A 288,358-nucleotide genomic window follows, 5' to 3' on the forward strand; every position below is an offset into this window, starting at 1 on the left:
AAAAGGAGTTTGTTCTTCTCTGAAAACATAGGAATGTGAAACAAGATCTAAGTGTTCTCTACAGTAGGACTATTAAATGTGGATATGGTAGAAACAGAAGTCCCTGTGGTGCTAACACAGTTGCTTGGCGTTCAGATTTCCTGAAGCTCCTGCGTCGCAGATGCACAGCCCAGATTCTTTGCTCTAACATCTGCGCGTTTTACCTCGCAGGCAGCATCAAGACGTGAACGAATCCCCTAAGTGTGCAGCTGGGGGACTGCCTCCAGCAAGCGAAACGTCAAATTTTGTTCTGGCTTCAGGCGTATGGCTGGATCCGGGAGCCTGCCTGTACTCCCCGCTCGGTGTGAGGACCTCGCTGGTCTGGACTGCCTGCCAAGGTGAGACCCACGTTGCAGTAGATGCCTGGGGGCTGGGAGGTCCCTGGAGCTGGTCCCACCACCCCACACGGGAGCGAGGCAGCTGGGGCAGCCCCAGCCCTGGGCATCCGGCTCCTCTGCAAGGCTGGGCCGGGCAGTCGTGGGTCAGTGTCGGCAGGGCCCGTGGCCAGGTTGGGACTCAGCTGTGATGCAGAGAGGCGGCAGCTCGGGTGGGGGCCAAACAGCAGGAGCTCAGCTGAAGGCAGCTCCTGCGGCAAGGGGGCTCAGCTCCACAGAGCTGCCTGGGAGCCCAGCCAAACCTCCAGGAGGGGCGATGCCCCTGAGCCCTTGCAGTAGAACAGACACCGCCTTCCATGGAAAAAACGAATGTTCCCCGAAATCCCCAGTCTGTAAAACGAGAGGCAAGAACGCTGCTACGTGTGTTGCACGTGGCTGCTAAGGCGCAGCCTGTGACTTCCCAACGCCGGGTCCCGTGCGAGGGGTCGTGGCAGGCTGTGGAGGGGAATTTTTAGAGCGTGCTGTGCTCCCCTGGGCTCTGCCTGGCGCTCGTCCCCTTGCCTGTGCAAGCTGGAGAGCTTGTGCTGGGACAGAAAATAAGACGGCAACGGTGAGCTGGTTCACTGATAGCACAGCAAAGAGCCTCCCTCTCCATCTTGGGGAGGATGAAGGAGTCTTAAACATGTGCAGAGGACATGAGATTATTTTTATATGTTAGGGAGGATGACTGGTTCATGCCTGAGCCTCGCACCTTCCTTCAAATCGTGCTTCTATAGTAAGTACAATAGTAGATACGAGGGGAGAAGAGGAACCGTTTTATGACTGGCTGCTAATCTGAGTAGTAAAGAACACTTTTACTGTAAAACATAAACCACCCTAGGTCAGCTGGAGACTGTCCAATAATTTTAGAACTATACGCTTAGTTCCTATTACTCTTTGGAGGTGTTATAAGACATAAACCTATACATATTAAAGCAGTACCGGTGTGTATTACACTTCCATAGGCCTGAGGCAGGGTATCACCACAAATGTTGTAAGTAATTTCGCTGAAGCCCAGAAAAAATGATGGTAGTATGTATTGCCTGAATAACATTGGTTTGTATCAGGCCCCAAACTTACTTAATGCAAATATGGATGTGTAAGTTAACAAGTAGCAACCTCTGTAACCTAAGAAGTAACTTAGATCTCTGAGACTGAGATGGATCCAGTCTCTCTTAAATAGGGAAGTATTGATGTTTTGGCTTTATTTACTGTAATTGCTAAAGATAAAATTTTGCTTCAGTGTTTTTAATAGCCTTTATAGGTATTTGAGTGCAACTGTCCAGTGCCTCTGCTGGATAAGCTTATGTTACTGGTAACAGCAGACAAAGCAAATAGATCTGTAAAAATCTCAGCAAAGCAGAGAGTCATTTCATAGATGTAAAGATTGCTATCAAGAGCTTCTATATGCCCTAAATTAACCATTTTTAAGAACTAGGTGACAGCTTCAGCTGCACTAAAGGAAGTGCTTTTGGTAATGCAGAATTTTTCTTTAGAAATGATATGAAAGTACTAACAGCGCATCCGTACCAGCATATATGTATTTCTAAAGAGCGGTGGGTATGTGTGTGGCATATTGGCAAGGATAATGTGCTACAAAATGGATAGTATAGGCATGGACATTATGGAAATAGTCACTATATTCTATTCAAATCTAGGGCAGGATTTTCATAATGTTTTAATACGCTATAATAGAGCACATTTACAATAGCTATAGAAATTGGCAGGAAAAGGGATGCAGTATATGTTTCTAAGTAATGTTATTGGCTCTAAAGCTGTCTTTAAAGCCTTTTTTTTATGTCCTGACACCGCAGTACACTTTTTGGCTCTGGTCTGTGGCCCTGTTTGAGGCTGCTACCGCTAGCTACGGCTTAGGACGAGCTCGGTGAGGACGGCCTCGCAGCACCTCGTCGTTCTGACCCTGAACTCGCTGGGGCCAGGCCTCGCCTCTGGAAACATTCGTGCCCGTGAAACTACTGGGAATTAATCACATCCTCTTTTTCCTCTGCCATAGCCCTCTGGTAACAAAATGCTCTGCTCAACTTATCTGCCATGGCTTGATCTTCCTCAGATGACTGTTTCTTACTTGGGTCTGGACCAACGTTCCTTAAAAGTAAATTATGACCATGTTAATTTATTTCAGGAATTAAATTAAAGACTAGAGCTAAATTTGCTTATTTTCCAAAGGAAGACACATGCACATAACACTTTAGCCTCATTTTTCAGAGAAAAAATAGGATCTTCACCCAAGGTTCCGCTCTTAAGCTTGACTGAAGTGCAGAGATTCTCATTCAGTCCAGCTATACCCAAGGCAAAGTGGACCAAGGTTGCTGTCATACGAAGCTTTCTTTAAAGCATCTGTTTTATTATTAATATACTTTTAACAGCATCTCTTCTATTGTTTTACAGACTGACTGCAACTTAAGTTAATGCTGAGGACATTAAAAGCTTGCCTTTTGAATTTTTAACAAGAATAAAAATATACACAGAGCATGGACTCTGTTGAACTATCTAGATCTCACGTGAAAACAAGCTAATATTGTTTCACACTTTGGTTTAAATATTTTATTGGAAGTCATAGATGCTTCTGATTTTTTTTATATGTATATATATAAAAAACAAATATACAAAAATATACATTTATATTATATACAATATATATAAAATAAATATATAGAAAAATAAAAAAATATATTTTCTTTCTTTCTTTTTGTGACGACTGTTCCCTAACTTAAGTACTTTAAATGCCAGTTAAATGATCTTTTATGGGCTCCCAATAAACTGAGACCAACCTTTCACCTAGGTGAAAGATTCTGGGAAAACGAAACATGGAAAAGAACTGATTTCAATTATTATCAACCCCCCCGCCCCAACCTCCCAAAACTGGAGGGAAACAGAAAGAGAAGACTGAAAGATAAAGAGAAGTAAAGTAGCCTTCATAGACACTGTATGTTGGAGAAAACTGCAATGAATCAGTGGAGTAAAAACATTCAGGAAATTCTGGATGGATTCTCAGCTGTTTGAGATGTTTGGGCATTCTTGACCGGGCTGATCAATGCGCTGTGACTGATCTGTAGTCGTGGCAAGCACAGAAAACTCAGCTTATCCTGTAGCGTGAGTTTGACTTTTAGCTCTTTTATGTGACTTCATATCGTGGTACAGAGGTGCAGTTTAGGAAAAAAACCTTCAGCTCTTTTGGTAAAAGCATGACTGAGAACTTGTAATTCATTGATTTCTTGTTTTCCCTGCTTCAATTTTGCCTGTTAAATTCTTATAGGTATAAATAGTTTGGCTTGACAGAACAGCAGCTTTGACTCACTGAAATGAGCCATAGAGTCAAAAGCACTTTTGAAAATTTAAATCTGTTTAAAACATTGTATGTATTGAGAGTACATTATAGTTTATGAAAACTCCTTGGGATGATTTGCTTTTAAATTGTAATTAATAATGATTTTATGTATTTTATATATGCTCTAAAGAAACTGTTATGCAACTTCTTCTCTTTTTCTCCTGTGACCAACTGTAGAGATTTAGAGCATTTGACATGTGAGATCGTATTGGAAATTTCTGATCTTGCCCTCCTTCCTTTTCGGTCCATGCTCCTGGTCCTGAACTGGCCATGCAGAACTACAGAGAGGTCTAACGCTGGAGACTCGGAGGACTGTACCACCTCTTAGTCTACTTTCTGGAACAGACGAGGAAAAATGTTTTCTGTCAGTGGAGATCTTATGGTTCAATCTGGAGGACTCCAGCTGCCCAGATTTGGGACCTTCTGCGATGTGCTGTGCCTCAGTTCCCCTTCGCAGACACCAGAGGGCACGGCTGGTGCTTTCTGGTGTCTCACCCCATCCTGTGCCTGGAGTTCATGTGCCAACCTGGGATCTGGGAAGCATGCCTGCAGTTCCCAACTCAAGAGATGGCTAGACTGGTCTAATATTCCCCTAAAGGCATGTACCAGATGGCATCTGCATAAGTCAGAGAAGCATTTTTTTACTAGTTAATGTCTAATGCAGAAGTACCATATCCTTCACTATCCCATTGAAAAAAAGCTGTAAATTCATGCACCTAGGACCTGCTCCCGTAAGTTACAGGTATAAAGCTATGCCACACCTTACATGTTCATATAATTATGAAGTAGACAAAGGCAGTGAACAAAAGTTGAGTGTTCTGCATTTTGACAATCTAATTTTTTTCTCTGCATGTTAGAACACAAGATAGATCGAGGAACCTGAAACAGCAGAGCCCCTGATTCAGTGATCTTGTTCAGTAAATGTATCCTCTAAGAAATAGATTATTCCGTTCAGAAATCAGAATCGTTATGCAGCTCAGCACAGGATGACTTTTGAGACAATGCAAAGTTTTACAGAGAAATACTATTTCTGACTATTGCAGTGAAACACAGAGTTACCATCAGAAATGAGCTTGCTTTTCTTCTTTTTCCCCTCTCGTTCTAGTTTGGCTGTAAAGAGCCATGTTCAGAGATCACAGATTGTTTTACACCACTCATGAATCAAGCCAAAAGAGAAGAAGAGCTTCTGAAGCTGGGACCTGAGGCAGCTTCCAAGAGTGAGTCATAGTCACTCAGGCGTCCTCTCTCTGCATCTTCTGGGAATCACAGAGTCAAAAAGGCTTGTCAGAGACACCAGCCCTACCGGGAAGCCCTACTCAGAGAGAAGAAATGACAGAGATCGGGGATGATCAACCAACAGCAATGCAGAGAGCTGCAGAAGTAACAGTCCGAGCCGTGAATGCTTATCTGAGAAGAGAAGGTAACTATTATTCACCCATTTGTTGTCATAATTAAGCAAAATGCCTAGAAATACAGAAGAGAGAAATCAATAGGCACATGTCAGCTGTGCTCAGCTTCATCCTGGGAAATGAATGAACGCGTTGTGTTACAGCAGAGTGGTGAGGCGAGAGGAGTGCTAGGACTTTAGAGGGCACACAGAAAGCCTTCCTATTTCTGGTGAGGGATCAGAAGCAGCTACTACCTCTTAGTATAATCTGGTGCAATCTAATGCAGTTTGCTTCTTGCTACCAGCTACCCACTAACGTGGTCTCATTGCTTTACATCCCTGAAGACTGAATAATTGTGTTTTTCTTTATTTTTTTTTTTACACTACACTAGGAATCCCAATAGCTTTCATGCACTTTCCCTTTATGATAAGTTTGTATCTGTGCCAAGCAATTTGTGATATCATTCGTAAGGGTGGATGCTGTCCAGAATGCGCTACACTAATGCCTCATCCAAAGAATACCAGTAGTACAGCGACTTCCTTTTAATTAATTATGATGTCAGCCTTGTGAGGGAGGCCAGCTCCAAGCCGGTGAGCTGAACCTCTGGGTTTCTGATCCAGGAAAGAGAATCACGCCATGCACAGACCAGCAGTATTTGGTATAATTATAAAAATTTCCATGACTTTGTTCTCTCAAGATAGAAACCTGATCAGCACTTATGGGAACTTTTATTTCTTACTGTTAGGAGGTCTGGTCTCCACAAGATGATAGGAATGCTGCGTACACGAAGCCTGTGAATATGTCATCAGAAAACCAGTTCTGCTGAATTAGAATAAAATTGTCCCAAATGATTTGTAAGTATTGAAAGGGAATGGGGTATAGGAAGAGGGAAAATTAACAGAGCATTTGGAGATGGTGTTTATTTCTCAGAGTTTAGGTGCAGCCTATAAAAAAAAATTAAAAAAATTCAGAAATAGGGTCCATCAGTATCCCTGAAATTTGTATGAGAATCCCACCGGCTTCAGTAAAACTTTGTATCTGCTCCTGTGTGACTGAAATTAAGTTCTGACCCTGCAAAAGTCAGTGAAATTTTTCTTATCAGTTTCAGAGAAGTCAAAATTTCCTCCATAAAGTGCAATCAGGCATGTTGATTCTGTGGTTTCACATGCTGCAAGCCTCATCTCTCTTCAGTCTATTGGGAGGAGTCGTAGGTGACTTTATCACATGTTTCTATAGAGATATAGCCTTCATTCATGTGGTGGAATACTGCTCTCAGGAAATAATGCATTTACTTGCAAAAAGGCCTAAAAACAAACAAACTAGCTCATGCATCTGGGTAGAGCAGCCCACCTGTTTCTGTGTTTGTTAGCTGACTCTGAACCTGGCTATAGCTTTTTGGCACCTGACCTGGCACTGTATTTTGCTATGCTGCTGAGCACTCTGAGTGCAGGAGTTGGGACCTCTGAGTCTCTGGGTTCAGCTTGGGAATGCTTACTATCCTGTGGACTCCTTTCTTCTGGGAGCCATCCCATGGGCCCCACTGGTTTTGCTCCTGTCACCCAGTGTGCAGCATCCTGACCAAAGGTTACACAGGTGAGCTCCCAGGAGTGCCTTCAGCTCAGTGCTTTAAGTAGTTGCCTTGCAGTATAGGGGACAACATCCATAGTATTCCTTCAAACTTGCAGAAAATGCAATTGAGTGACCAACACTACTGCATATTTTTCTGATACTTGTGTCTTGTTATGATCCCCACATTCCCCTCCAGTATGAGGTAACACGTACCCAGGGTCAGAGGATGGAATGAAAGATGTACAAAATCTAGGTTTGTTCCAAGGGAAACCTTTTGTATTCCCACTCATCCTTGCCTACGGGTCTTTGAACGGCATATAGCCAACCTTTTCTTTCAGAAATCCTGCAGCAATATTTGTTCCCACTTCCAGATGCAACTTTTCTTCAGAGATTGTCTCTATTTGGAGACTGAAGTGAAGACAAAAGTCTTCTGCCAAGATCACTGCCTTCATGCAGAATCTCCCTCAGATTGCAGTATATCTTGTTTTGCTTGTATGCGAAGAAAAATAATTTCTGAAGACTGTGTGTATTGCTACTCCCTGATGACAACTGCCTTAAACGCATAATTAAGACATACAGGATACCATCCTTGAGGTTCGTTAAACTGTTTATAATATAGTATAGTTTAGAAAATATACTATGTATGAAGTGTCTGGTGTTCTATTTCAGTAAAATAAGGTGTTTTAACTAAACAGAACCAGTAAGTGAAAAATCTTTGCCTCCAGATTAGCTAGATTTGCCCCTCTGTTTCCTCAGTTGTATGCTATTGCATCTGCTTGTTTTCAGAGGAGTTACCATGACATGAAAGTAAGATAATTCACTGCTGAGTCAGGCCTGTTGTCTTACTGTATCTTTTGTGATGAGAAGAGGTTTTAGCACCATGATTGCCAGACAAAGAGGTACTGACGCTGTCGATAAAGATAGCTGTGAAGGCTCAGCCTAGCCTGACTTATTGCAGTGCCTCAGGCCTCTATTAAGAACATTCCAGTGTTACTCTTTCCTTTACAGATGGCATACTATTCTTATTATTTGCTTTGTTTTCCTTTCAGCAGAGGTCAAAACACCCATGTATCTCCCTATTACTTTGCATTTCTCAATGTTTGTCACACACTGCAGTCAAAAAGCATGCAAAACCTCAAAAGAATCCACCCTCCTTGTATTGAGATTCAGCCTAAAGGTCAAATGGTCAATTATGTGCCTGCAACAGCCCACTGGGCAATTTTCCAGGTAGATACATCCACTTTCACAGTTTTGGAAATCGAGCAGAGTCAACGTACGCCATGCAAAGACAGGGCTAAGGGATGCTATAGGAGGTAAGAATCCATCCTCTATAAGGGCAGACACCCAAGAAATGGCACAGGAAGGGGGCGGACTTGAGGGAGGTATGGATTGCTCCTTGATTTTCTCCTTGCTCCAGGGAGAAAGTAAATTTTTAATTGCAGGAAAAGTTCTGATATTTGCCTCATTTAACAAAATGGCAAGTCTCTCAGCTTTTGATCAGACCCAAGCCTGTATTTACATAATCACAGAAATGACTTGAAAAGGTGCTGTTAGGACACAGGTTTGGGAATTAGGACATTGGATATTATGATTCTGGGCACCAGTAGGATAGAAGGTTAGGACATTGTCATGCCAGTGCAAGTTTATTCCCTACAGCAGATTTTCTAGTTCTTTATTTAAGGTAGTTTTAGATGTGCCAAGTATTGGTGTTTCTGGCATTTTTCCTCCTGGGAGACTGTTCCACAGTCTGGTAATTGTTACTCTGAGGGAAATGGTCTACATCTTTACCCCTCCCTGTCCTTGCCAATTGAATGCTCACTAGTAATGCACTCGAGCCAGCTCTGTGTTCAGGTCTCCTTACAGGTCCTCAGAGATGCTCTTGATTTTATGAAGTCTCCCTCTGCTTAGCTTCAAGTAGGAGGCACTTCCAAGCATTTTTTCCTCAGAATATGTTCTACCCACAATTTTCCATGTCCTCTTGAGTGGCGGTCAAACAGCCTGCTCAGTTTCCAGTGTGAATTGTGCTCAGGACGTGCATTTCGTTGTGTAAATGCATGGGGTGATTCCACAAAACCTGTATTTTAGGAGATGAAAGAAACTCCATCTGCATTTAATAAGGAAAAAGCTGCTTTTTGCATTGTTGTAGAAGTTTTTAATCAATGTCTTTGTGCACCTCTGTGAATTCTCAGGAATCATCCCGGATATTCAAGAACAGGAAGTTAATTCAAAAAACAAGAACAGTCAAAACACATTTTCATGCATGCTGCTTTGCTTGCAGAAGTGTGTGATTTTTGTTTTGTCAGCTTTAAAGTATTTGCATTCTTGTGCTTGTGGTCTGCATTTCTAGGTCACCAGAACTAACACGCTAGTGTTAGTGTGTTGATCTTCGATAATTTTTACAAAATACCAGCCAGACCAGTGTCTTTTCAGATAGTGCTCTCATACTAATTATCTCAATGCCACAAGTATATTATCTAGGCTTAGAGTACAAAGCTTTATATGTTTGGGAAGAAAAATCTAATGGGTGTATCTTACTATAAGCAAATGTGTTTTATGTATTTATTTACCATAATAATTATTATTAACTGAATTAAACTCATTTTGATATGCCATGATTTATATATGATCTGTACTATAGAACAGTACTGTGTACTTTTATTCCTCATGAATCTCAGCTCACCTTTAAAACTTACTACAAATTTTGAAAATCCAGGTACAACTGAGGAAGGAAGGTCAACAATTTCTTATAAAATCAGATCAAAAAAAAGAACAACAGCAAGTGTCAGGCAGTTCTACAAGAGTTTAAACCATCATGCAATAAAAAGAGATCTGCTTCTTTTGGTAAACATATCACCATAATAATCACGTTCTTAGTATTTTCTTTCCTGTTTTTCTGAATGGTGACACTTCTTTCCACATGTGGTTGTGTCTATGTTGGCCTTCAAGACAACTAGGCTCCTGAACGGCCATCTCCAGATAAGAGCTCTACAGACAGTGATCTGAAGAGATCTTCTGGCATTCACCTATACTGAATGTGTTGTGCAAACTTAGCCCCTGATTCTTGTCAGTCTTCTCAACATGCAAAATAGTTACCCTGAAGCTGCAGTGAACTTTTGGGTGCCCACATTTATCAAACTACAGTAATTACCATCCATGTATGTCAGCCCTTTGACCCCCACTCTGCGGTCAATTAATAAATTGACAATCTGTTAGGCTGTTTCACACTGGAATTGAGTAAGGATGACAAGGAGAGAGCCCTACATCAGTGGTTTCCTTTCAAAGTACACTTAAATACCATCAAATCCACAATCAATGGCAACACACATACATGTTTAACAAAGCTTTTAACCTTTTAACCATCAGGCCATCTGCCTTTCAAGAAATATTGCTCTTGGTTCAAACACCAAAGCAAGGGATTATCTACATTATACAAGCTCTTTTGGCTTGAATGTGTGGTAGTGGGAGGCCCTGGGAATCTCTTCTACTGTCCTTCCCCATCTCCCTCAAGAAAAAAAGATTTATAGAGACTACCATGCAAGGGCCATCCCCCAAAAGAGGAAAGATGCATCCAAGACAAAAGCTGATAAACAGTGATGAAAGGGAAAACTATAAACTGGCTGTCAGTGACTCCTCTCAAACCTCCCCAGCAGAGATAATATAGTTATATGCAACATGAAGTAGGATGTGAGACCCTCTTCCTCAAAGCAGAGATGGGGTAATCACTGATGGTTTTGACCATAAGCACTCTATCCTCTTAGCCTTGTCACTGGAACAACAGCAGCAAGGCCAGGGACACTGGTTCAGGATCTGGGCAGGCTTAGCAACTGTAGACGCCAAAAGTCAGAGAGACAGTACATCCAACTGTAAGTAACCATATCTATGTTAAAGGGCAAAACCAGTACATAAATTGGGTTTGTCCATGTGTGAACCATGATAACAGAAAGTTATTCTCAGATATAAAATACTTGGGGAATTCCCGTCTGATGTTGGTGCACAAAAGTCTGAGGAGGCGCAGTCCTGCGCCAGGAAGAACGCTACCCTAGAGGGATCTAGTTCTGAGTATAGGAGGTGCTATAAGAAAATGCTACACTACGAGAATTCATAGGTTTTGAAAAGTGGCAACGAGGGGGCAGGAAAGGATCGCTGTGTTGGGCAAACAAGTCAAACAAGAGCATAGTGGACTACAAGAATGTGAGCTTCAGGGCTAGATGCTGGACATGGATTCCAGAATTAGCTTTGCTTCCTGAGGATATGCTATATCTTCAGCCTTGGATCAAGAAAGGGTGGAGGGTTTGAGTAGCTGGGCTTCATCAGGAAAACGTCCAATAAACTACTTCAAAAGCATCAGAGCTCCAAAGATGAGGTATCAAAGGTAACAACTGGACTTAATTCAAAGAAGAATCTTGGGAAACAAGGACATCTACTGTTGTTGAACAGTTATGTACTTGGCAAACCAATTTCATTATATGTAGACAAGCTAAAGAGACAATCTTCTGCTTGAATAATGATGAAGATAAATCTCCTGGCCAATGAATTTAACCCTTTAGGTAAACAACCTGTATTGGAATATGATGCGCCTGAAACTCAGTATTTTCTCCACTGCATTTCTGGAGAGTGCTCTTCCAAGCTTTTTTATACTTCATTGACAAAAATAAAAGACAGCCAAGGCTTGTAATTAAGAAAAGCTCTTTGGCTGGACAGTATGATCAAGAAGTCAAGGTAGCATTGTCTGTAGTGCTCATATCCTCTAAATATTTACGGGAACATCAGCAGAGATTTTCCCAGTGGAGCATTCAGAGGCAGGAATCCCTCCAGGACTAGCATCCACTTAAATGCGTGTAGCTAGAATAAAGACTTCCACACCTAGATAGTCACCTGAAGATCCCTTGCAGTCAGTAGAGAAACAGACACTTTCAGGGCATGATTCATCTGACCTATTTAGAGTCTACTGTAGGCTGAGATGTGTCATGCACTGCAACTGCCCATTTCTCCCTATTAAATATGAAAGGAAGATAGAGTGATTCTGTAAATGTCTGAATCCCACTGCTAAAGCCTGCCTCTGCTGCTAAGGAAAATGTATCTGCTTCGGGGGATCATGACTCTGAGGGTGAGGTCTTCAAAACCAGATTAGAAAGGGCACAGTTAGGAAAGGCTACTATTTGATTTCTATAGCTTTTAACACTCTGGGCCTTCTTTCAGCCTCTTTTCTAGGTGCAGGATGAAATTTCTAACAAAATTGGAGAAGTCCTGAGCCAGAGGCAAGATAAAGAGGTGCACCCAGTGTTACCTGTGAGGAGTAAGCTAGGCATGTGTAATGCAGACTTCATCTCTTAGAGCCAGGAAGGCAATGTGTCTGCAGTGGATGTCCCCCTGTCCCTGTCACAAGGTGAGATTGCCTCCTACTATTCCATTTTCTGATTTTTCAGCTGGGACTGAGTAAAATTCCTGAAATAGCTGGAGAGATAAAAAGCTGTGTGTCCAGCAGGCACATAAGAGCTGTTGATATTATATCACTGGTATTGGTACTGGCAGTTACTACAAAAGTTCACCCAAATATTGGTATTTACCCAAAAAGTTTGGGAGAAAGGCTATGACGCATGAGTGGGATACGACACCTGATAGTAAAGGTTCAGAGGGAAAAGCCATTAACCTCTGACAGGAACAGATCCCCAAGAGTGTTGCCCATGTAAACGACAAATAAAAGCACAAGGGGCTGAAGAGAGAAAGTGCTTTGTAAATGCTTTATGTTGGCACTCTGAACAGGAAGTCCTGAATTTCCTTCACAACTTCCCACAATTAGAAAGGCTACTATAACTGGCAGGCTCCGTTGGGAATGAGGGAAACATCATAAGAAGCAAGGATCCAGCCAAAGAGCTGGAGTAGCTGAGTCACTCGGTGGAAAACAGTGCTTGGAAGGGCAAGTGGGGCTGGCTCATGGCATGTTCTCAGGTATCTGCTGAGTGCCAGTGGACAGAAGAAGAGTGTACCATCACCGCTGGCTTATGTGAAATTATAGCCTAACCCAAAGAGCAATGAACTCGAGAAGGGATTCATAGTGGATGGGATTTGGACGATTCCAAATCTGGATGATTTTAGGTTTTTGAAGTGTTAGCATAAACTATGGCAAAAGAAAGCAAATCTTAGTCTTCAGTTTGCATTGATAGAAATGAACTAAAGAACAACCACTCCTTTACTTCTTTCTCTCCCCTTTTCTCTGTAATTCTTGGATGAAATGTTCAAGTGAAAAATGTACCTAGTGAAAGTTAAGGCAGCAACATACCATGTGGAAAAAAACATGCAACAGGGAAGAGAACATAACGAAATGTTTTTAGTGTAAATTCTCACTAATGAAAATGTTCATATATCTAAAAAAAGATAATCCCTGAAGAAAACCCTGAAGAAAATTCTGCTGATAGTACATATAAACTTTTGCTACATTATCAGTTCAGGCTGACACAAGGCCAAGGTAGAAAGTACAACTCATACAACATTTAACTCCTGAGGACTAAGCTGTATAGGATAGATAAGCTTCAGTTAAGGCAATGGGAACATTTTACTGACTTCAGCTTCAGGACTTACGTTGTGAGTTCACCTTAAATGAATGTGAATACTGTAACAGTCAACAGCCACTACTGCTAGCACAGAACGCATGTGATCTGCTCCATGCAATAAGCACTTCTGCTTTGGGAAGGTAGCTGTAAACTGCATTAACCAGAGGTTTAGAAAAGGTGCCAAAAAGATTTAGATTGGTTTATGTTAACACTTTCAAAACATAAATACCTCAGACTGTGGACTTTTATGTCATTCTCTGTAAATAGAAGGGTAACTATCAGCTCTTACATTGATCCAGATGTTGCCAAGCCATAAGGCAACATCTTTGACTTGAACTTCAGAAAACTAACTCCGAGTGGTGCCTTTGTCTTAGCTGGACACTGACAGGGTGAAGAAGCAAGGTTATCTGAATCTGACGAAAAGGATAAAGAAATGAGTGTCAAATTACTGATGGTGGTGCAGCTTAAAATGTCTCTTGCTCTATGTGGTTGCTGTGGGAACCAGAGTGGAAGTACCATAGAAACCTGCAGAAACCTTATGTAAGAGAATCCCTTATGCCCTGTGACCAAATCTGGGGTTTGTTGAAAGGGAAGGGATCGAGAGGAGATGTAGAAAATATCTCTGTGCCTCTGTTAATGAATTCAGAACATCTTGCTGGCTATCAAAGGCTGTTGAGCCACAGAAAATGATCAGCAAGGGTGCATGGTCTTATCCATAGCTAGGGGACAGAGAGAGGAGTGGAAAAGATACTAATCAAAGGAATATGCATAGCTTCCGTTCAAGTCTAAATCATGAAATCAAACTTCAAAGGGATCAGGAAAACCTCCAGATGATGGCAGAGTGGCTTAGAGACAAGTGGAGAGTGACAAGGAAGTTTATCAGCATCAAGAGATGATTTCATAAGCAGGGGACAAGAGAGTCATTTATTTTGAAAGCAGGCTGTTTTAGTGTTCTGTAAGAGAAGCTAGCAGGTCTTTTATAACAATTGGCCTGTTTTCCACTTGCTCAGTCTTAAAAATAGTGAATATCAGCTTTTTTTATAACAGATAGAAGCTGTCCAAGTACTTGCACAACATCAGTAAACAAAAGAATACGACAAAAAAGACCAAAAGAAAAAAAATGAAGAATGCCCCCATACACTTGATTTTAAAATGGAAGAGGATGAGGTTTACCAAGCAATTCACAGAATAGCTTGGTGGAGGAATGTTGTCTTTACCCCCATTTACAGCCACAGTAAGGACCATCAGGATTTCTCAGTCCTAAATCAATCAGTCGGAAACAATTAATATTTGACCTTCTGGGTCTCTGCTAGTTTGACTGTTTATTTCTTCTTATGCCTCCTATCTATGCCATTGTGAGGAGAGGCCTGTTCAGAGATCAGCAGTAGTGTTGGAACTGAGTTACTATGTCCTGCTTATGCGATCAGCAATAAACACAACCATATATGCACTATTTTTCCATTGGAGAAACAGGCCATGCAATGATCTGTGACCTCGGTTTGAGTGAGGCACTAGGATGGCCATGACAAGTGTCCATGCACCATAAATTAAATGACTTCTACCCTGAGCAACAACTTACAGAGCTTTCTTTCTCCAGGTCACTGTATGGCATATGGCTTAGATGGATAAGGAATCAGAATTCACGTCCACCTCCCACCTGAAATGACTGCGGCCCCATCACGATGTCTCATACACATTTGTCGTAGGTTGCCCATGGAGGAGAGTAAATAACAGTAGTAGTAATTAACTCATGAAGTCAACTCAAATGGACTTGCAATGTTGCTATAGTTAAGTTTCCAGATGATTTCTGATCCTTTTAACTAGTGTGCTAGAGATATGTTTTGTGTAGTTATTTTACCGATTATTATAAAGGAGGATTCTGAATACCATTAGCACGCTGTGGCCAATATATCCTTACTATTTGTGTTGTTTCTTAAACTGGGGGAAAATTGGCAACTGCTTTTCAGATATTTATTATATTTGCACTTTCCACCTGTTGAACCTACGTAATCAAAAAGACAAGCAGGTCTTCCATAGCATGTGTGTGCAAACAGGCATACAGAAAATCAGCTGGGTGAGCTGAGGAGAAATGGTTTCTGCAAACTAGGTAAGTCTATCTATTTGATATAAACTTAACTTGAATGAATACCATTTGACAAAACCAGCAAAGCTGAGTATTAGAGACAGCTTTGGGATTCCTGTCCCTGGTGTTTCTTTGGTCAACACACCACTTGCATTTGCTATCCGATGGTGTCCAGGAGGAGGTAGCTGGATAGAGGTAGCATCAACAAGCTGCCCTGCTTAGCTGGCTGCAGGCAGACTCAGAAGAGTGGTGGATAACAAGCTGAAGCAGTAGTAGGAGTTTTTTGCCTTAGAACCCTGCTGTGGAGCCCTGACAGCCAGAGAACTCCCTTGGACTTTAGCAGAGGAGAGTTGTCTTCCTTTCAATCATTACTTTTACTGCTCTTCTCCAAAAATACTGGCTTTTGTTATAAATGAGGAGGATCCTTCCCTCCACCCCATGCGTGATGAGAAGAGAGAGCTCTTGTAGGACACTGTAAACAAACGTAACGGTGCACTACCAGGAGCTCTGGGACTAAGACCTCTGGCTATCAGATAGGAACAGATTATGGGCCAAGAGGCTGAATTACGTGCCTTATTTTTATGAGACAGCTGGGGACACCAGTGAAACCCCACACCTTTGAAACCTTGTGGGGATATGAAAAATGACACGCTGTAGCCTCCCCCTGGAACGGTGATTGCTCTGGTGAGGAGGTTCCAGGAAGACACCTCAGGCAACATCCGATCGGATGGATTAGATCCATAGACCATTAGATCCTAGGGCCCTTATTTAATTCCTTTTCTTATCAGAAAGATGGTAGGTGCAGCTAACTTTTCTTTCCCCCTTTCTTAGTCTTCTCCCTTTCTCAAAATACAGAAGTGTGCTAATTTTCTTGAGCACAAGGTGGCAGGATTAAGCTTCACTTTAAAGTCAAAAAGCGCAGACCACAGTTTGAAACAGGTAAGATAGAAATGCTGTCATTATTCAGGAGTGCAAAATCAGCTATGATCAAGTAGCTAGATAAAGCTGCAAATAGGTGGAATACAATAGCCAGGCTAGGATATTACGACAGTGCCTTGTTTTTGGAGAAAATTTTGAAAATAGCTATGTGGAAGCTGATTTTTATCATTGAGGGAAAAGATGTAGGAGCTTAGGGAGGAGGGACAGGTACACCTCAGAATAGTTATTAGCCCAGTAGATGTTGGCAATGCAAGTCCAAATGCTTGCTCTGGGTCTGGTGCAACCATGTTTCTCTCTGACCACAGTTCTAGTCTGAATGCCAGGAAATCCTCCTGTGGAAAGTTTAATTGAAATCAGGACATCTCTCTGGGGGAAAAAAAAGGTTTCTCATAAAATCAGGAGTTCCCATGAACTCCAGATCCAAGCTCTCCGTCCTCTAAGAGCTAAGAATCCCAAAACTGCAAGCAAAATGTAAGCAGTTTATTCCTAAGCAGCTTTGCTGCGGGTGCGTAGGAGGGCTGCTCATTCGGTACTCACTCCTTCGGCGGGTATAGGACACGCCAGTGCACGCACAGATCACGTGGACCTTACCTTTCCCCAGGCTCTGCGATACAGTTCCCTATTCTGACACCTAAATAACACCACTCTCATAGAGATTCCTTCAGCTTTCCGCTCTTCCCGCTTTTTCAGAAACCCATGTTTGCACCTTTTCAGATATCTAGTGTAACTTCTGTGCAATGATACAATTTTTTCTTTATGTATGGTACATGAGTGAAAGCTTCAGAGTGATCAAACTCAATTTTAAGAAGGTAATTTCAAGAAAACACTTCTAGTGTTTCAGCATCTGCAGGTTTTGCTTCTAATATATTAAGATGAATGTGCTCTAATAACTTTATCCGTGGCGGTTAAATAATGGGAAAAGAAATGTGTAGTGTAAGGAAACAGAACCTCTGGGAGGTCATTTATTTGTTTTCCCCTACCTGAGGCAAAATCAGCTCCACTTCACTTGGCGAGATGTTCCTCTCACCTGTGCTCAAAAGCCGCTCTTGCTCCAGATTCGAGTGCTCTCCAAGGTGGTCTATTTGTCATGCTGAACTGCCCTTATCATACAGAAGTTTTCACAGTGTTTAACATGAATCTTCCTTGCTGCAAATCAAGTCCATTATTTCTTGTCCTATCTGGTAGACAGGGAAAAAAATTTATTACCTGTCCTTTCACCCAGCCTTTTACATATTTCAGGAGTGTTGTTACACCTCCCTTCAATCTTCTGTGCACTGAACAAAGCCAGCTCGTTCAATTTTGGCTCAGAGCTCATATTTTCTAGACCCTGAGCACACTCTAGAGCTTTGTTGTACTTTCACATCTTTCACATGCTCTAGTTTTACCACCTTGAGGATGATGTTTGTTATTGCGACATTGCCAGAAGGCTACTTGTCTAGCGGGTTAACTGTGGCTCCCCTTTAGGTAATAGCTCATAGGAAGTATCGAAGCAATTCTTTCCTGCTTTGTCTAACCTTTGAGGAAAAAATTAAAAGATGGTGTTGCCTTTATAAACAACACTCAGTGAGGCAGCAATAAAGTCACAGTTCTTCACAGCAATTCTCTGTATTGCTAGCTGTTTGTAAATCGGGAATTAAAAGACTCCAAGTGTCTAGCTGCGCCTATTCGAAAAGCCCCTGCTTCCCTCAGCACAGCAGGCCAGCAGCGGCGTTTCTTGGCGAAGCTTTCGTTTTGTCCTCCCTGTTGGGCCTACCTGTCCATACCTGCAGGTTATTATTCCCCCAATCTGTTTGGACAAAATGCTAAATTTAGGGGGAAATACATTTTTAACAGAATTTGGCATTTCACCAGCATGTTTCCACACCCAGTCATTTTTGGCATTGTCACCGTGCAGCTCATAGGAGGAAGGTCCAACCTTTTTACGAAATGACTACCACGCAACTCAGCAACGCTCCTGTGAAAAGTTCCTTAGAGGTGTGGAAAATCCAGAGAGACATTTTCTGTAACAGGTGACAAACCACTTTTCGGTGCCTGCTCTAGCGTTATTTAACACATCTGCACCTTGACATCGTTCAAGGTCTCACAGAACTTCACTCTTCCAACACTTCTGAATTATCTAATTAGCTGGTTTTGAATGATCTAATTATCTAACCGTGTGGCTTTACCTGAAACCTCCTTGACATTTCTAGAATCGAAGACAACAGAGACATAAAATGTCTGTGAGTCAATAAGGTCCAGTTTGTGCCTACACAGGTGTATACCAATGTGAGCTTATCATCATAAAATCACTAGGAATAGTACGATGAACATTTTTTGCCTTAAAGAACTGATGTCTTGGTGCTCATCCAAGAGAGAGAAGGGGGGAATTACGCATATTTATCAAAGTTGTAAGTAGATTTGGCTGGAGAGCAATAATTCAGGTATTGCAGCAACTTTCCAGGTTTCAAACTTTTATTTCTGTCCTGCCTTAGAGATCTTTTCCAAAGCTTTTGGAAAATGGAATCATGTTGCAGTTTATGCTATTAATCTTTCTGTCTCTCTTTTCTCTTAAACACCTTCCCCCAAATCCTTTAAAAATCCCAACTTGTTTTGCATCTAGAAAATTGTCCCATAAAATTTAAACATTACTGGTCATACTCTTATATTTCTCTTTAGACAAAAATGATATTTTAATTTAAAAACTTTTACTGCCTTTTTTCCCCAGTATTGCATTGCTTGTAGACAAAAATGTCTTTGTAGTTGAATAATAATTTTTATGGTCTTTTCATGTTCTTATGCTGCATCATACCACTTTGTTATTCCTCAGGACTCCCATGATATTCCTCGTGTTTTATTTAGAAATGACATAATGCAGAACTTGGCAAGCAGGAGGCATATTCTGAGTAGAAGAAATGTATTTATATAACGATTTTGCTTAAATTTAGAAGAAATTTGATTTTAAGTAGGACAACATGATTGACAATATTTTCAATTATGTCTTTTTATCTAATCTTCAGTCATTGCCTTTCAGGGAGGCACAAATCGGTGTTATGGCTAGGTACGGCTGTGAGTTTCTCAGCAAGATGCACTCTGAGAGCCCGAGCAACCCTGCCTGCGCGTCAAGCCCGTGAACGCGCCCTGCGAGGACTGGGTTTCTCCGAAGCCTGAGCGGGTGCAAGAAGAAGGGAGCGTTCATTCAGTTAACAAGCGCCTCGTCCGACTGATCCCCGGGCACTCTCTAAACACTATACGCACTACTTGTTCCATGCGTGAGGAGCACAAGCTCCGCAGCCTTTCTTGCCTTGCCTCTCCAGGGAAACCCTGATGAACCCGTCTCAAAACGTCCACCCCAGGCAACCAGAGAGGAAAGGCCCTTCCGGGGACCGCGGGGCCAGCGCACGGCCTCCCCGCCGGGCCCCGCTTCCCAGGCCGGCCCCCCTGGGGCCCGCGCGCCGCGGCGACGGGCGGCCCTGCTCACACCTGCTCCTCACGGCGCTCGGCGAGGGCCCCGCGGCGGCGGTGCAGGGCGGCGGCGGGACGCGCGGTGGCGCCTGAGGAGCGCGCAGCGCCGCGCACTGCGGGAACCCCGCGCCCCGGCGCAGGGCGGCCGCCCCCGCGGGCAGCGGCGCCCCGGGCCGGGCCGGGCCGGACCAGACCGGACCGGACCGGACCGGCGGCTCGGGGGCGGCGGGGCCCGGCTGCGCCGCGGGGCGGGGGCTGCCGGGCGCGTGTGCTGCGCCGGGGCGCAGCCTGCCCATTGGTGTCTGCTGCGGCAGCAGGCACCCTCCTCCCTCCTCCCGCCGCCCCCCTCCCTGCCTCCCGCCTCCCTCGTTGCTTTTGTCTTTTTTTTTTCTTTTTTTTTTTTTTTTTTTTTTGGATTTCAGGCTCATTTTGTGGAGTTTCTGCCCCTCTCTGCGTCAGCCCCACGTCACTTTGCCGGCAGCCCCTGGGCTTGGGCTGGAGCGGGCGCCGGGGCTGCTTTATTATCAGCTGGAGGGAGGAGGAGACGGTGCGTAGGGCGGCGAGCACGGCGCCCCGAGCCCCGCCGCCGCCGGCTGCGCCCTCCCCTCCCCTCCCCTCCCCTCCGCGGGCCGCGGAGCCCCCGCAGGTAGGAGCGCCGCGCCGCTCCGCTCCGCGCCCCGCCGCCACCTGCCCCGCGCCCCGCGGGGCCGGGGCCGCCGCGGGCAGGTGCCCCCGCTCGCCGCCGCCCTCCGCTCCGCGCCGCTCCGCGCCGCGCCGCCCCGCCGAGCCCCGCGGGCGCGCAGAGCCGCCGGGCGACGCGGCGCGCCCATGTGAGCCCCGGCCGCCCGCCGCGCGAGGCTGCGCACCCGCGGCGGCCGCAGCGGGCGGCGGAGGCGGCGGCCGTCGGGGCGGCGCGGAGCGGCGCGGAGCCGGCGGGGCGGCATGGGGTGCTGGCGGCGGCGGCGGCCGGGGCCCGGCCTGGCCCGGCTCTGGGGCTGGTGCTGCCTGGTGCTGGGCTGCTGGCGCGGCGCGCTGGCCTGCCCCGCGTCCTGCCGCTGCAGCTCCTGGCGGATCTGGTGCGCGGAGCCGGCGCCGGGCATCGTCTCCTTCCCCGTGCCGCAGCGGAGCGCCGAGGGCGACAATGTCACCGAGATGTGAGTACGGCCCGGCCGCCCCCCTCCCCCGCGCCCGCCCCCGACGCGGCCTGCGGCGGCCGGGGGCGGCGGGACCGGGCCGGAGCCGCGGGGGCGGCGGGGACGGGGCGCGGGGCGCGGGGGCGGCGGGCGGGCGGGCGGGCGGGCGGCGGCCAAGTCGCCTGCGCCGCGGCGCACTTGCCGGGCGCGCAGATGCGCTAGCTGGGCGCCCGGCGGGACCCGGTTTGGGCTCGGCTCCCCGAGATGCAGCCCCGAGAGCCCGCAGATGATGCGTCGTAATCGCCCGCGAGGCGATTTCCCGGGGACGGCGAGGAGGGCGAGGCGGGCGGCGCGCACTTCGCTCGCGGGCCGGCGGGTACCGCGCGGAAAGAGCCGCGCACGGCGGCAGCGCGCCGCCGCCCCGCTCCGCTCCGCTCCGCCGCCGCTGCCGCGGGCATCCGCGCCGCCCAGACCCCGGCTGCGCGTCGGCGGCAAACGGGGCAGGATTCTTCTTCTTTTCCCCCCCACTTTCCCTCCGTTTATTCCGGAGAGCTCTGGTGGCAGTTTTCCCCCTCTCGCCGCTTCTGTATGCCCTTCTTCTTAAAGGAAAAGGGGTGCAGCCCATCCCGGTGGAAGGGAGAGCGAGCCAGCTCCTCTTCCCCGGCCATCAGCGTGCGAGCCGGCTCCGCTCGCGTAAGGTGCCTGGAAGGAGCAGCTACCGAGCCTGCGGGGGAATTAGCCTGGCGCTGCCTGTCAGCCGCCGCTGAGCATTAGGCATCCCTCATTAACAGTGAGGAAGGGGCAAGAAGTTGTGTCTTTTCGCCCTACCCGCGTGTCATCTCCATCCCTGCTTGCCTGCAGCCGATTTCGGTGAGGGAGTTCTGTAGCTTTCTGCGTCCAACCCTGCATCCTCTGAGAGCCCTGCACTCTGACAGCGACATATTTTTTTGCCTGAGAAGAGCTGCAAAGACTCCTGCTGAGCAAAAATTTTGGATACTGGACGTGTAGATGACAGATTGGGAGTGGGGGGGAAAGCCCTCTAAAGCTGTTTTGTCCATCTCCATCTTTCCCAGACCCTGCTGTTTCTGGATTGTTTCCCATGACATTTTTAATATAAAAGATACCAGAATATTTTCCCCCAAATCTCTACAGATTTCTCAGTGTTTCCCTTCTCTTTCTTCCTCCTCTTCTTCAGTTTCTTTTAGAAACAATGTAGAAATGCCATGAAATTTGGTGTGACTTTAGATTAATTCTAGCCTTTGGGCTACCTTTCTGCAGTTTGTTCTAGTCAGTTTGCTGCATTTCCCCGTGGATGTGTAATATATGGGAGGGAGCTGGAGACGTTCATTTCTGCTACTCATATACGGCCTACCTTCAGTAGGTTTTCAGGACCTAAGAGAACGAAACAATCTTTCTGAGTTGTTACAGCAGTTACCATTTCAGATGTTTGTTTAATATTCTGTGGATTGCTTCATTAAAAAAAAAATTGCTTCGAGCCATGCATCACTGCTCGTATTTATAGGCTTTGCTAGCCTTATTATCCAGGACTTTCAATTTGGAGGTAACTCAGCAATTTCCCCTTAGAATTTAAACTCCGTTTAAAAGGCCAGAGAAAAAATGCATGCATAAATATGTATGCCAGCCATGATCAACTTAAAACATGTCTAGTCATTTTGCCTTGATTCTTTTGATTTTTATTCTTCCCTGTATTTTTTTCAGCATCGCTGCCTATGTTCACAGTTCTTTCCAGTTTTTACTGTATCATTCTGTGACACTGCATGTTGTTGTGTCTGGTGGTCTAAAAATACTTTTGAGTCATGGATTTCTCAGGAGAAGCTATTGCACATATTTAAGATGGTCTTTCTTAACATACTTCAGCATAAAACATGAACAGCCCTTTAATTAATTTGTAGGCATAAATTAAAAATTGGCCTCCTGTAGCTGTCGTGTTATTTCATTGTGGGAAGTCAGCAAACAATAAATGCGTAAGGAGGCTGGTCTAATACGGTGGATACAGAATGTGAAAATGCATCTTTGTCAGCACTGCACATCTTTCTTTATTTTAGGTATGAAACCAGTTTGAGAGGCCGTAGCATTGCGTTTTGCTTAGGAAGCTTCAGGCCTGATTTTTCTGTTATGTGCTCTGTAGTTGCAGGAGCACAATTCCATTGATCTCCGGTGGAATTACTCCGGGTATAAATGAGAGTGAGAAGAGCGTAGGACACTTAATTTCTAGTAATCTATTCCTGCGTATTTCCTGAATGCCTTTTGAGACCGGCGCCTCATTTATTGCTTCTGCCCTGCTCTTGGTTGGAGTGGATCCTGCAACCCTAGGCACAACTTCCAATGACTCCCTGGGCATTTGGCCAAGACTTTCACCTGGGAAGAAGGCCATTTGCACTAGGCGTTTTGCTGGTGGGATAACAGCACGGCTAGGTCAGGCTGGTGAAACCGGTGCTGGTGCAAAGGGTTGGCTGCCGGCCAGGTGGATGGCGCTGAGCAGGCAGGGTGCGAGGGGAGGAGGACGGGCCGCAAGGGCCTTCCTCCCGCTCCGGAGGGGTGGGAAGGACGGCTGGGTGTTGGCAGGAGCAACAGCGCTGCCATCCCACGCGTCGGACCCTCTCGACCACTTGGTACCGAGACATCTTTTTCCACCCGTAGGTAAATGGCATTTTTGAGCTTAACCCCGGCCCTCCTGAACGGCCCAGGTGTTATTTTATTCCTGGTGGGTCCCCGTCCCGACGGGCTGAAAGGAGCAGAAAGCCCTCCGGAGCGCTGTGCGTCAGGCCCGCGAGGCCCGGCTGCTGAAACTTGGTGTGGGAGGGCACAGGAATGTTTCTGCCTGGTGCTTTCCTTACTCATCGTCCTCGCTCTTTCCTTCCCTCGTGGTTTTTGCACGTTTGTGTGTTTGGAGATCCTCAGCCTCTAATAAAATGGGATTTTTGTCCCCTTGCTTAGGGTACCGACATGGGCTGCACTTGATCTGGAAGGCGTGTGCCTGTGCTAAGATTGCTTATCATAACAGAGCTTGATCACACTAACTTTGTAGCGCTGAGGTTATTAGAGAGAAGCCGATCTCCAAAGTGAGGCCCTGAATTAAAATCATGATATCAGCCATTGGCGAGCTGAAGCTCACAGTCAGAGCAAGACTGGTGAGGGCAACATGAACGTACAGATGTTGTTAAATCCATACCCTGTAGGCACAATGGTGCATAAGCATTTCATAGCAAGATCACTTGAGCAAAATCTTAATAGGATAGTAAATAAGCCACTTAAATTTTTCCAGGATTTTTTCTAGAAGGACTGATCTAACAATTTTCTCTTAAATAAAATGTACTGTTCGTACCTCCCAGGGTATGTGACTGTTCATAGTTCTTGCTATTGAAGTATCTTCTTGCAGTGCAAGTATGTTGGTGGCCTAGTTTAGCAGCTCTAATATCAAGTCATTAATATGTTGACTTATGATTATTCAGGTGAATGAGGTTTGAAATTAATTGGCGTGCTTCAGGAAGAACTGCCTGCCAACAAAATAGGAGGTGACTTTTTAGCTCTTCCCTTGTAAAGGAGAGAGGTGATTGTGTATTGCGTACGTTTCAAAACCACAAAGTAAATTTCTAATGCAGTTATATAAAGCACTCTAGAATTGTTAATAAATAAGACAGGATAAGTAATTTATAGAGTAAATTATTTAACAAGTCATGTGAGCTTGTGCTAAAAAAAAAAAGGCACGTTTAAAATCATATGAAGCTCGGTGATGTTAGTATTTTGGGTCTCTCTCATTCTAGATTTCTAGACTCTGTTGTAGATTAAATATAATATAAAGCTGTCTACAAGGCTTCTCGATCCCCATCCCCTTCCTCCTGAAAGCTACTCTGGGCAGTGTAGGACAGCACGGTTTGGCTGGATTTAGAGGTTATTTCTGGTGATTTGGAATGATACAATAAAGTAGGAGGCATCAGGCTGCAAATTATTAACGGGAATTTGGACAGTTGTGATACAATAGCTCCTTTTAGGAATCTTTTTTCTTAATCTTCCTTTAAAGATCTTGGTAGTTGGCTAAGGTACGTTGAAAGTAAGCATTATGAAAATCAGTCTTGTAACTTCCAGGCTTTGAAAACCCCTCAAATATCCATTTGATGCATGACGGTTTCTTTTTGCTCCCAGGTAACCTTTTGCATCCCTTGCTGTAGTCCATGTCCTTGCAGTGGGTGAGGACTGATGGGGTCCCTGGGGGCCCTCGGAGGTCCTGGAGGAGGGCAGCACCCTTCAGGAGGTGCTCAGCCTTGTGCTGGGTTGGGCTTGCAAAACACCGCCTCTGATTTTCTCTCTCTATTCACCCAAGAATTTTAAGAGAGATTTGGGGTTTATACATGAAACTGAAGCCCATTTGTATGAATCTGAGGCTTTGGTCTCGAATATGTTGTTTTTAAGAAACTTCTTCTCCCTTCCATACTAGTGAGAAAGCCGAAGGCCCAGGAGTCGACCCTCTGATAACTTTAGCATGGCATTTCCAGATTTTTCAGGTTCTCTTTTTTATTATGCTGAAAGTGTAAGGGAGGAAGCAGCTTAACAAGATTCTGGATTTTAAACCATTGCATAACCAAAACTTGAAAAAACCAAATAATTGTTTTATGTCTCCATTTTGAGTTATGTTTTAAAGAAAGGGGGCAGGGGGAACCCTGCTCGTTTCGGACCGCAGTTCTCTCGCTCTCCAGTGTTCATCACCTCTCAGTGCAGCAGTATCTAGCAGTGTGTCAGCAAAGGTAGCTAGCAGAGTTTCTTTGCCTGAGCTGGATGAGAGTGGTAGGTAATGAAGCAAAATAAATGATGAAAGCAGAGCAGAGAACTTTAAAAACCCTCTCAATACCTTAGTGATGGTAGATGTATATTTAGCTTGTTATGTTTGGAAAAACCTCTCTTTGAAAACTGTTCTTTAATAAGTGAAGCACTGATTGTATTAATTTATCATTTATGTGCATTTGAAATGGAGAAATAAATTCAAAGAGGCCTGAAAGCAATATGCCTGTACTGCCTGGGATATGGATACTGTTACTGAATGATGTTTACATTTGCTAAGATCTACTTATACGAATGTATGAGGGCACATAGTTCCTATTGAAATCAAATATATTGGGGATGCACCTTAATTCCTTTTTGATCGCGAGCCTAAGTTTTCAGAAACTGCATAAAGCAAGCCAAACTAACCCCCCTGGCATATGTATAGGGAGATCTTGTGTCTTATATAGCTACTATTAGCCATAGCATTGCAGAGTCATAATGCACTTATGGGAAAGGAGCTATGCCATGGCAATTTTATTGTGAATATGCATTTTTTTTTATTTTCCTGGAAGGAAAATGACCTGCATTGAGTGATGATTATCGACAACAGTTATAGCTGAAACTGTTAAATATGTTTAATACCAATTCAGCTGCTCTTGTTTCTGACTTGTGTTGTCATCGATAGGATAAATCCTTGAAGATCAGATTTCAGGTCAATATGCTTTGGTTCTAGCCAAGGTCTGAAGAAACAAGACTTTTTTACAGAACTAAGAGAAAGTAGAACAAGGCAGACACAAGGCCCAAGGCATTTGTAAAGGCAGTCTGAGCTATCGTAATCTCTGAATGGTGTGACGTGAACCAGCCTTTTGCTAAGCCTCCTGGTCCTGTTCCAGCAAGGTACTTTGAGATGCCTTTTATTTTAAGGGGAAGCCGAGGCTCATATTCTGGCCTTGTTAAAGTTGGTGGCAAAACTTCAACGGAATTAGCATTTTACACGTATAGGGGAGTTTAGAGAACACATGCTACAGATTAAAAAAACTTTGATCCGAAGCATTTTCCTGCCTTTTTTAAGTTTGGAAGAGCAGGGATAGTTTTGAGGACTGTTAGTCCGTAATTTCGTCTGTGTTTGGCTTGGAGCTTTTCTTGGATCCCAAACATTTTCCTACTGTGTGAAGAGTAAGTGTGTTGAGGCAACAGGAAGTTGAGACTGAGTATTTTACAGGGGTTTTACAAAGCTTTAGGTAATTTCCATATTTAATTGAACCTGCATAGTAGTTCCATGTGCAAAACAGTGACAGAGGCAGTCACTATAGAAACTCATACTAGATTCATAGAGGATATGTGGTTCAGAATACACATTTGTCTGACATATAAATAAAAGAAGGACAGTGCGTTAATCAAAGTTAGTCCATTGCTGAAACAGAAAAGCAATGATAACACTTCTAAGCTTCTTATGGAAGAATCTGTTAATAGGGCTGTAATTAGGGCTGGGCAAGTTATTTTTTTTTCTTCTTGGTCTGGCAGTTAAGACAAAAGAAATCTTTTGGTGTAAGATTTTAAATGAAGTAATTTTTACCTTTTTTAGTTCTGAACCATACATATAAAAATAATTAGGGCAATATCAAGCAGATAGCCTGTGTAACATGGATATTCCACATTACGCAGTCAGATGCTGTATTCCATATGATGAACATATAGGATGTGACTTTTCCCATACTTCTGTAACAACTGTCTGACTCTCTAAATGCCAGACAGCACAGTGAGCATATGTGGATAAATCACATATATATACTGTGCACATCAGACTTAATGGGCATGCATGGAGGGACTTTTTGCAGCACATGCTGTGAGTGTCATGTGCTGGACTTGCTAACCATGGCCAGGACTGTCCCAGGCCACAGTGATTAAAATCTGGCGAGTCCCTACGAGCTGCGTTAGCTCAGCTGGCTACGCTCCTGCCTACAACGGAGAGCCCACTTCTTCCAGGGAGTGATTCAGAAGGCCAAAATTAGATTTCCCCCGCGAATTATCCGGTGGAGGCGTCCCCCTGACTCTTGTTGCAGACGACACGAGAAACCTCGGGGGCTGCGTGTGTGGAGGTGAGTGGGAAGAGCAGGGGCTCCCCGCTAGCGAGCAGCATCGTGCCGGGGAGTGAGATGTTCGTGTGGTCCCAAGCAAAACATTTCGGCAGAGTATGTCGAGGGCCGTTCTCCTTGAATCGGAGCGTGGGTATGAACCAAGGTCTTGCATGTCAGCATCTTAACTACCGTCCTGTATGGCGTACAGATGTGGATTTGCCTTGATTCTTGCTGTCAGAGTTGCCTTGCTTGGCGTGGATTATTTAAATATGCTTTTGAGTCAGGGAGCAGGACTGTCTGTTTAGCTAAGTGACCATGATGCTTATTTGTGTAGTGAGACAACTGGGTCCTGTTCCTGCTCCGCTGGATGTGCAATTACAGCAAAAATGAGAACAGCATGAGCAGGTAAGGCTGAGCGTGCCTGCCTCAGATTGCTTTATAGGAGGGTACCTTTCGAGAGGCTGGGATCACATTCCTTTAGGAAGAGGAAAGAATTGAACCTGGCACTCTTGGATAACAGTGGGACATTATTCCCAGCATTTCCTCCAAATCTGTTCCAATTCCTCCAATTCTCCCACTAGACGCAGACACGTCTTTTTCTTTTTTTTTTTTTTTTTTTTTTTCTTTTTTCTGCTGAACCTATGTGCTGAATATGGGTCTAGTTCAGGAAGACGAAGTTGCTTCTTTTGCACAGGGAGGTGAATCATCTATCGCTTATTAATTTCCTATTCTCCCTTCCAGTCTTGCCTCTTCCTAATTTTTAAAGACTGGTTTTGCAATACAATATGCATACACTGATCTTCACATTGTAAAGACATATACCAAACTCTTCTACTAGCAGCAGTTATATTGATTCATATGTGACTAACTGTGTAGTGTACTTAAGCACGTGCTGAAGTATTTTTGAGTTTAGGGTGATAGCAATGTAAGCATCTTTTAAATACTGCATATGCTACATGCATTTATATATGTATATGAAAGACCAAACTTTTCAGGTTAGGTGTTTTGAAAATGTTTTGAATTGGCACAAATCCACATGTGGCATAAAGACACCAAAGTAGAATAATAAACAGGTTATCTTGAAGTAGTTTTGCTCTTTACAATTGGTATCTGAAGTGGGAGGTTTAGGAGAGAGCAGCCCTATCTTGTGTGATTGCAGGCGAATGCCTCACCCATCCTGAGAGCTGGGGAGAGGTGTGTAAATTAGTGCAATGCTGGAAGGTGTGCACGAGTGTGGAGTGGTTGTGAAAACCATGAGGATAAATGGGCTGGAGGATGACAAAAATTTTACTCTATTCATAAGTAATGGCAGAGATGAGCTGTAAAAGATAAATGATGAACACCATGAAAGTAATGGGGGGTAAGGAGAAGGCGGCTTTTGCAGAAATGATGATTTGAAGACCATCATAGAAAAAAGATGTCAGCTTGTGAAAGAGGTATATGTAGGTTGAGAACATAGTTTGAAGGGAGAATGGTAGAGAAGATGGTCAAAGATTTTAAATGATGTTAAAAATGCAAAATTAACACTTTCGAAAAAGTAGGTTTTCCTGAAGCATAGCAATACAGAAGTCCCTGAATGGGTCCTAAGTGAAGTTGATCTCACTTTAGAAAAAGTAATGTGTATAGGGCAAGCAACAGAGCAAACAGAAATACAAACAAAAATCTGAAAGAAAGAACCTTTGACTGTGTGTACCATTGCAAGAGAGAATTTCCCAGAAATTTAATTGGCCAAGTGCAGGAACATGGAAAGTCACAGAAGCAGTGGCGGTGGTGTGGCACTCGACATGAGCATTACAAATGCTCAAGTTACTGACAAACGTGCAGGAAGTGTAATAAACACACCACTACACTTACTACAAGCAGTTTCTCACATGTGCTGCATATTTCGGTAAAGAACAGGATTCCTCAAGTGAAGAGGAAGTCCTTTCTTTAGGAATAATAATGGAAGAAGCTATAAATTCAAAAGATTGGCCAATTAAAATGAGTAGAATTGGCATGTACAGGACAGAAAATGGAATGAAAATAAATGTGGTAACAGAAAGTGAAATAGGGAACTGCACAGAGCACATAAATGTGGAAGAGTAAAGAGTGCCTGTGAAATGCTTTAACAGAGAGGCAATTTTACTGCTGTTGAAATGCTCCCTGGAAAATATATCAGTTAAATATAAATGGTAAAATAGGTGTTGACATACAGAAGGTGGTGACCTGTTTTGGGCCTAGAAGGGTGAGGTAAACATCAAGAGGATCAGTGTCATAGAAATTCGGAAAGACAAGCTATTGCCCTTTTGGAACGTTTCAGTAACATAATGTGAAGATGTATTTGTGTATGTCTTCCATTAAAAGACAAGATATGGCTTGAAGAAGATGCAGATCTGTGGTCAGGGCTACACAAAATGTTTCACAGGCCTTGAGAAAGAGGCTAGAGAATGAATTGTGAACCATGGCAGCAGATGGTATCATTTGAAGAATAGAAAAACATCTACAAATTGGGTTCTCTATTTAATAATTGCAGAGAAAAAAGGATGGCGATTATGACCATATGTAGACTCTCAAGACTTAAATAAAAACAGAAGAAAGAACATTTTTGCTGGCTTATGAAAAGGAGAATGTTGTTTGAGATGTCGGGAGTCAAATTATTCAGCAAATTTAATGCATTAACAGGATATGGATGGATTTTCCTGGATAGATGGCTTCAAGCTTTGCAGTTTTGCTCCATCATTTGGAAGTACTACCTTTTGAACTGTATTTGGCTGGAGGTGTATTGCATGCAGTGAAATAGCCAAAGGAAAGTGTAGCAGGTATGGACATATGTCTTGATGATCCAGTGAATATCAGAAAAGCCGGAACAGAGTATTTGACATTCCAAGAACTAGTAATTTTCAACTGCATAAAGCCAAATATTAATATTAGACAGTGGAAATAATATACCTGGGAGGAAGACTGACCTCAACAGGAATTTCTTCTGTTGAATCAAAGAGTCAGAGAATACTGAACGTGTCAAAACTTGAAGATAGAAAAAGGACTTAAAATGTTGAAAGACATACTGAATTATGTCAGCAAGTGCTTATCTAACTCTGAAGGTTGCACAGGTCACTTAAGACATCCGTTCCACAAAGTGCCTGCGTGAGTAGAGGTGCCAGGAAGAACAGAATCCAAAGATTTTGACATCAACCAAGTTGCTTCAATGTTTTGATTCACTGAAAGACCTAAAAAGATCTGTCTAAAGGAGGGTTAGGCACAAGCTAACTGCGCTACTATGGCAGTGATGTTTTGCCAGTCTCGTTTGCATCAAGGCCGGTGACAGCTACAGGAGTGGTCTGTGCAAGTGCTGAGAAAGAGAGAGATTGTGTTACAAGTCTTTGAAAAATCACCACACTAAATGATTCTATAGGAGAAAGAAGTGTCACATACTTTTGTTAACATCTATCTGTTCCTTCAAGATGCCTTTTCTTCCTAGCAAGCCAAATTTAAAGAAAAAAGTGTTCGTTTGCTCTTATGTCCACTCTCTGTCAAAGACTAATAAACAGCCACTTTCCTTGCTTTCCTTCTGTGAATATATTTAATGTGTCATTTTTTTAGTGGGTATAGATTAGAAAGGAGTATGGGAATTTAAGCCCCTTCCTGCCAGTCTGCAGAGGTGATTTCATATGCAGTGGGTGAAATGTTTTTTGTGGACAGCTGAAGCATAGGACCAGTCATTAAGATGCACCTTTAGAAATAAATGTTTTTGATAGATTTGATAATTCTGATTTGATAATTCTTGTGGACCGTTTTCAAGTAATATCAACAGTCCTGCCAGCAGCCCTCTGGAGAAATGCTAAAAATTTGTATCTCGCTAAAGTGTCAAACTTACAGACTGCATGAAGCTCAGGGGAGAGAACAGGACTCTGAATAGAGATCCTCATGTAGGAAATAGGTAAATAAGCTTTGCGTTTGTTTTGAGAAAAGTAATTCTGAAGGTGGAATTTGTCAAAGGCATGAATCCCAAATCTGGAGAGCTGCATGAAATGTCTCGAGTGTTAGCTTGATTTGGTAGTCTGCTATTTGAAGAGAACAAAACAAACACCTTGAAGCCAAAGCAGAGGTAAAGTTAGCCCAGGGGTGCATTATGTTTCATTTTCCCTGTCTCTAAATATAGTAACTCTTCTCTTAAACTCTGCATTGCAGTCATATTCATTTATTTGTACTTTTGCCTTAACATTTGCGTGCTGTAAGGAGCGAACTAAGGTTGGCTGGCAGGGCACAGGCTTTCCATTTTCCAGGGAGTTGCAGTTTTTAGCAAGAGCGTGGATCGGCCCTTGCCATGCCAAAGCAAGCTTGGGGTCGCCACGAAATTCCAGTGTCCTGCCACATTAAGCCGGTGGGTTGGCGCGGCTGGTTTAGGATGTTGGCTTTGGAGAAGCAATTCCCGATGGCAACTGCATGCTACTAATTGGATACTACTAATTGGATAATCATAGTATCTTGGCACGGAGCAGAACGTCTGAGTCCCGCTGTCTCCTGGCAGTTGAAACGGTCGCAGATCAAGATGAGGGAATCCTTGAAACTAACTCCGATGTGTGACCTTGGCCATGACATACTTAGTTCCAGATAGCCCTGAACAGTGCATTATCTGAATGTGGGATATGTGTAGCGAAGAATATGCTCAAAAAATTTGTGTGCCTGTGGCTGCGAAGAAACATCCCAGTGTTAATTCTGTCAGCCTTAGAGCTGCTCTACTGGAATATGGAAAGCTCCCTCCTGTAATCCTCTGACTCATGATTAAATCCTCTAAATGAGAGGCAAAAAACCTAAAGAAGGATGACTTAAGGAGCCTGTGATAGTGGTCATCAGTTTTTCATTGTTTGTGAAGGACAAAATGATTCATAGGGTTTTTTTTTTTTTTTTCAAGTTCAGGACTTGCTGTGAATTTGTCAGGAGATGCCAGACAGCCAAAGAGTCGAGCACCTGTTTATGCGACTGCTCAATTCTAGGTAGGTCCACAGTGGACTTACTGGAGACTGGCTCTTTTCTGAGATATGGAGTATTCTTTTAGTGGTAGAAGTTTTGTTTCTCAAGATTGGCCTTCTGAAATCTGGTACTGATCATGCAAGATGAAGACAGCAAAATAAAATAAATTGGAATAGGACTGAGCCTGTATATCTGTAAAGAACTTGCTGCTGGTATAGATATATTATGCTCATTAGCCTGCTGTTAGATATTTTACAGATATTCTGTCTTAGGGGGAGCTTGGTCCTACGTACAAAGATTTCTTGCTTGAGTGAAGGTTATATCATTGGTCCCTACATCTGTCTGAAACCTGGCATTCCTGATATGCAACGTTGTATAGCTCTGTGCTTCACTTTCAAACTATGTGAGTTCACACCCCTTGAGCTTTATTTTAAGTTTGGTTTCAGTGGGACTGCAAATGAAACCCATTTGAATCTGCCAACTTTCATCAAGTACTGTGTCAAGCCTGCAAATTTTGCATGATTTTGATGCATAACCATAAATCAGCCCAGGTGTGCTGAAAATGTCCATAAGCTTTAGCATACCTTTTGATGAACTTGGTCTAACACTTGAGTTTGTTAGAAAATACAGCACCAGGGAACTTTTCAGTTTTTAAATTGTGGATGTTACATACAGCCCTCACAGTAGTGTAGACTAGGGACATACTTGACCTGTCATGAAATGGTAATTCATCTACTGATAGTTCAATGTCTGGAGTGTGCTGCCTTTTCCCCTAAAGATCTGGTGAAAAAATAACTTGGAGTAAAATGTTTTCCCAAAGTTCAGAAACATTTCACCAGGGAATGTTTATTAATTTTCAAAACTTTTTCCCCAGCTGTATGAACCAGGACTAAACATATAATTGATTTATTTTTTGGAGTGTTAAGAAAATATGTTTCCTATAAAGGGAGTTTTCTGGCAACAGAAATACTTCTGGAGCTGCATTACAGTGTTATGTGCTTGCCTCCATGTCGTTAAGACTAGTGTGCGGCTGGTTTCGCAGCGTGTCCTTATAGCTCCAAATGGAGTAGTATACCCTAATGTACATTAATCTAGAGAAAATAGAGTAAATCAAATAAGTTAGGGAGGCGTATTTCTGCTGACCAAATGTTTCCATTTCAAGAGAAAGAATATGGACATGCCAGATTTGAAAGTTAGAGAGAAATCTTTTTTTGAGCTATTTAAGCACTGTTTAAAAGTGCAGAACCTGCCTTCTCTTCCTGCCCTCATAATTCAGCAATTACTTCTGACTTAATCCAGTCCCTTACATGTGTAATGAGCAGAAATATAGACCACCCTGTTAAAAAGAAGTTATTTGGAAAAGTTAAGACTTTTACCACAGTATTTTAAAATACCCTTTCCAGAATGTTACGGAAGTGGTAAAATAGGAGTATGTGGCATTATTCAATAGTTAAATTGTTGAAGTGTGCTGAGATGTGCATGTTATTGTAGGTTGCAGTGTGCAGTTGGTAGGTGTACAATTCTGAATGCCGTTGTCAGAATTAATCAGTAATTTACGATGGGGAAATAAAATTAACGGTCTAAAACCAAATATTGCTTACTGATGACTCACTGAAGGAGAGCCAGAATGCTGTAGTGTAATCAAGTGAGCAGTGTTGTAGATGGGTGAAAGTTTGGTTTAGAGGCAGTAATTGGCATTTGTGAGATGATATGTGTGATCGGGTTGGATAATGTCCTGCTAGATTTCGGCTGTGCTGCACTTTGCTGTGGTGTGCGGTGGGAGCTTCCAGGCTTCTCAGGTGACTTCAGCCAGCCATGAGTCTGGATGTTTTTCTTCTGTGCTACAATAAAAAGCGTTCAATTAAAGAACAGGGTGGATACTCTTAAGGGCAGGCAGGCAAATTACATTTCTCAACATCACCCACTGCAAGTTGGAGCTTTTAGAGTATTAATGTTTGATGATAAGTAACATCAAGGTACAGTAGTCGTGAGGAAGGTAAAAATAGTCCGCAGTTAGAGAAGAGGTTTTATTTCAAACGTCCCTCTGAATTAAACAAGAGAACAACTTCACCCTGAAGTGTACAGCAGCAGTCATCGCACTTCTCTGTTTCTCACTGCTGTAAAATGGTTGCAAAGACTTAACCTAAAAAAGACTTGGTGAGCAAGTAAGGAAGTGTAAGAGGACCTGACCCGCTTGTGGTAAATGACATGTGTCTGCTCCTGCTGCAGGGATTTCCCACTGTGTGAAATTTGCTTTACTGTCCAGCCCAATGCAAAAGGGGTAGTATACAAATGTAATGCATAGTAGTTACTATTTTGAGTTAACTGTAGTCGCACTTAGCCAGAATTTCTTCAGGGTCCCTACAGCCATGGGAAGTCCATGGTTTCTTTTAGTTAGAGTAGTCATAAATCATTCACCAGAAAGCCTAGCACCAGCACAGAATAAAGAGTGGAACTTCTTCTCCCCTTTTTAAGGGATGCAATAAGAGAAAGACAGGAGAGAAAAGACTGTGAATTTACATTGCTGCTTCATCCCAAATTTTGTCCCTTTGTTTTATTCTTTAATGGACCAACAGCACTGACTGCTATAGGCTGTGTTCATACTCAGTCTGGCGTAAATTGTGGTAGCTCTGGTGACTTTGGTAGAGCCGAGCTGCTGTACATAGGGTGAGGTTTACCACAGAATGTAAATACACTGTGATGTTTCTACGCTGCGCTGTAAGTTATGTCAGAGTTCTGTAGCTTCTGGTAGTGGGAGGTTCTGGTTAAATGTTTTTATGATTAAAATTACAATGTCAGATCTGGATGTGTCGTAAGTGTGTTTGATTAAGTGATGGGGCTGGATTATGGCAGTGCATGCCAGAGCTCTCTTGATGACTTAATCTTCAGCTAGGAAAAATCAGTTGGTCACTTTCTTCCCCTCTTCCGCTTTTCTGATTCCCTTCTCCCTTTCTGTTCCTCTGTCCATTTTCCTTGATTCCTGCTCTTCTACATTTCCCAGTCTCTTTTTGGTCTCACCAGGGTGCTCATTGGTTGACCACTGAGGACAGAGTGAGGAGGTATCTTTGATACCTCTTGCATAACTTTATTTTAGCATGATGAGGTCCAAGCGGTAGATGAGATGAAACTTAATTCTTCTTCAGGGTAGATTCAAAGGCAGTAAGATCATCTTCTTACAGAACTCTCAAATGGAAGGGTTGATAGACTAGTTCATAGTTTTTACTTGGCAAAAGGAATAAATTAACCAACGAACAAACAAAAAATGGATTAATAAGTCCCAAAGGATTAAATCACATTGATTTTAAAAAAAACCACGGAAGGGCAGAAAATATGTAGGAAATTATTACCCTGTAATGGGTACACCATGCTAATCTTTTCCTAAGAAGCCCTGAAGAGCAGTCACTGTCATATGATGCTGTGATAATGTGTTTTGTCCAGTGTCACGTGTTGTCTTTTTACTGTCGTTCTTTTTCTCAAGGGACAATGAGTCCCATTAGGAGAAACTTTCTGCTTTTCCTGGCACTTGGCAAGCCCGTACCTCAAGTCAGCCTTGCAGCTTGGAGGGAAGCCCAGCCCAGCTCATGCGATTCTCAAGCTTCTCTTGGGCCGTAGGCACACAAAGGAGCTCTCTAAAACACCCATTTAAGTAGATTTGTTGCCTTTGGGAAAGTGATATATCTTCTTCCTCTCCAATTCATCAAAGTTCCATTTAAATACACAAAACGCTTAAAATGAAAACAAGTTTTATTGTAGCAAAAGAAAGACTTCTTCTGTTTAGGGAAACTTACTGTATTGTGGCTTTGATTCATTCTGAGTTTTTATAAAAATACAGGTGAATCTCAGTTTAAGTTTTGTCTGTGACTGGATTATCTTTTGAAATGCATGGACTCTTTGACAAGGTAATTTCCTACACCAGGCTTACTTTTCTGCTCAGAACGTCTGTCAATTGCTGTTTCCTCCAATTCTTCCTTCCTAGACAGCATGCTTTGCGCTGTGAAACTTTTTTCTGGCTGCAGAAGAGGTAACAGGTTCTCTATCATCCCATGTATATTATCTGTACAACATTCTAATTCCTGATCTGAGGGATGTCTTTGGTCATTCGTAGATCTCGCATGATAGCAATACGAACAGCTAGCTAGCATTCTCGCATCTTCTCAAGGTTCAGCCTATGGCAGGCATTCATGGTATGTGAGAGGACTCATAGTGCTTTGGTCTCTTACGACAGCTCCTGTTCTCTTTATTTCCACTTGGGTATGTACTATAATGAAGCGTAGCCTCCCTTCCCTCTGTTCTCCTATTGCTTCAAATAAAACTGCAACTACTTTGGGACAGGGAGAAAATCAGTTTATGAGTGATTAAATTAACAGCAACATGAGGGAAATAAGGCCAGGGCACCCCCCAAAACTCAGCTGTTCCTCCTGCAGCCCCACTCTGCAAAGTACCAGTTAAATGACGGGGGGGACATTAAGAGGTGCTCTTGCTCTGCAGATGCTCCAGTTAGATTTCAGTGTTCATTGCAGCAGGTCAGCAGCCACCACCAGCTTTCAGACCTTACTGCTGACCTCTGAACAGTCAAAGCTATGGAAGCAGCACTTTCATACTTTGTTTTCTGTTTTGTGTTTTCAACAGTTACATTGCAAACCAGAGGAAGTTAGAAAGTATCAATGACAATGAAGTTGGATTTTATGTTGGACTTAAAAATCTGTGAGTATATGGGATAATTATTTTGTAGTGTTACTATTCTTTTATTCCTCCTGCAGAAGCAGATACAGACCTCATCAGAGAGTAGGCCTAACTTTGTGCGTTAGAGAAGACAGCTGTGGGGCTTGCAGTTAAGCCTAGTTGAGACTTTATACACGTTCTTATTTTAATCATTATAATTATTATAATTCCATTGTATTTTAAATGAACAAGGCTAACAGCTTTTTGTTTTTTCACAGGACTGTGGTGGATTCAGGTTTACGGTTTGTGTCCCGTCAGGCATTTGTGAAAAACGTCAACCTACAATACATGTGAGTAAACATCATTTCTGTCTTTTAAGTCAAAACTGCCCAAACCTTGTTAAATCCCTTCTCTTTCTCCCTGTTTCCTTAATATAAAGTGTTTTAACAATAGAAACTTGGAATGGCCTCTTGTCATTAGTGGACTTGAAATAGGACATGTGCGATAAGGATTTGGCAGATCATAAGAACATAACGTGAGATGGCAAAAAGGTCATTTATCTCCTTATCTCTGGATGAAGGACAGCTCTAACAGTGGTGTCTGGCTGTCTCTCCTTTACTAAGGAGTATATCTTCTGACTGAGTGAGTTGGTACTACGAGTATGAAGCCCATACTGTGTGCATCACAGGCGCTGACATGGGTTTGATGTTGCACTAGCTGTAGTCTGATTCAATGGACTGAGCATGTTTTAGTAGCTAGAGTGCATGCCTGGAGCACATCTTTTAGTGTCATTTTAGCAGTTTGTATGCCCTGAGACTGTGCCGCGATGACGTCTTGTAAGTGAGGATCATCATCAGATTTGCTTCAGAAGCTCACTCCTGATCTGAATTAAAAGGCTGACATAGATGCACCCAATAGCAAAATATAAAAATGAGGTAACTTTTCCACCCACCTGCAATTTGCAGTTCATGAACTTCAGGAGACAGAGTTGTTGCCTGTGCAGCTTCTTTTCCTTTAGTGAAAGTGTTGCCTTTAGTGAAGGCCGAATTGACCGGAGTTCTTCATAAAAGTAGAGAAAAATGATCAGTTGAGTATCCCTGAAGGACTGGAGTGCTTTTCAGTGGGACAGACACTCCTGCCACTTACTTGGAAAATTGTGTCTCAGTTCTACAACCGTGGCTTTTGTTAAAGTCCTAGTGAGATCAAGGAGACGTAAGCCCAAGCCTCAGGCTTTATAAGGTGCCTCAATGCTTTACTGTAATATGGAAGCATTGCTGAATTGGGCTCAGGACTGATTGCTTTGTTAATCAAATGGACTCCCTCTCTGCACATCTGTTTTCCAAGGATTAGAAATTAATTTATGTGAAGAAGTGGACATGAGTATCTGAATTTGCCTACATGGTAATTGCTCTCCTTCATATGGAGCAAACACTGGAGGAGTATGAACCAGACCTTGCCAACCTATGAGGGTTACATATTACTTCATATGGTCATTAATAAAGTAAATTGCTTTTACTATAATCAATTGGAGACTAGGAGAAGTATCTTCTAGAGTGTGTTTGTGTGTCTATCTGTGTGACAATTGGTCAGTGAATTATGATGGTACAAGATGAAATTCCATCAAGACAAGTGCATATGCACTCCCTATGGAAATGCACAGTGAAAAATTATTGGCTATGTGGCACAATTGCAGAGAAAGATTTAGTAGCTGTAGTGGGAGAGAATCTCAGCATGATGCAGCAGAACAAAGCAAATTCAATCTGGGATCAAAAGGAATTTTCTGTTACAATTTTGCATCTTGTCACCATTACCTTAGCTGCTGGGAAGGCATCTATCAGAATACTGTGTGCAGATTAGGACACTGAATCTACTCATGTAGAAAGATATTACAGAGAAGAGCAACAGAGCTATAAGGAGTTTGTAAAGCAAATTGTTCAAGAAAACACTGAGAAGGCTGAGTTAGTTCAGTCTAGGAAAGAGAAGACTGAAAAGGAATATACATCTACAGATTTTTTAAAGGGAGAGCAGTTATGGAGAGGAGAGCCAGTTTTCTCCATGACACAAAGATGGGATGAGAAATAATCAGTTTAATTTTCATCAAGGAAGATAGATACTTGGGACAGCTTAGCAGCTGTATGGGCAGGTAGACATTCCAAAAAGTAACCTGAGGGAGTTGGTGGGATCTTCTTTGTAGGCTTTTTTGCCTGGTTTCTTAAGGAAATGGGGCTCATGCTGTCACGAAGTCTCTCTGTCCCCAGTGGTTGTTTCTGACCAAAACTGATGTAGGTGAAGAGGTTTTGTGAAAATTGGCCTTTGGGCAGAACAGAGAGACCCTATAAATGTTTCCACTTAGGGGGAAAATACCATTGTGCGCTTACATCCTTTGGGCACTAGAGAATCCATGTGGACATGATGTCTTTAAAATACCTCAGCCACAGGAAAAGTTTCTACTAGAGCTCACAGTCAAAGGTGGAACACACATCTGTTGGTAGGCAGGCTTTATCGGAACTTGAGTTCGTGAAGCTACTTGTTAGAAACAAATTAGGCTGATTGACCTCTGCCAGGTTGATGTATATGCAATCCTGATTCAGCAGAGGGGACTATCAGAGGGATCTGGTACTGTGATTTCTTTGGTGGGGAATTAGTAGTGTTAGCAGATGCAGGATAAGCTGAGATAAGACTGAAAATAAAAAGCGGCAGTAACTGCCCGCTCTGTGTACATACGACAAAGCAGATAGCGTGGAGACGTTTTTTGCCTTGGCTGATCTGTTATCCCTGAAAAAAATGCATTTGTTTCTTTTATCTTGGAAGTCTTGATGCATGCTAAAATGTTTCTGAAAGCCTCAGTGAATCAATGCTTGTTGTCATCAGCGATAAAACTCCTGTTGACTGCATTGGGAATGAAATGCAGTCCCTGTTGTGGTTGGGACAGAGAAAACTATTAAAAGCTGAAATCGTTTCACTTTGCCAGAGTGACCTCTGAGTACAGCTCTTTGAGAAGTCTTGCGTTTTATTTTAAAACAACAGTCTGTCATTGTTTCAAAAAGAAAATGTAAACGCCGCTTTTCTGAAGACTGATGCAACTGTATGAGCTTTCATTTTGCTAGTGATACTCTTATAGTTTTCTCACATGAAAAGTCTTTTGATGTAGTTAAGAAGCTTTATTATAAGAATATAGCATTTGTTTTCTGAATTATAAAAGAATATCAGATTGTAAGGAGCTTATTAACACACAATCCCTTATGCCCTTTCTTTGTCATTACCTTCTTTTCTTGGCCAAACTTCTGTAGCCCAAGTATCTTTTGAGTTGATGTATGGTGATAAGAATTGAGTAATAATATAAACAATAGAAAGAGAAATGCTCTAATAGATATCACTTAAATGTAATTAATAGCCTTGCTCATCTAATTCTGGTATTCTCATTGACCTTAGACTCAAATTAGTCAACAGTCACATTTAACAAGCTATTAAACAGTCCTAGTTTAGTAGTGCTGTAATTTATAAGCTCATCTGCTGCTAACAATAATTTTAACGGGTCTGTTTAATACACGTGCATGGTATTCTGTCAATACCTTTAAACACAGGAATAAATTTCACAGTAAGCGTGTATTTCCCAAAACATTAAAAAATAGCTATTGTCATGTGCCAAGCTGTATATTAATTGCATCGCTGAATCATAGGGTTGCATACGCTGTGTACTTACAGATCTGAATGTTAGAACGTGTTTGTACCTCTAGGACTGATCAGGTTTAAAAGCAGCCAAATTTAACCATTTGAGACCCAACTGCAGATTTTTCCCTTGCATGCACACAGGCAACACGGGGCTAGCTCTGGCTGTAGGCAGAGCAGGCAGTTGCCTGTGGAGGGAGACTGAGCGTAGCAAAATGGCATTGCCATTTCTTCACCTCTTCCCCCACCCTGGTAGAGCAGCATGGTGGCGTTGCAATGTAGATGTGAATACTTAGGTGGCTCTTCTGGCCACGCTTGCACTCCCTGCGTTGCCACAGCTATGTTCGTAGCTGTGCTAGCTTGAAGTAGGCTTGATATTCATGTGTAAAACACAGTCTTGCTTTGACTGCATTCTGGTCCTACCTTTTGGTATAGTGCTGGAGCCAGGCTGTCTACTCTAGACTTTTTTAAAAAGGCTTTTGAACACCACATAGATCTTCTTTGGGTTCCTCACCACTGTGTGTGTGTGTGTAATAGAATTGGGGAACTAATTTATATTCTCTTTCCATGCAAGCATAAATGTGGTCCTCACCTACTCTTACTAAGCCTGTCAGTATTTTTTCCACTTAACACGGATTAAAGAGAGCAAAGCAGGCATCTCTATAATCAATACAAAGCGCTCAGCTTATGAAAAATATATATAACAGTAAATTTACTGACAAAATATGGTCTAAGATGATAAATCTATAACAATGGGCTGAAAAATTTCAGTTGAATTACTTGTCAACTTGAAAAACCTTAAGGCTGTGAACTACATGGAAGAAGAGACTACAGTCCTAAGGTACTAAATGTGTCAATCCATGACCAAGGATATAGGCAAAGAATATTTTTTGTTACTGTTTTTAAATGCTTTTTACTTCCTTCATCTGGCATGTATCTGACACAACTGGTAAAAATCTGAAAAGACAATTAAACCTATTAAGTTACTTTTGTTTTTTCAAAACCAGATGCATTAAAAATAAAATAATATTTCTTTATTCTTTTTATAGTTTCACTTAAATTAATAGTCCCAGTTCTTCACTGGCTTGTGCAGTCATTTATACCTGCATGAAGTGTTCAGAAAATACCATACCCACTGACTTTTTGGGCAGTTAAGTCCTGTTGTTTATGAATTTAAACAAGTAAAGGCTATTCTTATGCCTAGGGGATTGCAATAATCCTCCAGAAGCAATGAGTGGCCTGAGGCTAAATGACAAGAAGATACAGTTATGGCAACACCTAACTGTTTCACAGTCCACTGTCCAGTAAGGTTTATAGCTCTGATTGAAGCAGCTCAGCTCCTCATGGAGAATGGGATGAGTTAGATGACCATGAGTAAGTTGAGCAAGGAAACATAGCCAGCCAGGTGGAAATTCCTAAGAAAAATGGGGCTTCAGACCTGCCCATTAGATAGATGGGCTATTATGTCCACTTCAGGTTACCAACAACAAACCCTGTCCCAGAGTCAATCTTTTCTTAAGAAAAAAGAGAGAAACGCCATCTTATAGGATGGCTGGGGATCTTGCATGAGATGCTTGAAGCCCATTTTCTGATCTATATTCTGATGTTCTAGTATTTAGAAATTGGGCTGGGATGTTTCAAACCCACTTGATTTGACCTAGTCTGGAATCAGAGCTCAAGTCTGCGCCTTCTCCATTAGGGTGCCAGGGAGTGTTACAGTAAATGAAATGGCTTTGGCTGGACAGAAGTCGTCCTGAGCAAGCCATTGTCTGAAGGTTAGAGAGTCCTCCTGGTATGGAAGAGCGGAGTCCTCTGGTGTGTGGAAACCAAGCACCAAATCTTGTCCTCTTGACCGGGAATATGCTTCCTACCACTAGACCAGTGAGTGGCAGGGGCACCTAGCTGCAGGAAGGGCCCACTGTAGGTCTCGTTGTCTTTGGGATTCCCCCACATGGGATTTTGTCACTGGGCAGGGAAGAGAAGCAGGTACCTGCCTCATTTGGGAATGCCATGGAGGCATTTGCATGTGAGGCTCGGCATTGTCAGGGCTGCAGAGGTTTTTCCGCATGACTAGTGAGAGTTGCCTGAGGAGGGGTGAGATTTCATGTGCTGGAAAGAAGAACCCAATTCCATGTGAGGGTTTAAATTTTTTCTTTCAACCTCCCAGCCTGTGGGGAAAAGATTATAGGTACTTAATGTACTGTTTTTTACTTAATCACAACTTCTGTCCTACGTGCAAATTTTGATATATCTGGTCAGGGTCCGGATGACCAGTTTCTACCTGCATCTACCATAGGGCAGCTCAGTTGACGTGCCTAATGAAACAGTCGTTTGCACATTTCATTCTCACGCATTAGGACCAGTCAGCTTGCAAACTTGAGGCCGTCGTTTGCTAGAAGGAATCAACAAAGAGCTATAGTAAATAAAATCTCATAAAGATTCCATTCTGAATGTTTATAAATGATCCTATTTGCATTGTTGTAATTTCTCTGAAAACTATCTTGTACTCAGAGATCAAGGGCTGAAAGTTTGGGAAGTAAACGCTGTGCTCTTTAATCAGGAGGGGGGAAAAAAAAGATTTAATCCTTCATATAAATGCAATGTAACTTTAACTATGGAGCCCCTATGGCGCCTCTGTAATACCATGTAAAACTCCTGGTATTTTGGCTTATTTTGTTGATTTGCACTGTGTTGTTGGCAGTTTTACAGTTTGCTGCTCTTGCTATCTTTAATTTATGGACTGATAAGACTATAGAAGAACAGCATTATTTTGATTTGGGGTGGAGAAAAATATTTTGTAAGCCTGGGAGGGTGATAATTTCTGATTCAGATGAGCATTTCTTTGCATAATGGGGGAGGACCTTTCACTTAATTACCACTGGAAACCATAAGTGCTTAATTGACATAAAAAAGCCCAATACAGGCATTTTACAGTTTTCCTTTTGATCTTTCATGTGGGTGCATATTGCACATGCAGTTTGAAAAGAAAGCTAAAAGGCCGTGATATGGATATGTGCTAGCATGTGAGAAGGACTTACGTGAGTATGGAGCTTGGTGCAGCATCAAAGGAAGGGATACACCCATTTCACTTATGAATAAATTGAGCATGTAATTAACACCTGGACTTTACAGAATACTTCTGAAATACAATTAAATCTGCTGCTTTTCCACAATGAACAGAAGTGCTAAAAGTGAAGATACTGACCCTTGCCTAGTTTGATTTTGAGGAATGTATTTAACTTCATGCACAGGCTGGATTCAAACCCTTGATACCCTTCAAACCATGAAAAGAGGCTGGGCACCATTATGTACCACTGAAGTCACAGGAATAAGAGCTTTTTAGAGTTGGTTTGGGTGGTTCTTCTTTTTTTTTTCTTTTTTTTTTTTTTTTTTTCCAGACACAAATTGTATTTTGAGTGTAAGAAGAAACAATCCTAATTAATAATTATCTGTTTTCCCTTAGCAACTTATCCAGAAACAAGCTCTCAAGTTTGTCCAAGAAGCCTTTTCGCCATCTGGGGTTGTCTGATCTGTAAGTTGCCGCTTCTTAAAATAATGTTTATTTGTGGCCTGAAATGGAAGAACAAGACTATGAAGTTTGCTCTGTTAAAATTAGATGTCCATCAAAGATCAGGAATGAAATTCTGATCCAAAGGAGGCAGCAAAGATGTTGCCAGTGTCCTAAGTATACTGAGATTTTCATTCCAGGCCTTCAGGAAAGATCAAGTGTATTTTAACACGAATTTATAGGTCAAAGTAGCTGCTTCTCTCCAGCTTTAAAGTATGTTATTATAAGATCATTTCACACAAAACTACTGATGTTTATATTAAGTATTTGAGTTAGTAAAAATACAGCCATCTACAGCTCTTCAAATGAAGTCTCTATGTCATATTCTTATATTGGCCTCACAGCTGCTATGCTTGTGGTTGGCTATGGAATAATATTTTTGTTTTCTCAAATTCTTTGAGTTGTTCTGTGCTGTATATAATCATTTGGTGATGAAGCATGTGTAAACATGCACTTGTTGATTGTTTCAATACTATGTTTTTATTATGTGCTCTTTCAAGCAGAATTTATGTATTGGTATTCATTCCAAAGTTATGTAATCAGAAGGTAAAAGCAGGAGAGAAGAGGCTGTAGCATGCCTGTGTGGCAGATATTGTTGTATTGTATTTATCTGGGGGACTCATAGAAAAGGTAGAGTTTGTGAATGACTTGGCCATGGAGGGGGTATTGGCACAAATAATAAAGGCAGAAGTTGGCTTTTGTGTAAGGCTCTGATTACTGGTCCTTTATCCTACTTCTCTTCTATCCGACTTCTCTTAGAAGGGTTTTTAAGGCCTGGAGCTGTGTTTCCGTGTTAAAAATATAGGAGGAGAAGTGGTCTTCTTGTGCAGCCTTTGCTAACAAGGGAGCCCACGAGAGCTTCGGGATGGTTGTGTTGGGGGCAGAGGGAGGCTTAACTCCAGGAGCCCAGGGCAGGATCGGGGCAGCCCAGGAGGGTGCCTTGCAGTCTCGGATTTCTGCTGCACGTTCTTTCTTTAGCACGTGAGAAATGAAGTGAACATGTCCCTGTGCTGCAGAAAGAGGTTTTGCCCCTTAGATATGTTTTGTTGATAATTAAGTTGATATAATCACTTTCTTTACAGCCAAGGGAACATCACTCACTGGAATTTTCTTTTATAATTTGGCGAACGCTTCACGCTGATGAAAAGACTAGCTGCGGTCAGAGCACTCCCATTGCTGTATTCCCCACGTAGGTCTGTTGCTTCTGAAGTCCCAGTTTCTTCATATGTAATTTTTAGTCCATGCCAAAAAGCTAGTATGTACTTGGCTGTAACTACTATGTTTTGTAGTTGTTAGGACCTCAAAAAAACAGGGTTATAGGACTTAGACTGGTGCACAGCCTGAATTGTTTGGGCTTTTCCTAATGTTTCAAAGCAGCTAGTGGAGAAATGGGGTCATCTTAGCCCCCGTGGGCTGCAGAAATGTAAGAGTGGGTATGCTCTAGCTTAAGAGGTGTGTTAAAAAGGAAGTGACTGCAGTTTTAAAGGCATATTCTGCTCTCAGTTGTGTTGGTGCTTCTTTGGAATTAGTCTGCTGCCTTTAACAGATTTATTCCAAAGTACAGATCAAGGTATTCTTGAACCTCTCCATCTCAGGTGAGCAGTTTCTTTTAGGTTGTGGTTGAAGTGGGTGCTTATGAAATTTTGAAGGAGAACCAAGTCAAATCTGTACATACGTGTTCACTGAGGTGATGTAAGAAATTGCCAGTCTTTTTGAAGAAGTTGGTTTGCTCCTGGCCAGAAAGACAGAAAAAAGGACTTGGGACAGAGAATGACAGAATCGAGCATTGTATGTATGTTACAGAAATCATGGGAATGAGTTTTGACAGAGTAGGGAAATAGTGCTTATTGACAAAACATCTGGCTGATGTGAAGTAGGAGAGAATATATTTGCGTGGTTAAAATGAGAGTTAAGCAATGGGCATTCAGTGTCGTGGGAGCAGAAGCAGAGGAAGTGGATACTGGGAGTGACCCAGACATGGGAAAAGGGATGTTGTGAGGATTAAACCCATTGCCTCTATGCCTCAAATACTAATGTGTTATGGGGGCCAAGTTAAGAAGGAGATAGATAGGATGCAAAATTGAGATTGGATATTGTGGGCTTGGGAAAGAGTGGGAGGGTAGGGATAAAGTTGGGCAAACAAGCATTGCAATAAAGTGAGATAAATAGAAGTGGGGGAAGTGGGGAAAAGAAAGTGGGGGGGAAAGATGGAGCCTGAAGGGTGGAAAAGCAGGGATAAAAGCAGTATCAGTTGAACAATAAAACTATTGTTGTATTGATAAGTGGCTAATACTTAGATGGAAAATCAGGAAGAGGAGGGTAGGAAGAGTATTGGAGGAGGAATCTGAGAGGAGAATGAAGCCATAAATAGCTTCTGAGGAGCTTGCTCTAAATCAAGTAAATATTCAGTTGGTAGCTCCCTTTTAAATCAAAACATAAATGGATGAAAAGTTCAGGGTAGGCTGAGGTAGGAGATATTCTCCAGATACAGAGATACAGTACAGAACAGATACAGTAGAGAAGGAGATATCACTTTGAAAGGCATCCTCTTTGAGAACCGACTGTAGGTACAGCTGTAAAATTACAGCAAACAAGATAAAAACATGTAATTTCCTTCTACTAGGTCAGATTCTTGCTTTCATGCAAGTGTATGCGGAGGGCTATCATGCCTCTATCCAGAATCCTGTCTACGATGTGCCTGGCTCCTGGTGGGTTCGATACAAATTAAAACTGTGGAAGAAAAAAAGATTGCTCAACCACTTGCCGAGGGAGATTTTGCTTTTAAAGAGAAGTTATATGATGCAACAGAAACTGGAAAGTAAAACTTGCTGTTTGGAAAATGCATGTTGTAGCTTTTGACCCACCAGACCCTGATGTTCATACTCTTTTGCACAAGCAGTTCTTGTCCAGGCAGTAGTGGTGTGACAGTCCAGCAGATGACTTCTGTGAATACAAATTACTCCTTAAGAGAGCTGCATAAATGATTTCTGCAGCTTTGTACTCACAAAGAATTAGGGGAGCTTTTGGGGGAACAGGTTACATCTCCGAGAAGCTGAATTTTTCCCAATTATTTGCACACTTCGAATCCTCAGGAGTCAGCCTCCAGCATTTACGAGAACAGAATTTGTGAGCAACTCGGATTTAGTTTCCGTACATCAAAAGACACGTGTGAAATTTTGCTGAGAATAATTGCTCTCCTTATAATGAGATGTCTCAAGCAATCACTCACTCAGGCTTTACTGGACCTCGTTTATGTTTTAAAAGAAAAAATGAGATACTAGACATTTCTTAGGTAGATATCGGGATGTTTCTGTTCCTATTTCTCTTGGACTATATTTCTTTACATTGATGTGTAGTTGTATTAAATTTTAAAACTAGAATTGGGTAGGTTTGCTAACCTGTGATTTAAATTCCATACAGTGCACTATATAGCTAAATCGTACTACACGTTTCTGTTTCAGGGCCATTCTTTAAGTTATTGTCTCTTAGTTAGGGGTTTTACTGTGAGATTTTCCAGAGTGATATAGATGATTAATCTTTAAGGTTATGTAAAATCCTTTTTTATGACTGGAGTTTGTTAGAGTTTGTCTCTAATAAATGGCTGTTTGGCTCTGTAAAGAGTTTGCCACCTAACAGTAATAAACCTTTTCTGGAATGGTCTTTCTAAGGTAGCTGACCAGAGTCTAGCACAGAGGAGAGGAAATTCTGATCTCTGTTTAACTGCTATGAAACAAAGTGGATTTTAGTGGAAAGCCCAGTTCACCAGGTGCTCCTGGTTTACACCAGTGAGTTGGACATAGGAGTTGAGCCTGCTGTGTGCTCTGTGTGATCTGCGGTGGGCTGGAATTTTAGCTGGAGCAAACAGGGCTTCATTCTCTACAGCGGATCTGTATCTACTCGCAGCTTGCTCTGTGCTGAGGTCTTTGATCTATACTTTTTTTTAACTAAAGAGTTCAACTTTTAGTCTCACCTGTTTGAGTGCTTTGAAGGCCTCCCTCCCCGATTTTTTCTACATATGTGATGTATGCTGCATTCTAAAAAAAAAAAAGAAAAGAAAAAAAATTTGTTTTTTACTGTAGGATATTGGTGGATAATCCATTCAAGTGTTCCTGTGAAATTATGTGGATCAAGAAATTTCAAGAGACCAAGTTCTACACAGAAACTCAGGATTTGTATTGCATAGATGACAACAACAAGAGGACAGCTTTGCTGGATATGAAGGTCCCAAACTGCGGTAATACTCTTTTAACTTAAAGTTATTCCTGAGTTATTGTGAGACAGGAAAAGTAAACAGGCTTTTCTACTAGTTACCTATCAAGATGGCAACAGTGCTGCTAAGGAAAAAGGTTTCAGGGGAAATATTAATCATTCACTGATCTTTCATGCCACATGGAATAATTTCAGGAGCTTCATATAACGCTTTTTTTACTTTTACTGTTACTGAAGTGCAAGAAAACAGAACATCGATTATAGATAACACAAAAGAATTGTATAAAATGTGTACCTTCCTTAAATGAAACAGTAGTCCTTCTGAGCTGAACAGACACAAAATTTTATCTCCTTGAAATTTTTTTTTCAGCTATCTGAGCTTAATGAAATCTTTATTTTCCTTCAAAAATACAAACCTTACTGCTAAGAGTATGGAAGGAAAATTCAGAAAAACTGTGCCTACTGAAGAAGTTAGCACATAGCTCTCTGTTTTTCACACAGATAAAACTCTACGGAGTCCACTTGTATACTCTGCGCAAAAGAGGCGTAGCAAGCGTAGGTCTGCAGTGTTTTGCGGTAGTAGTGTATGGATTTGGAGATGGTGGAAAAGTGATGTAAGGATAGGCCATCCCCTTGCTTCTTTTGTATACCATTTTGCTTCCTGTAAGTGGTCTTGGCTGAGCTGGTGGCAGGCTTTACCTGTGAGGGGAAGAGATTCCTCCTCCTCTGAGGACGAGGGGCAGAGCCCGGCCATTTCAGATATGACATGAACCCTGCTGAAGCCCGGAGTTTCCTCTGCGGAGCGGAGGGCCTGGGTGCTCGGACAAGAAGGAAGGAGCAGGATTTTCTCACGGAGCAGTGATTTGCATTGGGAAAGCTGTATGCGAAGGTGAATGGCAAGAGGAACAAACAAATTCTGCCTTTCTTCCTTCCACCACGCCCCATGAGTGCCCTGAGTCGATGTCTCTGCAGCCGACCAGCTGCTCTGGCTGAAGGGACTAGAAGGCAGATTCATCTGCTGTGTGTAGAAAGGTCTCCTGGCAGGTTGCGATCAATTGGCACAGAACAGAGGAACGCCAGAGTAATTTCTTGTGAAGTCCTTGTCTAGCATGTCTAGGAAGTACCAGGTAGCAAGGATTTTTCTTTGAAAATTCTCAGCGTTAAATACGCGGACTTCACCCTGTAACACATTATTTCTCTCTCCTGAATCCTTGAGCGTCTGCAGCACCAGCAGGCTTGTTTCTGACCCCTTGGTGCTGTGTGGGTGCAGGTGTGTATGTATGTGCACCTCTCACAGGCAAACCGCAACTCAAATCCCTGGCATGAGAAGGGAAGGTGGCACTTCCACCTCAATGAGGAGGAGGACAGGGGCCCTTGGCTGTGAGCGTATGTGGCTGGAGTACCAGTGTGTGGAATTTACATACGGGAAACATGGCTTTTGCTGAAGAACTGTATGAATATCAGCACAGGCCTGCAGATTTTTCCCACATTTGGTTTAATGTTAATTTACATGATCCAAATATAACTGGACTTTATGCACATTTGTGTTTCTCTCTCTCTCTCTCTCTTTTCCTTCCTCTTTTTCTCTCTCCAAGTGAATTTTTCTCCTTAATTTACGTTTTTGGGGATGAATCAATATGAGACATAGTTTTTTAACATTGTTTTTCAGAAGAGATAGGTGGCAACACAGGCATTTCTTAGGGACAGAATAGGGAGTCATTGGTGAAAACAAACGATAATCTTGATGAGTATGGCTTGTGTTCTGGAAGATATCTAAAAGATCCATTGCATGGCTGTTGCTTTCAGCATTTCTGGTAGATATATTTCTCTATTTAAAAGCACAAGACTTAATTTCCAGAAAACCCACTGGATAATTTGGTTTGTTTCATTTCTAGCACAGTTTGAGAGGCTAGTAAGTATACCTGAATAGAAGAATTTGGCTTTTGCCATCATGGCATTTTTTTTTTTCTGTGAACTTCATATTCATTTTAGTTACTTTCGATGTCAAGAGGTTTGGGGCATGCAAGCCTTTGTGAATTTTGTTAATGAAACATTTCTAACTTTCTCTACTGATGAAATGGTTTGTCCCATCTCTCTGGTTTGTTGAATTTTTTGATTTAGGAACTGAGCAAGCAAACATGCTCTTTTTTCTTGCAGGTGTTATTAATTACTTCATAATATTATAGTAAGTGGCCTGAACAGTATGTGGTAAAAGTCTTGGTAATAGGACACCTCTCTACTGTGCGCTGTTAATAAATCTCTTGCTGGGGAGTTAGAAGAGGCCACTGTGGTTTCTTCGTCGTAAGGCTCTGGTTTGCAGATAATTGATGTCAAAATTAGCAAGGTTCTGTGGTACTTTACTTATTGTTTATATGGTGGAAATGTTCATTAATCTGCTGATTAAAGGCTAGTTGCAATCTAGATGCCAACAACTTTGGGATTTCTTATCCTGAGGCTTAAAATTAGGTATGTTCAATCACTAAAAGATCCTTTCGACCTACGATATTAAAAGTGTCAATCAATTGTTATGATGTTTGCAGCATTACTTTTTCAACCACATTTGAAATGTACTTGTGTATGATGAAAACTGTTGGATTTTTTTTCAATTTTAAAGTCACAATTACCATGTCAAAGGTTTTGAAGGTGCATCCACTACTGTAGTATGAGAAGAGCCTTCTCTGCAGAGAAATTGTGTTTAGTTTCACAATATTTGCTGGTTGTCCACACAACATGCTGTAGGCTACCTTGACCTTCCTCTCTTTTGTTTCTGGCTGGCAAATAGCATTAGAAAATCTAGAAAGAGAAGTGAATACTTTGTTCTCATTTCTACTTCTGTAAGTGATGGTTGCAATTGCCTCTGGCATCTTAAGTTACTGGAAATGAGGATGCTCTGTGCGTGGGTAAGGTCACTTGTAAGTCAGTCTGGCAGAGCTCACCTGGAGCTCATTGAATCCTGCAGAGGCAGGGTGAGATTTTCAGGAAGTTGGGACTGGTTATTAAGTTGTTCCTTCTGGTACGGATTTGATCACTCAGCTCTTAGTGTTGAGCTCATTGGTGTTGAAGGCGTCTTTTTCATTTGGTTTGTTTGGGAGTAGTCTAGCTTCTATGGTTGTCTGTGCAGTCCTGCGTGGATGTTTCAGTAACACAGTTTTGCCTTATATGGCCAATAGAGTTAATCAGAGATGCTGTTTTGTATATGCGGGTGTGGTGCTTGATCAGACTTTCAATTTTGCTTATCCTTGCGGCCTTGTATGCTTATCTATCATATATGGTTTCTGCAGATGTTGTCTGTCTTGTCATTGGTCATATATGCAAGCTAGAGTTTACTGTCCAGAGTGGCAAAAAGTACATGAGACTAATTTGTTATACATGTAACAAATCCATATGGAGATTGGCTATTTGTTTACATATGCAGCCAGTCAGATAGTGGGACCCTTGTCTGACCAAGGGGCTGTGGATTTTTATGAATGCAAACTTTTTTTCTCTCTTCACTTGTGCATTAATGCTGCGGAGGGTGGGCTTTGCTCTTGGTGCTGCTTCTTGTATAACTGACAGTATTTTGGAAGTCATTGATGTCTTTGTACAGTTATGAGCTGAAGATGCATGTTGTCCGTTTCTTGCTTTACTTGTAAGCCACAACATTTTTGTAGGCAACTGTCCAGCTGATTCTAAAGAGACTGGACTGGATCTGGCTTTATTTTGGTCTGCATTTCTGGTGATAGATTTTTGTCCAAGGGGTAAACAAGGAGATAGAAATATCAAATTGGAGGCAGGTGGTTACAAATTCTAACGGGGAGAAAACCAAGTTTAGATTGACATGTTTACTTCTCCGAATTTATAAAAAGATTTGTAGTATTAGTGAGTCAATAAAATAAGTGTTAGATCTTAGACAATCCCAGTACAGCACAGTATAAAACCACAAGCAAAGGCATAATCCAGTGGGTGTTGACATCTTTTTCCATTATCAGGTAGACTTCACAGATAAGACTATCAAAAGGAGAACGCTCCAGGCAGAATGAAGTGGCTTTAAAAAAAGCCATAAACATTTTCTGTATTTACCTTTCAGAATATTCATGGGCTCTCTAGCCTGTATTGTTTGTTTTGGCTCGAGAACTAGATATGTGCATGATGTATGGCGGCAAACTGTTCTTATTTTCTCTGTAAGAGTTTTAATTCTTATCTGTGATCATGAGCTGCTTGAAAAATGTTTTTTATGGGAGTTTTGACAGTAGTAAGAGTTTATATTGCAGCTCTGAAGTTGAGTTAGAGTTTTCCCAACTCAATTAAAACAGTTTTCATTTTTCCAGGTTTTAAACGAAAATAACTAGTAATTTGTAGATATTTGAACAAGCAATAGTAATCTTATTTTCAAAGGCACACACATAACTTCTTTGTGTGCATGCATCCTTTGATGTGCTGATGAAGTGGCCAGTAACTTCCATACAGATGTCTAGACATATGCAGTGCAAATCAGGGCTTGTGGATGATGATGGCTGAGTATACGCTGTGTATGTGAAAGCCTCATATTTTAAGAAAAAGCAGAATTTCATTTTATAATTATGATTTGATCTCTGCATTAACTTGAAATGAAACAGGTTTATAATACAAACCAGGTTAGTCATATAAAGAAGGATGACCATATTTAAGAGAAAGAAAGGTGTCTTGATCATTCCAGCATTTCTGAACTCAATGAGCTGTGCAGGTTTGCTGAGCTGCTCTGCGCCTGACTTGGCCATCTGTGTAAGTGGGAGTAATCGTACCGATCTACTGAGGGAAAAGTGCTGTATGTCTGTTAGCAGTGGGTATTCTTGTTCTGCCCTTGCAATAGCACTAGCTCAAGACTCATGACTAGATAACTATATTTCTAATAGTCTAAAGAAATGACATTTTTACTTAAAAAGTGGAGACAATTCATGAAGGTATCCTTTCAGCAGTATGCAAACTTGATATCAGGGCTGAAACCTATTCATTTTACTAGTTTATCTAGTCTTCTCTTACCCCAGAATGTTCCTGTTTAAGGATCCCGTGTTTCTGCTGTTGTAATATTTGACAGGACAGTATTATTTTCAGTGTTTCCCAGACACACATGAAATTTTCCAGATAAAACGAGGAACTGCAACTACACTACATGCAGTTACTGAATAAGAAGCTGTGTGTTAGAGGTTTGCATAAGTTAGTTTAAGTCTCACTAACCTGCATTACAAAGCTCTCAGTCTAGCTCTCAGTTCACCTGTTAAGCTTGTGGCTGCCGTATTCAGCCTAACTGCACTGAATGTATCTGGTTTTCTTCTGAGGGCTGATATGGATAAACTGAAGCTTAAATAATAATTGAGAACAATTTCTCCAAGTGTAATTCAATTTCGTTAATCATGTAGGGAACTTGAGAGAGAGCATGGCAGGGTACCTTTAGGAGGTTTTTTAGCAAGGGAAGTGGTGATAAGGTTGGTAGCTGCTATAGAAATTTATAATGTGAAAACTGTTGTGGACAGACTAAAGGTAATACTCATGTCAGTTACAAGGATTGAGGTGCTGCAAGATCCTTTCTTACTCAGTTTCTTTCTACTGGAACCAGGGTCAGGCCCAGGAAACTTAAGAGAATAGCATGGGCAGAAGTTAAGCAGCTAATGCAGCTGGGAGAAGAAACTTTGGATGTATAAGCCCTTCTGCTCCGAAATGTAAGCAGCAACCTTCAAAGCTTACATACAGGTTGACCACAGAAGATGGGTCGTCACCAAGTGAATTCATTCTAGCGCACAGTAGTTGGCGGGTTTTGCCTGCATAGCTTTCATGATGGCATAATAAGCACTGGATGAAGTACATCCGAGTCTGGGATAGATAGACGTTAGGAGCGGTGCATTTTGACAGTTCTGCTGAGGTTGCAGTATTTAGTGTTGTATTTGTGAAGAAGAGTTAACAAGGTTTATGTCCGTTGCTCTGGTGCACAGGCTCCATTTGCTTCTAATGATGATTTTAGTGTGGTAGGGAGTGATGGAGTGTTTAAGGTGAAGTAAGGGTGGACTGGCTCTGGAAAAACATACGTAGAATCATCGTATTCTAGTAGAGGCTGTACTTGTTTGTTTATTTTCTGTATAGGTTCCTGGCTGGATATGACCATCAGGTGCATCATGGTTGGAGGCAGACTTCTTTTAATATTTTAGCAGATTTGTGTGGCTCACAGTGAGCTGCCACATCATTTGTTCTGCTTCCCTGCAGACTGATGTTCTTCTGTGGACCACCAAGGTGGGTGTCACGAGTTAGCAGATCCAGAGGGTAAGCAAATGAGAGTTGGACTTTAAAGAAGGTACACTGAAGCAGCAAGCACATCTTGCATGAAGTTGTTTGAAATTAGCTTGTTCCGAGTGCCTTGAACTGCTCATTAGGAAAATGTAGAGGGCATGGGAAAGTCCTAAACTCTGGGCTGAGGGACTCTCCTCAGGGCTTTGGCAAGGAGCCCTTACATTCGGACTCAGACTTTCTCCCAGTGGTAGGCTTTTTTTTTTTTTTTTGGTGCCTTTTTTTTCAAAGGACATAACAAGACTTGCTCTTTTTTTGTTTTGAAGTGTAGAGGCTAGAGGAGGAGGTTTTGTCATCATTCTGTGGATTCAGATTCAATTCAGGAATCTTTGGGCTCCAAGAACAAAGGAGATGTACATAGAGATGGTAATTTTGTATTTGGGCACCTTGTTTCTGCTAAATTGGCATTTTTGTTGTGTAACACTTTTTTATTTTCACTCAAAATGGTTTTGGTTGTTATCTTGGAATAACCTCTGTGAAGAGACTTTGGCAACTATTCTATGTGTTCTATGTGTTCTATGTATTCTATGGGCCTTTAAATAAGGGCAGAAATTTGACTCTGTTGTTGAGATGCAAGAGGATATGGAAACAATGATTTATGTTTGATTTATGTTTTGCATGTACCCTTTTGGGGTATCCTGTTTATAGTGCTCTAAAGATGCAGCCACGCTGATTTTTGGCCCTGTAGTTATGCAGACTTTGATGGAAACGTGCCCACTTACCCCGTGGCTAAAATCTGGCTCAGAGCTTGTTGGCTGCGGGCACTTGCTAAGTGAAACACAGGAGGTGAATCGCATTTCCAACAGCTCCTAGATTTATAACTGGCATTACTGAAAACTTTCTTGCTTTGTTTTTTGTTTTTTTTTAAAGCCATGCAAGCCCATAGGAAAAGCCTTTTGGAATTTGTGAACATTCCTGTATTTTCAAACAAAGTCAGAATATTAGCAGTAGGATGCAGGAAAACACCACTTTTCTTATATCTGTCTCACATTGATATAAACCTGTTTAGAAACCAGTAAGATCTCTGAAATTTGAGGATCCATTTGCACATTTCTTAATAAATCGCATGGTCAGTCATCCTGTTTTCAGGCTCCAGAGAGTACAACTAGTGGGTGTTACCAAGCTGTACTGTAGTGCTGTAATTAGTTGTATGTTTTCTCCCTGCTTGGAGAGAAAAAGCAAAACCAGAGAAGGTAACAACCTTGGACAATATTTAAACCTTATGTGAGGCAACCAGCCTGAATTTGGGCCACTATACCTTATGAATTACAGAGGATATTTATAAATCAGTGGTTCTGATAGTCTGCCTTTACATGGTTCACATGGTTCAGTTTAATAGATGGTTTCTGGCCACAGTGTTAATTTAATCATTCTGGGTCTGAGATATTTATTAAAAAGATGGTTAAGGTTTTCAGGTAGGGATTAAAATAACCTTATTGAAAGTCAGATGCAGTTGGCTTGTTATGAGGGAAAAAATCTGTCTTTTTTTTTTCTTGAAGATGGCCTGTTCTTGTCACAGAACAAGTTGACCTGCAAAAATGTCCCCAGCAAAAATGACATGTCATGGGCCACAGTGAAGACCATTTAGTGCCACTGTATCATGGCTGGACTCCTGGGAGGTAGTCAGCAGGTCTCTGTGGAGTATATTCCTGTGAGAATCAGGGGCTTAGTTTGCAAAGTGTGGTGTAAATGAACGCGATGTTGGATTCATAGTATCCTCTCAAGTCATCATTTCTTTATCATGTCATTACTTAGGTATTAGTGAAGCTAATTGATCATACTGAGAAAATTTTGTGATAAAGGCTTTTGAGCAGCTTAACGTGTCTCATGATTGAACAGATAAAAGCTGAAGATGGAAAATCATTCTGGAAATTAGATAATTGTTATTTTTTTTTATATCTGTGAAGATAGTTAACCACTGAAAAAAACTTTGAGTGTAATGGTGGAGTCCTTTTTCCTCATTTAAAACCCTCTTTTGCTAAAAGTTGCTGTACTATGTTGTCTAGAACATTAGCTTGGTGCTGAGAGTTTGGTTACAGACTACAAAGTTTGTATTAATATTCAGTTATTTCTTAATTAGGTCATATCCTTCCTTTGATGGATATAGTAATAGTTTGGCTCTACTGTGGGCCAGTATCACTTTTGTGTAGAAAGTAGTAAGTAGCAGCAGGAGGACTTGGAATGAGCCGTCTTGGAATTTAGACACATGCTTTTTATTAATCTCCATTGACAGTTGTATAGCCAAATCCTGCAGTAGCCTTTGAAAATTTCCGCTGAAGTATTTGGTTTTGTCGTTGTTGAAGTCCCAGCTGGGTACTGTGAAGATATGAGTCATTCACTAGCGATGCTGGACAGTTCCACGGTAGTGTGGCCTCGGGCCATCAGTTTACACTGTGAGGTCTGGGAGAGTAAAGAAACCCCAAAGCTGAAGGAGAGTTTGTTACTGCTAATGCCTGACATAATATTTAGATAGACTAATTTGACATAAATGTACTGTCCACCTGTCCCTGTCCCCTGGCCTCTGTTGTGCCCATTTGTGCATGGGGTGAATGGAAGTGACTGCTTATTCCTATCCAGAGCTGCCTATTCCCTGGATGAAATTTTATCAGTTTGAACATGGAAATGAATTTTCTCTGTGCAATGAAATAACATAGCCATTATACACCTATACACAACAAAACATGTTGGTTTTAGTGTATACTTGTTATGCATCTACTGTATCATATAACTCTCTGCATTACAGCTTAAAATTCATAGTAGCAAATTCTGTCCTCTCTTTTCTGAGAAGAGACTGAAAAGCCTTGGATAGATTATTAAGAGAAAAGAGGACATGAGAGAAATAAAACAGAATGGTCTTAAGAAGGTCATTCAAAAACTCTTTTCCCTGTCCTCAGGAAACAGCACTCTGTGAGTTTGAATTTTAGAGACAAATTTCAGAACTGATAAAAGGAAATGCTTGCACACAGCCTGGACAAGATGCATGTGAAACTCATTGCTCCAGAAAGTTGCTGGGGCCAAGAACATAGCAAACTTAAAAAATAATTTGGATGCTAACGGATATTACTGATAACCAGAATTATAATAATAAATAACCAGAATTATTATAATAAATGCTATCAAAGTTTGAAAGAGATATTACATTTCATGCTTTGGGGCATAGGCTAATCTCTGTCTGACAGATATCAGGATGAGACTTGTGGCAAGATGATGTCATGTCTACCTTGTGTGGGTTTCATATGCTACAGTCTAAACTTACCATGCTGGCAGTATACAAAACTATGTGAAAATGTTGTCTAATTGCTTAGATCAACTACTATGTACAAAATCCTATAAAATGTGCATCCCTACCCATAGAAGAGGTAATCATCTCAAACATCATTTTTAAACAAATTAAGTCAGGAATAAATGCAAAGGGGTTAGGAATCTTTGTGATTGTGTAGGTGTCAAAATGGTATTGACTTTCTAAATGGTCTCGCACTACACTGGACACATGTCCTGAGCATATATTTCTGTTAGGGTGCATTGGTTTTTTTAATATGCAATTAATTGCGAGTTGTGATTACAGGTTTTGCTGCTTGGTCTTATTGCCTTACTCCTAAGTCTAGTATATCACCTCTTCTAGATACAAGGTCTTATGCTAACATCCTTTTTTCCAAGCAGAGCTGCCCCTCAACTAGGGCATGTTCTGCTGTGGAGCAGTTTGGGTACCACTCGAAGCAAAAGCCAAAATGGCCTTGCATTAAAGTTCATTAGCTCAAAATATCCAACCAGAAAAAATGAATCCCAAAGCAATTCTTTGATGTGTTTCCTAACTGCCTCTTACAACTGTGAAAGGGAATAAAACAAAATACACATTTGGTAGTAATGTGATGATTATGTTATATTACTACTTTTTTGCTGCAAGAATTTCTGTGAGATCTTGCAACTGGTTTCTAGGGTAACTCTAGGACCCTCTAGAATAATAAGCACCATTATTTTATAACCTTCTGGCAGGGTACAAGCAAAATGTAGCCATTGCCCTCAGAGAAATTCAGCTTCAATTGTCCGTCCTGTAAATAAGCACACTGCAGAAAGAAGTTGTCTCAGAACTATTAAGTTCTGTAATGGCTATAATAGTAATGGCTATTAAAGGAGGGCTCCATGGAACCAAAGTTGTTTTTATTTTTGCTCACATGAGAGGTTTCATGTGAAATGATGTGTTAACAGGCACTGTGCGGACTTTCACAGTGAAACACTCATCTGTCATACAGACCTTGTCCCAGGTGAACAGTGCCAGGGAGAAGAGGAAAGTTTTAATCTCTTTCCAAGTTCAGGTCTGGCAGCAGCGTTTGGACTGGTTTTTAGAGGTGGTATGGAAGGGTAACTTTATAAAGCAAAGGATCTCATTACCCCTCTCCCTGTCCCCTAACCAGGATAATTAATATCCAAATGTTCCCTAAGATTAGTTTTATTTCCCGCCCAGCTCACTGACAGGCAGTACTGAGATCTGAATTCACAGCGGGCGAGAGCAGATGGCTACCTTCGCTAACAGATTACTGCATCAAGGCATACAAACTGTGCAGCTTTGTCTCAATATACTTCAACATATGATTTATAAAGTGAGCATAATAGAAGAAATCTATGATGCCTGTAATAAGAATCACATTACAGCACTGCTTAAAGCACTAGGAGAATTGCCGAAGCAGTTACTGTATACTTGTGCTGATTTTCAAATCTTATTAGGTAAGAAAGCATTGCCTGGAAAATAATTTGTCTTCTCTTTGCTATTGCTTGCTTTCATTTCATTTTTATTGAACTAATTAAACTTAGACATTTCCAATACATATAGTTTCTACTGAACTTCTAGCAAGCATATTAATGTGTTACATTAATAGTGTTAATTCACACTAGTCAGATGGTTAATTGTAAATTGGGACTTTTTTTATAAGAAAAAAAATCCCTCTGCTAAACTTCTATACCTGCAAGTCCATGATGAAACTGCTGTACTCTAATGGGGGGAAAAAAGGGGGCGGGGGAGGAGAAAGAGAAGCCTTGTTTCAGGAAAAGAAAAGTCACGGCAAAATAATACATACATATCCAGCATAGCAGATAAGCTCTGCTGTTTGAGATGATAAATTGCAAGAAAAGCATGCCTAGAATTGTTGATGAGAAATTCCTTCTAACTGAGGGCAAGGCTGCTTGCAATGTTCAGCAGCTCCAAACAATGGCACAGTATCTCTTCAGGGAGATCTGATATTTCCAGCGTGTTGCATGATTATTTGCCATGTAAATAAATACGACGTGAGGTCTTGTGTGCCTGAAATCTATCAGCGTTACTGGCATTATTTTTGAAGAGGGTCAGCTCCAAAGGAGCCTACAGCTTGTTGGCTCTTTGGAAGCACTCGGCGCACTGGACCTGTTACTCTTCTGGAGGCGCCCATTGCTTTGGGCGCTGAAGAAGGGGATACACAGTGGCTTATAGCTCCGTGAGATGGAGGGGGAGTCCTGGCTCTTGCACAGGCTGGTGAGTGACACCATCTCCCAGCTTTTGTGCCTTACTGAGGGCAGTAGGTAACTCTGCCCCAGGGTAGCAGCCCCTTGCCGTCACTGATGCCCTCTGTCCTTTCTCTCTCGCATGCCCTCCTGCTGCCGTTGCCTTGAGGATGTCGGTGCTGCCCTGCGCTCTGTGGCCTGTAGGAGAGGGAGGGCTGCAATCTCCTAGGCGAGACCGTGGGCTAGTGGGATTTTCCTGTTAGCATAGTGGAGAACAGTGGGAATACCAGAGTGGCAGTTAGTCACTGGAAGATAGAGATTTCATTGCAACTGCTACAAAGATGACAGATTAGGATACAATTTCATGTTTTAAAGAATTATTATTTTTTTTTAAAGAAGGCAAAAACAATTAGGATTACTTCCATTTGCGCACCTGAAACATTCCCCTGTATAATTAGCTTAATGTATTTCCACATACTGTAATGTTTTCTTAGGATGCGAAGTGGAGAAGCCACAAGAAAATGTTATGCAGCAGCTTAATGTACTTGTACTTACATGTTTCCACAGATGTTGTTTGTACTCCCTGCCTGAACAGTAACTGACCACACCGAATTTCTGATTAAGCAATATTATTGATTGCATTCATACATTTCCCATAGAACTTGAGTGACGTCTATTTCTGGCTAACGCAAACCTACATTTTTCTCTTTTCTCTTTATTTTTTGCTTTTATCATAGACTTGCCCTCGGCCAACTTAAGCAGTTACAACATCACTGTTGTGGAAGGCAAGAGCATCACGTTGTATTGTGATACTGCTGGAGGGCCACCTCCTAATGTGTCCTGGGTGCTCACTAATCTCGTCTCAAACCATGAGGTAGGTTTCATGTTCAAATGGGCGGCAATTCAGGCAAGAGACATCTGCCAAAGGATGGAGTAAAGCCTCGTCTCCAGCTTTACTAAACTTTTTATCAAAAATGCAAAGGACGTTCATTTGTAAATGAGAGTGCTGTGATTTCATGGAAATAATTAGCAAATCAAGATACTGATTTCTTATTATTCCAAGTGATTTCTTATTATCCCAACTACCTGAATAGACACAGTAAGTCTAATCTATTCTAATCATAAGAAAAGCTGTGGGTCTCTAATTTTATTATATTTTTCAGGCCAAAAGCTTGATGTGCTGAAACTTTGGTTGTAAATATTAAATACTTTGTGGTTTGTTTTATTTTCCTTCAACAAAACATGGTGATGACAGAAAGCCTCAAAAGTCAAAGTTTTACTAAAAGAAATGGCAAAGTTTTCTTATGAAACTTGAAAATGTTGCTGCAATAAAGCCATCCAGAGGGTGGGAATTTTTGTTTCCTCAGATCCCAGTATTTGGTGTCCATGAGACTCTGTGCGAGTGGAGTTTCTTTCTGATGGAGGTGGTGATAAGGAGAAGCATTCAAGCAGGTCTTCAGCATGCAGCTGCTGGTTTCTTAAGTTGTCATTATTTACAGTGTGCAGAATGCCCATTATTTCCAATTTCATGGCCTGGGCTCCTCTGCGTTCTTGAGGGTACAAACTGCCTACAGCTTTTGGCTCTGTACAAAGCGTGTGATGTGTACTTTGAAAACTGTTCCTGCAGTGCAGAAGAGACAGGACCTCTGAGGTCTCTTAATCTTTGCACGTTCTGCATGGAGATCATTACATTAGGCCTATGAAGAGTTTGACTAACATGTCTTTCAACTGTCATAAATAAGAGCTCTGCAGAGTTCCAGTTTTATTTCTGAATTTCTCTCTAATCTGTAAAACTACCCAAAGGCACCAGTCGTCGTCAAGAACAAGAAATTAAAACAGTTTGGGGAACCTATGCCAAGTCGTGCTTTTTCTTTTTCTTTTTCTCTCTCTTTTTTTTTTTTTTTTTTTTTTTTGAGTTATGAGCCAACACAAATGTGGGATACTGTTCAAAAAGTGAGATCACCTCATTTTTTAACTCTCCTATCTTTGAAATGCCATGTTTGGTTTGTTTCAAGTTTTCCAGAAATATTCTCTCCTGGCATAACTTTGTGAGATTTCAGAGGGGCTTATAATATAGGCTAGCTACAACCTTAACCATGGAGCACAGTAGTCTTTTCAGTAGCAGAAGAGAAAGTGCCTTTTAAAGTTCAATTGCCATTCACAACTATCCTTCCCTTTCTGCAAGTGTTGTTTTTTATTTTCTTTTTCTCACTTCCATATCTCTGCTTCTGCCTCCCTTTTCTTCACCTCCTCTGCTGCTTTTGCCTGTTTTTCCTCTTTCCTGATTTACAAGGAGAAATATTAGCAAAAGCTAAAATTCAACACCAGCCCTGTGAAGTTAATTGCATGCTTGGCTTGTATGCTGGTGTCTAATTCTGTTGATGCTGGTTAGACTTTTCTTGCAGTCTGTTTCAGCGCTGATCCTGCGATTGAGCCCCGAGCTCTAACTCTTGCTCCGATGAGTGCTCGCCTCTGAGAGTTATGTCCAAGGGGAAACGTGCTTTGGGGTGTTGGCTTTTCCACTCCGCGGGGTCTCACTGAAATCAATGGGACACTTGACTTGAGTTGAGTTAAGATGTCATCTCAATGTTTAAAATCCTGGTCCTGCAATGCCATGTGCAGGAGTGGTCCCACCTATCCCCATAGGCTGCCTCTGGAAGTCACTGTGGTTTTACAGGTGCAGCATATTGTTTGCTTGCTTTCTGTGCAGTATCAAGCATACATGTACACTAAAAAAAGTACGCCCAAAAGGAGTTTTTTAAATGATGTTCCTCGTTGTTTATTTTCTAAACGTGTTTTGGTTCCTTTCCTCTCTAAGAAAATAATCTAACATTTTATGAAAGAATTTAAGTATGGAAACAGTGATTGTATATCATTTGAAGGACCTGATTTAAGAAAGCAGAGGCTGTAACAATCAGCTTTGACACAGTTGTCAAGGTGTAGTAGAGCTCAGAAGGCAGCAGTAGAAGAGGTGTCAAGCTACGCATAAAGGAAAGAGATAAAAGGAAGAGTAAAGCAAGGATCAAGCAGAGTATAGAAGGGAAGAAGAAGATTAAGGAGAGCTGAGATAGACCATAGAAATCAGTCATGAAATGGAAGAGGGGGCGAGCAAGGGAATGGGTACAGAGAAAACAATTTGTGTGGAGGGGAAGAGGTGTTAAAAGAAGGGAGAAACTAGAAGTGACAGGATGAAAGAATGGATGAGGATAGTGCTGCAGCAGAACAACTCTTTTGGGGCTTTAAATCGCCTGCTGCTGATGGTTACAATTGGTTCTGTAGGTGTTTTGCATCTGTTTGGTAAGACACCAAAGTAACACTTTGATTAATTGCAGGCTGATACAGCTAAAAGGAAATGAAACTGGAAAATGCCATTGAACTGTGGCCAATGGTGCGCTCTCCCTTGTTTCTTTACGCCACAGTTGATGCATACTTATTTTTCTGATCATTTGTAGAGTGACACAAGTAAGAATCCTGCCTCGCTAACCATAAAAAACGTTTCATCCATGGACAGCGGACAGTGGATTTCTTGTGTAGCGGAGAACATCGTGGGAGAGGACCAGGCGTCTGCCGAGCTCACGGTGTTCTGTACGTAAGCAGGGCTGCACACGCCTCCCGAGGCCAAACCACGTTGGCACCAACTGTTTTGGGTATAAATATTTCTTGGGTGCAGACATTGTTGAAAGGAAAACTCCCTGAAAGCATGTGAACTATCTATTGCAGTTACTGCTGGGAATAACCCAACCAGCAGTTGTTATTTTTATCTTTTTCTGCTCTGAGTACTTCTGCAAAAATTATGTATCTAAATGCTTTATCTTCCAGTTTGAACAATCTGTAAGTAAACGTCTGAAACCCAAAATATTCAGTGGCACTGTCAGTGTGAAAAGGTTTGTAATGGTGTGCAGATGCATACATGCTATCTTATGAATCTAAGATTCGTGAACACCTCAAAAGGGTCATAGAAATTATTTATATTAGATTACATTATTTCAAGTTTTTTTTTTAATCTAAAGCAACAACTGCTTTGTTCCAAAAAAAATAGCACGCTTGCAACATTTGTTCTGCCAGATGTAAATTTATTTGTCATAGCTTTGAATAATGTACTAATTCATCAGGGCTAAGGAGGGGGGAAGGGCGTGTTGTGTAGAGGCATTGGCGTCTTAGCTCTGAGGTTGCAGCCTGAATTCATTTTATGTGAAATAGACAGGATGTTTTCACAAGTTGCAAGCCTCTGTTTAATTGAAGATGGGAATGGAACGCTTTGTAGATGGAAAACTTTGTTCAGCATGTGCTCATGACAGAGTAAACTAGCAAAATTACTATAGATGCGCTTCAAATGTCTTGTAGGTTGAAATTGGATATGTAATAGCTATGGGAAGGGACATAAACTAGAAATGTTTGAACAGTGTAAATGAGATTCTCAGATTGGCACTGTTATGATTGATAAAAGGGAGTATAACTAGATGAAATTGGATGCAGTTAAGACTGAGTATCAAGGAAAATTTTCCAACAATGAAATAACATGCAAGGTGTTGGAACAGCCTCCTGAGTAGAAGCCTGTAAACTTGAGGCATTCAGCAGGTTTGAACAAAGAAAACGTATCGTAGAAAGTGGTCCTTCCCTCATGGAAGAATCCAGGGAATGAAATCATCTGCTCTGGCTTTGATTCTGTGAAGAAAATCATCTGAAAGTTTGGATTCCTAGCTGAATATATTTGCAGTGCTACTTGCTTTTGGCCAGCTTTTAACTATTTTTAATACTGTTTTGTTCCTTCAGCACTCCTCTGCGCCATTTTTAGTACAGTGAAGCTAAAAGCTCTCTCTCCCTTCTCTGCGATCCAGTAACTGAATTTTCCACACCTTGCAGAGTCTGAGTAGCTCAGTGCGGGTTCGGTTTTTGTCTGAAACTAGTTTATTTTGTTTTTTTCTGAAGAATGGCTTCATTTCCATTCTGAGCATAGTATCCTAGGCAGAGCAGGCAGGCTTCCTGTGTGAGTATCCTCCAGATAGGTATAATGCCTACAACAAGCTGATGAATGACAAATATTTTCCCTGATAACTTGACGGTGGGAAAAAATAAGCCACGTTCAGGATATTCTGATGTTCTTCACTCTTTTTTCCAATATAGTTGCACCAAATATCACATTTATTGAATCTCCAACCCCGGACCACCACTGGTGCATTCCATTCACTGTGAAAGGGAACCCTAAACCCACATTGCAGTGGTTCTATGAAGGGGCTATACTGAATGAGTCTGAATACATCTGTACTAAAATACATGTTATCAATCAAAGTGAATACCACGGCTGCCTTCAGCTGGACAACCCTACCCATCTGAACAATGGTGCTTATACCTTACTGGCAAAGAACGAGTATGGAGAGGACGAAAAACGCGTTGATGCTCATTTCATGTCAGTGCCTGGAGATGGTGAGTATAACGTTTTTATGTTGGCAATTGCAAATTGATGAGAATGTGGGGACAGTGCTCCTGGCCAGCTTACCTGTTTTGAAGGAAGCTTTACCTATGTACTTCTTCTTTGAACTTAAAGTTGTCAGGATTTGTTGTAAAATAATGTTTTTCTTTAACGTTTTCTTGTTTATTGCTCCTCAAGGGAGGTTGTGTTAGTGCTCCATAAATCCTCCCTTTGAGTAACCATTATCAGCACCAGCTAAGGCTGTGCTGTGCATTACTATTTCTGAAGTGCTTTCTCTAGCCTGAGTTCTAATCCTGGGAAGCACAGAGTGCCAATTCAGTCAATCTGCAAGTTTTCTGTACCGCGTATGAGTGCAGCTAGGCAGTGTATCCAAGGACACAGGGAGTACGCCTACAAAGGATGTAGTGCCTTGTTGCAAAATCGATAATGTAGTCTGCCAGTCCGTGCTAATACATTGTTTAGGACACCAGAGGGAGCTGGAGAGAAAACAAGTAACCCAGAGGCAGGATAGACAAGGTCTCAGGTCCTTACGGGCAACTCGACATCTAATTCCCAATCATTTCAATGGAGGTTGGGCACCTGCGTGCCTAGGAATATTCATGCTGAAGATGGTTCCTGTTAAATGTTTGCATCTTACACTGCTCTAAAGGCTCCAGGTCAGTTCTCCTAAATGCCATGTGAGCTGCCTCAAGGTGGACTTACTCACTGAACTGCAGGGACTGCTCTAAGTGGTTGATGTTCATTGTGGTTTGGTCCTTCCTCACGTCTTCAAAGCCATATGTGAAGTGACTGTAAGAGTAACAAGACATACATGTAAGTGTACTGTTATATGTGGAAAAAACCTTGAGTGGACCTTGCACAGCAGGACTGGAAATATAGGCATATTTTTTTGTACGTACTTGGAGAGTCATAACTGAAAATATGTGTGTACCTTTGGCTTTTTAACCATGGCTTAGAAATAGCCTGCCTCTTTTTTGAAACAGCAGTGTGCAGTGATAATGTTATGTGATAGAAAAAATGTGGATATTTAAATTCTCTCTCCTACATTGCAGGCTATAGGCAATAAAAATACAGCCTGTATTTAATATTTGTACCTATCAACTCAGTCTGCTACAGGGAATGAGATGGCAGTTCTTTTCCTTTCCCACCCTTAGAAGAAGAAGGTGAAGAGCTGATACAAGCAGGCTCTATTTACTCCTGCTGTTCTTTGTAGCTCCTCTCCTGCTTTTCCTCTAGAGTCCTTCCTTAAATAGAATCATTACAGAAACATGCCATGGCTTCAACTACTGGCATCCTCTAATACTGCATTATAACAGTTGAGTAAAATGGTTCACCTCATACATTTTGTATACAAGTTCTCTTACCCTCTGATTAGTTATTATGAACCTGGCTTCATTTTCTTATCAGAATAACAATTCCTCTAATACACTTATATGAATATGATTTTATTCTTTCATTCAAATTCCTTTTACTGTTCCCTTTTCCCTTTATGCTTCTCCCCTGTAGGTTGAAAATTTCTCAGTTGTGGCCTTTTAAATTGTTAAAAAGAACAGAAGGTATCCTCCCAGTTAGAAAGACAGCATTATTTATTCGTTGCTTCATTTTTATAATTGTAAGCAATTTAAATATCCAAGATAATCTATGCTGTGTTCTTTAAGCATTTCTCAAGCTCTGAGGTGGATTAAGCTTCACAAAAACTCTATAGAGGAAACTAGAATACATACAGAGAAGATGTAACTGTATTAGAAATCAGTTGATGTGTAGTGGATTGCACCAAACCAGTCTTAAAAATTAATGACAGGGGAAATTGCTTATCTAGTTAGACTCCTCAATATTGTTTTTATTAGTAGGGCTTTTTCCTATAGGGCTTATGACATTGAGCTTTAGAATATTCCACAACATCGTTGCCTCCTCCACTGAAGCTGTCGTAAAAGCAAATATTAAAAAACTAGAATCCTCCATGCATTGCATTACTGTTCTTTTTTTGTTCTTTTTTTTTTTTTTCTCTACTACTACTATTTAAAGCACTGCCAGGATTTTTCAAACCTTTAAAAGGCCTTTTCAGCCCTGTCGTTACTGTGTAGTTTCTTCTTTTGGCCCACGTATCATACAATGAAGCATAAAGATTAGGCCTACGCCCTGGTGTTATGTTCATTTCCATGCCTTCATGACTGAATTAAATACCAGCCCTGATGTTTCATGGGGTGGGGTATCCTCACTGAGCTTTGAACCAATTCTGTGGTTATTACATCACTCACGGGTAAATGCACTGGAAAAAAAGAAAAGCAAATTTAAAAGCCCTTCCCCTATAGACTCTATGTTTATTTAGGATGAAGTCAACAAAGGCTGAAGCATGTTGTTTTATTACTCCACCTTCAAAGCTGTTTCAAACACAATAATGACAAGATTTGTGCTAGGATGCTTCCAGCATGCTACTCGCAGAATGTTTTTTGCTGGACTAAGGATGCAGGCATAAAGGGGAGGAAGGCATGTACGGCAGTGGGATTTGGATCAAGTTAATGATATCACAGTTAATGTAAATTAAAACTTGGTTTTAAAATATGAAGGTCCGGGAGAATAAATTTTACATTCTGTTAGTGAGTTTTTTTTTTTTTTTAACTAGTCTTAATCTGCTAAACTTGATGGATTCCGGTGTAACTGTTCTTGCTGAGAATGATTTGACTATTACAGCCTACAATGCAGTGAACAGTAAGCAAGAAACACTGGTGTTTTATTCCGGGGATTGTTTCCATAAATGATCTGTAACAGCTAACGAGCACTGGAGAGATTGTTAATAATAATAACTATTTATAGGTAAGCTTGTTCATCTACCAGCCTTCTGCTCTAAAATTCAGCTGAAGGAATTCAAGTCACGTAGTATCTTGTCAAGGTAAAAGAATATGTGAAATATGCCTTAGAAGTAGCATCTTGCTAGTGTGGCATAATAACATGGGGCTGTTTTACAGAAGTATTTTTTTGGCTTGAGTCTTTTGCTGCTGCTTTATTCTGAAAATGTCAACTTTGTAAAGGAAGAATTAAGCACATCAAATGTAGTTGATGCAGTTTATAAAGATGATTGGATAGGATATGTCTATAACAGTTTATTTGCACAACAACCTGTCCTAATGGAGACCAAAACAACAATGTTGCTCTTTGTTTACATTAAAAATAATCGCATATAAACATGCAGAATTACTGTGGTGAGGTTTCATGTTAAAATAGCTTCAACAAATGTTTTGATGATTGAGTAGATATGTTTTTGTGTAGGGAACACTGTATAGAAACTTGGGTTTGGTTCAGCTTTTTGATTTTTTTATTTAATGTGAAGTATTTAGTTATATAAAAGATTTTTGAATAGAGTAGATGACTTCCTAGTACATATGCTCCTGGCAGAGATTAGGGGTTAAACTAATCCGATTAGTTTATCCCAATTCCGGTAAAGAATAACAATAATGTTGCCATCTAATTCCGGAGTGAAGGTCTAGGAAGATTTTTTTTTCTTTCTTTAGATCATGAGAAGTAGGACTCATAAAGAAGGTAAATTGGAAATATATTCTTTCATCAGTTGAATGTTTTATATTGGAAAAACTGAATCTATGAACATTTATGGACAGACAAGCCTGGTCAGAAGTTGCTTGAGAACAGATAGGAGTACATGCTCATGTCATTTGTTATTTATTTCTACAGATGGACATGGCCATTCTCATGGGGTCTTCTTAACCTATATTTCTGGGTCTTATATCTTCAGGTGTATTTAAAATGAACCTAATTATCTGCTGTCTTTCTGCAAATAGGTTGCAACTCCTCCTTTGTATTTTCAACACAGATTCTCACACTGTTGACTTAAGCAGAAACAAGTGTGTTCTGGTCATACTTCACGGTGGCTTTATGCCAGTGTAATGCTGCTGATATGGAATTACTGTATGATGCTATGAACAGAATTATGTTTTTTGAAGTTTGATTCATCTCTAGAGGTTTAAACTATCTGTTAATTTTATTTACAAAACAACAAAAAGAACGAGTAAATATATGGAAAAGATAATTAGGTGCCTACTATATGAGGCGAGCTGTGAATACGTCATAGACCATGATGATTGAATATGTGGAAATATAGCACAAGTATCGAAGCATGATTAGACTAATAGTATACTACTTTCAGTGGGCATTCTGTGCATTATACTTGCATATGTGCTCAGCCTTACACATGTGCAGTAATTAGAAAAAGCTGCACCCTGGAACTAGTAACATCCTGAAAAATATAGACTAGATGAGTATCTGCTTGAATAATGGCTGGATTCTCTAGTGTCTTTGCCTATGGGAGATCTTGCTCTTTCAAAAAGAGTTGTGTCTGTGGATCAGCTGGGCAGCTGGTTTCCTGGGAGCATCCTCTAACAGAGTAAATGAAGTGCTGCTTAGTCCATTGCTACCTCCAGCCTTTAAATCTGCCAGCTGCTGCTGGTTCCAAACCCATTTGCCCAGTGATTTAATTGCAAAATTTTTTGACCAGGTAAAAGCTAGTGATTGTAACTCCCACCAAGGCCTGCTTCCACCTAATGTCAGAGAGAATTTAACATTGGTTTTCAACAAGAATAGTTCCTGCTGCGCTTATTCCAGATATGCATTAACATTGCAGAGCAGAATTTTTTCCATTTGAGAAATATGCTTGCTTTTACGAGAGCTAATGCCCTGTGCATTAGCTGTTTCACATGAAGCAAAGCATTAATGGTTAGAATTGCTCTAAAATAATTGTAAGAGTAATCTGATAAACAGCTAGAACAATATTTTGATGTTGCTTTGTGTTTGCATAGGTATTGACCATTGTTACTGCAAATAACATGTGAACTCTTAAAAAAAATTCCTGAAGAAACTCTTACTGTTCCAGCATTTGCAATCTATTTACAAAGGCTTTTTTTTTTCTTTCTTTTTTTTTTTCTCTTCTCCATGTACAGGTAGTGGCCCAATTGTGGATCCAGACGTTTATGGTATATATTTGATTTTCTTTTTCTTTTCTTTTAACAATAGAAATGAAGGAACTCAAACCACTAAAAGATTGAATGTCAGGCTCAGTTAAACTGAAATGGCACATATTATAACACAATTCTAAAAGGTACTTTGTATTGTTGGTTCTTTTCCTGCCTTATATAATTTAAGATAAATGAGGGCAATGTGACGTTTTACTTTGCTGCTTTTGATTCAGGTTAGGAGAAGCATAAATCCATTGCTACCGATAGTTACAATTGGTCCTGTAGGATAACAGCCGTCTGATGCAGCTCATGGACATGAGATTTTCTGAACCTTTCAGAAGCATTTCTTGAAGGAATGAGAGTTCATGATTTCTCCTTATATAACTCAATTTATTTTTCCAGGGATGATTCCATACTTGTTTTGCCTCCAAAAATATTCCCCTAAATCCCCTGTAAAAATGAGGTTGGCACAAGTGAGTTTTCCTGTAGGCAATTTATTTTTCTCTGTCTGCTCTTTTGTACCTTCCCTTAATCTCTCTTGCATAAGCAGAACATCAAGTCAGTGATATCTGAGTGTCTGCCAGAAGATTTGATGACACAGTGTTCACGTTATTTTTTTTGTTGGGCAAAATGTTTTAGGCTGTACCTAGCAAAAGCCAGTGTGCGCTATCATAGAAGCTGCAAACTGAGAAACAGCCGGCTAGTTTCACATAATGCTTCTGGTGTACTTCTGCTCAGCATGAAAGTCCATCCTCACCAACACATCCAAAACACCCTTTAGCTTCCAGCAGAAGCTGGATCCTATTCGGAGTACTTGTATTTGGATGAAATGGCACATGACTCAAGCTTCTTTAAGCTGGTTTAAATGTTATTGCTTTGATTCCATTCCATGTCATTAAACTTTAGCAAATGTGCAATTGAAGCATCAATTTGGCTTTAAATGCTTAGGAAATAGCTTCCCCTCCCTCTTTTTCCAAATTCTTTTTATTTGGGAGGGGGAAGGGGAGAGGAAAGGGGGCGATGGTTTGCACGGTTTCCTACATGTGTTGTGTTGTGTAAGTTGTATACATGAAGATCTTGATTCTGCGATGTTTACCCAGGTCCTGATGCATGCGTATGACTTTAACTGTGTGAGCACTGTGATTTGGTTGACTTTGGTGGATTCTGTGGAAACGTGTGCTTTGGGGTGTGCAAGTGAATCAGAGCCTGGAAGATCCGGTCCTGATTAAAACAGCATTCCTTTTTATTTCTAGTTTTGCTTTCTACTTTTTGAAATTGCTGCCTTTGATCTTTGTTTCAGTGACTCAGTGCTTGCTTTGTGAAGCACTTTGTAGTCCGGAGCGCTTCCTTAATTATTCCAAATTCACAAGTCTAGTTAGTGAGACAGGAATAAATAAGACTGGCTAAAAAGTCAAGAAACCGCCGTACTCACGTCTCTGGAGAGCCACCGCTTGCACGGCCCTGTGCGGGAGCCGCCCTGGGACTCGCTCTCCCCGGGGACAGGCAATTCCTCGTGGCTTTGCTTCAGACGCATCATCTCCGCGCTCATCTGTTTACCCCCAAAATTAGACTCCGTGGGAAGGAGGATGTAAAGGCTTCTCTCACCCTGTTCTTCCCTTCAACACATATCTTTTGGCCTCCTGTGCTAGCCAGAGTACATGTTTGCAGCGTGAAGAGTGCAGACAGCTGCAGAGGACTTGATCTTGAAGCATGCTGGGCAGCAGCTGGATGTTTTCAGGTGCCCCTGGTGCAGTCGGTGGGAGTTGCGAGCTGGTTGTGCTCTGCAGGGGTCACGGCGCTGCCGGCAGCGTGGGCCGGGCTGGTCCTGGCCGCCAGGGCCTGTCCCCCTGCTGTGGGGTGCAGGGCCCCGGAGGCGGCCGGGGCAGCCCCAGGCCCGGGGGGCGTCAGGCACTGCCGCGGGGATGGGGTGAGGGCCAGGCAGGGCTGTGGCGGGGCTGGAGCCAGCACCGCTGCGGTGTCGCGGGGCAGCGACGGGTGGCCCGGTGGGGCCAAGATGGCGGCCGCAGGGAGGCCGGGGGCAGGCGGGGCAGGTCAGGCCGGTGGCGCCCTGGGCCTGGACAGCAGGGCTGGACCTTGACAAAGGGGGGGTGTTTTTCCCCACCTGAACACAGGCGGGAGGAAGGTGGAAGGTGACCTGGCAGGGCTAATAACAAGCTGATAATGAAGTAAATTGGAGCAGGGCCTAAAGGGGAGGCCTTTTGCCCCAGCAGACCAGGGTGACTGGCCTTGCGGCTCGCTTGTTGCCAGTAGCGGATGGCGGAGGAGCAGCCCCTGCCTGCCCCGGGGCAGAGGCCTGCAGCGGGTCTGCGCTGTGCTGCAGCGAGCCAGGACCAGGGCTCCGCCATCAGCGCCCCTGTGGGCGGTGCGGGGTCTGGCCTCCCCTGTCCTGTGCCTCGTGTGAGGTAATTCCCAAATGTTTTCCGTGAAATGCTTTACAAAGTGCTGCGGGAAACAGGAGGGCGGGTGAGCTGACAATGAGATGCTAAGCCAGCTTCATTGGCGCTTCAGTTCATGCTTTTTCCGTGCCGCTTTTTCTGATGTGGCTATAAACAAGGAGGGAGGCGGTATGCTGCATGAAACCGCCCTCCCAGGAGCGTTGCGCAAAACGGCTCCCTGTGACCGTGCTTTTTGTCTGCTGCTTTGCACCCCGTTTATAGAACAGCTGCAAAATACCACCCCGCTTGAGCTGCGGTTTATCTCGGCTGGCATCGGCGTGTGTGGCTGCGCGAGGTACACGGCAGCGGGGATCGAGCCCTGCAGCGACAGCAGCCCCGCGCGGTGTGAGTCAGGAGGCGTGATCCTGTCTGTGCCCGCGTGCTGCGCTCGGGGTTTCGTAACAAAATGAGCAGGCGTTCGGTTAATTGAGATTTGCCCCTTTTTGGCTGGATGGTGGTTGTGCACGCTTCCCTTGCCTGGCTCACCCAATTTCAGGAGGCTTTGAAACTCTGGCACTGCTTCAAATGCAAATTGTTCACGGTTATAGGGTGGGAAATGGCAGTGCAGCACCGATGTACCCAAGTGGCCTACTTTATCCCTTTCACATTTTAATACAATACTGTATTCAGAGGATTCACAGCCCCAGACTTGAAATACTTTGGGTCGTTCTCATGAGTCCTTCAGTGTATGCTTTCCAGTATCTTAGGGCAGAAAGGAATATAAGCACAGCTGCAAATACAGTTCATCAGCTTTTGCCCCCCATTGTCTGCAGGTTAAAATTAAGAGCAATAAATTTTCCTCTTAAAAGCTGATATTACAGAGATAAGCTCTTAATATTTATTTTATCTATTGGTCCTATTATATGGTCAAAGCTATCATAGTGAAGACATTGCCAGCAGATTGTAAAGAAAGCCCAGTCTTATAGCCTGAGATACTTGTTATAAACTGGATTTTTTTCACTGATCCAGAGTCTGGATGCTGCCTGTAGGTGAATAAAACCAAACTCTCCTTTCCTGTGGCAAAACTTGTAGTCATAGCAGTGGATGGTCTGTGCAGCTCCCTGTCCAGGCTGCCTGTGCAAATGAGGAATGGGATTGATTTTGCAAGAAGTAAGGATTGCAACTTTGTAAGAAGTAAGGATTTTAGCTTTGCTGCAGAGGAAACTGTAAACAAAGGGGTGCAATGCTGAGATGGAGAATTTAAGTGGTAAAAGGCCAGGAACTTAAATCTGCTTTCCCATGAAAGCTCCACAGACTTAATATATATTATAACTTGAAAAAATCCTGTCCGTTGGCATATATGGTGTCGACCCAGAATAGGCTACATGAGTTGGTTGGACAACCTGACTGGACCGACTGTAGCATTGGCAGCAGAGGTAGCTGTGTAGATTCAAATAGCAAAGAAATCTGCAGCCTGATGAGTGCTGTGCAGAGAGACAGTGTGTTTGTGCATGCATGAAGATCAAGGCCGGTGCAGCTTGTTGCTGACGTTTCCAGCTGAGCTCTCCAAAATGGCCTTGGGAGCTGAAGAAGATAAACTTCACCAAGGCGCAGCCAGGCCCTCCCTCCCTCCCCTTGCCAGGTGGCAGCTCGGGGGTCACAAGAGTTCCTGCCTCTGCAGTTTGTGTGAGCTTTGGCTCTGCATTTTACTTTTTCATATTCACAATTTCATCTATAGGCTTGGGGCACTGATTTTAATCAAAATATAGATAAAGAAATACACAATTAATTGCAAATTTAAATTACAGTGCTGGAGGTGCATTTGTAGTAAATGCAGTTATTGTCCGTGTTTGTTTTCTTTCATCTACACCCACATTGTGGTCATAAAACTGGAACATTTTATGTGTATTTCTAGATGTAATCATAAAATACTTTTAGCCTTTTTGTTTTAATGCATGGATTAAAGTTCATACGTGTATTATTTAATTCTTGTTACCTTGTTTGAATAATTCTGAGAGAAAATCATGGACTGCACGTATCTGTGTTTCATTTTTAAATAATTATAAATAATTAAGCCATGTTTATTCTTTTGATGGAATTGTCCTGAATTCACCCCTGCAGACCTATAAGTAGTATTGTTTCAATAAATCAAATGTCTTTGGACCATCTCAGGCACTTAGCTTTTTTCAGGTTTACCTGTATGACAGTTCAGCATGTTAGACTGTAATCTCTATGTGCACAACAGTATTTCTGCTTATGTTTAACCTAAGAAAAACATCTATTTCCCATTTGATGGTAATAAACTAGCTGAAAGGCTGTGTGCCCAGTTATCCTCTGCTAAACAGAAAGTCCCCAAGCTAATTTCTAAGACTGTCCTATATTTGGCTGAATACAAGGCAAGGAAAGTTCAGTGTAGAGGGCAGTCTTTCATTTTTAATGGGAAGTCAGAATCGCATAAAAATAGCTTTATGGATGGAGTTCTTATTTAACTCTAGTTTTTCTAATATATGTTATGGTGTAGATTCCTTTTCTATAATGCTGCAGAGAGAAGCAGCTTCTTTTTTCAAGTCTGTCAATCACACCCCATTTATTCACAATTACCTGCCACAAGGATCCCCCAAAATGTATTGGGTACAATAGAAAAAACATATCATTTTCAAAGAACTCAGAATGCTAAGAGGTGTGACTAGTGTGATGGTATTATAGAAATGAAATTAAAAAGATTACTCTTTCCCCTCTAAGGTTACGAAATTATAAAAGCAACCTTTTTTCCTTTCCTAAGAGTATGAAACCACGCCTAATGATCTTGGAGACACAACAAATAACAGTAATCAAATCACTTCTACGGATGTTTCCAACAAAGAGAATGAAGATAGCATCACTGTAAGTATATACATTGTTTCCTGATCTGTAATCTTGGCAGACTTTCTGACTATACAGCTAATGAAACTGCAGAGATTGTAATGGGACCCTAACATACCAGAACAGGAGAGCCATTACTGGGTTGTTATCCAAGCTTAAGAGAGGGAGAGGAGAAAAAAAAAAGAGATGCACCTCTTCCCTCCTCCCCCCATGTGTTTTGAAAGAGTAGATCACTTTTCATTCCAAGTAAAATTGTTAGTTTGTTTCATGCCTTTCTGAGCAACTAACTGTAATTTGCTAGTCCAAGGCTTTGCTTCTAGTTTTAGCCAAGGAGAGCAACTCTTTATTTACAAAATGAAGAAATTCAAGGTAATTTAAAGACTGTTGCCTGAGTTCTGATCCCAGAACTCAGCTGCTGCTGACGAAGGGGACATGCTGTAATGAGCTTCCAAATTCTAACTGTATGTGTTAACATGTGATTTCATGTATATTTTGATAAGATAATTTGTAGCACATCTTAGTAGAGGCAACTGAATTGGTGGGTCTGTTTCTTTGGTGCCTCACTTTTTATGCTGTCCTAGACTCCTATGCCAAATTATTGGAAACTGGTAGTGGGTGGCTGGTCTTGTTGGTTTTGCTGCCTCCCTGCTCCAGGCATCGATGCTGCCGCAAGGTGACAGGCAGTGGAGTGTGTGTGCATTTGTGAACCGGGGGGTGAATTGTGTGTTAGGAAAGAATAGAAGAGGAGGGTATGCAGGCTAGATATTGTTTCAGTACATATGGCTGGATGTGATGAAGGAGGAATCTGTTTTGTTCAGGCTGGGAGAAAGCCTAACCCATGGCCCTCCCCAGTGTTGGTAGTTGGGGAGTGAAAAGTTGTAAGGGTAAGGGCAGATGGCAGAGTTCCTAAAACTTCTCTTTTGTTCTGTTTCTGTCCATTAAGTGCAGTGGGGCCAAAGCTCTGACAGCTTCCAGTCCCCCACCTTGACACTGGTTGCTTCATGGAGATAGACTGTGCTAAAAGATCAGGATCCTAGACAGTCTCATTTCTTCTGATAGGAGAATCACAGAATGGCTGAGGTTGGAAGGCACCTCTGGAGATCATCTAGGCCAACCCCCATTCTCAAAGCAAGGTCGCTTAACGCAGGTTGCACAAGGACCATGTCCAGTTGGGTTTTGAGCATCTCCAAAGATGGAGACTCCACAGCGTCTCTGGCCAACCCGTGCCAGTGTTCAGTCACCTTCACATTAAAAAAGTGTTTTCTTGTAAGCTTTTTTAATGTGTTTTCTTATAACATGCCACTCCACTGGAAGGAAAAGGAGTGATGGGCATTCCCTCCCACATGCCTTGAATGTGTAGGATGTTGAGAAAAGTGGTTCTCAGAGGTATCTGAATCCCTGTTCTCGACAGGGTGGAAGAAACCTCAACAGGTGGCTTCCTTCTGTACTCTGTGATCTGAGTTCAAATGTTTCCTGTTTCAAATGAATCTCTTTACCTAATTGGGTTAATCTGAATTTATGTTGAATGATTGAAGATAGTTCATTAGAACAAAATAAGTAGATCTGTTTTTGTTCTTTCTTCTAGGTTTATGTTGTGGTGGGAATTGCAGCACTGGTGTGCACTGGCTTAGTGATAATGCTAATTATTCTGAAGTTTGGAAGACACTCTAAGTTTGGGATGAAAGGTAAGCAGGGTTGTTTTTTTTATATCTTCTACAATTGTTCTGAGTTGTACAGACATTTACCGTGGGCTTTTGCATATGAAGAGTATAGATGAAGGACCATCACATTTTCTGTTTCTTTTATTTGTCGGGTAAGTAAGGGCAGAAACAGATATAGATAGGAATACAGAATTTTGGTTCAAACTGTTCTACTTCTGTTTTTTTCTTATCACAGATCCCATTTCTCTCCCTTCCACTGCACAGCCCATTGGGAAACTTCCTGGAGTAAAACGTTAGTTGAGTCAGTGTACAGACATAGAGGATAAGAAATGAAGTTCATTCTAATAGGAGTTTGATTATAAATATTTGACTGTTCGAGAATCTGTGCTGTATGCAAGAGGTACTTCAGACTATACTGTAAATGCAACCTTGGGGTAACACATTCAAAGCTAAGCAACAGCAAGAGGAGAAGATGTATTTGCAGTGTGTCCTGTCACACTGATGCTTTTTGATGGATGCATTTTCTAGAGCTTCTGTGTGTGTCTTGGGAAGTGGCAGCTGCAGAGAGTGGCAAATGCTGTTGTTCCTGCGGAAGAGGAAATCTCAGCTCTTTCGTTTATTTATTTATTTATTTTACAGACAGATGGAGGTACATATAACACAGAGGTGCCTGTAACAGCTCCAGTAAACTAATATTGTACTGATCTCGTCAGTCCGTGTCTAGAGATGTGGGTGGAATTGTATTAAAAAAAATACATACACACAAAATAAACGCTTGTTACCTTGCTGAGAGGCCTAGAAGGTCCTTTTGCTGTGTACTAAAGGAGATGAGCTTTTGTTCTTAAGATGTGTAGCTGAGGGTCTGTGGAGAGAGTGGTAACTAGTCTTTTGGTAGGTTCCTGTTAACCTTATGTCTATCCTCTCACTCGCGCTTGTGATGTAGTATCACAGAAGCTTTTCTCCCCCATGGCTGTATATTTTGGTGAATCTGACTTGTCCTTGACAGTGGTCTTTTCAGAGATATCTAATCTGTATTTGGTATTTGTGTATTTTTTTTAATAGAGGAGAGTTCCTAGAACAGATACAATTTGAGCAGAGCGGAAATGTAGATCGTGCATACTAGCTTGCTGGGATGGTAACCTCCTTTTCTTTCACCTTCTGATGAGCAGTCTCTGGTCTTTGGGGTAGCATAAAAAAGAAGGGCGTTGTGAAAAGCCCAGAGAAACAACATGGAGCCTGTGGGATAGAGCTGCAGTTTTTGGCCAAAGACTAGAAGAAACTCCTTAGAACTGAACAGAAGTTCAGGGTAAATTTTCTTTGTGCATCAGCCAGCTGAAGGAAATGGAAGCCAAATAAGAACAATAATGGGAAATGCCTGAGGTTTGGGCTTTAAAGCTGAATGCTTGTTAGGCTTTTCAAAATTTCCATTATAGTTATCAACATAACATTATTGGAGGAACTAGGAAGTAAACTCTACCCTGAAAGAGAATGGGTAAAATTGTATTTTTGAATGGTAGTGTAGTAAGCTGCCTTCCAGGGAACTCCTTACTTAGTGGTGGTTCTCGAGTATCTTTGAGTAGAACTTTTTTGACAAAAATAATGGTCTTGCATAATCAGTAATTTTTACTTTAGTAATTTTCTGTTGCAGAATTGTCCATCTAGATCGTATTTGAGTAAGGACGCATTTTGGGGGGAATGGCTGGCCAAAATTAAGGCAGCAGCCACATGTATGGAGTTTATTTTATTCTGCTAATTTGACCAGTGTGGTTAGAAGAGCAATAAAATGAGTTCACTGTTCAGATATACTCCTTCGAAGACTAATCACTGGCATGGTATGTGTGATAATGGTGAAATGTCACTGTGAGCTATAGAGAAAATCCAAACGTTGCATTAGAAAGGAATGACGTTCAATTATCCCTTAAAGTGAACCTCAAACTTCTCTGAAGTTTGCATTCACACCTGAGCTTCACAATATGGGTCTATCTATGGATCCAAAGTCCCAGAAACACTTTCTCAGTTTATCACCATCAGTAGTGTTTAATTTGTATTAAGGCAATATTTCAAGACCTGAGATTAGAACACCGTATCGATATGCAATACCCAGAGTGTTAATAACAAATTGCCTGCTCTGAAGAGCCTGTAACATAAGCATATATTGAAGATAAACAACCTGAGATATTTGAGCATGAAGAAAATAAGGCAACAGTGAAGAGAAATTTCTTACAGTCAGAAGTATAATACGTTTAAAATACGTATTTTTGGAAATTGTGGATAAAAGGATCAAACCAGCTACCTGTGAATTCTGTGAGTGGTTTGTCATTGAGTTCAGTGAGAGCAAAACTAGCATCCAACTTAAGATGCAGACATTATTTTATAATTTGTGCTCTAGTAGGGAAATGGGAAGTAATAAAATATCCAAAATGCCATGGAAAATATTTATAAAACAAGGTAAAATCTTCCTTTTTTCAAATATTCCCAAAAGTGTGAATGAATATTTTGCATTCATAAGAAGGAGCTTCCTGAGTTACATGGGGCAGAGATGCACAAAAGGCTGTGCTCCATTTTTCTGTTATCTTGTGAAAACACAATACAGTCACCTCAGACTCCACATCATTAGACATTTCCCCCCTCCACCCCCCCAAAAATTAGCTTAGAAAAGAACAAAGCAGTTACTCAGTGATAACTGGAGCAGTAAAACTGGTGATCAGTGGTATTGTTCATGTTACCAGGTACTAATAGGAGAAAACACTCCCCTGAAAATCAGAAAATGAAATGTGTAAACAGGCAGTCAGCACTGTGTCCCGTATAGGTGATATCTTTGTAAGGGATGAAGTTTTCATCCTTCTGGGTTCACAGCAGGCATCTGCAGCGTCTTTAAGACATTGTTTTATACTTCTTATTGTTTAATGCCAATGTATCCCATTTTCTGCATGGACGGGGATCATCTGTCCCCTTCTTGCCCTGTTTCCTTGCTGAGTCCCTCCTCACTTAATGAGCTAGTGCATGGTTGGAGGTTGGGACTGTAGCTAGTCTCCCCAGAGAGGTGCGGAGCGGCTGCTTGTGCCCTGAGCTATGCTGCGTCCGAGCAGCCGTACCTAGAAGTACTTGCATGTGCTGAACAGCCACAGATACTGTAGCAGAGGTCACATTCCCCCCTTTGCTAGAAGAGACTCAGAATAGCATTTACTATGAAAAAAAATTCTTCTTTCTACTCGGTGGATAAACTTTCATGTTGTGCTAGACTTCCAGATAGCATTGCAAAATTCACCAAAGTAGCTGGTAAAACCTAATTCTCTCTCTTTCTCTGCTTGTGTATACCTTAAGCACCTTCTTATACAGGGTCTGTTGGTAACAGCTTTGTGTGAAAAGCTCCTTTTGGCTCCTTGAGGAGGTGAGGTTTTTAGACCCTTGGAAGAGGCTGCAGCATAAATGGCAAAAATTTCTGTTAATTTCTTAAATATATTAAGATCTGTGGGTTGCTCTTATGAAATGCTTTGGCTTGCTTGCTTGCTGGAGGATGTGAAAGTGCTTGTGGTGGGAATTCACTGAAGGCTGCCAAGATATCTTATCATTTTGTGTATGTCTGACTCCATCTATCCAGCATATGAAACTGGAAAATAGCAAGGGAACTGGAGCAGAGAGGGCAGGAGTAGGTTCATGAACTCCCTGAGAGGATTTGTGGAAGAATAATTCTGGTCCTGTTTTATTCCACGTCCTCTGTTGAAAAATGAGTGTAAATAAATAACGGGTTGCAAAATACCCAGCTTATTAGTTCGCAAATGTTTGTTAACATATGAACATGTCACTAAGCATGGACTGAAGTGCAGAGGAAACTGATGGAAGATAATACAGCATAATTCAGTTAGGGGATGAGAACATTTTTGCTAATTTGAACTGAAGTAAATTTTGCCACAGGGTGCCTGTATCCAGGCAATAAAGCAGTATCTTTAGTGCTCCTTACTTGTTAGGAACTCTGTGGAAGTGGATCGAAAAAGATCAGACTACTATTGCAACTGTAGAGATAAGCTGAGCTTTTTTCTGAAGGTTTTTCCAAATCCAGAAAGGAAGGAGAATCCACCCATTCCCAAACCAGCCTGTTCTCTCTTAAGAAAGTAACAAATAGAATCTGACAGAAATAGAGGGAAACAGATGTGTACTTAGTCCCTTTGGGGTTAGAGCGTTTTTTTTTTTTTTTTTTTTTGAACGTTTGTGTGAAGCTTCTGTCAGTGCTTTGAGCTTTGTGCGATAGTCCAAAGGTAAGAGAACAAACTGAGTCTGAAAGTCCCATCATAGCTGGGCAGTGCCAGCGGTCTTCTCATGTCTGTGGGTTTGGGTGTCCCGTTTTGGAAGGTGCGTCCCCTTCCTGGAGCTCTCTGAACTATCTACCGTGCCCTACACAGAAATCCTGACAGCAAATTATTTGCTCTTTTTGTGAGGTTTCAAGGCTGTGCTCTTCTGGGTACAGAAATTTGTCTTGCTTTGTCCATATAATTGGATGGTGTGGGTTGATTTAATAAAGCTATGTTCATTTTAGGACAAACAACCCCAAAATACTGCCTTTCCTTCAAGCCCTTGTTATTTGCATGTCACATCTTTTGAATATAAATTTATAACTTGGACTATCAGTCAGATGTTATGCTTTATCACAAAGTTGATTAAAAGTTATGAACAAACCCATGGGTTTTCTCTGCAAAAGTCAAAACAACGTATTTCCTCCGACTTCATGACAGCTTTTTTTTCTTGCAAGCAATTTGCATAACTTTTGTATTAGACTATGATCCTCCTTTGAATTTATTAATAAAAAAATGTTGGTTATTCCAAACATAAGCACATGCCGTAGTCATGGAATATTTTTTTCTTCTTTGTGTGTCATTCACTATTGTTTTTGCTTGTAAACTCTTGTTATGTTCTGAGCTTCAATCAAAAAAACAGTACAGGAGAGGACAGCTTGGAACCTGTCTTCTGCTGAGGCATTTCACACTTGTCTTCAGGGTATTTTGGTTTGAGTAAGAAGTACCGTACAACTGTATAATAAAAGTCACCTTAATCAGCAGTGTTGTCATTCTGCACTTCTGATAACAGCTTCTGACACAATGTATCCATTATGACTTAAAGTCTTTAACCCTCATTTACCTGAGTGTATCCATTATGACTTAAAGTCTTTAACCCACATTTACCTGAGTGATCATATTTATATGACTTTAAATAATAGTACTGTTCGGAGTAGAGTGCTCTGTTATTCTGACTAAATATGACAATTTGTTGAGGTCTTTGCATATTCTTTTGGATGTAACTTCACTGCCAGTAGGAGAAATCTTGTTTCTCTCATGTTTGTCTATGAGTAAATGACAAATGGTCATGGTATTCTCTGTTTTAATAAGTTTTATTTAACTCTACGTTTGTTGAGGGAGAAGAGAATGATTGCAAGAGGTTTCAAAACAAACCCTGTGTCTTGCACACTGGTTTGCTTTTTGGAGCACCAGATTACTCTAAGCAAGTGGCTTGACGTACTGAAAATGGGAAAAGGGAGAGATGCTCGATTTATTATTATTTAACTCATGCATTATTGCATGTTTTGCTTAAGCAATTGGATTGCTTATGGACTAGAAGTGAAATATGATTAAAATGGAAGAGCTTTTGCTAATTTTAGTTCTAAACCAGATGCAAAATAAGAGCTTTGTATCTTTAGCAAAGACCTGCAATTTGGCAAATGTGATCTAATGTTCAAACTGGTTATAAATCTGTAATGAGCTCTCAGTGAGGGCTTCCTGGTTATTTTGTGCCTTGCTTGCCAGGTAACTAAGAGGAGCTATGCTCAAAATGTGGGATCAGTTTGTAGCTCTGGAACATGCTTGTGTTTCGTCTTGTCACTGAAATCCTGAACTTGTTGATTTCTCTGTTTGTACCTATAGAAGTAATTTGGTACCGTGTTTTACCTTCCATACTGCAGATTCTGTGGGCGTCAATCCTTTAATGTCTTTAGAGCATTTCATTATTTAGTCAATGAGTAGAATGTAAAAGAGGGATTAATTTGTGTGATTCAGTGGTTGTAAGATAAGATGTAGGGGAAAAAAAATGCTCAAATCCACGGTATATTTGGTGATGAGACATGTAAAGGCAATGATATTGCTCATCTGAAGCAGTCACCAGAAGTTATTTTTATTGTTTGACATTAGCATTCCAATCCTTGCAGTCATGGGCAGATCACGCAAATTGTCCGTCTCTGGTGCATCACTTGGATTATGGGAACAGTAATATTTATGTATCACATGGACATTTGGAAGATAAATTTGTTAATGCTTATAAGTACCTTACTTTGAAGAGGCAAATCACTATAAGTAGTTCAAAGAATGAGAGCTTTTATGAACTGATCCATGAAAGTCATTCTGTGTGAAGGATTTTACAAAGATCTTAAAATATTTAAGCCACTATTCTCTTGCATTACAATAAAGAAAAGATGTATCTCTTAAAATATTGCTCTGTAGCTACGTCACCCTATCAGAACATTTGACCCTGTGCTCTTTCTGCATCCATGCAGACTGGACATAGGAGGCAATGCAAGGAAGGGAGAATGGGAAGTAGGAGAGAATGTGGGTCATGAGAATTAGATGTTTGCCTACAAACAGAATAAAACAGAGCAGGCACAAAAAGAGACTGGAAAAAGTATATAAAGAAGAGTATATAAAAGTATATAAAATATAAATATATAAAAGTATATAAAGAAGAGGAGCAAATAAAACAAAGTAAGTCTTTTTTTTTTTTTATTTTTATTTTTTGAGTGGCCCCAGTTCTCCTGCACATGAAGTGCTATTTACCACAAAGTAAACACGCGCCTAGTGTAGGTGGCCATTTGAGAAATCTTGAGACCAGATGATACTTGAAAACTAGATGCTAAAAAACAGAGCAGTTCTTCGACAACATAGGCGGAAACACAAACAGTAGATAAACAGAAAGTATTCCTGGTAGAAGTTAGGTCCTTTGTGTGATCTCCACCTAGCAAAAAAGCTAATTTGGAAGGGGCTGCTGTGTAGTCCTAAATACTGGCAAAGGCCTGGGCCTGATTGTGAAGACAGGGAAATACCAAAGGTTACAGGTGAGCACATGCTATTTGCAATACAGTGACATCTTTTTCATTAAGATTATTTGATTCAGGTATGTGAGTCTCAGTTGAATAACACCACTGGGGTTACAAATATGTGTTGTTTAGGACCATGTTCCACTGCTGCATCCCATACTGAATGCTTTTACAATATCTGTCAGATTTTATGCAATTTTCTTCCATTTGCATTCCTCAGCTTTCAAACACTGACGAAGGATTCCTTCTGTGATTGAGTTGCATTGATTTCTGGTTCAGTGTCTGAGTAGTCTGAATTTTTTTTTTTTCTTTTCTGAACTTGGGAATCCCTGTGCTTGTCCTGGACAGAAGATAATATGATTACTGTGGTTCATAATGTTCTGTTTTTCAATGCCTGGCCATATTTGCTACTTATCAATTCTGTTAGCAGATGCTGAGACCTTAGTACAGTTAGAGTGTACTCCCCCCCCCCCCCCCCCCGCACCCTTCTTCTTGAGTAAAAGTGTTCAGTATTGAATTTTGCACAAGGGGGAAAGATTCACCATGGGCCCAGAGACTGGCTTGCGTAGATCACTGCAGTGTAAGGATCTCATGATTCTCTCCTCTCGGCTCCTGTCATTTTGCTTCCTGCAGTGGAGCTGTGTCTTTTAAAGCATCATGGAAGAAATCAGAAAAATTTCAGACCAATTTAAGTATATTTCAGACAAGTGTGTGTGTGTCTAGAAAAGCTCCACAAACAAAACCACTCAGAGATTGAATATGATTTTAAAGTTTTCTGGTGCTTATTTGCGCTTTCCCCAAATGAGGCAAATTGCTTGTTCTTTCTTGTCCAACTTTGAAAAAATGCACAAGAGTAGGCTTTTATCAACAGTTTCATTTAAATGTATCTGAAAATGCCTTTGTTTTCTCGGTATGTGCATTCTCATAACATTACACACCTTCGATCTGGATATTTGGGAAAAATAACAAAAAGGTTTTTTTGAGAAATTTATGGTGCTTCATTTTTCTGAATGAACAAGAGATCTTGTAAAGCCATCGTTGTTGTAGCAGTGCTGTTGCTGTTTAGGAAGAAATCAGGAAGTACAGAAGTTCACAGGATTTAAGAATAATGAAGACAAAAGGTAGCCAAGCTGCTTGAATATCTAGTAAAAAGAAAACTTTAGGTTTGTTTCAATTCTGGGCAAAACTTCAAATCAGATTGTTTGTTTTATTTGAATGAATAGGTCCTTTTTATATGTCCTTTTCGCACGCACCAGTGCATGTCTATCATCTCCCAGGATTGCTACAATGTGGAGGGGGAGCAGCTTTGTATTTTAGCTGTCGCCGCAGCCTCACCCCAGCAACCTGTGAATTCCCCAAAGCATTTTCTTTACGGTTAGCTGAACGCACCTTGTCCAAGTGACTCATATCTGTTCTCAGTTGTTCTCTTCCTGGAGATGTTGTGGCTCCCTGCTGCTTCCTCAGCCGTGTGACATAAGTCTGCCTCTCTGCTTCGCACAGACACAGTTTAGCCTTTCATGTTTATTTACTTAAAATATTAGGGCTATCCTCTGTCCTCAGCCTGGATGATAATCCAGCCTGAAGATCAGGCTAATACAGTATAAATAATACCTTTTTCTTTCAGAAATTAATTGTGAGGCAAAATGAGAAGGGTCTTAATATTTCCAAGAAGTTTTTAGCGCTGCCCTCAAAGCCCACTTTCTCCTACCTCCTGTTCTGTATGCTGCCTAAAACTCAGAATTACCTTTTTAAACCAGTGTCTCTCAGCCTCTCTTCTTTTTGTCCTCTGCCTTGTTCTGCCCCATTTAACACTGTTTGCTTTCCAGTATCAGAAATCAGGAAGAACTGACACTTCCAATATGGAAATGGGAAATCAGATCTAGCAAAATGAGAAAAATCAGATTTTTTTTCTTTGAGATTAAAAAAAAAGGGGGGGATGGGTTGGGAATCTTCTATTTATTTATTTATTTATTTATTTATTTTATTTTTTCCTGCTTCCTCAAAAAAAAAGTGGGGAGGGAGAAGAAGAAAAACAGCACAACAGGGTCCTTTATCATGAAGAGAAATGGACCTAGTAACTATTTAGTAACTATTATTTAACCTGGATTAATTTTATTCTTAATGTTAAAAGTTAGTGCCACTGTTATTTATTACACTGCCTGGTTTAGGGGAATGCCCTGGGGCACCAATTGGAGTAACGCAACCATATAAGACGTTAAAGAGTCCTTTACATGTCCCTGACAGAATACAAAGTATTTCTCCTGAAGCTTTACTTCTTCCTGGCAGTATGGCCAGCTAGTCTGACTGTGGTCCTCCTCTCTCCATCAGTCCCTTTCCTTCTTGTCCACTCTGAGCATCACATGTAGAACAACACAGAGCTAGCACCTCTGAGAACTCAGAATTGGTCATTTTCTCTCAAAATGGCTTAGTGCATCTCCTTCATGGAGTACCAAAAGGGAAGAAGATTGGCCATGGTTGTGGCACTTAGCACGGCTGTGCTCAATCTCCACACTGCCATAACTTTCCACAGTCCAAAATCACAGGTCTTTCACTTGTTCTGTGCTTCAGTTTCCCCATCATTGGAAAGGAAATATAGCATTTTGCTTTCTGTTAATTGCTTAATCTTATATAACTGCTACAGTTGTGAAGCACTCCGATGCTGTGGTGTGCAGTGTAAACCATATTAATGGTACAGCTAGTTGCAAATTTGGAATTCAGATAGGCTATATAGAAGTGTCTGCAGAGAGTATATGAAAACCTGTGCCGCTTAGAGGAACTCGTTTGTAATGCTAGTGAGGAATGGCAATGTTCATGGATCTGACACTTGTCCCTGGATCTGACAAGGCCAGCTGCAACATGGAGCTGTACTCTATCTGGCCTTTTAAAGTAGGAGAAATTTTAACTTTGGTTCTGGTCAGAAGACATTGCCACTAATTGGAATTTGGAGAGAAATACTTCTAAAATCGGTGATTTGAATTACTAGAGCCCTCTCTTTCACTGGGGAGTGCTCAGACATCTGGACTGGCAGCTGTGGTTGCAAGCTATAATAGCCAAGGGCTTCCAAGAAAGTATTGTGGTCTAGTCCCTCTGTGTTTGTGCCCTTTCAATAACTTCTATTTTTGTGATTTGTAGCAAGAGGCAGCAGCAGGAATGTATCTCCGAGAGATATTCCCTTTTCCACGCTAATGTCTGAACTAGAACATCTTAAATTCCTTTAATATATTTGGAGAGGCCTGTTGTGATGCTCTAAATGTTCCCACTGTTAATCCATCCTTTTGCTATGTTACGTGGAGATGTATTCTAAAAGCAGCCCGTATTTTAAACGTCTTCAGCTGGCTCTGATCCAGTTGTTCATCTGTTGAATGTGTCTTGTGCTGTAGCTATTTGAGGGTTAAATTAAAACATGCAGTCAACTTCTTAGTTGGTGGTAGCCACAAACACAGTATTTCTGCGCAGTGTCACCCTCTTGGGGGTTTCCCAAAAGCTCTCACAGCTCTCTGTCACTTTGGAGAACAGTAAATAGTCTCTCCTGCTGCATTTCCCTCTTTCTGTGCTTCGGAGTGCCATCTTGCTGGCTAGGCAGGCCATGTAGCTACTTCTCATGGTGTCTGAAACTTGGGCATTGTGGCTCAACTTGCACTGGCCTCTCCTTGTGTGCTCTGGGAAAATATTAATATGGGTTATTCTGCTGCCATCAGAAGAAATCATGCAATGTGCCGTGGGTACTGTACACCCCAAGGGTGCCTCAAATGCAGGCAGAGCAGGTTGTGAGACAGGTGAACAGCACAGAGCCTGTTCCCTGCCCGCTCCCCACTGGCTACGAGTCTGAGTGATCCAGCTGTTCAGCACAAAGCCCTCACTTCTGGCTCATGAAGTCTGAGGTGTGCAGCTCAGAGAGGCCGTGAGTACTCTGGATAAATGTCTCCATGCACTTGCTCTGTGCTTATGCGAATCCTCAGGCATGGACTTTCGGCCACTGTCAGAGACAGGGCACTGGGTGGTCACTTGGCTGGGCTGGTGTGGCTCTTCTTGCGTTCTTAGTTATGCCTGGTGCACACAGGAAGGTTGGCAAGGGGGACGAACTTTCCTTCTCTCTTTGTCACTTACAGCACCCTGTTCTTGTGAAGAAGAGTATAAAATAAATATCCCTGGCTTTATTTTAGCAAAGCAATTGTTTGGACTTTCTTAGGGTAAAATTCTTCCTTAATTGACCAGATGATCTGGCACGATTGTAGAGGAGCTGGAAGACACTTCTCCTTTAGCTGCTTGGAAGAACAGCCTATACTTTTGCCTCATACCTGAGGTATGCTACAGGATGTATAACAGGAGGAGTGCGATAGCAAACCTGCAGAGGAACTGAGAAGCATTCATTCTTTCAAGTTGTCCAACTGTCCTGAGGCCTTTGAGAGGCCTGCGATAGTTTGAATCCCTGATTTTCCTCTTTGTTCCTTAGCTAAGCCCAGAGCCTGTGTGATCCTCTAGGACCCACAGTGTCTGGAAGAATCTGTGCTGTTGGCGTGCAGTTGCTCAGTTCAGGCCTAAAGATCCCAGGTTTGGATCACAGGCATTCACCGTTCCCGAGAAAAGGGCAGGGCTGCCCCATTCTGCCTTCCCATCCCTTCCCCCTGTGGCAGCCATCCAGAGCACACCGGTGTCACCCCTGGCAGCTCCGGGCCAACAGTCTTACCCTCAAGGTGCCGAAGGGAGAGGAATTCCTACTATGTGTTTGCAGTCTTTCAAGCAATTGGCTGTGACCCATCTGTGTACTTTGAAAAATATTCATTCCACAATATGCATTCATTATTAATTACAATGACATCGCCTAGCATTTAAGTGCTTAGATACTGCAATGATGGCAACTTTAGCAAACCACGATTTGTTCCCAGAAGCCAAGATGACGCTTTTTCTAAGTACAGCCTATGCTTCTACAAACAGATGCTCTTGATTGCATGAAAAGCACAAAGATGAGCATTGTTTTCACTGGCTGCTACGTGTACAAAAATGATGTTTGTGCACACTATTGTGTATACCAGCTGGCCTTGGAACAGTGATCTGTTTGCCACTGAGCTCCCATTTTTTGTGCACACAAAATTCATGCCTGTCACTTATTACTTACCTTTTAACTACAAGGTATATAGCATCTGAGTGTTTCCCAGCTGCTCCTAACCCAGAAGTTTATTGAAATTTTAGATATTTTAAAGTTAGATACTTCATTTTTTTCAACCCATTCCATTGCAGTTTACTACTGATACCCTTTCTCCTCTGGTGTAATCCTGAATCTGCATCCAGGGCAACGAGCAATGTTATGGAAATACTTAATTTTAAATATATCCTTTCAGATTGACAGCTGGGTCACTGGTTTGTTCTACTTCAGGGTGTGGGGGGAGGGAAAAGGAGAATCTTGTATATAGGAGAGACTTCAGAATACAGTGCTTATTACTGTTACGTAGTTAAAGAACTGTCTTGTTAATGTTTAAAACTGAAGTAGCGTCCTTGGTAAGTGGGGGGGGGGGGGGGTTTGGAGAAGGGGCAGAGGAAATGGGCTGTATAGAATGGATGATTGGTATCTAAAGATGTTGGTATGCTGATGGCATCCTTCATTTAAAAAAAAAAGAAAAAGAAAAAAGAAAAAGGTCAGTGAGCCTGACTCTTATTTACACAATGGCCTCTTTATACTACCCTGCCAGTAAATGAGTGTAGATGGGAACTGGACTCATTTAGATTGATGGGAGTTAACATTTCTTTGGGGAAAGAAGTGCAGCAGGGAAAGTTCCTGCGGTTGGCTGTGTCAGCTTCCATATGCATCTAGGAAAGTATCTTTATAGTAACATGGGAAACTAAATCCTCCCAGAGAATAGGTGAAACTTAATCTTGGCCTTTAGCTTCTCAATTAACCTTGGCACTGTAACACATCGAGCTCTGGATGAGGGAGGCATCTTAGAGTGGCTCTTAAATAGCTCCTTAAATAGGGGATGAAATATCAACTTTTTGCTGGCGTACTGGTTCCAGCCAACGTGGCAGAACTTATGAGGGAAGTACAGAAAAGAGCCCCAGCTAATAAGCTCTCTGCTGAGCCTGCTTTGGGCAAGGTATGAACCATGGCCAATTTTCTTAGGTGAGTCTTAGCTACAAAAGGTTAGTGGAGGAGGGAGCTAAAGAACTGAATTTTCAGACTGTGGCCTTGCCTACACTTCAGATGTACCTGACTACATTGGCTGATGTGCAGAAAACATAAAAGGTATGGCAAAATGTATTTTGCTGGTGTCAGTGAGAAAAATTCAGGTGTCTAATGGTAGGTATGAACACAGGTTTTAGGCTGAACTGAAACATTTTTACACAAATCTTGTGTATGTGCACCGAGAAGTTCGTGTACTTGGACACTCATGTGTGCTTATGTGTTCCTGGTTTGGTGTATAGCTTGTCAGCTATGTGCAGATAAACATCATCTCAAACGTGGCACAAGATACTTTTCTGCTTTAACAGAACTTTATGCTGTATAAATGGTTTTTATTTGTCCAGTGTGTTCATAGTTTAGTTACTAAGACAAGTGTGTCAATTTTTGAAGTACTTCATGGGTTCGTTGCTTATGATTCACCTTTTAGGATGTGGTTGTAGCTCTGAGACATTTCTGTCATTTAATCTCACTGAAAAGTTTGGCTAGCCATGCAAAACACATCTAAAATGCTAAAGCTGAAAAAATAGACAAAATGAATTGGAATGAATGTTGCATGATTTTGCATGATTCTTGCAGCCAAACTGAACAGATTTGTTCTTGCCTTTTTGCAAAAGAATATTTTGTAGGTCCTCGTGTGGATTAGTCTGTCTTCAGAAGTAGTACAGGTGGATGGAGATTCCTTCTACTAGCATCACTCTGATCCTTAGCCTGAAAGGAAAATTACATTTTCTTTTCTTCTTTCTGAGACTGACTGTCAGGATTCAAAGATCAAATCGTAAAGAACAACATTGTGGCAGTTTGGGTTTGTCAGATAGGTCTAAACCATGAGTCATGCAAAACTCATGGCATTGAAGGTGAATGATAAGTTACTTAAGGATGATATGAAATGTAGTTGTGGGTCAGGTCTACACTGAGTAAGGTCTTGGATCCCGACCAGGAATATTTTAGCTAGAGGGTTGATAGTCCAAGAATAAGAGCAGGTGAACCTCCTGCAATTCATTCAGTTAGCTTAATGAGAAATATGGCTAATAGTTTGAGACAGATGGGATTTTTTTTTCCTTTTTCTCCTTTTTTTTTTTTTTTTCCTTTTAAGGCAAGATCAAAGCCTGCCTTCATCATGGGGGGAAGTTTCAGGGCTAAGTGAGAAGTGATGGAGAGGGGTGAGGGAGGGGATGAGAGCAAAGGTAAGGGAAACTAAGAGAGGAGATCCCTGGGGATGTGAGAAGTCTAGATGAGGTGAGTAGGTAGGAAATTTCTTAAACTGTCATAGGGGAAAAAAGGAAAAGATTGCTAGGATCAAAGGCACAGTATTCAATTAAGATGGGCAAGGGGGGACTACCTTCTGTCAGCTGGGAGGATGGCAGAGGTGGAGGAAGTGCAAGTTCTTGTCCTGGGTTTGCTGCTTGGGACAGCGAGGGAGAGCCGAACCTGGCTTTGCAAGGGTGGACCCTGCCATGTCAGAGAGGGGCAAAGGAAACACGGGGTAAACGAGTGAAACAAGGAGAGGATTGCCAACCCTATCCAGTGAGAGGAAGGGACAAGACAGTGGCGGAGGGAGGACTGAGAGCAAAGGAGAGTATCAGCCCTGATGAACTGGAGGTAACAGTGTCTGTGCACTCACCTATCTTTAGCTGTGCCGCTCAGTGTGTCCATGTACTCATGAATTCCTGCACACCTGTGATCCGTTTTAAAAACAAAATAACAACAACAACAAACATTTAAACTGCAGCTTGGGATGAACTGAGTCTGGACCACTGGCACTGAAAATCAGACAGGCAGGGCCAAGAGATGAGCTTCTTGTGCTGCAACCGGGTGAGGAAGTTTATTCTGCAAAGCTCTGTGAACAGCACTGTGGCAGTCAGCCTGGCCCCTAGCCAGGACACCTCTGTTGGCAAAGTTTTACTTAATCTGACCTGTGCTATTCACGTGTGGTCACAAGACTGGATGTGAACACATCAAAGAACAATACAGAAACAAATGTGAACAGCAGTCACCCTTTCTCCTAATAGTGAAACTTGGATGCTTCAAGGAATATGGGGACTTTCTGTCTATGCAATATGTACCGTTAAAGTCAGGACTGAAGTGAAAAATGAGGGCTCTCACCCTCCCATGTGCAAATAATTGTATGCACAGAAACAGCTGATTAGAATTGTGGATCAGCTCCATTAAATCAGAAGAAAGGCAAGTTGTGTCACAGTGATTGGCACTGCAGGGTTCAGCCAGCAGTGAAAGCAGGCTTCTCCCTGGATTTGGCTGCAGCATCCTACCGCTTTTTCAGCACTGGAAGTGCCACTGATGGAAACAGGAGCTCCAGGTCAGTGCAGAGTAAGCAGTGTGATCAACAAGGTGGATATGATACTTGCAGCGTGTATGGAAGAGCAGAATTGCTCCTGGTCTGTAAATTTAGGTACCACACTTCTACCTCACCAGTATTACAGACCTATGTATAGGATTGTATGCAGCTTGCTTTTTAAAAACCATTACAGATCTTCTTTGACTTTAAGTGGCTGTAGAAGGGATAACAAGGATTGTAAAACTTTTTACAGAAGAATGCTCCACTGCATTTTATTCCTCCTTGATTTTATATAAAGTCTTTACAGGAGCCATGGGACTGAGCAAAACTGTACAACCAGGAGTGGGAAGGTTTGTGGTGTCTTTGAAATGTAAAGGGAACAAGATATTTTAATAATGGAGTTTTGATTTGGGATCTGCTTTTTCTGTCTTTACCATAAACAATTAATTTTCAGTTCTTACAGACCAGTGGTTACTGAATTAATCACTGTCCAGTTCATGATAATGAATCATCTTGTTGTTCATTACCATTATCTTACAGATCAGACAAACGTAGGTGGAAAATATAAACTGGACAAGAACATTATGAAAGAGTCTTCTCTGTCCTTATAGCACCATATAACTTCTGATGTAAAACTGTCCATCCCCAGAATCTCACCAAATTTATTGTATGCTAAAACTGCAGTTCTGACCTAACATTTAAGATGCATTGGTTTCTGGGTTTGTTATAGTGTAGGTTTTCAAATTTTCTGTGATTTGTAGTCTGTAACCCACAGTTCTCCCTGACTTAAATGAGTGTCCTTATCATTCCTCAGTTTGCTTGTTCCTTACCTGTGATCTTTTAATCTTTTTTTTAGGTGTTTTTTTCACTAGGGTACAAACATGTAAATCTCCATGATAAGCAGAACTGTTACATTTCAGAATTTAGGCCAGAAGGGATTGTCTTTTTTTTTTTTTTTTTTACTGAGATTTTACAGTATAGAATTTTTAATGACTTGTATGCTTCACTTCAAGATCATGGTTAGTGTTTCATCTTACTATGTGAATTCATGAATCATTAAGTATAGAAGTGGCAGCATTGCTCTAGTGGTTTTTGATATCCAGTTACTATAGAAAGCACCTGAATTTGATACCGCTGGTAGTAATTCTCACCTTTGTCAATGTTACTACATTGTCCGTGAAAAAGAGGGTATAAGAAGTGTCAGTTTCTTAAAGCAGTGGTTTCTAAGGAAGATTTCTAATCTCTAGAAAGTAGAAATGTTGGTAATGAAGAGGAATGTAGAAGGGAAAGTTAAATCAAACAGATGCTTTTAAAATGGACCGTTTCTTATGTGTGTGAACATACAGTCACAGTCTTGGTACCACTGAGCCCTCATTTGTGCAGATATCCCCTAGAGACTTCATCTAATGCATTGCTGTGTGGCAGTGTGGGCAGAAGTTATTGCATTTATTCTCTCCTGCAGCAGATGGTGAACTGAACAATCTTTTCATATTTGTACCTTGCTGGTATACCTTTCTCAGTTGAACAGTATCTCTCTGGGAGGAAATGTCTGCAGTCAGTGGTGTTTGGCTGTTTGATGAACTTGTTTATTCTAGTTCTCTTGGTTTGATCACATTAAAGAAAAAAAAATCTTGGCTTAATTTGTCCAGTCTTTTAACATAGTTGATTTGTTTAGTAAAGGCTTTTTGAAATCAGAAAAGCAGTTCTGTAACCTAAATTATTACTTCTTTATAGAAGTAAGTTAATAGCTGAAGAGTGATTTGCAGTAAGATGAGCCAAGATGGAAAGAGGATGCTTTCTTTGTATTGCAGTAAGTAGCATTAATAGCTGGGCCTACTTAAAGGAAAGCTATTGGAGATAATTTCTAGGAAAGGAGACTTTAGAAGAAAAATTAAGAATTTATTGAGGAGGGAAAACTCAGCTAGAAGGAGGATGAAGTGAAATGCAAGATAAATTAGAAGAAAATTATCATACACCTTCCCGCATCACATCTAATGGTTGTCTTTCTGCTCCCCACTCTACCCTTCCACATCCCTTTACTACTTGAGTGACACAGAACAGGGGTTACTTGGATTTCTCCTGCTGTATAAATTACCATTGTTCACATAATTTTATATCATTCCATTCTGTGAAGAGCTTTTTTTTTAAAAAAAAAAAAAAAAGAAGGAAAAACTTGCCAAAAGGATGTTTGTGATGAAAAGTGTGTTCAAAGGCCTTTTAGCCATAGAAAAGATCCAAAGAGTTGAAAATGCTATTTTATCTAGTGGGTACTAATGAAAGCCTAGGTAGTGGCACAGGCAATCAATAGCACCCTTTGGTTGCTCACAGTAATAAACATAGTATATAGACAGTCTGAAGTACACAAAACCAGACACCTTTTGAGTTGCTTCCTAGGTGTACTTCTTGTTGTCTTGAGTGAATTTGTGGTTTCTTTTTATGAATAGTTTGTAAACATGTTACTTTTGAGGAGGCCTGAAGAACGAGTCACTTGGATACTCATAAAATTGGAATTAGGAGCATGCTATGGGAGTTCATTAATGATTCAGGATGGTTGGTTTCAGTTTCCCCTCCTTCCTTTCACAAGACAAAATCCAATCAATACTTCTCTTTCAAGGTCATAACTGATGCTTGATGTCTGTCCTTCTCATAACCCTTCCTCCCCACCATATAAGTATTTTGGAGGATTTAATTACTTGTTTAATAGAGGTTGTCATCAATAACTTTTAGTGTAGTCAGGCTCAGACATAAAGGCATATTATTACAGGACGGGGCTCGGCCCTGATCCAAGTACATGGGAGCTGTGCTGATGAATGGCTTTGGGTCACACTGGCTGGCGGTCATGAAAGGGGCTTTTCCCCTCCCTTCCCATCCCCAGTAATCCTGTGGTTGTAATGTGGACCGGAAAGCATGTTCTGATTTGAAATAATTGTAGAACGCCTCTCTGAGATACTGATTTTGTGAAGCTTGTGAAATTGGGCTGAGTTTGAGAAAATGGAGTTTCTCTCTGTGGGAGAAAGGGTGTTTTCACTGCACGGGTGATGGTCTTTCTTACTGTATTTTTGGCATTTTGTTTTCTAGAACAGCGAATGAAAGGTATACACAAAAAATAGTTATTTTTTTTTCTTGTTTGGAAACTGGTTCAGCCTAGACTAAGTAAACTTGTCCCATGCAGAATAACTAACCTCACTTCCTGAAGTTATATTGTAAATCCTAAGGGGAGTCCCAGATTCAGTATTTTAATTGCAGGAAAAGAAACAATGTTCCACTAATGGGAGTGGAAACCTTTCTCCCTGTAAAATAGCTTTCCTGTTTCAAGAAATAACATAAGCAGTCACCCACAAATACAGAAGACTATCTTAATTATACTTTTGTTTGGAATCTCATTAGAGTATTCTCTCAGACAAGCATTTCCTTTCTGAGCAGGCTACTAAAATACAGGTTAGGTAGTTTGATGAGAGGTAAAGGAGGCTTTTCTCTCCTTACACAGTTCAGTTTTCATGTAGGCATCACATCGCTAAACAGGATCTGCTTTTAAAAATCTAAATTCTGTAGTTTAAAAGTGATATTTAAGAACTGTTGACTTGGGTGGAGTGAGCTGGATGTATTTGTAGTAGCTGAAAAAGCTGTTCTGACACAATTTTCATGTTGGCTGAAGAATAGCAAATAAAATTTAAGGCGTTGTCTCTTCCTTCCCTTGGTCCGTAGGAAAATCCAGACAGTGTAAAAGTCTGCAGTCGTGACAGAATTCTGAGTTATCTTAATCATTTCAGGAGCAGATTCCTGGAGGTCAGCTTTATTGTAGAACATTATGAACACAGTTAATCATGCCTGTTGAACACAATGGATCCAAATTTGCTGTGGGTCATAATCCTTAATCTGTCAAAGAATGTGCACAGTTCACTTTACTTATTCTACAGATGTTATATTTAATATGGCTCAAATCAGTTTTATACGTACTGTATTGATTTTATGCTGTTCATAAAATGCTGGTAATAGAAAATCTATTTCTATTGCTTTTCTGTGTGGGACCAGGACCTTAATGTTAATATGATTTCCAAGGAAAAAGCTGTTCAGTGACTCAATTTTGTGAAGTCCATTGGAGGGGATTTTTATTTATATATGTGTGTATATGTGTAGCTACACAAATTTTGGAGCAATATAATTTAAGTACGTAAGTGAAATTGAGCCCTGCTATTTGGCTGGGGTTTGCTTTTACCTATTTTCAGATGTTTGGACCTACACTGAATTCATAAGGAATGTCCAGGTTTATTGGCTACAGATCTGTTGTCTTTGCCTGTGAAGAACAAATAACTGCTTGAAGAAGTTACAGTTTTGTTTATAGCTTTCCAGTTTGCACTTAATAAGTTCATATTTTCCAATTGTGAAGAATATTTAGCACTGGTATCGAAGAAATTGGGATAGAGAGGCTTGAATTTGCAAGTCTTTTATTTATAGTCACTGTGACTCCTCATGCTGAACTACCCCAGTCTAAAGGAGAAGGGGAGACCTGTTGTTACGCTGCACTGGTACCTCCTGCGTTGTGGGAGCAACAAGGGAACACCAGGGCCTCTGACACAACGTATGGCCACTTGGAGAAATTATAGGCAATACAGGCTGGTTAAAGGCTGATTCTAGTACTGGGAGTAAGGAGTTAGAGGCAGGTGCTGAATGAGCTGCTTTGATGTTAGGTCTTCTGAGGATTTTTTAATGCAGTGAATTACTGACTTCCCTGATAATGAGTGGGGTTTTTGTTCTGTATATGATCCCCAACAAAAGCAAAAACCCCAAACAAACCCCACAAACCCCAAGCAAAAAAAATGCTCTGTGCAATATAACCGAGGATTGACCCTTGACTTCTGCAGGAGCTGTCTGAACATAAGGCTCGTTTTTGGAAGCCAAGGATATATACCAAGAAGAATTTGGCCAGTTAATGGAGACTTTCTCTTCAGTACTAATTATAAAGCATGATACTACAATTGTTTCCTAAATGTTATTAAGCTGTGCTGGCTTTCTGTGTCTCTAAAACACATGTACAGGATGTGTCTAGTCAAATCCAGTCCAGAAAATATCAGTTAAGAGTGACAGCCATCCTCATAGTATAGCTTCATAACTGTGAAAAGTGTGAACTGGGAACAGTCTAGAAGTACCACGATAGATGATTTCTGTCCTGCAAACTAGGATGGAAGATAAAGCAATTGGTAAAGAAATGTAAATGTAAAAAAAGAGTAGACTTGACAATTGCAAACCAAACCCTTGACATTGCATTAATGATAATGCATTCCATTCCAGTTCATGGTGAAGTAAAAGGAGTTGGTCTGGTAGATCAAATATGGCTTTCATTGCAAGACTGCGATAATGAAGGTGAGATGATAAAGCTATTCAGACTCCTAACCTATAAAAAACAATGATTATATTGTTTTTATATCTACTCAGTGAATTTGTGGAATTATTTCCTCTTAGAACTAATGTCATTCTAACATACTACACTTATTTTCAGTTTTATTTCCAGGATATATTTTTATATGTGTGTATGTGTATGCAGTATATATGTATGTATATACATATATATCAATCATGTATTTGTGTATATACATACACATACAAACCCTTTTCTTGGTAAATAAAATACATATGCAGTCAAAATTGTGAAAAATTAATGATGCATTTTAGGTTCCCTTACGAATCTGGGAAATTCTTTTTGGGCAAATGTCAGGGGTTTGAACAGAGCTTGAAAAAGATGATATTCTATTGAAATATTTGTTGAATTGGGATGGACTAAATAATACTATGAGAATGAAACTTGCTGCATTGTTTTGCTCTGAGAAATCCATTGTTAAGCAGGATTTGCTTACACCAAATGGATTCTTACCAAGCCCAGCTCTGTATCTGGGGAGAAATCCCAAATATCATGTTTAGACTAGTTTCTTTAGACTAGTGTGTTTGCGTTGGGAAGGGATATTCTTTGTTCGCTAACGTGTTCTCAGTCATCATCTTTTCCAGTCCAGACAGGATGAAAATCACGAGAGCTCTCAAATACTTGTTGATTAATATGTTTTTCAGAGAGAATGTCAAAAATTACTTTCTGCTCTATTAATATTGTTTTATGGAACCAAGTGTAAATAATTAGAACTGGTCAAATACCAGGCTTTTCTGTCATTCATTAACAAAACGAGTACAATTATTTTGAAACCCTTTTTAACAAGTCGCTTTAGTAGCATAGAGTTCACATAACTGACTCACTCCTTCCGTTCCATTGCACTTTAAGTAATCAGAAATAATTCAATTCTGTATTGTCTGTTAAGTGTTCTCCCTGCAGAATAGACATAATGTGTGGTTTGCAAATACTGTATCATTTCACTTGCTTCTGGGGCAAAGCAGCTAGCCGCATTTGAAACTGTGTGTATACCAATAAAGCAAAGGCGGCTCGGGTATGTTCTCTGGCCCTGAGGGGAAGGTATGGATTTTGCGCATGTGTTTAAAACTCTCTTCTCCCTCTTCCCTCAGATAGGATGGCCTCATCCATATTGTGTATGGTGAATAATCATAACCCATGCTGTCCTTTGAACCTTATCAGGACACTGTCTGGGAGAGTGCTATTTAGCTTAGCCCAGAATGGTACCGTGGTTAATGTAGATAAAATAGTTGTGGATTAAAAAAAAAAGGAAAATCTATGTCTTTGCTCAAGCCATGACGAGGCATGTGGTTGTGGCTATTTATTCACTGGAAACGCAAGGGGATTTATCATGACTGTGAAGGCTGAGGACTCTGGGTTTCTGAAGCAGTGCCTTGGGCGTGGGGGGATGGATTGTCACCAAGTAAAGCATCAGTCCCTCTTACTTTCATCACTGTAAGCATTTTTTGACCTTAATAGGGCTAGAAGACCATTTTTTTCCATGGAAATGGGGAAATTCAGGAGGCATAGCTCAGCAATATGGCAGGAATAACTGAGCAATGGCTCCATTCCTTTCCTGATTCTGCCCCTACAAAGCTATTTTATGGAAATATCTTTGGGATTGCATTTCAAAGCTTGGTTCACACGTGTGGAAAGAGGGAAAGAATATTTCTGTTGCTTTTCATACAGCTCAGAAAGTTATGTTCGGGGTGCATCAATGGTGGCAGACAAATAGGATCCAAATAGGATGTATAGTATACAGTTTGCCAAAACACGTGGATGAGGAACCCAACATCTTCAGCTGCAGGAACACAGTTGCAAATAAGAAAACAGCCTTACTGAGTTACTTGCTAATAGCCTCCCCTGGCAGTTATGGCAGTAAGCAGCTGAACATGGTATCCATTATAGACTCATGTCTCTAATTTATTTCATATTAATTAAGATTCTAATTACATTGTATCATTTAGTAAAACTGTTTACTTTCTCCCATAAGAAAGTTGTTTAGTCTTCAGACAGGGCTCTTTGGATGTAATTTAGATACAGTTAGCCTGTTAAATATAATATGTGTTTAGTTCTGGCAAAAAGGTGCAGTAAAAGGTAACATTTTTAAATATAAAGAGTGGGAGCTTCCTTTTTTCCCAAGACTTGTTTGCAATACCTTTGTCCTTCTCCATTCCTTACTGTACCGTGTGAAGAGCACTCCTTTGAACGGAGATCCATTTTGTGCCCATGTGTCTATAAAACTGGGAACAGAACAAAGCAAATCAGTGCGAGCCTGGAGTAGGTGCACATCGCTTTCACTTTGGCTCCACAGGGTTGTGCTTCAGGAGACTTGGACTGCTTTATTTAGTTCCAAGCTGTACAATATTTTCCCTCAAAAATCTTTTCCATATCCTGTGTTTGGGAGGAATCACAGGGGTGTTCACAGCCAAGCAGTGTCTTCAGTGTGATTCCAAGTGACTGCAGTGCTTGGGAAGAGAAGAAAGTCCCTGGAGCCTTTGAAGAGGTGTAGGACCTGCGTATATATACCTCAGGCTGCCTGCAGAATGTATGCTAGATGTTGGGATGGTTTTTTAGGGGTATAAGTCCTGACCATGAGCTCCATGAAGAGATATCCTGTGCCTCATCCTTCTCCCTCAAAGCCCATGTGGTGTTGTGGAGAAGGACTCATTTGGATGTGGTTCAGTGAAAGACAACTAAGTTTGTCTCTTCCCTATGATGTGACAGTAGGATTTATGGTAAGAGGTAACAGTTTTTTGGGAGGTATTCTGTTTTTTTGATATGGAACCTATTTGCCATGTTTGGGCTAGCTGAGATTTGATGCTTGCTTGCTTGCTCTCAGTCTAATATCCTAATCATTGACTATACTACTTCTCAGTAGAATTTATCCAGCACAGATCAGCTTTTTTAAGGAAGATCATTAATGATTTTTTTTAAGGAAGCCTTAAGCTGAATTGCCGTAAAGGAAGGTGGTTGAGATTAATGAAATAAAAAGAATAGAATTGTTTTACTAGATGCAGTCAGTGATTAGCATATGTGTCTTGTAAGAAGTGCTTGGGCTTCACAGATCCAAGGTAAAATGTCATTGAAAGGAAGCTGGAGAACTGTTCAGTAACAACTATGAGGCCTGTAATGATCAAAGGAATGGATATTATTGTAGGGCAATAGTTAGCAGAATAATCTCATTATAAATTAATATATATGATGCAGTTCCATGACTCTTCTTATTATACTAGAAGAAGAAACATTATTTATCTAATTTCTATGTATAGCTTGGCTTGCCAGTTCAAGTCAAAAAGGCCATATATGGAATATCTATTGATCTTTGGAATTAAACAAGCTAAATTCTTGGTAGAGTTGGCTTTCAGTATTCAGGTAGAGAGAGACAGACTAGTTTCCAAGTTGACAATGAATCTATTTTTCAAAGAGTTGAGACATAATTATGCTATGTCCTTCATGTGCTCTGATCTTCTTTTTTGTGGCTGTAAACTGACACTTGTCAAAAGTGCATCCGTGTAGTATCATTTTTGTATTTTACATGCATTCTGATGAGTGTATTAAACACAAATGCTAGGGATGTTGTAAGGTAAACAGCTTTTTTCTTTTTTTTATTTTTTTTTAACTGCTTTGACTTTTCAAGGACTTGCAGGAAGCTTTGAGAAATGTTCCTTGAAATACTGATTGATCTCTTAGGCATGCAGTGTTTCATGCAAAAGAAGTGTGGAATAACCTGTGGATGTCTAGGTTTTAAAATGTGTGTACAGATAGTAACTGTTACACCCTTTTCTGTGAGCTGGGCTTCCTACTGAGGTGTGTTTTCTGTGGTTCTGTGGGGAGCTGCCGTTTCTGCAAAATCTCTTGTTTCTGAGTCTGACCAGTTGCTTATTCACAGTGTCTCTTTTTTCTTTAACCTGTCCCTGAATTAGGAGCTGCGCAAAATATACCCATTGACTGGCTCTGAGAGCTGGTGGTTTGAGCTTAAGGTTTTAATGTCCTTGACTCTCACTAATCAATAGCAAGCAGAGCAAGTACAGCATCAGCAGCAATATTGTAAAAGGAAACGTCTGTTGGATATTGTGCTGGAAGACAAGAGGGTAATGACTCTCCTTGAGAAAGATACAATATATTCTCCTTAAGAATGCTGAGCACAAATGTTTCGTTTTCTGCTGCCTGCTTGGAAAATGATCACATCTTCCAAAGTATCGTACTAGGAAATAAAATAAATAACCCAAATCAGACCAAGGAAAAACAGATTAAGATATTAAATGTTCATTGTTGGCAGCGTAGAGGACTGTTAGTCCAAAATATTTTTGGTCTCTGAAATGCTGAGTAGACAGGTCAAGTTTTACTATCTCATGGTCCTAACTCATTTTACACTGAGAACAGCTTTATAGGGTCCTTTACTAAAGTACATATAATTCTGTTTGACCCCCTTCCTAGTTTTATGAACTTGTGGATCAATGAACCAAACCATTAAATAGATTGAATGCTGCTTGCAACAGTAATGTTAATGGCTCCAATTTTATTAAGCCCATTTGGAAATCTCATACAGGTGTCAGCGTCCATAAAATGATAAACTGTGTATCCATACCTGTGGAGCATAAATTTAAACAGTAGAGGAAATACTAGTAATATTGGAAGAGAACTCTTTTTAAAATACTGCAATATTTTGAAGAATTACAAAGGAAAGCATAAACTCTAGGTTTTGATTTACTGTAATTAGTCCTCAGGTTAATATATTGTATTGTGTACTGTCTTCTGGGTGTTTTAAGTAGCTAGAACAAGTAAGAGGGTCAAGACTTCATCTTCATGTGCAAGAAGATGGGGTGGATTTTTAACCTTTTCTGGTCTTAGTTTCTACAATTACTAAGTAAATTCAGTCACTGGAAAATCTGATCTGGAAAGAAAACCTAATGTGAAATTCAGATCTGGATTCTTCTGGGAATTCCTGGCCTGTAATAAGGTAGAGTGTGTCCAGGTCTCTGTGTTTAGCTCTTAGGTTTTCATTTCTTTGTTTTCTGTCCAAGCTTCTATCTTTAGGTAAAAAATAATATATATTTTTGTCATTAGAGTTTTTAATGACGTGAATGAAAAAACTATCATAGAGCCTCATGAGATGTAAGGAATGTTTTCTTTAAAAAAAGTCGCATTTAATGTTTAGGTTGCAAAGGTGCTCTGATCCATGCAGAATCCTGAAGAAAAAGGATAGTTTTCTTCAGACAGCTTTATCTTCTGCAGCTGTGTAGGCACTGCTCTAATGAAACAGGACATTATTCTTTTTGTGCAATAAACATTCTCCAGAAACCTATCCAGGAGCCTCTCCTTGCTTTTCAATAAAAATGAGGTGACATTTTGTCCTCATTTTGCCACAGCATTAGCGTGCACTGCTGTTTGAAGCAGTGGCTCAGGTCCAAGAAGCAAACTAGGAATGAATTATTTCATTTAATTTTCTACTTAAAATCAGAAACTGACAAATTTGATAAGAATATCTTTTTAGGTAATGCAGCTACATCTTTCTTCTCTTTACTTTCCTCCCTTCCACTCAGCAGTGTGAGCTCCATATAAATCACTGTTCATTTAAAAGGGCTTACAGATGCATGTCTTGTTATGCTTGATTGCCTCCAAGCTGGAAAAAGTAAAAATGTAAGCTGATTTTTGTTTCAAAATACTCTGTGTGGATCAAAGCACCAAGTAACACTCTGTTTAGGATAAACCATATGCACGTGGTGAAGAGAGAAAGCATAACGAGGTGTAACATCTTAGGAACTCTTAATTGCACAGCATTTATTTTGCTTGTGCTTTCTCTTGAATACTTGCGTTTACATACATGATCTCTGAATTTATGCAAATCTTCAGATATTTAGAAACATATTTGGAGAGCAGAATGTGAGTATATGAAACCTAAGTTCTCAATTCAGTGAAGTCATCATTACAGGAATCTTTTATTTGGTCTGGCAAGGTTCAGATCAGGTTTGAAATGACCAGGAGTGTTCACTTTGAGACCTCTAATTTATGTAGAAGTCGTGGGAATATATTGTTTTGTATACTGTTGGATTAAAAAGGATCTCGGACAACTGAAGTTTATCTTCTTGCTTTGCAATACAGTTCAGAAGACAACCATGTCATAAGAGTTTCCATGCTGAATGACTTAAGTGGAGGCTCGCAGGGGCATGGGCTGTGAGCAGGGGCATGGGCTGTGAGCAGGGGCATGGGCTGTGAGCAGGGGCATGCTGGAGGTTGGCTGGGACTGGTGGAAATTGAGCCCGTGGGTGTGTGACTATGCCCATACCAGAGATGCTTCCGGCTCTGGCAATGAAATGCGTTAGGTCTTACGGTTCCATGAAGTACTCCGACTCTGAGTGCCAGTACAAGGAGAAAAAAATTAACTTCACCTATGAGAAGGATGGTATTTAAGATGGGCTCTTCTTTCAGAAAGAGTTCAGTATGTATATTTACTGGTTTTTTTTTTTTTCCTATTTTGCTTTTCTTTCTGTGAACCATGTGCCTATTAAAAATAATACAATAAACAGGTTCAAAGGAGTTGGTCTTAAAGGCATTTTATCCAGCTACTACTGACAATAAAACCTTAGGAAGTGACAGATCATCTGCTGTGTGAGGTACAGATCTGCAAAGCTCATGAGATAGCCAGCGCTGGTACTTCCAGAAAGTCAACTGTAGGATTGAAAAAAGAAAAAAAAACAACCCCTCCCCCCCCAAACCTCACTGCTGACTCAAATGGTTCTGTATTAATAGCACAATTCATATTATACCTGTGTAGCATTCTGTCTTTGGGAGGGGGCAGCATTTGTATGCAAATTTGATGCCCCCAAAATAATGTATTGCAAAATGGTTATAATATTTATTTTAAGACTAATAATGAATCCAGTATTCAGTTTAAAACACTCTGAATGAGGAGCTGATACTGGAACTAAAGTATCAGCATGTTATATTTTAAACTACTTTGTATGTTCTTTATTGTCTTGGAGACATTTGCATCTGAGAGAGACAGATACATAATGTTCCCTTAAAGGATGAATGAAGTTTTGTCATTCCTTGTACAGGGAAGATGGATGGCTTTTTTTTCTCCTCCACTTTTGTTTCAAGTTTTTTATTTTTATTCTTTAGAGTACTTTCTTTTGCAAGCGTGAGTGGCAGCTTACATAACAGCAGGGTTTTTTTTTTTTTTTTTTTTTTTTTTTTAAACTAATACTAAACTCAGAATCCAGTGCCCCAGCAGCAGCTTGAGCCAAAACAGATTTTTGCCCCAACCCACCTAACAAACTCCTTTCGAACTCTGAGAAACAAGTCAACAGCTTGGCAGCTAGGACATGACAAATCATCTTCTTGCTACCCACTGCCCATAATATTTTGCCTTTTAATTTAATATCAATTACTCCAAATAGTCAGAGAGTTAGTGTACAAATTAAATCCAGATTGCCTGATGCTTAGTGGGTTTGTAGCGTAAAAAAAAAAATCCTTGGAATAATTTTTTAAAAAACATTCCTATTCAGTGTCTGTCAGTGTCACTTTTTATTTCAGCCCTTTTTCTTTGCTCCATTTCACCTTCCCCCTGTCAGAGCCTTTCCCCCCACTATATTTGTATTTGTGCCCTTTTCTTTTTTGCATACTTCACCTGGTCGCTTTCTGTGTTTCAGTGAATAAAGTTAATACCTTTTTTATTTTGTTTTCTACACCAAAGTGGAAGCCTGAAAATTCATTTCAGTCTTCGCAGAATGCTTCATTAAACCCCAAATAAGCCTTTTTTGTCACAGAATACATACGAAAAGCAAAAGAAATTAGAGCCAGGTGTATAAAATTGGAGGAATACACCTCTTTCCTAGAGAGAGTAATGGTTCAGGCATTCAGAAGGTCTCTAACACCTTGGATACGTGTCCTATCCACTCCTAACTACTTGGGCGTTTAGTGGAAGTGCAGCAGCTCCTCTGTCTGTTTGTAAATTGGCCTTTAAGGATTGGATTCCACTGGAAAGTGTTCATTGAAATTTGATTTGAAATTTGCAGATTTTGAAGTAGAGTTTAACTACATTTATGGTAAATTAACCGGTTGCTGAAAATGTTGCACTGATTGCACTGTTTCTGGCTGGGGAAAAAAAATAAGTTACTGCTATGAGGAATGCCCTGTCACTTTTGGCCCTGTGTTACAGCTGAATAGCTATGATTGGATTTTTGTACCCGTGAGCACTTTAAGTAATGTGTGAATCTGATTTAGACTGTTAAACCTTTTCCTGTTAAAAGATGCATTTATGGTGATTAATTCTTGTGCCTTCAATAGGACTTGCAGGACTCCTCTGTGGGCTTGTTGACTCTTGTAGGCTTTTCAGGTCAGGGTCCTAGGTCTGGTTCTTCTTCTGTACTGGTTTTGGACACTGCAGTTGACTACCAGAGTTAACTAATATACCTGCTGATGTAACTAAGAGTATAAGCAGATCTATGGTCTACTTGTATTTTGCATAATGCTGGATACTGAGTGGTAGTTCATCAATTAATAACTTATCAAATGAAAATTCAGAAGTGACTTTAAACACAGCATTCTGGTTTCACAGTGGTTGCACCGGAACAGGTAAGACACAAACTCCCTGACCAGAAAGCTTTCACTTGCAATAACTTTCCTTAGTGTTAAAAGTGTGGTGTAGATACCTGTGTTTGTGAAGAAAAAAAGTGTGTGTGTTTGCGTGTGTATATATACATATAAAACAGATAATTACTTCACACACACATAGTCATATGTACGCACGTGGGTATTTATGTACATATTTACACATACACGCACACATACCCCCCATATTTATACATAGATAAGTATGACTCACAGATTTAACGAAGCAAAAACCCACAGAGTGAGTCTGAATGGCCTAGAAAATTTGAAGGAAAGGTAGCAGCCATGCAGTAGCTTTAAATGCTAGACTACCAAAAACCTGATGATAATTTTCTTTTTCCCTCTAACCCCCAACTTCCAAATGTCCTTCATAGAATTGAGATAATGATTAAGGACAGCCACTTAATGAAAATACTGCAGGAAGGCCTGGAAAAGCCTGTCACCTTTGTACAACCTGTGGAAACAGATCCTCAACTCTGTTGGATAGTTTGCAGCATGCGTAGATGATCATAAACGTCAAAACATTTTACAAGTGTGCATTTTTCTTAACATTATAGTAGACTTTTAGGGCTGTGATGTTAATACTCCATGTGAGAACCTGGATTTTCAGTGATAAGGTTTTGAATTCTCCCGCTGGGAATTTCATGTTCCTGCAATGTGGCAAAGCTATATTAATTCAATTTAAGATCTCAGCATATACGAGAGGAAGCAGTAGAACTAGCAAGGGCAAGAATGATTTAAGCTGCAGTAAGAGCACAGATTCCAAAAATAATGTAGTATTCCTTACAAGTTCTGAAGATACTCATCACTACATGTGGATATGACCTTACGAAACTCATCTACTCAATGTCAGTCTGTGTTAGAGCCTTTACCTCCAGTAAAAACAGTCCCTGTGCAGAAGCCTGGCAGTTCTGAAATGATACACGCTTGCATTGATACTGTGTTTTTGTCTGTGAATTAGCCAAGTCTTTGTTTTTGTTGGCGTCTTACTCTAAATCCTATCAATTGTTTCAGAGAAAAGGAATTTTGCCCACACCCATCTGGAAATGTGCAGTGGCTCAAAGCTAGCATGTTCAGTTTCTGAATGTGCCATCACCTACTTCCAAGGTGGAAGTACTAGAAGTGCCTCAAGGTTAAAACCACCAAGAAAAGGCAATGTAAATGAATTAGTCATTGTTACTTAATTACTTTCAGTCAAATTCAACTTCTCTTGAAACTGGTAGCAAAACTCCTGTTGACTTGAGGCAAATCAAGATTTGGCCCTGCATCTTGGGTTGGTTAGAGTGATGTGGAATGTAGATAAGCTTTCAGCTCTCTACAAGCTTTCTCAACTTAGTGAAGCAAGGTTAAAACAAACAAACAGAACTGCTGATGAAGTTTATCTTTGCAGGAAAATAGTGCAACTCACATGTTTGTGGTTTTGTTTTGTTTTTTTTTTTCCAAATGTTGTTAGAACAAGTAATGGTGACTGTCAACAATGATGTACATAATAACTCAACTGCATCAGATAACAACAGACTGGGTAAGGTAATGCTGTTCTAGGAAGTATTTATGATTTAGAGTCAGATAGTTGGATTTAATGCAGGGCCAGACATAGTTTTCTTTAAAGCCGTTAGCCTTAAACAGCTAGGTAACATCCAAGGGATAGGTTCATGTGTTTTCCTCTTCATCTGGGAACAAAACATGACCTGGGGCTTTTACGTGTGTTTTAATGTGTCATTACCTTTCAGTTGCTGATTTTTAAGTTCCTGTTGATATTTGGAAACAATCAATTAATTATAAGGTAATTAACTAGTATTTCCCCCAGTTCTACTTTTTTTCTGCCCTTGCAAAGTCATTCGATGACATTAAGGGCAGCAAACTGTTTGAAGCAGGCAGAGGGGTTATGCACGCAGATCTAAGGCGTGAAACGGCGATTGCAGAGGAAGCTGGTGTTGTATTTACCATAATTGAGTGGTACAGCTGAGTTCCCTCTGTTTTGTGGATGCAACAGGCCAAGGAGAGAGCTTGATTGTGCGCTCAGGCTTGTTCCCTGTAGGCTTTTGCACAAGGCAGCATGCCTGGCTGCTGTTCTCCTGCCCATGCAAAATATAGCCCCTGGTTAGAGAATACTAGATATATTTATTGCATTACAGCTCAATATGAATATTTTCATGTGTTAAAGAGGAGTGACATGCCTTATGCATTTTTAGTTCATTAATGAAAACTTTGGCCACAAGATAGATCTAATGTTGTCTTTTTCATAAAATCATGTATACTTTTTATTTAACATTTTATGTATGCTTAAAATGCACTTTATGTTTATATGTTTGATTGTCAAGTATTCATTTGTGTTTGGTCCTTTGTATTATTTTTTCTTTGAATTTTTTTTAAGCATGATTTCTCATATTTCATTTTGTTTCTTTTAGGTTTTGTTTTATTTCATAAGATCCCACTGGATGGGTAAATGAAATAAGGAAAAGATGAGAGAGGGGCTGTTGAGCTTGTATGTGGAAGCTGTGTGCTGCACGCTAGGGAGTGGACAGTGTTCTTACCCAGTGAAGTGCCACCTCCTCTGGACTTCTGTTAGACATTGGTTGTGTTTGGAGAATTCTAGAAGTACACTCAAATCAGTAGCTGTTTTTGCAAGAGCAGGGCAAAGCCAGCCCTGAGGCAGCTATAAAACTCAAGAAAGTCCGGAAATAAGCTATCACACTCTTTTCTACCGCCTTGTTCTGACTGTGTCTGCAAAATGACATTGAGATGAAATTACATCATGTTGTTTCCTCTGTCAATTTTTTTTCCTGTTTGAACTTAACTGGAAAAATGTTGGTTTTTATAAATAATATTTATCAAAGGTGAACTGCAAAGTTGCTTTTATTTTATTCAATTACTGTCTGCAAAACTCTTCCACATAGGCTTAATTGAGTGTGTGTGTAATCCCACTTGTTTCAGAGAGAATGCGCACATACTTTAATTCTTGTGTATTTTCAGGATCTGGCCTTAAGTCCTAAAGCAGTAAATTGCAGACTTGACCATGCAAATCTTATTTATGTATGTGGTTCCACTGACTTTACAAGGAAGATTATGGAGCATATGAACTGTACGCATAAAGGGGGCAAGACTGCATTGGTGCTTTTGAGTTTTGAACCAGTGCCATTGCTTCAGTGCCACACATTCAGTTAGACCATGCTTATTCAATGTAGTCCTTAAGTGTGGTAAGTGTACAAATCTTCAGTAGGCTGGAATGCTGAGTCTGAGCCAAGAGCAAGAATAAACTCTACTCTTGGTCCTTCAGACTATATACTTACAGGCACACTTAACTGCTCAGAGAAGAGGACTATAATGAGTAAAGCTAAGCAAAGGTATAAGCATTGTGCAAGAGCAGGGACTACTTTTAGACATTAGGTTAGAGATTCATTTTTGCACTTTAGCTATCAGGTCCGGAGTTTATAACTTGATCTTTTTAATTTAGGAAATTGTTACAAGAAAGACAAAGTTTGAATTTTTTTTTTTTTTTTGTTTAACTGAAAATTAGTTACAAAGGCTGGTGGCAAAAGACTGAGATAAACCCGTGTCTTTTTATGAATTTAGATTACCTTTCTGAGATTTGGTTTGATTCTAATTCTTTACAATAACATTTAGTAAAAAGAAGAAGAGATAGTACTGCTTTGTCCCTTCAGTGGTTTCTTTTCATTGTTTTTGCTTTTCAATTTCAGCCATTTTCACTCTTCCGCTGAAGCATTCTCTCTTTCTTGCTACAGTCTTTTTCAGTGTGCACCATCCTTCTCTTTCTAAAGTACTGTATATTGTGTCTTTGTTTTTTCCTGTCCTTTTTTGTTCTTTCTCCATAAACTTACTCTCTCTTTGCCTTTTGAGAAAACTAGTCCCTGACTCTTTTCCTTACGTTCTCTGCGGTCTCTCTCACATCCAAGTTTTTTCTTCCTGCTGTGCTGAAGTTTTGGGGAATCTCCTTATTCGTCAAGAAACATGTCCACATTTGCATTCTTCTGGGCCTATGTAGTGAGATATGTCTTTTCTATGTCACTGGTTAGGGAAGGGGAACTGCAATTGGTAGAGTGTTTTCTTCCCTTCTTCCAAAATCTGTCCCAAAGATGTGTTCTTCTCCTCGCATTAAAGAAGAGGGCAGAGCTGGAAGTCTAGCAGTGGCTGAGGAATCGTGGTATCTTTGGTCACCCTGTACATACTGTGGCGATTTGGGGAGGGCTGGCAGCAATTAAGGATATCAGTCATAGTCTCTGTTTGAAGTAGATGTCAACAAGTGTTCTGCTGTTCCTCAGGAAAATATTAAGAATGTCTGCCTTTTTTCCTCCCGAAGTCTATGTGGAAATGGTCTTATTTTTATTTTATAGAAATACTAACTTTTTCTCCTGCTTACTGATTCACTTTTAACTTTCTTTTAATTATTTTTTTCTCAGACTTCTTGCTTATCTCCCTCCCATTTAAGTGATATTGAGCTGATTCTAAATCAATAATGTATCATTTATATAATATATATATCAATATTTGAACTAAAGTCAGTGGAGTTGCATTAAGCATAAACTGGATAAAGAGCAGAGCTTGACCCAGTAGCCCAAATTCCAGGCGTAAGTTATGCTGGGACAAAGTCAGCATATTTCAGTTATATAGTCACAATTAATTGCCAGATAAATGAGGTGAGAATCCAATCCCTTTCCTTTTGGCAGGGAAAAGACAAACTTGCAGAGTTGGAATTTGGCAGGTGATTTTTGAAGTATTTCATTTTTTAAAAGATAGTTCTGTCTGCTTCATAGTATTTATGTGTACACAACTGTGCACAGTTTTTGATTTGGGATTTTACACTTTGTTTTCTTTGATAACTTATTTTGTAGCACTTTGCAGTTCATCTTTAAGGTATAGAAGTAGATTTGACCTTCAAATATTTCAACATGTACTGACACAGTATTTTGGATTTTATGTAATCATGGAGGTAACTTTAATAAACCACAACTGATTTATGCACCACTGAAATATATATATTTATATATATATATATAGTAGAATATCCTTCTTACATATTTTGTACTATATCTTTTATATTAGTCACTCAGTGCACTATTACTTGATGCAGATATTCACAGAACCTTATGGATTACAGCATGTGATTTGTTACTAATTATGTCTTAACGCAGATGTTTAATGCTCGATGGAAAAAGACGACACACTCCTAAAATGTTTTCTTTTCAGTATGTGGACAGAGCCTCTTAAAGCTAAGGGGAGCTAAACTTTTAATGTGGAAATTGTAGTGCCCGCTAGCTCCTGTTTTTCAGCTTGATTGTAAGTGAGGTTGCTTGTAACTGTGGAGGTTCTGATCTGCCCGAATGGTGTTGGTTTACAAAGGGCCCAGCTGATTACCAAATTCCTGACCTCCTTAAAATAAAGCGAGACTCAAACTAAGAATGGTGCAGGAACCATTAACATGGCAAAAGTTGCTGAATGTCCAGGATTTGATACTAAAAAGCTTTTATATTGTTTCACTCAGCAATAAAAAAGTCTATGAAACGTTTAAAGGCAGAGGTCTTTTGCTGGTGGTGTTGTTTTTAAGTTTGCCAGACGTGAAACTAAAATAAAAACGTGTTTCAAGTATTCTCCTAGAAGGGGTTTATTTATGCTACAATTGACTTTACATCGAAGTTCAATATACCCAGAGAACAACTGAGATTGGCAGTCGGGCAGTTTGACAGGCAGGTGAGTTGGGTGACTTGAGTGGAAGAGCCCTGGGGGTGAGTGTTGGTGTGAGCCAGGGTGTATTCAGGTCTCTTAAATAAACCTGTTCCTGCCAAATTCAGTGGAAGCTCGACCACGGGCCAGGTCTGCGTGGCAGGTGGCATCATTGCCACGAGGCAGGCCAGCGGTCCGTGCCGCCCTGGCTGCGGGCTCTTCTCGCAGGAAGGCCTTGGGGCCGACGTCTTTTCTGGCAAGAGCCTTGGGAGCTCACTGCAGGGGCAGATGGAGGCTGCTGTGGCACATTTGCACAGCAACAGGGGCGTCCCAGTACCTCACCCCGCACAAGGGACTCCCCAAGCTTTTCCCTCACCCCAGCACCAGCTGGATCTCTCCCATACAGCAGTGAAGAAAACCATTCGTTTCAGCAGGAGCAAGAGCCTTGGGGCAGTAGACGTTGCCAAGAAAATCTGTGGACAACTAGTTGGAAACAATTCCACTTCAGATATTTCTTGTAGGACTTGTTCTTTGCTTTTTGACTGTGAGTGGAAGCACTAAAAAAAACCCCAAACATTTCTTTCCTATGGTGCAGACACTCTCTAAAAACAGTTTTTCAAAGATTAAAAGGCTTACGGAAATTTGCCATATAGGAATGACATATGCTTCCTACTGGCTCTGCCCACGACAGCATTCATGCAGCAGTCCGGTTTGTAAGAGGCCCTTCACCCAGCCATCCGTGACATGCTGACTGTTAATTGTCAGCATGAAGGTCAGTGCTTGATTGCAGCTGTTCAGATATTTAAAAGCTTGCAAATGGTTTGTAAAGTTGGAGACCGTTATCAAACAAATAAAGAATGCTTCCTTTCTGGCACCTTTTTTTATTCAGACCTCCTTTTTCTGTTGCATATTTAATATTTGCAATAATTTGAAAGTTACTTGTAATTTGGGGGAGCTAAGTATTTTATTCAAGTTCATTTCAAGAAAAAACCTAAAAGCTTCTCTGAAACTTCTTCCTTTTTTAGTACTTTCTTCTTTTTCCCGAGTCTCCTAGCTTCTTCTCTTTTTTCAAAATTTCAGTTGTTTTATCTTCCTTTCTCTTCTGCTCTTGAGAAGGTCTAACATCCTCCTCCTTGATGTGCTGTACGCTCTCTTTCTTGTAGAGTACAAATGTGCATTTTAAAGATTTTACCCAGGTCTGTGAATACCCTTTGGAAGGGCTTTGCCATGGTTCTGGGGTGGCATAACACTACCAATTCCAGTGTATAACGCAGGCCCACATGGTGCCGGATTTAGCCATCTGATCTTTGCAGCAAGAGCTCATGGACGGTCCGAAGTGCTGCAAAGCGTAAATACAGCCCTTGTAGGGAGCAGGGAGAACATTGGCACTATGTATCTCACATGTTTCACTGCCCATCTCATTGTCCTGCTTCTGTGGAAATGTGTATGCCCACATTTTGGAGGTGACTTCTATTTGTTCTGGTTTCCTTTTCTGCATTCAGATATGATCTGCTATGAAAACAGAAGTGGATTCACTAAGTGGAAGTAGATACAGCTGTTTAGTTATACAAGTGTGTAAGTTGAATGATCAGATTTGTAGAGAAGAGGTTGCAGTCTTTTAATCAAACCTCAAAGTTAACTGGAAGGTATTCATATTTGTACATTAGTAATCTTTGTTTCAGAAATTTAGCCATTCATCAAAAAAGATAGTTTGGAGGAGTGCACATCAGGGTCTATATTTCTTTGATATGGACATGCAATGTCCTTTTAATGTTAATAACAGCTGATAGCATCCGTCTGGGTTTAAATATATTTTTGCAGCTGCAAGGAGTAAGTGTGGTGGATAAGCACGTGTCCTGGCCTGGAGCAGAGTCACAGGCAAGGCCGAGCCAAACCGCTTTCCTTTCAAAGAGAGCAATCCCCTGTAGTCCCGAGAGGCAGCAACTCACAGCAGTGTTACTAAGCACATTGCGGCTCGATTTTAAATAAAAGACTCCTCTCTTCAGATACGCATTTTAACTGAGGCTTCTTTCCTTCGCTGGAATGACAATAACTACCATGGAGGATTTCAGGGAATTATCTGATCTTCAAGAAAGTAGCGGATGAAGCCATGGCATTTTTGTGATGGTTTTGATTTTTTTCCTTGATGTGAGCAGTGTAGGGCTTATTCCCTGGGCACGTCCACAAAACAGAAAAAGAAATCCTGATCTCTTCCTCCAGAATATTTTTAGCACAGCTATTGCATTGATATTACTGGGTTTACTAGTGCTGGAACGGAGGTGAGCTGCCATGCCACTAAGCAAACCTGAGACAACAGGCTTTGGTAAATGGGCTTGAAATGTCTTCCTCTGCCATTCAGAGCCCTGCCTTCTTTTGCTGTTTCTCAGCTTAGCTTCAGCTTAAAAACTCAGAGAGGGACAGTCTGTTGGTGTCAAAGTATAGAACTTAAATTTTGTATTAACGTCTGTTTTTTTCACATGTTGAAAAAATACTCGAAATGATAGCATGAAAATTCATTCTAACGTAACACCCCTAAAAAAAGTGAGGAAAAAGAAAAGGATGCACTGTAATCCATCAGCAAGCTGTGTATCTTAGCTCTCTCTGCCCCCCCCAACTTTTCCTGTTGAAACTGTTTTATATTTCTTGTAAATAGTCAACAATCATAGTTTTTGTTTTCAAATACTGCCTTAACAGTTTGGACAATCTGTACTTACAAACAAGTGTACTTGATGAACCTATTTTTAACAGGACAATAAAGTCTTATAATTCATTATCATTGTGTCTTTCACTCTCTGTAAATCGCTCACATCTGGTGTTTCATTAGTAATGTGTAGTATATTGGAAAATATGTCCATCTTAGAGTACTTCACCTGCTATCCATTGTTATAAATGTGTCTATTGTTGCTTTTATTTAATGTTAAGCAGTTAGACTCAACTCCTCGATTATATTCTGATAGCATCTTGAATGCTTTATCCTCTTTAACTGCCCCTTGGCTCCCCCCGTCCCCCCCGCCCCACCCCCCAATCTTTCAGGGATAAATTTTCTATTTAATTTAACTTAATGTGTTTAATGTGTACATTCAATCAGGCATGTGTGTATCCCAATCGAATGACTACTTACTGAACTCTTGCCCATGAGACAGCAAGTTTTTCATTTCAGGGCATGCTTCATCTCCTCAAAACTTTAAGTAGAAAAGGGTTGCTAGTTGAATGCTAGAGGAGGTTATGTTAGTTTTCCAAACTGTTTTGAGGAAACATCAATGCTGTGATTTGAGAATGTGTTTTGTTTTAGGACTTTTGTTTGCTGGGCTGGACCATCTGAGTTGTTTGAAGAACCTAATGAAATTATCAGTGTCGAAATAGTCATGTTGCAGCTCAAGCCTAAGTTTTTCCCCTTTTTTGCTTTTTGCTAGGGCATGCCTTATTTTCCCATGGATTTGATTGCTGTATTTGGAATTTAGCAGATGTGGATATTGCATTATATGTTCTCTTTCTTCTTTTTTCTCTTCTGAGAGAACAGAACATCTCTGAGGACTTAAGCAAATCTGCTTTATATGCCCATTGGGAACTTCTAATTTTTCATATATTTGGCACAGTTGTGATGTCACATAGCATATTTTGCACAGATGCTTTTTTATATCCCAGGTAAAATGTGCCATTGACAATAATTTCTGAAGATCTTCAGCTTATAAAAGAAACAAGCTTGATATAGGGGTTCAGCTTTCAAGAGAAGCTTTCAACTTAAGATAAATTATAATATTGATTAAAAGTTATCTATCAGCTTAAAGAAAGTATTCAAGAAATATAAAATATTCATGGAAATGCATTACGAAGTAGAAGATTGAAAATGGGAAGTATAGGATATTTTTGGAGAGCTGGGAGTGTTTGGTATTGAATACTTTAATATGGGATTTGCAGTCTGAACAGGAGTTCAAGGCAAGTTGTTTAGGAAGAAAAAAAAAAAGAAACTGAGTAGACACACTGCCCATGCAATTAGGAAGCAAACAGTATCAAAAGTGATGTAGAGATTTAAAATGTTCTTCATTTGAATATTCCAAATCAGTGTAAAAAGCAATAAAGGGTTCATTTTTGAATAAATATGAATTGAAACTTAAGTATTCCAGGAAGCATTCCTGTAACAGTAAAACCTTTATTTCTTTCCTTTTTAAAGAGGGGGATATATACAAATAGCATGGGTATTTGTCTCTTGAGAAACTGTGTTTGGTATTTCCATCCATTTTCTTCATTAACATATTGCAAGAATAAAAAGTTAATTTCATAGGTTACTTTATGATTCAGTTCCTATTTTAAATGTAAAATGAATTTAAGTATCACCTTTCAGATAAAGCAATTCATGTTTCTTCCTATATTATGTTTGTAATCAGGTTCTAAAACAAAACCACAAGGCACAAAATCAGCAGGTCTTTGGATATTGCAGTTTCATGAGGACAGTTGCAAAAAGTCACAAAATTCTGATTACTGACATTCAGATAATTCTGATGAAAGACCTTGTTGGCAATGTATTTTAACTGTAAAAAGCAAATATAGTCTGCAGGTTTCTAAATAAAGTGTTTTGTAGGTAGTTTGTTGAAGTGGATGGATATATTAGATATAAATGGTAATGTTTAGTTTGGCTTCCAAGTTACTATGCAGAGCTCTAGGACTCTCATCATCAGAGAAGAGTTAGCAGTGAAGGAGCCAGAATATCATTAAGGTCTGTGAACAGATAATGGAGTTTCAGCTAAAATAATCACTGCAAAACAAAATTGCAATTCAGAGTCCATGACAACAGAAGAAAGCAGATAAGAGCGGAAAGGTGTACTTGAAAGACTACGGGAAATGAATTTGGATTAGAGTTCTTGTTTGGTGCATAAGTTGAGACTGCCTTTGGCATGAATGGCTTGCTCTGCTAATTGAAAAACAGTACCTTAAAATCAATTTGTTTGTTCCCTTTATGCCATTTGCTTATCTACTGCAGTTTGAGAATTCACAGTTTATTCCCCCAGTCCTTATGATGCCACTATTGTGCCTTGACTTTTCATCGTGGCAGACTTCAGGTATCGTTCCCTGTATACGTGACAAGTGTAATCAGTAAAATCCCCAATGATAGCTTGGAGTACATTAGAATATAAATTTGGCAGTGTCTTTTTTGTACCTGTATTTGCTTTTGTGGCCTGCAAGGGCCGTGCTATTTACACATCCAAAACAAGCGGAGGATTCAGCAAGACGTTCTAGCAATGATACCTTCCCGAGAGAGCTGATAAGCAAAATGGAAATATGTGAATGTGTACTGGAACTACGTATTGATGACACCACAGATGGTATTTCCTCCATAACTCTTTTAATAGCTAGTATTAGATATAAGAAGGAAGAGAACAGATACTAGTGAAACTCTTTGAGGCTAGATGGGCAACTAACTATTGCAGCTGCTTGATGACTAGTGTCATCCTGCTGAAGAGTCACCCCCCTTTCCCATGGAAGGGTTTTAGCACAGTTGCACTGTGCATAGCATTGAAGTCAATGTTGACTCAGTTTTGATGCTTCATCCCTATCTCAGGGGACACAGTCAAATAAAACAGCTAGTACTATATAAAACTTTGCCTAAGGGCTGCGTAGTTCTTCAGTTCAGTGTCGGGCAGCTGAGTTTTCATAATGTTTTTACTCTGGTAGAAATCCTGGGATAGCCCTTGTTGTCTAAAACAGAGTTGTTCTTGCTGTTCCTAATGTGTGCTACAAAAGGTGTTTGGTTTTGTTTTGTTTTGTTTTCCTGTTTCCTGGTGAGGCCTTGCCTGAGGCTGAGGTCAGAGTGCATCAGGTCACACCAGGTCCAGAGCAATGGTCTATATGGCTAACCACATCTGAAATTCACGGTGGAATTGTAGCCAATGAATGCATAGGGTCATAGAAAGAAGGGACACTTTGCTTCACCTCTATTAAATGTCTTAAGACTCATGAGAAAATCCCAGGGCTTCATGTACCCATACAGATAACTATGAACATTAGAACAGTATGTACAGTCTTGATAAGTCTATATTTTGCAGGATAAAAACATTTACATGAGACTCCAGTTTCATTCAGAATTTAAAAATCGGTATGTGTTTCTCTAAATATGAGGGACAAAATTAAAAGTCTGAGAGAAAAACAATTTTGTTTTCTTCATGGTTGACCCTACTCTGATTTTTCTGTTAATATCAGGTGATTACATGGCAGCAAAAGGAAGACGGTTCCTCTCTTAGTTATATCTTTTATAACCCAGAAATAATTTCTTGGCATTCTGGGATACTGACTCTGTGCAGTAATAGAGGTGTCTGCCTGTCTTGGCAAAATCTGTCTTCTGGGTAGCAAGTAGCCCAAAGATGTCTCAGGTCCTGATGGGGTTTATAAAGGCTTCTGCCATATAAGCATTAACTCTATTATTACTAAATATTCAATATGCATGATGCCTTTTAAATAAAGCCTAAGTCATGGACTCTGCATTAGTTTTCTTAAGAGAATGTGTATCAAAATCAGGTAAGTTCACTGTGAATTACCTGAATGTTTCCTTCCTGAAGTAACCTCTAAGCGTGTGAGGTATGGTTTTTGAAGCAGAATGCTTTGAGGCCAGCTTCCTGCTTGCAGTGTATTATTAAAAGATATCCTTTCCAATACATCACCATTGGTTTTCCCTTGAGAGTTAGCATAGTCTCTTTCCAGGTAAAGAATCACTTTTTATCACTCTTAATTATTGTGCTTTTTTAAAAAAAGTGTGAAGGGCCATGCGCCCCTTGAAGAGGATGGGAAAGATTTATCATAACTGTTTTTCTTTTCTAAAGAGAGCACCAACTTCCCATTGCCTGCTGCTTCATACTTTGTTGAGTCCAAAGTCTCCATACACTGAGATGCAGGTGAAGTCGTTACCTCTAGTTTGGAGGTGATGGCATTGGGTCTAAGAGATCGTGCTCCTAACTATAGAGCTCCAGCATTTTCTTTTGCTCCTAGGTTCTGGTCTGAACTTTGGCCAAGCTGCAAGCGCCTGTAACCACTGATGATTTGTAGGTAGCCCACATGCTAGCAGTTTGATCAGTGATTGCCGGGGGACAGATACTCGTGCCAGGAAAGGGCAGCCTTTGGCAGACGGAGTAGGGAGGCTGAGGATTGATGGCACAGAGACTGACTTATCCTGTCATCAGTCTAATTACAAAGGATTTGATCTTCTCTAGGAGGAGAGAGGAAATTCAGAAAGACTTCAGAGGGCTCCCTTCCCCTCCACCATTTGGAGGCACACAGGCCTTGTTTCAGGTGCCATAAATCAGGCTACTGTAAGATTTATTTGTTTAATACAGGATATAAATGTAACTTTAACTCACTGTTCGTAAAGAATTCCATCTGCGTGTTGCAGGATGCAGGGAGCCTGTGCAGATGCTTGCCTGGCTCGCGCGGCTACACCACAGCCCTGGCTCTGACCCCAGATACAGCGCAGCGCTGTATCCCCCGTAAAATAAATCAGGTGCGTTTATTCATCTGAGATTTTTGTCATCACTGCAGTTACTGACACAAGAAATCATGCTTGCGTGTGTGGTCCTGCCTGAAGTCACATCTTTCTCTTACTGCAGTAATTTTCTCTGCTTCAGAAGCCTAGTGAGGGCTGTTTGTGTACAACATTAAGTTGTCCCTGAATAATATGTAGCTGCTTTTATTTAGCAACCTGAAACTTTTTGTTGGTGCTACCTACAGATCAGAACTGCATCTGCACAACTCATGCGCAGTCTGATTCTCCTGTATCTTTCTCTTACACTGCATTTATGTTTGTGCCACGTGGCAGTAAAATGCTAACAGATCATCTGTCCAGCGGTGAATGTCTTCATGGGATGCAGAACCACGAGGAGTTCAAACCAATAGAGACTGAGAAGGGTGTGAGGCAGATCCTTTAACCAATTCACATCAGACTAACTTAAATATTTTCCATTCCTAAGTTCTGCTTCTCCCAGCTATTCAGGAATGGTAAATCTTAAAGCTTAAAATTCACTCTCTGTGAACATTTGTAGGAGTAAACAGCCTAGGTCTTGCCAGACATTTAACACAAAAAGGAAATGCCAACAAAATGAAGCAATGTAATTTTAATTTCAAAACTGTAAGGTTTTTGTGGCGTTTGATCCATAATAGCCAGATTCTGTATAAGATTTGTATTTATCTGTAGTTTCACTTTTTCTATGAAACAATCTTTTAGGAGATTATGTAGGTGTAAAATTGCGCTATATATTACAGTTTTAGTCATGTGTTACTAACAGTGAATAAAGTAATTTCATTTTTTACTACTAGTATTGAATGAGTTTATATATGATATATACTTTCAAACTTGCTTTTGAACCCAGTTTAATGAGTTTAATTCAATAGGGCTAATTTCTTTTAAATTCAGGGCCTCAATTTTCTGACGTCTGAACCATTATTTAATAGTATATTGATCTTTATTTTGCAAGTGATGGTGCTTCCTAAGTATATGTCTTTAATTAAACATTTTAAGACAAAGCCCTGGGTGTGAATATTAGTTAATTTTTTTTTCCCCAAGCAATAATTGCTTGGCCATTTGAAATGAAATTGGTGCCAGATGGCATTAGTGGTGATATAAAATGTCAGAAAACTGTTGTAATCTTATTCTTGAAATGAATTTTCTTTTTAAAAATGACATCTGTAATGAGTTCCTACGTTATTCTGACTTCCTCACGAAAATTTAAATGGATGAGTTAACATCTTACAAGCTGCTTTGTAGCTCAGGATTTAATTTTTCCATCATTGTGCACACTGCTTGGATAATTGAGCTGTTATAAGTTGTCGTATCTTCATTCCTTGGGTTTTGCTACCACATCACGAGAACGTGGGGGAATTGGCTGGTAAAGTAAGAATTTTTGGTACTGTCTTCTCAAACCAAACTCTAAAACCTCTGGGAAGATGTGCTGGAGAACAAAAACATCCAAACCACTCGGTCGATGAACTGTGTGTTTTTTAAATGCGTTTTTGTGTCCCCCAAAGGAGGTGTGATAACCTGAGCTGGGCAGAGGGAGCAGCACGACCGAGGGCTCTGCGGCAGCGTGGGTCCCCTCCTTGCGGAGCCCGGGGACCTCCCGGCTCCTCTGCTTGCCTGTCAGGCCCTGCCGCCCGCACAGAAGCCCAGGGAGGTGGTTGCGCGGTCGCTGCTTCCCACCAGCTCTCTCCCAAGGTGCCTTATAGGGGCAGAGCCCTCCAAAGGCAGCGTGTTCCCAGGCACACTCCCGGTGCTGTACGGCACGGATATTGTGGATGGCTTTGGCGGGTTTTTGCAATGATGAGGATGTGGCACTGCCGCCGAGCAGGGCAGTTTTGCAAGGATCCAGGCTTGCTGCTTTGCTCCTCCCCTGCTTCTCTCTGGGCCCTGAGGAGGAGGAGGAGGAGGGAAGGGCAGCAGTGCGGGAGGAGCTGGGCTCCCCGGGCTCCCAGCGCAGCGATGAGAGCGCTCCAGCACGCCGCCTGGCCCCCGTGCATCCGTCCCTCCGCTGCAAGCCCCTGTGACCGCATCCGTGAAAGGTGAAAGATCAGACTCTTGCTGGTTTTAATAGCCCCAGCAGCTCTGTTATGACAGCCTAGCTAGGTTGCTTTTACATCCCTGGTAGCAGACAGCAAACTGTCCTGTCTTTAATCCTCTCCCTGGCAAAACTCCCACTGACTTCAGTAGGAATTTTGCTTGAGCATGACCAGAGTCGGAATTTCAGGTTTTGGTCCTATATTAATTTCTCAGTGAGAAAGAGAAATGGATTTTATAGATTTTCAGTTAACCATTAGGAAGACATGAAACTGTCACTCTCTATAATATAGTGATACAAATATGGGCAATTACCTTTTTGGCATTGCCTCTTGGGAATGATACAGATCTATTACTTTAACCCATTCCTAACATAATTCATATGCAACCATATATTAACGATACTGCCTTTCAGTGGCAGAACTAAGTACCACAGCAGGACAAGACTTCATTTGCCCAAAAGGATGTCATCATTCTTAATACAAAGGCAGTGGTCCTGATTTCCCTGTCATTCATAGGGAATATGCACCATTGTGAACTTAATAAATTACTCTCAGTTGACATTCAGATGAAGAGAATTACATTATTGCTCTTTCACTTTTTCCATGCATAGAATTTCATGCTTCATATTTGATTTCACTCTTTTACCCCATCCCCATGTTTGATTTTATTTGCATTTTTGATGAACTAGCTAGTTGGGGCTTAGCATATTACTTTGGCTTAAAAAAAGAAAAAAAGCCCTGAAAATCCTTATCTTATAAAATGAGTAAGCTGTAGAAAAATCATCAGAGAAAATGTGTCTTTTCTAAAGACTGTGAGAATGAAGAATTTTCAGTTTATTGAAATTGTATAAATGTGTTCACCCCAGAGTAGTAAATACTAACTGACTGTGTTCCTGCACTGAAGTCTGATACTTGGATGTGTAATAGTGATGTGCATGAAGTAAGGGTGTGCATTTCTCGTGCATGTGGGAAGTGCATGTGTCTGCCTTTTGCAGTCTAGTCCTCTGAGACCTGTTTGTATGCGACTGCTGCAGGCTTCAATTTTGAATCCAGTCCAGTGCAAAAGAGGATTGTGGCTATGTACAGTTTGTTTTGTCTTGCAGTCTCCAAAGACAAGAAGATTGTTTTTGCAGATCAACTCGGAGATATACTAATTAGGAAAGTTTATACAGTCTTCTACTTCAGTCAGTGCTAATGTTCTGCATGTGATCACTAGATTCAAATACAAAGCCATTATATTCTGCACTGTAATATTTGCCTCTAATGGCCATGAATAAGGCTGTATAAGCAGCTTCTTTTAGCAGTTCCTTTTTGAGAGTATTTGGATTCCCATGTAAATATGTTCCGATAAATCTGTTGCTAAGAAACAGACGACTGAATTTGTGGTAAAAGAGGAAGTGACACTGAGTACAAATGACTGTCACCCTAAAATACCTGAGAGTAAGTAGTACTAATGCTATTTTATGGTAACATATAAATTAGAGCATCACAGGAGGCCATGCTCAGAGTTGTGACCTGAATGTACTAAGTGTTGTGTAAGGTGACAGGAAGCTGCAGTTCATGTCTCCAAAGAGTTAAGATAATCCAGAGAGATGTTAGAAGAAGAGAAGGTCGTCAAAACAGGAGAAGCGGTCAAGAGAGAAGTGATTTAGGAGGGGGAGGCAAAACTCTTCAAAAAGGAAGAGGTGAGAAAATGAGCAGAGGGCACACATCAGAAAAAAAGTCAGTGGAGAAATCTTGTAAAAAGTCTCTGGCAATGTAGAAGTTATTTATGGAAATATTTCATGCAGCATCTTGAAGAGACATTGCTTTATGTAGAGCCCTGCAGAACAGAAACAATGATGCTTCCACTATTTCAGCAAAACTTCCTTATTAAGTTTTGTAACCAGTTTTATTATAAATGCATCCATTTTCAAATCTGCTGTAGCAAAACTGCCAGATCTTGGTTTGTAGTGTAGCTGCCTCCAGGATAACTGACCTACCTGGTGTGGTGCAGGCAGCTTTCTGCGTAGGCCACAGAGACAATTTCAAGCGAAGCTGGCAGAGGAGAGGTGGCAGGAGGGAATCTCAAGGAGATGAGGCATCATGTGGCAGGGAGGAGGAGGTGGCTGTGAACAGCAGGAGAAGACCAACATCTAGGGATGAGTCAGCCAACTTGTAGAGCTAATCCCATAGTCTGTGAGTGATGCTGCTGGGACAGACTGAAATTTGAAGTGATGCCTTTCTATCCATGGGTGCCCTTTGCTGTAGTAATTTTTAACATCTGTATTTGAGGAGGGTTTTGAGTATTTGAGTCTTCATTGCTTTAGGAATTGTGCTTGAGGAAAAGGTGTGTTGTTCTGAGGCAATTCCATGTCTTTAATCTGAAGCTGTATTGGCAGGGATGTTCTTCCAAGCAGTCCATTCAGCTTGCTTCCTTCTCCCAAGCTGAATTGTTTTTTAAACAATGTCCCGACAGATCTAGTTGAGCATAATCCTAAAAAGATACAACAACATTAAAGCAAAGCAATTGCTTTACTGTTCTTTACGATTTCTTATAGATGCACAAAATCCACTGGATGCTAGAGTGAGCGTGTTGGTAAGGCTGCTCTGTGTCAGAGAGCAATGGGATATTCTCCTGAATAGGATATTTCTCCTGAATTTCCAGTGGCATGTAATTGCCGAGCACCAAAAACGTTTCCAGAAAACTGTCTTTTGCAGGGCGGTGAGGATTTCTGGCCAGGGTCTAGGGCTCTGTTTGGAGGCCGAAGAGGGATGTGTTGCTGCTGAATGCTCTAGGGATAGAAGCTGTAAAGAAAGCCACTGAAATGGCTACTGTGATAGAGACACAAAAAGAATCAGTTTCACTATTGGTAGCAATGTAAATTGGGGTAAAATGTCAGGTGTTGAGACTCTGGAAGAAAAGTGGCTGTCCCTTGCTTTATGCTCAAAGAGGGCCAGTTTTAGAGAGCTTCTCCTATGTATTCAAGCCTCCTGCTGTTCCAGGAGCCCTCTTTGAAGGGCTGGATCGTGCCTCCTGACCACATGCGAAATTTGGGCTGTCAGGACCCAAAGCTGGTGAACCCAGGGGGACAGCAGAGTACTTGGCTGGGAATGGTTGGTGGACTGTTAGTTCATCAGCTTCCCATGTCTTCCTTTTCAGGTGTAAGTGTCTTGGGATTTTGTCTTCAGAGCATGTCTTCAAGGATGGGGAATGCTTGGAGATGAAGAGGAGCTGGGCTGGGACTCAGTGCAAGTCTAAGAAATCTTTAATTGGGCTGCAGGATCATCTCAGTAAGAGCTGAGTAAATAGTGATACCACATTTCTGTAGATATTGCTTATAATTTGAGTTGATTGTGTGTAACCATTTAATTTTGTTTCTGTGCAGATTGTCTTGTTTAGGTTAGCTAGTGTGGATGTTAATGAAAAATTAATTGAAAGCTATTACGTAGGCATGTTTGTTGGAAGGAAATTGAGAGGTATATTTCAATGTGATACAGTGTTGATTTTATAAATCATGCAGTCTTTGGGGGCTATAGATATCTATCACTCAGAAAATGAAAAATAGCACAGGACTTTGTGGTATAGTGCTATGTGGCTAACACTTCCACTAATAAAAGCTGTTCAGAAGCAATTGAGATGAAGGAGGGAAAAAGTACAAGTAATTGTATGTGAAGAATGCAGTTAAGTAAGTTGCATTCTAATAGCAATAATCTGGTATGGACTGTGGATTCGTATATTCCTGATGCGTGTCTCAGCTCACTGAAGCTCTTTTGCTATTGAAGCCTGCAAAAGTAACCTTCTAATGCAGTGTATTGTATGTAGGTTATACTATTTGTATATATATATTTGTATATGTGTATATGTGTGTGTGTGTATATATGTATACATATATATATACTTGTATGTAGTATTTATACTATATATTTATTCAGCTGTAGGCCATATTCAGTTCTGAACAGACATAAATCAACATCTGAAGCGACCAAAGTATTTGAAGTAAGACTCCTCAAAGTCTTACTGTTTTTCTGGTATCATGGAAAATTAGGGCTGGAAGAGGACTTGGGAGATTCCTTGTGCTAAGCTGGTATCAACTAAACCTGTATCTTTCCTGGCAGATATTTGTCTAACTTGTCTTCAAGATCTCCAGAAGTGGAGATTTCTGTATCTTTTATGAACAATTCCATTGCCTGAGGAAGTTTTCCTAACATTTTGCCTCAATCTTTCTTGATGCAATTTTGTGTGACTTCTCATTGCTCTCCAGCATAGACATGAAATAGAGGTTGTTCCCTTCATATGCAGCGGTCTGGATATGTATTTAGAGGCTATTTGTCATATACTTCCTTAGACATCTCTTTTTTAGGATAAAAGAATTCCTAATTCTTGCAGTTTTTCCTCAAAATTTGTATTTTCTAGGTCTCTGACAATTCTTATGACTTTTCGTGCCATGTTCTCAGTTGATTTTCTTGGATGGGAGAGGCCTGTAAATAGTGCCTCTGAACTTGAAGAAATAAATTGTAAAAGATTTAAAGGGGGGAAATAGTTTCATTAGCAATGTGTTTGGGTTTTTTCGAACAAGTTAAGTTAAATAACAGGGAGCATTTCTCCACATTCTAACCCTATCTACCTATCTAGCATATCTTCTAACCATCTCTCTCTAAACAGAATTTGCAAGATTATCCCAGTTGACAACTTCATATAGCTTTGTTCTTCTCTCAGATAAAGTCTAACTGTCTAGACAGCATGGGGAAACTTCTACTGCCTCTCTGTGTATTGAATTTATCTTGTAGACAATTGAGGAACTCATTCTATACAGGTACTTGCTCACGTACCCCTCGTACCCAACCTGAGGAATGGGAATGTTAACCCTTAAATTATTTATGAAAAGCCTAGTGGGAAGAGATTGTTGAATTAAATAGTTTGAAATGAAATGCAAGGCAACAAGGATTTAATTTGGGCTGAATTATTCTTTTTTGCTCAATGCCAACAAGCGCATTTCAGCTGATCTTTATTCTTATTGCTGAGATTTCGCACTGTAGTATTTTTGAAAAATCGCTGTTTTACCCATGTTTCTTAGATATCCAAACCTGCAGGCAGCTATAATGAATGGTCTTGGTGATCTATGTTAAAAAGATATATAATTTTTTCTTTCCTCCTTTCTTTCACATTTTCTGCTGCTCTGTATCCTTACTTCTCTGACTCTCATATTTGTATTGATAAATATGCCACATCCTTGCTAGTTTTTTGCCTCAGATATGCATTTCATTTGACTACCAATAATGAGAGGCCACAAATTCATCATTCTTTATGACGAGATGTATCATCTGAGCTGCAGAGAGTGGAGATGTGTCCATGAAGCAGTGGACAGCTTTATAGCTACCAGTTACGCTATAGCTGAAAGAGGGTTGTAATCCTGGAGGGGCTGCGGGTTGGGATCCCGGAGCCAGCAGTCCCTCCCGGATCCTGGCCGTGACTTTGGCAAAGCTACAGCCTGCCCTGCTGGGCACATCGGCGCAGAGCTCCTGCAGCTGCCTCCAAAACGGGAATAGTAGTGGTATGCACCTCGCTGAGGACAAATCATGAGGATTTATTGGTTATGGTCCTTAAGGCATTGAAGATGCACACCAGATTGTGACCGTGAGATCTGTTACACAAACGCCTCCTGTCCTGGCTGAGGGGAGAAGGAAATGGGTGCTGCAGGCTGGGACTGTGCTGATGGCATCCCTGGTGAGAGTCTGGCATGGAGGAGGACCAGTGGCGATGCTCATTTTCCCTCTTCCAGAGATGACACCAAAAAACCCAGTATGCTCAGAGGCTTTGCTGCTTTTCCTACAGGGCTGCTGCATGCTGCAGAGAAGGTTTTGCAGGTGAGCTGCTGCGCCAGCCTGCCCTGGACCTTGTGGCCTGTGCGCCCGTCCTTGTGTCCTGCAGGTCGCCTGGGTTTTGGCGAGCGACGTGCTTCGTGGAGGGACCCGTCAGGAGATCACAGGGAGTTTTCCCTAAGTGGAAACCGCTGTTGCAGATATTGCGACTTCTGGACTGTTCTAGGCTTGTGCATAAAGGGATGCCTGGGTGTGTGTGTGCGTAAAAATATAGATGAGTTAGTGCGAAAAAAGGCAGTTAATTAGAACTGACTGGGTTTCTTTCACAATAGCACTCCGGAATAAAAACGAAGCAAACAAATATGCCGCTGTGACTCTTGTCGGTTCAAAGCAACAACAGAAAAGCCTGATGAAATATTTGAGTAGCTAAAATCTGTGCGCAGTCGTTTCAATGGAAATTGCCCAGATTGCTTGTTCCTCGCTTTCTGGAGGAGTCAAGCATTTGAAATAAAAAGTTTTCTGGCAAGAGGAGCATGCATTTTAGGGGAAAGGCATTTAAGTTGGTGTGACTGACCTTTTGAAACCTGGCAGCATTGAAAATTTAGTACTGTAAAGCTGACTAACATACCTATTATTTAATTACCCTCAAGGGTACACTTAAATTATTATATGTAGGAAAGAAAATAATCTGTCACTGCAGTGTATTTTCTCTGCATCAAAGCTTTACAATGAGAATAAGACAATTTAGTCTTCTCGTGAAGCTGTAACAAATAATGAAAGACAAAACATGGATTTTCATGTGGAAATACATGGAAAACACTTGGAGGCTTGATCACCCAAGTGAAAGGTGATGATATGGCTCCATCACTATTTTCAAACAAATTTCTCCACATTGCTTTGCCATGGGTGCAGGTGAACAGATTCCTACAGGCTGCTGCTTGAATTTAAACCTCTATTCCCAGCCAATTTCTCCTGCCAACAATCTCTGAGGAGCCCCCTCCTTTCTGTAATTTGTAGGTGGTTGGAAGGAGAGTTTCCAAAGTGCATGTTGACAGGGAGCAGGGGCATTTGGCTGGGGGGTGTCGGGAAGGTCTCCAGCTCTCTGGAACAACCTCCTTTCTTTCCACCCGACTTCCTGTGAACAAGCTCGTTGAATGGCAAACGAACATCTTGGGTAGCTTCAGAAAGTCTTTCTCACCTTGTGTCAAGAAGCTGCATAGTACAAGCTTAAACAAGCACTTGGATGCAAATCAGTTAAACAGATTAATGGTACCTGTCGGAAGACACAAAATTATTTATCCTCTAAACACCCTAGCCTGACAAGTCTCTGTTTTCTGAGTCACAAACTTAAAGTCCACAGCATAGTTCTTGGCTCGGTGCATTGCACACTGGGCACGGGGACAGAAGGACATGTACTGTTCAAGCTGCGAAGAGCGTTATGCCTCAGTGGGATAGAATTGGTATAGTGTTTCTGGGGGTGATCTTATTCCAGCGTTTTCTTCACTAGCAGCAAAGGAGCATTAACCCCATAATACTCATTCGGCAGCTGCGAATGGCAGTGAATACGCGGAGGATAGTGCTGAGGCTGGCATTAATGGCTGCGTTCAGGGGAGCTGCCAGGACTGGGGATATGAGGCAAGGAGGGGTGGTTGGAAGGTGAGGGAGGCAAGAAATACTCTTGCTCCGCACAGGTAAACTGCTGAGGAAGCATACTATCACCTTGCCTTGCACTTTCTCACATTAAAAGCATCAGCAGCTGCAAAGCAAGGAGCGTCATTTTGTTAAGTCCACTCTGAACGGATTTGCAGTAGAGTCCGAATTTACTTTGAACAGCTCCATTGCCCAGAGTGCGGTCAAACAGGTTTGTCTTTGGGAAGATTATTCAACTAGCTTTGAATATTTTTTTTTCTTTGTGTTCTATTTATGCTTTTTAATTCAATTCCATGTATTCAGCATGCGGCATTTAAGAAACCAATAATATAAAATAACGTTGCTATGATTGTATTGCTTTATATTAGGCTGGGCTCTCTTATTCAGTCTAATAGAAGTGCATAAACATTATTCGATATCAGAGCTGCCTATGCTTGTCGAACTTAGGAGTGCAAAGGAGCATTCAAAGTAAAGCTCATAGCACCTCAGTCAAAAAGGAAAAAAAAGCATGTCCAGCTGTGAGTGATGAGTTGTCTGCTAGAGAGAGTGAAAGGTAAGAGAGATTCAAGAGTTCAGCTAAAAAGGAGACGTTCTGATAAGAAGCTTGGATTCTATCTTGATAGCAGGAAAGTTTCTCTCCTCTGACTGAAGTATAAAACTTGGCTTTTAATCATGCAGAAAAAAAGAACTACTTAGAATCTACAGCAAATATGTGAGTCTCCTGGGGAAAGAAAGCTTGTATAAGTGCTTTTTGAGAACAAGCTATTTAGCTGGTGAAAAAATACGCCCCTCTCCCAAAAGGAGAAAGAGAGAAGATTCAGTATGGCCTCAAAATCCAGCCGAGCTGATGCTGGTTGGTGACATGCACTTGTCCTGCTTTTGCCTGATGGTGCGCCATTACCATGTCCCTGCGCAGACCGGTACTTGTTCCTCTGGGATCAAGAGCTTGAAAGAAGCAGAGCCAATGCTACTGCAAGATCTACTGAGAAATCTTCCCAGGAATCAACCTCCCTTTTCATGGAAGGAGCCATGGTTTTTAAGGCATCAGTACAAAAGTTATCTCTAAAACAGTCCTCTTTACCTGAGCTGCCGTGTAACACTTGACTAAGCAGACGCATCTCTGGAATAACTACACAGCTCCAACCACAAAGCTAAAAATGGGCTGTCCTTGATTATTGCTGCACCTGTTGCCTCCTCGCATGGGCAAGCCGTTGGTCCTAACTTCAGAGACAGTTCAAGTGGCGTGTGATGCTCAGACATGCATGGCAGGGAGGACGTGGGATACCGTAGCCTCCAGGAGATCTTGTTATAGTTCTGAACATACAATAAATTGCTTGTATCTTTGACACAGTAGGTGGAAGGAGAAGATGGACGGAGTGATCGTTTGTGACTGTCTAAACTCAAGTTTGAGAATATGTGCTAGCAAGGCCATGTCAAGCGCAAACCAAAACCATATGTTGTTTCTGGTTCTCTGCATTTGAGCCATGCTGTTATTCACTTTGGGACTCTTTCCATACTTTGATACACAGTAAGCTCATGTGGATTATTTCAGTGGCAGCCAGTAGTCAGATGTGTTGCCACAGCCAAGTACCTAAGTATTAGCAGAAGTCTGGAATAACAGAAAGTAAAACCTAGCCCCAACAAGTGTCAGTGTGGATAGGTCTTGGTAGAGTGCATGTTAAAACTGCATTAAGCCTGGTGGTAATAGGAGCAGAAGGAAAGGATCTATTTTATAACCACAAAACTCCTCCTGCCCAAAAAATCAGAATGCTTTGAAAGTAGTTAATTTTGTAAGAATGACTCTTTCTAAAGCTAAAGAAGGTACAACTACAAACTCAAGTGTGTTGGTACCAGCTGGGTCAAGGACAGTGTGGAGATGAGATGTATTTCAGGAAGAGGTGGCTCATGCTGGCACTGGTGACAGCAAGCTGTGAGCCTCATAACAGTGTGTTTCCAGTTCTCTGTGGGATGTGGAGCAAGGGAAGTTTGCTGTTTCAGCCTCTCCTGATACCATTTGCCTAAGGATCATTCACAACCTAGAGGTGCAGGGAGTATTTTGGCTTTGTTATAACTTGACAACTTAGAGTAGAATTGGTTTTCTCATATGTCTCCACTTTTTCAGAGAGCAGTGTCTTTTGTACATGGGAGAGATTTTTGTTGGGCTTGGGCAATGCAAAATGGACAGTTTTTCAGCTCAGAATGAGAGAGAGGAGAAATTCAGCCCTGCAATATGTAGGTCTCATATATTTCCTCCAAGGCAGGATACCATTTCTTATCTGGCTCCAGCTTCTATCTTCTCAAGATAAGAAATGTGCTCTAAAGTGAAATCAAGTGAAGATATTAGGCAGCATATATGAAGATGGAGAAAGCCTCTGGAGTTTTCCTAAAAGCTGAAGCTGAATGTGGGGTAATGACTATTGACGACCTGTGATTTTCACTTCCACCAAAGACGTTTTGTTTAAAACTTTCAGTTTTCAGGTGTGACACCAACAGCAGATTTGTCTAGAGATCAGAATCAATAATAGGGGACTGCAAGTAATTATCCTGCTCATTCTGCGTTTGGAAAGTAATTAAGTGACCCCGTTTAATCAGGACAAAACCACTCTTTAAGGTGCTTTAAAACATTACCTTTTGGTGCTCAGTGCAAATTCAGGAAAGGGTAGCTCTAGCTTCTTGCCAGCACAGATGATGGCCTCATCTTGCATTCTGGAAAATGGTTTTGCATTAGTGGAATATCACTCGTGGGCTGCTGCTGTGAGGAGTCAGCGGCAGTGCTGGCCTGTAAGTATAATGTGACTTAGTGCATGCAGAAAATGAAATGTAACTTCACGGAAAGCAGATAGTTTGGCACATAAGCAAGTGCATGGAAATAGTTTGTATACCAGTTCAGTCACGTTATCAAAAAATCCCAGCAAAGTGGATGTTTGAAGGGATGCGAGCTCAACTGCTTCTGATACGCAAAAATTTCCATCTGTTGAACTCCGATTGTCTTAATTAGAGAAAAAATATGCAGCAAATGGAAATGGGAGTTTTGAAGATGAACAACTACTTCCAAAGACCATTGCATGAGAAGGTTACTTATAAATGAGAGGGATCGCTAAGTGATACTGCACAAATTTCCCAGAGCTGAACGTTTCTTAGAATGTTTCAAACCATCAGGAATCGGGCATCACCTCATTTTCCAGGTTTTCCTCAGCTACTTCAGAGCGCTAAATATACTTGGGGTCTACTTCGTATCACACGGAAGACTAGCTTTACCAGTTAGCTTAATTGAATAATTAGATTTATAGAACAGGTGTCTACTTTTCACCTGCAGCATTTTGCAGTTTTTACTGATTGAAAAAATAGCTCACCATACAAATTGGGTCTTAGAGTAGTGCGAAAATGATCTGATGAACAGAATGAGTTTCTATTCATTATCCTGCTTTACTGTCCTAGAAATGTGTAATGGACACTTTTTCTTGCCATCGTTGCATGTGTGTTGAAAGCAAACAATGACAAAGGAACCTTCTTCCTGTGAAGCAGCGAACAGCAAGCCTGAAAAAGGCTTAGAGAAGTGCCTCTATTAAATTACACAGCCCAAAGAATTTGCCTGTTTGCTGTACGGGAAGGGATTTGACCCTCATACTAAAGCTGTTAAGTACAAAAGGACCCAAGAAAACGTGCATTTTTCTGCCTAGTTTTTGGTGCCATTAGCTTGAAATTCAGAAAGTTTGGGGGCATCAGGATGTTTTCTAGAAAAATTAAATGAGGTTTTTCATGGGTTTGCACTCTGTTTCCACTGAATGCAAACACTAGTGCAGCTCAAAACAGTGCTGTGACTTCACGTATATATCTTGCGTGCCATCTGAGGGACCCTTTCCCACAGTTTGTTAGTCTCTGCACTTCGTTAGAAAAATCTTCACCAAAACCTCTTAATCCTGGCTGCTTTCCTAGTAGAATCAATCTTTTGAGGATCTGGGTGATCAGTAATGACAAAAACAGCCTTGGTATTAGTATTTCACTTGATAAATTGCCGAGATCTAGGCATCGCTTACATTTGTCAACAGTGACTTTCCAGTGAAGTGCAAGGCATTTGAAAAATTACCTCTAATGTTTCAGGCTAGGGGGGAAGTACCTTTTCAAACAATGAGAACATTTCCCTTATGCACCATTAAACCAATTGAGGAGAAAGGAAAGCTGGATAGAGGTGGGAGTATGCTTGAGCCTGTATGGCGAGGGTTGAAATAGCAGCATGTCAAGATTATTTAAGTTCTATTCCTGTGAGCCATGCCATGTCATGATAAAGTGCTTTTGTTATGATACTGTGAGCCACAAAACTGTGAGAGAGTCCAAGTTTCTTTTTTTTAAAGCTGCCATGTTTTGGCTGCTGTGTCTGGGCTTCTTCTAGTTCTCGTCTTGTTCCTGTAATTGAGTGTGTGCTATGGTAGATCCTGCCCATCTTCTCTCTCGTCCTCCATGAAGTATCCACAGGACGTGCTGTTAGTCCTCATCCTCTGCGTCACCCCCATTTCGCCTGCAAATACAGATGCCACATATGTTCAGGTGATACTTAGATCCCTTTCTCGCCTCTGTGCTGTCCTCTTCTGTCCAATCTAAACCCTCAGTCTGGAGCTCCAATGTTTTGCAAAGGAGTAGCTGTCAACTTGGATGAGACGCAGCTTTTCATCTTCCCCAAAGTCCTCTCTGCTACCCTCTTCTTTGATTGCTGTGAATGGTGCTGTTGTCCTGCCTTTCACTCCCACCTGCAGGGCAAACACAGGTGTCTTTGGAGGATGCTGTGCTAAAATAGACATTTCCGGACAGTGAATTATTCCATCTATTTCTAGCTTAATTTTTTGATTGTTGACATTAGGAGATGTGAATGCCACCCTGAAACCTTGTTTAACATCAACAGAGAATGGTCTGACATTGGAAAATTGTGTTCACTACTGGCTCTTTGGTGGGCAGATAGGCAAAAGGTTGTCATTGTTTCATGGTGATTGTGATTTTCTTTGAATTCTGGATGTAAACTGGACTAGTAGGGGTTAAATTGCAAGATTTCAAATGTTATCTGTGTTAATCTCGATGTTGTATCAGAGGCCCCTACAGCTCACACAAGTGGAACACTCTGTGCTAAGCAGTTTTTTAAATCCATTTATAATGTTTATCTCCATGGTACTTCCATTAAAAAATATAAAGCACAAAATGAGAATAAAAGTATCACTAAATTACTGATCAAAATAAACCTCTCTTTCTAGAAGGTCACTAGACTCAGGTGTTGATGGGGCCTTATAAGCCAGAGAAATGTTCCCCTGGGCTGTATGAGCCCCTGTGAAGTGACGCCAGATCTCATGGTAGTGTGTGGGATGGGATGAATTTTTCCCACTGCTCTTCTGAGTGTTTGCTGTGCACCTACTGTGGCTCTCCAAATTGTCCTTTGGATTTTGACTTTCAGCCTTTTTGTCCATCAGAAATCATACTGCTACCCGCATGAGAATGAGCCTATGGCCTCCATGTCTGCTGTCTTGGTATAACGTCACCTCAAAGGGAAGCTGGACATTCCCCAGCTTTGTGGGAAAAGGCATTATTGCTGTATGATCTGAATAGGGCAGAAGGCAAAAACAGTTAATGGGTGTATTTCATAGCTTATTTCTAAGAATGATAGAGGGAGTTCCTCAGATTTGGAGATCTTTCCCATAGACACACTATACTTGACATATTCAGTGTAGGTGGTCTATCAAGAAAATAATTTTCATCACATTCTCACTCTTAATAGCCTACCAAAGTTTTTCTCCTATTTCTCCATCTCCACCCAGACATACAAAATTCCTGAGGTAAGATGAGCAGGGGACATACATAAAGAGAACTTTTCCCAGGGGGACTGAGGACAAACTGATCAAAAAAGAAGGAAAATGGCGTTGGCTGAGGAAGGGGAAATTTTCATTTGCTGAGTTACAGGGAACTCTTTGTTTCTAACTCCAGGTCCTTCTTCAGTTATCAGCAATGACGACGATTCGGCAAGTCCCCTCCATCACATCTCAAATGGCAGTAACACTCCGTCTTCTTCTGAGGGGGGTCCGGACGCAGTCATCATCGGGATGACAAAGATTCCTGTCATTGAAAATCCCCAGTACTTTGGGATTACTAACAGTCAGCTCAAGCCAGATACCTGTAAGTACCGATGCTTGCATGTCTTTCAGTCATTCATTTGCCTTGTGCAGGTTCTGGGGCTCCTTAACAAAGCTAATAGAAAAATAGTGTAAATTCCTGGGAGTGGAAGGGTGGAGTGGACTTAAAATATATGAAATTTGTTAAGGGGCACATGGCATGAACTGCTTTACATCTGTCAAAGCCAAATTCAACCATTGTGATGAATCAATGAAGTTAGCAGCGTTATACTCAAAGCCCGATCCATATTCCATCAAAGTCACTGGTAGTCTTTCCATTGATTTCAGTGGTCTTTGGCCGGTCCTGTGCACCTAATATATTCCTGGGAGAAAGCAAATCCTGGGTCAGAACCAGAAGTCAATATTTGTTCAGCATTGTTACATACTCACTGCTTTTAAATTGGTTGTTTTGGTTATGAATATAACCTAACTTTGAAATCTGAGTATTTGTGAAGTTATAAGAATAAGGGTGAAAACCTTCATTTGTTTAATTTCGTTGTATAGTTCAAGCACTACAGCTGGGAAAGATGTTGAATATATAAAAATGGAGCAGGAGGTCATATGAAGGATAATAAATGCTATGAACAATTTTTTTGTGTTCAATTAGAAGCAGGTGAAATCAATATACTGTGAAAAAATATGAAAAGTTGAAAATAATTAACTGTGAATTGTTAAAAAAGAGCAACCCAAACTTCAGTTATTGCTCTCCATATATAGTAACAGTTTCAGAAGTGGACATATGGAATGCTGATTTTTAGTGCAGCAATTGACACTACAGCAAATAACCGACAAATATCTTAAGGATATTGTAATTAATAGTAACTGCACTATTTATCATGTCTCATCGGTACATTAAGGTCTCTAAGAGTTTCAGTGAAGGTTGTTTCTGCCCCTTGATTTTGTCCATATATTCCTGAAGAGTCGCTGGAGGCCTCATCTGTTTCTCAGGAAGTCGTTTGAAAGATTCCTGGTGCAATCAGTGAGCACTGGGCGTGCAACTAAGGGACACCGCGTCCTACGTGTGTAGTGACTGATTTAGCTTCACAGCACAAACTGTAGTTTAGGGGCATATGGCCTAGGTCAAAAACCTTTGCCGTCAACTTCGCATAGCTTAAATGCTATAACAGGAATCTTCCTTGATCTGTGCATGAGTGCATGCAGGACTTCCAAGGGCGTGAAGACTGATGCCAGACTACCTGCTTGTCTTGTGACCATTAACACTGATCCACAACTTGGTTGTTGCACTAAACCCAATCTACAGATGGATGTTCCTGCAGTGCAACAGGAGGCATTTTTCTGCCTCTTTATTTTACATCCCTGGTGTTCTCTCTCAGCATGATTTCATTGTATGGCACTATTTTTTAATTAGAAATACCCCATAATCTCTTCTGCCAGAAGATATTTGAATAATCTGGCATAGCGTATGCTGTAGAGTGCATTAAATAATCACTGAACTGCTGATACTTGATCAGCACAAGGAAAATGTTGTGTAGATGCATTGTGATTAGAGCATTAATTCCTGTGAAAAATAGAAGCCACTGGGGAATCGCAAATGGGCAACATGCCCACTAGAGCTCTCTAAAATTATATAAAAGGCCATGCTTTTAAATGTGAGGCTACTGTACCTCCGTTCCCAGCTGCATTAGACAACACTGTAATTGTTTAAACAAACATCACTGACTACAGAGTATTTCACTTTCAGCATTAATGTTGAAACAACATACATGCTGTTGGGGGGGGGGAAACAAACTGTACAAAAACCCAGAAATCTCTTACATTTAGTAAGAGGCATATTAAGTACAGAAGCATTAAATCACGCCTGACTAGTGCTAACTAGGTCCTCATCCTGAAAATACGCAAGTCTGTGTTTGGTTTTGTGTGCTGCAATGAAAGCCACATGGTGTCAGGGAAATTAATCACAGTACATGAAGTTGGCTTGTGCGTGAATGTTTGCAGGATGAGGTCTCGAGACTTTGCTGTGGTGTTCCTGGGAGGTGCGAGGAGCCACTCTGCTTTCTGCTCTGTTGCTGTGATGGGCCCAGGCTTTGTGCTTTTACTGTTTTAGCAAAGAGAATCTGATAAACGGTGGTAGCGTATAACCTGATAAACCAAGTCAGCTTTCTTCTGCCACACCGAGCATCTGTCCAATGAAGAGGGTAATTCAAATTGTCTAAGACAAAAATTGTCTTCTCATGAATAATTTCACATACTCTCTGTCTCTCTCACTCGCTTATTATTACAGAACTGCATTTGTACTTTCTTAACCCACCAGCCTCCTCCTGATGTGTATTTCTGCTATTTCAAAGCCCTAAGCTAAGTAGCTCTCCTACCTTTTTACTGTTTACAATAATGCCAGCTCCAAATGTCATTTGGTTTCTCATCTCCAGCAAAATAATTAACATTTATGTTTATTTCCTATCTATCTGGTTTAAGCTCCATTGTCCACTAGCATTAGGCACAGCATTAGCGTATGCTGGTCTGTGGAAGGAGGTGAGACTTCGAGCTAGGTGAAACTGTACTCAGAATGTTTTGCTGTTTTCGCGGAAGTGGGAGAAGTACATCTGCTGTGAGTAGCAAGTGGAATTTCTTTTTCATTACCTACTTAAGCCGTATTTTAACCTCTCACCAGATAATATCCATTTCTGAATACAGTGGGTCAAGCTCCATTGCAAAGTATTAGAAGTGCATGTGTTTAAAAGAAAATTAAAAAATTGATTGCAATCAGTTCCATCTGAAATTCCATCACTGTATCAGTGAATTGGTACTTTTGCTACTACAGGCCCAAATCCTGAAAAATGCCAGCTTATAAAGAGTCAAAGTCTCAGGCTAAAAGTTATTGCTCTTCCTTCCTCTTGAGAGACAGCCTTCAAAGTGGGAAAGTCAACCTGAAGAAGACCAACCCCCCCGCAGCTTCACGGGTTGGGTTCCAGTCTTCACCCAAAAAGACTGAATTTCTGGCCCAGGTTTCAGTGCAAATGCTTATCTGCACCTTTAATGATACACCAGGAGAACATTATCCTTTCTGTTCCAACTGGGATTGTCTGGTATTTCCCATTCCGACCAGCCACTGTGTGAATTGCCTGCTTTCCTGGCCAGCAAACCCACTGATGCTTCTTCAGCACTTGTCTGTCTGCCACCCTGTCCTGGTTGGAAGCTCCTGGCTCTTCTTTTTTGTGCTGTGGGCCTTCGGTTGCTCCTGGCTGGGTGGGCTCCTCTGGCACTCAAATATCTTGAGTATTTCTACTTTGAAAGTTTGCAGTCTATGGTGCACAGATGTATTTAAGACATGTGCCAGACTTGATCCCTTTTCATTTGAACTCAGAACATACGTCTTGTTTGGTGGTACCTGGCTAACTCTGATTTGTGTGATGTGTGAGAGAGTCTACAGCCTGGGCATGGTGAAAGCTCTTAAAATGTGCACTTAACTCACTATAAAACAGGTAGTGTTGCATTAGCATAAGCCTGCAAACCTTTTGCCTGGGAATGACTGACAGCATTCAGTTACTACTGTTGGAAATCAGGTCATAACTTTGTAGTGAAGTAATAGCAGCAACTACATGAAAATTGCAAGGATGGCAAACACTGAGGAGGTTACTCTCCCTGATATCAACCAGACTGTCTAATACCTTGCTGGCACAGCAGCTAACCATTGCTGGAAGGTTAGTTTCACTAATCCTGTGATATGTCACAGCCCCTAAGCTGTTTGGTCTTTTCATTGATAATGTGACATTTCACAGCTCGGTCTTCTACATCCCGGCATTGAATTCGTAGTTGCTAAAGTTATCAACCGACCCTGCCAGACCTGTAGAAACAGGATGGAAAAAAACAAAGACATTTTTCCCTATGAACAGCTATGGAGCTTCTTCAGTCATCACTAAGCTTGCAGCGCAGTGCTTGGAATATATCAGCCCATAACGGTTACTTTTCAGTGATTAATGGTGGAAGTGCAGTCTGTAAGCAAACATTGTCCTGTTGGGAGTAATATTAAAAGCAAAACCTGAGGAGAGGACACGCGTAAAATGTCAGTGGAAGTGCCAAGTTGAGACTCTCAGGGCAGAACATGGATAAGAAGCTGCTTTCAAGTGGATCTGGGATTTGGAGGATCAAATTCTTCTCTGAATTTCACCCAAGCAACCCCCCCCAGCAGTCACTGTCATTGCTGGGTGTAACCGAAAGGAAGATGGGAGCTCTCCTCTCCCATGCAGAGGTTTGTAAGACAGTTCCAGAGTTCAGGTGCCTCGGATGAATCAGTAGCAACTGCCTTGATTTCATCCCTTAAGATATTACCGATGCAAAATAATGGACTGGGCAGGCATGTTAACTAAGTGGTGGCAGGTTTAGTGGCAAGGTGTTTTCAGTGGCCGGGACAGATCTTTTGTGTTTCAGATGGTGTGGTGTGGACTGTGGCTTTCATAGAAGAAATTTGCATATATTTATGAAATAGTGGTAATATCTGATCTGTATTTCTGTAATGTGGGGTGTGTTCCTAGAGGTGCAGGAGTGTGAATGTGCCATTTAGATGTATGCACTGGATAATATAGTATTGAAAAAATAGAGGATTAGTTAGACTCCACTGAAAAGTAATAATTATTGTACTTAACTGCTTTCAGTATTCCTGTTTTACTAGTTTTGAGTGTCTTAATTCAGATTCTAATGGGTACAAATGGAAAAATACACTTGAATCATTTGAGTTAGTGGACAAGATGCTGTCCACATCCTTGCTGTGAATAATTACCACGCTTCCAGTTGGCCTCTGTTAGAGAAACTCTGAAGCTGATTGTACGTTACTAGAAATAATTCCTGTAAATTAATTTTGAATGATTTTGCTAATCTGAAAAAGTTAATTTAGAGTCAAAAGCTCCAGTTCCATGGTAAAATTTCTAATTGCACACATGGTGGTAATTTTAAAGGCAGAAGTTTTGAGAACAGCCCTCTCCTATCCCATTTTGAAAACTGAGCTTTTCAATTTGCTGTACGTTTGAGGGATTTTCACACCATTTAGTTAAAGGTGATCTCAATCTTTTATGTAACTATTCTGTGGCTGTAGATTTCTTTTTAATGTATTAGGAGCCAGACTTCAGGTGTCCCAGTTAGGTAGGAAAGCTGCAGAAATGCTTTGCTTCAGTCCATCACTGTCTTGAGTGACTAGAAATCACTAGAATTTGGGACCAAAGAAAAAAGGAGGGTTATTCTTGTTGTTTTAACGTGACTCCCACTGTACTGGACCTAACTTTTTAAAGCCATAGCTCTCGGAGTCTGGTGATGATTTCAGATTTCCTTTAAAAAGTATTGGCACTTGAGAATGTGAGCCAGACCCTAGATGCATGAGGAAACAGAAAAAATCTGGATTTGTTTTTCTTCTCATTTTTATGTTGTAATTTCTTTAATGTAGCATCATGATTTGGGGGCATTTGAGCATGGCTGCTGCATGTTGGGGTTTGCAGGCCCCGCGGGGCAGTGGGAGGGCTGGCAGGGAGTGCAGAGCTATCCCTGCGCCGAAGCAGGGCCTCTGCCACCCCAAAGAGATGGCTCTGGCACATCCTTCCCAGGGGGCAGGAGCTGAGGAGGGCAAAAATTGGGACCATCTGAATTGCATTCTCCCTCCCAGGCTGTTTGCAGAAGGGTGCAGGTACTGGTAGTTCAGTACCCAGGTGTCTCCTTGGCTCTGGGCACTCGCATCTAGCAAGGGTGACTGGTTTCCCTTCATGTTGGAGCAGGCTCAGTGGCCTTCCCCCCAGACCCTGGGCCAAGAGCAAAGGGCCATTTGATCTGAAGAAGCTTAGTCTAGATATCGTCTATGTTTAAAGATAGTCTATATTTCTAGAGGGAAGTCAACAGAATGATGGGGATGTGGTCACTAGGTACATATTTTCCAGGCATGATTGCCCAAGGAGTCCCGCAGCAGAGCCTGGCCCCAGCACATCTGGTCCTGCCAGGGCAGCCCTGTCCCTTTCCTCTCTTCACAAAGCCGACCGCAGAGCGAGGATGTGAGAGGCCAGCGAGGCGAAAGCTGCAGGCAGAAAAGGGAAAATTCACCAACAGCGCGTCTCTACACTGCAGAGATCTGCCAGGGATCTCAGCCAGAGCAACAAATCAGTTTGCTTCTGCTTACTTCTCATCCTGGATGCACAGTGTACTGTATAACACAAAAATGCACAGTGGGCAGACTGCCTGCACTGGACAACCCCTGTCTGACTGCATTTTCCAAGTGGCAAATACAGTGTTCCAGGTTGTATCTAGCACCCTACGCTCTCCCTAAAGTTGTGAGGAATAGAGGAAAATTTTTACATGCTTTACAGGTTAGGAAATACCAAGTATGTTGGTCCTTGTGCACAGAAAAAGGGTCTCCCAAGAGAAATACCGTGACAGCATTTCCATCTCTTTTAAAAAGCTTGTATATCTCAGTGACCGCAACAGAAAGACTGCTATTGTGGTTTCTTAGCCAGCTCAGCCTAGGGTTTTTCCATTAACTCCCAAAGTTTGCAGGGCTGAAAATTTATAAGCTGCTTTTTTCCTATAAAAGGAGAATAGGAATTGGCTATTGAGGAGTTGACTTCAATAGCCAGAACACAGAGAAAAGAAGCAAAACTGAACAATTTTAGTGAAATCCAGCCTGTGAGGAAAAACCTTGCTGCCTAGACTGAACTTGCCAGACTTGATGCTTATTGGCAGTCAGAGTTTAGAGGCTGAGAGGTTTAACGGGGCGCTTTCTGTACCAAAATCAGAATCTTCAGATGCTGAAAACTAAGAAGCCCTTGACTGTTACAAACGAGGTTGAGAACACAAAGAGGAAGATGCATAAAATTTACTGCTTGTCCTGTTCCTATTGCTTGCCTTATTCTAAAGACATTTGGATATTTTATTGGCTAGACTAAATATTTTTGTAGTTCAGTTGCCTATTTTAATCCTTGGTTACAGTCACCGTTTAAGAAATGTATCTTTGTGATTGTCCATGAAGTCTTGCACGTGTCAGAGATGTCAGCTGCGTACATTGGTGATATATTTTATTAGTTGCATTTCACTTTTCCTAACTTGGCAACAGAGTCTCCTAGACCATTGCAGATTGAGTCTCACATATTTTCCCAATAATCTGGTTACACATTTTCATTGCCCAACAAACAAAATGTAACAGGGAATAAATAAATTTGTGAGAAATTAGATTTTTTTAACACTTGCTGCTCATTCTGAATCTCAGCAGACCTGCAATTTTTTTTTTGTTTTTCAACCAGATGGAAGAAATTCTCCCAAAGGCTGAAGCCTTCAGCTTGAGAAGCGTGGGTTTCAACCTTGTTAAAAATTCAGAATTGAAAAGAAAAGAATTTTACCACATTTAGTCTAGAGGCAAACCTATACAGTCATTTTTGCCCCAGAAGTTACTTGTGTTGCAGTCTTGATCTGTACATGAAGTCCATCTCTGTGTAGTAAAAAGGCAAGTGGTTACTTTTTCAGCAAAATGTTTACATTTCCTCACACCAAATGGTATTTTGCACCTGATTTATTTGGTAAACTGCTGCTTGCTCTGGGAGTCTTACTGCTGAGCATGCAGCTACAGGAAAGAGCGGAGTGGCTTCTGGCCTTTAGTGTATGAACAGCATGAGTGGTTTATCACCTGCAAATATAGCACGTGAAACATACTTTTCCCTAGGTAGGGGGTGTTGAAGGAAAGAGACCTGAGCAACAAAGATCCAAAGTATGCATCCACTACCAAAGCAGAGTATGGGACAAGGCACCGTGAGGCATGCCCTCTGAGTGAGGCCTCCAGTGCCACAATCTGCAGATAAAATTTGCACCTTCTTTTATCAGTTTGTCGGGTAGAGTAGACTTCAGAGAAGCACACCGCTCCTCTTCAGCAGAGCGCTGAAAGGCACTGCTAACATCAAGCCCAGCCACAGGCTTTATGTAAAGCACATACTTAAGGACGTTACAAAAGATGAAGTAGAGTTAAACGTATGCATAAGCATTCTTTGCAATTGGGCTATTAGTCAAGATAAAAAAGAAACCAGCCCTTTTTTAGTGGGTGTAATCTTGGCAGCTGCGTTCAGTCTTTAGCTATGTCATTTGACAATACATCTGCATCAAACATATATACAATATTTTGGCACCAGAGTACATAGCTAAATCGGTAACAGGTACATGAGAAATGGCACCATTTATATTGTTATGACTAAATTATCCCTTTCAGACTCTGTGCTGCATAGTAAATTCTAGGGATGTTGATTTTATATACATAAACCTGCATTTGTTTATGAAAAGATATCTGGAAAATAATATAATGGAGCTTAAAAGGGGTAGTATAAGGTGAATGGACAAAAATGTATTTCATTGTAGAAAACTCTTTATGAAGAGTCTAGACATGGGAACAGGATTGGGCCTTTGATTTATTTCTTTGTGTCAGTGAGAGTTTTGGCTAAACAAGAAATACAAGTCCCAAGAAAGAACAATAGTATAAATAAGAAAGATACTACCATAAAATAAGAAAGATAAATATGAAAATATTGATAAATATAAATATTTAATATTATATTTTTACATTTCAGCACATAATTAATTCAACAGTGTGGCCTTTTTTGGCACAGAAAAATCCAGTAAACCTTAAAGTAAGAGAAAACCAGAAATAAATCAAGTAACTTTGTAACCAAAATAACTTCATAAATGAATCCAACTTCTCATTTGCTCGAGTTCCTCACCACGCAATGGCATCGTTATTAAAAAGTGTGAGTTGGCAAAATGCAGTTGGCCCTGAGCACAAGCTCACCCAAAGATGAAATTTGGAGGGGGGGAAAAAAAAAAATCAGGAATACGGTGGTCTGCAATAAGTGTTGATTACAGTGTTTATCATAGCAGCAGCACGAGCCCTGCTGTTTTTCAGGTGTGTATAATGTTTTCGCACCTCTTGCTGGCAGTCGTCTCTAAGGAAATCAGGCTCTTGGTACTTAGACGGTGATTTCTGAGAGCAGTTTGGCAGGTGAGGGCGGCGAGAGCGTGCGGCCGGCCTGGCGAGGCTGCCGACCTCGGCGCGGGATGGCCAGGAGCTGCGGCGGTAGGTGACACGCAGAGCCGCTGGCACGGTGCCGCGGTGCGTTGCCACCTCTGCCCGCTCTGCGGTGTCCACGGGGGTCCGTGCGCGAAGGGGGCTGCGCTGGGGCACAGAGCAGGTCGGCAGCACCTGAACCGTGGCAGCCTTTTAAAATGGTGTCGGCACTGAAAGTAACGCGGTGTATAATCTGCATCTTCAAATCACTTTTCAAGTGTTGCCTTGCTAATTAAACCTCTCCACAGGCTCCTTGTTGCTCACGAGAGCAGTTGGGGCAAAATGATAAGACTGCTTTTTTCTCCCCAGAAGGTATTTAATTAATATACCTGGTTTAGATTAGACATATATTCCGTATAGTAGGATACCAGAGCTCAGCATTTTTTGACACATTTAAAAAATATGATTACACAGACAATTCCAGGAATGAGCTTCGGTCAGTAATTAACATAAAAACCCAACCGCTAAAGTGTATCTTTACGATCTTCTTTTAGAGCCCTCCCTTTCTCCCTTTCACCTTGCTTTTCCTCTTGGTAAAGCTTAGAGGTTGATTAAGCTAGTTTTAGTTTGGTCTGTTGGACAAAAGCTAGAGGCCTCTTGCTGCCAGCCGCCCTCTCTTCCAGAGGCGCAGAAGGGACCTCTGCTTTCCGGTGCTACGGCCGAGGGGCGCAAGCGGAGACGGGCAGTCTTTCAGCTCAGTAGTTCCCAGGCCACTAGGGTTGGTATGGATTTCCAAGCATGTGGCCAGGTGTTGAGCAGGACATTCGATAGATGGACAGGTTATCACTTTTCAAAGGCCAGCGTGTGAATTAAGTCATGAGGCACACAGATTTGGTCTGATGTGAGTGCTGGCTGGGTCTTATCTCTAGCCCATCAATGCCCATAATAATTGAAGGCTATTACTTGCAGATTGCTGGGGAATCACTGTGATTGAAGTATAAAGTGCCTGCAGGGGAAAAAAGTGTCAAATGACTGAAGTCAAGACCCTACAACAAGATCTGAAATTGTTAAAGTTCTGTTGATGAAGAGTTGTGCAGTACCTCTAGCTAGCAACTTACCCACTATCTTTTGGGGGTAATTAAACAGAAACATTTAAATGGAAAACATATGGCATGGGGGTATTGGTTGCATTTAGAAGAATATGTAGTGTTTATGCATACTAGTTATTGCCTATTTCTCTAAATTTCAGTGTATCTTTGTATAACTAATAATCTCTCTAGGGTATTTTTTTTTTAATTTCTGCATTATATGAGTCTGTATTCCATTTTCAGAAGTCAGCTAGGCACACGAGGTGAGAATCTCAAAGGCATTTAGGAGTCTAGCGCCTGAAATCAGCAACTAACTGAGTTTCTGGAAAGCAGCTAAGCAGATTTGAGGTGTAAATTTTTTGTAATCAATAGAAATCAGCCTCTTAATCAGCTTAGAACTTGGGACAATTCCAGTTAATTATTCTTCACCTTTAGGTACCTAACTGCCTTTAAAATCTGGTTGCTGGAAACTGTTGAAAGTCAGTAATTATATGGGTCACAAGGTGCAAGAAGAGGCTTTAGGTTTCCAAGCGGACTGCCTTGAGCAGCACTGAGTCATGTCTGAGGGTCAGTGTCAGAGTTAAGGAGATGGGAAGCTCTCTTCACGAAGGAGCCTTCCTACCCCATTTCCCTCTTCTGATCCTTTTGGTTTCCCACGGCACTGGAAAGAAAGACTGGATGGTTGTCTACGCCTTGTGGTTGTTTATTCCCACAGTAGTATAGTGAGAAGCCAAATATAACTTCAAACAGTGCCCCAATTTATATCATTTTAAGGGAAATACAGATTTGACAGAATTTTAAACTGCCATTATGAATATCTGTTTGAGAGACAGTTCCAGTTAGAATGTTTCTCAAATGAAACCATTCCCACATGGTTCTTCTTATTTATGAGCATTAATTAGGATTTGTTTAGTTTTTGTTTCTCCGGCTGTCTTTCAAGGATGTGCTCTCATTTTTGGTGCCCACAGCCCGAAGGCCTGTGGCTGCCTCAACAAACAAAAGAAATAGCCGAAAACAATACCCATCAAGGGGAACATGTCCCACACAAAGCAGAGAGGAACAGAAAAAGAGAGAAACAAATGGAAAAGAAACCAAAAATCTCAGTATCAGCATTTGGCAAAGAAAGAATAATACAGGACTGATTGGCTCCGACCGCTTGTGCAGGAGAACATGATTTGTCTTGTTCCCATTTTATTCTCATCAGAAGAAAAGCAATTGTTTTGCTGTATTTGCAGTCTCCGCACAAGAGGCTGTTGAGACTGGAATAGCGATGGGATTGCCTCCAGACAGAAATGCGTTGACCAGCACTGTGGGGGGAAGCTTGAAAGGCTGCTTCTTGGGTGGTAATGCACAAGGCAAGAGCTTATGGGGTCAGTCTTACGTCCTCTGTAAGCAGACGGAAGCGCTCCATTACACGAGGTTGCTCTTTCCAGCGCTGTCTTGTAATGTGCTCGAGATCAGCCTGTCTGCGAAGCTCCTTGTGTCACCAGGAAGGCAGAAGGGTGCTGCGTCATTACGTGAGAGTAAGATGAGCTGTGCTATGATGGTCCCATCTCTGTCGGTGGTAAATTGTCAGCTTAGTTCACGTGCTGTAGACAGTTTGGGAATGGACAAATTGCCTCATTGCATCTCAGTAGTAACTGTTTTGGTACCTAAAAATGCCTTGTACGGTATACATTAGAAACCCTTCACCAAGTAAGTATCTAATAGTCCTCAAGTAGTATGTTTTTTCCAGATCTTCCAGCAGTTAGAGGTTAGCTTACACTCTGGCACAAAAGATTTAGGTCCTTTTCAAATGTTAGCCCTATGTAATAAACCTGCAGGTATTTCCAATGTAGCAGAGGTAGCCAGCTTGACATTAAGAGCAGCATATGAATGTCTTCTGTGGCTGAGACGCTTGGGACCTGGTGAGCAGAGGAGAAGGGGGGTTGGAAGCAGTTGAAAGGCCATCAGCTCATGGCTTGCCGGCACCCTTGCCGTTGCGGTGGGCAGACCCTGGCCCATGGCAGCACCTGACCTGGCCATGCCTGTCACCATCCCGTCCTGCCTCCCCATGCTGGGCTGCCGCTGGGGCTGGCACAGCTGTGCTCCTGGGACCCTGTCCCAGCAGCTGGCGATGCCGAATGCTGTCAGCACCAACAGAGACGCCTTAGTATCGCGGCGACCTGATGAACAGGGTGAGGTTTTGGTGCTGCGGCGCAGACTTGGATTCTCGCAGCACATCCGCAGTTTGCCAGACACAGCTTCGGCGCCTGGCCGAGCAACAGCTCCGGCTGCCCACGCTGCCCCTTTGCAGCGAGGCAGAGGGGGCAGAAGGCCGGCCAGCTCTCCCTCCCGCGGCTGAGTGCGGGTGCGAACTGCCTTCGACTTCAAGTTGCTTGAGTTCTCCGGCTGCTGTTGGGGAGACTGGATCCACAGGCTGGAGCCCTTTGGCAGCTGGGAGATCCCTAAGGCTTTTCGGTCCCCTCAGCTGGTGGGCAGGCCTCCCCTGAGGCTAACCTTTGGAGGAGACATCAGGTTCACATCCTCAGTGAGGCATGGTTTCAGGCACGTACCTGTGTGCTGTTGGTAAACACGGTAAATCACAGTCCTCATCTTGAGGACGTGGTAAAGGAATGCAGACTTAAGGCAAAAATTCACATGTCTCCTTAAAGAACATGTCTCCTTTTCTTCTTAGCTCAACTGTTTTACTGCCGGAGGGGGAGGTTCAGGCCTTTTGTTTTGCTTGCAGGTCTAGTGGATCCTTCTGAAAATTGATCTGAATTCATCTACTGCCAGCAATCCTTATTTTCTGGGAAGGTAACTCCCTCTTAGCTCATCTAAGTCTTTTGCATTGCATATTCTGATCCAGCATGTTTCCTAGCTGGAATTGTCTGTGGTTTGGTTTTGCACTTACATCAAAATGTTGTATTGCATTTTAAGATTGCAATTTTTTGCCTCTTTTGATGGCAGCATTTTAGAGACTCCTGAAATGGTGCCAGGCTAAGGACGAAACACAGTGCAAAATAGGGCATGTCTTTCAGAAATAAGGAAGAAGAAAATTTTCCACTTTTCTCTGCGGTCATAGCCTCTCTAGAGGCCTGATCCAGAATTGATTTCCTATTGAAATCAATGGGAGTCTTTCCAGTCCATTGATTTCTGTGCGTTTTGAGTCAGACCTCAACTTCACAAAGCAGGACTGTGCTAAACGGCAGCATTAAAGAAACCTGCAGTGCACCCATTAAAAAAAAATATTTGTAGAATTGTCTGTATGTTTCTGCTCTGCAGTACGAGATTTATTTTGGACTGCTAAATTTTCTTGATCTCAGGATAGGATAGTTTCAGAATAGAAGAAAGCACACAGGTATTCATTGCTCCCTCAGAAGAGAGCTTTGCTGTGTCACCTTTGTGCTCGTGTTTATCAACTGAATATATACATCAGAAATATGAACCTCACTTTCTATGGGAAAAACACAGAAAAGCACTAGGTGTTTTTCTTAATAATGGAAAGAAAGCATACAGAGAACACTTTGAATTTGAATGGTTTTGGTCTAGCTTAGAGATGGAGTCTCTGCCTGAGCATGTGATATTTATTTTTCATCATATAAAAACAGCTTATTATTAAAAGCATGCCCACCCACAATGAATTCTTGGCCTCATCAGACCACTCGTCCCATCCAAATGTCCATAAAAGCCTTTAAGAAACATTTTGCTGTGCTCTATGTGACCTTTCTCTATGGGTATGGTGTACAAACACACATGTCAAAATCCACACTATTTCTTAGCAAAGCCATCTCAAGAGCTGTGTTCTTGAAACTGTGATTGCTCCCTGTCTTCAGCCAGGGGCTATGCTGGAAGCCTTTTGGGAGGGTGAGAGAATAGCATCTGCCCTATGCTGAAAAAATACCTCTGCAGACTACAGAAAAGCTGGGTCAGAGTAGTTGCCTCAATGTCTCTCATCTTATGGAGGGCCTTTTTAGGTAGCCCCCTCAGAAAAACAAGAGAAATTCAGGGAAGTGCTAAGAACAGAACTGCTGCAGATACATATCTCTGTCCTGGCCCTTCTCATTTGCGAGAAAGAACAATTATTTTAAAGGAAATGCAATTAAGAAAGGATAACAATCCTGGGTTTAAATCTTTTCTGGAACTTCTGGCTTTTATAGTAAGAAAAGGAAATATTAATTTACAGGCTTCAGTATAAACCCTCTGAAGCTGTGAGTCACAAGCTGTCCCTCATTCCCTGCACTGCTTTACGCTCGCAAATTCTTATTAAGCCGTGTCAGCGCTGAGCTGAACTTCGAGCTTTGCACGGCATTTTAACACTCTGGGTAATCAGGCTCCAAAAGCCATAGGTCAAAGCCTATTTGAATACATTTCAGCCAAAAAGAGCTAGCACTGTTTTCTTTGTATCTCTTAATTCTTTAATGGAACAAGTTTTATCTAACCAAATCGGTGACAAACCTTGCTTGTCTCTGACAATAGCCTACTTGGAATTAGGTTTGGGGTTATTGTTTTTAAATAAATTAAAGGGCCGTTTAATACTGTGTGACCTGAGCAGTTTTGCATCCTGATACACTTTAGTTTTTGAAGTTTTTGGTGATTATTGTTGCTAAGTTGTGCAAGCTGTAGGGTGACTATAGATAAAATCACACTCTTTTGGGCAGCTAATTCCCAGCTCGATCCACAGAAGATGATGGCTTGAGTCGTAGGAGACAAAAGCTTCTTCTCCCTCCTCTACATCCAATGAAATGAGGTGGTGGAGCAAACTGTCAGGGAAAAATACCTAATTAATAGTGTAAAGATTTAAGAAATGCACACTGTACCTGTGAATGGAAAGATGGGAAGAATATGAATACATTCAGTTTCTTAAGGCGGTATTCTCTTATAGTGCGATTAAGGAACAAAGGCAATGCCGTGTAGACTCTTCAGCGTTTTGCTTGTTACTTTTAAAAAGCAGATGCTCTATATGTACAAAATTCGCTGTAGGTCCTCAGGCTTTGCTATAGAGAATACCTCTATTGCCGCAAACAGGGAGAAAATATTACTTTTATCTGTAGGTGTTGTTTAAGCCAGCAAGCATCTTGTTAAGGGTGACTACTGCTCTACGCATGGCAATTGTCATCATAAGTATAAACTCCTAGACACAATTACTAATAAAACTCATTAGACTGGACAAAACTGGACCAACTTCACAAAGATGGAATAGATAAATCATGCCCAGACAATAGGGAAACTACAGGGAAAATACAAAAGCCCGCGACTTGCATGTATCCCAGCAGGGACCAGAAAGGGCTCCAGCAAGAAGTGGCACCCTATGAGACAATGATGTGTACAAATCTCCCTCCTCAAGACAAAGAGAAGGAAGGCGAGGGTGGGGGAGGGAAAGGGATATAAAAGATAAGAAAGACAAAAGGAGAGGCCTGTTGGTCATTTACTCTGATTAAGGCAATATTTTGCAGCTGTGCTGTTCTAAAGTTCAGGCAATGGAAGTCACTACCTGGGTTATGCTCTCCCTAACTGTGTGACTTTGGGGCTTGGATGCAGGGAGCAAAAGGATTTGGGAGAGGGGGCTTTGCTTTTAATACATTACCTGGCTTGTTAAAAGCAGCAGTGTTTGATTAAGGAGCTTTTTAATTGCCTTTCATTAGGCCGATGTGTTCACTGGGCTTTCCTGCATTTCATCCTGACAGCCAGATAATTGAATATCCGCATCAGGTTATGCAGGGAATTTTAGCCACGTTTCCGCGGAGCCTTGGCTCTGGCCACGGTTAAGGAAATTGGAGGTCAGCATGGCAGCGCCTTGTATCTTCAGCTTTAACTGTTTGTTGATTTGGTTTTATAGCTTTTAAACTGATGTCTGTTGCTTCTACAGATGTTAAAGAGGGAAGTCCTCTTGAATCCCTGATACTTAATTATGGTCATGATTATAAAATGTCTCTGATCTTTGGGGAGTATGAAAGGATCAATAGAGTACAAGACAGACAAAGAACAAAAAGCTCTTCTGGGTTGCTGTTTATTTCTGTTGCCCCCACCATCCCCCTGCTGCTACTTCTGCTGCTGGAGATATGCATAGAGAAAAATTATTAGGGTGCTGGAATAAGGGAAATTGAAAAGCAGTTTTCACAGTTATCACAGGAACCAGGTATTTAAAAGATACCGTGACTTGTGCTGGTTGCAGAAGAGTAGAGGAGTAGATCTGTAAGCTTCTCTTTATGTTTGGGATATTAATATAAAGCAGCAACATCACTGAGGATGATGTAGCCTATGATAGTTCAAATGGTCCTAGCGCAAAACGTGCTGCTGCATGCAAAACTTTGGCTCTTCTAGTGGATATGTGTATTGACGAGTGTTTGCAATAGCATAGGAGTTAAATTACAGAATCTTTCTTTGATGATTATCATTTTGTTTGTTCTTGGACAGTTTTTACATGAGATTGCTTTTAATTCACAGCATTGAGATCAGGACATGAAGTTTATCAAAAGTCAGCCATAGGCAAATCTTACTTTTTGGTTCAAGCCCTTCTGTAACTTCGTTAGATCTTGCTTACAACTTTGCCATGCTTAAAGCTGAGTTGTAACTTCCGTTCTCAGCACCCTTTCCACTTGCTCACGCTTTTTTTAAATGAGTTTCTTGGAGGGCCCAATTTAGTAGCCTCTGGATAGGAATGAGGCACAAATGGTCAGCGGAGCTCTGCGCTGATGTACAGACGTCTCGCCTAGTCTTCTCTGTGAGACTGGCACCCAGGGCTGGGTCTGCTGATAACCTCGGGTAGGTGGTGCTGACCCTGTAACGCACGGGGAGAGAGGAAGGAAGATCCTGGTGCCTTGGGCGCCTTGTGCAGCCAGGGTAATGCAGCCTTTGCTGAATTATTCCATCTTCGGTATAACTCCTTGCCCTCCAAAGCTCTGCACTGAAGCAGGGTTGTAGTTGAACTTTTAAATGCACAGAAGCAAAGCTGTTCAAAGATAGGACTTTTCTCCCCATGGGAGATTTTCAGCATTTCAAAATTACTTTTTGCTTTAAAATCAGAATGTAAGTTAAAACAGAGAACACTTTATTCATTTTGTCTCAGGTTTCAAATTGAAATGCTGAAATGGAAAAAGGTGCATCTTCAATAAAATTAAAATGATTTGATATTTTAAAATAAAATGTTCATTTTGGGCAAATACTTCAAAATTGGATTTAAAGTTTTTCAGAGCAACGTTTCATGATAAAAAGCTTTTTTAATTTTGAAGTGTTGAATTTGATTCTTTATTTTAGAAAGCCAAAATGGTAACTGAAAATCAACATTTTTCCTGCTGCCAAATCTTTGAAACTTTATTTTACACCTTAAAAAATTTTCAGTCAAATTTCTGGCTGCTTTACACTGAAGTCAGTGCTGTGGGAATCAAAATCTTGAACGTCCTGACTGCTAAACATTTAAAATTTGACACATTTTGATTCCCATACCTGTTTCTATTCATTTTCTTGTTGAACTTATCTGGGAGGGGGAGGACTTCTAAAAGAGAAATGTGGTTGTATGTAACTGCTAGTGATATCCCACTAGTGCAAACCTTCTGGGATTAAAGGGTGAAACTCCACTGAAGTCAATGGAGCTTTAAATCCTGGCCCCACCAGCAGCGTTGTCCCATGGAGTGCGATTGCATTGTTACATCCTGAATGCTCTTCATTCTCATGATCGGCGCTAGCGAAGGAGTCTCTTTTCAGGCACTTACGCATTTATTATTTTCAAAACCCATTTCCTCAGAGAGGTCAAAAGCTCTTCTCATCACCATAGGGAGCCCATGGGAATTTTGGCGTTCTGAAGTACGGCAGGTATCCAACTGCATTAAAATGTTAACACAGCTTTTTTTCTTTCTTTCTTTTTTTAAACCATGCTGTGGTTTTGTCATGAATCAAAAGTGGTAGAATCTAATTATTTTTTGATTGGAAGAAAAACATTCCGGCAGGAAAAATGTCACATTAAAATGGGATTACTTCCAACTAATCCATAAAAGAAATTCCCGTAGTGAAAATGCCTTACCCCCGATTGCTTTGTATCACTAGTGCAATGCCATAATACCGTTTTTATGCTGTGTTCCTGGCAATCTTTGGTACAATCTATGCAGAAAATAGATTGCAGGTCTCCTCTGAGAGCCAGACGCTTTTTGCTGCTTGGCTGTCCGATCATGCTGGAGTTTTCCCTCCTCGCCTGTGGTGATGTTTTTCCTTAAGAGGCGAGGAGAAAAATGCAATTATTTATTATTATTTGTGTGCATTGCCTTAGCGCCCCGAGGCCCAAACAAAACCTCGCTGTGCGAAGCGTGGTGGGACTGCAGCGCGGCAGCCGATCCCTGCCTGCGCGCGCTGGGGCTCACGCCCGTGGCACAGACTGGGGGGAGGAAGCTTTGGTATCCTCCTTGCGCAAGCAGGGTATCCCAGAGATGAAACACATCGTCCCAGCTAGCACGGGAAACCGAGGCCACCCCCAGAGCGGCAGCCAGGTGTCCCATGTGGCCCCTCCACTCCTGACCCATCCTTCCTCCTCCCGGGTGTGAGGGTGGCCGCCGGTGCGGAGACGTCAAGCCGAGGCGTTTTCCATTGAGTTCTGCTGTTGATGAGTTTCTTTCTCACCAATAGGTGGAAACTGACAGCCCGGTTTCTCAGGTGACACAAGGAACGGTTCTGCCACCCCAAATGAGGCAGGAAAAACATCACGCAGAACAAGGAATTTTCCATAAGAAACTGTACCATAGCAACTGCAAAAGACGTTGAAGCACATTACACTTTCTCTGCTTGTTGCAACCTGTGCTTTGATGCAACAGGACATCAGAAAAGCGAAGACTTGGTTTTTTGTTTTCCTTTTCCTTACTTATTTCTTTGGCCAGGAGAGTGATTGCTTTAACTGGTGCTGCTTGATCATAATGAATTTACTGCAAAATTGTGTAACCTTTCCACATCCATCTCCAAAGTCGGTGCCAGGGCTGGCGTTCTGGCACACGTTGTTATGCCAGAGCTGGGGCGGGTGAGGGAGCGACATCTGCGAACTTCCGTAAGAAATCACAAGCTTCTGAAATTGTAGGATCGCTAACCAAATGGGATCCAGAAATATTTCCAACAGGCTGGCAGCTGTGCGATCTGTGGCAACAAAAATAAAGTTGAGTCACTAAGACGTAGTGATAAATAAGCTAGCAAAAGTTTCTGTCTTTTTTTTCTAAGCATTACCCTAAATAAGATGGTCTAGCGTAACGGAAGAAAATCACGGTGCAGAAACAAGTGGCTGTGACATTGGTTTGAATATGGCCAATTTCTTGCTGTAGTAGGGATAGCATTTAATCAAAACGTTGTATAAACTCTCTAAGGGAAGTCTTTGCAAGGCAGATGTTTGGCTTGTTCCTGAGCAGCTGTAACAGGCTGTTCAAGATGAACGAATCTAAATTAACAGGACCTAAAATGCTTAAGTGAGAAAACAGGAGGAAATCCGATTAGCACTACTAATCAGCTGAGGCCTGGAGATTCCCTTTCTGTTGAACTGGAACAGTTTAGTCATCTTCCTTTGCGTTTTTTCAGAGTTCTTCACCCTGCCCGTATTTAATGTCTCCTCCGTGTCCCGTTCCAAGCCCATCGGCAATTCACTGCAGCGCTTCTCGCTGCAGATAGTAATTCACCATGCGAATGTTCCTCCTCTCCTCTGCATCTGCAGATACCAGTGGCTGGATGGAAAGCTGTATCATGTAGCGCCTCCCCTACCGATGTACTGCCTCTTCATTCAAATTCACAACCTGGCCAAATAGGAAGGTAGTATTTCTGTGGCAAGACATACCTCTTTTTGTAGGACAGCTTGTTTTGGGTTCCCTCCATGTCAGTGACAAGCCTGTCTCTGATTTGGGGACGTTGTGTCAGACTGCTGCAGAGCTGGGCTTGAACTCAAACCTGCGATCTGGAGCAGGAGTAGTCGTGGCTGTCCTTCACTGGGGCTTTCAGCGCTGTCTGTGTGTGAAATCGCAGCGCTTTTTGCGCGGTCGCGGGGAAAACGCATGTTCTCTGACCACCTCACCTGCCCCTCGCTGCTGTAACTAACTTACAGCTTGGTTAACTGTAAGCAAAAAATGAATTTTCAGATAGTCTTGACTTAAGAAAATACAGTTCCCAGGGAGACTGTTGAGATGCTTAGCTAGAATAGCCCTCACTGGGATGCAACTTACCACGTTCCCAGTTTGCACAGCAGCTGGCATTTCTGGTGCCTGCATTTGCATGGGACGAAGGAAACTCCTCCCAGAAGCTCCTGTTCAGAAGTCTTGGTTTGTTACATTTACCAAGGTGGGGAAAGGAAGGTGGAACAACTAGTCTTGAATTGTGGTATGTTAATCTCTGAAGGCCTGTTTATTTTTATGCAGGATGGTACATAAAAGACTGTAAACTAACAACATGCATATAGGAGTAAGCGAAGGATGCAGGGCACTCACCTGACCAGCAGACTTCACATATTTTCTTTAGTTCATGGCAAGTCATTTGTTGTTGTTTTTTTTTAATTAGAGGATGCTGTGGATTTCTTAATTGCTTTCTTCAGCCACTTCTCTTTGTGGCTGTTAATCTAGAGTGACTCCACTGATTTTGGTGGACTTATTCCCAGTTTACACCTTGTGAGTGAGAGCAGGATTAGTTTCATGGCATACTAGATAACACTGAAGAAAGTGAAACAGTGTTGTTGTAAAATCCTTTTTCTGGATATATATTTTTCTCTAGTTGTTCTTATTTCTGACTGTGTTTTTTATGCACTTAAAGTTTCAAAGAAGTCAGAATCCAGAATCAGGTATTTGTAAAAATGAAGGAAAGTGTTTTTTTGCAGCAAAAATCACATTTTAAGAGTTTTCCCTTCAGATTTCGAAAATAAGAAAGTGATGGCAATGGGGAGTTTGGACCATTGTTTAAAAAAAAAATGAGAAAGAACTTTAATTATAAGACTTAGACTTTATAGCTTTGTGACACTATCTAAATACAAAGTAATTAATCTCTAAAAACCACTACTTGCTTATGACATAGCTATTATACAGTGCTGTAGTATCTTTATTTTCCAGATGGGGAAAACAATGATAAAAGGATTCACTGAGCAAAAGCTTTATAAGAGTTGTTGGTCAAAGCCCTGATGCCAGATCCCTTTCCATCTTTGTATGTGTGTCTGTCTAGCTTTCAGAAGTAAATCATGTTGCCTCTGTGTAGTTTGTCTGTAAGGAAAAATGCAAATCAGTCATGGTTATTTTTGCAGTTAGAGCATGTTATATTTTTGGAACATGTGGCTGAATTACCATTCTCATAACCAAGGAAATGTTATAGTAGGGGAAGAATAAATGTGACAGAAGCAATGGCGCTGAAAGCCACACTTACCTATAAGTTAATTATGAGAGTTATATGTGGGAAAACATTGCAAAAACTACCCATTAAATCTTGGCAATAGTTTCTATATAATTATGGTAGTATCTGAGCCTTGCACCTCTCCTTAACCTCTGACTAGAAGGGCAGAGTAGAAATACAGTGGTCCTGGAAATTGCTGCGTTTTGTGGATGTTGGACTATCAAAAGGCAGCCTAGCCTCCTAGCTCCATAACAGGCTTCAGACCAGTCCCTCCTGGCAGGGAGGGACTCACCCTTACCTTAACCTTACAAAACCTTACTCACTGGTGGTTGTCTTTGCAGGAGACAACAGTTAATCTGTGCTGCTTGCAAAATATTCTGTTAATCTACCCTGGTGATGATACCTTGTCTGTAGGGCTTAGCAAGAGCTCACACTTTGTGTAATTCTGTGTTTTAGTTTAGCATCGAGCGTGTACGTGTCAATGAGCAACACCCACTTCCTTAGCTGCCACTTCTGAGCAACTTGACACAAAAATCCAGCTCATTTACTGGTAACAATAAAAATGACGGTAATTTTAGTATTTCCTTTACTGATAAGCACATGGGGTGTTCTACCATTAGCGTTGGTCAAATGTAGCAGCCATTCTTGTTGGTTACTGCTGCACAAAATGCTGTCCAAGTAAACGAATGTGGAGGCAGCTGGTATTCGTTGCTCTGCGGGAGGACTTGAACTTCATAAGGAATGGGAGAGTAAGCCTACATTTTGTGAATCTTTGTGCTGTGCAGACTATAGTTGCTTTAAACTGTGCTGTAATATCATGGTGTACAATAGCTGCAACAAAAAAGATATGTTTTTTTAAAAGCAAGTCACTTAGATGCTAGGCGAGAAAAGAACTTTTCTGGCCCCTGCATTTTTGGTTTCTTGAAGAGACCCTGTTTCTTGAAGAGAACCGCGCCCCCACCCCAAGTTATGTTTGCATTGACTTCAGGCTACAACAACTATTGCAGAAGATTCAACTGTAAGTACTTTCCGGTAATAAAGAGCGCAGGGGAGAAAGGGGGCTGTGATTTATGGTGACATCTATTAAGCTTTTATAGAATATAATACACGTGTACTCACTATCACCATAAAATTAACTGGTACTAATTGGTCAGAGCTGGCAACTCAGCCCGCTTATGAATGTAACCCTCTTCTTTAGGTCATGTTCATTATACTGACATAGTACGTCAGATCCTGAATAAAGTTCGTTCAGCTGTTTCTGCCGTTCTTCTTGTTTGCTACGCGTGTGTGCTGCTGTTCAGGGAGGGCTCCCAGCTCCGCCAAGGCTGTGTGCTTTGGGAACTACGTGTCTCGGGCATCTGCCCAGTGGCCCCTTCTCCAGCAACTGTGGGCTGTGGGAGGGCGTCCTCCAATTAAGTGTCTCCTAGTGTTTTCCTCTTTCTTGGAAGCTGACTGGAACAAAATGTTCAAAGCGCTTTCTTCCTCCCTTTCCTCCTTTTTCTCCCTCTCTCTGTCTTTCACTTCCATGCCTCAAAAGGCTGCAACTGAGTTCATTATAGTGTGATAAATCAGCCAGCAAACTTCTATGCATTATGCTGCGTTTGGGCAGCTCCTGTTCCTTAGTGACAGCTGCTTGGCTCGGCACACTCTAATTATCAACTCAAAACCGAGACGCTTTTAGGTGCTGAAAGCATAATGGCAGAGCCTGAACTTGTCCTCAACCTCGTCAGGGGCCACGGATTCAAAAGGTCCCATTTAGTGGTGGTTTGGTTGTGTTGTGGCTCCGACAGTTCGTTATCACGCAGGACCCTGTAGGAAGCTGTCATTACCCTAAAGGAGCGCGGGTCTTTGTTTTTCATTAGCAGCTGATGTATCATATAGCTGACTTTTGGTGCATGCATGTGTGTTTGTTCTCTTTCTCTAAAATAAAATTTTATTGATGTGTGGGAGGGGATTTCTACACGTCAGTGAGAATTTACAAAGCCCTTTTTTAAACAGCTGTCTGAAGGGAACGTTGTGGAGCAGCAGCCCAATGCCACGGCCTGGTTTTCTGGTGGCTGCAGTGGAACAGAGGCACTCTGCTCCTGCTTCACGTCCCCTGACTACCTGTGTTCGGCTCGCACGCTGGACAGACGGGGTCCGTGCTGACCGGCCGGCTGGTGCTGGGCTGTCTGCAGCGCAGGACGTGCAGAGCACGGCACTGCCTCTGAGGTGCCATGGAGCAAGTGGCCCCATCTCTCCCATGTCAAACGTGTCTGACATTGGCCAAAAGACTAAAAATGTGACAGATGTGCAGGCAGCGTGGTTGTAAAAGTTTTTCCATGTTTTTCATTTTTTTCATTCTGGTGGAATAGTTCCTTTAATTTGTATGATTGTTTTTATATCACATTGGGACCTGCTGAATTGAAAGGGGCAAGGTTAGTTAATGATTCAAAGGAGCAATCTAAAAGATGACAACCCAACAGGCATACAGCTTTATAGGATCCTTCTAAGTCCTTGACTCTGCTACCATGCTATATTGTAGAAGCCGCACTGCACTGCTCAGTAAAAATAAAATGTATATATACAGTGGCCCAAAGTCCAATAATAATGTCTTTAAAATTCTCTATGCATAGTACAAAAGAAATATAAAATAACAAAGAAGGAAGCCTCCTTCTTATTGGTCTGAAATGTAGAAAAATATGGTTTCAGCTGAAACACGATCCAGAGCTCAAGTGAATGACAGATTTCTCATATGCTCTGCTAGATCAGTTAGTGTTACATGAAAATACATGTAAATCTAGGAGAGGAGAAGAGAAAACGTGTAACATTTTTGCAAAGGAAATGATTTGGGAATGTCCTGCTCTTCCCAGTGTCAATCCACAGTTTTTCTCCTTTCACTTTATTTGTGGGGCAGATTAGGTTTTCTCTCAGGACAATTATGATAGGCACCTATCCTGCTGCTATTGAAAGAGGCTTTGAAGTGTTTTCAAATCCTGCAGGGCTACAGTTCAGAGTAATTTATGGAGTAGTTCCAAGCAGGAGCACCACTGTTTATTTAAGCAAAGCTTAATGCAAGAGGCATGCTACAATCTCATTCCCATCTATCCCCAGGATTTGGGGAAGTTTTCAAACCCTGAAAAGTGACGAGAGGTCACGCAGGCTGTTGCAACCTCATGACCTTCTTGCACAGAATGATTGCATTGTTATCATACAACTAACTCACGCCTTACAGTCTTAGCGCTTCGTCGGATGCAAAACTGAAGAGCCAGGTCAGTAGAGGTGATGTGTGATCTACCACAGGTGGATCTTTTCACCTTGAAAACTTAAGCATGTGCAGCATTCATATGGAAATAGGGAAGGACCTTTGCCAGCGCACATGCAACAACACAGAAACAAAGTTATCTTTTCTTTGCAGTTGTTGGGATCTGATTCTGTAAATCCCTCAGCATGTTTGGTGTTGCATACCCTCCCTGACTTCATTTGGATGACCTATAGGTGAGAACATTAGGGCGAGATCCTATGCTGTGTGGAGCTATTACAATGTCATAATCTCTTGACTGCTTTGTGCTTGCACTAGAGATACCTGGCACAGCCTGGCCGTAAAGACCAGTTTTCTGGGCGTACTTTGCATTCATATGCTGCCAGTTACAGCTGCCTTTGGAGGCACATAAGCCTCTGTAGATGGCATGCCCTCACAAAGAGGTGTACCAGCCATCAGTGAGAGCAAATCAAAATAGCAAATGGCTTGCCATGGGGTGATGCAGAATGACTGAAGGACAGGACTTCTGTAAGAATTAATATCCTCTTTTCTGGGCCCTCCGACCTTTTACTGTAGTTCTACTCATCTCTTCCCTCTCGTTGGGTTTTCTGACAGTTTAACAGTTAGTGCCAACCCCTTCTGCATCTCATTATGGGAAAGGAGGGCAAAGAGAGGTTCTCTACTTTTCAGTGTATAGGAGAAGTCAACCCAGCCTCTTGTTTTAAAGTGTCACTGTTCTTTGCTTGCAGCTGCCACATACGGCAAAATCCAGTAAAAGGGGGAGGCATGCGCAGAATGGTAAGAGCAAGTAGCCAAGGAGTCACAGAGCCTTAACTCTGTCCAGTTAAAGAAGCAGTTAAAAAATGAATCCTCCACCAGAGGAGTTTTCCTTGATTAGCTCAAGGAAAATAAAATGTGGGCCTGAATAAGATTCAGCTCTCCTAGTGGAAAGCTGTGCAATGTAGTGCAGTCAGTAAAACTGTAAAAGGTGCTCTGCAGCAGGACAAAAATTGTTAGAAGCGTAAATAATACTGCTTAATGGTGACATGTAAGAGACTGGATTCTATTATGCTCCTGTGATATTTTTTTCTGTTGTTTCCACTTCTTTCCATGCACAATTAGCTGCAACAGGGTAGACAGGACATCCAACATGGCAGGATCAGATGCTGTGCTATCTTTTACTGCAATAATTCAGCAAAAGATGAAAATTAAGTATGTGCTTAACCTTATGTACAAGGATAGATTTTTGAACTGTAAGCTAAACACATGCTTTATTCCTTCACAGGGTTGAAAAGTCCATTTAGTTTTCACATTTCCTTTGGAAGTCCCCTTGAAGGGTCAAAAGTAAAAGCCTTTTGTCCTCCCTCACGTAGAGGTACAAAATAATTTCCTTTTCCGTTCAAAATGAGAAGAGAAAAAGGAAAGCAGAGAAAGCTACATCAGAAAGGGGGCAATCTTCTTTGAATTTCACCTTTATACCCACTTAGACCAGGCTTGAATATGGCTCAGTCGCTAAATGTATGATGCTCTGTCAAGTCCTGCTTCTCCACCGGGGGTGCTTTCAAGTCTATGCCTGTTTCTGGAAACAAAGGGAGAAAAGAGTTAATACTTTGAAGACAGCATGTTTATTAGCCCTTCTCCCCTGCAAGCGTCTATTGTACGAGATATACTACATGGTACTTCCCCAGCCTTTGTTGAGTGCTTCTGTTTCTGCTACACAGAAGATCCCTAAAGATTAGTATCGTGCTGAAGGAAAGGATTTCCTGGTCTGAGCTAAGAGAAGGGTGGTGGTGGTGAGATCATTGTCTCCATCAAACTTAAACGTGGAAGAGGGACCAGATTTGCCACAATAAAATAATACCAGCAGATGTTTTATGCAGCAACTCATGCACAATAGCCCTGAACTTTTACGATCAGTAATCTTCTGGAAGAAGTGCATTGAGAGTCACAGTTAATTTGTAACTGTACACACAACTGCAAAGGCAAAAGGTGGTCAAAAATGCAGCACAGTTTTCTGCTTAAAGCTGATTTACCATACTGTGCTGGAAAGCTGTCAGTAGCCTGGAAGCAGCAAAGAGGAAAAAAACATACTGAATAATATCTACTATTTATTCTGAACAGAGTGAGCCAAATTTGGCTTTTAGTCACTCTGATATATCCCAGTAGTTTTAGCACATAATAGATCAAACCTATATTTAATACATATTTATCATTGAAATCAAAAACAATTTCAGGTTACTAAGGCTTTGAGGGCCTTGCATACCTCTTGGTTTTCATATTTAAGGTCAGATTCATGCCTATAAAAACCATCGGCTTCAGTGTTCCTGTTTTCATGAAGGGTGGATTTAGCTTGTAAGGCTCATGCATTTAAAACAATGATAGTATTGTTACTGTAATTTATTATTAAGTAGTTCTCGTTTGATTATAAGGATCTAACAGAGCACGGCAATGTGCCTGTCTGTAACCAAACTGAAAGGATCCTAGCCAAATAGCTTACTGCGTCAAAGGAGTGAGATAAGACCCCTCATCAGAAATCAAATATAAAACCCAAAAGACAGCAAACACTGAGTCTCAGCCAGAGAGGTGCCATTCTAGCTACCTCAGAGTGAGTTTACAGCAGACAGGAGCTGTGGTGCTCCCAGGCGGAGGAGCGACGGGCTGCCATCCAGGCATCCTCCCAGGAGCTGCAGCACTATGGCACAGAGGAAAGCCTAATTCTTAGTCAAAGCAATGGAAAGTTTGGGGTTTCAACTACAGATCCTGGGAGGAGTTAAGTAGTGATGGAGTAACTGAAAGGTTAAGCTACAACAATCACAGGTTTATGAGATTTATCATCAGATGTTGTTCTTGACAGTGTGGAAATCCCTGGGAAATATGCCATTCTTGTGAATGCGTGCAGGTTTGCTTCTCATAAGTGTCTCTAGTTCTTCTTCCAGGAAGACCAAGGCCCACAGAAGAGTCTTCTTCAACTTTCTCATCAAACGACTCCCCAAGACCCACTTGTGGTCTGATGGTTGTGAAATATCAGGCAGGTCATGATGGCCACTCAGGGACAACTGTGTTTTCACAGTTTTTATTTAAAAAAACCAAAAACCAAAAACGGAACAAAACAATACAAAGTGATTCAGAAGCCACACTTGTACAGGTAATGTGATGGGGCTTACCCATGTATCTCTCTGATATAGTGTTTCTTCTGTAGATCCTCCATGTTCAGTTTCCCATATCCTGTACTGGCACCTCTGATTTTGAGTAGATTATCTGAGGTGCAGCTATTCTGTGGACTTATGTTCATCCATTTAAAGAGATGTGAGTTACCTGAAGTGTGGACTGTATACATGAAAACATACTGCTTGTTTCTTTGCACCTACAACTGAGCACCTGTTTGCCTGGGAATTTGTCACTGCTGTAGTGTAAGAATTAAACAACAATAACACTACATAAAACAGAACAAGAAGTAATAAATACTGTAAGGGATAAGCGGCAGCCTCTCTGTAAGGAGAGCTCCCCCTCTGTTCTGCTGTTTTCATACGGTGTATGGGGACACAACTTAAACGTCTAGCACTCAAGATATTGTAATTGGGTGAGCTGTTCAAGATGAGACAAACACATGCACATCACATAATTGCATAATTTTCATGCTCTGTAGGAAACCTAGCTTTAAGAAGACTAGTGTGATCTTTGGATGTGCAGAGAAGTAGGGAGCTGATTTTATCTCTGTATCACAGCCTTATGGAGAGTGACAGAAGAATGTGGCTTCCAGTTGTGAAAACCATATTCTTTAAAGGATGTTGAAAATTTGTCCAGAAAAGAGCCATAAAAGTGACTGGCAAACTGGAGAAAATCCCTGCCAGAGAGGGGCTTCCATCCCTCTGCTTCACCAAGACAAGCAAGAAGAATCTTGATTATATATATTAATTCCTTCATAGTGAAAAAAATACCAGATCTTAAAAGGGTGTTTAAGCTAGCAGAGAAAGTCTCTTAAAAACCAAGGGAAGTAGGTGAAAGCCAGATAAGATGAAAAAAAAGAAAAAAAGCCATGCATTTTTATTATTGAAGAAAATAATTAAATGTTACAGCAAGAGAATAGCTCAAGCTTTCAAATCAAGACCAGCACAACTCCTTTTCTGGAGGCATTCTCCTGCCAAACACAAGTCATTTCACTCAATACTGTGCTCCAAGCTGTGCAGAAGGTCAGATTAGATGATCACGTCACGTGTGGTGGTAAAATGCTCAGACCTATTTTTCATGGCCACGGAAAAATCATTTTGACTCTGTCACTGCATTTCACTTGTTAATTAAGCACAGAAATATTTTAATACTTTATGCTGCTAAATGTCCTGCTGTCCATGGCTGAAGTCAGTCACATCCAACTCAGTGAGTTCAATACGGTGAGGTGTTTCCGGGCTGCCTGTTTTGGTGGGACCCACTCCCGAAGGTGGTGTGATCCTTCCATTCAGCCTTACAATCAAAGGTAGGTTACCTGGGGAGTGTGAGCAAGTTAAGGCCTTGGTGCATCACTTAAAATGTGATGTGCTGTGTGTTAGTGAATGAAATACCTAGAAGAAGGCTAGCCCTGTTGGTGGGAGGTCTGTGGGACCTCGAGAGGAGAAGAGAGCCCTTTTCTGCAGTTCTGTTTTCTGTTGCTAGCTATTCACTACAGTTAACCATGGGAGACCCCTGCTTTTATGGGCACAGCTTTCAAGGATATTACTTGACACCATAGCCTCTTTTCAGCATTTATCCTTGTTTGTTTTGCTCATTTTCACTTCATATTTTATGTTTCATTTTTCTTTTAAGTGTTTCTACTCAGCTTAGCTCTTACGTATTTGTTGCAGTAATCAAACAGGATCTTTTAAACCAGTGGTGACATGATTTTTAAAAGCCTAAATGACAGCTCAAAGGCAATCACCTTTTTGAGCCAAAAAGAGGAAGATACATAACCACCCTTTGAACATTTGTGTATCTTTGCTTCTGAGACTATGTCGTGAGAGCTCTTCTTTGGTAATACCAAATTATACCACCTCCTTGGCCAAATTCTGCTTTGTTGAAGTCCAAGAGATTATCCTGGATTTACACTGAAGAAACAGAGATAATTGGCTTTATCCTGATATTAACCGAAAGCAGATTTTGACTTGAATTTTTCAGTGTATCTCCTGCTAGAATCTCCCCCCACTGAAGACAGTGTCATTATGGCTGGGGTCCTATGTGTGCTAAATGGATTTTTTCCTTAGCTCATATTTCTGTCACATCATATACGTTTCATTTACTTACATTGTTCTTATACTTAATCTGTGCCCATTTAGTCACATTTACTGTCATTTTTAATTTGTTTAGTAACTCAGTTCAGCATAGAAAGGTAACAGGGCTGGATAGAGCGTGGTGAGTTGCAAACATATTCTGTGCAGATCTCTTCTGCGGCTTGCTGTGTTTTGCATTTCATGATTTGGTATGGGACAGGTTGTTTATTTGAATGCTTGGTTTACATAAGAGCATTTAGCAGCAGCTGCAAGTGTACTGTACAGAAGTATTTGATGTTTCTTTTTTATTTTTACTCTTCATTGTTTGTGAAGTGCTCCAGGGACGTGATGATAAAAGTCCCTCTACCACTAGGGCAAACATCAGTGCTGTTCTGTGCTCAAAATGGAGAGGACCCAAACAAAATTTAAGAGGCGATTGTGTTTATCACCAGCTCTTTGGTGGTATTAAAGAGAACAAAACGAAATCCGGCCACTACTGAAGTGGCGTTTTGCTGCTGAGCCCAGTAGGCCGGCACTTCAGCCATGCTCTCTGCCTAGGAAAAGTTAACCGGTTTTATGGGCATTTTACGATGACACTGGTAACGTGGATCTGAACCTCTCCTCTCTCTAGGAAAGGAAGCGAGACAGTCTCGTAGTGGTACTGGGGAAGTATCGGGAAAGCAAGAAATCTCCCAAGAGGCAGGACTGAAGGACAGCTTTGGCTGAGTAGGAGCAAGAGCGAAACAGGGCCTGGTGCTTTCGGTCTCCTCTCTGATGAGGATAGCTGGTCAAAGGCACAGCCTAAAGCTGGAAAAAAGTAACGGTTCATGTATTAGTGAGTGTTTTTAAAGCACAGGCCATCGTGGCCTTCAAGCCTGCAGACTGTGAGCTGCAAAATTATCTGGGCTGGGCTGTGTGGCCTGGAGCTCAGCTCCTTCCTCGTCCCGCGCTGCTGCCTGCCGTGCTGGTGGCACCGGGGCGCGGAGGGCCCCGCGGCTCGGGTGGAAACCGCGCCTGCCTCTCCCTAGCACAGCTGTCCAAAGTCTCCATCTCCTTCCGCTCCAGTGTCCCGGTGTGGCCGTGGCTGGGTTCCCTCCAAACAGCCAGATGTAATTACAGTCTGTCAAGTCACCTCACTTTTCTCAAGCAAGCAGAGGGAAACGTCTGTAACACTGTAATCAGCCAAAGCGTTTTGAATGACTTTCATTTAAAAAAAAAAGTCCTTGCATCTTCAGCTGTAATTGAAGACCTCCGTTAGTATCAGGGACTGTTTACTCAGTTATTTCCTGTGAGCTGAGACACGAGCAGTTAGAAAAACTGAAGGAAAGCAGAGCAATTTCTGCGTGATCTTGCACAATGGGGCAAATTTCAGGCCTGCTATGAACTGCAGGCCTGGAGTGGATGAAGAAGATACCATTATTCCAGATCCTCTTCTTAAACTGTATTTGAGATGCACATACCTTGTATGTGCACACGTGTGTGTCACGCTCCAGGACAGAAACTCAGTCTTGATATTTATTTTGTTATGAGTATTAGTAGAGGTGAGGTAAGCCACTTAATATGCATCTGCGAGGAAAAGGTATTTTGGTTCAGGCCTGTCTCTTGTGCTAACTGTATTTTATGCTTTATTTGAAAACACAATACTGAGAAGGAAAGTAAAATTAAAGAGCGTATTACTACTGACTGTAGGGGAGCTGCTCAGTACTTGAGTAGCTTGCCAAAAATATATGTGTGTGTGTGTGTGTGTGTGTGTGTGTGTATGTAGGTATGCACACATACACGTATATAAAAATATCATCACAATAAAACTTAATTTTATACTAGACCAGAATTTGATGAGAATGAAAAATGTTGGTACCTTGTTATTTAGTGTATATACTTAGCTATTAATTGAAAGTGTGGCCTCTCAGTTTTAGTGAGAGACCTGTCATACGAGGACAAAGCGGGAGCACCATTTTCATAATTACCTCACCCTGCTACCACAGCAATGGCAGGAGCAGGTTTTCCTGGGCCTGGCACATGTTAAAAAGCCGTTTTTTCTTACTGTGCTTTCTGAGGGGCTGGCTGCTGTGTGGGGTGAGTGTGATCACAGCCGTTCTGGCTGTGCCCAATGCGCTGTTGGAGCAGAACTGTATTGGGATGAATAGTGGGAATACTGGGATCGAGAGGACTTGAAGATACATATCAGCCATGTGCAGCATATACAGCATCAGGCTCACATCACAGGCACATATGGTGTTATTACATACACTCCTAAGCAGTGTGCTGCACTTGCGCCTTCATAGACTTGCAGTGTGGAACATACGTATTTTCCTTTCCTCAGCCATGGTCCTTTTCTCCAGATGTTGCTGATGGTAAGGAGGAGGCTGTGTTTTTTCTCCCCTCTACTCTTAATAGTAGCGCTCCTTTATACATCCTTTAGTAATGACGATAAGGTAGTTTCTAAGCATATGGAGGCCCAGTCTGGAAGGTATGGCCAGGCATAGAGCCAGAGGCTGGTTGACATCAGAATATATCCCAACTGTCGGTTCTCCCTCCGCAGGGGTTCAGCACTGGTCCCACCAGTTACGCTTCTGAGGTGAGATTCATGCCTTTGCAGAAGCCACTTGATGCCTGTGCACCATTATTTACTTCTCTGGATTTAGCAGTTAAGTTGCAAATGGGCTCTGTACAGGCAGGGCTGAATTTTAGCATTTGTAAAAGCTGCTAAATATAATTAGGTCAAGTTCATCAGCAGATGCTGGCTGTTTTGTATAATTTCAGCAACACAAGCGATAAATCTGGTTCAGCTGGCCAGTTAAACTGACCTTGCAGCTGCTTTATGCAGCTAGAACATTGTCAGCTGATGGTGTATTTTACAAATTTGGTTCAGTATTTTAAAATATTAAATCTTCTAATGGAAGCTTGTACTGAAAGGGAAATGTAAAAAGAGACGAACAAAAATGCTGAAGGACTGTAATGTCTGTACCAATTGCTTCTAGGCAGCAATTCAGCTAAGGCTGTGTCCACTACCCTGACTAAAACCTTTGTCCATCTTTTATTTCTTTTACTTCAGAGCAATGCTGTAAATCATGTTTGTGAGAATGACGTTTTTGTCTTACAGTACTTGTAGTATACCACAGAGAGAGACAGCAGCAGTTTAAAACAACATAAGCATGTGATAAGAGTACCAGAGAGTAAGTTGGATTTAATTAAAAGAGGGCACATTTTATTTTCTTGGATTAGGTTAATTTTAAGACTTTATTCCTTCCAAACATTTTTGGCTTTGAATGAGAGTGTTCAGCTATTGTTAGAGAAAGAAAAATGGAAGCAATGTGAGAAAGGTTTGTTTTGTTTTCTGATTTTTTCCCTTCATGGTTTAAAAAAATCAGTGTTCACTGTTATGTACGCTCCACAGCACTCATCCAAGGATGATGATAAATAGCTTCTTCCCAGCTTCTTAATTCCGTGTTTTCTTATACAGCAAATGCACTACACTCCAAATGTACATATGTTAACATATTCTTTTTGGACGAAGCACCAATAGGTGACGTGTGCGCGTCGGATCTTTCCGTCATACAGCACTGGGCAGGCCATCCTGTCTCCCTGTGGCCGCCAGCACGGACCTCTTCCCGTCATGGCCTTGCCGTTCGCTTCTGACCTCCGTTTTGTGTTCTGTTCGCAGTCGTTCAGCACATCAAGCGCCACAATATCGTTCTTAAAAGAGAACTGGGAGAAGGAGCCTTTGGGAAAGTCTTTCTGGCTGAATGCTATAACCTCTGTCCCGAGCAGGACAAGATCTTGGTGGCAGTGAAGGTAAAAGAGTCTAGGGTTTCCATTATTAATTCATGGTTGCAACTAATGCTGTTTTATTTGTAAATGATCATGTTTGCCTAGTCCGTAGCCCCGTGTAACTCCTCTGATATATGTGGAAAGGTTCACAAGGCTAATGGAGTGTTAAGAGAACATGATACTTGATCTTGCTGAGGATTATAAAATGAGAGCTGAATTTCGTAAGGAAAAGGGGGAAACTGACAGTGTCACAAAGGGACAAAATCTTTTACCGCCTAGCTAAAATACGATGAGTGAAAAATAACATCTAAGTCATCAAAAATACATGTGACTTATATTTGTGTGTCTAAAAACTAATCTATAACCAGCTAAATGAAGAGGTTATATATATATAATTGTTAGTCAAAAAAAGGCCTGTTTTGCTGTGATCTATACAATTCTTTTAGGCAACCACTGATTGAAACTGTGTATAATTGTCATTAATGTGGTTGCTAGGAATTTTATAACAAACTTATAGATAATATTGTTATGTTCTGTTAAATACTGCCTGTATGGAAATCCAAAAATCATGACATTTCAGAACCGGAGGAGCAATTCTTGATTATCAAGCTCCTTTCAACCATCCCAAAATACAGTCATAGGAGGAGGAAACTAAGGAAACTAAGGAAACTAAACAGCCATAACCTTGGAGCTGCCAGTATCCAGAAAAATTCTCACATCTCTGAGAAAAAGAATGGATTTGTTTGGCATCACAGGAGGGCAAGACTACATTGAGATGTTACCAGGCAGTAAGAAGATTTACATCGTAATTTCAGAGCTTGCACACCAGACTTGCTTTGCCATGCCAACCCATTTTGTCCCCCAAAATGGAACTGCTGAGGTCGGTTGTCATCCTCAGCTGTGGAGGTTCGCTAAAGAATAGTATCAGTGAAACCACACTCTGCTAAGAGTTTGCTAGGTCTCCCTGACAACTGTCTCCTATCTCCATCTGTGTTCTGCTGAAAGCTGAACAAGGTGTTCAGCATTTAAAGTATCTCATTAAAGGCAGTGGAAATATATATTTTAGAATTTGGATTGTGCTTAGGAATCAGAAAATAATCCTATCTGATCGTTCACAATTAGGCAACCTTGTGTATGTTTTGAATGAAACCGTACAGTAAAAGAATCCCAGATCATCTTTTTGAAATTGTAAACAAGAAAGAGAGTTTTGGATCTGGCAGTGAGAGAACATGAAAGGAAGCTGGATTAGTTGAATGATTTCTTGCTCCATCAAAAATAGCAGTTTTTGGAAGGTTTGCCAAGGTTACAAGCTTGTTGATACTTAGAGTTGTTCAGTCATGTTGTCTGGTGGGAAAAAATGGAGCCCTGAAGGATATATCATAGACAGGAGAAGGCAAGAGATAGGAGATGACAAAACTAGAACTGAATGAATTTTCTATTTTATTTTGGTGAGGCTAGAGTGAAAATTTCCTGTCCTCTATCACTTCAGGTAACTGCTTGAGAGCAAAATAAAAGCCTTTCCATTCACTTGCTTCCTTTGAAAGTCCTGACCAAATGGAGCCTAGCACTTCAGCTGCTGTTAAATGCTATATCTGCACACTCTCTCTGTTCTTTCTCGCTGTAATTCACAATAAATAGCATTCAGTGTTTAAAGGCAGAGATGTCTCCGTGGGTTTAGATGACAAATCTATCAGTTTTCTGGACCAGTATTATTATTAGAGTCCTTAATGTGTCTTGCAGGTAACTGTTGAAGGACAAGTAAGAAGACATATCCTTATGGACAGGCTATGCTCCTTTCAGGTGCCTTGCATCAGCTCTTGAAGAGCTGACTCTGGTCCCTGTCAAAGAGTGATTTTTTGGCTAAGTAGACCATTGGACTGATCCCTGTACAGCCAAGTGGTTAGTCATCTGACACTTCCCAGCTTTTCTCTTTTACCGCAGTATGAACTGTAGCTCGTAGGTATGCTCCAGTTAAATTTGAGGGCAGTACTCTCACTGACAGAGGATGGGACTTCACAGGCATGCTGAAAGCCAGTCAGAGGACTGTGTCCTGATCCCTCCGTTGGGCACAAGGGTTGGCCCAGCAAAGACCTGAAGATTTTTGGTCCTAGAGGAGCAGTCCAGCTGAGGGCAGGTTCTCACAATGAACAGCAAATGATTTAGAGAGCTTCACCCCTCTGAGCGAAACCAAAATAAGAATGCCCCTATGAAAGGGCTCCAGTGAGCCCATCAGCAATATACATTTGGTGACAAGTAAGGCAGTATTAGAAGGATTTAGGCAGCAAGGAAGCCAAGAGAGCTGGCCTGGGGGAAGCATCTTCTCACCTATGTGAGATTCGTCAGAACTTCCTTTCATTCGCTGGCTGTGCCCTTCCATGTTTGCCTGCCGGTTGCTGGGCAACTGTTGCAGCATTGTGCAAGCATGCTAAAAACCCTGTTACTGAACCTCACAGAAGCAAGTTAATCTGCCTCTAAATGCGTCCTTTTCCTTTTTAGTTGTCAAATATCCTAAATATTGATGTTTCTGTTGCAAATTATTTAGGAGCTAAAACCTGGAAAGAGATAAAATCAAACTTAGCATAAACAACCCCAAATTTTGCACTTTTGCTCTTTGGAAGAGGAGGACAGTCTTCTTGGATGGCTCAGTTTAAATTAGTTTTGACCACCAGGCTTTTCTGAGGATCACTGGGTATACAGAAACTCTTTCTGTGGGTCAAAATCTGCTTAAGTGAAGGTTAAGTGGTCCGTGGGCATTATACTCTTCCTGGGTGAATTTTCAATGAAATCATTATACCATTTCCTGCAGGCAGTTTTAGAGAAAGAAGGTGGATGAAGGGATGAAGGGATAGTCATCATTTCCTTGGAGGCCATTTTGCCGTGCTGCACTGAGTTCTTCAGCCTTGGATCAGTACTATTTCCTCATGGGCTTGGTTCCCTCCATGTATTCTTGCATTCATTTAACCTTACTGGAGTTGGAGGTGAGGAAGATCTGCAAGGCAAAGGTTAGCAGCTGCCTCTTGCTCTCCTGGGGGTGGCAGAGGAGTGATTTGCTCCAGGCTGCTCTGGGGTTGTGCTCACGTAGGAGTGCTGCCTGCATTAGGTGAAGAACATTTCCATGACACCTGCAGAGGAAAACTAAAGGTTTCCAACACTTAGATGTTCTTAGTTCAGATAAGGATCAAAACCAAACTTCATTTCTGTAATAAATAGACTGCTTAGCTGTCGTAAGGTGATGGGGAGCAGTTTAAGGATTTCGCAGTGAAAGTCTGAAACAGTGTAAAGGTAAGGTATCCTGAGAATTTCATTACCAAGACACTGATGTTGGTGGGAGCCAGATCCCACTGCTGTTGCTCTGATGTACTCACAGGTGCAGCTCTACAGCGTAGTGGTGGATTGAGGAGCTATAGGTTCTGTGCTCCCTACGGAGCAGAGGTCTGCAGAGACCAGTTTCTCAGTGGTTACCTGGGCAAAGCCCTGGTGAAGGAGAAGAAGTGTGGGCCGGTAGTTTTACCTATTACAAGACTGAACTTAGCAGATGTGGAGCTTCTGTAACAGCCACAGCATCCCTCTGTTGCCCAAAGGAGGATGTCCCTCTTCCTTAGCTGCTGGCCAAGAAGCCCAGGTGGCTGGGAAGTACATCAGGTTGTATCTCAGTTCCTACTCAGGCAAAAATCCCATCAGCTGGTGAGAGCGCTTTGTATGCAGAGCTTTGGCTTACTTGTCAGTAATGATAATAATAATGAATATGCCTTTGTCTCTGTCTTGTGCTCTTATGGTTTTATTTTGGTTTTATTTTCCCCTTGCACTGAGAACAAGCTAAATGCGTTACTCAGTGTCATTCCTATGTAAATTCTATGTGCTTATTAATTTTTGCTCTTTCCAGTCTCCTCCTTGTCTGACTGTGTCAGCTCTCTTTCATGCATTGCATCTGTTCTGTGCTGCCCGAAATAATGAAAAGGGGGCTTGGCAGTGTTGGGCAACAGAAATTCCACTCACCCCTTGGTAGTAGGAACCCTGTCTGGGTTCTCCTAGGTTTTAGACCTTTTTGCATTTTGCTCTTTGACAGAAAATGTGTAATTGCCATGGCAACTGCTCTGTCATATGATAATTTTGCTGTTTCTGAGAGATAAAAAGCGCTTTCTCAAATATACAATATGCCATCTTCACAGGGCAAAGCTGTCAGCATTTTTACCGTCTTTCCAGGGAAAGAGCGTGTCGGAAAGAGTATAGGCCTATGCTTCTCCATGTTGATTATTTTTTCTCCAGGTTGCTATTATTTAAAAATGTTTTTTTATAAATTGGTTTTCTAGTTCTGTTACTGAGAAGAATTACAGTCAAATTACTTTATACATGAAACCACCAGAGGAAACTCAAGTGACAGCAGAATTGTTCCTGGTGATTCCATTACCTAATGTAGATTGGACTGTGGGTCAGTGGCTGTATCATGTTAAAGCATCATCCCATAGCTGTGAAGGGGTGGTAGAGGTGTTCCAATTTAGCCCTCACCCAGTTTGGATGTGGCTGCATGGAGACCAGAGGCGGGGAGCTGATCTGGCATCCACTTCAGCTCTGTATGCTCATATGCAATAGCTTTAGAAGCAGCCAAAATCCTTATTGCATCATTATTTGTAAAACTTGTGGAAGAAGGGCGCTGGGCCAGAAAACACACAAGGTTCATGAATGTGTCCCTCAGGGAAGGGGTGTTTTTGGCGTGACAGATTTCTATTGCCTCTGGAATCTGTAGAGCCTACAATCCACCGGGAAAAAAATCCTCGACGTGGTAGGTGGTTGTTCAGTCTGCCCTGCTCCTTGTCCCCCCATCTGGACCTTATTAAGGTAGCTGTTCATTTTTGGAGACCTATGGTTGCACTTTCATAAGTAAAGCAAGTGCTTTCCCTAAAAGTCATCTTTTAGTCCCTCACTCACACATGCACACATATAATACTAGAAAAGTGGACAGAGTTGTTTCTGTTCAGGAAAAACCTTGGGCAAACATTTTGGGTATTTTGTTACAGCCAAAAAAATGGGCTTTATTGGTGGAACCATTGTGCACTATCAGCTTGTTCTGTGACTCTTCTCTTAGGCATTGCTGGTCCCATGCTCACCATAGGAATTCAGGATAGAAAATAAAGTGACTAGATGACCAGGAAGAAATGTTTTTGGTTAAAGCAAAGCCCCTGCTTTTGTGTCTCATTTTCTTTCACACTGAGTTGAGCTGTAGTTAGAGTACAGAGCCCAGCCTTCAGTTTCTGTGAGTAATAATTTGTGAGGACAGGTAATCTGCTATCACTCTCTTACTGTTTTAAAAATATTATTTTAATTAATATAGTGTAAGCTCTGTACTTTATGAAAGTAGAGCATAGCAGTAGTATATTGTTGATTATTATTATTCCTTACTTAATTGGTGTCAGCTTTTGCTGTTCTGGTGCCTGAAAGAATTTCTTGCTCACGAAGCACAGCTCTTATGGAGAGATCTAAAACTGCCTTTGTGTGGTGGTTTAACTAGCGTCATTTCATTAAACAATGTTTAAGCCTCCCATTTGACCCAGTGTTGATATATTTCCCATAAGTGAAAATATGCAAGATTTTAAAGCTGTGTAAATTTGAAAAAAAACCCTACCCCCCCCCCCCCCGAATTCTGTTCTGCATCTACTTCCTCTGCGTTCATCAATTTAGGATTGATCCTCCAGTAACTTATAGATATGCTTTATCTTAGGCATGTGAGTAATTTCACTGAATTCCAAAAAACTCTCTGGCTGTGGTCTCAGGTTGTAATTTCTGGTCCAGGGATGAACCCTTGTATAGACCTGCCTTATGCATAGCACACTATAGGTGCCCACATCAGCAACAACTTTAATAATATATAACAAATGCACCTACATTCCTGCTAACTGTTTTAAGCAAACAAAGCTTTACTTTAAAGAACTTAAAACAGAGGTGAATACCAACAGGATACCGGGGTTTTGCCTGAGTTAAATGCTAAAAGGATATGGACCATCTGTGTCCTAGTATGTTCTTTGAATAAGGTTAGTTTCTTTGTTCTGTTTGGAAAACACTTGGCACAGTAAGGTCCTGAGTATTCATGCATCCTCTTGCAATAAAAATAGTTTTATGGGATCACATGTGGCAGGGGAACAAAAATCGTACCACCGCTATTTAATTGCACTTAAACATCACATCTGCATTTCTAAAACAGTTATTAAGAATGTACTTTCTCCATCCTTTTCACAGTAGAGTATCCTTATCTCACCCTTACAATGCTTTCCCCCATGTTCGTTACCTTCTGCAAACATCTCCTCTTCCTTACATCTCCCTTTCCTCTGCCAGACGCTGAAGGATGCCAGTGACAATGCTCGGAAGGACTTCCACCGTGAGGCAGAGCTGCTGACGAACCTGCAGCATGAACACATCGTCAAGTTCTACGGTGTCTGCGTCGAGGGCGATCCGCTCATCATGGTCTTTGAGTATATGAAGCATGGAGATCTGAACAAATTCCTCAGGTAAATCGGCCAGTGTGCACTGTGCTGAAGAGGCAGAAGTGGGCAGAGGAGGAGGGCGTTGCTGGTACTTAATGCCAAATTACCTACCACTAGTGAAAAACACAGGCACCTAGGAATGAAAATCTGTACAACACACTGCTGGTACATCTCAGATACTGTGATATGGGGCTTATTGTTTCCTTACCTATTTGGAAGGACCACTAAGTTAATCCTTGTGCCTTCAACAACAGGAATAGTGTTTTCAGTATATTTCAGTACATTCTGAAATGTTTGGTTATAAGCCTTGCAGTAGGAATCGCTCCCTTGCCTCCTTTCTGCTAGCACTTGGGAAGATCCCACTCAACACCTATCTCTATCTGTAGGTGTCTAAAAGCTTTTGAAAATCTAACCCCCTTTCTCTTCCCTCCTCTCAGTGTTTTGGAAAGAGTACCATAAATCTGCGGCAAGAAAACTGTGAGCCTTGGAAACTTCAATACAATGGAAAGTGCTACACCATGGGGGCTGGATTGGAGCTTTATTTTCTACAGCTATTCAGCAATGCCCATCCAAAATTGAAATTTGGTAGTGAAGCAATCATAAATAAATAGGTGATACCTAAGGTTCACAGTAATAGGTAACTTACGAACCAGCAAGTTATGTCTAGTGGCTTTGTGTATGTGCCATTTACAGTAGTCTGCACTCGTTGACATACAAATAAGCAGTTAAGAGACAGCTTTTGCTCCTACATAAAAAACGCTTGCATAATGGACTGTTCTTTCAAGGTCTTCCATGTTGTTTCATCAAAGGGTATCACAAAGGCATTTCAGTGTACTGAGATCCCCTCTGCCTAAGGATAACTAGAGGCACCTCCATTTTGGAAAGATATGTGTAATGCATGCCACTGACAAAGCTGTAAAACAATCAAACTAATGTCCCTTTAAATGGGTTCAGATTTTGTGTCTCAGTGAAATTGCTAGTGACTGGTAGTGTCACCATTTAGGAGTTTCTGATAGCTTTTGTGAAATGAGTTTGCTGTCCTTCTAATCCCCAGCGAACGAATAGCCACATCATAAAAGCAAATGACATCAACTAGCCTCCTCCTCTACTGGCAGGGTTGGCAGGGAGACCACGGGCTGAGCCGGGCATTGAGAGCCAGCGCTGCCTTTCCCAGACTGATTGTCTCTCTGGCAGAGGGCTTAAGTGTATTGTCAGGGCAATGCTGAGGCATTTGCATTCGCCTGCTTGGACCTCTGCTGTGGATGCGAAGAGGAGTGTGCTTTCCAAAGATGCCAGTCGAGTGCTTTTTCAGAGCACCGACCTCCCATTAGAGCAAACTAGATTTGCAGCTGATTCAGTGTCATCATGAGAAATACTTGTTCGTTGATTCTTTGCGATTAGCCTTTTCTTACCTTTTAACTCTGATTTTGAATTGCTGTGGAGAAAGGTAGTTTAGCAGACCGTATATTGCCTATGTTAAGTTTTCTCTTTTTTTAATTATTAATCAGCCCTTGTCTTTAGAACATAAAACGATTATGCTGGGACAAGCTGTTTAACCTAAGCTCCAATTTGTCATTCCTCTCACATTTGCCGCAGCTTGTGCTGCAGACCAGAGGTTAGTTGTAAGCAGGCTGCAAAAGCCTGTATTTCTTACCCTGCAGCGCCACCAAAGGCTGCCAGGGAAAAACGTGTCTGAAATTTAACCCAAAGGAGCCTTTGCTGTGTGCAGCCAAGGGCTGTTTCAGATATAGGACTACAGGCCCAAAATTGCGCCGGCCCTGCGCTTGGCGGCTAGTGGAGACTGATGTGGATCCAAAGGGAACTCTGTTGGTGGCTACTGACAGTGAGGAGCTCCTCTTTTGCAGCTGGCACCAAGAAGGCAAGCAAGATGGATGGAGTGTTAAAAATCATCCAAAAGTTTCATTTGATACGGAGTCCTTCTCCTCAAGGAAGCTAGTGAGAGACGAGGAGCTCTAATTTAATAGAATCAGAGCTTCACATCTGAGAATGGTCATTAAAAAAATCAGTGCAATGAAGAGGTACAGGGCTTTTCATTAGGAATTTGCCTCTGAGTCTTGGTTGGGGATTTCACATCCTCCCTCCTTTCCTCCCCACCACTGTCAGTTGAATGGCTGCTTGTACCCCATGGCAGAACAACTGCAGTTAACTTCTTTGCCTGGTACCAGACGCAGTCCCAGTAATGCTGCAAACCCTCCTTCGTTTCTCTCTCACATCTGTCACTTTGCTCATGAAGTTCTTCCCCTGGGGCAATTTTAATATCATATTTCTAATAGGTAGTGTCAGGTTTGATCTCACAGATTTTGATTAATTTGCAACTCTTTTACAAACTCCTGTGCCCTTCCCCCAGGGATAGATGAAGGCCATACCTCACCTTTATTGTATCTGTATCTTCAAAGTACCAGGATGTGCCATAGGCATACCAGAGCAAGCACTGTTAGGATAGGTGAAGCACAAGAGTTGTAGAGCTTTACTGGGGTTTCCAAATGCAAAAGTGCTTTCTTTGCCCCAGCAGGTATAGGAGTTTCTCATGAGTCAGTTGATCAGTGTATCTTAGGAGCTTGCTCAATCATGAAAAAAACCCTATTTCTGAAGTTGTTTAGTTGTTCCGACTAGAGTGTGTTTTGTGTCCTCTTGCCACTGTTGATAAATCCTGGGTGGAGCAGAACTTGCTTTCCCTGGTGAAATCAGCAAAATGTTTTCCTATTCTGTACGTATGATAGGAAATTGAAAGTATAAACCTAAAATTGCTGCCTTTTTTTCTCAGATTGCATCTGAGAAGGAAGTTGGTTCTTTCTTCTTGAAGAAAAGAGAGAAATGCTCAATGACTCTCCCTGTGGAAATGGAGGGGAAGCTGGTCATTTGGATATGGGAAGAGTGGTGCTATGCATTCCACTTCATGGCACAGTATCACTCTTAGAGAGGTTTCCATCAAGTACCAATTGGCTACATTTGCCAGTCTTTCCCCAGAAAAGATTGCTGGAGCAGAGCAGGAGAAAGGCAGTGGTTTAGGACTGAGCGGTATTGTTATAAACCTATCTGCTTTATATCCATGAACAATATATTGCCCGTTATTTAATGCTCTTCAAACCACCTGCCTTTCTCACCATGGAAGAAAACAGTAGAGGAAAAAAGCTAAGAGACAATTTCTCCCGTTTCACCAGTGAATTTGCAGTCCTTTTTGTCATTACACTTGAGCAAGTCACTTGTGTGGTTTTAGGCCCACACATGCCTTTCAGCTCTTTGGCTTACACGTGGCCTATCACTTCATCAGCTTGTATTTTGTTGCAGGGCACATGGACCAGATGCAGTACTGATGGCAGAAGGCAACCGTCCTGCTGAGCTGACCCAATCCCAGATGCTCCACATTGCCCAGCAGATTGCTGCTGGTATGGTTTACCTGGCATCACAGCACTTTGTGCATCGGGATCTTGCTACCCGGAATTGCCTGGTTGGTGAGAACCTGCTGGTGAAGATCGGGGATTTTGGGATGTCTAGAGATGTGTACAGCACAGACTACTATAGGGTAAGTGAACCGCTATAATCAGTAATAACTGAGGTCTTATTCAGTCATCTCACCACATTGATCTGACTGATACTCCTTTTATACTGGGCTATCTGTCAGGTGACTTAGAGGGCAGCACATGGAGAAGCTGGTTTTGAGTTACAATTTTTTCGTAAATTGGGAGAGAATGAATAAGATTGGCATGTCCTGTTGTTTATATATATTTTTTTTATCTAATAATAAATCATAGAAAGGTCTTTTCCTCTGGTCAAAAATTCGGCACATTTGCTTGGCCTTAGTGAGGAAGAAGCGGTTAAAAAGGAAAAGTGGATGATCACATTTGGCCTAACACTCAGGAGTTACTAAAATGTGATCTTATACATTTCTAAGACAAATGGAAATTGTAACTTTTGCAAATTGTATGTATAAGTGATGGACAGCAGCACTGAACCAAACAGCTATTTTACTTAGGGAGGCACTAAGGCAGAACTGGTTATATGTTCAGTACTTTAAAAGTTGACAGCAAGTATTTCCTGCCTTCAGCCAGTTCTTTAGTCTTAACTGTTTATGGTCGAACAGTTGTTGTATCACCCTGGGGAGGGCTGTAACTCAGTGGTGGGTAAGGGTAGCCGATGGTACATGTTCATAGCCTGGCCCAGGCCTTTTTCCCTGAGCACAGTTGCCATAAAACAATCTGTGAAGTTCGTCAAAGGCTTCTAGAATCGCTGGGATAAGCATGAGTGTGTTCACTGATACTGCTGTTGATGTTGGCTTTGTACTACGTGGCAAGTCATGCACTTGACAGCATTTGTGTTCATTACATGTGTAACTTCAAGAGTGGAGGTGGACTATGAGGCTTTTGTGAAAGGCAATCCATGGCCAAGCTATAGTTTATAAATGCTAGAGCTGTCCCCTGTAACATGAGCCACTCAGCAGCATTAAGCACATTATCTGTACCTGCCTCCCACATTGCTTGCTGCCAGTGAATTCCTTGTAGGTAAAACAAATGCCTCTTCCTTACCCACCTTAATAGGGCTGCTGTGTCCATAAAAAGGACAGTGTCACTTCTGCACCAGTGTTTGTGGGATGTCTGAAAAGAGATTGCCATTATGTCTGGCTGAGGCTGGACAGGGCAGAGGAAGCTAGGCACAAGAGTTATTGTAGAGCATTGTTTCTCTTAATGGCTGAGAAGTAGCAGTTTCCTTTGTTCTTTGTCTTTTTGATCAAGCAAACATAATATTTAGTAAACATACAAACCAGATTCATCTTATATTCTGTTATTTTGGAAATTTGGCACTTCAAACTCTCTGATCAACATAAAACAGGTGTGACTTCATTTCAGTACTTGGAAAAATATACAAAGTAGTAGTCACTGGCTATATTTGTGTTTGAGAGGATACCAGTGAGCACCAAGGGTCAAGGTTTCTTGACTTTGCAAGTGTGAGCACTACTTGTTGGGACTGGAGACATATATCTGTTCTGTATTTCAGTAGGGCTGGATTTATTTACCATGTTTATCATTCCGCCTAAGAATGAGTGTTCATGCTTAATAGTGAATGTTTGCAGAGGCCTTGACAATCAAAGGCATTTTGGAATGATGAACGCCTTGCTTTGTACTTATTTTTTGAATAAAATGAGTGACTCCTTGCTACAGAAAAATGAAATCCAAAAAGGGTGGAAGCTAGCTAATCCTATGGGCTTTCTGTGGAAAACTGAGACCTGGCACAAGCATGTGGTACTGTACTGACTCTGGTGTTCTCATCTGCGCATGTTCTTCTTGGTTTAATGCTTAAGTCTTGCACATGAGCAAAGCAAAAACCAATGAAGTGGGAGTTTAGAACAGGGCCAAGGTTTTGTCCTGCCTGGGCTGTGACCTGGAGAAAGCAGGCATCCACCAGAGGAAATTCTGGGTAACTTGGTGGGGTTCTTGGGTGCCTCTCAAAACCCCTCATTCAACTGATACACTGAATTTCTCATGTGTCCTCTCTGACTCCCTCCCATCAATGTTTATTCCTGTTCCCACATCCATCATTGCCTTTCTTCTTCTCTTCATCTTTGTCATGTTGTCCCTTCTCATTCAGAGGCCAAAGGAGGATGAGTGGGGTCCAGGGAGTAAGAAAGGAGGAGAGATATGGAGAAGGAAAGGGACAGTGTGAATAGTGTGGAGGGTGCAATAATGGATGTGAGAGAGGGAATGAATAAGGTAGGAAGGGAAAGTGGAGAGAAGTGTTAGTGAAAGAGATGTGGATAAAGGGTGAAATAGGCAGACAAGGGTCAAAGGGGGTGAATGACGGTGCAAAGCAGCATGTCTCCTTCCAAGCTGATGGTGAGATGAGGTAGCTTGCAGTATGATGCATGGATTTGAAACTTAAATTTGGTCAGTCACTTGTTCCGCACAGTGATAAAACCAGGAAAGACCATTTTTCCAGCAGGCTCCAGCAGGCTTTTAGGTGATGCAGCTGGGACAGAGCCACAGCCTGCCTTGCAGCCATCCTCCACACTGATAAAAGCTGGGAGCTGCAGTCAACCCTGTGAGATTTTGGCCTGCCCTCCTTGGGCCATATGTGGGCTAGTCAGAAGCTGGTCATGAAACAGGCAATGACTTGCCAGCCGGTTGCCTGGAGAATTATGTTCATGGCAGGCCTGAGTAATGAAACTGTCAGTGACAACACTGGATGGCTCTGACCTACCATAGCTAATTGTTTAGAGCAGGGTAAGTCTTTTTAAGTGTTCAGGCTTAATCACATACATGGAAGCAATGCTTCCCCAAACTTGACAGCTTTATCTCATGTTCATCGCAAGGATTTATACAGCTCCAAAATGGTCTGCAATAAATGGTGTGGTAGTTGTGTTTATTAATGCACTGGAACCAGTTTCCTGAGATACTACTGCCCTGTCAGGATGTTTGATTTGCCCAAGATGATTACTTGTAGTTTGCTTCTGTAAAATAAGGATGATCCCCAGTCCTTATTCACTGTTAGATTGTTAATGACATTCTGCATTGAATCAGCTCAGTTGTTACGAGATGCTTCAGGGAAGAGTGGGAGAGAAATAACCTTTGGGTTGGGAATATATGTGATGCGTGGCCCTGGTTGCACAAGCTTTCCGGTCTTTCTTCCCTTCTTTTTTTCCTTTCTTCTTCATTAGGCAGGAATCTCGGGGGATGGGGAAAACCTGGTATACATGCTAACGTTTAATGAAACAGCAGTGGTTTTCAAAAGTCAGACCAGATGAGCCTGAGGACATGAAGAAATTGCACTGGCTTTTCTTACCCAGCGCTGCCGTCCAGCCCGGGCCAATCTAAAAGAACTGGCAAGTAATTAGTTTGTTCCGTGTGCCAAGCAGCTCTGCTGACACTCTGCACCGCAGTCCTTGTAGAGCAGTGGATCTTTTCACATAGTTATTTACTTGAAGAGCTTAGATTTCGAGTTCATTAGGGGCTTTTCTTTTTTTGACGTCTGTTTGAACTCAAGAGTTAGGGGTTTCCCATCTGACGCCCAAATAATGTGACTCATCTGCAGCATTCAGTGGCTTGAAGTATTGACATTGAAGCATGGAAACAACTACTTTGCTAATATTTGTTTCTGCACTCAAAGGTACTATTTCAGACCCTTTCCAGGCTTACAGTTCAAGTTTGCAAGTGCTTGCTCAGTATCTGCCCTTAAAATACTTTTCTGTGTTTCTTTATCATAAGCAAAAAGCTAAAAAAAATAAAAGGAAGGTCAGCTCACCCAAGTACTCAGAAAAACTTAACAGGGATATGCTTTAAATATACAGCCTGGTCAGACAGCTGCAGACTTGAGCCAAGATTTTGGATGAAATTGTGATCTCACTGGAGTAAGCAAGAGCTTTGCCATTAACTTCATTAGGACCAGAATTCACCATTCCACTTTTTTTTATTTCTGTCCAGTGCAACATAGAGGCTCTGTTTCTGATTTCAATTTATGGAGCTAAGTTGTGTAATCTCTATTTAGCTATTGTATAACTTACTTGCCTTTATGCAACAGTGCAAGGAACAGTGGAGGAAATAAGGACTCTTTGCGTCTGCTTGTACAAACCACGCGTGGATCTATCCGAAGCCTGGGGCTATTAAGTGGGTTTCTATCTTCCTTTAGGGCCAGCTTGCCCTAAAAGGATGGAGAGGTTTAGAAATTATGTCGCAAATTTGTTTCCTCCACTTGATGGGGTGGAAGGACCCCAGGGGATGTGGTTCTGTCCAGTGACCTGGTTTCTCTTTATATCTCCTGCCTATCTTGCACCATGTTTGTCGTTCTTCTGCTATTCAAACAGAGCAAAGGACGTAGGATTGGATGAGGTTACATAGGTTACTGAGCCTGAGCCTTCCACTAGTGCAGGAAGCCATGTGTTAGGTGTTAAGTGCAGGAAGACCCACATGAACCTCAGGCCTCCCACAAGCCATGTAGAAAACCCCAACGCCCATTAACACTTTCAGCCCCTTCTATACAAAACACCAAAAGCCATAAAAACTACGGTCTGCCATAGGAAAAGAGGAGAAATATAAGGCGTCACCCTTAGACTTCTACAAAAGAACATATGTTTGGCGAAAATACGTGAGAGCTCCCAGGAAGCCAGTCCCATCACATCTCATGCAACAGGAGGTGACAACAGTCCCTGTCAGTGTGTTTCAGTGAGAATTACTTTCTGATCTGGCAAGCAGCGAGTGCACACAGCCAGCTGCACCAACCTGTCATTACTGGGGTTTCCCGATGCCCCTTGGAGCGCATCTGGCCCAACATCCTACTTTTGGCAGTTGCTTATCGTCAGTGTCTCAGGGAACTGTGGGGACAGAACTTAATCCAGAGCCAAATTATACAGCAAGAGGCAAAAAAAAAAAAAAAAAAAAAAAGCAGATGATGGACAGAAGCCCTCAAGAAGGAATTTAATTGAATAAATGAGTATGGTGCCACCAACAAAACACTGATATGCTTTTTTCAGATGTCTCTCAGGTGTACCACAAAATTGGATAGCAGAAGTCTGAAGCTTGAATTTCTAATTCCTGGATTACTCCTGCCCTGGCGTAAAGCCCCTTCCATTAATTTACCAAGGTGGATGTAGCAAATAACTAGCGTCCTGCTGCTAAGGCATTGCCTGCAAGGCTGCCGCAACCTCACTCTCCTTGTGATTGGAGACTTTCTTTCTAATCTGTAGCCGAAATTAACTCCTGACCAGTTCACACCCACTTGATCACTTTATCCTCCAACAAAAAACTTTCTTCTCCCTTCCTAGTGTTTACATCTCAAATGTATTTAGAAAGAGTAATCCTTTCCCCTCCAGACTCCGTTTCAGAGGGTTAAACAAGCCTATCAGGAGAAAAGGTTCTCCATTTTTCTTCCCATCCTAGCAACCTTCTCCACACGTCTTTCAGTTCAAAGGTCTCTTTCTGGTACAGAAACCATTAGAGCTGTGAACAGGATTTTCCGAATGTGATTTTGCCCATTCCTGGATCAGAGAGTACTTCCCTGCCTCTAATGAAAACATGCTCCGTAAGACATCCGACCCTCACAGTAGCCTGTGTCATATTGGCACATCATCGCCGTGTTGTCAAAGAGCGTCCTGGGCCACTCTCGTCTGCTGCTGCTTCCAATGAAGAGCGACCCCCGTATTGGAGGTTTTTTCAGTCCTTAAATGAATGACTTGCAGTTCCTACTAGCACATTTTGTACCTCTAGTGGTTGTGAAAGACCATTGTCTCTTTTATTTCTAGCTTCTTTTGTTTGTTTTTTTTTTAATTAAAATTCAGGTCTTGTCTAATTTCGTGGCAAGTGAAGGACTAAAGAAACAGAGTCATGGGACTAAAAAGTAAAGAGCTGAGGGAGTGAGGAAGGTTTGTAAACAAGTTTCCTAGGTTTTCGTGGGTTTTTTTTTCTTGATCTATTTAAATAAGTATTTTGGAAGAGGATATCTTTTTGAGATATACAGTTCCCATGCACTTTCAGTTAAGATGTGAGAAGTTATTATGCTTTTGAGCCTCCCAGAAAGACTTCCAGAAAAATTAGGGATTACAGAATTTGATATTCCGAGCCAATTCTAAAAATACCCAGCTTTCTGATCTTTTTTCTACATAATAAGAGCAAAAACCCTTTCCAGAAACCACTTTGACCCTGGAAGTATTACAGTTCTCGGGAAGCAGGCCAGATTCTGATCTCCACTATTAGTCAGTAAATCCGGAGTAGCAGCTCTGAAGACAGTGCAATAATGTTGGTATTAGAGTAGTGAAATGGCAAAAAGCATCTGGTCCACTAAGCACAGTTCTTCCTTCATGTATGAGCCTAATACCTAATATTATACAGTGCTGTATTTCTGGCAACGGCATAATACATGTTTTCTGGTGACTCTATATATGAAACGTTTGCTAAAAGATAATGCTAGTAAAATAATCACCAAAGAGTGATCTCACTAAAGCTATTTCCAGTACCAAGTGCCTATTTGCAAAGAGAATTAGTGCATGACAGCAAGGGACTAAAAAGAGAGAAGCCTGGTTTATCGTTACTTGGGCTGTAGCTAGCCAGGCAAGCACCGCAGCACAAATGTTTACAGCGAGGAACATGCGTCTGTCTGTTCAGAAAGGGCAAAAGCAGCAAACACCTGCAGGTCTCAGCTGTCACTACAGGGCCGAGTACCTGTGTGGGAGAGTCTGGTGGAGGCTGTGCTCAAGAAAACAAGAAGGAGTTGCTGAGAAGTCAGGCAGCTTGTCAAGGCATCCTCGTAGGTGTGTGTATTGAATTGTCACAGTTCGAAGGCTTTTTATTAGCTGCTATTTTTGCATCCCTTGCTCAAAGGAAACTATCTGCTTCCCTACATGGACTTTGCGGCTCTCCTCCTTCGTCAGAGGCTCACTGCATCATGTGCGGTGATGGGGAGGACGGCGGGTGCCAGCAGCCCTGGCGTACGTGTGCAGATGATTTCATGCAACTGGAAACATTACCGGAAATAACAGGCTGGCTCCGTAGATGCAAGGCTGAAGTAGCTCCCTTGAAATCAGTGTGCTTACTGCGCGCTTACAGCGACGTAAGCACGAGCAGAATTAAGTCTAATGATTTTAGAGGGCTTTTATGAGCTTCCTAAGGGCCACTACTGTGTCAGCGGTTAGAAACTCGTATACACCAGAACAGAGCATTATCCTGGTGCTGAAGGATTAGCAACATGGCCTGATGCCTGTTACTGCTAGTGCATGCCAGAGTACATTTTGTTGTGTGCAGGAAACATGCTCTTTCCCCAGCTAATCCCTGATTCTTAGTGTTTTCTCTTGGATCCCAGTTTCCTGACCTGCTCAACACTACACAGAGAGCCCAAATTCAGCTTTGGCTCAAGCAAGTATAGTTCCATCATTTTTTAATGTGGCTAAAGATGCAGTCACTTCTCAAGCGGAGTTTTCTCATCATCTTCACACCAGGGTCAGTGGTCTTGCTTATAGTTCTGTTTCCATCTGTTTTCACTGACACAGCTCTTAAGAGGAGAGTCCAAGAAAGTTTTCCATATTACTCCTAGGAAGAGAAGCATCAGATGTCCAGCATCTGTAGTGGGCTGCATTTAACAGTGACTTATTACTGAACTCTGTCTTGCAGGGTTAACAGGACAGTAATACAAAAAATTAGATCTTCAACTGGGAGGTTGCAACATACTTTGTTTTGCCACATTTTAAGTCCCTTTTCGCATGAAACATGTGCAAGTGTGAAACCAGCTGAGTGCTCCTGGAGCACACTGTGCTTCAGTCTATGAAGTCAGAGTGGGGAGAGGCAGGCAGGGAAAATCTAATGACTAGGGTGAAAAACAGAAGCTGATTAAAAAGGGCAGAGAAGATCAAGAGCATAGTGGACTTGTTTCTGTGACTTGATTATCCAGTGAATTTGGGTGTCTACTTAGTCCTTTGGGACCCCCCCACACACACTAGATTTACAGCAGCGTGGTTCTCATGTAGGATATCAAGAGATCGGCACTGAAAACTAGTTTGTTTCGAGGAAAGAAGTTCAGCCAGGAAGCAGCACCCAGAAAAGGTGCCAGGAAATGCAGACATTCCTGTTGACCCACACTATAGCTGAAAGGTCTGAATATATTCCAATCAACAGCTTAATCCAAATGTTTGGGTTTTTCCAAAGGGAAGTTTTCCCACTGCTTTCTTCTGTTAAAATCTTTGATAATTTACTATTTTTTGGCCCCACTTTCATTATAAAACAGATACTACAGTTTTTCAGTTGGATGGAAATTCCTTTATGACGACCTCGGGTTTTTTTGAAGCATTTTAATGCTGTGGATATCAGGAGGGTTAATCCTAGTGTATGGAGTAGGTGAGAGCCTTAGTTTCCATGTGTGTGCCTGCAGAATACCGGGAAGTTTACAGAGTCAGCATCACCTGCAGCTGACACAAGCTTTTCTGTTGAGGGGTTCTTAGCACAGATGTTCATTAATTTAAAAAGCCCTTTAAAAATTATATATACAAAACTGAACCAGTCTTAAAAATAACCACACATATGGATATAAATTGCAGGAAAGCAATGATTCACATACTGAAATTAGTTGTACGAACCAAAATTTGGAGAGTTTTGCAGCACTCTAATCTCAAAGTCAGCTCATTGCGTGTAAGTAGCAGCCCAGCCCTGCAGAGCCTTCTCTGCAGGTGCTGAAATGCCTTGACTGCCATTTAACTGCTCAGCACGTAGCAGGGCCATTTTCTCAATCCCAACCTTGTTCATAATGTTGCTGGATCAGACTTTGAATATGGGCGGCAGCTTCTTCCTTTGACTTCACTAGAGCCCATGTTTTATCCGGGACGTTAGGAAGTGAGTTTACAGGCCACATTTTCTACAGACAGGGAGGGCACAGAACAGCAACAGAAATGATGAAGTGATTTCTGTAGTTCTGCTTCCTGGGCCAAGTCTTTGTGCAAACCAGTAATGTCATTTTGCAGGTGCAGGGAGGAACCATGTGTAAATATCTAGAAAGAGAGATGCTGTACTGTAGTGCCACAGCTCTTCGTTTTTGGCAGGAAATCTGCAAAGTAAATGACAGAACTCCAAGGGTTAGTAGCTGAAGCTGTTGACTTTGTGCTGTGATGCACACAGTGTGAAGAAAAGAAGATGTGGGAACAAAATGAGAAGATCTCCGGGAGCACTGTGAGTGCAGCCGGGAATCGAAGCAGCAGTGCCCAGCGGCTGCAGAGCACTGGTGCACCTTGTGGGGCCGCACCGCTGCCCCCAGGGACGGTGGGGGCTGCAAAGAAAGGCCACCCAGCGGGAGCAGGAGCCAAGGGAGGTCTCTTTTGAGGACTGGTCACTGAATCAGCTCCCTGCAGAGTCTTTGCAGGCTTCCAGCTGGAGGGTTTTCTTATGCAAATATCCTTTCTCCTTGCAATAAGGAAACTAGTTGCTAGGCAGTTTTCTGAAACATGCATTTTTTTCCTTGGTCTGAACGGCAATGGACAGTGTTTTTGCTCACAGGACTCAGGAAGCGTGGAAAGGAACAGAGATGATTAGACCGAAGTACTGCCTATAGCGGGACGGATAGAGAAGACAAGGGCACAGCGTCAGCTAGCGCTGGAGTGGAGCCTGCAAATCTGCCTTGTAGACTGGGGCATGTGTAGAAAAGAGCTTGTGGTATGGTGAGTGGAGGCAGGGAGGAAAGGAAGCAGGGTGCTGTTCTTCTAGCCACATGTGTGTTCACTGCTTTCGGGGTCCGTCGGCTGCCCGAAGGAGCACAGGCGCTGATCAGGTGTGGGCATGGGCTGGGCAGTTTGCACATGCCCAGCCCGATAGGGAGGAGAAGAGCAGTCATTAGCAGGGACTTAGGCCAACCTGAGCCAGTTGGCCTCAATGCCAGAGAGCGATTCCGAAATGGTTTAGATTGCTTATACAGTTGTAACCCATATGCCTGTGTGAAGCCTTTTCTATATTAGACATCCTGAACAGTACTGAAATTCGTGACGAGTTGTCAGGACTTGTCTCTGAGCTTGCCAAATTCTGAGGACCCCAGAAGTGAGATAATTCAGCATCTTGCAGGCTCAGGAACTTGGCACTTAGACTTCAGAGATAAGTTGGCCTTGCATTAATCTAGTCTTATATAAAATGGAGCAGAAACTTCACCTACGAATTGCTGAGTCAAGCTATTAGCTATGGCATAACTTCTAGAGAGAGATGAAGGCCTGATTTAAGGAGAATGAGGGAAGATGCATCTGATCTAAAGGATAAATAAAAAATGTAGAAAAGCTTATGGTGACTCAAATGCTTCTGTCTCCATCAGGCAGGTAAACAAATCTGCAGAAAAAAGCCACATGAGTGGGAAGTAACATCCTTTTTTCTAATGCAGAGAAATGCTTTCAAGAAACATATATAGCTTCATACCCTTGAGTTTACTTTTAGACGTTTGCCCCTTAATAGCATCCTTTGCAAAGCTGCTGTCCACCCCTTGAGAATTTGAAGAGTCTGCATTAAATGTGATTCACAGTCAGTTCATACTCATCTTCTCCACTTAATCTCATCCTGGGCTTGATATTGATATCAGCAGTGATGTCGTGTGCCTTTGGTTTGGGAGAAGTGTCAGACCCATTGAAATGTTCAGATAGAGAGGTACTGACCCTGAGAGGTGATGCAAATGAAGTTTTGAAAACTGTTTCCCTACTTAATCTTGCATCTTTGCATTGTTCTCTGGTGAGACATTAAAGTTATCTTTTCCATTTTCAAGCAGTTCCCCCAAGTGTATTTATGTTGGTCAAAAGTTTAACATGCTGAGTAGATTAATCTTAGTTTAAAGCCTTTGGAAGCATAACTCTGGTCAAGTTACATTTACTCTCTTTGCTGAGCAATGTAGTTAGCTTTTAAATTGTATGTTAACTCTTGATTTGACCTGGAATCATCATGTTTTTAATTTTCTGTGGCATTTTTTTTCTTTGTGATAATTTTGAGGAAAAAACGGAGGGTCGTTTTGTTCATGCAGCTACATTGCCATATGGATCATGTGACCAGGAACACTGCAAAATTGGTTGAAACTGATCCAAATGAGTAGCAAACCATATGAAATCAGAACTGGTTTTGAGATTAATTGTGTTTCTGAGGAGTTTACCTAAAGGACCTGTTCAGAGTTGAGTCAGGAGGAACAGTAGTGTGGTGGGCCCCATTTACAGAGGCAACTAACGATGGTCAACAAGAATTTTTAGGCATCTGTATCCTTGCCGATAGACATGGGACAAAACCATGTTCAGCACCATTACAGAAAAACATGTGCTGCCAATTTTTTTCACTCCAGGAGTGCTACAACATGGCTAGCTCTAATTATTAAAAGAAATTAATTGAATCACTTCCCCATCCCCCAGCACATGAGAACGGCTTAAATTCTTATGCTTAAACAAACAAACAAATGCTGGATTCTGTCCCAGACCCTTTTTCTAAGGGCAGATTTGTTTGCGAATGAGAAATACATTGGAGCAAGATGTATATATTCAGGATAGTAAAGAGCTATTCATGCAAAAAAGTCATTACTTGCCCAGAAACAAATGGGTATAAACTGGCAAGAAGAAATTGAGAGTGCAAGCGAGAATTTTCCAAATATAAGAAGTAAGTCTGGAAGGGCCCTTCCAGCAGGAACAACAAAGAGCACGGAAAAGCTCAACTATTTTTAAGCTGGAGATGGATGCATTTCTGAAGGAACTTGGAGGGCAGTCAGTCACCTGTGATACCTGTGATAGCATGGCCCATTAAACCCTACTTCAGCCCTGTGTTCTTTCTGTGTTGCTGTGTTCAAGCTTTTTCCCACAACTGTGAGGGCGAGAAGTGTACATTTTTAAACAAATGTCATTTAAAATGTTCACGTAATCATATGCTTAGGAGCTGGGGCTTTAAGGAAAAGCAATAGTGCAAGGCTTTTGGTTATAGAGTGAAAGATTGTAAATCTACAAAAATAATGAGTCTCTGTAATAAAGGAGTACATACTGAAAATGAAATACATAAAAAGCCATTTGGAGATAAAGAAACCCTGAGACTGAGATACTTTAAACCATAAAATACTGACTATTTTTGTCTTTTACTATTGAAAATGAATATGATCTAAGCAGTTAACCCATACAGTTTTTGCAGAAAACAGAAAGACTGTCACATATATTCGCAGACCGAATGCTTGTCCAGCTTCCAGATCAATGGGGAAACTAGAATTGAAATCATTGGGCACAGGATTTCAACCTTTATCTTTATTAATTACTAATTTTAATGGCATTATGTCTGCCTTCACTTGTGTGTTCATAGCTATTTCTAAAGGACATCACATCAGCCTGTGATCCAGTCCTCGCATGGCAAGTCCTACACACGCATGCAGAGGCATGGGAATTACATAATTTTGTTATCACTTTGACTAACTGCAAGCATTTTCTTGGGAGGCCACGCCATGAGGTAAACAAGTGTTTTACTGGATATGTAGGTTTATTTATTTTTTTATTTTCAGTTGATATATAAAATTTGATGGAGTCTGGTCCTCCCTCAGGAGATCTTTTTATAATGACATTTGATCCTTTCCAAGGTGTGTGTGAGAGAGGAATCCTTCAATTTATTTTTATGATCTGCTAGATTATATCCCTAGAAACTGGGATTTAACAGGGTACCCAGAAAGAGAGGAACTTTATCAGGGTGAAGAAATCACTCTCATTTGCTTTTTCTTTTGGTGATAGAATTTTAGGAAGATAAGGAACTGTTCATTAAAAACGTTGCCAGATATTCTTTGATAACACATCAATCTTGCGATTGTTTCACTGCCAGCATAAATATACAGCAAAAAAAAAAAAAAAAAAAAAAAAAAAAAGAGCCAACATGAATGACAGACATGATGGTTACAAATCATTTGCCCTAATGTTTTTGTCATCTACCTTTCTCGTACTGCCTCAGCCCAATTCCACAGAATAAAAACGCAATGTTATCTTGAGAATGTAGATTCTTTGCAAATTAATTTAGGAGATGCCTGTCACCAACAAATCGTTTCAAGAGGCCAATTGATATAGGCTGGGATTTTTGCAAGTTACTGCTTTGCATACAGTCCTTTCGCAGCTGATTATGCTGCCAATGTTATTTTCTGACGGTGAGATTTAGTGCAGCATAGCTGGCTGGCAGTATACTTTCAGGAGATTTTTCTTGCTTGTGAGCTGAGCGAAGGGCAGGGTCCTGCATTTTTGGCAGGCTGTCATATACATGAGCTGTTTGTTTTTTGGATTCAACAAGTAGAGTTTTAAATCATCTTTAGCAAAACAAGACACAGAGAAAAAGATCAGAATTAGAGTTGAATATTTCATGTCATAATTTTGGCAGCAGCAATTGAAAGCACCAATGTAAAACGGAATTTTGCAGTTTTCAGTTGAATGACTTTTCCATGCTCTTTGAATGTCTTCACTTATTTTACAACTGGCCTTGCATGCCGTATCAGCTTTTTTTAGAGAAAAGAACCTAGCATTGAATAATTCTGCGGAAAAAGCATATTGATGTTAAAATAAAGCCTAATGCCAATACACAGTGGGTGGAATTCATCCGTCTGCAGAAAGCCAACACATACTACTTGAATCTACAAAATAAAGCTTGTATGTTGTTTAAGTACAGGCCTCATATTGCCCTTTCCTGCAGAGGGGAATTCTGTTGCAAAAGATCGAAAGATCCCTCTTATAAACTCCTACCTGTTTGCATAGACACACACAGTTGTGATTTCTTACATCAGTCAGGCTTAGAGAACATACAGTTTTGAACAACAAATGTTTCCATGGCAGTTTGGAGACAGACTACGTGGTGGTTTTGGAGCTGAGCCAGCTTGTATATGCCTCTGTGTTATGCAATATGAACCCTCTTGCTTTCTGTCCTAATCATCTTTAGCTGGTAGAATAAAACACAAAATGGAAAAGGAGGAAAGTGAAGGCTGTGCAGCAGATAAAGCTGTATTACATGCAGTGAGAAGCCCTTCAAACACAGCTTTAAGCATAGCTAAAATTACAGAAAGTAGGAAATACAAAGGAGTTCTACAGAGAGGCTTGCGCCGCGCTGTATAACCTGGGACTGGAGGTGCGTGTGCTCTGCAGGCGCTGGTGGCACGAGCTCGGCGCAGACTGCAAAGCTGCGCAGAAGCAGGGCGAATGGTCCCTTTCTGGGGCGTACGCCTCCGCGCCTGTGCTGCTCGCAAAGCCCAAGCTAGCTGATCGGAACGTAGCTCCCGCTGGCTCGTGCTCCGTCGTGTCACTAGGGGTATGGAAACCAGTGTTATGTTAATGGACACACTTAATCAGAAAAAAGATATAAATAGTGCTTCTTTCCTGATTATTCCGTTTAATCTGGCAGTGGTTTGCAGCAGTTTTTATGGATCTTTTGGAAAGATAAAAAGCAGCAAAACTAGAAAAGGAAAAAGGAATAGATCTGATCTGTGTAGCCTTCAGGTTACATAAAGTAGGCAATTATTCAGCACCTGTAGTTTAATAATTTTTTATTCTAAGTGAAACTCACAGGGATTGTAGCAAATTTAAAAATTGTCTGAGATTCTCGGAAGTCTGGACTCTGGAGCAATTGTAGCCTCGAAATTTTGGGAGTCCCCCTTTTCTGACTGTTGTTCTTCTGCTGTTCTTCTGCTGTTTTCCAGGGCCAACTCTGAGAAATGTAGGAAACTAATTATTAGCACCAACTGTATTGGAGACTTAACTATTGAGAAAATGTGGAATTTATTTAAACAAAAGTGCAAAAATTAATTGGAATTTGTGTCCCTGAATCAGAGGAGAAGATGGGGAATAAAAGGTTGCAGAACCTTCTCTGATCTCACCTCATAAAGGACACTGGGAGTAAATAAAAACACATAAGAAATGGAGAAAGGCTGAGTAACAAGAGACCTAGGTCCTAGAGGATACAGTGAAAAGTGCCAAAAAGCAGTTTAGGACTGACTTTGTAAAGGATGTTAAAGTAAACAAGAGAAGATCCCTCAACTGTTTACATGTAAAGAGAATGAGGAGGATCATGGTGCGACTACAGAGATGATGACGTGGAAATGAGAATTAGTTTGGCCTGGAAACTAAATTAATTTTTAACCTCAGGTTTTAAAAGGGCAGTGATGAACATAAAGAAACAGGCAAGGTGGCTAATGGGACTGAGAATATGAAAGCTAAGCCTGGAAGAGGCATAGGAAAGACATGCTAGACTAATCAGGAAAATGGAGAGCCTATTTTGTGAGAGGAGACTAAAGCTGTAGTTCAAACTCTTTAAGCAGCATTGGCTAGCCCTGCTGCTGAAAGGGAAGGCGCTGCTCTTTTGCTACTCCCAGCAGCTAATTCCTGCATCCATCTTCTTTTCTGCACCAGCACAAGTGTTTCTTCAGCTGCTGAACAAGCAGCGTTGATGAAACAATACAGCTGAAGAATAGCCATTTTTTCCAGTTGTGGGAAGGACAGGACCACTTCTCTGATCATAGGTGCCAGGGCATTCCTGCTTGAAGTCTTTTTTGAAGGACAGTTGAAAAAAACCTGTGATATGCAAATGCATCCGAAGGGTAAATAAACATCAGAGAAGGAAGAAAAACCATTGAAACTAAAAGACAGTGTTTACCTAAGAATAAAATGAGTAGAAGCCGTCCATGACAGAATTTAAGCAAGAGATTGGAAGAAGGTTTCTGACCATCAGAGGAATGAATTTCTTGGACAGACTATGAACAAGAATGCTGGGGAGAAAACTAAGTTGTTTTAAGGTGGTCCTGAGCAATTTATGAGAGAAATTATGTGATGTGGGTGAACTATGTGATAAGACGGAAGTGGACTGAGGACTTAGGATGTCCCTTGCAGTTCTTAGCTGGTACCTTGAAGCACACTGAAGCACAGCTTACATTGGCTGATTTCCAGCAAGGAGAAAGTTTTAGAGAGAAAACATTCCTAGTTCATCAAAATACCTGCCACTAGCTCTGCAACTCTTACAAGTAACTTCTTAGCTTCTCTGACTGCTGACAAAACCATGCAACCAACAGAAAAACAGGCCTGACCTCGCACCCGCTCTATGACTCTGGGAAAATCTATCTTCTTTTTTACTCTGCATCCAGTCTACTCTCCCTTGGTTTTAATTAGACTTTAAACCTCCAAATTCCAGGCAAGTTGGTTTCTAGTTTAACAGATGCTTCTGTCTGAGTATAGGCAGAGCCAATATTGCTTTGTCTTTGTCTTTTCCCAAATTCCCTGCATTTATCACAAGGTAGAGTCAGGAGGAAACATTAATGGATGAAAACACATAAACAGTTCTTTTGCTCCGTATATATCTTCCTTCTGTTTCCTTATCATTTCTTCCCAGAAGGGTGACAAATTTAACTTACCTTTTCAGCCTGTGCCAATCTCAAAAATAGGAGTGGTTTCTGTTTGTGACAATGTTTAGCACAACCCTTGCTGGGTCAGCAAGGCAGAAGTTGCCTCTCATGTCAAAAAGCTACAGCTTTGCATGCAAAGTGGTAAGAACATGGGGACTTCCATGTGGGTTTAAACCACAGTTCTTGCTTGAGTTTTTATGCAGAGCAGATACTACTATGCATTGGTGCTTGCATACTGTATGTCTTGCTCCGTACTTGTTTCATAGAGAGCATGAACTCATTGCAGTTTTAGCTGCAGTCTAGAGCTTTAGTTCAAGTTCTGGAGATCCTTGATGTGATAACAAAGATAGCGGCAGCCACACAGAAGTCCAGCACTGACGTGACAAACATGACATCCATCTAACAGTCTTCTTGAGTCTTGCATGCTGAAGATGGGGAAATGGCCTGAAGTCTAGTCTTGCTGCTGGATAAAATAGCAGAAGATATAAAGTGAGCCTATTTCTGTTATTCTCAGGAGGTCAAAGGTGTTTTTATCTCACTATACGTTTCCCTACCACACCTAGAAAAATAGTATTTTGTTAGGGAGTTGTCTTAAAGTTTGCCCTTTCTTCTATTGCTGATACTAGGACCAGGTTGAACAGCATTGAGATCAGGTGCTTGATTTGCAGCAGGTTTCTGGGTGCATTGTTCAAGCCTTGCTCTTCATTGGTAACACTGGGGACCTTGGGCGGCAGAAACCACAAGTCTGAAGGCAGCGGTGGAGCTTTTGCTCCACATTGAAATCCCAGGCATTGAAATCCCAGTATCTCTGTGCAGCTGCAATTTTAATTATATAGGATGATCCCCTGCCTATTACAGAGTAACTACTCAGGATTTAAAAGGAGTCTGGAGACTGCTGGGGACAGGCAGGTGAAATTATAGTTATTACCAGGCAGCTATTTAAAGAATACTACCCTCTGAATAGTAAATCCCCCATCCCCATGAAACACAAACAAAACAGAAAGTTTGCTTGTCATTCTGGAATTCTTCTGGCGTTCAACTCATAACTCGCAAGTTCCAGCCCTTCACCTCAGTGCTTTCATCTGCTTTATAGAACAACACTCATTGCAGTTTGCAGTATGTCAGACTAAGGTCATGAGATTAACAGACACAGGTACTCATTTGGTTTCAATACGTTTCAGTTGGTAAACACTCATATTAATTCTTTCACGGGGGCTGTATGCAGACAATCTGGGCAATATTATTCTTATGGGGCTAGGTTGCTGAATACTTGCCAACATAAAAGATCCTTGTGACCTCCTCCACCACATTGCTTGGGGCTGGGCTTGCATGACTGCCCAAGCCACAAGAGCACACTGCTGGGAAGAGCTTGGCTGCTACGTCAGTATCTGGGGAAAACTGGGTTGTGTTTCCTCCCGCCACAGCTCTCCCATTATATTCCTACCGGAGCAACTTATCCATCCTCCTGGGGATCCCACATGGGACAAAGTCCATCCTTTCTCCTGATAGTCAGCAGGGAGGCAACAGAATTAGGTTTACTGTGACCATGGTCTTGAGACTTGGTCCCAGTAATGACCCTTTCTACATTCTTCTAATATAGCAGTTTGGCGATAACGTAGTCCAATAGGTGAGGGACTAGGTATCTCTGCTGCAGTTATGAACCTTCCGGGGTCAAATGCTATTGCTGGCACATTGGGGGGAACGTTTATGTTTGCATAAAGCTGGTTGTGCAAGAAGTTAGGCAGGTGCCCACACACTAAGCGATGAGAAGAAGAAGTATTAAACACAGTTCCCTTACTTCCTGAGCACTGTCTAGCACATGTGCTGAATTAAACAGAAGTCCTGTGGAAAAATAACATTAGGTCATGTAATTAAAAATGTTTTCCATAATGTTTATTTAGATTGCCAATGGAGGTGGCAATTGCTGGAATCTTTCACTCTGGAACAAAACAAATTAGGAATTTAAGTATCGTGTGTGTGATATCACAGCAGTGATACTCACGTAAATGTGTGATCAACTGCACTGGTGAAGTACATTCACAAATTCTTCTGTCTTTATCCATTGCCCATTCCTATGTTCACCTGCTCATAAATCCCACTCCCCAGGTGTTGTTACAGAATGCCAAAGATCTTCTAACAGTTCATTATGTCTTAATTCAACATGCAAGGGAGATTTTTCTTCATTTCCCCCTAAATGGAAGTTTTAACTCAGTTCTGCTGATGTAAAATACACATGGTACAAGACACTGAGCAGGAAAAGTGAGGTGCAAATGGAGCCCATCCTGAAAAACAGGCTTTTCATAGACACAGTCATTCCGTTCTGGCCCAGTTCCCTCTGATGAAGCACAAATCCTGATCTGCACAAATAAGCTTTTTATGCATGTGACTCTCCATCCTTTTTCAGAAATGACTGAACCAGCTCTTAAGTCTAAATCACACCTGCTTGTAAACTATCTCCCCTCTCTTCCAAGAGTGATACTGGAGAGGAAAGTGTCTGAAGAGCAGCTTTTCTATCTAAAGGTTGCAAGGTTCCCCTTTCTGAGGTGTCCCAGTTTAGTGTACGGAAATGCAGAGGCAATAAATGGCTTCTGGATTGGCTATAGAAAGGCTCTGTGATGTTCCCTGGTCAGAAATATTACAGAATGAAAATGCTGAGCACTGTCCTAACCACTCTTTTGCTGCTTAAAGATGCTTTGTGCCTTACTGTAAAAATTAGTTATTGGATTTTTTCAATTCACTAAGTTCTGTAAGTATTTCACTGTCTGAATTCAGGTATTCTAAACCCTTAAGTGATTGCTGGCTAGATCATTGTTTAATACGTGGAAGCAGATACCATGAGAACACGGGACGTGGTCCACCTAACCCAATATATGTGGTAGGAAATGCTGTTCAGGGATAGCATGCAAGTCTTGCTAGTTTTTGTGGCCATTTCCTTATACTAGTCCAGAATCCATAATCCTTGGATTAGGGATGTTAGAGGCTACATCCCTGCCAGTTCCCTGTAGTACCTGTTTATGGGACAGATGTCCATGAATTTGTCTAATCCTTTTTTGGACCTGCTGATACTGTCTGCCTTCACAACTGTCTGTGGCAGCTAATTCCAGAAGTTTACTACCCATTGTGTAAAAAACTACTTTCTTTTATCTGTTTTAAACTGATATCCTATAATTTCATTGACTGCCATTTGTAGTATTTCAGACTTTGGTGGTAACAGTTCTGCAGCTGTTGGCGATCAAGCTCACTTTATCCATCACCTTCATGATTTTGGAAGCCTCAACTTAAGCATTTTAGTTTCCCTTTTCTGTGCCTCCAGTTGTATTTCATTCTTCTTTAACTGCAGAAACCAGCAATCACACTGCGCTCAAGGCATGGAGGGCCCCATGGCTTTATAACATGGCAAAAACTATGCCCTCTGCCTTGTTCTCAGTTCCTATTCTGATGATGCTCAACATCTTGGCTTTTTTTGGCTGCCTCTGCTCACTGACCTGTTGATGTCAGATATGACTCCAAAATCTTCCTCCCAAGTTGTAGCTGCCAGTTCTGAGTGTAAACATAGGTTACCACATCTGTTTATTGTAAGTGTAGTTATCTACACTGAAACTCATCTGCAGCTCTGTTTCCCACTCACTCTACTTTTTGAGATCCTTCTGGATTTCATCTCCAAAAGCTTAGTGTTACCCACAAACTTGGGTGATTTGACAGTGCACTCCCTTCTCCAGGCTGTTGATGAAGTTTTTGGATGTAACTGGTCCCAGCAGTGACCTCTGGGGAACTCCACTGTTGCCTCCTCTCTACCCACGGGAGCGACCTTTAAGTCCTGCTCTCTGCTTCCTGTCCCTTAACCAGCCTTCAATCCATAAAAAAGACCTTTTCTCCAGCCCTGTAGCAGTCTAGTTTCTTTAATATCCTTTCCTGTAGAGCTTTGTCAAAGGTGTTTTGAAAATCCACGAGTACTGTGTCTGCTGGATGCCCTTTGTCCACATGCATCCTGGCACCTCCATGGACTGCCAGCAGGCTGGTGAGTGGGATCCCTTCTACAGAAGCTGGCATTTGCCACCCTGCCAGAATTGCAGTGGGAATTCTGGCTTCATAAATGCAAGATCAAGTGCAAGATGACATAGACAAAGCCTCTAGAAAGTGAAAATCCCAGGAGAAGACTCCTTTTGCTGGTCTTAGCTAAAGGGGAAGCATCACTGTGGGATGCAGGTACGATTGTCCTTAGCTGTCATGCCTGACAACCGTCTCACAGTGCTCCCCAGCCCATGCTGCGGTAGATCTCACTGCCTTACTGGAATACCAAACAGGACTTTTGTTAGGTGTCTTCGGTGCTTCAGCCTCAAATCTATACACCACTTAACTGCAGGGGACATTCTGACTTGGATCTTAAATGCGTTCCCAGCCCTAAACTGGTTGTTCGAGTTGTTGGACACAGAACGAGAGCTGAAACATTTGCTAAGTCTTTTGCATGAGACAGGCTGCTGGGGATATAATCAGCTCCATCTAGTCTTTAGAAAAGTGCTGACCCAGTCTAAAGTTTTATGAATGTTCCACTAAAAGAACAGTGGGTTTTTTTCTTCCTTGTTTTGTTTGTTTGGGTATTTTTGGGAGGAGGCCAGTTTTATTGACCTTCTGAGGGCTCCCTGCAAGACTGAATCACATCATGTGGAACTTTGTGTAGAAGACGTGACATCCAAGGACATACTCCGTTGCTGGCCTTAACGCTTCCAAGTAGACTGGGAGCAAGGGAGGGTGTCCTTCAAAGGCTGTGTTTGGGGTACTAATCAGAAGTAAGTGTACACTCATCTTACCCCCATTATATGCCTAGAAATGCTCTGGAGGCAGGACTGAGGACCACGGGGCAGTTCCCGTTGCTGCAGGGAAGGAGGGACTGAAAACTGGGCTCAGGATCACAGACGAATTGCCAAGGCAGGAGCTTGTCCTACGCCAGCTTGTGCTGTGGAGGGTCTCAAGCCCCCTTGAACTCTTTGCTCGCTGTAGCCTGCTTATCTGGCTGCATGTGGTCCTTCAAGTGCGCCAGTAGCATTCGGGATTTTCAGCCCCCCTTGGATGACCTGGCCAATGCACACATGAGGGCTCTCTGCTGCAGGCTGTGGGCAGGGCCAGTGGGTGAGAAGCGTTTGAAACGTTTTGAAGACAAACGTACGCAAAAGAAGATGCATCTATTTTTCCACTCAAGGTCTGCGTTCGTGCGCCCCGGGTGCGCGCAGCTTGTGGGCGTCTTGGCTGGGCGGCCAGATCGGCCCCGCGCAGCTCCCGCCCGGCCAGCGGCTCCGCTTCCCACCCTCCACCCTCGCGCCCTCCCAACATCCTCTTTTGAGCTTCACCGCTGGAATTTGCTCCAAACGGGGTTTCTGCAGCGCGGAGGCTCGGTTTCCATGGCAGCCAGGCTGCTCGGCCGGGAGCTGGCGGTTGGGAGGAGATGGGAGGGCGAGCCAGAGAAAGTCATTAAGCGTGCCAATTAGTATGCAGTGCCAGGGCTGCTGGCGTGGGGAGCTGGCGGTGGCGGGCGGCGCTGGGGGCGTCCCGGCAGCGCGGCGGGCGAGGGCAAGATGCGGTCGCCGGCATTTCGCCCCAGCCGGCTGGGGCTGAGTGACGGCTGCCCGTTAGGCGGGCGGCCGCAGGCCTGCTAACGGAGGGGGTCCGCGCCGGGTGCCCCCTTCTCCGCTACAGACAGGCTCCCTCGCGTGAAGTGCACCTTGCAAACCACACACAGCCCAGAAATTGGGCAAACCCTGCTTTCTTCCTGGGCAGGAACCGGGGCAAAAATTATGAGGGCTCTCTGAAGTGGTTGCGTTTGATCACAGGTTAGGTGTTAGGGTGACGTTCACCTGGAGGACTGGAGAGAGGGGAAGGGGAAATTAACTCAGATTAAGAGATGACATTTATTTTGGAGCCAATTAGCTCGTAGCGAATGGCCGGACGTGACTTTTAGGAAAAAGGCAGCCTGCAGAGCGGGCGCATTTTCATGGGAACAGCAGAAGGGGCTGTGCCAGAGTCCCGTGTGGTCCATGGAGTGGTGCTGAGCTGCGTGCTCCCCGCTCCGGCAGAGCATGCCGTTGCTGTGGGGCACAGTCTTTTTTTTAATCTCTTGCCCTAGTCTGTTTTTTTTTTTTTTTTTTTTTTTTTTTTTAGGTTCTTCTGCTACATTTTGTCCTGTGTTGACTCCATTTCAGTCAGAGGTGCATGTGTTTTATGCAGCTGTACGGGAGTTACAAATGCCTTGCAATGTGTCTAAGCAAGCAATGCAATGTAACAGCAGATACTGCTACAGGGATTAATGTTATTGTGATATATGTGTGCTTAAACAGTTAATCTCTGAAAGGAAAGCAGTCTAGGTATCTTAATATGACTATTTCAGATTTTGGATTTTTTGGGGGGGGGAATGGTTCAAAGAAGTGCTGGTAACTTTCCTCCATCATTTCACTTTCAGCGGATAGAACCTGCCTGAGAAATTTCGGAGAGACTCTCCTATTAATTCATCATTTTGTTGTTGCTTGTTTTTATTTAGTCTGTCAGATAATCTATCCCCTTCTCAATATACGTTTGTTCCCTGTAGTATGTTTCAGTGCTTTATCTGAGATCCAGTTGTTTCAAGACATGAGTTATTGATCTTGTGTGAAGCAGTTTGTTTGTTTTTTTCCCCGTGAATCCCTTTAAAATAAGTCTTGCCTCAGTACAGCTCTTGAGTTGTACCCAGAACAGTTTCGGGCAGGGGAATTCCTCCAGGAATTCTTCGTGGGAAGTGAAAATGGAAATAATGCCAGAAACAGGGATGTTGCATAGGAGCTGATGCTGATGGCCCTGCCATCCCCTCTCCATGCCACACTGCCCAGGGCCCGAAACCCACAGGGTGTCCCCTGGGCATGGGGCACCCAAGGAGGTGCTGCTCTCTGCAGGAACCTGCCCTGCAGAAGTATCATGCTCCCCTCCATCCCCAGGGCCTCAAACGGGGGACACTGCTGAGATTTTTTGTGGCATCTCTGTAGGTCTTTGCTTCCCTTCAGATGCAATTTCAAAAATTTACAATTTCAAAAAAATTGCTGTAGAAAAATGTGACCTAAATTCAGTATCAGCCACATTTTATTTTTATTATCTGAGAAAACTTTGTTTTAAATTTCCATTTCAAAATGAAGTCTTTTAGGAGCATCTGGCTATTTTGTTTTGCTAGAAAACATTTCAAAAATTCTTCTTCCAAACTGTTCCAAATATTTCATTTTGTGAAAATGTCCAATACTTTTGCCTGATACAGAATCAAAGGCATTTCAAAACATGAATAGTTCTCACAAAATGCAGTACCTCTTTCTGACCATTACAGTTTTGTTGAATAAATTAATAAGGAGACTGTAAGTAGCCTCAGGAACAATTTGCATATTTGCATATTTGCAATTTTGGGTTTTCTTAGCAAGGAGTTGTTTTTCAGTCCGTAAGAAGTAATAGGTGCACTTTCTGCTGCCTTCTTGATTCCTACTCTGTTTATCCCATCCTCACACTCTGGTCTGAGACTTCTGAATGACAATATATTAACATGATAGCCAAAAGTTATTGTGATTCTTCTATCAATTAGTCCTTACACAAAATACCCCTGTCTCTACCTTTAAATCGGATAACACTTATTTCTTCTTCTTTGTGTTGCCAATGCAGAACAAAATGATCTAGGATCCAGTTACACATGGACTGCTTCCACGTACCATTTCACAATATAAAGATATTCTCCATTTCTTTAGGATAGTAGGAGAAGGTTGAATTCTGCTATCTGCATCCCAGCTCATGCTTGCAGATGTAGCTCTGTCTTTCCTCTAAGTTACTGCATTTCTCTTTCTCTGCAAACAAACCCTTTTTCTTCTTGTAATTAATATTAACAATATTTTTATAGTATTAACATTTACATCAAATATGAAATATTAAATAGCTTTAAATATTAACAATCTTGACACTATTCGTGATAAGAAGAAGATGTTTCTGTTGTGGCAAATACCTTGTAGCGAGTGGCATCCACCCCGGTGCAGGTAACCAGCAGTGGGTGTACAGTAGTTCTTCCCTTGCCCTCTGGTTGAGAGCGCTGTGTAGGCCTGCCACGGCGTGGCCTTGGCCTGGCCCCACAGAGAGGAATTGCACCCTTAGTGCAAAAACGTGATCACGGAATTTAAGCCTTGGACAGAAATAATGAAGATGTTAAGAGATGCTGACCTGCCAGTTGCGTGTTTCAGGTTAAGCTGAGAACAAGGGCATGGATAATAATGATGAAAGATTATTGGCCCAATGTTAAACACTACGAAGGCAACGCCTGGTGCAAATGCAGGATGGCCAAAAGCTGTAATTCTGCTGCAAAGCAGAACACAAATGCAGGTGGTGTTTTGGAGGGAACAACTGTAAGTCAGCGTAGGCTGTGGCTGTGATTTCCAGCCACACTCTGTGGTGGAAGAAATAGTCCCCAGAGCCCTAGGAGTTTTTGACGAGTCTGAGTGCTGGGATGCTTTCCCCAGATCTCTGCCTGAGTTTCGCCTCGGGAGGGCCCAGAGGCTCACTCCGAGCGGCAGTGCTCCCTGACTCAGGGGAGAGCCCTAGCTGTGCTGGTGATAGCTGAAAAGCACAGTCCCACCGGGACCTTCTGGCAGTGCTCGCAACCTGTGAAATCCCCCAGGAGCCAGTCAAAGGTGACCTTGTTTCCTGAACAAGGCCCACAGGAGCCTGCAGGGCAGTGGAAAGCTGTATATCTGTGTCCCCTTAGAGAGGGAACTGAATCTGCCTTAGTCTTTTTTTTCCCCCTCCTTCTCTCTCCCCAAAGAAAAACAAATTAGCAAGGACACTGCAGTTTTTGTGTCCTCCATGCTGGAGAAGTGAAATGCTATTTATGCTTAGTCTGAATATTGCATTCCTTTCAGCAGTATTCATTTTGAATATTGCGTTCCTTTCACTGAAGCAGAGGAGGCTTCTCTTAACTTGGTAGTTTTTTGACCGTATGTCACCTTATGCAGGAGCCTGTTATGTTACTGGGTGTCATGAGTGGACTAGTGAAGCTGGGTGAATAGTGAAGCTGGGGAATAGTAAAGCTGAACTTAAAGGCACATGCAAGACTAGTGCTCAATAGAGCCTTTCCCAGCTGTCAGCCCATCCATAGGGGGACAGAGCGCAGTACCTAAGAGTTCGATGGGACACTGCTCACTGGTGGTTTCGCGAGCGCTTGCTTGTTGGAGACCCTTTGCAATAGAGAGAAGGCTGGCTGGCCATCCACTCCCACATACCCTGGCCTACGTTTGTGACCATTTTACTTTCTTTCCACTTCTGTTCACCCTCTGTTCTCCCTCCATCCCCATATCCTCTTCTGTTGCTATTTATCTTGATTCTTTTCCCCCATTCCCTATGGCTAGGCTGTTGAGCTGTTAGTTACTCTAGTAGATGTTTCTTCATTAAAGTGGTCCGATGGAGCATAGAGAGACCCTTATGTGAGTAAGTGCTCATGAGGGGGACTAACCCATACTAGGTTTGTTCAACAGAGTAAGGTCTCCCCTTCTGCCTCCAAGGCCAGGTCATAGGCTCTGGGACCATGACTTGCTCCTGTGGTTACTGCATTAGGATGGTCACAAGAGGACTGTAGCTGCTCGGAAGCTGTCTGACTTTAAAGAATAAGAAGTCAAATTGAATTTCACTCAGAAACTGTCAGAATTTATTCCCATTTGATAGATGCGTGGTCTGTATTGGTATATGGTACTAATAGTCATCTCGTCAAAACAGGCAAAGAAAGTACAGGAAACATTATTTTAGGGTTTCAAATGGTTAACTCTCACTTCACTGTTTCCCTAGCTCAACAATACTCACAGAAAACTGGAGTAACCTCTCATTTTCCATCAAAGATTTAATGCTCACCATAGCAGGAAGATCTCATAAAGGGTTAATTACCTTTACCAAATTCTACAGTGCGTGTACTGTTATGCTATAAAATATTATCCTGTATAACCAGAAGAAAGTAACATGTCAAAACTAAGTGGAATATATCTTTTGACAGGATCTTCATGATCTTATATTAATTCCATTTCCTCTCTACCTAGTTCGCAGTATTCAGCAACAGAGCTCCCAGTCCCTCATACAAATAACTACGCATAGCTATCAAAAGAATTAAAAAGAATTGAAAAGAAAGCAGGTCCAATCCTCAGTTCACCATGTTGGAGAGCATTTATTTAAAATGTCAGTATTCATATGCAATCGTCATGTTAGCAAGGCACTTTCCTTTGTCAGTGTCAGCTGGTCTGTGGTTAGGCAACAGATGGGATCCAAAAGACTTGGATTACACTCATTTCAGATGTCCTGGAAAGCTGAAGCGTCCATACAGAACAGGTCTTGCACAATGCAGTGTGTTTCCAAGCTCAAAATCATTATGGTAGAAGGAATATCCTTTCAGGAGAGACTGTGGTGGTTCATCTGCCTTTTGTTAACAAAAGCTGGAATTAGAGTCTCTTAGCTACCTCAGTGACTGATGTGTCTTGAAGAGTAACTCGTATCTGACAAGGAGGAAAGGAAAATAAAATGGGATTGCAGCGTGAGTATAGGGTCAAGACTAATGGGAACCCCATAACCCACAAACATCCTGTAGGCCATGGCAGACCAGAAAGTAAAAATATCCTGATAGATACAAGATACAGGGAAATTTTCAACAGAAATAACCCTAGAGGCCACATTCAGGGTCAGACCAGGGTGACAGCCTAACATACAGGAAGAAAAATAGACCTGCCTGGCAAGAAAACAAAGAAAACTATACGCTAAGGCCTGAAGCACATAATATTTTAATAAGAACATCACTGAGTGCATTTGATAATACTCTATGTGGGCCATCATAAACATGTCTGAAGAGTGTTATAAAGTAGCATGACTTTAAAAGGAAACACAGGCTTTATGGAACAATATTTAAAAAGGTTTTCTCTAAATCAAATGGAAAATGTTCTGATGTGTGCAAGACTCACGAATGATATGGGGGCTACAATAACCCACTAGCATATAATCAAGTTAAAATTCAGCCTCTGTGGTGAGTTCACTCCTGATTTTTTGCAATTAGCTAGTAATAGTGTTATTATTACATATTATATCTACTGCAAGGGTATGTAGGAGCCTCACATATTGATCAGGACTTCTTGACCTAGGCACTGAATGAGCATACGTCAAAAACCTAGTACCAGCCTAATTTGAGTATAATTTCTTTTCATGCCAATTTTTCGAAGAAGTTGATATAGGAGCCCTAGCACAAATTATTCCTGAACTGTCCAAAACATGGGAGTTGTAGATTATCTCAGAAAACTCCAAACAAATTTATTTTGTCTTAATATTGCAGCAAGCAAAGGACATAATCCTTAATAGGATTCTTATTCATCTAGAGAAGAGTGCAGGTATGCATGAGGAAGGAACCAGCTCGGTGCTGCATTGTTATGATAAGAGGTAGCTTCATACTAGGGGAGGGTGGAAGATTTTCCAGAGTTCTCCCTCGGGGCTCAGGTCACTGCAAAATGAGGGAGGGAAGAGCAGGCAGAGTAGGTGTAGCTGTGGGCTTCCTCCTCCCTTGTACTCACACACACAGTGTCTGGTGAAGGATGTGCGGAGTGCCTTGCGCTACCTGTGCGGTGGCATGGAAATCCAGGCACGCAAAATTTTCAGAAGGCCCTTACCTGAAATGCAGTGATGCTGGCACAGAGTCAAAAATCCTTGTACAGTTGGCTGCAATCTTCCTCTGTTCCCTGGGATCTCCTGCTAATGATCCTGCTAATGCGCGTTCAACAGGCCTTGTCTCAGTGAGCCAAACCACCACCCTGATGACATGCCATCAGGGAACGGATGTACACAAGGAAATTTTAGGGGGGGATGACACTTTCTGCAAATGCTTGCGTGACAAGAGATTATCTTGCCCCATTTTAGAGGCAGGAAGCTGCTTTGACATTACAGACAGAATTTACAGCTCAGTGTTGTTGTTAAACAAATGCAGTCATGTTAATTCCAGGGCCACTGTAAACACAAGGCAGTATAACATTTCCCAAATTGAAAATGACAGTGTTGAGGGGAGAAACAGGCATTGCAAAGCAAGCCCAAAACCCAAATCCATGGAGCCAAACCCTCTGCTGGTATACATTCTTGCTTTACACCAGTGCAGAATTTTAGCCAAGAGCTATAAAATATTTTCATCATTCCTTGGGCCACACTTTGTCTCTTGTATCCAAGAATAATATTTTAAGCACGGCTTCAGGAATAATTCAACATATGAATTTGATAAGAACAATGCAGAACTTTCTAAACTCCATAGGAATGAACCATGAACAATAATTATTTTTTCTGTAATAGCAGTTATCAGTATCTTTAATGATGATCATATTACATGTTTCTTGATGCCTTGTTTAAGCTCAAACATGTGTTTCAACTCATAGAATGATGTCATGGGGCAAATGAGGAGTCAAAAACTAGAACTAATGGAAGGAAAACAACAGAGAATTTTTTCTGTTCTATTTTAGGGGAAGTTTTCTCAGACATTTTCCAGTTTATATAGAGAAATTGTGGCCCTGAGAAAATGAGAAGCAGAAAGCGCCTTTAAGGCTGTAGAGGAGAAGGAGAAGGGGCACAAGGACCTTACCATTGCCTTGTTTATTAGGATCTGGCTGCAAAGTGATGTAATTTTCACCTCTCTCAGCCCCATGCCAATGTTGCTGAGTGGCCACATAGACTTAGACTAGCCTATTGACACTATCAGTGTAGCCATTCCCAACATAAGCCTTGAAGATATATCAAGGTTGTGGTTGTGGTCATATTTCTCCCTTGCTCTTTAGGCAAGTAGAGATAAATCAGCCCAGAGAAGAGCAAGTGCTGCTTTTCTGCGGTAGTGATGTTGCTGGTCTTCCTTGGCATTCCTGCAGCCTTGCTCTCCTTTCCTGATGCTTCCCACTGCAGAGGGTGCATCTCTGAACTCTCTCCTGCAGTCAGTGGTTGACAGATGTTAATTTGGTCTGACATGACTTGCTCAGTGTCATCCAGGTAGTCTGTGAACAAGCCAAAACAGGACATAAAATGGCTGACTTCCCTGTTTCCCTTTTGCACTGACTGTTCAAAACAACCTTTCCCCCCTGTTATTTGATGTGGAAACTCAGTAGATTTGCCCATCTTTCAAAAATTTGTGGAACTAAAGACTCCGCTCTCTAACTTTATTGCCTCACATACATGGTGGCTGTTTGCTAATCTTGGTATTTATAAGCCATATGACAAATTAGCCGCCCAGGGAAAGGGAGAGAGGCTATCTAACAAAATTCAAAGGACTAGAACATCTGAGGCCTTTCAACTAAAAAGTGTAGTGCTCCCATGCAGTGTACATTATAGGAAACTTTTGTGGCTCACAAGGGAGAAGTAAAGCTATGAACTAAGCTCTTTCCTTTTCCTCCCCTCTTCTCCTGTGATGTAACTTGACATGACCGATAGACCCAGACATGCTACATTAACCTACAGTAAATTTGAAAAAAAAAATGTGGTTTTCCGTGAAAGAAATATTGGAAAGGATTGTGATCTGTAGTACTTGGAAAACAGTTTTCAGACTAGAGATTGGGAGTAAAGATTTCCTAGTGAATTCAGTTGATACGAACTGGCTTATGATGTATGGTATTTGGCTTTCAGAGTCTGCACTAGAGTAACTGCTACCTGTTGATGTTGATTATACCGTTCAGTTAACATCTTATCACACATTACACTTCAACCCCCTTTTTTGTAAAAGCTGACAGAATTTAGGATTTTAACTCCCAACAGAGACTTGCAGAGACAAGTTTTCCAAGGCATAGTGGAGGTTACTCTTAACTCCTTCTTGGCCCTGGCAGCCCAGACACCTCAGGGTTACTGGAAAGTGTAATTTGGTATTAGGTATACTGTTTGCTTTAAAAATCAGAAATTCAGTAGTTGTAGTTCATTAATATTGCGTTACAAAATTGTTTTGCTGTTGGCTTGGACACATTAGATGGTCATGCCAGAGCCTGTAAGGATTTTAACACGTTGTGTCAGCTGCTTGGCAGATGGTACCTGATCGTCCCTCAGCCAGTGGAACAACCAGCAGACCCTCAGCTGCTTATGTGGAAATGGTGGTAGGGTACAAGTGATACAGTGATCACCTGTTGCAAAGCAAAATACAGGACTTTTCATGAGCTATGTGTTAGGACTTGCCAGTCATGACACTGGAGTGATTAGTAATCCTATGCTATGGCATAACTTGGTATGCAAAGTTGACAGAATACAAGGCATTTTGGAAAGAAGAGGCCATCGTGGTTCAACATGCCGGCTCTTCTCTGGCTTATTACAATCCCATCTCCCTGTTCTTTCACGAAGGTCCTGAATTCCTGTTTCCAGAAACAAATCTAGATGTCCATTGAACTCATTAAAACACTCTGTTTCAACTTACCATAGTATGCCTCCTTTTGTTTTCACTTAGATTCACATTTATTGTGAAATTACTCTCATTTGAAAGTAAAAGGAATAGTATTCTAAAGGAATAGACTTTCTCATTCCTATACCCTTCATCCTAGGGCATTGAGGAGCGGATTAGCACCTTACTGAACTCCATTATTTTGCAGATTGCCACTCAGTTAATTTTCCTCCCGTGCCTCTAAAATGGAACTTTTCTTTCTTGTCAGAGGTGTGAACCATGTCACCTTTTTCATAGCCTCTGTCTGATCTTACCTCAAGTGCACCTCATCTTGCTTTCTGGGAAGAATAAGTTCTCCATAATGCTATAGCTACTACGGTGTATTAATTGTCCTATATTTGTGGCAGACCTAATATGCTCTTGTGTTGTATAAAACACAACATTAGATATAGTTTCTATATTCTTTCAACTTAGCATTTAAAAAGGTCTTTGGAAGATTGAATAGATCATTCAGATATTTTAGTTACATGTGGTGCCTCTCCTTTGTTGCACCCTTTTGGCAGTATTGTTCTCGCCCTTCATAAGCATTGCTGAGTTTCACCAGCAGCTGTACCTTACATGACAGAGTGCCTCTTTTTGTTTGTTATTAACCTGCCATCTACTAATTTCATTTAATGTCTTCTTTTTTTTTTGCATTATGTGAAACTGTGAGTAATTGTTCTTTGTTCGTATTCCCCATATCGCTCATGGTTTCACAGAGACCGATGAGAAGAATTTATCTCCAGTGACACAAGGTTGACACACGATATTGAACTGATGTTGCACAACTGAAGAAAGAAATTGCAGTGTAATAAATGTTGTTCTAGACATCATTTCACTTTTCTGAGAAGATGACTGGTAGAATTAATAAAGAACTTTCAACATGAGTCCCTCTTGAATAAAGATGAGCTAAAATAGGGTTAAAAGTGAAATTGAAAGGACATGTCTTTAGGTATTGGCAAATAATCCACTTTATATCATAATTTAGTAACCTCATGTGCTGGAATGGTATTGCTCGTTACCCAGACTGAGACTGTGAAAATAAAATATTGCTTTTCTGCAGGTGGACATGGCAGGATTGATGATATTTTAAGAGGAGACATTGACTTTGTCTGAAAGGCCAGAGCATGGAAGAAATGAAAATAATAATTACTGATTTTTTTCTTGTGCTGAGAGAAACATTTTCCAGCATTTTATGAGGAAGAAAGAGCAGATGTTCACCAAGAGAAGGAGCGGTTTTCAGTTTTAGCAATAAGACATGATAGTCTTTGCAGAGAACATTTCTTTGCAGTTATATCATCCTGAGATAGGGGAATAAGTCACAAGACCGAAAGATATATAGTGAAAAATACCCTGAAATGCTATAATCTCCCAAATACACTAGATGCATTATTAGGGGTAGATGAATAAAGGAATCCAAAGGTATAGCTTGTTTCCAGCTTGGCAAACTAAGATCCAGCTACAGCAAAGAGACTGAATGTGTACTTGTCACATGAAAGTTAATTGAAGCATATGCTGAACTGAGTTGCTGCTCTCAGGATGACCTCCCTGAAGTGCAAAAGGTCTGTCCTTGGGCAGAGCTGCACTAAGATCAGCCAGGCCCTGTAGAGATGCAGCAGCCAAACCAGACAGGACATGGGGCAGGATCAGGGCTGAAACTCATGGTTTACTTATTCAGGTTTATTCAGCTCACCAAGTAAACAGATTACTTTTATTCTGTTGGCAAAAAGAGCATCACTAGTCTTTAGAGAATGTACAAAGCACTATGTCACGTTATTACAATGTTGCACTGGGGGAATCATGGGAACTTGGGAATTGTGAACATAAATGAAGATGTCTATTTTTCAAGGCAGTGCAGTTGGTAGCTGTAGTTTTTTACTGCATGAAGTCAGAGTAACCGACTGCTTAAAGCTGGAGATCGAAATCATGGGATTATCTAACGTGATGCCTGCAAGTGCTGGTGGTTGGATTTGCTGGCCCCTGTAGGAGTGCTGGTGGATAGGGAAGGTGCAGAACATTTTGATATTTCTATGCATTCAGTCCCTCTGGAAGATGCTGGTGGGGACATTCCTCATCTCATGAAGATATATATGAACAAGGCACCTGCATAGCAGCAAGGGGAGGTTAAACTTCCCTGTAGAGCAGCGGTGGGTGCTCTCCACCTATGGCCACCAGCATTAAATAGGAAGAGAGGTCCCTGCTCCCTCTGCTTTGGTCAGCCCCTGCAGCACCCTGCGGCCTGGCTCCGGAGCCCCCAAACCCTCTGCCAAACCCGCAGCCCCTCAGACCTCACCGCTGGTGCAGCTGGGCTGGCGTGCAGCTGGTCAGCATTGCAGAAGTGTGTCCAATCCACTCAGTCCTCCCTTTACCCATGGTGCACGTGGACAAGGGACAAGCCTGAAGCGAATTGCTTGGGTGGCTGCTTTAGCAACATTATTTCTTGTGCCTTTCCCAGCCCTTGGCTTGCATCTTACCTGTGGAGCTCCGCCTCGAGCCCGGTTTCCTCCACGTCCCTGTAGGTCAGTTTCCCTGGACTTCCCTCTGACACAGCTTCCCAGCAGGAGCATGGTATTAAATTTGCTCATTCTTTACAAGAGAACATATCCTTTTGCTCACAAACCTGGGCCAATGGGGAAAGAAATACTTCCAGACTACACTGGAGAATTTCATGAGACAACAGGGCTTTGGGTTCCCATGGTGGCTGGGCAGGAGAGGTTGAAACTGTGACCAGAGCAGGGTGTCGACGGATACATTTTTGAGTGATGCAGGGAAATTGCAGGTTGACGACAGTCAGCTGAGGGCTTTTGTCTGCGGTGGTATTTTTGAGGTGCCACAAAGCTGGGTTTTCACTGAATGTACGGATGGATGTGTACAAACCCATGGCAGCAAAAAACTCTGCCAACAGTATTTTGTACTACAGGCCTGGTTTACTTCTTAGTATAGAAACTTCTGCAGTGGACAAGCTCCATCATTTTGTGGCTGTCCACAAATCAGGAGAAGGAACATCTGAAGCTAGAAACTGAACAAACTTTAACAAACTCTGGAATTAAAACCCCTACTTCAAAGCTAGGGCATGATACTTGCACCATGATCCTTTCAACTTGATGTTCGCAAATAGACAAAGGGAATGTTCAAGGTCTGCTTATCTGGCACCTTTCAAAAGTGCTAAATTCATTTAAAAAATGAGTGCCGAGAGTGGTGACAAGTGGAATGACATTGCATTGTCGAAAATGTAACAACATTTCATATGTGGAACAGAGCGGCAGTTTCCCTTTGGAAGTGTGTCTGTGGAGAGCAGCGTCAGTGATTTGGCGTAGCAGTCTCCTCCCTGTGGATAGTTCGCACACTGCAGAAGCTCGTTCAGCAGGCCTGCTGCTGTTGATGCTAGCCCAATATTGCTAGTAAACAATATGAAGCAGGGCTAGGGAGTGCTTGCCTGCATAAACTGACATTTGGAAGTACCTAAGTCGCAGGAAAGATCTGCAGAAGTGCAATTCTAAGTAAAAATGAACCATCATAAAGAAACTGCCTTCAAATAAGCACCAAGAAAATATACTGTAATTTGTATCCATAAAATTGTCATTTTTGCAGCCCTGCTACAGCTACAGTACAGATTTTAAAGTGATATCTTATTAAGTTAAAAATGTAATGCTTTTAAACCTGTCATAACCCTAGCCAGATTAAATATTAAAGGTGTTGTTTACCTGCAATAGTAGGCTGCTTAGCTCATGACCATTTTAAAAAGATGTGTATCAAGCAGCACTACAGTTACAGTGTAGCATACGAGGGGACTTATCCTGCAGGACGCCAATAATATCTGAGAGAAGTATAGTACTTGCATTTCTTAATAAAGTATGAGCAGAAGGCACCCCCTGAAGCACTGAGCACCTTTCAAGTTTGGTCAATATACTCACGTTTTCTTTCACTAAGCCTTCTGGGGGAGTTCCCCCTAACTTTGCTATGAGCTTGGAAACATTAACAAAAATGCATGCTGCCTCAGCTCACTGCTGTTGTGACACAGCTGTGAGTCCTTGGACTCGTCACTGCCATAAAGACAAAAGGAGCCTCACAGCTGGCTGGTGATTTGTCTCAGACATCCCAAGAACTGCGGTGTCAAGTCACAGGCTTCAGTTCAAGAAAGCGCTGAAGCACATGCTTCAAGTTGTACCTAACACTGCCCTCAGTGCATTTCTGAGCTGAGTAATTGTTGACTCAGTGACCACTGATCGCTAATAGAGAAAGAAATGTGCATTTAGAGAAAGTGCCTTTGGCCAGAGCCTGGCCTGTGATGTGGCTGAACTGGGATCAGAGTTGACGTTGAAGGTGCTCTTGGACCAAGCAGGATAGAAGATGCTCAGCCCGCCACAGGTAATGCCAAGTGTTTCACATCTGTCTTCGCTGCAATACAGTCTGGCAAGAAGAAGACCCTTGATAATCATAGCTAACACCTTTTATTGATGCTTTTGCCAAGGGGCTAAATATTATTTTCACAAAGACTCTAAGGCGTTGGAAGTAGCTTGTCTAAGATGATAGAGAAGGGCAGTGATAGAGCTGGACAGACCTCAGGACTTCTCATGCTCCATGCTCTGCCTGGTAAAGTCTTCTGTCTTCAGGGACAGAAAAGGACACCGCTCCGTATCTGGCCATGTGTGCTTGTGCAGGTCTGTGAAGAATGCCAAAAAGCCCTGTGGTTTGTGCTTATCTGTAAATCGAGTTCTTGGTAAGTGTCAGTACTGATGAGTCAGTCTTGCTGTGACTTCAAAGATGGACAACTAGGTCTGTGGTGTTCTAGTTCTGTTTGTTGCACCATCCCTCATTTGGCAGTCATTTATCATCATCGCTCTAGGGGTATTTATTATACTGAATGACACTGAAAACTCAGCACACAGTCCTACCACAACTGCACTGTGGTTCTGTAGCAGGGAACCGTGGGAAAGGAAGATTTGGACAGTGTTGTTTTTTAATTGCTTTTTAAAAATCTGTTAATGTAGGATGTGACAAATAAGAAAAAATAGAGACATATTTTATTGTTTATAGCTTTCATTAATTTTTAAGGAATGACTCAAAGAAATTGCTGAAAACAACCAATTGTGGAGGCTATATGATGAGCAGATCTAAGAGCCATTTTAATATTTAATGAGCCCAAAAGCCTCTCATCACTAATCACCTTTTAATGGCACTTGCCCTTTGGCCGGGTGTATGTGGCTACATGTTTCTAAGGGACTAACTTTTCTGACTTTCTAATGAAATACCACTTGAGCAGGGAGTAACAGTGGTGATTTGGGGCTGTTTGGTTGCCGTGTTCGGTTTAGTTTATGATAATGTGGAAAACTGAAGCTTTGTTTGCATCGCAGCATATTAATATGTTACTTCAAACTCTCTGTGCTGTTGATTGACTTCTCAGTCAAAGACCATTAAAAAATCTGCTGAACGGCGCCTTAAAGCACTTCTGCCTATCGGACAGGTAAACAGTAACATGGAGACGAATGCGCCTAATTGAGCAAAGCACTTAAAAGTGTGCATCCATCCCCTGTCAGCCGAGTGCTCGTGGGTATGTTTTTAAGTTCAACTGCACGCAGCAGGAGTTGGGTCCCCTTCTGAATGGCACTTAAGCCTCTGCGCTGCAACCTGTATTGAGTCAGAAGCAAAGCCACAGTGTAGCCAGGACTTAAACTTGGGAGTCCTGCTTTTCAGTTGGCGTCTCGGACAAAAATATTCCTTGCTCACTCGCACGGCATCTCAGGTAGGGGGAGGAGGAGATGTGCCTAGGAATAGACCACATCTATGAAAGTTTTAGCATCACTTTCAATTTTGATGGGATCAGTAGTGGACGTTGACTTGTGGCAGTATAGGGAAAGGGCTGAGCGCTAACAGCTATAGCTGTATTTTTGGTAGGCTACACTAATGCTGAGTTACTGACAAATAGCTGGAAATGGATGTTCTGAGTGATTTAGAAATAATGTGAACCCTGATTGAACTTCTATTGGGTTTTCCTTCCATTTGCTGTTTCAACATTAGAACAAGCAGGGTATTATTTATAACAACATATGTAAAGTCCCACAAGGAGAAATGATATTTTGAATTGACAGAAGCTTGAAAGTGCAAATGTGGTTTCATAACTAAATACATTTTCAGACAGGAAAATGAGAATTAATCAAAAGTTAGATGTCCTTGAAAAAGCTTTCCTTTTTTTTTTCCTTTCTTGGAAATATTCACAGCTGCCTTGATGCAAAAGTACTCAGAATATCTATATATCTGTATCACAGTAGCTGCACTGGTTACACTGTTTTAGAAGTAGTGGATTTATTCATTGATTGATCCAGTCACAATGTGACATACTGGGAACAATAAATTGTTTAGGAAATAGAAATAAAAGTAGGAGATTGTTTTTAGTTAAATTGAGGTTAAGTAACTCAATTTTAAGAAAGTGTAGCATTTTGAAGAAAATGAAGAGTAGATTAGAGACTTTCAGGAAGGTATTCATTCAGGAAAAGATTCCTAGAGAATTCAGCTTATGTCGATTTGGAACAGCAGTCCATGTCTTACAAGTTATTTATTATCAAGTGACTATATCTAAAGGACTGAAATTTTTGTGAAGCTGTGTAGGACTGGGTAGTTAATGTGGAACAAAATAATTTGAGGCAATCATTAACTTTGTAAAGACAATAACATTGCTTTAATTCATTCAAAATAAGATATTAAACCATAGATTCTGATCCTATTGTGTCATACAGTCAGACCACTGTGTCTTCATGGATCTCAGTTGAAATCACAGAGTTTCTAGGAGAAACATCATTGCAGATTTCATTACATGCATCTTTCACGGTTTCCTTAATTTTAAAATGGAGGGTAGAACTGGTCTAATTTAAAATGGATTAACAGTTTTGGTTAATCAATAATTTTATAGTGCATTCAGTTCCTTGGGTAGGGGGTGCCAAATAAATGTTAGAAATGTTATTCTTCAGAAACAATTCCTTAGGAGATTCTTTTGAGAAATCTATCATGCTACTATTTGCTGCTCTGAGAGAGAGGAGTTTAGATCATGGCTTCCTGGTTCTCACAAGCTTAAGTGAATGACCACAAGGAAATGTTTTGCATCCCTTTGTTTAGCATCTTGATACTGTTCCTCATGAGAGTCTGGAGGAATTATTTCTGACTCCTTCCTTTTCTGACTCCTTCCTTCTCAGGTTGGGGGTCACACCATGCTGCCCATCCGTTGGATGCCTCCAGAGAGTATCATGTACAGGAAGTTCACCACAGAGAGTGACGTCTGGAGCCTGGGGGTTGTGTTATGGGAAATCTTTACCTATGGCAAACAGCCATGGTATCAGCTCTCAAACAACGAGGTGTGTATAAGGGAGGGTGGCATTTTAATTGATGGTATGGCTTCTCTGTGGAAGGGACAGCAATAAATATATTTAGTGAAAGCAATAACTTTGATGCCAAGTATTTATGGTATTGTCACGAACACTGTGGTTGAAGTTCATCTTTTTCACCATTTTTCTCTCTTAAGGTGGAAGGATGGAAGTTATTTAAGTAGGACTGGACCAAGTTGGGATGTAGCTTCTTCCTTTGTGTAAGATAGAGTCTATTCTGGGTGTTCAGAAAGACCATGAGGCAATGGAAAGGAGCTTACCTCCCTCCTGAACTGGCTTTGGGTGATTTCTGTTACGTATCGGGACACGTCATTGTTGCAGAGTGGTTGTCCTAAATCGGTCTTCAATAAATTTAAGGAATCTGGAGATCTCTTGAGACTGCTATGAGCAGCTGCCTCTTCTGTGGGTGAGTGCCACATAGTTTGAACGGCCACACTGATCCTTTCTTTGTGATTTTTCATAGGTGATTGAGTGCATCACTCAGGGCCGAGTCCTGCAGCGACCTCGCACGTGCCCCAAGGAAGTGTATGACTTGATGCTGGGCTGTTGGCAACGGGAGCCTCACATGAGGCTCAACATCAAAGAAATCCATTCCCTCCTCCAGAACTTGGCCAAGGCATCTCCAGTCTACCTGGATATTTTAGGCTAATGCCTCCTAGCATTTCTTCTTATGGGCTGCGTGAATGAATGTGTTCAACTGCCGCTGAACTCCATTAAAACGTGTTCTTAACTTTGACAGTATTAATGACAAAGTTGTGGAGAAGCTTTCAAAGGGCAAGCAATGTGCACTTCTCCATCTGTAGACACAGTATTGACTTTTAAGACATTATTGAGACGTATCTCTTTTCTCTCTCTCTGTCTTTCAGTTTCTATCATTTTTTTTCTCTCTCCTCTCTTTCTAATCAATTTGGCTTCTGCGTTATTGTAACTCTGCATAGACAAAGGCCTTAAAAACCTGATCTGTTTTATCAGCAGACTCTCCAGTTTGCCCACCACAACTAACAATGCCTTGTTGTATTCATGCCTTTGATGTGGATGAAAAAAAGGGAAAAATATATTTGACTCGAACTTTGTGATTTCTGCTGTACAGATACTGGGAGTTTCTATGGATTCACCTCAATTTTTTTGCTTCGGCATGTGGGTGGAAAAAGAAGACTAGTGTTCTCTACACGAAGCGTATTTCTTGTGGAGATAAAGCCAAATGGAAAGAAAACAGCATTGTGTGATCCACTGCCTGGAGGAACTATGGGATCAGATGGCATCCAACCCCACTAAAAAAACACTGAAACGATTTGATGGAAGGCAAGAGGGAGTTTAGCACTTTCCCTGGAGAGTCTTTCTGAGGAGTAAAGGGATTGTTCAAGGAGGTGCTTGGCCAGCACTTTTCGTTACCAGATACAAGTCTATGGTAAAAGGGAAAAAGATGCTGCCTGCACTGCACACAATTATGTTACATCATGATAAACTAAACACATGCCCTTATTTTGTCTTCTGGTAGGATATTGTCATGCCACTGGTATAAAAATGTTCTCCAGCTCATCTTTGGTAATAAAGGCTGAAGCTAGGCTTATTAATGTACAGTATTAATTTCAGGATTAAGTGTTGAAATAAGGGTTTTGATAAGATAGGACAAGCTATTGATTCTGGGGCAGGTGTATCTTATATTGTGCTTGTCCAGCAGCATATTCCTTCCTTCTTCAATCCTTTTTCTTTTTTTTTTTTTAACCGTGCAGCCAAAACTGTGCATGGTCTTTGTCGATTAATGCCCTTTGTGCAGAAACTATCACTCATCTTGTAGTACACCCTATTAGGCATAGCGAACTCATAATGGTACAACTTATATTTCATTAAATGGAGCTAATGGAGGACATTAGCTATGTTAAAATGCCTTTACAATGTTACAGATACAATAGGCTGATATTACATGAGTAATGTAAAACATGGAGATCGCTGGTTATGTTTGAGCCATGGCAGAAAACAGAGTGAGATCCCTGGAGAAAACAAATGTGACTCTGTGGTTATGGCTTACTGTTCAGAGCACACAGACCCTGAGCTCAGCACCACGTTTGTATTGGTACTAGTGCCGTCATTCCCAGCATCCACTCTTTCTTAAATTATTTCTTTTTGGTTGGATGGGCATTGTACGTGTACAGCATTTGCATGGCCACTGTGTTGATGACAACTGCATGGGCATATCTGTTATTTTTCAAACCGGAAGTTGAAGATTTCAAATTTAGAGTTAGGATTATTTTTAATATGAATTCTTACAAATGAAAACCTACCTTACCTATTCCTCAAGACTTTTGCCTCCCTCTGTGAGGGGGCGTTACTGCAAAAAAGTGATCTTTCTTCTCTTTTTCTCATTTTGTTTCTTCTTATTGATATGAGCCAGATCAAAATAGTCCTTCATCTTTGTGTTAGGGGTATTTTATTTAATAAATTAAGCATTTTATTTTTGTAAGTGTTCCCATAACATTTTTAATATATAATTTGCTTGCATATATTATTTATTGAGGCACTTTAGGTTTTTCCTTCAGAAGCTTTTAGAGCTAGTCATAAAGATTTTGAACATTTTTGAAAGAAAAGTCCACTGGACAGTGATGGAGTTTTACCCTTCTCAATGTCATTGAAAAGGCAGCATTACAAATAAACATGACAGTATAACTATAAAGCCATACTCAGTATTTCTTTAATAAACTAGATGTTATTTCGTAACCACTACTGAACTGGAAACACTCAAAAAGCCAGAGGAAGATTCCTACAAAATGGGCCTTAAGATTTTATCTAGACCGTCCTGGAAGTTCACACAGAAAGCTGGATAATGACTGAGCATGCAGTGAAACCCATCCTCTTGAGAATCTGAGTATTGTTTTTTGAAGGATTTTGAAGTTCATTTTCAATATAACAGCAGGGGGAGAAGGAAGGTGTCAGAGCCCGCTGAGGCTGTGCAATGGGAGAGGGTTGCAGGTGGTGGAAGGGGAAGCTTCTGCCTGCTGTGTTCTCTCTCAGTTTCTTAGGAGCTTAAGAAAAACGCATCCAAGATGCTCTTCTGTTGGAAAGCAGGCTCTAGCCTGAAAGCCACCAGGTGGGTTTTGCAAGCACTGAAAGAATGTATACCAAAAAAACCCAACAAACCAACAAAACCCTGAAGTTGTACTTAGTGGCATCTTCTTTTTGATTTACTAGTGAGACTATTAGAGTTTTTTCAGAGAATAAATAGCGTTGCAATGCATTGTGCAATAACATAGCAGTATGTTAAACTTCTAAAGGACCAAATGTTCTTCAGAGCCACCGGTACAGATAACCTTGACCTATATCATGAATGTTCTTGATAGTGCATAAAATGTATAATCAAAGTAGACAAGCTGTTAACTATAGCTATACACATTTTGCGTTTATTCATGAAAAGGTGGGTAAGTGTAGCAGAATGAGCAGAGAAGAAGAAATGTGCTCAAATCACAATACAGGGTGAGTATATGTGGACATTTATCACGCTTGCACTGTCAGCTAAATTGTATACACTGAGTAAATACGACAATCAATCAGGCTCATTTAAAAAGTCTTTCTGGACTATGCTATGAACTGATCATATATATAATATATATTATATATGTGTGTTTACATATGGCATATATATATACACACACACATAGCATATACATGTATGCGTATGTCTGTTGTATTTTATTTATATATGTGCAGACATGCATGCACATTATATACGGGTTGTGTGTATATGTATAAATTTACATACACCTACGTGATTACAAATGATAATTAGAATAGAGTGCTATTAATAAATTGATAAAAGTCTGCTGAGTAACCAAAATCATTTTTTTTCTTTTGATATTTCTTTTTCTATGTTTTTAAGACTCAACTTTTTAGCTGGTGTGCAGCAGAGGAAGTGCTAGAATGCCAGAGATATAATGACAAGCACTTTTTTTTTTCTCTGAACGATTGCATAAAAGCATTTTTACCATTCCCATCTCACTGTTGATTTCTCACAAGGAAATGAACAGATTAGCTTCTGAGCTCCGAAAGCAGAGTTTGATTTACTGTCATTTTTGGGTTTGTTCTATTGTTGTTTTATTGTCCTGGACTAACAGTGCCGCTCCATTAGCATTTTATACTCGTCTGCAGTAACAAAGTAATTCCAAGAATGAGCTGGACTATTCAGACTGCAACACAACTTGTAGGACAATGGTGAGAACGCCGAAATTCAGCAGTAATAATAGCAGCATTTGCCACACACTGTCCTTCACTCGCGATAAAGCTGCAGAACTCAGAACTGTGGAGAACAGATATTAGTAAAGCAACAGCACCCCATGATGCATGATGGAGTGTACCCTTTTAAAAAGGACTTAATTCATTTTGATTTGTAAACCAATATATCAATATATTGTCTACAGTTTAATAAATAACTGGCATTTTTTCTTTCCTTCTTTCTTTCTTTCTTTCTCTCTCTCTCTCTCTTTCTTTCTTTCTTTCTTCTCTTTCTCTTTCTTTCTCTTTCTTTCTTTCTTTTCTGTCTCTTGTTCTCTCATTTTCTCGTTCTCTCTCTCTGTACCCCACCTTTTTAAGAGATTGTTTTTGTTGTGGTTGATGTAGACTTTTGCAAAACTCTTTGAAAAGGAAAGAAATAACCCAATAAAATGATCAGGTCACTGGATGACTAAGGTACAGTGCATATGTGTTAGAACAAGACTGTCTCTGGGTTGTTGCAGCCTGTAAATGAATTTCAAATACTGCTATAAGGGGGAAGGGGAGTGGGGAGGGGCTGGGGAAGAGACGGGGGGTTTCTAATCAAAGATGAAGGTTTTGATAGCACAGGAAGTTGTATTTTCTTGTTGTCAGGGCTGGGATGAACCACTGCTGCTTTGAATCAAGAGGTCCTTGAAGAGCCTTAGTTAAAACACCTTTGTTTTGGGGGGGCTTTGGGTTTTTTTGCTACATTCATCACAAATATGAAGCAAAAAAAAAAAAAAAAAGTCTACATGTTGCAGGGAAAACACTGTGAATTTCACAACAGCAACCAAGTGACTATTTTGCCATCTTTTAAACATACGTCTCAGGAGAAGAAATGGGAAATGATGGGTGTATTATTTTACCGTCTATGCATTCTAGACCAGGTCTATGGGGTTTTTTTGTTTGCTTGTGGAAGGTTCTGCATGACGACCGGCTGGTATTTTATAAACACTGACTACTTTGGGCAAGGATAATAGAAGCTGCTTGTAGTGAGGCTGTTTGACAGGAAAATGTAAGAAAACAGAGATCAATTCAAATTTTTCCAGAGGCCTATATCTTGCAGCTTATATGTATCTTTCTGTAACTTAAAGAAAAGCAGCTAAGAATGTTTTATATACAAGTAATTTAATTCAACATTGATGTTTAATTACATCACCAATAGAGAGAGAACCAATTCATTATGAAATATTTGTCCCAGCCCTGCTCTCCACCTATACTTTATGTATATATATATTTCTAGATATCTCCCTCTTTGTCGCTTGAGATAGAGAGAGGGAGATATCTACATATAAATATAGATCTCTATATTTGTCACCAAACTGTGACCTGGTGTTCAGAGCTATCTTTCTCCTTTCTTTTTTCTGTTTTTTTTTTTTTATGTGATGTCTCCGTGCAAATATTTAGTGGTTCTTGTTTTGCAGTTTGTTATAACAAGTCATTGCTTTAAGACTTTCATTGCATCTTGGCTGATTTCAAAGTGATGCCTAGGTATCAGTGTTAAAAGTTTTGTTTGTGAATCATGTGACCAGCTTCTCTCGACATGACATGGAAAGTCTCTTGTATTACAGTGTATTTAATAAAAATGATGTCTTACAATAAACAATGTCACCCGAAAGAAAGATACAATGATTACTTTAAAAGACATATGATTTTCATGAAGTGTTGTGTGCTATTTTCTTTTGTTTGAATACCTTTGTTTAGCTCCATTCCATTTGAAAAGAGTGAAATTAAGGGAGAGTTTAGTATGCTTAGAAACATGATATATTTGCACTCTAAAACCTTGAATAAAAGCCAGGTCACTGAACTCCTAGGTGAGGAAAGAAAAGTCCCATAGCAATAAGAAAATGAAATATCCCATCTGAATGTACTCTGTTAGGCTCTTTTTTATTCTTTGTTTTCCAAAGCGAAGATCCTATTTGAACACTTACTCATTTGAGGAGCAATATACCTATTTATCTTCTAGGACAAACAAGCCTTCAAGAAATGTGTCCATGCTGGCTGCAAGTAGTTTTCTGGCTTTTTTGCAAAATGTGTCTCTCAAACCACACGCCATTAAAAATGTAGCAGAGCGTAGGGCTGTTCTTTTTAACTCATACCAGTCTGGAATCAAGAGATGGTGAACAAATCTAGCACTAACTCCAAGTCCTCAAAGAACATAATTATTAACATTCGGAACATCATAGAGTGCCTAGACCTCCAACATAGGTTCAGCAGCTTGGTTAAAGATCCCTCCACGAGCTATTGATTTAAACCAAACCCTTCAAGGCTGGAGCAAAACAATACGAGAGCCACCTGATGGCTGCGCCTGCCTCTCTCTGCCAAGAGACCTCGCTGAGATTGGAGGAGCTGCCTATACACGTTCAAAAGGTCAAGGGAAAACGATCCTCTGAGAAGGCGCCTCGGCATCAAGTTTGTCCAAAGCTATGAAAATAACCTTGATCTGCACTAAAAAGCTCTGTTGGCAGCTTGTGTTCATCCAGTGAAAACTGCTTTACCTGCTTTTGAGGTGGAAGCTGGATCCCCTCCAGAGCCGATGGGTTTTGTCGCCATGCTGAAATGAAACACCTCACGGCAGACGACCGGTTGTGATGAAGCACTTTTGGCAGTGGTAGGGCTCGTTGCCTATGGAGCCTCCCGGCGCTGAGCCTGCATCAGCAGTGCCGGGCCACCCCAGTGCTGGGGGTGCAAGGTCCGGGGCGCTCCCCCATGCTTTGCCCTTTCCCAGGGGATTTTTAAGGCATCCGCATGCAGGACCAGGTGGTGCCACTTGCGTACAGCCACCCCGTCCCTGAACTAGCTCCGCGTCATGCTGTACGAAGCCGGAGGAACCGGTCCCAGTGGGGCGCTCGACGGCGTCGTGATACGCACGCACTTCGGGCTTCTCCTCCCAGCCACCCCGAGGCTTGCCCTGACTAATAACAGCATCAAAGAGCCATCAGCTCTTCTGGCACCTTTCTCCTGCACAAAATCCACAGGGAGCTGTGAGATACCGAAGAGGCCAGGAGGGAATATTCAGCGCAAGACCTGCTCCTGCTCCTGCTAAGGCTTGACAAACTTTCACAATTGATTTCATGACAGAGAAGTCTTTGTACTAAATGCTTCAAGTGACTGGAAAATCAATCATCTTGATCACTGTATTATTTTAAAAGTGATTCACAGTGCCTATTGACTACTTCAATTAGCATTTTTGTAATGGCTATAATAATTTATTTCCAGATCACTGAGAAAGTTTACATTACAAGCAAGAATGACGGTCCTGGAAAGGACAAAAGAAATCTTGGATATCAGGGGATAGGGTCAGGCAGATTCTAATAAACCAGCCCACAGGCTGCCGTATCATTATTTATGATAAACCGTAGGCTCGGATAGGAAGGACTTCATGCATGAAAGCAGAACGTTTGAAGTGGTCACTCAAAGAGTGACCCACAGTGTTTCTATGTGAAAGGCCCCGTGCTTCAACTCCTTGCGCACGGTTTGATCTGCACAGCACGGATGGTGCTCCTGCAGCAACTCCCAGCTTTTGAGGGATCAGACATTGTAGGGGTTGGGTCTGTTTTTATCCGTGATGCAATGAATAATAATAATAATTTCAAAAGAACCTAAACAGAATAGAACATAGGTGTGGAAGAACAACTGTTTTACTTCTGTGAGCTGGTAGTCACATTGCACAAAAAATAGGTACTGCCACAAAAAATCACAAACAAATTATCAACATTTGAACTAAAACTCAGCCCAGATCAGGGACTAACGATGCTGTTGAGAACAGAAGGAGTCACTGCTTGTGCTCTTTCTGGTTGGGGTCTGTACTGAGTGGCACGCAGGGAACGGAGATGGATGGGAGAAGATCAGAGAGCAAACGAACAGACTTTTATTTAAAATACGATGTAAATACTAGGATAAGTCTGTTTTTGCTGTCCCAGTGTGCAAGCTTAAAAACAAACAACAGACACTTGACAAGTTAATTACATGCGTTTTGGGCACTTTTGGTGCAGACAATGACAATGATGTTCCTAGGCCTAGCAGTGGTGTCTTACTGTTCAATGACGGCTAGTCTCAGGGAAGGTCCAGATGTGCCACTCTATTGTTGTGTGTGTGTGTATATATATATGTGTATGTATGTATGTATATATGTATATACATATATATTTTCCTTGGACTGTTTGTTTAAATACCTAAAGATCAGTGCTGCTGTTACTGTTTAGTGTGTGACAGCGTGAACAGCGCAGGCTCTGTGGTTAAATGACCTGGGCTTACCAACCAGCCCAGCTTGCAGCTGTTGGGAATACGTAGGTGATTTATCTGGGATTAGCAGACAATGGGACTGTTGACACAGGTGATTCCCAGGGCCAGATTCACACTCCTGGAAACCCAAAGTCGCCCTGTGGAAGGAGCAGGGATGCTGAGGAGTTTAGCACCTTCTGGCTTGCAAATTGAAAGCAATTTACAACTTTTCCTGCTACTTGATGCATCACAGGAAAAAGCAGCTTGTCTGCAGAGCACCTTTCTTTATGCCCTTCTGACCTCTGCTAATAGCCTTAATCCTGGGCACCATTTGAGCTGAAGCTTTTTTCCCCAGCATGCTTTAGCAGGGCAGAGCCTTCGAATTTGGGAGCCTTCAGCCTGGGAGCAGCCGTTTCCTTGCCAGCTGGTGTCACACGACTAAGTGCTCTTTAATCTCGGTGGCTGCCTACTGCGGAGCCGGCAGATGCTCTCGGTGCCTGTGAGCACCGGGAAGCGGCGTTATCCGCGCGCCGGGGAGGAGACGGCAGCGCCCGCAGGGGCGAGCGGCTGAGGCCTCGCTGCGATTTGTGGTCCGCGATGCCCCGCGAGGGTTTACTGCGCCGTCTCGAGGGACGTTGGGAGCGGGGAGGGCAGGATGAAGGGCTCCGCGTGCCGTGCTGGGCACATCCTCGCTCAGGTGAGCCGGGGAAGTGATGGGAAATCGCCTCTTGTCAGGTCCATCGTAAATACTCCTCCGTTCCCACCCTCCGCGTGGCGGTTAATAAACCACCCAGCGACGCAGCTTTATTGCTTTCATGGTCATGAGATCAAACACCAAGGTATCTGTGCTGGTTTTACTGCCGTGGCTAAATCCGCCGCAGAAGAAGCCGATCCACGTTGCTGCAGAGGCTGTTCGAACACCCCGTGTTGGTGGAGGCACGCGCTGTGTGAAATACCCCTCGGAGACAGGCGCGCGTCCGCGGCCCCTCGCCCAGGTCGCCGACATCTGCCTCGCCTCGCTGCCTTTCCGCCCCTCCCGCGGCGCTGCATTTCGGGCCCCGGGGCCCACGCGCGCACGCCGCTGGCGGGGTCCCCCGCGCCGGTCCTGCGGTCTCCTAGCAACGAGGGGATAACGGCGAGAGCCGGGGACCCGGTTGCCCGGCAGTGTGCGGGATGTGCGGCGTTTGCGCATTTGGCTTTTGTTGCCGCTGATTGCTATTTCTAAAACTGGCGTTTTTTTTTTTTCTTTTTCCCCACTCACCAAGTAATTTTTTCTCTCCCTGCCCCCGGCACTGAAGTTATTCTATTAGGAGCACTGCTGACATCCCCAGCACCTATAATTAACACCTCAGAAAATCGCAACCCGGAGCTGCGAGTCTTTCAGAGACAAAATAGGACGAACATATGGATCTCGTATTCCCCCTCCCCTCCTCTCCCCCCTCATCCCAGATTTCAGGAGAGCGTGTTTGTTCGTCTTCCCGTTTTTTCTCCAAGCCGTTACATAAGAAGGAAAGTCTCTGCAAATAACCCGTCGGAAATGCAGGTCATCCCTTTCCATTTATGTTTCTTCCCACTGCTTCGTGATTTGGGGAGTTACGTTGACAAATGTCATTAGCACCAGTCGTTTTTAACAACTGGGAGCCTAAAGAGGCTCGAACGAGCGAAAGCAGATGGCAAGTAAACATGGTGCCTCCGACACCACAGAGGCCACTAAATAAATATGCACTTTGCTTGCTTAAAATAACACCTATTGGCAGTGGGGGACTAATCGCCCTGGCAAGGGCTGCGCGCTCTGCAAGCTGCTGCGGTGCTGCTTTGGCTCCCCTCGGGCCGTGTAGCCCCAGCGCGGGCGCCCGCGTCGGGACCGGGGCAGGGAGCCATAGCAGTCCCAGGTCACGGCATTTTCCCGAGGTGTGCAAAACTCGGCAGCAGTTTCGTAGTAGGATATAGGTTGCTTAGAGGTTATTTTCAGACCAGACTTATTGCTAAAACCTACTCGTAAATGTGACTCGGGAAAGGGCTCAAAGATGGCTTTGTGGAGCCAGAATGAGGCACACTAAGCTGTCAGCTCGTGTTAGACAAAGTCAAAGCTTTGCTTAAAAAGATGGAAATGCAGCCGATGCTTATGAAAATCCTTAATTTCAAGTGTGCAGCACCAACAAGCCTCACCAAAATCAGCAGCGCGTAACTGCAGTGCTGGGGATGGCGGGGGCTGTAAAACACCAAGCAGCCGCGCGCAGGAGCCGGGGATGTCCCTGAGACCCTGCGCAGAGATCGAGCCCTGCTGCTGCTGCCGCCTCGGCTAAGGGAGTTGGGGGCTTTAGGCAGTCTTATGTGAGACTGAGACCAAGCCAGGGCCAGCCCAGGAAAGCTAAAAATGACCGTCGGTATCGGTACCTTGAAATAGCAGTGAAGCTGTTGCACAAACTGCCTGCTGCGAAGGGAAGGCAGCAGAGCACGGCTGGTGTTACGTACGTCTCGCTGGCTGTTTTGCTAGCTGAAGCAGTATCGATGGCACTGGAATAGCGCTGTTAATTTAAGTTAATTTAATGCTGTTCTTTTCCTCTTTAAAACCACGTGAATGTTTAAACCTACGTGGGCAGCCGACATCTTACAAACTAACGCAGCGAGAATTTGTTGAGCTTTGCCTCAGAAATAGCACGGGCTGCCCCTTTCCTCCCTTCCCCTGCGGTAATCGGTGGCTCCCCAGTGAGCAGGGCGTTTGCGAGGACGCAGACACACGGCTCATTTTCTGGTGATGCTTTGGTGAGGCTGATGCTGGCAGCCTTCATCCTGGCAGCTACCCGAAGTTCGGTTTCTGCGTCTTCCCCTTCTGCTCTGACATAAAGCCTTTGTCAAGAGGGACTAGTTACCATGGCAGTGTCTCTAAAATAGAACAAATCCAACACACATCAATACCTGTACAATAAATAGAATAAAGTACTACTTATGATACGTTATTCTGCATTCACTGGGTAGTAATTTGTGCAGAGGGCTGCAACTAACTCTTTCTCATTTAATTATGGGAAAGCAATTCTTCAAATCGGAAATGCTCTGTGCTGGGGCAGGAGCAGAGCCGAATTGCTCAGTGATTAAAAAGACGGAGCTCTGGTTGCTAAATTAGAGCCGCTAACAAGGTTGCTCTTCACGGAGAGGCTGATCTATCTCCCCCTTGCTGTACCGGGTGCTGCATCAGGCCCCTATTCTCAGAGGAGTGCAAACTTTTTACAGGTTTTAATAAGGCAGTGTTTTGCTTCGCAGCCGAGCGCGGCCGGTATTTGCGGCTGGCCCCCGAAGCGCCGCGGGGCAGCGATCCCACGGGGTCGGGGATGCTGCGCTGAGCCAGGCGCGGGGAGCGCCGCCAAGCCGTCTTCCCGGGGGTGGGAAGCACTTGGAGGCGACTGGAAAAACAGCTAGTGTTTATGCAGGTGCGAGGCGAAGGCGGCGACAGCGTTCACGGAAACGGGGAAATATCTGTCTTTGGATGTCTCCCAGGGCAAGGTGGCCAGACCTACGCTGTGAATTCATGGCTACGGCCGCTCTGCATGGGCAGCTCGGGTCGGACCGCGCCAGCCCCGAGGGCTCTTCCAGCCCTGTTGCTCGGTGGGGGAAACACTTGCCTCCCGCTTGGTTGCTTCTGACACCCAGAGGCTTTCATCTTAGATGTGGTCTTCCCAAGCCAGTCCAGAGCAAATCGTTGTGCTTAATCAAGAGCCATAAATTAACAAAAAAAGTTGTGTTTTTTTTTTTTTCCTAAGGATGCTCTGTATCATGCCTTGGCACTTTTAAAATACTGGTAAATGGGTTTTCTGGTCCACTGGTTTGCCGCTCCAGTTGACTGTGAGCGGTAGAATATCTGTCATGAATACCCCTGGTGAAACCTCTTCCCTCTCTCCCTCCCTCCAGAGATTAATGATAAAACTTCCATTGATGCAATGGGGCGAGACTCGCGAGAGGTGGATTTACGTGCAGATGCTCCAATGCCAGCCTGAGTGATCTGGTTGAATGCATGGGGGTGGCGTTCGACAAATTTGCTATTCATTTCCTCATTCCTCCTGAAGTAACTGTTGTACTGACTCTAACACACCTGTATAAACTTGTCATCCTGAAGACAGAGCAATTTTCCCGGCAGTGCTTTTGAACCCAGTTCTTTCTCCTGTATTCACGAAGAAGAGCATGTACCACTGCTTATGGTATCACTGAGAGAGATCTGCGAGTCGGGACTGTAGGGACCTCTGTCTCTTGCATCTTCGCTGGTATCTGCCACAGTGGTGCGCTTGGGAGAGGATTGCCTGTTCATGTGCATATATTCCCATTATATTACCAGTTCACACAGTTGCAGCTGGAGTTTGGTAGTACAAAACCATTGGGTTGTAAATAGGATCTTAAATTACCATATGAGAAAAAACCCATCAACGATGCTGTTAAATTGCATCTCAGCATCAAGAAAATACACTGTCACTTATCTGCTGGTGTTGAGAGACGCATTATTTCAAAGAAAAATGTAGTCACCTGCATGCTGCTCTATAGCATAACAAAACATAGCCATTTGCTAGGAACAAACGAAAGAAGGTTCAGCAAAACATAAATGAATTTCAAGCCGTATGCACAAAAATGTGGGGACAGAAGAATCCATGTTGCCTTTAACACTTCATAACGTGATTTGAACTTTCTTAATGACAAATTCTTTCATGCTCTTCTTTATTACAGACTTTTCAGCTCTTAAGAGCAATTTAATTCTTGTCACCCAAAATACATTTCTGGTAAAAGTCCTCACACAAGAAACCAGTCATAGTCTAGAAGTAAAGCTGGGTAGCTGTTCAGTAAAAACATTTCTCTGTGGAGACATGGACTTTCTTCAAAACTAATGTTGCTAAGAGAAAGTGCCTATATGGTCTACCAGAAATCTCAGTTTGAAAATGTAATTGATTTTCTTCCTATTCCTGCAACAAGCTTCACATAGTTACATGGTTTCTGCCAAAGGGAAGTAACTGAGACACTTGGGACACAAAGATATGTCCCTCTCTTAGTCTGGCACTTTATCATTTAGTTCACTAGCTATCCTAGAACCGACATAGCTAGGAATTAATGTGGAAAGAACAGAGTACGAACAGAAAATACCGTTGTGCCACTGGGTACATCTTTGCCTCTTAAACGCTGCGAGCATCTCAAAAACAGTATTGCAGAACTGGAGAGAATTCAGAGAAGGGCCACGAAGAAAATCCACATTATGGGAACAGCTGCCATGCAAGAAATGACTGGGTGGCATCCTAGAGACAGTCCTAACTCTCCAGACCAGGGGAGGTTACAGTAACGGGCTGTGAAATCCCGAGTGGCCTGGCGAAGGTGCGCGTGGCATGATTAGTCACCCCTTCTCCAAGTGCCAGCGCTAAGGGGCATGGGGAGGGAGGAGGAGGAAGCCCTGGCACAAACCAGGGAGACATCAGCCCCCTCGGCGCCCACAGTTTGGCCAGGCAGCCCGTCCCGTCTGGTGCTCCATGTGGTTTTTTGTTTTTTTTGCTTTGTTTTGGTTTGGTTTTTTGGTATATTTTTGATGATGAATCAAAAAAACCCGCAATGAAATTTTGTGCTGAGTACTTAGAAAACCTTGTCTCTGTATTCAAACAAATTTAATCTCAAATGAAAGTTGCTCAGACACAGTAAATAGGCAATCTCATTAAAATGGACTCCATCATGTTTTACGTCTTTTTCTTGCTTATGAGTATTTCTTTGGATTTTATATAACTGTTTTCCTGTTTTCTACTTGTTTTTTTCTCCTGTGAGTAACCGGAAATCTGCAGTGAGCCTGACTGCAGCAATACACAGATTACCAACGGGTGTATACAAAGGAAACAAAGTGATGGAAGGGAAAAATTTTTCCTCATAAGCTTTTCAGTTACTGTCTAGTAATTTTGTTGGAGATTACCCAGGCATTCAAATCCTATCCCTCTGGTGACTTAAACTCTCAGCCAGGTGTTCGTTGTAACAATGACAGGTTAAAGTTCTCAGACAGAAGTGACATTAAGTGAATAGTTCCTCTATTAAAAGTCAGATGACAAAAGAAGTTTTATATCGTATGAGCTTGGCTGAGACCCCTGTGCCGCTTGACTGCTGTCTCCAAACCTTGCAGGCTACACAGCAATAAAAAAAGGTCTCCGCTCCAAGTGATGCTTTTTGTGTAATCCCAGACTTGATTCACACTGAGGTAATTGTGTCCCAGAGCTTTCAAAAGCTGGGATTATTGGTGGGGAGCCCCACCTAAGAGTGTGTGGGGAGTTATTTCATGGCTGCTACCATAATCCATAGGCCTTTATGAATACCTGTATCCACAGTACCTAAAACAGGAAAATGGTGATATTCCTCTGAAGCGGTGAACAGGACAGGTCACCATCGCTTTCACTTCTGACACACTATTTAAAACAAATGCCTTGCTTAAACTCTTTTATACTCATGCTTGGGTTTTCTGTGACATTATTTGTTCTGCTCTGAACTGAAGGAGACAACCGTGTCTTTTCCTGAGAGCGCATAAGTTTGCGGCAGAGAGAAATATTTAAGACATTGATTCTAAAGGAAAATTATCTTCCAAATTGTACAAACTACGATGAGCAAACAGTACTCATAGTCATCTTTAAAAATACAAAATAAAACTAATCAAAATCCAAGCAATAAATAATGGCTGCTTCGCTGTCATTTCTGAGGAAGTCCTTTGGATGAGTGTTTCAAGCAGAGGTTTACGCTGAGTTTGGCTCCTCCTCTGATGGAGATGGTGTTTTTTGTCTCAGTGCCTCAGACAGAAATAAACACAATTTATAGAAGAGTGAAAACCTTAATCTGTGATGGAGCCTAGATCGCTCATTATGGATAATGGAATTAATAAATGGCAGAAGTGAATGAGGGTAAGTGAGCCTTATGTCACTGGAGAACGTTTTAAAATCACCTGTTTACAAGGAACCATTTAATCCCACTAATTCTGCCTACCCAACTTATAGCCCCTTTCTAAGGGAGATGGAGGCTGATGTTAATGCAGTCTGATGGTTGATAACAGAAATTACATCAGTGTTTGATATCTATAAAAATCTAGAGATAATGTAAATCTAATTCCTTTGAGAGTGGTTTTGCAAATCACATCTGACTAGTGATGATGAATCTCTGGTAACATCTTTCTCTTCAGAAATAGTGCTGAGCAAGTGCATCGCTTTTTCTTGGGGCTTTTGTGGTCTGTTCTTCTACTCTGCCTCTTTGCTTCTCTGCTTGCTTGTTTTGAACTCTGAGACTGTGGGGATAAATAAATGAATAAGCCTGTGTAAGAGTGCACAGAGAAGAGTTTAGAAGGACCAGAGCATGTAGACTCGGAGGAGGGCGTGTGAGGGAGTCCACCTTGCCCAGGATGTACAGGGTGAACCAGGCAGGAAGGGTGAGACAGCCTAGCAGCCGGAGGGAAGAACTACCAGTAACATCAGAAACCTGGTTTCTGAAGCGATCCTTGGTGTCTAAGCGAATGGGAAGTCGCAGGATGCTGTGGCTGCCTGACCCTGCAGGGCACCTGCCGTAAGCCACCCAAACGGCACGAGCACAGGCTCCTTCTTCCCTTTCCAAGCGTCCTCGCGCCGTAGGAGGGGAGGCCCGTGAATGCCTGCTTCTCAAAGGCAAATCCAAACGGCTGCCTCTTTAGTCACCAAGTCTTTCACACGTCCATAACTCATCTGCTGAGGAAACGAGAGCAAATGGTGCAGTGGTGTCCCAAAACATTCAAAACCTGAGAGTATTCCTGGGGAGTTATTCCAGGATTGCTGACATAACGTGTATTCCTGTACAAATACCTGCACCCACAGCACCTAAAACAGGAAGGTGGTGACGTTTCTCTGAAGCTAAGCAGGACAGTTCACCGTTGTCTTAATTTCCGGCAAACTGATTAAAACTGAGGCTTTCTTTAAACTCTTAGATATCTATACTGTGTTTTGTAGGAGAGCGTTCCTTCTGCCGTCTATGTCGTCCTGTCTCTCCCCAGAAAACGAGGACAGACTGATGTAAAAGCAGGCGCACGGGAGCAGGGCCACCACGCGCAGCTGCCCGCACCCCCTTGGGAAGCAACGCCAACGCCTGCAAGCCCTCAGCGCGCCGGGTCCCGCGTCGGACCCCGTGGAGCCCCTCCAGTCAAAGAAATGACAGCTCCCTCCACTGACCCGGTCCTGCCGGTTTTGTCTGTGGCCCAGCTCAGGAGCACGTAGGAGCTCAAATTTTACTTTGACCAAATAAATGGGGAGAAGGGAGATAAAAGGTAAATTAAAGAGAGAAGCACAATCTAAAGTGGGGTAATGTTAGCTCAGTGTTGCTGTTTCTTAGGTTTCATTCAACTGTGGTCAAAATTGTAGTTTAGAACATAACTGGCAGCACAGGGGGGAAGAAAAACCCATGACAGAATCGAACCGAAATTCGGCTAAAGAAAATACATTAGTAGCAGCTGCAGCAAATGAAAATTTCCTACTGAGGCATTTGGTACACAGAGAACGCAGTGCACTTACTTACCAAAGCAGTAACTGTTTTAATCTTTATCTGTTAGTTTTGTCTAATTACAGCCAAGTTGTAATGGCCTATGAAATTGCCTTTAAAAAGAGAGTGGCCCTTTTTCAGATCTCAAGGCTTAGTTCACAGAATCTGAAAAAATTTCATCCAAATGACAAATAAAGTTACTAGGTTAGCAGAAGGAGCAAGGCTTAGCTGGTAATCTTCAGAGCTCTTCAGTAAGTGTGTTACAGCAGTTTTTGCCAATAGCTTCATCTTATTTTAAGACAGTTTGAAATCTTTTCCTTTTTTGCCTGTTTTGGCCCTTGTTTTTGTTTGCTTCTAAGGACATAGGAACAGCGTGCTGAGTTCGTCTGCTTTGTGTCAGTCAGAAATGTCATGTCTCTGTACAGAGCAGAGGGAAAAGAAGACTGCTAATGGAAAATACTGATTTAAGAAAAACACCAAAATTATACTGAGCATGTAGTTCCTTCTTTATATTCAAAAATTGTTAAAACTGCTGAAAAAATATTTAAAATGGTAATGAAATCCATGAAACAGACCAAATTCTATTTCCAGTTGGTTTCGTGTCCATTTACATATACTGTAACAATAAATTTTGCAGAGAAGTATAAATTTTTCCAGAAGGATATATCAAAACCAAACAAGTTTCTTGTTTGCTTAACTCTTCCCAAAATATTTGCATTTCTTTGAAAGAAGAAAGAATGGTAGCAGTAATCTAATTACTGTACTTCCACCCGGTTCTGCTCAAGATCAAGACTCCTTATGTGTGGGTCCAAGTGCGGGACGGTTTCTTCTGGCTGGGTTGGAAGTAAGCCTTACCCACAACTCCTGAAATGTTAAATATTTGCCTGACCAAATTTTTTTTAAAAAAAACCATAATTTATTCACGGAGCAAAAAAATCTTTAAGGAAGAATCTCTTCCTAACAAAAGCTTGTTGTCATTTTAGGGTGACATTCAATTACTATTTTAAGCCTTTCAAAGATCTTCCTAAACATGGAGACAATTAACACATTCTCTCTTTTGTATTTGGTTTCATACTGCAAGCAGAAGAAACCAGAACAAAATGAGACCTAAGTGTGTTGTCTTATGTGTGTGTGGTGCACAGTATGTGGTTAAGTAATATCAGGCACTTCTTTCTTGTAATAAAGTTTATTAATTTGTCCAACACCCAGGAAAGGCCATAGGAGTCTGCAGTTAACTCACTGGCCTGAAGTCAAACCTCAAATCATATGAGACGTTAGTAATCGAAAAGGTATTTTTAAGGACGGTTTTGTGGTTACATTTTATATATACAACTGTTTTGGAACTGTGGTGTGTCATGTATATTTAGAATTAAATATTTTTCTAGTCCCTTCTCAAATAAAACAGCCATTAGTTTACATTTGGTTCCATTAATATTTCTTAATATTGTTTAATTGCAGTGAATTTTGGCACTTCTAGAGACACCATGTATATTTTATACCAGTACAAATGCACACATGCACACACATGAATCCATAAATACTGTTCATGTTATTTCCACTTCTTGTTGCATTCCGCATGTATTTAATGTAATGGCAAGCATGGTAATGTATCTCATTAACTTTTTAAAAAGTAAAATAATTTATCAAATGTAACACAAGCAAATACATATGCCCATATGTATTTCTAAACATATAAATACAAGTTAGCAGTCAGCTTTGTGGTCAGCAAGCTGCATCGGATGGTAATTTTGAATATAACTAAGTCAGCTACTCATTCACTTGGAGAACAAGAAGAGATAATTGTGCTAAATAATTAATTAACGGGATGAAAGTGAAACAAAGATATCTGAACAATGCGGCAGAATTTCAAGGTCTCATCTGGAAATAAACTGTACTAGTGCTTTTGCTAATTATATTTAGATATAATTTCCAATACATTAGAGTTTTCTATGCCCTTCAAGAGCTGGGAAAGCTTCAATTCAAGGCACTTGCTTTTGAAAGTATTTTAAATATAACCAAGGAGACAATTTTCTTCCTGTCTGGTGATGTCCTTTTGGCTCCAGCATCAAAATCATTATTTTTTTTCGTACCCATAAAGCCGTATCAGAATGTCTCATCCTTCACAAATGCAAGTTAAACTTCACTGGTGATTAAATTTGAATGAAAGGAGATCGCTAATTTCTAACAAACTTGATGGACGTCTGTCTGTGTTGTGATGCTGAGAGAAATTGAATCTCTTAAGAAGTCAAGCAGCTGTATGCAGCAATGCGCAGACGGGGGAGAGCTTGGCAGGATAGAGGGGAAAAACACAATTTCCATTGCGGAGAGCCCCTGAGGCAAGGAGTACTTGCCTGATGAACAGGCAAGGAGGTTGTGTCTCCAGTGAGGCAACTAGCCTTAAGGAAGAACCTCCCCCTACCCCAGATACCTGGTTATGACTCTGGAGTATTTTTGGGTGGTGGCCCAAAGCCAGGCTGGGTGCAGCCTGGCACCCCAAGGGGCCAAAGGTGCCCTCCGTCCCTGGGCCGCCCCGTCCCGCGCTGGTGTTAGCGAGGTGCTGGCCCTGCAAGTGCACATACTGCCTCCCGGGCTTTCCTGGGGCAAGGTCTGAAATCACGATCAAAGGACAGACAGTGCCAGTGGTGACAGACACCATTTTTTAACAGATAAGCTAGTCCAGGCACTGCGAGCTCGAAGGCCAGCTCCATCAGCAAGCGGAACTTGGAGCCGTCTCTGATCCCAGTGCGGAGCTGACTCATTAGGGCAGCTTGTGCGAAACTATTTATAGAGTTTAAGGCCAGAAGGGACCGTTAGATCATCAGGTTTGACCTCCTGTACATCACAGGCCAGTACATTCATATAATTATGGCTATATTGTACGCTGTTAACTTTGTTATATTTATGAATATTTTTCTGGAAGGCAGCTAGTCTTGAAGGCAGGACAGCCAGAGGTGGGTACTCATAACTTTCCTCGGTAGTGTACCTGATGGTTGACCCCTCCTGGATCAGCTGAAAAAAGATGTGTCATTAGTTTTCACCTAAATATACTGGCCTTTTTTCCAGCTGCTGGCTTTGTTGTGCTGTTTTCCACTACATTAATGATCCTGTGAGTATTCCCCATTTTCTCTCTAGGATCAGATTCTTTCTTGTTCATTCACTTCAGTTGTTTTTTGATGAGATAAGCTGAATTTATTATGTTTCTGTCTGGAAAACATGCTACTCATTTCAGCCTTACTATCAGTTTTGTGTTTCTTTGGTTTTTTTTTTTTTCAGCATCATTTTACAACTGTGCAGGATTCTCCTAGTAGTCAGCTTTGTACTGTACAGAGAGGTAAAATTACCTTTATCTCTGCTGCTATTCACTCCTTCCTTGTTCATACACTCAATGCTCTTATTAACTTTGTTATCACATCACTGGAATTTCTCATGCTGAATTGCTTTATGCATTATGTCCCCTAATGCCCATTCAGGGTTATTGAGTCCAAGGATATATTTTCACTTTCTCTCAGGACTGCCTGCATTCTTTGTTCCTGAACATATGACCTAGCACTTAGTGTACATTTTGTTTAATAGGCCCTGGCCCTGCTGTATGTGTCTTCTTTTCTTTTTTTTTTTTTTTTTTAACTACTTCCACCCTTTCCGTCATGAGCAAACTACCAGATTCCTACAACACCCCCTGTAACAGCATTTTTCAGCCCCATGTGATCTGGAGATCACATTAAAAATGGTGCTAATGCACCATGAAAGAACTGAGGGCCTTGAATTCAAGGCCAATTTGTAGATATGGTCTTGGTGACCTCAAGTATTCACAACTCAAAAAATATTAGACACAAATTTTAGGATCTTGTGTGTTATTTCCATTTTTAATTTTGAATCCCCCAGTTGTGTGAGGATTGCATTTTCCAAGCTTTTTCCCTTAACACTGAAAACTTGCAGAGAAGAAAAAGAAGACAATTGCTTATTCAATTTAGAATTTAATCTATTAAGAAATGAAACAACTACCTATTAAATCGGAGACCTTAATGTAATCACAGGCATCAGCCAGATTCAAAAAGTATTTTCTGGTAAAAGTTACTATTTTACTTCAGTTTAGTAAGGCCAACATGGTAAACAAGCAGTTAACTGGAGATAGCCCTGTGTGATTTCCTCGTTCATGTCAATTTGTTCATCCTGAATGTGAGGTCAATGCCACGATCCTCCTTTTCCAGGACTACTGTAGTCTTCTGTGAAAGCAAGAGATGTTGTGGTTTGCACTTACGCCGATAGCAAAGTGGGATCAGCAAACTCAACATCATGTCCCATTGCTATAAAGCCTATTCTATTTGAGTGTATTTGTGCATCCCTCTCTGTTTCATGGAGGTGTAATTCAGCTTTTGAATGTATTGTTGGAAAACAAGAGACAATGTGCACTGAAGCTGGAAAAATCCTCAGGCTCATAAATCAGGGGGACAATCTGGCCTTCATTATGGAAAACTCAGGGTGAGATCCTGGCTCCACTGGAGTCAGTGGAAAAACTCCCATTGACTTTGCAGAGGTCTTGTTTTGCTTTGCTTAGTAATGGGAGTGTTGGAGAGATTAGTCTGCGCCTCTCATGTTTTCCCAGGTTACAGGCTCACCAGCCTTCAGCCTGCAAAGCAACACATTACTTGAGACATATCCAAATAATTGTCACCTCTTTACAGTCTTCATATTCTTTCTTAAGGCTAGTTACAAACTGTGCTCATGCACTCCCACACTGGGTAATAAATCCGAAGGTTTAGCTAACAGACTGTGGGGCAGCATTTGCTGAACTCTCCTGCTTCTCAGTTTCTTTCTCAAGAGAAATCTCCTTTCCCCACTCCCCCAAGTATCTCTTTAGCCCCTCCAGGTGATGTGCCTGAGGTGGAGGATGCAGACATAGGGCCAGTGTGCTTTCTGCCATCGTATGCAAGACCTTGGCTAAACAGCAGCAGCAGAACCGCTTTATTCAGTGACAGATGGATATTTTCCTCGCATATTGCTCCCGGTGCACATCACCAGAGAAATGCGTGAGGCCAGACACAGGAATGGAGGAAGGGTGCGTGTGCTGTGAATTGAGTAGATGCACTTACATACTTTGGGTTTAAAAAATGCTACTACCAATGATCTTTAATTTGAATACCTGGTGGTTGTGTGTACCTCGTGCAGTCATACTGCTCTTTCAAGTTTTTCTCATTGAAAAAAGCTGCAGAAATCTTTGTGTGTGCAAAAATGGAGCACCAGCTGCATTATGAAAATGTTTGGTGACCAGCTTAAGAAAAGTGCTCTGGCAGGGAGCTACATCTTAACAGCATACATATGAGAGCTAATATCCTACTGCAAAAAGTACTGAAAGAATTTAGAGTAGGGAAACAGGGTCTAAGGGAGGAACCCTGCCCATAGACTTGCTCCTGATCCCTAGCAGTGGTTTACCATACTTGTTGCTTGGCAATTCATTCCTATGTCCCCCTGAGCCTCCTGTAAGTGTCTGTTTAAATGAAAGCTCTATTTATCATTCTGCATCATCCCAAAAAAGGAAAAATGCAGGCAAACCCCATCAGGTGGCCCAGGCTGACATTTCATTCACATTTTCATTTGCCACTCACAAAGAGTGAGGAGAAAGCACTGGTGCGCTCCTCCTGCAAAGCAGGAATTAAATGGCCTGCTTGGACACAGGAAAATTGGCCTCAATTCCTGTCTCAATGACATTCAGAGCTTGGCTTTGAGACAAGTACAAAGGCTATAAAATTCTCACCGCATACAGAGCCTGTGTCTTCTTATGGTTTTAAATCCAAACAGAAAACAAAGCATGTTAGTTCTTCCAGAAATATTTCTTTATTTTCTTTTTCTTCAGCCAACACTACTCAACTAAATAGACCTAACTTCACAAGTTGCTTTGGCTCAGCCAAAAGTTAATCCGTGCAGTGCTATGTGAACCAGACCAGCCGCCAAATCTCCAGTTGTTATCAATCACTGAACCTCCATTTAACTCGACAGCTGATAGTGGTAGATATCAGCTTTACGGTCTGGTTCTTACTATTTCCCTGGTCCCATTCATATGTGCCAAGTGGGTACCATGCAGCAAAACAAGCAAGGCCAGGTTTGCTTTTCTATGAGTAGTAACTCTGCAGGAAAATGTAGAGGCAGCCAGGCACAGACTTGCACTTCTGTCATCCAGAAGTGGAGTGGGAGCTCTTTTTCCTGGCCGTACTTAAATGTTAGGAGAGGACAGAGATTAATCCTAAATTGATCCAAGCTGCATGTACCTTATTGCAGCTGTAAGGGTCTACTGGGACTCTCCAGTGGTCCTCATCTACGCAAGTCCGGGGTGAACGCTGTCTACATGATCGTTTCACATGCCCTTGCAAAGGGCTGCTCAAAGTTCAGCCCTGTATAAATATTCAGATAAAGGACAGCTGAAAAAAGGTGTTGCTTATTATGACAGAGTAGTTAATTCTGCGATATTACAAACCCTGGACACCCGTGTGGGTCCTTCCTCTGCTACCAGCAGTATAACCAGGCTGACCACTGATTTTGGTGGGTGGCTCAAGAGTATCAAGAGAGAGCAGAGGACTGGGCAGGCAGGTGGACTCATAAATGGCCCTGGTGCTGTCGTGACTTGTGCGCGTGCAGGTGCATAGACACGCACACGCAGCTAGAGATAAGACCACTGCCTCCCCAGGTTTCCCTCTCGCCTCTCCTGTGTTTTGAGATTGCACAAGTGGATGTTGGAAAACCTGGCCCCGAGCCCTTACTGATCATCTGCGATGATCAGGAACCCATTAGCAGAAAAACTATTAATCTTCTCCGAGACGTTTAGCGAATAAACCACAAACAGTAAAATAACAGCCAGTGAGTAATGGTGAAACGTTGAAAAGGGGTCTGCTAGAGCCCTGGTGTGAAACCAGTGCAGGGGAGATAACCTGCCCACCAGGGACACCGTCCTCCTGAGCAGGGCTGGGGAGGGCCACTGGGCAGCTCTTCGCGAGACCTCCTCGCTGTCCCCAGAAATGCATTTTTCTCCTCCTGTGGGCAAATCAAACTGAGATTAGAAAGTGAAATGCAACCTGCACAGGAGACCTGATCTTGCCAAATGCTGGCCTGCAGGGAAATTACAGCAGCCATCCCCGCTCAGGTTCGGGAAAGGGACCTTCGGGGAGATTCGCATAGGAAGCAAGGTAGAGTCAGCCTTCATTTGGCTGTCAAGGGCCTGCTCCTGGTGCGTATCAGGTACGTTAATCAGCTCGATTTGTTTTTGATATGAACTTCACCACTGAAGAACTTTTTTTTTTTTCAGGGTATAGCTCTTTATGATGCATGTAAGGACCTGTTCTGCAAATGTGCCATTAACTAATACACTCATCCACTCTCTACATTTAATTTGCTCTTTAATTTATTTTAAATTTTGCCCACTGTTGCTGTATGACACTCTTGAAAAGTCATACAGTCATCTGGTGATTATCTGGGAAAGCAGGAATTAGCATAAAACTTCATTAAGATGCTGGAGTCCTCACCCTATCTAAGCAGCTTCTGTCCCTGAGTCGCTTGTCTTCCCCTTCCCGTTATGCCACTTCCAGCATAGCAAAAACAACTGTCTCTACTCCTAGCCCTAATGTGATCAAGGAGGAACCGTGTCAAAGAAGTCAGATCTCACTATCCAAAAATCTGAAGATATTTGACTTCCTCTAGTCTCACCGGTCCTGGCATCATGAATGTTTTTTTGTCCGACTCAGTACTGTAGGACCTGTCCTCTTCCCTTAGCTTTGTCTTCAACAACGGGAGAAGTCGCATAGGTTGACCCTGTGCCAATATTACTCAGGAGGGCAGATATTTTCATAGGCTCAAGAGGAAATCAAAAGTTAATGATTTTTGCTTACTTCACTGCCTTTGAATGTTTAGCCACTGGTGCTGCTTACCTCAGCTCTTGCCCCATACGCAGCAGGATGCACTTCTCCTTGTTGTGTCCTAGTTGAACACTGAAGCTGAGTGTCTTTCTAAGGCAATGGTTGGGACTTTGGGATCACGGTGCGTGGGACATGGACACGGTAGTCAAGATGCAGCTGCATCTTGAAATACCCCAGAAATGGTAGCATGGGACTGGTAAGCTATGGACTTACTGATAAATATGGGCATCAAAATCTGTCCTAGAATCGAGGTAAATACTCAGGCCACGGCCTGTGCTCAGCTCCATGTTACCCCTGCTGCAGAGATTTCTGGTCACCCCTAGAAAGCGAAATGAGGTTTCTGTAAGACAGCTGAGAATATACATGGGAATATAACTCATGCTCAAAAGAAGTAATATCCAGCTTTAAAAGAAAACCCAGGGCATCACTGATTTGTAGGTAATAACTATCTTCTGTGTGCTTAAATGATGGGATGTGTACACAAGCCCATATGCACACCGCAGCAGATTAGACTCCTATCCTTCTTGCTGAACATGAAAAGACTGCAAACACACAGAGAGTAACAAACTAATTATCCAGACCACTGGTATCCAAGATACAGTCTATGAAGATTAATGTTTGCATTTTCCCTTAGAGTGAGAGATAGTGGCCTTAAATAAATTGTACTGAATTGCAGTAATGGACAATGAGAATAAATCAGCTTCTTATTTCATTTCCAGCCCTATTATATAATCTCTATCTGAGGTGATTTCCAAAGCCAGCAGCATAAGGTGATTACCCCTGGCTATGTATTAAAGCTGGTAATTGGTAATCTTTTCAATATAGCGATAAAGACTATTGTAACACCAGTGGCTTTTGCTCTCTGAACTCTGAACTCCAGCCTTGCCTTTCCCCAGCACACCCAGCATCAGCAGCTGTGAGCAGCAGTGAAAGTAGTGGAAAAGATCCCTCATCTTTTCCCATGCCCATTTCTGGCAGGCAATGCGAGCTGAGGCAGGAACGGGCTGGCTGCAGCAATTCCTCCAAGGAAGCAGGGCTGGATGGATGGCTCCCACAGGCAGGCTCTGGCCCGTGCATCCCCAGGGAGACTACACGATTCAAATGCAATTCCCACCTTTCCTTAGCTGTGCAGGTCGCATGCATTGTGTGGACATATAGCTGATATCAGCTGAGACAGAATAACCCTAACAGCCCTGAAGGCAGATCAGTGAGAACAAAATTTCCTCAGGGCTGGCCCTGCATTAGGGATAATAGCTGTCTGACAGCATGCTTCCCAGTATATGAAGTTGCTATGCAGGCAAACACTGAAGAAGGCAACAAGACTTAAAACTGACAGAGAAATAAGTCAAAATCAAAAACGAAGAGAAAAAGAAAATTAAAGTTGGCCTTTCTGTGCCAAATAGTTACAAGAATAAGCAGGAGCTATATTTTCAAAATGTTGCCTCTGTCTCTACATACAACGCCTCTCATACTCAATCACTTTTATGTGATTTTTCTTTTATTGCTCTTGCTGCTTGCGTACATATATAAGACTTGACTGTGCCCAAGCTGTCCTAATGTTAAGGATTTTCCAGATGCTATGAAGCCTGTTTAGGTAGATCTAATCTGCACGCTCCTCTGCAGACCTGCAGGACTTGTGTCTGAGCTGAGTAGCATGGAGCCTCTGGAGAGAGCGATCACCACTCGCCAGAGAAGTTGTGGGGACAGCATAAATTACACACTTGGGCAGCCTGGCCTTGGGAGAAGGAAAGCAAAAATGTGACCTGTGTCATGCACAATTCCTTTGGAGACTAGGTCAAAGATATCTCCATGCATTAATGCAAAATTGAATACTGAAATCAGGGGGCGATGTATCCATAAGCTGATGTCTGCATATAATTGCATACACCAAGCACAGTCTGAAATGAAATCCCTTTGCAACCTTGGCCCTTTTTGGAAGAGTGCTCCAACACTCTGCTGTCAACTTGGAAATTGCATCTAGCACATTATCTATAGTTATTGGCCATCTTAGTGTTGTCCCAGAGGTTGCCTGAATGAGTGGGACTGGGAGAGTGGATGTTAACAATAATTTATAGACGTATTTTTGCCAGTCTGAAGGTGGAAAAAAAAAGAACATGAGTAGCGCATTGCAGGTGAAACAGCGGCCATGCCACAGTCATCTTTTAGTTCAAATAGTCTTGGGAATGGTCTATGTATTGAATTTTTCTTGGTGCTATTTTTTTTTTATTTTTTATTTTGTTTTAACCTTAACTGAAAGATATTTATTCATGGCTCTTTCTTCTTTTTTGTGCTGTTGCCATCTTAAGAAAAATTACTAGAAGTGGAGGGAAATGACACCTCTAGTAATGATCCTAAACTGTGTTTAATATGGGGTGCAATGTGACATTTGAGCAGGTTGCAGAGATGATCAGAGCTTCGGGGCAAGCGGCATTTTGCATCCCTGAATCAGAGACCTTTTCCTCTGAACAGGTGTTGAAAAAAACACCTCTAACATTAAAGCAGAGCTCCACGACCTTTCTATGCTTGCATCTTATTGCTATGACCACTGCACATTTAATTCCTTGCTTTGGGGATTTCTCAAGGGGTAGTGTGAGTACAGGTGTGTGTGTTCATCTATATACACACACATTCCCATATAGAGAGAGCTGTTTGAGTTATTTTGCAGGCACACGTTGTCTGGCTTATAAGCTGTCGTAGGGACTTGTTGATTTTACTAGTGGAGCCAGCTAGATGAAAAAAATACCAATTTGGTTTACTGATCCATCACTTTATCATATGACAGAGCAGATTTTTGTGTTGAAATATTTATTGACCTTGGACCTCTGAGACCCCTGCACATTGTGCAGAAAGGATGAACAAGGATTAATGATAGATGTTTAGTCAGGTAGTTATATACAATGATTGGCACTTTTTATTGGTTGTCTTCAGAGCTAATTTAGTGACACTAATTTGTGAGACGGTAAGGAATGTTTTCATCTTTCCAGACAAATTTATGACTGTTTGCAAGCTATTAAAAGAACCAAAATAACTAAAGTTCATTTAGTCAGTACTGATTTTAGGTTCTTTGCAGCAGGGACTTCTGGCCATAATGTCAAGATAATTAGCAAATTAACAACTCTGGTAGGTGCTAAAGACCTTTCTGACAACTCCACTGGATGCCTGGGTGCTTCTGTGGGCACTTAAGTAGTTTTTACAAATCTGTCCCGGAGTCTTGTTTGTACAGTACCTAGCCCTAAGGAGAGAAAGGATCATTCTAACATTGAATTATTAAAATATCAAATTGCACAGCCATTACTGAAGTGCTCATTAATTGCTCTCGCTTAACAGAGGTATTTTCAATTCCCTTGGAAGCTCTGGAATACTTTTAATATATCCAAAAGTGTACAAAATTTAGCTAGATTGTACTATTATAAGAGTATGTCAATAAATGCTTTGTACAGCAGTATCCTCCCAGACTTCTGATTTAGGTAGCATTAGGTAACTCTTCAGGCTTATACTATTCTCTCCTCGTTTCTTTTCTCTTCATTGTTATGAACAGACGATGAAATAATATTCAGGATAAATGAAATCGTTACTGTCTGTCTTTCCTTCACTTCTGCCAGATCCCCAGGTTTTTAGCCGTAAGCTCACTTGCAAGCTCCTACTGCAAAAGCTGTGTCTCAGATCAAGCACTTCCCTAGCAAGCTGATGTATGAATGTCTCATGGTTTCATAGGTCTGAAGGACAGGAGGGCTTTCTTTGGTGTTTTGTCCCGTCTAGGTGATCAAACAACGTCTCTGATGATTCCCACAGCATGCCCAATGGCTCATGATCAACCTTTTGTCAAACCTTTTAGAAATGTTGCCAAGTGTGCCTTAAAAATTCCACATAAGGGAAAATTCGATGATAACTTGTTTCATTGGTAACCACCCTCAGTGTTAAGTACATGCTTTATTTTTATTTGAATTTGTCTTTCTTTGTGTCTCACAACTGGATTTTGATCTGCTTTAGTCTTATGAGCAGACCCTCAAGGACTGTCTTACATTGAACTCGATGGTGTGCTTGAACAAAGAACATGAAGTGTACCAGTAGTGACGCTTGTTTCTTACAATATGTGCCCCAATCCAATGCAAATTTGAGGTGAACACATAACTTTAGGCAGTTTATTCATTCCCGTCTCCTCAGTTTCCAAAAATAGGTGTTTCATGCTCAGCTGAAATGGTAGTTCCCCTTATTAAAAGCATGAGGCTTGCTTTGATCTTCCATTGCTTGAACATAATTGAGTCTAGACAACCTTCCAACTAGCTTGTCCAATTTATAAATGGACAAAGAAGGTACATGCTAAATGTTTTTAAGGATAAATAGACCAATATTTAAAAAGCACTAAGAGCCCTTTCACTCAATATGTTCCCAGAACACTGTACTATTTCCAATTATCCTGCTTTTCTTCAAACCTAGAAACAACAAATGAATAACAGATGTCAACTTCTATTGAAGGCTACTTACTGAATGCTAGCTGCTCTTGCTTATTGGAAACCCTTTTAGAATGATTTCCCTTTCTTTCTGTTACCATGACAATATTTGGCCTAATCCCATGGCTTTTTTTCACATCTAAGAACACTGTGTAGGCAAGTGGAATTATCATGAAAATGAATACTATTCACAGCTTATAATGAATGTCTTAAATGTGTCCTTGTTTGTAAGTGTTACGTTCTTAATATGATTCCTTCAGGAAAGACAGCATAGAGAATACAAACCCGTAACTTCCCTTGATTATAAATAAGTGATAGTTCCTTGGCAGTAGATATGCTCTAGCTTCACGTTGCTATGAAAATATTCTCTTGTTGTGGTGAGAGTGTCCTGCAGCCCTACAATGCACCAAAGTTACCCTGCCACAGCTACCTTCTTTAGGAGCGTGTAAAAATCGGCTTCCAAATCTATCCAGATAGCAGAAAATCTATCTAGTCTATCTTCTGTTTATAAAAAAAGGATTGAATTCCAGATCTGATTTACTTTTGAAAGGTCTCTAATATTGAAATTACAGCACTGTAATTTATAAATACAAATACTAGCACATAGATGTCCAGCTATTCTACCTACAGGCCCCTTTGTCTTACCTCCCCTCCTCTCCCCACCCCCAGGTCCCTTCGGGCTGAGTTGCAGTCCATTAGAAATATGCTTCTTAAAACCTTATGTAATAGACCAACTAATGTGGGGAAGAGGCATGTGCTCTGGGTGGAGTGATATCTTCAGGAAATACATTTTTCTCAGTTTTCCTTTTGTATGCTAGCAAAAAAATCGATTATTTTATTCAGGGTCATTTATATATGCGCAAATCAGTAGTGTGGGTATCCAGAGGGGTAAGGATCTGCAGTGCAATCAACATAAGCTTATTTAAAAAAATACATATTAAGCCAGCTTGATATCTTTCCTGCTGGGGTTACAGGTTTGACTGCTAAAGGTAATAGTGTTAATGTAATGTACTTAGACTTCTGTAAACCATTTGGTCTGATACCACATGACATTTTGATTAAGAAATTAGAACAATACAAAATCAACATGGCCCACATTAATTGGATTAAAAACTGGCTATACAATTTATTAATGACCTGGAAGAAAAATGAAAATCTTTACCAGCAGAGACAGCAGATGACACAAATATTGGGGAGAACTAAATAATGTGGAAGACAAATCACTGAGAGAGTCATCTCTATCACCTGGTAAATGGACCCTTCCAAACAAATGTATTTAATAGAGCAAATTTGGTGACATAGAGTCAAGACTCAGGGAATTCAGCCAGTGCCCACAGACAGGGGATGGTTCGGTGGTAGTCTGTGAGTTGGGAAGGGATTTAGCAGCCACCGTAGACAGAAGGTGCAGCCGTTGTGTTGGGCTCCCATGACATTATTCCTGGACTGCGATGTCCAGGCATAGAAAGGATCGGAGGTAGTGTGATCAGACAGGAAAAACATGTTTTGTGGAAAGTGCTTGAGGATTGTCATTGATTCAGTGGACCAAAAGGAAGGTTAAGGATTGACATGCTACCAGACCTCTGAGGCTGTCTGCACAAGGAACAGACGTGTGATGTGTTCAGTCTTTTGGAGAAATATATACGACTCAATGCCTGGAAGCTAGAACTGGACAAACTAATGTTCTGAAAGAAGTGGAAAATTAGAGCATTGGATGTTATTGAGACTACTGAAAGAACCTATGAAAGGCTGTGGTAGATTCCTGGTTGTTGATAAGTTAAAGTAGAGTTGAGATGAATAGTGCGCTTCAAGGAAGATCTGACCTACCTTACACAAGAAGTGAGACTAAACAATTGTAAAGAATTCTAGTGATGATCATTTATATATAACATGTAAAAGCAAATCTATGAAATTTGGCCCAATACCAGCAATAAAACAAACAAAAAAATCTCTTGATGGTGATGGCTCATAAACTGGAAGGGTTTTTATGCATGTAGGGCAAAATGGGCTTTGGTCTTGTGACACCTGGGACAACAACAGAGTCCAGCTTTCTGCTGCACTGCCAGTGTTGCAGCAGCTTATCGGGTGCAGCAGGGCCCCTCTGGCAGACCTACTTCCTTCTGGGATGGGAGCCGGAAGCCAGGCAAGATTCCCACAGCCATCTGAGGTGGCATTAGGCACCTATTCTTAGGTACCTGAGTGGTTCCCCTAGAGCCTAAATCTCTGCAAGAGGCTCAGTTTGAGGCTTCCATATATAAAGTTGCTGAGCAGAGGAGATAGATAGAGAAACAGAGTTTGTTTTCAGACATTATGTGTGCTGCCTCCTCTTTTTGCAACTGACACCTGGTGAATTGTTGAAAGACTCCTTGTCCAGTGCTTTTCATCTTACCTGAAAAAAGCAATTAACAGGATACATTAGGATCCCTCAGGTTTATTGAGTATAATGATTCCCACATTTGTAAATAAATTAAATACACAGTACTGATTTGCGAGTGTGCTGATTTCAAAGAAATGTTTCCAAGGCTAAGCTAATATTTCCTTAACTTCTGTTAGCTTAAGAAGGAGTATTGCAGGGAACTGCCAGATTTGCATCTCTGTCTCTCTGTTATAAAGATGGTATTTGGGATTCTGTGTGACTTCAGGTTTACTTTCCACTGTATGTGCTCCTTCCATGCCATTTGTTTGCCTGAGATAAATACTCTAACTTACTAGCAAAGGAACAGCCATTTCTAGATCGTTTTGATAAGCCCTTTCAAGTAACATGCTGGCACTTTCATACATAGTTTTTGTTCTAATTTACAGTCTCTAGATAGTTCATGACCTTTTCCTATATGCCTAATACCAAATGTATAAGCGTCAGAGGACCACTTTGTCTTAGTGTGTGCATGCACGTGTCTGTATGTGAGCGTATCCTAAAAGGCTGAAATACACTCCAGAAACATTGCCGTCTCTGGGGGAGTGGGGAGAGCTAGGTCTTTGGAAAATGAAATCCCCACTGAGTAGCTCTCCTAAGCTTTTTTTCTTGCCAATGAAAGAGCAAAAGCCCCAGGGCTTCGATCACTGGGGACCAGCTGGCCTCCAGCCAGCCTGCCTCTACTGTTCTGCGGGTCTGGGAGTCCGAAAACCTCTTTGGACAGAGCCTGTATCAGGGTGATTTCATGCAGGACATCACTTCTTGGTGGCTGTTTTACTTGCAGCACTTGGCACCTCTCAGGCACTTGACCTGCTTCTTTCTTATCGAGAGAGAAGTGGGTCATCCTCAGTTGGACCGTGGCTCCCATTTTAAGTCCCAATTTGGTGTGTCTGTTGAGTATGAAAATTACGCCCGGTCATTTTGTGCCTGAGTTTAAAATATCCTACTTTAGATGAACCTCTGAAATGCCTGTTAGGTCTTTTTAAGAACTAGAGAGCAGACTGGATGTTGATACCTATATCAATATAGATATATAGATATATTTAATATATACACACACATTTTAATGCTATGCATATTTATGTATATATTTATATACACACATACACATATATAAATCCACTAAACAAGCTGCCTGTATGCCATCCTAGCAAGTTTTTGATAATTCTTAAACAAGTGCAAATTTATCCCCTTTTTCCACGCTTGTCAGCAATTTAACCACAGAAAACTTTCTGAAGATTTTCTACCAGAAATTTCCCATTTCAGGGAAATAAATGGGCTTCAGATTATAGCCTGACTATAACAGTAAAAACTTATGTTCCATGGTGCCCTCATATCACTGGTACTCAGTGTCTAAGACTATAGCAATCTAGCATCAGTCGCACTCTAGCATTGTAGTACTGAGGCAAGGTTATAAAATAAGCATGGGAGGAAGACCGCCTCTCTAAAAATGCAAATGACAACTGAGTAAATACTATGCATAAATAGAGCAAGGATACTGTGGCAAGAGACCTTGCTTCCCACTTCTTTACTTTAGTCAAAAAGCACGCCATATAATTGCAGGAAGGAGTGCATTTTGTCTTTGAAAAAATGTCTTTCAACTGCATTCAACGCTGCACCTGGGATATATTAATGAAATGGATCAAAACAGAAGGAGAGAATTCGAATTAATTTCAATCTTGATGTTATCTGCTCTAGTTAACCATGTTTCCAGGATCACTGGAAGGCAGCATTTTGAGGCAGGAAAGAATAACTTCTACATTTTCTTCTGGAACACAGTTATCAATCGGCACTTGAAAATAACTTTCCAAAAAATGACCTGAATATTACAGGGCTTTCCTGAAACTGCCAGCATTTCTGCGCTTACATGACACGACGCCTCAATTTCAGGGGTGGTTGGCAGGTCCTGCCTTAGAGGGTTGTGCAGCTGTGCTCAGTGCCTGATGTGAAATACACCTGCAGTGGCCCAAGGCAGCAGACTGAGCCATGCGCCCACCCGCGGGATGGGACTAGTCCAGCTGACTTCAGTGAGATCATTCACGTTTCAAGTCTGCCCAGTGACTAACTATGTTTGCCGAACCGGGATCCACTGTGCTTTCTAAAATGGGGTCGCTATGGACTGGACTCTGAAACTAGGGAAAATGGTATTTTTACGTTTCTGTGGAAATGGGAAGAGGAGGATGTGCCAGGATCGGGATCAATAAGAAAAAATAGTTTGGGTGAGCTATTTGTTAGTAGGTCTTAGAGCTACAAAAGTAATGGCTGCAGCCTAAGGATTCATGCGTGTATTGAGAACCAGCACCAGCCACTTTATTTTCACTCCTATATGATACACATAGAGTGTCCAGAGTTCTCCTGTATACAGGAATTATTGTCATTGTGTGTGCCTAATGAAAAAAAGCAGAGAAAGAGACAGGAATGAGGGAGAGTGAGGGAAAAAAGAACAAAGAATGATATGAAAATACATTATTTAGAATTAAATGGATTAGTGTAGACAGAACTATGCGGCTTCTGCTCTAATCAAAGCAGCGACTTCCATACGAACATTAGTCCTGACAAGGATTACCATAATGGCAAATATTGACATATCACTAAAACAAAAGGAACAAGTTGGTGAAGCAGATCAGCTAGCCCATCCATCATACAAACTCTTTGCTAATAATCAAAGCAGCTGGCTCCATGGAGGTTAATGAATATCTTTGCTTATCCCCAGTCAAGGTTTAGAAACCCACCATCTCCAAAGAAAATCTTAACTGTGTCTCACTGCAGCTTGTTTGTCATTCAAACTGCATGGTTTTGGCTGACTGCTGCAAAGGCACGTCAAGGTCCTAGTTGTTGTGAAGCTGACACAAAAACGGGCTTTTGAAGAACAGCGGTATCATTGGAATAGGCAGTAATCTCTTCTCAGAAATTAGCTTTTAATTCTGTGATCATGGAAACATTAACAGAGTGAAGCAGATATTGTCACAGTACTGCTGAGCATGGTTTCAAGTGTGTAAAGCACAAGCGCATATATGTGTGTGCTGTGAATATATGTATCCATGTGTGTATGTAAGTGCACTGTCTGTATGCTTATAATTAACTCCCCTTGACTGTTTGCACAAAAGACTTGGAGGAGAAGCTGCTATAAATTCTTGGGAGAATTAATTCTAACATACTGGGTGAGTGTCTTGTCCCATTTGAGTATATTTCCAAAGTCCCACCCGGCTTCGCTAGGGCCAACTCTGTACTCCCTGTGTGTCCTGCAAAGGAACAAGTGGGGTTTTCTCACATTAGGAGTAATGAGTAGAAGATGATGTCAAATTTCTGTCCCCAAAAGACAAAGAAATGCAAGGAGTTTCTTCACTGTGAAGCAAAAAGACTAAGTGCAATCTGTGTCTCATAGCTGCAGTATGTACATCTGGAATAGCATCAATGAGTGTATTTTTCATTTCCTATTTGAAATTATTCACAAAATGAGATGCAACTTTACACTTAAATCATGTCAGCTATGAGGAAGCAACAAGTGAGGCATGGAGATATTTTCAAATCAATAGAAAAAAAATCCTTGCAAACTGATCCAAGAACAAAATTCCCAAGAAATAGCTCTAAGAGCTTCTCTCGCACTAGGGAAGCTGAAAGCTAAAATCAGTGCAATCTTTATATTTTAACTCTATTAAATCAGTTCTTAATGTCAGAAGGAAGCAAAGCATGTGAACAACATACTTGTTCAGACCTTGGCTGCCTGTTGCAGTGGGGCTGTAATGATTTCCACACCTGCCACACTCACACAACGACTAGGAGTAGCTACAGTAGTAGACGGCAGCTGGTAGAAATCAAGCAAAACTGCCAGTCCGCGCATCTGCCCATGTTTGTTTTTTGCGCACTGCTCTCTACTTTAGTGTCAGAGCATTTTACACATTTTTGTTTACCTACTTTCAGAACATCCTTGTCAGCAGAGATCTATTATGGTTTTCATTTCATTCAAAGACAACAGTATCACAAAAAGACACAGGCAATACCTTCAATGTCACGGCTGCAATAACGTGTCACTGGTCAAATGGGAGCCCTACAAAGGAGGAAAGTTGAACTGAGGACTTTCTAAACCCCAAGAAAGACCCAAGTTATTGGGCTATCTTTTATTTCTGCGCAACCTCAGCCTCCACAGATTTACACGGGTTCTTTTAGATCCCTCAGTTTCAATGATAAACTTCACAAACTGTGTAAAACCAAACATGCATTTAAGTCTTCACCTCTGAAAATTTAGAAGAGGAATAACTTTTAAAGAAATATATAAGTTACAGAAGGCACAGTTTTGACACCAGACTTTTGCGAGCCAAAAACATGCGACCAGCAGGAGCTTATGCCTGGAAGTAGCATGACTTCTGTATTTCACAGTAGATTTTAGCAAATTAATTATTGAAATAATCATTAAGAATACATGTCCTCAGGAGCCTTCCTCTGGCTTCCAAAAAGTTAATTACTTGAGAGTTGGACTTTTCTCCTGAAAGGGTTCAAGCAGATGCATTAGATGTTGCGAGATCAGCACTGTATCTTCTAAACATCTTGTGCCCAGGGAGATGATTAGTTCGTGCTGCTGGAGGTATCTCGAGGAAATTGCCAGTGCTCTGAATGGGTGCAAAAAGCTTCCGCTGCCCAAGCTAACGCTGGAGCTGCCAGTTGGCTGTTGCATTCAAAGATGCTGTCAAGCAATAAACTGTCTGGGACCATTTCTTTGGCTTTTCTGTTCCTCTGAAGCAACACAAGTGTGCTTGGCAAAGGAAAACAAAAGATTTAGGCTGAGAACTATTTACTTTTAGCAGTTTCCACTGAGATGTAGTAAGAACAAGAAAGAGCTCCTGCTTCATAGTGCTGGTAATGGCTAGTTAATCTAATTAATGTAGACATTAAGCAAATTCCAGCCAATGTACATTAATTGACATTAGAATGCCATTACTTTACATTCATTCATTTGCCTGATGAGACTAAATAGAAAAAGGCCATTTAAACATGACTGCTGGCATCAAAAAAGTTGGGCCCAAAATCTGAGGGACACGCAGGGCTGCTTGCAATGTCACTCAAATGTCACTATGCTTATGCTGCTGTCTCTGCTTATGTGAAATATTAGGGTTGGGATTTGGTCAGCCAAAAAAGAAGACTTTGAATATCCAAAATGATTCCTTAATTCATGTCTAGTTTGTCAAGTAGCTCAAGCTGAGAGAAAAAAGATCTTTTCTTTGAAGCTGGAACACCATGCTTTGACATTCTCAAAGTGAAAATGTTTCAATCTTTCACTTTAGAACCACATTTTGTTTCAAATTTTTTCTAACAATGATGCTTGATAAGTATTCAAATACCCAAAATTAAGTTAAATGTTTTGTTTCAGGTCAAACAACCACTTTGTTCAGTCCACCACTCTATTTGCTCAAAATATTAGTTATTTCCGCAGTGTTACTCCTGCGGGCAATGGGTAGCTGGCTGGTCCTCTGATAAGCACAGAGGTATGTAACTGGGGTGATTTTCACGGCCTTAAGGAAATGCTGCAGGGAAAATGGGACAGTTTTTGTGACAGTAATAAAGAAGAGTGTAGTGGGGGAGCTAAACTGCAGGAGATTTTATGCAAAAACCTGACCTCACTGTTTTGCATTGGGATGATCTATGCCACTGCATTAAAAAAAGTGGTAAGGCCTTTAACAGTACTGGAGAGACCTTCTTTGGCAAATCTGGCCTGCCTGAGAATTGGGAATGTCTTCATCCAGGATTTTTCATCCTGGTTTCTTGTGTAAACACCAGCATTCCCACAAGAGAAGAATAACCCAACTCCTTTTCCTTTTTACCTGGCATTTATTGCTAGTGTTGAATCATGATAGATTAAATGACTTAACTTAGCATCATAGGTGAACTAGCTACAGTGAAACAAACAAACAAAAAAAGAGCAAATGAAGCTTGAACTCTTCAGATTGCATGTTTAAGGTGAAATGAAACTTTGAGATGAAGTCTTTGCTTGCTTTGATCTTTATTTAAAACAGGCTACTTTCTAAAGCCTGTGTTCTAGTATTTCACATGATGGTTACCAAAACGCAAAAGCACGTTATAAGACAATAGGAGTGCAAAATGTCTCCTAGTTGATGAGATCAAAGACTTTAGAAAAACAAATTACGTGACATATCCCATACCTTACCTTCAAGAGAAATCTGGGGCATGTTTTCTTAAGACTGAAAAGTTAATACCCTATTGTTCAAAGACCTACTTAACTGTGTGACTGTAGTATGTCATTTGTGGTAAATTTGCCTTGGTGATCATTTATTTTCTTTGTAGAGAGAGGAAGTTCTAAAGAGTGGTTAGTTTCTACTAACAAATGTCTCTGCTTTGCTCTTTGGCCACGTTTGAAGAAAATTTCTTTACACTGTCAACCTGAATAGCTGTTATGTGCTACGTGGCTTTCTCTGTTCTCTTCCAAAACTCTATTGAGTTAAAATTTAGGAGTGACTTTGTTCCTTCTGTGGTTTAGGGACTGATAAACCTGGCTAGCAGGAGAAAAGATCCTAGGCCAGTTTTCCTGACCCATTTCTCTGAATCTTTCAGTCTTGGTCGATTTTCTTTCCCTTGGGCTTTCTTGATTAGAGACTGCAGCTCATTCCAACAGATGCTTTTTGGATGTGACTGCTGCTTTAATGAGACTAAGCTACCCCCACCCCAGACTCATTTCACTTATAAACCCCGGCTGCGTTTATCACGTACGCCCTCCAAGGATTTAATCTGCTAGCTCCCATGCATGTCATCGTCTTCTGGGAGGCAGCAGTATCTGTACTGGCACCTGAACCACAGTGCGTGCGGGAAATAGAAATACTGGCAATGTCCCCTCGGTGCCGGCGCCGCGGTGGGCAGGCGGCCCGGGGGGTGAGGCCTCGGGGACGTTCGCGTGACAAGGCGGGGACGTCGGCTGTGGGACGGGGAGGGAGTCGACAGGGGCCAAGACCTCACGAGTGGGACGGGCAGAGTCGTGGAGGGTTTGGGAGAGCAGGATGGGACTTGTTTTAAGGCCAGCTGGCTTGGTTTGCTTTCCAAACAAATAATCAGGGAGGGGTGTACACTGCCTGGGTGACACTTCTAATCCTTTTTAAGCTCAACTGAAGACTTTCTGTCCTAACTGTAAGATTTTTATATTCGGCATTTGTTACAGTCTCAGAGAAAGCCAAAAATCATCTGAAGACTCAAAAAGCAGGTTTAAAGAATGCTGAGTTTTTCCTAAGGCAGAGATCTGATAATCCACACCTTATATACGATATGAGGCAATCTGTGACAGATCCAAGCGGTTCACCAGGGAAGTTGGAGTGAGAGCCATATAACAATGAAGCCAGCAGGTCTGTGCATTTTTCTGATGATGTGCTAAACCTAGTATATTAAAAAAAAAAATCTTGTAAATCACACATTTGAGATAGACAGTAAAAGTATATGCAGTCTTGTTTCGGCAGTATTGAAAGTACTGCGGTATTGAAGTAAAGCAAAAATGTCCAGCTGCTTCAGATAATTTCAATGCTTGTTACATATAAGAAGATATATAAATGAAGCCCTGATGCAGATCTGTAAGTAAAGAGCCACGTTACCAGGTGAAATCTTCATGTAACAATTGTTTTTTTACATCCTTTATCCCTAGCCCCAGGAAGTAAAAATCTAATTTGAGGACCATGCCTGACTGTCCCTGAAGAGGCTGGCGGGTGTGAGTCTGAGGTGAAGCAGTCCCTTCATGGGTTTGAAAGCATTTCATGGATAATCCGTAGCATCCCTTTCTCTGCATAGCTGGCATGTAACGGCTGTTAATGGTGCATTATAGCACGTAATGCACTTTACTGTGACATTTCATTGTTTTAGGTGCTATGCCATTGTCAGAGATCTCTTATTAAAGCTTATCATTACATGCTTGACATTATTTTAATAGCTTTGGCAGCCATATATATAAATAAATCACAGACGTGCAGCCTGGCCAAAGCTTCTTTTCATGTCACTTCCTGACTTAATTCACGACTAACTTTCTCCAAAGTTATCAAAATGTTTATACAATAGATGAGAACCAGCCCCTCTTCCCATTTATTTTTACTGTCTGTGTACGCAGATGGAGACCTCTTTTTCAGACCGGAGTCTGAATTACACAGCTAATCCAAGACCCTGAATCAGCAGAAACTGAAGACCTTTTATTTTCGTTAAGGATGGCGTTATCAAAACAGGAAGAATTTGGCTAAAAGAACACTGTGTCTTTTATAGTCTTTGGCCTCACAGTTCTCACTGAACAGATAAAATGTTCCAGGAACCCTGTCTCCCTGGGTGGGTATGAAAATATACTGGGAAGATTTCTTTAAAGGATACTACCAGGTGGCTCGAGATCAACAATTTGATTTTGTTTTAGAAAGAGCCGAGTGTGAGAAAAACTGCTATGAATGGGAATCTCTCTCTCTCGCTGTTCTTTCAAGAGACGATGGACAAAGCGGTATCTCTAAAGAACAGAAAATCATTGTGCTCATTTATATTAGCTGTGGTACTCTAAGAAAATGAGGATTTTTATAAATCAGCAGAAAAAAATAACCCTCTCTATGGTGCTTCTGCTTATTAATCACGAGCTCAGAGGGACAGCTCAGGCTCTGCATCCCGGTTTCGTGCCGCTGGGACAGTGGAGCCGATCATGCAGCACGCAGGCGCTTCCTCGTCTAACTAAAATCCACAACAATCACTGAATTTTTTCAACAACATTATGTGGACTCAACTTCTGTAGAGCTATTTGTCATTCACTAGTAAGAAAACATGTCAACACCACTCTTGGAAAGGATCTGTGATATCTATTTATCATAAGTGACACGGTGTAAGTACATTGTCATCTCACTTATTTAAACATTTTTTAAAATAAATTATTTTTACAAAGGAGGAGTTGAGGTTCTCTTCTAAGAAGCATTTGTCTAGCACAAAAATCTTCATCCCCATTTGATCCCATACTTTGACAGCGCCTGAATCTCAGCCTGAGATCTTTAGACTGATTTGGGAAGTTATTCATTTTCAACCATCCCATATGGTTGAGTGAAACCTATTTTCCCTGGTCTACCTGTTTTTAATTGAGAGCCAAAGGATTCATGTGGCATTTATATTTCTGGTATAAAAAAGAGAATTCCAGTTAAAATGAAAGTAACAGAATTTGTAAATAATTACTACTAAATATTTATTTTAAATGAAATAGAGCTTGTTTTTCTATGTTATTATATTTTAAATTATATGCTGATTTGTCTTGTAAAATCAATAATGACTTCCTGGACTTTTAATCGATGAAAGCTATAAAGCAATTATTTGATATTCACCAAAACCTGCTCCAAAGTGGGAAACAGGCCAAGATCCAGAGTCATATTTAGAAAAACTTTAAGTAATTCAGAAACTCTTAATTATTCTGGTGCAGATCAAAATGAACTGCACTGATGTCTTCACTATCTAAAATCTAATGTATGGAGTAATCTAAAACATGTCAAAAGCTTTCTTTTTTTTTTTTTCCTGAAACGAATAATCCCTGGATAATGATTGAGAGGAAGACTCAATAGTCTCAAGTAGCTGAATAGTGTCAAGCTGTTCATTGTAGCCATGCTGGAAAAAGCAAAAGATGATTTATCTTATTATTTTGGTAATCTGTTCTCAGACAGTATGCATGTGCATCCACTTAAGTGTGCTGTGGTCACCAGGCAATCTGTGCTCTGATGTTAACAGACAAGCTGTTCAATAGAGAGAGTCTGACCAACTCCCTTTACTATTTTCCTTAGTGGGTCTGAACTTCTCAGGCAAAGAGCAATGCCTTGGTCGTGTTATTAGCATGTGCAAAAGTGTTTCCTGCGGATTTTGAGGTGAAAAACAATAGCTCTATAATAAAATGTCACTGAGGTGTGTTGTAGGAAATGGACACATATTGTTACAGGTTATATATTTTATTCCGATGTTTGACAATTGTTCATTAACAAAGTACACATGGGCCGGAAAGCACAATCTGGTTTTGTTTTGAGGCATAGATGCAGGCACTAGTCATCACTTGCCTCCCTGCTTTCTCCCAAACTGCTGTGCTGAGAGCACCGTAGGCTTGCTGTCCCATCTTAAGACCCATCCAAAATCCACAGTCCGGATCATAAAGTGTCCTTGTTATACCTTAGAGAAATATGTGATCTTACAATGAGACTTTTTTGTTCTTACCTATGCTTATATTTACCTCGCCCAAAAGGGAGCGTTCATCTCGACAAGGCGCAACCTTCCCCAGGACCCGAGTCACTCAGGTAGGTCACGTGTCATTCTCACTGCTTCTGTTCTGAACCATGAAAGACTTCCTTCCTCCTCCCAAGGCATGTCTGCCTCTTTCCTCTTCTCCTCCTGAGTCTGGTTCTCTGGCTAGAAATCAGTGAACCGCTGAAGAAAAAAATCAGGGAAATGTTGGAGGAGTTGGATGAGCACCAGCATCGCATGGCAGTAAATGAAAGGTTTCTTGGAGATGTTAACGGAACAAATGCCTATGCATGGAGCAAATTATGGAGCTAGCTAAATTGCAACATTCTGCCTTAAGATGCTGAATTAACTATAGTTGATAAAAATCTTGAAGTTCCATATCAAATTAACCAACTCTTATCTCCAACAATAGCTTCAAGGCCTTTTCCCCCTCACTTTAAACCTCTGTTGCAGGCCCTAAAAGCGTGGAGGATTACAGATCTGATGTTTCAGAGACTATGAGGCGGTATCCTTGTCCTGAAGGATCTCCAGCTATGAAAACAAATCTGCCTCTCCCCCAAGTGATATCAGCAGGGAGAGTGGGAAAGACCTTTTGTGTGACTAAGAAATATGCATGAAGTGACAACTAGCTAAGTGTGATAGCATTTTGCCTCATACTGTCTTAGAGCAGTTCCCGATAGGCTGTGGTAAGTCAGGCTGAGGCAATTTGGTGTGTTACGGGCCCAGCTCTGCTGTCAGCCCTGCTCCGCGTGCTGGGAGCTTCCGTCAGTGTACCGAAGGGGGCAGAGAGGGCTGTAGCTGCAGGTTAGCATGGACATTCGCAGCCTGACATATTGATTTCAGATGCCTTGTGTTTAGTTTTTCATATGGGATGCTGGACCAATGCATGGAGAAACAGGCCAGCCCATGTGCTTTCAAAGACAGTTAATGACACATGGTGAAAAGCAGGTAGGAAACAGCATAGCCCATCTCATCCTCCTCCCAATAGTTACTGGGTGGGTTGAATCTCTGAAATGCTTCAGATATTCTGTCACCTTTTTTTAACTTTTGTATTATCTATTACACAGCTTTTTATACAAAGAACACATTCTCTTTTCTTTGAACTTTGACTTTGAACTAAATTGACCAGTGGGACAGTCAGTGGTAATGGCTTCCACAGTCTAATTATGTTTTGTATGGCAGAATATTCCCAGAATTTGCCGCCTTTTGATTTCCTTGAATGATCCATTGTCGTGAGTGTTATGAGACAGGAAGGATAGAAGCTCCTGCTCTGCCTTTTCTTTAACATGCATTGTTTTGTGTGCGCTTATTGACTGTCTTTCACAAGTAAGCAATCTGTCTTTTTAATCTATCTTCTAAAACAGTTTTCTCATGTGCCTAATAATTTTCAGTGCCCTGCTCTCACCCCCGCCTAATTCAGCAAAATCCTTTATGGGAAGGGGTGCTTGGTGCAGTAGTCAAATGCCAGATGAGATCCTGCCATCTATGTGCATTTCCCACACAAAAAGGAGAAGTCAGTTTAAACCCTTTGGTTATGGAAATTTCATAAAAGCTGAAACTTTTCGTAATAACACAAGCAGGAATAATACTGGTCTTACATTCTATTTATGAAAGAAATCTCCGAATCTCCAATATGACTTTACTTTGTGCGGCATTCCTGATGCCAGCTGTATCTGGAAATGATTTATAGAATACATATTAGAGTGAAAGAATACTGTAGTAAATAATGGCACTGACAAACAGCATTTAAGGATAGGTCTGGAAGGGTATTTAGACTCCAAACTCTCATATAACCCAAGAGAAAAGTTTGACTGTTAAAGGGAGAGTGTATATTCTCATCCTAGTTCAGCTGGGGTGTGAGCTTTGAAGTGAATCTCCAGATTGCCCCTATTCACCACATTTTTGTTCTCATGGCAGGGCAGTCTCAGCAAGAAAACTGAATGAGGAAATGTGTTTCAGCCATGAATGGAGGTCAAGCCCACAGCCCCGGACTACAGCTAGTCTGAAATAAAATCCCTGTGAGGTATATAGTGTGAACTTCAGGTCCTCACAGGCCCTGATGTGCTCTGCCAGTCCAGTCCCGTTGTACCACACTACTTGCCAACACCAATTGGCCAGTACATGAGATAGCTGAGCCGAAGGCCCGGATCTTCCCATAATTTACAATTACGATCAACTTTACTCATATGAGTAAGCCTCCCAAAGCTGTCTCTGCTAGCAGATGAAGAAATGTTTTATCACTGAGATTGCTCCACATTCAGGAGACCTTCTGGTGCTGAGTCCCCATGTGCTGAAGTGGAAGGGTTACAGAGGATGTGGAAGTCAGAGGGGTTATAACCTGAGCATCATTCGCTTTATAATCTGAGAATTGTTTAGGAACAACCTCTGGATTTTTGTGACCAAGGGGTCAGTATAGAGCAATGCAGGAAGTGATTTAGGGGAGCACAGGGAGGGATGGAGACTGTTTTGGGGCACAGAGAGGATTGCACCACCAAACAGTGCCTTCAGCGAGCCTGGAGTCACAGCCGTGATTGCAGGTGCATCCCAAAGGAGCTGAGTTTGCATTCCCCTCTGAATAATTTTGGCAGGCCCTCACACACTCCCTCAGCTGCAGGTCAGTCTTTGTGGAGGCCAGGCAGGACTGAATCCCATATGGCACTTGTGGCTGATTGTAAAGGTCCTGCCCAGCGCTTTTCTGCAGCAGCACACATTTGCCATTTTTTGGAGGCGGTGCTGAGAAGACGGGGAATGAAATGGCAAAGTGGGGTCATATCTTTTGTGCACCAGTGGAAATTCTTGTTACTTCATCAGACTGAGAAGCTGAAAGGCAGAAACAACGTGAGTGGGAATAGAGGAGGAGAGAGGAGATGATGGGCAAACACCAAAGGAAAAAACCTGGAGAGAGCAGTAACGGAGAGGGGATGAGGTAGGACAGTGACCAGTCTAGTTGCCTACAAACCTCATTGATTAGCAACTCAGAAAAACTCCTTAGTGTTGTATCTTTTTCTCCAGACGCAGAGGGCAATGGAAATACAATCTTCTATTTGCAAAGCAAAGGCATCAGAGGATAAAGATAGGGCACATATGGGAACATCTGTTCTTCCTGAAAGATAAGCGTGCAATAAGATGGGAGATGTGACAGAATCACAGGCATTGGTTTACCGGTTGTGCAGTAGGGAGGAATTGGTATTAAAGGCAGAAAAATGAAGAGGAAGAGGCTGAAGTTAAAAATAGCTACAGAACTGTGAGTTCAGCTTGTTCTAATAAATCGGAAGAAATGACCCTGCTTCTACCTCACTTTTTTGCAAATATTACAAACAAATAATTTGGCCAATACCAGCACTCCTAACAACCTGTGGTCAAAACTGGGAGCAACACTGGATGAGCAATATGAGGTGAGCAGATATGAGTGGAAGAGAAGAAAGAAAAATCTTGTAGATGAGTATGAATATATATATCATGGATATAAATATAATACGGAAATAGCATAAACGTATATGAGATAAATAGAAATATTTATCGATATAATTGTATAGCTATAGTGTACTGTAGATACGGTCTTGATATTTTTTGTTCCGCAACAGTGAGACACTCAGGCCCCAGTTCAGAAAAGAAGATGGGTGCCCTGGTTAAGTGGGCATGTCAGAGGCAGTCTGGTCGATGCCATAAGGGCTAAAATGTATGTTTAAAGGGTTTCAGTCTTTTCTGCAAATCATCTATAACTGCAGCACATCAGCTGTGTTCCCCAGGCCACGCTGTTCACAGAATAATGGTTGAAAAATGGTGAATAATTAAACCACAGGAAAATCTCTGAGAGTTATGATTGGAAAGAACTTGTCTACAGCCAAGTTTTCTGCCTTAGCAAACAGAGATCCATACCCGAATGAGGTGGGTGGACTGTTTAAGACCGTTATTAAGATCATCACATTTTCCTTGTGGATACCGCAGATCTTCGAGGCACAAGTCCTTTCTCTTGAGTCTCCCTGATGTGCCATAACTAATGTATACAAAGTCAAGTGGAAACTAGCACCTGGTTTGTTCCATTCAAAAGGTGATTTTGATCCTTTGAATAAAAGGACATAGATTTGTGCAAAGCATTTTTTAGTAGGGGCAGTGGCATTTTGATTTAACTTTGTGCTATTTTTCAGTTTCAGTTTTAGGTTAAAACTGTGTAACCATACTCACTTTCTAATTTCAATAGCACTGGTCAGGCATCTTCCAGTTTGAGCCTGATCAACTCATGTGCAAAAGGAAGCATCCACACACACACACTATATGTATATACAGCATTTTGCAGGACTGTGGCCAAAAATTTGAGTATACTGTTAAATGTTAATGTAAAGAGCAGCTGGAGGATGCCACTTGCTGTGCACAGCTGCTGTATGTATTGGTCTTACAAAGCCCCAAAATAATGCCAGCTTCTCTCAAGTACCATCTATTGGTGCCTTCCTTATTATCGGCATAAATACAAGCATGGAATATGCTTGTAATACTTAATTTGAAGGAGCGAGGGATAAAGGACATTGAGAAAGTGCTTTCAAAATAGTTTCCTAATTCTTGTCATATATTGTTACCATTTTGAGGGGATTATATAGCAAATGACAATGTGTGGCTTTAAAATGAACTAAGTTCGGTTATGTTAAAGTGACATTTACACCCTTATTTAATGAGCTGTAATATTTTTGCAATTTAAAATTTTCCTTTTGATCGGGAAAATAGTCTCAGAATTGCTCCCTTGATGATAATGGAACTGTGAGAAATCTATACTGATGACATTAGGGCACCGTTATCAGCCTCTTGTTCATACTGCTCCAGAGTAATGGGATCTTTTGCAGTGATTTATCCTCGAATATTCTTTCACGGTCAAATATTCTTTCACTAATCTCTATACAGAATATAATGAGAAGACTTCTCATACACAATTATCACTTAAGGACTTCACACAACCAAGTGAGGTGAAATTAAACCTACGTAATTGCATCATCTAGGCTGGAGAGATCTCTCAGTCACGGGCTCACTTACGACTAATCACTTCCTTGAGCTCTGCTTGCAGACAAGATTTGGTCTTACTCTTCAGTAGAGCTTGCCAAAGACAGTCTGTGGAAATTAGAATTTTTTTGCTAAAATTTATATGTCTGAAAATAAACAGGTTTTGAAAACAAAGAGATTTGCTCACTCATATGCACTCAAGCAGAATCTGTCATCCGCTGCCTGGGGCTGATGGGTTAACCCGAGTATTTAGTCCAGGAGATGAGAAATATCAGTTTTTATATTGCTGGCTTCCAAGATTCACATGCACGTCTAATTTTGATTTAACTTTGCAGGGTTGGAAACATGTACAAAACTTCAGCATTTGATCTGTTGTTGTCATATTCTCATGGCTTTCATGACAATTCACAAACAACATCTGAAATTATTTAGAAGATCTTCGTTCTTGCATAATTGGTAACTTTCCCTCATTGCTGGTCTATTAGACAGATATTTATGTGGTTACAGCAGCAGTATTGCAGGTGAACCTTCAGACACATGAGCTATTTTCCTTTATGGATCACAAAAGGTAAAACTTTCTATTAGGCCTGTGACGGCACGATATGTAGATGAAGATCTGCTCAGAACACTAAAAGCTTTAAAAAGCTTTGGAGCACTTATCTCTGCACCTTCCAGCTACCAAGAGAGCAGCAAGTGGTATCGTTTACAGTGAAAACGGCTGATTTTCTGTCTCTGTCTCCTCTCCTTAGCCCCACAAATTTCACTGCAACTGTAAGCTAAAGCACTGCTACAAAGCACCTGAAAAACAGGACGTTTAATTATTCTACCTGTGCAACTGCAGTAATGGGGAGCTTGAGAGTTTAACTGAGAATAGACTAATGAACAGGATGTCTGTAATCCATCAAAGGATTAATCAGGGCTATGCAAGACTTTTGTGATATTGCACAAGAGTGCACAGATTGAGGTGTTCAAATACAGCATTTCTGATATTTTGCTTAAGATATTGAGCAAGAACTGAATCCCTATTGCTGATAATACTTGGCACTTTTATGTGAGCTTAGGATAGGGATAAAGTAACTAATCAGTTTAAAAGTTCATGGAAGAAGCATAACATAAACCAATAAGTAATAGGAGAACGTGCAGTATAATGTCCGAGGAAGTGGTTGACTATATGTTAATGGAAAGCGTCATCTGGATTTTTTGTATTCCGGCTTCGGGGATGGGGATACCCTGGCACGGCAGCATTGCTGGGGGTCACTGGTACACACCCGCAATTGTTGTAGCACCTGGAGAAGGAAACCTGTGTGATGAACTCGTGGTTCTGGGATGCTTGGGCCAAGTGAGCGTGTCTGGTTGCTGGGGTTTTAAACAAGCTCTGAAGGTGTCTGGAGCAGCTGGAGGGAATGCTTGTGCCCTGGGGGGACAGCAGTCATGACAGTTGCAGCTTCTGGAGCAGAGGTGTTGGAGGGGACAGATGCAGGGAGGAGCAGCCAAGAATAGCATCTTTTTTTTTTTAGAGAGAGAGAGAAGGGAAATCCAAGCCAGGGAAAATTATGCTGCAATTATCCCCTCCTACTCATTACATCAAGATTATTTTGAAAATGTGTGGGATACATATGCGCAAAGCACTTAAATTGTGTAAACGCTGTTAGGATACGCCAGATCAAACCCTTAGTAACCATGAAAAAATTCACTAATGGCCTTGTCTTGATAGACAGTGTTTTGTCAAGGGTAATTTATAAACAAGGATGAATTCAAAGAGCTGTATTCAGCCAATGAATAAGTATATAACTTTTATTGTTGAATCTGATATACCACTGAGAGACTCTGAAACTGAAGGCTTCAAATTCAAATCATGTTCTTTCCTGTGTATTCAGAGAATTTAATCCTGAGGGCTTGGTTTGGTTACAGAGGTCTCTAGGATGCTTCTTCAAGGTTTAGGACCTTTCCACAGTGTGGACGTGCCTCATTCTGTGGTCTTCAAGGCGTGATTAGCTTTTCTTGATGAGCAGTTTTATGAAAAGTTTACAAGTGAAGCATGCAGAGAACTGTAGCCATTTGACCGGTTTCAGTATTAAAATATTTATATAGGGAGGGAAAATGCTCTTGCTGAACTGTCTTGACAGGTGAAAGTGAGTGGGGGAAACCCCCCCCACCAAGCCCTCAGGAAGAACAGACTTGCGATAGGCAAAGATAGCGAAAGATTAATTGATTTGCTGGGCTTATATTCACTTCTGTGCAACAGCATTCCTAACTTACCCTGGTATGGCGCACACACAAAAAAGAGCGAGGCTCGTGCTTTACAGTCTGGGTGCAGTCCTCAATTCTAAAATTGTAAGGATGAGGGTAGAAGGTGTCTTTTGGTCTCCCATCGTCCTGAACTATGTGGAGTAACAGCAAGCTGCAACGAGAGCATGGAGAGACGTCTCCACCTGTGCTCACACCCAGGCATGAGCCTTAAAGGGGTTGTCTGTGGAGGGTATAGCATGGCCTCCAAGGATCAGCGGCACAATTTCTAAAATAGTGAGCACAGTAGGAAGCACAGGCTGTCAGTGACATTGTTGTGACAGATAGAGTTGGGAGACTGAGCTACCATAGAGGCATTTTCTTGCCTTGTTTTAATCTTTCATGTCTGACTGAGGCACTGGCTCTGCTAAGCTGAATTGCTCCAGTTATCCCATTATTTCTGTCCTTGTCGGCTCAGTAGGAAGCGGTGTAATCCACACCTAGTCACAGCACAAACTACAGGAAAGAGCCCTCCTTGACTTCAGAGGCATTTCATCTAAGCCTCCTCATAATGCTTTAATGAATGTAACATCTATGTGCTAACCTAGAAGTCCAAAATAACTTCCCACTTCACTGGAATATCCTGTGGTCTCAGTCACATGATATTTTGGTTTTAAGACTGTCCAGTGGATCAGCTGCAAGCCCCACAGAGCTGCCCCGGGAGGCAGACCTCCCAGGGGGAGTTTGGGACTCTGGCAGGGTGAGGCTGGTGACTGGGATAAGTCAACAGCAAAAGGAGAGAGAAAAGTAGGATTTCTTGCATCCCCTTATCTCTGTGCAGGTCCATGTCATGCTAGTCTAATATCCAGGCTTAAATCTGATGTTTCAAATGAATAGAGGGCACACATATGTGCTGTGCAACAGATGATTGAATCTGTCCTTCTCAGTGCATCAGCTCATGGAACATCTCAGTTTATGTAAATTTGGACAGAAAATGATGAAGATTTGACTGACATTCCACACTGGATGAATTGCACTTTGTTCACATAAATCCTAAATAATAGGGTTTTATGGGATGGAGTGTAGGTGTCCAGGTGTTAGGCTGCCGCGCTCTCCTTTTTTGCCCAGATGCTTCTAGCCCAGCCCTCACGAGGTGAGGGAGGGTGGCAGGGCCAGTGTTTGCTGGTGCCCTTTGAGGCAGAACTGGCAGTAAGGGTCCCGTCTTGCTTGAAGTCTGCACCAAAGACCCTTTTCCTTGCTCTGTTCTAAGAGCTCACAGACTGAATGCAAAACTGCTTTTTCTTCTGAGGTAGAACTGGCTAACATCAAACTTGAGCTGTTCGGATCTTTGTTTAAGGACCAAGGAGAGTCTGCAAGTGCCCGCACCATGCAGAGGGTGGCCTTCTGGCCTTTTGCTACCCACTTGAGCGATCTAGCCCATCGCCACTTTCCCAGCTGGAATAAGACTAAAAGTAAACTGGGAGCACTTGGGCTAGTGTTATACTCAGGGCACAGCTGTCTGTGCCACTGCTGCTTTTGGTCCCTCCCATGTGGTTGAGCTGTAGCTCCAAGCCAAATTGCATATCAGTTTGGGCTTCGGCATAGGTAAAAGGAGGGCAAAGCACTGTGTGTGTTTCCTCACCGAACATTTGCAGCAGTGACTTTTACCCGATTTTGTTTATTATTACAAGCTTCACAACGGTGAGTTCTCACACTTGCTCTGTCTCATTCCCGCTTTCTCGGTTGCTTTCAAATACATGTACACACATATCGGAACAAAAGAACAAGCTCCCATCACACATTCATCAAGCTCCTGTAATTTAGCTGCAATTACATTTAGTGGGGGCACACAAAAAAAAATCGATAGTGGGAGACAACTGCTCCAGGGCTAACTAATGAAAGGTCTCTGGGAGGTAAGGCAGTCGGCGTCTGCCCAGGGCAGTCCCAGGAGCACCTTTTGGCTGGCAGCATTACTTTCAGTAGTTACCAAACACTGACGATTAAGAAAGGGACTTGAAATCGTGGCCCTGCCTTTGTGAATGCAGCTCCCGTTGTGGTTGTGGCCTTCTGTTAACAATTACGTTGCCTGCATATGAAGGCTGCAGCGGATGGATGGCATGAGGGCTCACAGGAAATCAAATCTCTTTCCAAAACACAGAGCGGAAGGAAGGAGACGTGAAAAGCATGTGTTCCCAGAGGGAGATTGAGTAGTGGCTGATGAATTTGGGAAAGGAAATCTGAAAAAAAGGGTCTTTTAAAGTGTTCTAGGTGTTTTAGGAATGTCGTCAGTGCAGGGGGCGGTCAGTCCATTTCTTGGGGAGGTGAAGGCATGGATTCAGTGGGGAACACTGCTCCATACCATGGTGGAGAGCTTAGTGACAACCTGTCATCTGAACATCAGACCTTGCCATGGTACTCTTGACATATATTCACCCTGCAGTTCAAGAGTACCTTTGCAGCACTGATAGACAAGCACAGGCACTTACTTGCATTAGCATGGGCTTTGCACAACACACTGTGGGCTGAGCAAATCCACCTGCGACCCTGGAACTACATTTTGGGATTGTCCTAACTACCATTTTGGTCTCAAAAAAAGCCTAGACATGTGACTAGTGCTGGCACTTTACTGCTCTGTGACCATACCTACTTTATCTGGTATGTATGAATGAGGGAAGGAAAGGAAGGAAAATTAAAACACTTGTGTGGGGGAGCTTGGACTCATATAGATGCAAGGAAGATGAAAGGTCAACTAGTTCATCTCCTCCTTCCCCAGTGGCCAGTCCAGGTACATCTATCCTCACAGATACCCATTTTATCTGTCCTTAAAGACTTCAGTAATGGCAATTCTACCAATGCCCAGTCCCCCAAGTTTTTCTGCCACATTAGTCTCCAAAATCTCCCCAACATAGAATTTTTTCAGGAGGGAAGGAGCATCTTTATATGCCTTCTGAAGCAAGACTTCTCTGTTGTTTCGTGTGTGTTCATGTCACTAGGACAGCTGAGTATTTTTCAATAGGTAGGGTGCCAGTGGCATATAATTATGATGCTGACCTTGCAGGATCCTTACAGTTTACAGTAATGCCTTTGAGATGGCACCAAGAATTACAGTTTCTGTCCCTGGTTCTTCTTGCTTTCAGTGCAAAAAGACCTGAGGCATATGAGGGAGGAATCGACATGCCCTCTAATGCCTTAATCTCATAGTTGAAGCTGATTGGAGCCTTCAGTGGAAAAGGAGAAAAGCTCAGGAAAATGAGCAAACAAGGAGCTGCGTAGAGGCTGCTGAGGAGCTCTAGCTGGAGATGGGGAGCCGGCAGGAGCCAGAAAGGGAGGCTGGAGGAGATCCTGTTTTTTTACTGAGAGTGATTCTTTCAGATGATGGAGATTTGCATCATCTGCATGACAGTGGCTGCATTTAGCCTGAGGGCCAGTTGTGTAGCTCAGCACAGCCTGTGGCCCTTGACAGCTCCTCTCTGCCCACACATCTGGGATTTCATCCTGTGTTTTGGGATGTGGCTCAGGCATCCCATGTGGCATGAGGACTCCACCAGAGCTTGCAGGAGCCAGGTGTGAAATGAACCTAAATCAGTGGAGCATTGAGCTTTCTCATTGACGCCTTCCTGTTTTCAGTGCATCAGGCCCAGTGCAAAAGCATGTGCGTTTGTGTGCAGTAGGAACACTGATTCAGAGAACATTGACAAGAACAATGGGCTAGGAAACATAATCAACACTGACATCAGCTCATGCTAGTGGAATCATAAATGTCGCCACTCTTATAAATATCCTAAATGACTATAAAGAGTTCCAACATAGCGTTAGCAGGAACAACATTAATAGTAACAGTGACATAATGGATGGGGATCCAACACTCATCCTTCATTAGAAAAACACCATGGTACAAAGAGAAATGTTCTTGATTTTACAAGTGGGAAAACATAAATACCATTGATTTTCTTGTGGTTTTTCCTAGTAGGCTGGACTAACTAGAGCTCTCCTCACAGAAATGAAGGCAAGGGTGCCTGTAAAGTCTGGCTAAGGATGTTTCTCACATCCTGCCTTCAACCATCAAACAAACGTCTTTTAATTAGCAATGCCTTGGCTTCACTGAGCACACTTGCATAGATCATCTGAAAAAATAATTTGTTTTAATTAAGTTTGGCAGTCATAAGCACAATACAGAAAAGACAGAACATTGTTTAAGCAACAAAAGGTGGTCTGGGTTGACCCCTCTGGAAGAATAGAGGGACTTTAAAAAACACAAATAAATGGCGAGGTTTTACACAAATGAAAGCCTACCTTGTTGTATCTTAGTCCACTACAGCTGCTATCCTGGTGTTATTTTTATAGGACATGAGCCCTGGCTTCAGCAATAGCTCATTCAGCTTTCAGTATGCTTGTTTCAGGAAGAAAAGGACCCTGAAAAGGTACTCTTCAGAGGGAAAATGGTGCGGAAGAATGTGTAGTGCATGGAAAATGGAGTTGTACTTGGCTTTGCAATTTGAGTGCTGTCCTTTCCGCTAGCTAGCCGCTTGTCTACCTTTGTGAGGGTAGCAAAACCACCAAAGAGCCAGTTCGCCCCTATGGCATAGTCGCTTTCTCATGGCCTGCTCCAAACAACCTTCTGCCCTGGAGATGGACAAACTACAGAGATGGCAAGCTCTAGAAGGATGCAACACTGGAGCATGTCTTCACCCTTGCTCTTCAGTAACCCCAGTAGGGCTTGGCAAGCTTATGTAGCTACAGGGAAAATTAAAGCCGCTGTAGATAGGCAGGAAAAGGGTTCATCAAGAACAAAGAAAAGTGGTAGGTCAGAGAGAGGAGTAACTGAAATAAATATGGTACATATTTATCTATCTACTACTTCTTAATAAAACAGGGCATCATGTCTCACTGAATCATGGGACAAAGGACTGCCCTCATTACACAGCCCCTTGCTATTCTTGTTAGCTCACCTTGGCAAATCTTTATCTGAATTAATGCTTCTCTTTTATATCAGACAGCTTTCACAGAATTAATATAAAGCGCTATTCCATGAAATACCTTTCTTTTTTGAACGCTCTGACACAGTAAAGTTTCTCCCTTGTCTGTTGCTCCTTTCTTTTCTTGAATCTAGTTTCTAGTTTAGAATCTAACTTTTAATCTAGCTATTCTAAAAAGAAATCTTTAAGAGAAGCTTAGTCAGGACTGCCACTCTAATGCCCTGAATTCATATGCTGGTAACTTTAAAACACTCTCTTTTGTTAAGACTGAAGGTTTTCTATAACCCACCTTGCATTTTTTTTCTCCTATTGCAATCTGACAAACAAATTCTTGTCAGAATGAGTTTTATTTTCCTTAGCACTATTTCAAATCATTGGAACAAAGAAGTAGGGTGTGAAAGGAATCCAAAAGAATCAGACACCCAACTCCAACTGCAAAGGAGTTAAGCATGTAGCTCCCCTACATTTCCATGAAATCCCAGCCATACATTCCAAACCGTCTGTGGCTGTTAGAAAAATAGACCTGAAAGAGCTCTCAAGGACCATCATGCTTTTCTCATTCCTCAGAGGTGTTTATCTGCCTCATTCTTAAAAACTGCCATTGATGGAGACAGTACAACTATTTCAAATAGCTGATGTGTTTTACTGTTCTCAGCCAGAGAAATACTATTTTCTTTTCCTTTGCAGCAGAATTTTATATTTTTTAAGAATTGCCATGCCCCCATATTCACCCTATCTCTTTTAAAGCTAAAATACCCATTTTTTTCAAGTTCCTATGTATCACATTTTTGAAAGCTCTGAACATTTTTGTTGCTCTCCTCTTGACTCTTTGTAATTAGTCCACAGCTTTTTGGAAGTGCAGAGTGCAAACAGGACACTGTACCCCACTTGGTCGAGTGAAGGATGACTCCACATCTTCCTATAAACCTATTTAAATGCCTTTCTATCTTGTCTGCCTTTTTCACAACAGCACAACACTGTCTGATCCATCATGACCCTCATACCATTTCGGCAGAGCTACTGCCTAGCTCTGTTCCTTCTCCACCCTGCATTTGTGAAGCTACCTTGCACTTGTCCATACTCCATCCTCTCTTTTTGGGGGGGAATCATTTCTTCAGTTTCTCCAGGTTGTTTTCAAGTCTTATTCTGTCCTCCCAGTTGGTGGCAGCGCCTCCCAGTTTGCTTATGCATTGCATGTTGTCGACAAACACGCTGGAATAGAATTCCAGCATGTTGGTCATTAATTGCAAATGCACCATGTAGGGTAAATCCTCTATGGTGCCTTCCTCAGTACAACCTTCCAGTCTGATGATAAATCACTGGTAACAGCTGTCTACTTATAGCAATCCAACAGCTTGTGCCCACCCTGGAGAAGTTTTGTTGCAAATGGCACTTTGTTAAGTTTGGCATTTAAAAATTATGGAAATTGGGAAATAATTTGTGACCATCATTCAGACATTGAGGCTCAGATGTCAATAAATCAGAATATGAAACTGTTTTCTGACTTAGCAGTGTGAGCAATAATCTTCCCATGTCTTTAAGTCCTTTCACTATTTGCCTCCTCCACGTACCCAAGCTTTTTTAAACAGTAATACGTACCCTATCTACACCTAAATATTTTTGGATAATGACAGTGAAAATTCAAATTCACTTAGGGTTTCTACAGCTTCTGAAGGGGTTGCTCATTCATTGAAGGGGCTGCTAATGCAGATGCAAATGTGTATGTTTAACATCTATTATTGGTAAACACCAATGCAAAACGGCCTTCATTCCACCCTCTGGGAAAATAAAAACCCGTCCAGTGTGCCTAGACCTCTTTGGCTAGACTTAGCAACAATGTTCGGCGTGTTGTGAGCGTGCGGCTTGCCGGACTGTGCAGGGATGCACAGCCTGCCGTGCAGACTGCCTGACGTTCTCGGGCGGAAAGCCAGCTCTGCGCCCACGCAGGGAGAGGAGCGCAGGAGGGCCGCGTCCCGTCTCGCCTTGCTCCCACAACTCCGGGGCGCCCTCTGACCAGGCGCAGCTCCTCGCTGGGCGGCTCAGTGGTGCTTCCTTTATTTTTTCGCTCATTGCTACTGATCCCAGCACTATTTAAGAACATTTGTTCCGTGAAGCTCTAAGTGGCAGTTTCAGCCTCATAAAGGTTGCTATCTATCTGAGCGCAAAAGATATAATTTAAGACGAGAACAGAAGCAACCGCATATTCCTGCTCTGATTCAGTCAGGATAAAGCGTGATGAATCAGAGTTCATTATTTTGACTTTCACTGTATTTATGCCTTTTGCGAGAACTTCAGTACATAAGTGCATAGGCTAAACACACACAGCTGGTGTAATAGCACAGATGCGGGCTGGCACTATGCTCAGCTTTCCTGTCAGTTCTTCATAAGGGCTGAATGTACAAATTATAGTCTCAGCAATTTTCCGTCGCGAGGGAGTCAGTGATGTCGCATTCAGACACGCAGATTCAAAGCGCAGCCCTGTTTCAGCAGTTCCTTTCAGCAAGCTAAATGGCAAGCTTCCTCTCCGAGTACGGCTGCCGGTTAATAGGCCGGCAACTTCGTCTTTGCCAGGAACCCAATTTCCTCCTTCAGAGCATCTCCTCCAAACCCCCTTGCAAACCGTGTCCCTGGTGGATGTTCTCCAGGGAAGACACAAGAGCGATGAAGGAAACAGCAGGACATTTCATTTTCTTACCCACATTTTTTTCTGTGAAGAAAGCAAGCTTTGTCAAAAGCCAGGGTAGAGTTGCTGGCATTTCTCCCAAGTTACTTAGAGCATTGATACCTCTACTTCAGCTTCACCCCACTTCATATTGACTGTAACAGCCTCAAGGTTTTTTTGTTTTGGGAATGTTCACTTCTGAGAAGTGCTCAGTATCCTTCAGAAAAAGATACCATCATCAGGCCAGGGATAGGCAACAGTTACATTTAGAGGAGAGCTAGAACCTAAGGTGAGAGGGTAAAGAGAGATCACTTCTTTTCCTTAGCTTCTCCAGGCAAGATAGACCTGGTGACCCAAGATCACAGTCCAGAATGACATGAATAATTCATACTGGAATTACAGAAACTTTTACTGGTGCTGGAATGCCATTAACGCTCTTTCTTCTCTGTCCATGAGGGGCATGGCGAGTTTTAAAAGAAAATTATTGACGCTGTGAGACAGTTTTCTCTTCTTAGAGCTGTGCATTTTTGGTGGCTCCAGTTGTGGCTCACGGCATATAAAGCAGAGTTTCTCAAAATGTTTTGTGACTTATCAGTCAATCCAAAGGGCCTCCTCTTTTGGACTGTAGAATTAAGTATTTTAAGAAGACATTGATTAGGTTAGACTGAGAACTTGAAGGAGATTTGTGCATAGCATTATGAAAAATTTCAAAATGGTACTATGATACACTGGAGAAATCCACATACTTTCTGGGAGACAGCATCATGCTCTTTGAGAGACAACAGCTAGATAAACTATTTCTGATATACTGACACTGAATTAATATCCAGGAAAGGCTCTGTAGTCTACTGCTTGATAACAAGAATGCAGAGTTGTCTTTTAACGGTCAATTTTGTGATATAATTCCAAGATCTTTGAAGTGGAAGAGGACATTTTCATTTTTAAGTTCGGATCCTCTCTGAAAAACAAACAGGGAACACAGTACTACATAAAACCAGTACATTTGTTGATAAAACTTTGCAGAAAGCATCCTTTGGAGGTTCACATTGTGCCAGGTCAGCCTGGGAGGAAATTAGGAAGGAATCTACATCCACTCCAAACTATGCCAACATCTCAAGACCAATTGCATCAGGTAGTCCCATGTGACAGTTTGACTTTAACCAGTTTGGCCTATAATTTAGGCTGGCACGAGAAAGGCTGAGCCCACTGTGGCCAATCAGCTAGAGAGAGTTGAGTAATTGATAATCTTAACCCACAATCATTTCCACTGCATTGACTTTTTTCAAAATGCTTTGGAGGTCACTCATCAGGTATTTTGCCTGCAATTTGTCTGTAGGCTCTAAAACTTGGATGTAATCTGAGAGCGCTGTAGTTAAGAGGCATAAAGTTGACTCTTGAGCCATGCTGGAGTCGACAGGAGTCACTGACCTACCAGAAGTTTATTCTAATGTACAGACACATCAGTGTGACATAAGACATACACTCTCAAAGCGCCCCTTATGTATTCTAATGTTACTTTTTTGTCTAAGTACTTTCAGCGAGGTGGTCCGTACCGCATGCCACATTGCTGTGATTTCAGTGTATGACCAGGCCCTTTGGCATACAGGGCCAAACGCAGATGCAGGCATAATCCTGTGCTGTGTTACAGTGCTCTAGGGAAAGGGAGATGCTCTACGGGCTGTTTAAGTGGTTCTCCAGTTTGTGCCTAACTCGGGAATTTGAAAGCATTAACATCAAGGGATGGTGGTAGGGTACTAGTCGACTGTGTTAGCACAAAGTACAGGCAAAGGGTAAGAAAACTTGGCTTGATCACATTTCAAAAGTGTGTTAAGGTATATTAAAATATAGCTGTACATTCTCCAGTCCTTCAAGCATCTAGTGGCCACTGTAACACGGCTCCAGAGAGCCACCTGGCAGAAGAGGCTGACTCATACTGGCTGCGCCTTGTATTCTCCAGAGAGGGCCCTTGGGTGGAAAGGTGAAATATGGGGCAACACAAAGCTGTTGTGCTTGCTCTGTCCTAGCAGGAAAGATGATTGCACAAGCCACATTTGCAGGACCAGTGTGTGCAGCACTGCTGCTGTGCAGTGCAAAATGACAGAAGGGCAGCCAAGGATGTGCCCTTGTTTTTAAGAAAAGAGCCAAGTACTTAAGAAAAAAAACGGTGTCATATATAGTATTTCAGCTCCATTCCAGCAAATTGGATAGCTGCAAGACTAAGTGCACTGAAGGCTTGAGCTCCGCACACTAGCCATGGCACTGTCAACAGCATGGCATTGCCACCTATAGACAGCAAGGAAAAGGCAGTCTCAGGCTGAGCAGCTTCACAGAGCTCCCTATATTATTTTGAGGTGAAAATCAGAAATTCCATAGAGGCCAGAGATGTAAAGGGTCAGACATCTCCACCCAGACTGGAAATCCTCTGTTTTGTCCCTTAGATGCGTGGGACCAGGTCTCACCAAGAAGTATTTGCTGAAACACATACTTTTTAAAAATCAGAACAATGTCCTTTCCACATCACCCTCCCTCCACATCAGGCACTGGGGAACAGATTGCCTGCCAGTCTGGAAATGTTTTAGCTGTTCACATGTTTTAAAAATAACAGCCAAGCTAGTATTTGAGAGTTATGGATAGAGAAATGCAGGGAGAATGTTTGGACAGCCCTAATTCAGTCTCATCAGAAATTCTCCAACTCCCATCTCTTTCAGATGGAGAGGGTAAAAAAAGTCGGAGAGGTTTAGGACTCCAGCTCCTGAAGAGGGATCATTATGGTCCAGTGTTTCTCATCGGTCACAGAGTCAAGCATCTCTCACCCTGCTTAACTAGCACTTCACTTCAGGATTTCTTATATATAAAGGCATGTAACCCGGACCTGCCATTTAAGCGAGGCATGGCTGACCTGGTCTGAAATAGGGTCTCTGCCTGTGTGGTTTGGAAGAGCGGTGTGTTATTAATAGCTTGTCAAGAAAAAGCAGAAACGGGAGGCTATGGCTGAAGCACAGGACTGTGGTTCTTTTATGCTCTGTTCCTTTGAGGGCAGTAAGGATCTCTGGTGTGTAGGCAGAAGTCACCGTGCTCTCTTTTACCCTGTTCAGCAAGGGTCATGGTTTCAGATGTGGCAGCCTATTTTTAAGCACCCAGATCTACATTTAAGCACCTCCATGAAAATGATCTGAAAACATTTAAGGTCACGAGTATCCTAGACTTGAAGTTAGAAGTGTTTAGCATGGCTAACAAAATGACTGGCAATTAAGACATTTCTCTGTTTACGTAGCTACGTGTAGTTAAATGCCTAACTTCTTTTACCTCCCCCATAAACATTTGAGTTTAATTTTTCTATACAGTTATAATTCTTGAATGTTAGCCTAAGTCCCACTAAAAGATTTGTGAGCCATGGCAGGTTCTGAGAGACCTTTCAAAATAAGGAGAGATGGTCTGTTTTTGACAGCATGACATAATTCACACTCTAATTTTATTTGGCTTTGAGAATCTCTAAAATAACTAACAGGGGGTAAAGTCTGTGAAAGCAAGTTTGAAAGCAATATAACTCATTTTGTTTTCTCAAGTTTCTGCCAATAAAAATTAATAAAATAACTCCACAGAAAAGTTTTGCAATTCTATAATGTTTACCAGTCAGCCAGAAGTTATGTCTTTAATGTGTTTTTAACATAGACTTACTATAATCAGGGAGCACTTTGTTATACAGAGAAAAAAGGCTTTGCCCTTTATGCATTTAATGCATAGCATGCTCCTCAAGCCCTCTCATTTCAGACTCTACATGAAAACACATTATCAGGAGGGTAAACCACTTACTTAGGCAAATTGCCTAAGCAATTCAAGCACCGCCAGACAGAAAACTGTCTGGGTCTGCTCTTTCGTTCATTGAAGTCAGGGTCCTTCAATGAGGAGAGGGAAGAGAGATCAGACGGAACAAGGAGGTTGTCTGAGAACTTATTTGATCTTTGCAGTGTTGTCTGGAAGAGTTTATGAGATGCAGGCAGTCTACAGAGTTTCAGAAATACTGAGCTGAGCATTTTAGCAGGTCCCGCAAAACAAATTCTTGCTGACTGTATAAAGCTGTTTAACTTTTCATTCTGTGGCACATCACTTAATGCAGAGATGTCAGTGAAGAAAAAAATCAAAAACTACATTTAATCAACAATTTTATCAACAATAAAAACATAGTGAGAAAGGTGCGTATAGAATATATGTGTGTAACATTAGACGCTTATTGCTTGGGGCCATTATAACTGAGACATGAAATATTAAATACTGTACAGACTTTAGGAAAATGTTAGACTTGTCAGGGGAAGAAAGAAGGATTGGCCAACTTGGATATATTGCACAGATATTCATGGATAGAGAGTTTGTTAAAAAATATATCTATCGGTATCTTTTGCCCAGGGTAATGCTGACATGGGGAATGGAAGCACTTGAGCAGGATGGTCAGTCAAGATCCAGAGGGTGACAGGACCCTCTGTTGAAAGGTCCTGGACTGCACTATGCATTCCTGCAGTCCCGCTGGCCGCTGGTCCCACATGAGCACATGATTCCTTGCTGTTGATTATCTTAAACTCCATATAAACGTCCTGTTTATCTTTATTATGGACAAAAGACTGTTCTGCATGACCATTGCTGCATCTGCAGAAATGGTTTCTACTGATTAGTTTAAATGATCTGCATACATTTTGGTCAATTCTGCAGCAGGCAATGCCTGAGGAATCCCTGGGACGGCCAGACTCTCCACCCAGGATGTTAATCAACACATTTAAGCATGGAAGTAGTGCCTGATGGCTAAGTGCCCTAGTACCCCGCTATACCACATCTGACCAGCTAGATCTGAAATCAGGTTCAGAAGGATGTAGGGACTCACTGTGAATCTGCATTTAATTAAATTCATTCAGTTAAATTATTACTCCCCTAACAGATTGCAAACATGGAAAATCCAACAGAAAATAAATCCAAATTTGTCAGCCTTTAGCTCAGGATGCAAATGTCAAGGGCAAGGACTTTATAACTGACTTGTTAACAGCCAGCTATACATTTCACCATAACCTGTCCATTTCTCCTGCATATGTCTCCCACAAGGGCTGTTCCTTAACTGCTAAGTGCATACTGTGTATATACTGAGCCATTGCAATGTCTCTCTTCAAAATTAAAATAAGATCACTGTTGGCAAATGCGGCTTTTCCATTATACGTTTCTTATATGATGAACAAAAGGCAGTCTTGAATGGGATGACCTTAGTTACAGAATGAAGGGGGAAAAAAACAAGCAAGAAGAACAAAAAAAAAGTAAAGGACCCCAGCCAACCACATGCACTCAAGATGAGGAAGCTCCAGAGTCCTCTAAATGTAATGAGATTTGTTTAAAATTTTTGAGGTTTTAAAAATAAACATTGGCCCTTCCTATACACCTTGGCTGGGTCTCAAAACAACTTACAATGAGAAGACTCTGCTATTATCTTCATTTCCGCAACCTCTGTGCGCTAAGAAATAAATTATTCTGGGATTCACAGTAAACTCAAAACTGGCAGAACTGAAAAACTGCCCATGAGCAAAAATTTGGAGTGCTTCTCCCTCTGGGCAAGTGGCTGTGTCCACCCTCAGTCACCACCCAGGCCCTCACAGGAGACGGATGAGCAGATGGGCACATCTGCACACGCAGCATCCTGGTAGCTGGTGCATAGCCAGTGTTGGAAATCACGTTTCTCCCCCGTCCTGAGAAAATCGCAAACTGCAAGGGGTGGCTGCAGCTACCCAAATTAGCATCAGGTATTTGGCTTTTAGGTTGTTTTCTCAGCTATGAAAAAAAGAAAGAGAAGTGTCACTACCCCTTGCGTCGCTGATCACGTATCAGATTGTTTACACCCTTCTACCACAAGGATAAATTATCCTTGAAATACCAAGAGGTTCATAACGTGAACAAATGACAGAAACTGTGCAGTAATGTATTACAGACAAATATAATCTGATAATCAGCACATTTAAGGAATTTTCATGTTTGAGAAGGATATTTCAAAAACACCTGGATTTATGATCTTTCTTGCTGTGGCAGCATATATATTTCTAGTCTCTCCATTTTTTCATTTTTTTACCTTAAGATCATTCCCAGTCTTTACAATGAAGGTTATGTGAGTAGTGGGAAAGGTTTCCATGGCAAAATTTTATCCCTTTTTGGTGAAGTTAGATTTCATTTGCAGTAAGGGAAAGAAAGCAAATTTAAATAGTTACTTTCAGGAGCAAAAAATATTTTAAATTACCATAGTATTGCAATCTGTTCAATCCATTGATCTAAACAACTGGCAAGATCCTCAGCAGAGAGTCAGGGACTTCAGCGCGGGGATGGCTCCCAGAGCGCTGAGTAGCCGAACCCCAGTGCTGAAGAGCAGAGGGGACACGGGAACGCGTCCTTCCCGCCAGCCCCATGGGTCTGCTTGGGTGACAAGCGAGGGCCGGTGCCAAAACAGGAAGAAAGAAAATGAGACGCAAGCGAAAGAGAAAGAAGCAGAGCCAGGGGATACAGACAGAACAATTTATTTCTGGGCAGATACATTTCCAAGCCTTTTTTGGCTGAAAAGTCGTACTCTGAACTCTTCACTTATTTATGGCACCTTATTTAAACAACCTTAATGGAGGGTCAAGAGCACATTAGATTGCCACAGTGCTTTCGTTTCTAGTCTGATATCAGGTTTCCCTCAAAGATTGCTCACCTAAAGCCTACACAGCAGTGGAGCTGAAAGGCTAGAAGGAGGAGGCGGAAGGAAAAACAGTAATGCTGGTAAAGAACTGGGTTTTTTGGTTTTTTTGTTTTTTTGTGATACCACAAAAATTCGCACACTGCTCTACAGAGATTTCCACTTCTTTTTAAAGTCAACGGAAGCAACATCTCTTTTACAAACCACACCTTGTTGCATTTATTGTGTTATTTGCCTGTTTCTCACAAATCTGCTCTAATGCTTGGCTGACAGTAAAATAGAACTGGATCTTCATGTTAGCTGACTTTACAGACTAGTTTTCCCTTTAGCTTCCGCAGAGAGAAATCATGATTTTCTGAGTGAGACATCTATTGGCAAGTTTTCTCCAAGTGTTCACTAGAAGGCAAGGCAGTTAAATTATAAAACAATTAATACTTTGAACAGTTTCAGTTATATTTATGAAAAAATAAGGAAACGGTTACTCTGAATTTTCATGCCAACAAGAGCCATTCCAGCTGACCTCTGCTTTGAATAAATAGAGATTATTTTCTAATAGTAGGAATGATTTAAAAGAAATAACAACATAACTTAAAATATAGTCAGGAAAAGGTTATTTATAAATGACCCTTAATCATCCTGGGATTTGCTCCTTAAATGATTACATCTCTCCCATGTAATTCTTCAGCAGTTGAAGGCTCTTGGACACCAGCAATGTACTTAAGGCTACCTAATTTTAAGCATATATTTTAGTCATGGTGACTTCAGTGGGACCATTCATGTGTTTAGGCATGTGCTTAATTGCTGCACTAAATCAGGTCCTTGAGCAGAAGTCACATCACTGTGGAGAAGGCCTTTTTCTATCTGAAACTTCACCATAAGATTTCATTTCCTTCTTGGTTGAACAGATCCTGTTCAAGTCATTCTGCTAAGTGCATGTGCCTATCTGTTTTGGGAATGACTCATGAAATAGAGCAGCTGAAGCATCTCATCTTTTTCGTTCTTGCAATGGGCCCCTTTGATGTGGGTTATGTGCAGGACTCCTGATGTCGCCAAGTGTTTCCAAGCATGGCAATCACAAGGCAGAGACTTTGCACCTATAACATGGTGATGGCAGAGCCCAGGTGCTGCCTAGAGACCCCAGGTCAGGCTTGGGTGGCTCCTGGGGAGTTGGTGGTCTCTTAGGGCATGGTCTTGTGAGTACCCTTCCATGAGCGGCATGGGTTTGGTCTTCGCTGACACTTCCCACTGGAGGAGGTATCTTCAGGGACAGCTCTGGGGATGGCTGAGGGGTGATGGTGGTAAGTTTTAGGCTTTCTTGGCTTTGTGGTCTTCACTGTTGCATTCTCTGACCATGGGCATGTGTCGGCTGGTTCGGAGGAATGGGAGGATGTAGGGGTTTTTTCACTTTGTTGATATAACTAAGACAGGCCTGAGGCCATCTCTGTTGCCTGGCCTGGCTTTAACCCAAGGGACTCTGTACTGGAAGGTGGCTGCATGACTCAAGTTCTTCAATGTGTGAGAGCTTGAAGACTGTCCTTTTTTTGCCCCTCTTTCACCCCTCACATCAACAGGTAAAGTATCATTGAGTATTTACCGGCCACAGAGTGATGTTAAGAGGTTTAATTCATCATATACCTGGTGAGAAGTCTGGGATCCTAAGCTGGATATCTCTAGATAAGAAAAATAAACTCTGTTAATTCCTCCTTCTTATGGATTAAAATTAGGGTCAGGTCTAAAGCTGCAAAACATGTTTCAATAACACACCTTTCAGACGGGGAAAACAGAGGCTGCCTAGAGAAAGGGATTTCAAGGCCAATTATTTCCATTGCTGCAGCTGGAATCACAGTTGTCACAACATTTAATCTTCGAGTCAAGCTATTGTTGCCATAGTTTAGGGCTATGTTTTCTGTTTCTTAAGACAGGGAAGAGATATGAAGTCAGTTATGTGCGGTAAGGTAGAGCATGAAAGGGTATCATGTTTCCACTTCAATCTCATTGCTAGTTATCTGAGAGTGATCCTAGCATCCTAGAAAAGGTGCCATGGAGCGTCAGGGGCAGGAAGAAGGTATGCGACAATTGCTGAGTCCTCTGCTGGGAAGAAAAATAATCTAGCAGATGACTTCTGAGGCAGTACCTTTTTTAGGAAAAACTGTTTGGCATGGTCTTATAAAAATACTGGGCTTGTTCACAACAATGTCCCCCAAGCACTGTGTAACATTGCAAGTCTACTTACAGATGAAGTGAGCTGTGACACTTACTTTTAACTGGGATTGTTAAAATTAGATACCTAAAGAAATATTTAGCCATCTGCATAAAATTTTCTGTTACTGAGAAACAGGAGCTGCTCCAACAGACAACACACATCTCTGAAAATGATATCTCTACTTAAATCCTTTAACACAGATTTTATTTGGCATTTAATCTGGACACTTTTACTCTGAAATCTCTACTAGCTGAATTTTAATTATCTAAGATCCCTGTTATCTGAACAAGTGTGTTGTCCCCAAATATCAATAAATTATTCTGAAAATTGTCTTGATTACCCCACTTCTTAAATATCAGTTCAGTTATGCAATTTACATGTGCTATTAAAGTTGTGAAGCTTGTTCCATGTTGCATAGTGTTTTATTAATGCTATAAGTCAATAAAGCTTCAGGTGTATGAATAATTATAATAATAGCATTTTTCATGTTGCTGCTGCAACACATAACTGAGTGACACCAGTCTCTTCTTATGCTACTGTAGACATATTTGCATAGAAGTCCTTCTTTTAGCTGTAAGACATCTTTGTCTTTTCTGAGGTCTGAAAGGAAAATTTCAGATTTTCAGGTTTTAGAAAGGCCTTATTGTAATTCCATTGAATGCATAGCTTTATTCATCTTCTTTGCCTTATACAGAGTCCATCTGAGAACTTTACAAAAAGCGCAATATTTTGCCCCAATTTCATTGCAGGAATTTAGCTAGAGCTTGTACCACAAATATACCCAGAAATAATTACTTTAAAATTTTGCCATAAAATATTGCCAAACTGTGGACTTAAAATGCCCTGTGCTGACTTATTTTATATCATTGTGTTATTTGTTTGTGGTTTGTAACAGATATAAGCAAAATTGAAACCAGACTTTTTTTATTTCAAAATAGGAACCGGGGCCTGGAAGACATCAGGTCTGCAAACACTGTTCCCCAAGGACATTGAATACTTGGTTGCTTTTGTAACTACAGCAAGGGCTATCTCCATAAACTCCAAATGACTAGTCTGTAAAACACTTCCCTGTAAAAAAGCTGGAAGATTATACACTACAAAACCTACAGGATGACACCAAACCTTTTTCAGTATTTTGCATTGAAATATTGAAGGCTGTGAGTTAAATTGGGATGTATAGGTGCAAGTCTTTTTGTACATAAGATTAAGCCAGTAAAAATCCTTGTGTGGACATGCATTTCAGCTCAAGAATAGTTCATTACATTTCAGCACAGATCTGTTCCCATTGGACTAAAGTTAATTTGAAAAGAAACTCTTTTAAAATGGAAATAACGGTGTCTATCTTTACCTTAGTTTAGCAGCTAAGTCTGCTGAAATGCATGCCTGAAATTCATAGCTGGAGTGTACACAGACTGATTAAGAAACTTTTTTTTTAAAAAAAGGGATAGAACGATACAATTGTAGAATTTAGGTTGGACAGGACCTCTGGAGGTTCATGTAGTCCAACATCCTGCTTGAAGCAGGGCCAGCCACAGCAGGTTGTTCAGGACCATGTCCACTCAAGTTTTGAGTATCTCCGAGGATGGAGCCTCTGCAAACTCTCTGGACACCTGGCCCACTGTTCAGCTATCTATATAGTGAAGTTTTTCCTTTTTTATAATCAGAATTTTCCAGCTTCCAGCTTCTGTCTGTTGCCTCTTGTCCTATCACCATAAGCAGAGTCTGACTCCATTTTCTCTATAACCTCCCACTTAGCTGTAGAGAGCAATAAGATAAAGATGTGCTGGACAGATCAAAGAGGAACTTCTGAAGGAAGAAGATTGCATGGATTATTTTTGTTGGCATTGCTTTACTTCTTGTGGTCAGAACAGAAGTAATGCAAGTAAGAACTCACATGTGGGTGATGGAAATACTTCCAACAAGTGGAGGGGTACATTACCAACACCAATGGGGCAGAGGGCCAGGAAAAGCAAAAAATTGCCCTATCTGGGGCATCACTGACCTTGTGATTTAATAGTGGTGCCCTGACAATTCACATGTGTTTTGTTGATTGGGTGAATAGGCTAACTCTTGCAATAGGGCAGAGTAAAAGCTGATGCAACTCCCACACACGCTGGTTGGGAGAGTGGCTGAAATGATGGCAATCAATCAGGCTAACGTAGTTCAGAGTGCTCCGGCAGTTTCATTGCACATCAGCTCCACGATGACAAATGCAACTTTGTCTGAATGCTTTTCTGCTGCAATGTTGGTAGAAGAACAAGGCCACGAGGCACACCACTACTAGCCCCCAGGGTGAAGAAGATGGGCTAAGCTGAAGGCACCATGATCCAATCAACCAGGTTTGGTGGTTAAACATCTCAGTCATGTCTCAAACTGGCTTTTGCAAGCTGCCTCCAGCATGGTTGGCTTTTTGCTACTACTGCTGACCAAGGGCTCTGTTTTGGGTGGGGTGAGGGGGTCTCCCTCCGACTGCCTTCCTCCCATTCAGGGTCAGAGCTAACAACCCCCACGCCTGGGGGAAGGAGAGTGATCCCGGGAGGGTCTTGGTCCCCTGGCCTGACCCTGGGTGCTGCATCCTGATGTTCCCTACCCTGCAGGCTCTCAGACCCCTTGGTATTTCTTTGACAGAACATGTCTGCTGAGGTACTGAAAATGTAATTCAGAAAGGCATTAGTGAGAGGGGAAAACCAAGCAGACGTGACTGAACACCTGACTTGGGGTTTCATTTGTATTTTCTAGGACAAGAGTTTAGAGATAAGGAGAGCACATCCCGCTCCTGCGCAAGTGGAGGGCCAAGATGACCAGTGTCTGAGGATGGTGGCTGAAAAGTAAGCTCCAACACACATTTGTTAATGTGCCCATGTTCATCTAAAAAAAAAAAAAAAAAAAAGAGGGAAAGAAAGAGTTTGTGCAACCCACAATTCAGGGGTTTAAATAAATGACATCTGCTCCAAAGCACAGGCTGTAGTCATTCCCTGCTCTGCACAGGAACAAGGATGTACATACAATGGCTGTATTTTCTGTTGAGTGTCCTGTCTTTCTCTTGACTGTTGCTTACACAAATCATTGTCACTAAAACACAGCTATGTCTCCCAGAAAGTGTTGAACAGGGAACTACAGAAAATATCACATTCCCCAGCATGAGAGCATGGCATCTGCCTAAAATCTCAGTGGGAGTTTACACAGGTAGGTTTAGCTATTACATCCAGATGAATAGGAACTGCTATGGCTCTAGGTCAACATCTAACCAAAAGTAACACAGGAGCTCATTAACTGCTAGTATGAAGGCTCACATTTTGTCTGGAAACCAGTGCTTCCAAAAACAGCAGCAAGCCCCAGTGCACTGGACTGTAGGATTTAAGACGGGGATGTGGAAGGGGTAACCTCCAGGATGTCTAAAATGATTTGGCTGTCCTTTGGCAGAGACTTGCTCAAACAGTGAGGCAAGTCAGATTTGAGGAGCTGACAGCATCACTGGCAAGATACTCAGGGCTGTTGAGCCTTTTGGGGGCTGTTTGTTTTCTCCTGTAGGTTAAATTTATGCATTTTCTTAATGGCTCAGGAGGACTTTCGCATAAAGAATCAGCCTTTGCAGAAGGTGATGGGGAACTGGTACTTTCTTTCATGCTCTGTTGTTTACAGATGGTGACATCTGAGCAACTTGGCTGAGCTCGCGGTCACTGGGCCAGAAACTGGAGCAACGCACAGCATGGGCCAGGCCTAGTTCCTTTAGCTTTCTTGTATGTATGCCTATGTGTATGCATGTGTGTATGTGGGTATGCATGTGGGTATGCATGCGTGTATGCATGGGCATGCTACCATTTCTTCTGTGCTGTCTCACTACTTCGGAGGAAATTCCTCTACTGATTCCCACTGGTATCCGTCTTTCATTGTGTGCCATCTTCCAGCTGGCCCACTGTACCTTCCAAATTAACTTCAGGCCTTTTAGCAACTGGGAAAGGAAGAAGCAGCAAATAAAAGATCTTCAACATGGAATCTGTATGTCACTGTGAACGTGTCCTCTTGTTTATCCTTGAAAGACTTAAGCTTCCCTGAGGAATTTGTTAGGATGTTATGCAAGGAGCTGATTGAAATGATTAAATACCATATTCTCCAAATAAATGTCCAGGCTGAAATATGTCTCACTTGAGAAACAAAGAGAAGGAAAAATAAATTTTAGCTATTAGTTAAAAAGTCATCCACAGTCTGTCATTGTGCTATCAAGGAAGAGCAGAATAAACATGACCCAAGTATAATTAAAGATTAACAATACTAATAACAGAATGAAAGCCAATAAATTTATTGCATTTTCTACAGTTTATTTAAAGAAAGTGAAGTTACAACCACAAAGGCTGTTCGACAACCATAGTATAATGATGCATAAAATATAAATTACTTATGTACCTTAAATCTTATAGAAAGAAAAGGCCCTTTAGTATTGTAGGTAATATATGCTAATTAAGCAAGTTTATTTAGAGTATTGTAGTCCCCTGGTAAATCTCAGAGCATTTTTGAGCTTGCTTTTGCTATAAACTTAGGCCTAATGAAATGCAAAAAAGAAAAAAATAAAACAGAAAAAAACCTCTAAATTTCTGATTTGGCTGGAGTGAATAGCAAAGCTTCCAGCAACTTCAAGCATTCAATAAATTATCCTATCTAGTTATACACACACAACTTAAATAATGCACGTAGATTTAAGGTAGTATTGTGCCATACAGAGAAGC

The 288,358-nt window shown here is 41.7% G+C and overlaps 1 protein-coding gene across 4 annotated transcripts; it reads left to right on the top strand.

The window, feature by feature from the left end:
• The first annotated feature begins 20,704 nt into the window (after positions 1-20,704).
• LOC112978757 (BDNF/NT-3 growth factors receptor) lies at positions 20,705-222,614 on the top strand. 4 transcript variants are annotated; one of them, XM_026092447.2, is made up of 18 exons: positions 20,706-20,887; positions 37,303-37,377; positions 37,614-37,685; positions 44,468-44,536; positions 48,652-48,806; positions 61,285-61,421; positions 64,000-64,132; positions 65,672-65,971; positions 70,928-70,960; positions 76,121-76,221; positions 77,786-77,885; positions 98,694-98,765; positions 136,042-136,230; positions 169,738-169,868; positions 176,172-176,344; positions 179,630-179,864; positions 217,757-217,915; positions 218,409-222,614. In XM_026092447.2, exons 5-18 carry the CDS (start codon positions 48,692-48,694, stop codon positions 218,592-218,594), a joined length of 2,064 nt encoding a protein of 687 aa, XP_025948232.1. In that variant the 5' UTR covers positions 20,706-20,887; positions 37,303-37,377; positions 37,614-37,685; positions 44,468-44,536; positions 48,652-48,691; the 3' UTR covers positions 218,595-222,614. The 4 variants fall into 4 exon arrangements, with proteins under 4 accessions (XP_064358726.1, XP_025948232.1, XP_025948231.1 ...); XM_026092446.2 differs by lacking the exon at positions 98,694-98,765; XM_064502656.1 differs by lacking the exons at positions 70,928-70,960; positions 98,694-98,765 and having other exon boundaries at positions 20,705-20,887.
• The last annotated feature ends 65,744 nt before the right edge of the window (positions 222,615-288,358 follow it).

Source organism: Dromaius novaehollandiae, chromosome Z, assembly GCF_036370855.1.
Source record: "Dromaius novaehollandiae isolate bDroNov1 chromosome Z, bDroNov1.hap1, whole genome shotgun sequence".
Classification (NCBI taxonomy): domain Eukaryota; kingdom Metazoa; phylum Chordata; class Aves; order Casuariiformes; family Dromaiidae; genus Dromaius; species Dromaius novaehollandiae.

Coding starts and splice junctions, on each gene's coding strand:
- LOC112978757 (XM_026092447.2), top strand. CDS start 48,692: ATGTGGATCAAGAAATTTCAAGAGACCAAGTTCTACACAGAAACTCAG. Junction 64,133..65,671: donor TGCCGAGCTCACGGTGTTCT/GTACGTAAGCAG, acceptor TTTCCAATATAG/TTGCACCAAATATCACATTT. Junction 176,345..179,629: donor GATCTGAACAAATTCCTCAG/GTAAATCGGCCA, acceptor ATTTTGTTGCAG/GGCACATGGACCAGATGCAG.